Source organism: Ranitomeya imitator, chromosome 3 (assembly GCF_032444005.1).
Source record: "Ranitomeya imitator isolate aRanImi1 chromosome 3, aRanImi1.pri, whole genome shotgun sequence".
In the NCBI taxonomy this organism is placed as follows: Eukaryota; Metazoa; Chordata; class Amphibia; order Anura; family Dendrobatidae; genus Ranitomeya; species Ranitomeya imitator.
The window spans coordinates 178,476,675-178,743,147 of record NC_091284.1 but is presented as its reverse complement, the minus strand read 5'-3'; the positions used below and the strand labels follow the sequence as shown (position 1 = coordinate 178,743,147).

The following is a 266,473-nucleotide window of genomic DNA, read 5'->3' as shown; positions in this document are numbered from 1 at the left end:
GAGTTTTGGTTTAAAATTATTAACAGACATCATAAAAACACCCTAAACACTAAGTGCATGGCCTGACAAACATTTCCCCATAGGGGGTGCATTTTTAAAAAATACCAAGTGATACCTTGGAGCCCTGGCCGAATGCGTCCCTGGTAACCGCGAGGGGAAAGATGGCTGCTAGTGCTGTCTCGCGCGTGCCTGTACTGTAACGTCACTAGAGGTACGGAGTGGCGTTGGGGCCAAAAAGGAATGACTAACCAACACGTTTCGAAGGTTCTCGGCCTTCTTCTACGCTAGCAGCCATCTTTCCCTTCACGGTTACCAGGGACGCCTTCGGCCGGGGCTCCAAGGTATCTCGCCAGCTGCTACTCATCCCCCCGCTCGCTTATCCCCCGCACACGCCGCAACAGCAAACAGCGGTGGCCAGACCGGGCAACCCTTCGGGTTTTGCAGTGGGATTACAAACGCATCCGCAAGCACAGCTACAGTGGGGCCACAAATGCATCTACAAGCGCATCTACATATTGGGTAAGCACCTTCGTGCAATACAGTATTCAGGTGTATGTACACACGCACATATTGTTAGGACTGGCAGAACGCACCAAGAGAGATGATATAGATGCGTTCGCAGTCCGGGGTCCACCGTGCAGGTGAAACCTGCTGCTAGGAAATGACAGACTATATGGCGGTATCCAAAAGTATACACGCGTGGGTTAAACCTCACCCAGCGTGAAGAAAGCGATCCTGTTGCGTCACAGGACCGCGGTACCGCACATAGAGCGCGAGCAAGTGGTCAGCGAACTTAACCCCAACAGGGATTGTAGTCCGATTAAACCCTTGCTGGCACTACACCGCAACTGGGTGTGTAAGGAAATATATAATTATAGCACCGAAGTGCGAACTGTGCCGTGCTGGCAGGTACCACAAAGCACCCAGACGTGGGTCAGGAAGCGCACACTGGCGCGTGGCACCGCACTGGCGGTCACAGCAATAGACGCTGATACGTGTGTGACACGTTGAGTGATTAGTCGGGCGCTAGATAGCAGCCATACACCATACGCGAACAGTCATACAATAGGGTAGGGGTATTTAAAGAACGACTTGCACTCACAACAAACACACGTATTAAATTGTACACTAGCGCATGGCCGTGCGGTCATGTGCAGTTTATATAGTTGCAGGACAGGAAGTGGCCACAGAAACTTTGCCCTTCCAAGACCTGCCAAGAGGACCAATAGAATGCGCTGCAGAGTCTGAGCACATGACCCTCGATCTCCAACGGGAGATCTTGCCCTGGGCATGCTCAGTGTGCGCAGACAAGGACTTAGTCCCAGAGAAGTCCACTCGCTGCTGACCAGCACTGACTTTAATGGCAGGAGCTGAAGAAGCAGCAGTAACTCTCTGAACAGAGTGAGACCGAGCAAGACGCTGGGACCGACGTCCCTGCTGAGCAGGCTCCACTGCGGCTGGATAGGAATGGGGGACCGCAGTGGAGACGGCTCGAGATTCCCCCTGTGCAGAAGCGGGAACTCGAGACCTAACATGGCCCCCCCCTCCTTGGGCCTCGCTACGCTCGAAGGCAGCAATGAGCTGTGGGGCCCGAATGTTTTCAGCAGGCTCCCATGACCTGTTCTCTGGACCATAACCCTTGCAATCCACCAGATAGAACTTTTTGCCGCGTACCACCTTACACCCCAAAATAGCGTTCACCTCGTAATCGTCCGTAGACTAACCCGATGTCCCGGCAGATGACTCGGAAAACTGTTGTGAATTCTGTGGCTGAGTTCACTTCTGTGGTCACAAGTGGTATTGCAGTCTCTGGGCTTCCTCCCTCAGGTGTTTTGGTGAGCTCGTTGGCTGCCTTGCTATTTAGCTCCACCTGAGCCTGTCTTCCTTGCTCCTTGTCAATGTTCCAGTGTTGGATTTGAGCTACTGCATCTTTCCTTGGGCCTGCTGCTCTGCTAGATAAGTGCTTCTAGTTTGTTTTCTGTTTTTTCTGTCCAGCTTGCTATTAACTTTTGCTGGAAGCTCTGAGAAGCAAAGGGGTGCACCGCCGTGCTGTTAGTTCGGCACGGTGGGTCTTTTTGCCCCTTTGCGTGGTTTTCGTTTTAGGGTTTTTTGTAGACTGCATAGTTCTCTTTGCTATCCTCGCTCTGTCTAGAATATCGGGCCTCACTTTGCTGAATCTATTTCATTCCTACGTTTGTCTTTTCATCTTGCTAACAGTCATTATATGTGGGGGGCTGCCTATTCCTTTGGGGTATTTCTCTGAGGTAAGTCAGGCTTGTATTTCTATCTTCAGGCTAGTCAGCTCCTCAGGCAGTGCCGAGTTGCATAGGTAGTGATAGGCGCAATCCACTGCTGCTTATAGTTGTGTGAGGATAGATCAGGTACTGCAGTCTACAGAGATTCCACGTCTCAGAGCTCGTCCTATTGTTTTTGGTTATTGCCAGATCTCTGTATGTGCGCTGATTACTGCACGCTGTGTTGCCTGATTGCCAACCATAACAGTACAAGGAGCCACACCAATGATTCCCAATAGAGGGAAAAAAGAAATCCTGACATCATTTTTTTTTCTTAGCTCTGTCTTCAGTCTTTTTTTTCCCCTAGACATTAGAGTGCTTCAGGACACAGCTGTGGACATGGATATTCAGGCTCTGTGCTCCTCAATGGATAATCTCGTTGTAAATGTACAAAAGATTCAAGATACTATTGATCAGAAATCGATGCTAGAACCAAGAATTCCGATTCCTGATTTGTTTTTTGGTGACAGAACTAAGTTCCTGAGCTTCAGAAATAATTGTAAGCTATTTTTGGCCTTGAAACCTCATTCTTCTGGTAATCCTATTCAACAGGTTTTGATTATTATTTCTTTTTTGCGCGGCGACCCACAGGACTGGGCGTTTTCTCTTGCACCAGGAGATTCTGCATTGAGTAATGTTGATGCATTTTTCCAGGCGCTGGGATTGCTTTACGATGAGCCTAATTCAGTGGATCAGGCTGAGAAAAATCTGCTGGCTTTATGCCAGGGTCAGGATGATGTAGAAGTATATTGTCAGAAATTTAGGAAGTGGTCAGTACTCACTCTGTGGAATGAATCTGCACTAGCGGCTTTGTTCAGAAAGGGTCTCTCTGAAGCTCTTAAGGATGTAATGGTGGGATTTCCTATGCCTGCTGGTTTGAATGAGTCTATGTCCTTGGCCATTCAGATCGGTCGTCGCTTGCGCGAGCGTAAATCTGTGCACCATCTGGCGGTATTGTCTGAGAGTAAACCTGAGCCTATGCAGTGCGACAGGACTATGACTAAAGTAGAACGGCAAGAACACAGACGTCTGAACAGACTGTGTTTCTATTGTGGTGATTCTACTCATGCTATTTCTAATTGTCCTAAACGCACTAGGCGGTTCAATAGCTCTGCCGTTATTGGTACTGTACAGTCCAAATTCCTTTTGTCCATTACCTTAATGTGCTCTTTGTCATCGTATTCTGTCATGGCGTTTGTGGATTCAGGCGCTGCCCTGAATCTGATGGATTTGGATTATGCTAAACGTTGTGGATTTTTCTTGGAGCCTTTGCGGTGTCCTATTCCATTGAGAGGAATTGATGCTACACCTTTGGCCAAGAATAAGCCTCAGCACTGGGCCCAGCTGACCATGTGCATGGCTCCTGCACATCAGGAAGTTATTCGCTTTCTGGTACTGCATAATTTGCATGATGTGGTCGTGTTGGGGTTGCCATGGCTACAAACCCATAATCCAGTATTGGATTGGAACTCTATGTCGGTAACCAGCTGGGGTTGTCAGGGAGTACATGGTGATGTTCCATTTTTGTCTATTTCGTCATCCATTCCTTCTGACATCCCAGAGTTCTTGTCTGACTTTCAGGATGTATTTGAAGAGTCCAAGTCTGATGCCCTACCTCCGCATAGGAATTGTGATTGTGCTATCGATTTGATTCCTGGTAGTAAATTCCCTAAGGGTCGTTTATTTAATTTGTCCGTACCTGAACACACCGCTATGCGCAGTTATGTGAAGGAGTCCCTGGAGAAGGGACATATTCGCCCATCGTCGTCACCATTGGGAGCAGGGTTCTTTTTTGTAGCCAAGAAGGATGGTTCGCTAAGACCGTGTATTGATTACCGCCTTCTTAATAAGATCACTGTTAAGTTTCAGTATCCATTGCCATTGATTTCTGACTTGTTTGCTCGGATTAAGGGGGCTAGTTGGTTTACTAAGATTGATCTTCGTGGTGCGTATAATCTGGTGAGAATCAGGCAGGGAGATGAATGGAAAACGGCATTTAATACGCCCGAGGGTCATTTTGAGTATCTGGTGATGCCGTTCGGACTTGCCAATGCTCCATCTGTTTTTCAGTCTTTTATGCATGACATTTTCAGTGAGTATCTGGATAAATTCTTGATTGTTTACTTGGATGACATTTTGGTCTTCTCGGATGATTGGGAGTCTCATGTGAAGCAGGTCAGAATGGTTTTCCAGGTACTGCGTGCTAATTCCTTGTTCGTGAAGGGATCAAAGTGTCTCTTCGGTGTGCAGAAAGTTTCATTTTTGGGGTTCATCTTTTCCCCTTCTACTATCGAGATGGATCCGGTTAAGGTTCAGGCCATCCAGGATTGGACTCAGCCGACATCTCTAAAAAGTCTGCAGAAATTCCTGGGCTTTGCTAATTTTTATCGTCGCTTCATCTGTAATTTTTCTAGCATTGCCAGACCATTGACCGATTTGACCAAGAAGGGTGCTGATTTGGTTAATTGGTCTTCTGCTGCCGTGGAAGCTTTTCAGGAGTTGAAGCGTCGTTTTTGCTGTGCCCCTGTGTTGTGTCAACCTGATGTTTCTCTTCCGTTCCAGGTCGAGGTTGATGCTTCTGAGATTGGTGCAGGGGCGGTTTTGTCACAGAGAGGTTCTGGTTGCTCAGTGTTCAAACCATGTGCTTTCTTTTCCAGGAAATTTTCTGCTGCTGAGCGTAATTATGATGTGGGCAACCGAGAGTTGCTGGCCATGAAGTGGGCATTCGAGGAGTGGCGTCATTGGCTTGAGGGTGCTAAGCATCGCGTGGTGGTTTTGACTGATCATAAGAACCTTACTTATCTTGAGTCTGCCAAGCGCTTGAATCCTAGACAGGCCCGTTGGTCGTTATTTTTTGCTCGTTTTGATTTTGTGATTTCATACCTTCCGGGCTCTAAAAATGTGAAGGCGGATGCTCTGTCTAGGAGTTTTGTGCCCGACTCTCCGGGGTTATCTGAGCCGGCGAGTATCCTCAAGGAAGGAGTCATTGTGTCTGCCATCTCCCCTGATTTGCGGAGAGTGTTGCAGAAATTTCAGGCTAATAAACCTGATCGTTGTCCGGCCGAGAAACTGTTCGTCCCTGATAGGTGGACTAGTAAAGTTATCTCTGAACTTCATTGTTCGGTGCTGGCCGGTCATCCAGGAATCTTTGGTACCAGGGAGTTGGTTGCTAGATCCTTCTGGTGGCCATCTCTGTCACGGGATGTGCGTGCTTTTGTGCAGTCCTGTGGAATTTGTGCTAGGGCTAAGCCCTGCTGTTCACGTGCCAGTGGGTTGCTTTTGCCCTTGCCAGTCCCGAAGAGGCCTTGGACACATATTTCGATGGATTTCATTTCTGACCTTCCCGTTTCTCAAAAAATGTCGGTCATTTGGGTGGTCTGTGATCGCTTTTCTAAAATGGTCCATCTGGTGCCCTTGGTTAAATTGCCTTCCTCCTCTGATTTGGTGCCTTTGTTCTTCCAGCATGTGGTTCGTTTACATGGCATTCCTGAGAATATTGTTTCTGACAGAGGTTCCCAGTTTGTCTCGAGGTTCTGGCGAGCCTTTTGTGGTAGGATGGGCATTGACCTATCTTTCTCCTCGGCCTTCCATCCTCAGACTAATGGCCAGACCGAACGAACCAATCAGACCTTGGAAACATATCTGAGATGTTTTGTTTCCGCTGACCAGGATGATTGGGTGTCATTTTTGCCGTTGGCTGAGTTCGCCCTTAATAATCGGGCCAGCTCGGCTACCTTGGTCTCTCCATTTTTCTGCAATTCTGGGTTCCATCCTCGTTTCTCTTCAGGACAGGTTGAGTCTTCGGACTGTCCTGGTGTGGATTCTGTGGTGGACAGGTTGCAGCAGATCTGGACTCAGGTAGTGGACAATTTGACCTTGTCCCAGGAGAAGGCTCAGCTTTTCGTTAATCGCAGACGCCGTGTGGGACCCCGACTTCGTGTTGGGGATATGGTTTGGTTATCTTCTCGTCATATTCCTATGAAGGTTTCCTCTCCTAAATTTAAACCTCGTTTTATTGGTCCGTATAGGATTTCTGAGATTCTCAATCCGGTGTCTTTTCGTCTGACCCTCCCAGACTCCTTTTCCATACATAATGTATTCCATAGGTCGTTGTTGAGGAGATACGTGGCACCTATGGTTCCATCTGTGGAGCCTCCTGCCCCTGTTTTGGTGGAGGGGGAATTGGAGTATATTGTGGAGAAGATTTTGGATTCTCGTGTCTCTAGACGGAAACTCCAGTATCTGGTCAAATGGAAGGGTTATGCTCAGGAAGATAATTCCTGGGTTTTTGCCTCTGATGTCCATGCCCCAGATCTTGTTCGTACCTTTCATGTGGCTCATCCTGGTCGGCCTGGGGGTTCTGGTGAGGGTTCGGTGACCCCTCCTCAAGGGGGGGGTACTGTTGTGAATTCTGTGGCTGAGTTCACTTCTGTGGTCACAAGTGGTATTGCAGTCTCTGGGCTTCCTCCCTCAGGTGTTTTGGTGAGCTCGTTGGCTGCCTTGCTATTTAGCTCCACCTGAGCCTGTCTTCCTTGCTCCTTGTCAATGTTCCAGTGTTGGATTTGAGCTACTGCATCTTTCCTTGGGCCTGCTGCTCTGCTAGATAAGTGCTTCTAGTTTGTTTTCTGTTTTTTCTGTCCAGCTTGCTATTAACTTTTGCTGGAAGCTCTGAGAAGCAAAGGGGTGCACCGCCGTGCTGTTAGTTCGGCACGGTGGGTCTTTTTGCCCCTTTGCGTGGTTTTCGTTTTAGGGTTTTTTGTAGACTGCATAGTTCTCTTTGCTATCCTCGCTCTGTCTAGAATATCGGGCCTCACTTTGCTGAATCTATTTCATTCCTACGTTTGTCTTTTCATCTTGCTAACAGTCATTATATGTGGGGGGCTGCCTATTCCTTTGGGGTATTTCTCTGAGGTAAGTCAGGCTTGTATTTCTATCTTCAGGGTAGTCAGCTCCTCAGGCAGTGCCGAGTTGCATAGGTAGTGATAGGCGCAATCCACTGCTGCTTATAGTTGTGTGAGGATAGATCAGGTACTGCAGTCTACAGAGATTCCACGTCTCAGAGCTCGTCCTATTGTTTTTGGTTATTGCCAGATCTCTGTATGTGCGCTGATTACTGCACGCTGTGTTGCCTGATTGCCAGCCATAACAGAAAACCGGGACATGTATACGGGTTTCAAGAGGGACACATGAAAGGTGTCGGTGATACCCAAGCGAGGAGGAAGAGCCAGGCGGTAGACCACAGGATTAACCTGTTCGAGAACCTTGAAGGGACCCAAGTAGCGAGGAGCAAACTTAGTGGACTCAACTCGCAGCCTGATGTTACGGGCGGAGAGGAACACCAAGTCGCCAGGAGCAAAGGTCGGAGCGGCGGAGGACCTCATTCTCTCCTTGGAAGCCCGAATGGCATCCTGAGTGCGATCCCAAATGTCCCGTGCCTCCACAGCCCAGTCTGCCACCCTGGAATCGGCAGAAGACACGGGCATGGGCACAGGTACCCGCGGATGCTGACCATAGTTAAGGAGGAATGGAGTCTGTCCAGTGGAGTCAGCTACAGCATTGTTAAGAGCAAACTCCGCCCACGGTAGCAAAGATGCCCAGTCATCTTGCTTAGCAGAGACAAAATGTCGCAGATATGTGACCAAGGTCTGGTTGGCTCTCTCCACCAACCCATTCGTCTCGGGATGATATGCCGAAGAGAGATTCAACTCGATACTGAGAAGGCGACAAAGCTCTCTCCAGAACCGAGACGCAAACTGGGGACCCCGGTCACTGACAATTTTGTCTGGCATACCGTGAAGACGGAAGATGTGTTTAACAAACAATGCTGCCAAGGCCCGTGCAGAAGGTAGCCGAGGAAGCGGCACCAAATGCACCATTTTAGAAAAATGGTCGGTGATAACCCAAATGACAGTACAGCCACGTGACTTGGGCAAACCCACCACAAAGTCCATCCCGACCATCTCCCAGGGCCTGTCTGCCACCGGCAGAGGGTATAACAACCCAGCTGGCCGTTGACGGAGAGACTTATTTTTGGCACAAGAGACACATGCCCGAACGTAGTCTCCTACGTCACGAACCATATGTGGCCACCAATACATTCTCGCCAACAACTCAGATGTCCTCTTTGCCCCAAAGTGTCCACCCACTCTGGACGAATGAGCCCACGAGAGAACCTCCAGACGCAAATTGATGGGAACAAAAGTCTTGCCCGGAGGCACAGACTCAAGCGAAACCGGAGCTATGGTTCTCAGACTCTCTGAAGGGACAATGAGCCGAGGCTCGTCCTCCTCCTCCACAGTTGACACCAGGGAGCGAGAGAGAGCGTCAGCACGAATGTTCTTCTCCCCGGCGAGATAATGTAGAGTGAAGTGGAACCGGGAGAAAAACAAGGACCATCTGGCCTGACGAGAATTCAGCCGCTGGGCTGTCTGTAAATAGACCAAATTTTTGTGGTCCGTGAAGACTTGGAATGGGAACTGAGCACCCTCCAAGAGATGTCTCCATTCCGAAAAGGCCAACTTCATTGCCAGCAGCTCCCTATCCCCGATGGAGTAATTTCTCTCCGCTGGTGAGAAGGTCTTTGAGAAGAAGAAGCATGGGTGCTTCCGACCTTGAGCATCCTTTTGATAGAGGACTGCTCCTGCACCAACGGATGAGGCATCCACCTCCATTAGGAATGGCTTATCCACATCGGGACGATGTAAGATGGGAGCGCTAGCAAAGTGGGACTTAATAGAAGTGAAGGCCTTGGAGACCTCTTCGGACCACAATTTAGGATTCGCTCCCTTCTTGGTGAGGGATACCAAGGGAGCTACCAGGGTTGAGAAGTGGGGGATGAACTGACGATAGTAATTTATGAACCCCATAAAGCGCTGCACTGCTTTCAGAGAATGGGGTTCCTGCCAGTCCATCACTGCCTGTAGTTTGGCAGGATCCATAGCCAATCCCTGGGCCGAGATGATGTAGCCCAGGAAAGGTAAAGACTCCTGCTCAAACATACACTTCTCCAACTTGGCATAGAGGGAGTTTGCCCGTAGGAGGTCGAAGACTTTGCAAACATCTCTCCGGTGGGAGTCAATATCTGGAGAGTAGATGAGAATATCATCCAGATAGACTACGACCGAGGTGGAAAGCATATCCCGGAAGATATCGTTCACAAAGTCTTGGAAAACGGCTGGGGCATTACAGAGCCCAAAGGGCATCACCAGATATTCATAGTGCCCATCCCTGGTGTTAAAGGCCGTCTTCCATTCGTCCCCCTCACGGATGCGAATCAGGTTGTAAGCACCCCGCAGATCTAATTTAGTAAATACCCTTGCTCCCCGAAGTCTATCAAATAACTCAGATATCAAGGGCAAAGGATACTTATTCTTAACGGTGATGGCGTTAAGACCCCTGTAGTCTATGCATGGGCGCAATTCACCATTCTTCTTCTGCACGAAGAAGAACCCTGCCCCAGCAGGTGACACTGACTTCCTAATGAATCCTCTTGCCAGATTCTCCTGGATGTACTGTGACATTGCCTCCGTCTCCGGGAGAGATAGCGGATAAACTCGACCCCGGGGAGGCTCAGCACCAGGCAAGAGATCAATAGGACAGTCATAGGGGCGATGAGGCAGAAGGACCTCCGCCGCCTTTTTGGAGAACACGTCTGCATAAGACCAATACTGCTTGGGGAGAGAGGATAGATCTGCGGGTACCTCAGTAGTAGCAACCTGAACGCACTCCCTCTGACATCTACCCCCACAAGATTCACCCAAACCCAGAATTCTGCCTGAGGACCACTCGATATGAGGAGAGTGGTACCGTAGCCAAGGTATTCCCAACATGACCTCTGTTATGGCTGGCAATCAGGCAACACAGCGTGCAGTAATCAGCGCACATACAGAGATCTGGCAATAACCAAAAACAATAGGACGAGCTCTGAGACGTGGAATCTCTGTAGACTGCAGTACCTGATCTATCCTCACACAACTATAAGCAGCAGTGGATTGCGCCTATCACTACCTATGCAACTCGGCACTGCCTGAGGAGCTGACTAGCCTGAAGATAGAAATACAAGCCTGACTTACCTCAGAGAAATACCCCAAAGGAATAGGCAGCCCCCCACATATAATGGCTGTTAGCAAGATGAAAAGACAAACGTAGGAATGAAATAGATTCAGCAAAGTGAGGCCCGATATTCTAGACAGAGCGAGGATAGCAAAGAGAACTATGCAGTCTACAAAAAACCCTAAAACGAAAACCACGCAAAGGGGCAAAAAGACCCACCGTGCCAAACTAACAGCACGGCGGTGCACCCCTTTGCTTCTCAGAGCTTCCAGCAAAAGTTAATAGCAAGCTGGACAGAAAAAACAGAAAACAAACTAGAAGCACTTATCTAGCAGAGCAGCAGGCCCAAGGAAAGATGCAGTAGCTCAGATCCAACACTGGAACATTGACAAGGAGCAAGGAAGACAGACTCAGGTGGAGCTAAATAGGAAGGCAGCCAACGAGCTCACCAAAACACCTGAGGGAGGAAGCCCAGAGACTGCAATACCACTTGTGACCACAGAAGTGAACTCAGCCACAGAATTCACAACAGTACCCCCCCCCCTTGAGGAGGGGTCACCGAACCCTCACCAGAACCCCCAGGCCGACCAGGATGAGCCACATGAAAGGCACGAACAAGATCTGGGGCATGGACATCAGAGGCAAAAACCCAGGAATTATCTTCCTGAGCATAACCCTTCCATTTGACCAGATACTGGAGTTTCCGTCTAGAGACACGAGAATCCAAAATCTTCTCCACAATATACTCCAATTCCGCCTCCACCAAAACAGGGGCAGGAGGCTCCACAGATGGAACCATAGGTGCCACGTATCTCCTCAACAACGACCTATGGAATACATTATGTATGGAAAAGGAGTCTGGGAGGGTCAGACGAAAAGACACCGGATTGAGAATCTCAGAAATCCTATACGGACCAATAAAACGAGGTTTAAATTTAGGAGAGGAAACCTTCATAGGAATATGACGAGAAGATAACCAAACCAGATCCCCAACACGAAGTCGGGGTCCCACACGGCGTCTGCGATTAGCGAAAAGCTGAGCCTTCTCCTGGGACAAGGTCAAATTGTCCACTACCTGAGTCCAGATCTGCTGCAACCTGTCCACCACAGAATCCACACCAGGACAGTCCGAAGACTCAACCTGTCCTGAAGAGAAACGAGGATGGAACCCAGAATTGCAGAAAAATGGAGAGACCAAGGTAGCCGAGCTGGCCCGATTATTAAGGGCGAACTCAGCCAACGGCAAAAATGACACCCAATCATCCTGGTCAGCGGAAACAAAACATCTCAGATATGTTTCCAAGGTCTGATTGGTTCGTTCGGTCTGGCCATTAGTCTGAGGATGGAAGGCCGAGGAGAAAGATAGGTCAATGCCCATCCTACCACAAAAGGCTCGCCAGAACCTCGAGACAAACTGGGAACCTCTGTCAGAAACAATATTCTCAGGAATGCCATGTAAACGAACCACATGCTGGAAGAACAAAGGCACCAAATCAGAGGAGGAAGGCAATTTAACCAAGGGCACCAGATGGACCATTTTAGAAAAGCGATCACAGACCACCCAAATGACCGACATTTTTTGAGAAACGGGAAGGTCAGAAATGAAATCCATCGAAATATGCGTCCAAGGCCTCTTCGGGACCGGCAAGGGCAAAAGCAACCCACTGGCACGTGAACAGCAGGGCTTAGCCCTAGCACAAATTCCACAGGACTGCACAAAAGCACGCACATCCCGTGACAGAGATGGCCACCAGAAGGATCTAGCAACCAACTCCCTGGTACCAAAGATTCCTGGATGACCGGCCAGCACCGAACAATGAAGTTCAGAGATAACTTTACTAGTCCACCTATCAGGGACGAACAGTTTCTCGGCCGGACAACGATTAGGTTTATTAGCCTGAAATTTCTGCAACACTCTCCGCAAATCAGGGGAGATGGCAGACACAATGACTCCTTCCTTGAGGATACTCGCCGGCTCAGATAACCCCGGAGAGTCGGGCACAAAACTCCTAGACAGAGCATCCGCCTTCACATTTTTAGAGCCCGGAAGGTATGAAATCACAAAATCAAAACGAGCAAAAAATAACGACCAACGGGCCTGTCTAGGATTCAAGCGCTTGGCAGACTCAAGATAAGTAAGGTTCTTATGATCAGTCAAAACCACCACGCGATGCTTAGCACCCTCAAGCCAATGACGCCACTCCTCGAATGCCCACTTCATGGCCAGCAACTCTCGGTTGCCCACATCATAATTACGCTCAGCAGCAGAAAATTTCCTGGAAAAGAAAGCACATGGTTTGAACACTGAGCAATCAGAACCTCTCTGTGACAAAACCGCCCCTGCACCAATCTCAGAAGCATCAACCTCGACCTGGAACGGAAGAGAAACATCAGGTTGACACAACACAGGGGCACAGCAAAAACGACGCTTCAACTCCTGAAAAGCTTCCACGGCAGCAGAAGACCAATTAACCAAATCAGCACCCTTCTTGGTCAAATCGGTCAATGGTCTGGCAATGCTAGAAAAATTACAGATGAAGCGACGATAAAAATTAGCAAAGCCCAGGAATTTCTGCAGACTTTTTAGAGATGTCGGCTTAGTCCAATCCTGGATGGCCTGAACCTTAACCGGATCCATCTCGATAGTAGAAGGGGAAAAGATGAACCCCAAAAATGAAACTTTCTGCACACCGAAGAGACACTTTGATCCCTTCACGAACAAGGAATTAGCACGCAGTACCTGGAAAACCATTCTGACCTGCTTCACATGAGACTCCCAATCATCTGAGAAGATCAAAATGTCATCCAAGTAAACAATCAAGAATTTATCCAGATACTCACGGAAAATGCCATGCATAAAAGACTGAAAAACAGATGGAGCATTGGCAAGTCCGAACGGCATCACCAGATACTCAAAATGACCCTCGGGCGTATTAAATGCCGTTTTCCATTCATCTCCCTGCCTGATTCTCACCAGATTATACGCACCACGAAGATCAATCTTAGTAAACCAACTAGCCCCCTTAATCCGAGCAAACAAGTCAGAAATCAATGGCAAGGGATACTGAAACTTAACAGTGATCTTATTAAGAAGGCGGTAATCAATACACGGTCTTAGCGAACCATCCTTCTTGGCTACAAAAAAGAACCCCGCTCCCAATGGTGACGACGATGGGCGAATATGTCCCTTCTCCAGGGACTCCTTCACATAACTACGCATAGCGGTGTGTTCAGGTATGGACAAATTAAATAAACGACCCTTAGGGAATTTACTACCAGGAATCAAATCGATAGCACAATCACAATTCCTATGCGGAGGTAGGGCATCAGACTTGGACTCTTCAAATACATCCTGAAAGTCCGACAAGAACTCTGGGATGTCAGAAGGAATGGATGACGAAATAGACAAAAATGGAACATCACCATGTACTCCCTGACAACCCCAGCTGGTTACCGACATAGAGTTCCAATCCAATACTGGATTATGGGTTTGTAGCCATGGCAACCCCAACACGACCACATCATGCAAATTATGCAGTACCAGAAAGCGAATAACTTCCTGATGTGCAGGAGCCATGCACATGGTCAGCTGGGCCCAGTACTGAGGCTTATTCTTGGCCAAAGGTGTAGCATCAATTCCTCTCAACGGAATAGAACACCGCAAAGGCTCCAAGAAAAATCCACAACATTTAGCATAATCCAAATCCATCAGATTCAGGGCAGCGCCTGAATCCACAAACGCCATGACAGAATACGATGACAAAGAGCACATTAAGGTAATGGACAAAAGGAATTTGGACTGTACAGTACCAATAACGGCAGACCTAGCGGACCGCTTAGTGCGTTTAGGACAATTAGAAATAGCATGAGTAGAATCACCACAATAGAAACACAGTCTGTTCAGACGTCTGTGTTCTTGCCGTTCTACTTTAGTCATAGTCCTATCGCACTGCATAGGCTCAGGTTTACTCTCAGACAATACCGCCAGATGGTGCACAGATTTACGCTCGCGCAAGCGACGACCGATCTGAATGGCCAAGGACATAGACTCATTCAAACCAGCAGGCATAGGAAATCCCACCATTACATCCTTAAGAGCTTCAGAGAGACCCTTTCTGAACAAAGCCGCCAGTGCAGATTCATTCCACAGAGTGAGCACTGACCACTTCCTAAATTTCTGACAATATACTTACATCATCCTGACCCTGGCATAAAGCCAGCAGATTTTTCTCAGCCTGATCCACTGAATTAGGCTCATCGTAAAGCAATCCCAGCGCCTGGAAAAATGCATCAACATTACTCAATGCAGAATCTCCTGGTGCAAGAGGAAACGCCCAGTCCTGTGGGTCGCCGCGCAAAAAAGAAATAATAATCAAAACCTGTTGAATAGGATTACCAGAAGAATGAGGTTTCAAGGCCAAAAATAGCTTACAATTATTTCTGAAGTTCAGGAACTTAGTTCTGTCACCAAAAAACAAATCAGGAATCGGAATTCTTGGTTCTAGCATCGATTTCTGATCAATAGTATCTTGAATCTTTTGTACATTTACAACGAGATTATCCATTGAGGAGCACAGAGCCTGAATATCCATGTCCACAGCTGTGTCCTGAAGCACTCTAATGTCTAGGGGAAAAAAAAGACTGAAGACAGAGCTAAGAAAAAAAAATGATGTCAGGATTTCTTTTTTCCCTCTATTGGGAATCATTTGGGAGCTCCTTGTACTGTTATGGCTGGCAATCAGGCAACACAGCGTGCAGTAATCAGCGCACATACAGAGATCTGGCAATAACCAAAAACAATAGGACGAGCTCTGAGACGTGGAATCTCTGTAGACTGCAGTACCTGATCTATCCTCACACAACTATAAGCAGCAGTGGATTGCGCCTATCACTACCTATGCAACTCGGCACTGCCTGAGGAGCTGACTAGCCTGAAGATAGAAATACAAGCCTGACTTACCTCAGAGAAATACCCCAAAGGAATAGGCAGCCCCCCACATATAATGACTGTTAGCAAGATGAAAAGACAAACGTAGGAATGAAATAGATTCAGCAAAGTGAGGCCCGATATTCTAGACAGAGCGAGGATAGCAAAGAGAACTATGCAGTCTACAAAAAACCCTAAAACGAAAACCACGCAAAGGGGCAAAAAGACCCACCGTGCCGAACTAACAGCACGGCGGTGCACCCCTTTGCTTCTCAGAGCTTCCAGCAAAAGTTAATAGCAAGCTGGACAGAAAAAACAGAAAACAAACTAGAAGCACTTATCTAGCAGAGCAGCAGGCCCAAGGAAAGATGCAGTAGCTCAGATCCAACACTGGAACATTGACAAGGAGCAAGGAAGACAGACTCAGGTGGAGCTAAATAGCAAGGCAGCCAACGAGCTCACCAAAACACCTGAGGGAGGAAGCCCAGAGACTGCAATACCACTTGTGACCACAGAAGTGAACTCAGCCACAGAATTCACAACAGACCTCATCAATTCCTTCTGGAATGACGAGCAGAGAAATTATCTCCTGATGAGATGGCGACATGGACAGAGTAAAAGGGATGGTCTGGTGTGTTATCTGTGAGGGCAATGTCGACCCATTCACCACTCGCACCGTTACTGGTTGAGCAAGCATTACCAGGGGTATTGCGTGACGTTGGGCGAAGGCAGAAGACATAAAATTGCCCTCCGCCCCAGAATCCACGCAGAGCTCTACCGAGTGGGAGAATGAGCCAATAGTAATTGTCCCCTTAAAGGACAACTTAGAGGCAAACGTCGCCGTGTCTAGTGTACCTCCACCTACTACCACTAGACGCTGACGTTTCCTCGACCGCTGAGGACATCTGGTGGCTAGATGTCCTGACTGCTGGCAAACATGACAGACCCTGAGTGCACAAGCGGTCCGGGACTTAGATCCTGCTTGTGACACTTCCCTGGCCTCATGTGGCTCAGGAACCACGACCGGAGATTCCAGAGGTTTGGCGAAAGTAGGAGCCAGCCGAAACCTCTGCCTACACTGGGCTCGCTCTAACCTCCGCTCGTTAAAACGGAGGTCAATTCGAGTGGAGACAGTTATTAACTCCTCCAGTGTGGCAGGAATCTCCCTAGTGGCCAAAGCGTCCTTTACGTGGTCAGCCAAGGCCCTCCAAAATATGGGGATAAGAGCTTTATCCGACCAATCCAGCTCAGATGCTAAGGTGCGGAATTGGACGGCAAAATTACTGACCAAGGACTCACCCTGAGTTAATGCCAGCAATTGGAGCGCAGTATCATGGGTGACTTGAGGTCCTAAAAAGACCTGTTTCAGAGCGCTCAGAAACAGCGGAGCACTCTGCACCACATGATCGCCACGCTCCCACAGCGGCGTAGCCCATTCCAACGCCCTGTCCGACAATAGAGACAGAATAAATCCCACCTTAGCCCGCTCTGTGGGAAAACGTGCAGCCAGGAGCTCGAGGTGAATAGAGCACTGACTCACAAATCCCCTACAAAACTTGCTATCACCAGAAAATTTTTCTGGCAGCGGGAGGCGAGATAGTGTCGGAACAGGGGTGGCAATGGACATAGTAGCTGCAGTCACGCTGGCAGCCTGTACAGCTACTGCAGTAACATCCACAGCTGAAGTCGCGCTCTCGAGAGCCGCCAACCTACCCTCCAGCTGCTGGATATACCGCAGAGATTGCTGTTTGTCTGTCATCACTAGCCAGACCCTGGCGCTAGTGTAATGTTAGGACTGGCGGAACGCACCAAGAGAGATGATATAGATGCGTTCGCAGTCCGGGGTCCACCGTGCAGGTGAAACCTGCTGCTAGGAAATGACAGACTATATGGCGGTATCCAAAAGTATACACGCGTGGGTTAAACCTCACCCAGCGTGAAGAAAGCGATCCTGTTGCGTCACAGGACCGCGGTACTGCACATAGAGCGCGAGCAAGTGGTCAGCGATCTTAACCCCAACAGGGATTGTAGTCCGATTAGACCCTTGCTGGCACTACACCGCAACTGGGTGTGTAAGGAAATGTATAATTATAGCACCGAAGTGCGAACTGTGCCGTGCTGGCAGGTACCACAAAGCACCCAGACGTGGGTCAGGAAGCGCACACTGGTGCGTGGCACCGCACTGGCGGTCACAGCAATAGACGCTGATATGTGTGTGACACGTTGAGTGATTAGTCGGGCGCTAGATAGCAGCCATACACCATACGCGAACAGTCATACAATAGGGTAGGGGTATTTAAAGAACGACTTGCACTCACAACAAACACACGTATTAAATTGTACACTAGCGCATGGCCGTGCGGTCATGCGCAGTTTATATAGTTGCAGGACAGGAAGTGGCCACAGAAACTTTGCCCTTCCAAGACCTGCCAAGAGGACCAATAGAATGCGCTGCAGAGTCTGAGCACATGACCCTCGATCTCCAACGGGAGATCTTGCCCTGGGCATGCTCAGTGTGCGCAGACAAGGACTTAGTCCCAGAGAAGTCCACTCGCTGCTGACCAGCACTGAATTTAATGGCAGGAGCTGAAGAAGCAGCAGTAACTCTCTGAACAGAGTGAGACCGAGCAAGACGCTGGGACCGATGTCCCTGCTGAGCAGGCTCCACTGCGGCTGGATAGGAATGGGGGACCGCAGCGGAGACGGCTCGAGATTCCCCCTGTGCAGAAGCGGGAACTCGAGACCTAACACATATGTTTTAGATATTTTATAGGTTTCATTCACTCCTTATTGAGGGCATATATCTGTGGCTCCTAATTGGGTACCCATCAGTACCTATTCACCGGCCATACGCCATTTACTATCACGCTGCATCCACCCCCGAGCGCGGCATCACTTCGTTTTTTCTTATGATAATTCTTTACCTTCTTCCAGGATAGGCACAGATCCTGCTTTGTGATCCCAAGCAGCCAGGGGTGTACAATTCCACCTTCGATTCTCCCTGCCATCAACTTCTTGCCCTCAAGCGTGGTGAGCGCCAGTGTGTCTTATTTTGTATTTATCCATTTTTTAAAAATATTTTATCGGCATCATAGACACCCTTGCCAAAAATTGGACTGGCTGCAGCAGCACGGAACACGTTACCCTGGTGATCAAGTGGCAGTGGATGATGAGACGTTGAGGAAGGCCTCATTAAAAACTAGGCCCAATTTAAAGGAGCGGGTCTCCTAGACTTGTAAAGCCCATACATTAAGTGTATGGGCTGACAAACATTTCCACCTGGGAGAGTAAATTTTTTTTTGGTTTAAAATTATTAACAGACATCATAAAAACACCCTTGCACAAAAAATGAGTGACTTTTGCATCACTGAATATGTTCACCCTGGTGTTCGTATGGTTGTGGATGATGAGGATGAGGATAAGGAGGAGGATAACACCAAACAGACCAAATCAGGAAGCATATACCCATGTGTGTTTGTGAAGTGGTGCATGAGAATACACCTCCACAAAAAAGACAATGTATTTGAGGTTATTTTTCGCTGTTTTCATTCAGTGGTGTACAGAAGTATTGCCCAATCCAGCCCTTGTTCATTTTTATAAGAGTCAGTCTGTCAGCATTTTCAGTTGAAAGATGGATGCGCTTATCTGTTATAATTCCACCAGAAGTACTAAAAACCCACTCTGACAGAATGCTAGCAGTAGGGCAGGCCAGGACCTCCAAGGCACAGAGAGCCAGTTCATGCCATGTGTCCAGCTTGGGGACGCAATAATTAAAAAGCAAAGAGGAATCACGGAGGATGTCTGTATGATCAGCAAGGTACTCTCTCAGCATCTACCCAAACATTGCACTTGTTGTGAAAGCACCCCTTGCCTCTGATGCGGCACGATGGGAGGGTCTGAGAAAACTGTCCCAGAACTTTGTCATTGTTCCCCTGCCTGTGCTGGTTTGTACTTCTGTCTCTCTCTCTTGGACTCCTTGGTTGTACAGCAAACTCTGCTGCCAGAGTTCTCAGATGGGATTTTTTTAAAGTAATTCTACTACAAGGAACCTCTGGTACTGCAACATTTTAGTACACCTGTCTGCCTCTGGAAGAGATTGAAAGTTCTTCTTATAGCATTGGTCTAGAAGTGTCACCTACCAGTTATGAGTGTCACCAAAAATTTTTATAATGCGATCGATGGTCACGGAAAATGCAGCGCAACATAAAGTCAGCCATGCATTCCAGACTGCTAACAGGCAAGACTTCTGTGTCCTCACCAACAGGATGACTGACCATGCTGTCCTCCTCCTCCTCCTCCCTGTCCTCAGGCCATCCACGCTGAACAGATGGTATGACAGCTGTGCTTGTAGTACCCTCTATAGCACATGAAAGTAGCTCCTGTTCTTCCTCCTTCTCCTCTTCCTCATTGTCTATTAATCCACGCTGGGACGACATGAGGCTAGGCTGAGTGTAATCACCCTGTATGGTTCCTTGCTCCATGTCCTCATGCTCCGCCTGCAATGCATCCTCTTTAATTGTGAGTAGAGAGGTTTTCAGACTGCAGAGAAGTGGGATGGTGATGCTAATTATGGCGTCATCACCGCTCACCATCTTCGTGCAGTCCTCAAAGTTTTGGAGGATGGTACTTATGTCTGACATCCAAGTCCACTCCTGAGGTCTTATGCGTGGAGTCTGAACTGAATAACGATGGCCTTGTTGATGCTGTTAGTCAACAACTGCCCTCTTCTGCTCACACATCCTTTCCAACATATGCAGTGTAGAGTTCAAACGTGTGGGGACATCACACACCAGTCGGTGAGCAGGAAGCTGCAAAAACTGCTGAAGCACTGTAAGGGCGACTGAAGCTCTAGGTGACTTTCTAAAATGGATAGACAGGCGGAGTACTTTCACTAGCAGATCCGGCAGCTCCAGGTATCTTTTGAGAAAATATTGAATGATGAGGTTAAGCACATGGGACAGACAAGGTAAGTGTGTGATCTCACCTTGCCTCAGAGCCACCACCAGGTTCCGACCATTGTCACACACGACCATGCTTGGCTGTAGTATCAGTGGTATCATCCAAAAATCTGACTGCTCTTTCAGCGCTGTCCACAACTCCTCTGCATTGTGCGGTTTGTCACCTATGCAGATTAGCTTCAGCACAGCCTGTTACCACTTGCCTGAGGCAGTGCTGCAGTGCTTCCAGCTTCTGACTGATGTGCTCATTTCAGAGATGGAGGCTAAAGAGGAAGAAAAGGTGCAGGAGCTGTAGATTGTGGGGGCAACTGTTGTGAATTCCGCTCTTGGGCTCCCTCCGGTGGTTGTAAGTGGCACTTTTGTGAGTTCTGCTCTTGGGCTCCCTCTTGTGGTTTCAAGTAGTATGGCTGCTCCTTGGAGTTAGCTGTCATCAGCTGCCTTCACTTATCTTCTCTTCTGCTCGGCTATTTAGGTCTGGCTGTTCCTTCAGCTAGTGCCACTTGTAAATGGTTTCTGGATGGATTCACATCTCTTTGGATTTCCCTGTTTTCCTGACCAGTTCAGCAAAGCTAAGTTCTTACTTGCTCTGTTCTGTTCACAAATTGTGGACTTATCAGTTCAGTGCTTTCTATGTTTGTCCAGCTTATCAGTATGAATTAATTCTGTCTTGCTGGAAGCTCTGGGAAGCAGATTTACCCTCCACACCTTTAGTCAGGTGTGGAGATTTTTAGTAAACTCTGCGTGGATTTTTGTAGTGTTTTATACTGACCGCACAGTATTCCATCCTGTCCTATCTATCAAGCTAGACTGGCCTCCTGTGCTCATCCTGGTTTCATTCTGTGTATGTCTTTTTCCTCTCCACTCACAGTCATTATTTGTGGGGGGCTAATCTATCCTTTGGGGATTTTCTCTGAGGCAAGATAGTTTTCCAGCTTCTGTCTTTAGGGGTAGTTAGCTCTTAGGCTGTGACGAGATGCATAGGGAGAGTTAGGAGCATTCCACGGATGCTTGTAGTGTTGTGTTGAGCTTAGGGACTGCGGTCAGTACAGTTACCACTTCCTTCAGAGCTCGTTCCATGTTGCTCCTAGACCACCGCATCATAACAGGCAACTCTGATTGACATAGGGCCCGCAATCCTCGGCGTGGGGAGGATGTGTTCTATCCCAAGGTCCGACTGTGTCCCTGCTTCCACTATGTTAACCCAGTGTGCTGTCAGTGAGATGTACCGTCCCTACCCACAAGCACTTGTCCATCTGCCCGTGTTAGGTGGACTTTCCCAGTAACAGCATTGTTGAGGGCACAGGTATTTCCGCTTGCGTTCCAATGACTGGGGTATAGACAACTTAAGGTTGCGCTGGGACAAGGACGTGGACAGGCTTAATGATGGTGCTCGTTGACTTCGTGCAACAACAGGTGCAGGGCACGAGGCATCTTCACATGCACCGTGCACTGGGGATTAGCTTCTACTCAAAACAGTAAAAACAGCAGTGGTGTCACCTGTAGACAGTGTTCCTGGAGCCTGGGGTTTATCCCACAAAGTTGAGTACTTTGCTGCCATGTTTCTGTTCATGCTGGTGGTGGTAAGGCTGGTAGTTTTGCTACCCCTGCTGATGAGGGCATGGCAAGTGCTGCAAATGACCTGTTTGGGCTTATTGTCAGAGTGTTTAAAAAATAACCAGATTTGGGAAGATCTAACAGCTGGAATAGCAACTTCCATCATGATGGAGTTACGGAAAACAGATGCACGCCTTCTGTCTGTTGCCACCACACTGCTTCTTCCTGCCTGTTCGGGTGCTATGCCTCCTTCCCCATGTGTGCTGCTGTCCTTGCTCTGTATGTCCTTCTGCCATGTTGGGTCAGTTATGTCATCCACCACCTCGTCTTCCACATCCACACCTTGCTCCTCCTTCTGACTTTCTGGCAATTGTGTCTCATCATCGTCCACCTCTTGTGACACTTTCCCACTATTGCCTTCATGTGACTGTGGCAGTTCAAATCTTTGGGCATCGCTGCATGCAATCTCATCTGGCCCCCTTCAAGTTTACCGACTGAGAGTCTGGAATCTTTAAAGGGAAAACTGAACAGCTCTTCAGAGTGTCCAAGTATGGGATCATTTTGTCTCAGGGAACTCGGCATGGTGGGAGGAAGGAGGGTCAGGGAGAGTAATGTGCAGTCCACACTTACGGCTACTCAGACTTGACTGTGTGGAAGACGTGGTGGTGGTGGTGGCTAAGTGATTGGAAGCATTATCCATCATCCAACGAACAACCGTTTCACACTGCTCTGGCTTCAATAGTGGTGTGCCGCGGTCCCCTAGAAACTGGGAGAGGTGTTGTGAATTCTGTGGCCAAGCTCCCTCCTGTGGTCGTGAGTGGTACTGCGGCTGGTTCTGTCTATAAGCTTCCTTTGGTGGATGAGAGTGGTACTGCGGCTTCTGAGTTTCCTTCCTCAGGTGATGAGGTTAAGTTGTTAGGTGCTGCTCTATTTAACTCCACCTGGTGCTTTGATCCTGGCCTCGAGTCAATGTTCTAGTATTGGTCTTGCTTCCTCCTGGATCGTTCCTGTGGCCTCTCTATCCTGCATAAGCTAAGTTCTGCTTGTGTTATTTTTGTTTGCTATATTTTCTGTCCAGCTTGCTATATTGGTTTTTTTTGCTTGCTGGAAGCTCTGAGACGCAGAGGGAGCACCTCCGTACCGTTAGTCGGTGCGGAGGGTCTTTTTGCCCCTCTGCGTGGTTGTTTGTAGGTTTTTGTGTTGACCGCAAAGCTATCTTTCCTATCCTCGGTCTATTCAGTAAGTCGGGCCTCACTTTGCTTAATCTATTTCATCTCTGTGTTTGTATTTCATCTTTACTCACAGTCATTATATGTGGGGGGCTGCCTTTTCCTTTGGGGAATTTCTCTGAGGCAAGGTAGGCTTATTTTTCTATCTTCAGGGCTAGTTAGTTTCTCAGGCTGTGCCGAGTTGCATAGGGAGCATTAGGCGCAATCCACGGCTACCTCTAGTGTGGTGTGTTAGGATTAGGGATTGCGGTCAGCAGAGTTTCCACGTCTCAGAGCTCGTCCTATGTTTTTGGTAAATGTCAGGTCACCTTGTGTGCTCTGAACTTCAAGGTCCATTGTGGTTCTGAATTACCTGTTCATAACAGTACTGGAGGCCCAAAGTACTAATGCTTCTCAATAGAGGGAAAAGAGAAGTTCTGAGACCATTTTTTTTTTCTTTGCACTGTGTTCTGTCTTTCTTTTCCCCTTTACATCAGGGTGGTTCAGAACACAGGTGTGGACATGGACATTCAGGGTCTGTCCTCTTTGATGGATAATCTCACAATAAGAGTACAGAACATTCAAGATTTAGTGGTTCAGAATCCTATGTTAGAACTTAAAATTCCTATTCCTGAGTTATTTTCTGGAGATAGAACTAAGTTTTTGAATTTTAAAAATAATTGTAAACTGTTTCTGGCTTTGAAACCCCGCTCCTCTGGTGACCCAGTTCAACAAGTTAAAATCATTATTTCTTTATTACGTGGCGACCCTCAAGACTGGGCATTTTCCCTTGCGCCAGGAGATCCTGCATTATGTAATATTGATGCGTTTTTTCTGGCGCTCGGATTGCTGTACGACGAACCTAATTCAGTGGATCAGGCAGAGAAAAATTTGCTGGCTCTATGTCAGGGTCAGGATGAGATAGAGATTTATTGTCAGAAGTTTAGAAAGTGGTCCGTGCTCACTCAATGGAATGAATGTGCGCTGGCAGCTATTTTCAGAAAGGGTCTCTCTGAAGCCCTTAAGGATGTCATGGTGGGATTTCATATGCCTGCTGGTCTGAATGAGTCTATGTCTTTGGCCATTCCGATCGGTCGACGCTTGCGCGAGCGTAAATCTGTGCACCATTTGGCGGTATTATCTGAGCATAAACCTGAGCCTATGCAGTGCGATAGGACTTTGACCAGAGCTGAAAGGCAAGAACACAGACGTCAGAATGGGCTGTGTTTCTACTGTGGTGATTCCACTCATGCTATCTCCGATTGTCCTAAGCGCACTAAGCGGTTCGCTAGGTCTGCCACCATTGGTACGGTACAGTTGAAATTTCTTTTGTCCGTTACTTTGATCTGCTCTTTGTCTTCCTATTCTGTCATGGCATTTGTGGATTCAGGCGCTGCCCTGAATTTGATGGACTTGGAGTTTGCTAGGCGCTGTGGGTTTGTCTTGGAGCCCTTGCAGTGTCCTATTCCATTGAGAGGAATTGATGCTACGCCTTTGGCCAAGAATAAGCCTCAGTACTGGACCCAGCTGACCATGTGCATGGCTCCTGCGCACCAGGAGGATATTCGCTTTCTGGTGTTGCATAATCTGCATGATGTGGTCGTGTTGGGGTTGCCATGGCTACAAGTCCATGACCCAGTATTAGATTGGAAATCAATGTCTGTGTCCAGCTGTGGTTGTCAGGGGGTACATGGTGATGTTCCATTTCTGTCTATCTCATCATCCACCCCTTCTGAGGTCCCAGAGTTCTTGTCTGATTACCGGGATGTATTCGATGAGCCCAAGTCCAATGCCCTACCTCCGCATAGGGATTGTGATTGTGCTATCGATTTGATTCCTGGTAGTAAGTTTCCTAAGGGTCGACTGTTTAATTTATCTGTACCTGAGCACGCCGCTATGCGGAGTTACGTGAATGAGTCTTTGGAGAAGGGTCGTATTCGCCCGTCATCGTCGCCATTGGGAGCGGGTTTCTTTTTTGTGGCCACGAAGGATGGTTCGCTAAGACCTTGTATTGATTACTGCCTTCTAAATAAAATTACGGTCAAATTTCAGTACCCCTTGCCGCTGCTGTCTGATTTGTTTGCTCGGATTAAGGGGGCTAGTTGGTTCACCAAGATAGATCTTCATGGTGCGTATAATCTTGTGCGTATCAAACGGGGCGATGAATGGAAAACAGCATTTAATACGCCCGAAGGCCATTTTGAGTACCTGGTTATGCCATTCGGACTTTCTAATGCTCCATCAGTGTTTCAGTCCTTTATGCATGACATCTTCCGAGAGTATCTGGATAAATTCCTGATTGTATACTTGGATGATATTTTGGTCTTCTCAGATGATTGGGAGTCTCATGTGAAGCAGGTCAGAATGGTGTTCCAGGTCCTGAGTGCTAATTCTTTGTTTGTGAAGGGGTCAAAGTGTCTCTTTGGTGTTCAGAAGATTTCATTTTTGGGGTTCATTTTTTCTCCTTCTACTATCGAGATGGACCCTATTAAAGTTCAGGCCATTTATGATTGGACTCAGCCAACATCTCTGAAGAGTCTGCAGAAGTTCCTGGGCTTTGCTAATTTTTATCATCGCTTCATCTGCAATTTTTCTAGCATTGCTAAACCGTTGACTGATTTAACCAAGAAGGGTGCTGATGTGGTCAATTGGTCTTCTGCTGCTGTGGAAGCTTTTCAGGAGTTGAAGCGTCGTTTTTCTTCTGCCCCTATGTTGTGCCAACCAGATGTTTCGCTTCCGTTCCAGGTCGAGGTTGATGCTTCCGAAATTGGAGCAGGGGCTGTTTTGTCGCAGAGAAGTTCTGATTGCTCGGTGATGAAACCATGCGCCTTCTTTTCCAGGAAATTTTCGCCTGCTGAGCGAAATTATGATGTTGGCAATCGAGAGTTGCTAGCCATGAAGTGGGCATTCGAGGAGTGGCGTCATTGGCTTGAAGGAGCTAAGCATCGCGTGGTGGTCTTGACTGATCACAAAAACTTGACTTATCTCGAGTCTGCCAAACGGTTGAATCCTAGACAGGCTCGTTGGTCGCTGTTTTTCTCCTGTTTTGACTTTGTGGTTTCGTACCTTCCGGGCTCTAAAAATGTGAAGGCGGATGCCCTGTCTAGGAGTTTTGTGCCCGATTCTCCGGGTTTGTCTGAGCCGGCGGGTATTCTCAAAGAGGGGGTAATTTTGTCTGCCATCTCCCCTGATTTGCGGCGGGTGCTGCAAAAATTTCAGGCTAATAGACCTGACCGCTGCCCAGCGGAGAAACTGTTTGTCCCTGATAGGTGGACGAATAAAGTTATCTCTGAGGTTCATTGTTCGGTGTTGGCTGGTCATCCTGGAATCTTTGGTACCAGAGATTTGGTGGCTAGATCCTTTTGGTGGCCGTCTTTGTCGCGGGATGTGCGTTCTTTTGTGCAGTCCTGTGGGACTTGTGCTCGGGCTACGCCCTGCTGTTCTCGTGCCAGTGGGTTGCTTTTGCCCTTGCCGGTCCCGAAGAGGCCTTGGACGCCTATCTCTATGGATTTTATTTCGGATCTCCCCGTCTCTCAAAGAATGTCGGTCATTTGGGTGGTTTGTGATCGCTTCTCTAAGATGGTCCATTTGGTGCCCTTGTCTAAATTGCCTTCCTCCTCTGATTTGGTGCCATTGTTTTTTCAGCATGTGGTTCGTTTACATGGCATTCCAGAGAACATCGTTTCTGACAGAGGTTCCCAGTTTGTTTCGAGGTTTTGGCGAGCCTTTTGTGCTAGGATGGGCATTGATTTGTCTTTTTCCTCGGCTTTCCATCCTCAGACAAATGGCCAGACTGAACGAACCAATCAGACCTTGGAAACATATCTGAGATGTTTTGTTTCTGCTGATCAGGATGATTGGGTGTCCTTTTTGCCTTTTGCGGAGTTCGCCCTTAATTATCGGGCCAGCTCGGCTACTTTGGTTTCGCCGTTTTTTTGCAATTCTGGGTTCCACCCTCGTTTCTCTTCAGGGCAGGTTGAGTCTTCGGACTGTCCTGGTGTGGATACTGTGGTGGATAGGTTGCAGCAGATTTGGACTCATGCAGTGGACAATCTGACTTTGTCCCAGGAGAACGCTCAACGTTTCGCTAACCGCAGGCGCTGTGTGGGTCCCCGACTTCGTGTTGGGGATTTGGTTTGGTTGTCATCTCGTTATATTCCTATGAAGGTTTCCTCTCCTAAATTTAAGCCTCGTTTCATTGGTCCATATAGGATTTCTGAGGTTCTTAATCCTGTGTCTTTTCGTTTGACTCTTCCGGCTTCTTTTTCCATCCATAACGTGTTCCATAGGTCATTGTTGCGGAGATACGTGGCACCTGTGGTTCCATCTATTGATCCTCCTGCTCCGGTTTTCGTTGAAGGGGAATTGGAGTATATCGTGGAGAAGATTTTGGATTCTCGTGTTTCGAGACGGAAACTCCAGTATCTGGTTAAGTGGAAAGGTTATGGTCAGGAATAGAGTTGAGCGACCTTGACCTTTTTAGAGTCGAGCCGGGTTTTGCGAAACCCGACTATGTCCAAAGTCGGGTCGAGTGAAATCGGCCGATTATGACGTAAAGTCGGGATCGACCGAAACACGAAACCCAATGCAAGTCAATGGGGCAGCATAGTCGGCAGTGAGTGGGGGCCAGGAAAACACCTAGAGTGCCCATTTTAATGTCAAAACCATCCATTCTTCTTAATGAAGCTTGTCAAGCGTAATTTACCTTAAAATAATTGGAAGGCATTTGAAATTGGGGGTCATTTGGCTAAAGTTGTGGGGGGTAGGGCTGGTTCAAGTAATTAGTGGGCCCAGTAAATCTGGACCACGTCACGGCAGTGGAGCAGGGAGAGGTAAGTATTTCAACTTTGCAAGTGCTGTGATCCTGAGCAAGCAGGGGGGGCCCACTCGTTGGCATTGGCACTGGCACAGGGCCCCTCAAAGTACAGCGGTGTGTTTGCACGGCGGGGGCGCCTCCCACCGGCAGCAACACTTTTGCGTACTATGAGAGGCCCTGTGCCAGTGACGTCGCCAACTAGTATTCCTCCCCCCACCTGATGAAGGAACCTGCACTTTCATCTGCACCTTCCTCTTTGTCCCCGTGTAAGGTGGTATGGTATGCGGGAAGAGCAACCTGACTTTCAGCAGGGTCACAATGTTGTTGTGTAGCGTGCACGGGGAATGTTGCGTTATGGGTCAATGTACCAGCAGACTCATCTATCACTGGCTGGGCAATGGGCACGATGAAGTGGAAACACAGATATAGGCCCAAAGAAGAAAGTGGGCTAAATGCAGTTCAAAATTGGTAACACAGGAATAACCAGGGGGCATTGCAGTGGAGGACAACTGGAATGAGAGGCTGACACAGAGAGTAGGGCCAAATCAGTAAGTAGTCGAAATGCAGTTCAAAATTGGCAACCGTAGTAAACAGGCGGCACAGCTTTGTTCAGTGGAGGAGAACAGCAAGGAGTGGCAGACACCGATAGTAGGCCCCAACCCAACTAGTAGGCCAAATGCAGTCTAACATTAACAACTACTTAACGAGAGGCTGAAAATGGAATTTCAGGACAGGAAACCAGGAGAACAGCAAGGAGTGGCAGACACCGATAGTAGGCCCCAAACCAACTAGTACGCCAAATGCAGTTGTTCCATTTAACCACAATTTAATGAGAGCCTGAAGATAGAAGCTCAGGAAAGGCAACCTGGGGAACACCTTGGAGTGTAACACACCATCTCTCTCCACCCCATACCCATTTTGTAGGCCTAATGCTGTGTACTTTTCTACAACTACTAAACGAGAGTCGGAAGACCGAAGCAATGGCAAGGAAACCTGGGGAACACCTTGGAGTGTAACACACCATCTCTCTCCACCCGATACCCATTTTGTAGGCCTAATGCAGTGTAGTTTTCTACAACTACTAAACGAGAGTCGGAAGATCGAAGCAATGGCGAGGAAACCTGGAGAACACCTTGGAGTGTAACACACCATCTCTCTCCACCCCATTCCCCATTTTTTAGGCCTAATGCAGCCTACTTTCCGACACCTACTAAACGAGAGCATGAAGATCGAAGCTCAGGAAAGGCAACCTGGGGAACACCTTGGAGTGTAACAACAACCTCTCTCTACACCACGGAAGGGCTGATTCTTAGGAAGGAAGGCTGTTGTAAATAAGCATTGCGCGCCCGAGGGTGATTATATTCTTATTCGGTATCTACTCACCCTCGGACGCGCCATGCTTCTTGATTTGTAATTAATGTTTATTTGCAATGTGCTTTTGACTTACTCAATTATTTTTTTAATTATTGATTTTATTAAATTAATAGTTTAACATCTTATTGGAAATAATTTAAAGGAGACGCGACAGGACAACACTCGGTGGATGCCATATCTGTGTTAACAACTCCAAAAAAACCTTTCAGTTAACTTCTTGCAGGAGAAAGTAATTGTAGCTGGTGGACCTTTTAGTACAGTTCCAGATTTTTGTTGTGTGTTTGTTTTTAATGTTAAAATGTCTGCATTTGAGATCTCAACACGATCTTATTTTTTATAATCAAAATAATTATTTTTTTATTTTAAGATGTTGGTTCAAGGGGTACACGGGCAGCAGTAGACAGGTCAGTGGAGGCCTAGTGGAAGGAGGGACCGCAGATGCGCCACTGTTTCACCCATACACAATTTGTAGGCCTAATGCAGCGTAGTTTCCAACAGCTAGTAAACGAGAGCCGGAAGATCGAAGCTCAGGAAAGGCAACCTGGGGAACACCTTGGAGTGTAACAACAACCTCTCTCTACACCACGGAAGGGCTGATTCTTAGGAAGGAAGGCTGTTGTAAATAAGCATTGCGCGCCCGAGGGTGATTATATTCTTATTCGGTATCTACTCACCCTCGGACGCGCCATGCTTCTTGATTTGTAATTAATGTTTATTTGCAATGTGCTTTTGACTTACTCAATTATTTTTTTAATTATTGATTTTATTAAATTAATAGTTTAACATCTTATTGGAAATAATTTAAAGGAGACGCGACAGGACAACACTCGGTGGATGCCATATCTGTGTTAACAACTCCAAAAAAACCTTTCAGTTAACTTCTTGCAGGAGAAAGTAATTGTAGCTGGTGGACCTTTTTAGTACAGTTCCAGATTTTTGTTGTGTGTTTGTTTTTAATGTTAAAATGTCTGCATTTGAGATCTCAACACGATCTTATTTTTTATAATCAAATTAATTTTTTAAATATTTTATTAGGTTGGTTCAAGGGGTACACGGGCCGCAGTAGACAGGTCAGTGGAGGCCTAGTGGAAGGAGTGACCGCAGACAGGCATCGAAGGCCTAAAATAATAACACATGGCTGTAGGCAATTTTAAATTGGTTCCAGGGTTACACGGGCAGCAGTGGTGTGGTCAGTGGAGGCCTAGTGGAAGGAGTGACCGCAGACAGGCATCGAAGGCCTAAAATATTAACACATGGCTGTAGGCAATTTTAAATTGGTTCCAGGGGTACTTGGGCAGCAGTGCCCTGGTCAGTGTAGTAGTAGTTGAAAGAATGTACCGCAGACAGGCATCGAAGGCCTAAAATAAAAAAATTGGGCTGGCTGTAGGCAATTTTAAATTGGTTCCAGGGTTACACGGGCAGCAGTGGTGTGGTCAGTGGAGGCCTAGTGGAAGGAGTGACCGCAGACAGGCATCGAAGGCCTAAAATAATAACACATGGCTGTAGGCAATTTTAAATTGGTTCCAGGGTTACACGGGCAGCAGTGGTGTGGTCAGTGGAGGCCTAGTGGAAGGAGTGACCGCAGACAGGCATCGAAGGCCTAAAATAATAACACATGGCTGTAGGCAATTTTAAATTGGTTCCAGGGTTACACGGGCAGCAGTGGTGTGGTCAGTGGAGGCCTAGTGGAAGGAGTGACCGCAGACAGGCATCGAAGGCCTAAAATAATAACACATGGCTGTAGGCAATTTTAAATTGGTTCCAGGGTTACACGGGCAGCAGTGGTGTGGTCAGTGGAGGCCTAGTGGAAGGAGTGACCGCAGACAGGCATCGAAGGCCTAAAATAATAACACATGGCTGTAGGCAATTTTAAATTGGTTCCAGGGTTACACGGGCAGCAGTGGTGTGGTCAGTGGAGGCCTAGTGGAAGGAGTGACCGCAGACAGGCATCGAAGGCCTAAAATATTAACACATGGCTGTAGGCAATTTTAAATTGGTTCCAGGGGTACTTGGGCAGCAGTGCCCTGGTCAGTGTAGTAGTAGTTGAAAGAATGTACCGCAGACAGGCATCGAAGGCCTAAAATAAAAAAATTGGGCTGGCTGTAGGCAATTTTAAATTGGTTCCAGGGTTACACGGGCAGCAGTGGTGTGGTCAGTGGAGGCCTAGTGGAAGGAGTGACCGCAGACAGGCATCGAAGGCCTAAAATAATAACACATGGCTGTAGGCAATTTTAAATTGGTTCCAGGGTTACACGGGCAGCAGTGGTGTGGTCAGTGGAGGCCTAGTGGAAGGAGTGACCGCAGACAGGCATCGAAGGCCTAAAATATTAACACATGGCTGTAGGCAATTTTAAATTGGTTCCAGGGGTACTTGGGCAGCAGTGCCCTGGTCAGTGTAGTAGTAGTTGAAAGAATGTACCGCAGACAGGCATCGAAGGCCTAAAATAAAAAAATTGGGCTGGCTGTAGGCAATTTTAAATTGGTTCCAGGGTTACACGGGCAGCAGTGGTGTGGTCAGTGGAGGCCTAGTGGAAGGAGTGACCGCAGACAGGCATCGAAGGCCTAAAATAATAACACATGGCTGTAGGCAATTTTAAATTGGTTCCAGGGTTACACGGGCAGCAGTGGTGTGGTCAGTGGAGGCCTAGTGGAAGGAGTGACCGCAGACAGGCATCGACGGCCTAAAATAATCACACATGGCTGTAGGCAATTTTAAATTGGTTCCAGGGGTACACGGGCAGCAGTGGTCTGGTCAGTGGAAGTCTAGTGGAAGGAGTGACCGCAGACAGGCTTCGAAGGCCTAACATAACAAAAATGTCAAAACAATGGTATTGTCAGTGCCAGTCATTGAAGGATGTCAGCGCCTAGACTACACATTGGTGAAGCTGTGAGAGATAATTTTGCTAGTGGTAGAGCACTGTTTGAGCTGGGGGGGGGGGGAACTGGCTTGTGGCCGGCGGTACAGGCACAGGGCCCCTCATATTACAACGGTGAGTCTGACGTTGGGTGCGCACCACCACCGCCAGAGACACTTTATTGTACTATGAGGGACCCAGTGGCAGTGCCGTCGACCAAAAGCGGGCTCACCCACCTCTTCAGACAAACAGCACTCTCAAGGGTCCAAGCGCAAAGTGGCGATAGCACGACCCCGTGTGGGGAGTTTGGCCATTTCGTGAGGTGGAAACATGTCGTATGCTGGACAATCAGGTGAAGAAAATTACGAGATTGGAAAAGTCATTCAGAATAGTCCACAGGCAAGACCTTTTCATAGGAAAGCTAGGTGTCAGCCGGGCAGGGTGGGGCAAAAGATTTTGAAATCCAGTTGTGGTTCATTTTAATGAAGGTTAGATCATCTACATTTTGGGTAGACAGACGAGTCCTTTTTTCTGTTAGTATTGAACCTGCAGCACTGAATACTCTTTCTGATAGGACACTAGCTGCCGGGCAAGCAAGCTCCTGCAATGCATATTCTGCCAATTCTGGCCAGGTGTCTAATTTGGATGCCCAGTAATCAAATGGGAATGACGGTTGAGGGAGAACGTCGATAAGGGATGAAAAATAGTTTGTAACCATACTGGACAAATGTTGTCTCCTGTCACTTTGAATTGATGCTGCAGTACCTGTCCTGTCTGCGGTCCTAGAAAAATCACTCCACAACCTGGTCAGAAAACCCCTCTGGCCAACGCCACTTCTGATTTCTGCCCCTCTAACACCTCTGGTCTGCTGGCCCCTGGAGCTCGTGTGAGAACGATCACGGGCGCTGTGTGCAGGGAATGCCAGAAGCAAACGGTCAACAAGAGTTGATTGTTTTGTTGCTAATATTAGTTCCAAGTTCTCATGTGGCATAATATTTTGCAATTTGCCTTTATAGCGAGGATCAAGGAGGCAGGCCAACCAGTAATCGTCATCGTTCATCATTTTTGTAATGCGTGTGTCCCTTTTGAGGATACGCAAGGCATAATCCGCCATGTGGGCCAAAGTTCCCGTTGTCAAATCTGCGGTTGTGCTTGGTTGAGGGGCAGTTGCAGGCAAATCTACGTCACTTGTGTCCCTCAAAAAACCAGAACCCGGCCTTGCCACGCCACCAATTTCCCGTGCCCCCGGGAAAGCTTCCTCATTAAAAATATACTCATCCCCATCATCCTCCTCATCCTCCACCTCCTCTTCGCCCGGTACCTCGTCATGTACACTGCCCTGACCAGACAATCGCTGACTGTCATCAAGGCTTTCCTCTTCCTCTGGTGCAGACGCCTGATCCTTTATGTGCGTCAAACTTTGCATCAGCAGACGCATTAGGGGGATGCTCATGCTTATTATGGCGTTGTCTGCACTAACCAGCCGTGTGCATTCCTCAAAACACTGAAGGACTTGACACATGTCTTGAATCTTCGACCACTGCACACCTGACAACTCCATGTCTGCCATCCTACTGCCTGCCCGTGTATGTGTATCCTCCCACAAAAACATAACAGCCCGCCTCTGTTCGCACAGTCTCTGAAGCATGTGCAGTGTTGAGTTCCACCTTGTTGCAACGTCTATGATTAGGCGATGCTGGGGAAGGTTCAAAGAACGCTGATAGGTCTGCATACGGCTGGAGTGTACAGGCGAACGGCGGATATGTGCGCAAAGTCCACGCACTTTGAGGAGCAGGTCGGATAACCCCGGATAACTTTTCAGGAAGCACTGCACCACCAGGTTTAAGGTGTGAGCCAGGCAAGGAATGTGTTTCAGTTGGGAAAGGGAGATGGCAGCCATGAAATTCCTTCCGTTATCACTCACTACCTTGCCTGCCTCAAGATCTACAGTGCCCAGCCACGACTGCGTTTCTTGCTGCAAGAACTCGGACAGAACTTCCGCGGTGTGTCTATTGTCGCCCAAACACTTCATAGCCAATACAGCCTGCTGACGTATGCCAGTAGCTGCCCCATAATGGGAGACCTGGTGTGCAACAGTGGCAGGTGCGGATGGAGTGTTTGTGCGACTGCGGTCTGTGGACGAGCTCTTGCTTCTGCAGGAGGACGAGGAGGAGGAGGAGGAGGAGGGGGTGCGAACGGCTACAGACAACTGTTTACTAGACCGTGGGCTAGGCAGAACTGTCCCAAACTTGCTGTCCCCTGTGGACCCTGAATCCACCACATTTACCCAGTGTGCCGTGATGGACACGTAACGTCCCTGGCCATGCCTACTGGTCCATGCATCTGTTGTCAGGTGCACCTTTGTGCTCACAGATTGCCTGAGTGCATGGACGATGCGCTCTTTAACATGCTGGTGGAGGGCTGGGATGGCTTTTCTGGAAAAAAAGTGTCGACTGGGTAGCTCGTAGCGTGGTACAGCGTAGTCCATCAGGTCTTTGAAAGCTTCGCTTTCAACTAACCGGTAGGGCATCATCTCTAACGAGATTAGTCTAGCTATGTGGGCGTTCAAACCCTGTGTACGCGGATGCGAGGCTAAGTACTTCCTTTTTCTAACCATAGTCTCATGTAGGGTGAGCTGGACTGGAGAGATGGAGATCGTGGAACTAGCGGGGGTGCCGGTGGACATGGCAGACTGAGAGACGGTGGGAGATGGTATTGTTGCCGCCGGTGCCCTAGATGCAGTGTTTCCTACTACGAAACTGGTGATTCCCTGACCCTGACTGCTTTGGCCTGGCAAAGATACCTGCACAGATACAGCAGGTGGTGCGCTAAATGGTGGTCCTACACTGCCGGAAGGGATGTTGCGTTGATGACTAGCTTCATTGGCCGAGGGTGCAACAACCTTAAGGGACGTTTGGTAGTTAGTCCAAGCTTTCAAATGCATGGTGGTTAAATGTCTATGCATGCAACTAGTATTGAGACTTTTCAGATTCTGACCTCTGCTTAAGGAAGTAGAACATTTTTGACAGATGACTTTGCGCTGATCAATTGGATGTTGTTTAAAAAAATGCCAGACTGCACTCTTTCTAGCATCGGATACCTTTTCAGGCATTGCAGACTGAGCTTTAACCGGATGGCCACGCTGTCCTCCACCAGGTTTTGGCTTTGCCACGCGTTTTGGGCAAGATACGGGCCCGGCAGATGGAACCTGTGGCGATGTTGATGCCTGCTGCGGCCCCTCCTCCTCCTCTGCTTCAGAACTGCTGCCGCCTGCACCCTGTTCCCCCAATGGCTGCCAATCGGGGTCAAGAACTGGGTCATCTAATAACTCTTCTTGTACCTCCTGCGCAACTTCGTCTGTGTCACCGTGTCGTTCGGTGGTATAGCGTTCGTGATGGGGCAACATAGTCTCATCAGGGTCTGATTCTTGATCAGCACCCTGCGAGGGCAATGTTGTGGTCTGAGTCAAAGGACCAGCATAGTAGTCTGGCTGTGGCTGTGCGTCACTGCACTCCATGTCAGATTCAATTTGTAATGGGCATGGACTGTTAACTGCTTCACTTTCTAAGCCAGGGACGGTATGTGTAAAGAGCTCCATGGAGTAACCCGTTGTGTCGCCTGCTGCATTCTTCTCTGTTGTTGTTTTTGCTGAAGAGGACAAGGAAGTGACTTGTCCCTGACCGTGAACATCCACTAACGACGCGCTGCTTTTACTTTTACCAGTTTCACGAGAGGAGGCAAAAGAGCTAGAGGCTGAGTCAGCAAGATAAGCCAAAACTTGCTCTTGCTGCTCCGGCTTTAAAAGCGGTTTTCCTAATCCCAGAAAAGGGAGCGTTCGAGGCCTTGTGTAGCCGGACGACGAACCTGGCTCCACAGCTCCAGACTTAGGTGCAATTTTTTTTTCCCCACGACCACCTGATGCTCCACCACTACCACTACCCTCATTACCAGCTGACAATGAACGCCCCCGGCCACGACCTCTTCCACTAGACTTCCTCATTGTTTTAAAAACGTAACCAAACTAACGTTATTTGTTGCAGTCACACAACTTACACGGTGAGCTATAACTTCAGTATGATTTAGCTACCCCTTTACAGGTTGGTGAGACCACCGCGAAAATCAGGCACAATGTTACACACTCTTTTTTTGGTGGCTGCAAATTAGAGAGATGCCCCACACGCAGGACTGTCACTGAAGCACAAATGTTAATATTAATGTCACACTATTATTTGTTTTTTATTTTTATTTTTTTCAGGAACACTTTAGAAACCCCCCCAAAAAAAAAAAAATTTGATTTTTGCAGGGAGAATTTAGAAAACAAATGTAACAAACTATATGCTTTCTATGGGCCACTGAGTGAGAGATGACGCACACAGGAATCAGGAGTGGCACACAAGCCCAGAGGCCAATATTTTTCTACCAATGATTGATGGAGTTATTTTCTCTGGTAGATTTTGGAACCCAAATCAAGGAAAAAAAATATAGGCTTTCTATGGACCACAATTGGAGAGAGAGAGAGAGAGAGAGAGAGAGAGAGAGAGAGAGAGATGGCACACCCAGGAGTCAAGACTGGCACACAAGCAGAAAGGCCAATATTAATCTCCCACTGTTTTTTTTGGTTGTTTTTTTTTTTTTTTTCAGGGAGACTTTAGAAAAAAAAATAATAAAAAAAATATGATTTTATCAGGAAGAATTTAGAAACCAAATAAAATAAAATGATTTTTTCAGGGAGAATTTAGAAAACAAATAAAACCAAAAATAGGCGTTCTATGGCCCACTGACTGAGAGATGACGCACCCAGGAGTCAAGACTGGCACACAAGCAGAAAGGCCAATATTAATCTCCCACTGTTTTTTTTTTTTTTTTTTTTTTTTTCAGGGAGACTTTAGAAAAAAAAATAATAAAAAAAATATGATTTTATCAGGAAGAATTTAGAAACCAAATAAAATAAAATGATTTTTTCAGGGAGAATTTAGAAAACAAATAAAACCAAAAATAGGCGTTCTATGGCCCACTGACTAAGAGAGAGAGAGAGAGATGGAACGCTTAGTACTGGCACACAAGCCCAAAGGGCAATATTAATCTCCCTTTTTTTTTCCAGGGAGAATTTCTAAAACCCCCCCCAAAAAAAAAATAGGCTTTCTATGGCCCACTATTTGTGAGAGAGATGGGACGCTCAGGACTGGCACAGATGGCACGCTCAGGACTGGCACAGAAGCCCAGAGGCCAATATTAATCTCCCTTTTTTTCTGGGAGAATTTATAAAACCAAAAAAATATTTAAATAGGCTTTCTATGGCCCACTATTTGTGAGAGAGATGGCACGCTCAGGACTGGCACAGATGGCACGCTCACAACTGGCACACAAGCCCAGAGGCCAATATTAATCTCCCTTTTTTCAGGGAAAATTTATAAAACCAAAAAAAAAATTAAATAGGCTTTCTATGGCCCACTATTTGTGAGAGAGATGGGACGCTCAGGACTGGCACAGATGGCACGCTCAGGACTGGCACAGAAGCCCAGAGGCCAATATTAATCTCCCTTTTTTTCTGGGAGAATTTATAAAACCAAAAAAAAAATTAAATAGGCTTTCTATGGCCCACTATTTGTGAGAGAGATGGGACGCTCAGGACTGGCACAGATGGCACGCTCAGGACTGGCACAGAAGCCCAGAGGCCAATATTAATCTCCCTTTTTTTCTGGGAGAATTTATAAAACCAAAAAAATATTTAAATAGGCTTTCTATGGCCCACTATTTGTGAGAGAGATGGCACGCTCAGGACTGGCACAGATGGCACGCTCACAACTGGCACACAAGCCCAGAGGCCAATATTAATCTCCCTTTTTTTCTGGGAGAATTTATAAAACCAAAAAAAAAATTAAATAGGCTTTCTATGGCCCACTATTTGTGAGAGAGATGGGACGCTCAGGACTGGCACAGATGGCACGCTCAGGACTGGCACAGAAGCCCAGAGGCCAATATTAATCTCCCTTTTTTTCTGGGAGAATTTATAAAACCAAAAAAATATTTAAATAGGCTTTCTATGGCCCACTATTTGTGAGAGAGATGGCACGCTCAGGACTGGCACAGATGGCACGCTCACAACTGGCACACAAGCCCAGAGGCCAATATTAATCTCCCTTTTTTCAGGGAAAATTTATAAAACCAAAAAAAAAATTAAATAGGCTTTCTATGGCCCACTATTTGTGAGAGAGATGGGACGCTCAGGACTGGCACAGATGGCACGCTCAGGACTGGCACAGAAGCCCAGAGGCCAATATTAATCTCCCTTTTTTTCTGGGAGAATTTATAAAACCAAAAAAAAAATTAAATAGGCTTTCTATGGCCCACTATTTGTGAGAGAGATGGGACGCTCAGGACTGGCACAGATGGCACGCTCAGGACTGGCACAGAAGCCCAGAGGCCAATATTAATCTCCCTTTTTTTCTGGGAGAATTTATAAAACCAAAAAAATATTTAAATAGGCTTTCTATGGCCCACTATTTGTGAGAGAGATGGCACGCTCAGGACTGGCACAGATGGCACGCTCACAACTGGCACACAAGCCCAGAGGCCAATATTAATCTCCCTTTTTTTCTGGGAGAATTTATAAAACCAAAAAAAAAATTAAATAGGCTTTCTATGGCCCACTATTTGTGAGAGAGATGGGACGCTCAGGACTGGCACAGATGGCACGCTCAGGACTGGCACAGAAGCCCAGAGGCCAATATTAATCTCCCTTTTTTTCTGGGAGAATTTATAAAACCAAAAAAATATTTAAATAGGCTTTCTATGGCCCACTATTTGTGAGAGAGATGGCACGCTCAGGACTGGCACAGATGGCACGCTCACAACTGGCACACAAGCCCAGAGGCCAATATTAATCTCCCTTTTTTCAGGGAAAATTTATAAAACCAAAAAAAAAATTAAATAGGCTTTCTATGGCCCACTATTTGTGAGAGAGATGGCACACTCAGGACTGGCACACAAGCCCAAAGGCCAATATTAATCTCCCACTGTATTTTTATCAGGGAGAATTTATACACCCCACAAAAAAAAATACAGAAAAATGAAAAGGCTTTCTATGGCCCACTATGTGAGAGAGATGGCACACACAGGGATGGCACTCTAGCAGAAATGCCAAATTGCCAATCTTAATCTCCCACCAAAAAAAAAAAAAAAAAAAAACAGGGAATGTCCTACAATTACTATCTCCCTGCCTGCAGTAATCTCAGCCAGGTATGGCAGGCAGCTACTATCTCCCTGCCTGCAGTAATCTCAGCCAGGTATGGCAGGCAGCAATAAGGAGTGGACTGATGCACAAATGAAATAAAAAGTGTGGACAAACAAAAAAGATAGCTGTGCAGAAAGGAAGGAACAAGAGGATTTGTGCTTTGAAAAAAGCAGTTGGTTTGCACAGCGGCGTACACACAGCAATGCAGCTATCAGGGAGCCTTCTAGGGCAGCCCAATGAGCTACAGCGCTGAGGGGAAAAAAAAAAACTTCCACTGTCCCTGCACACCGAGGGTGGTGTTGGACAGTGCAAATCGCTGCAGCACAAGCGGTTTTGTGGTTAATGGACCCTGCCTAACGCTATCCCTGCTTCTGACAAAGCGGCAGCAACCTCTCCCTAAGCTCAGATCAGCAGCAGTAAGATGGCGGTCGGCGGGAACGCCTCTTTATAGCCCCTGTGACGTCGCAGACAGCAAGCCAATCACTGCAATGCCCTTCTCTAAGATGGTGGGGACCAGGACCTATGTCATCACGCTGCCCACACTCTGCGTTTACCTTCATTGGCTGAGAAATGGCGCTTTTCGCGTCATTGAAACGCGACTTTGGCGCGAAAGTCGCGTACCGCATGGCCGACCACGCACAGGGGTCGGATCGGGTTTCATGAAACCCCGACTTAGCCAAAAGTCGGCGACTTTTGAAAATGTTCGACCCGTTTCGCTCAACCCTAGTCAGGAAGATAATTCCTGGGTCTTTGCCTCGGATGTCCATGCTGCCGATCTGGTTCGTGCCTTTCATGTGGCTCATCCTGGTCGGCCTGGGGGCTCTGGTGAGGGTTCGGTGACCCCTCCTCAAGGGGGGGGTACTGTTGTGAATTCTGTGGCCAAGCTCCCTCCTGTGGTCGTGAGTGGTACTGCGGCTGGTTCTGTCTATAAGCTTCCTTTGGTGGATGAGAGTGGTACTGCGGCTTCTGAGTTTCCTTCCTCAGGTGATGAGGTTAAGTCGTTAGGTGCTGCTCTATTTAACTCCACCTGGTGCTTTGATCCTGGCCTCGAGTCAATGTTCTAGTATTGGTCTTGCTTCCTCCTGGATCGTTCCTGTGGCCTCTCTATCCTGCATAAGCTAAGTTCTGCTTGTGTTATTTTTGTTTGCTATATTTTCTGTCCAGCTTGCTATATTGGTTTTTCTTGCTTGCTGGAAGCTCTGAGACGCAGAGGGAGCACCTCCGTACCGTTAGTCGGTGCGGAGGGTCTTTTTGCCCCTCTGCGTGGTTGTTTGTAGGTTTTTGTGTTGACCGCAAAGCTATCTTTCTTATCCTCGGTCTATTCAGTAAGTCGGGCCTCACTTTGCTTAATCTATTTCATCTCTGTGTTTGTATTTCATCTTTACTCACAGTCATTATATGTGGGGGGCTGCCTTTTCCTTTGGGGAATTTCTCTGAGGCAAGGTAGGCTTATTTTTCTATCTTCAGGGCTAGTTAGTTTCTCAGGCTGTGCCGAGTTGCATAGGGAGCGTTAGGCGCAATCCACGGCTACCTCTAGTGTGGTGTGTTAGGATTAGGGATTGCGGTCAGCAGAGTTTCCACGTCTCAGAGCTCGTCCTATGTTTTTGGTAAATGTCAGGTCATCTTGTGTGCTCTGAACTTCAAGGTCCATTGTGGTTCTGAATTACCTGTTCATAACAGAGAGGATGGTCGAGTGAGAAGATGTGGGTATTTGTTGTGGTCCACTTTCAGCCTGGCCACGGCTTCATCCTCTGAATGCACCATCAGCATCACGTCCACTTCCCCATCCCTTGCCCCTTGCGCATTTTAAATAGACTACTGAAATATTTTAAAAGTTCAATACAAATGGATTAATTTTGAGAAAACTTATATGTGATCAGTATGCCAGAAAAGCAAGTATTTGGAGACCACAGATAGACCGGGCGTCTGACTGAGATAACAGATTGTTTCAATATGTGGCCTGGATTTTGCAATTTTTTTTAACCACCAAATACTGTATAGACCAAGGATAGCAGACCAAAAAGTGGAATGTATGACAGAAAAGCAAGGATTTGCAAACCACAGATACACCGGGCGTCTAACGGAGAAAACAGGCTGTTTCAATATGTGGCCTGTTTTTTTTTAAATTTTTTAAACCCAAAATTACTGTATAGACCAAGGCTAGCAGACCAAAAAATGCAATGTATGCCTGCAAAGCGAGGATTTGGACACCACAGATACACTGGGCATCTGATGGAGATAACAGACTGTTTCAATATGTGGCCTGTCTTTTTTTAAAATATTTTTTAACCACAAAAAACTGTATAGACCATGGCTAGCAGACCAAAAAATGCAATGCATGCCTGCAAAGCAAGGATTAGGACACCACAGATACCCCGGGCGTCTAACAGAAATAACAGACTGTTTCAATATGGGGCCTGTTTTTTTGTTTTAACATTTTTTAAACCCCAAAATACTGTATAGACCAAAGCTAGCAGACCAAAAAATGCAATGTATGCCTGCAAAACGAGTATTTGGACACCACAGATACACTGGGCGTCTGACGGAGATAACAGACTGATCAAAATGTGGCCTTGATTTTTTTTGGCCCACCAAAATTGTGTCAATAAATAGGCTATATACAAAAAAAGGTTGCACTCTATCGTGCCAAAACACGTCAAATATGAAATACATGAAATATAAATAGCAAAATGGCTTTTTGAACATTAGGAAAACATTTTTGAGATGCTTAGCACAGAATTTGGCCAAATAGTGTGAGCCCATCAACCATCGTCAAGGTGGTCTCATTAAACTGATGGGTACCTGACCTCCCTGTCTAAATGTGAACACTTACCGAAGGCTAATGTCTGTATGCTTGGGTGAATATGGACACCTCTCTCAGCAAAGCCTACATATGGGTTGACCAAGACCAAGTGTGATTAGATGTAATTAAAAACCAGATGGTGAAGGGAGGAGTGCTCAGTCAGTAAGCTAACATAGAAATGACAGAAAAGCGACTGGCACATTATTATTATTATTATTAATAATTGTTATAGCGCCATTTATTCCATGGCGCTTTACATGTAAGGAGGGGTATGCATAATAAAAACAAGTACAATAATCTTAAACAATACAAGTCATAACTGGTACAGGAGGAGAGAGGACCCTGCCCGCGAAGGCTCACAATCTACAAGGGATGGGTGAGAATACAGTAGGCGAGGGTAGAGCTGGTCATGCAGCGGTTTGGTCAATCGGTGGTTACTGCAGGTTATAGGCTTGCTGGAAGAGGTAGGTCTTCAGGTTCTTTTTGAAGGTTTCGATGGTAGGTGAGAGTCGTCTGATATGTTGTGGTAGAGGGTTCCAGATTAGGGGTGATACATGACAGAAATCTTGTATACGATTGTGAGAAGAGAAGACAAGAGAGGAGTAGAGAAGGAGGTCTTGTGAGGATCGGAGGTTGCGTGTAGGTAAGTACCGGGAGACAAGGTCACAGATGTATGGAGGAGACAGGTTGTGGATGGCTTTGTACATCATGGTTAGGGTTTTGTACTGGAGTCTTTGGGCAATGGGGAGCCAGTGAAGGGATTGACAGAGCGGAGAGGCCGGGGAATAGCGGGGGGGACAGGTGGATTAGTCCGGCAGCAGAGTTTAGAATAGATTGGAGGGGTGCGAGAGTGTTAGAGGGGAGGCCACAGAGCAGGAGGTTGCAGTAGTCAAGGCGAGAGATGATGAGGGCATGGACTAGGGTTTTTGCAGATTCTTGGTTGAGGAATGAACAGATTCGTGAAATATTTTTGAGTTGATGTCGGCAGGAAGTGAAAAGGGCTTGGATATGTGGTTTGAAGGAGAGATCAGCATCAAGGATTACACCGAGGCAGCGAGCTTGTGGGACTGGGGAGAGTGGGCAGCCATTTACTGTAATGGATAGATTCGTTGGGGGGTCCCTGTCATGATCCCAATGGCAGGGGATCACAAAAGGACAAGCACAAAAACAAAACAAGCTCTAGGGTGATGGAACCTGAGCTGACCGCGATCCTGAACCTAAACACACAACTAGCAGTAGCCGGGGAACGTGCCTACGATGATTCCTAGACGTCTCGCGCCAGCCGAAGGATTAACTTCCCCTATAAGAAGAAACACAGACCTCACTTGCCTCCAGAGAAACACCCCACAGAAATAGCAGCCCCCCACATGTAATAACGGTGAAATGAGAGGAAAGCACATACGTAGTTATGAAAATAGAATCAGCAAAAATGAGGCCCACTAAAGCTAGATAGCAGAGGATACAAAAGTGAACTGCGCGGTCAGCGAAAAACCCTTCAAAAAACCATCCTGAAATTACTTGAACTCATGTGCCAACTCATGGAACATGAGGAGTAATTTCAGCCCACTAGAGCAACCAGCAGCAAGGAATCACATATCTGCAAGCTGGACTAAGACAAAAATTAAGCAAAACGTGGAACAGGAAAATCAAAACTTAGCTAGTCCTGAAGATAACAGACGCAGGGGGCAGAGGTAAAAAGACATGCTGATTACATTGATAGCCGGCGAGGAAATGACAAAAAAGCCAGGTTAAATAGGAAACTCCCATAACCTGATGGAACAAGTGGACACCAGAGACCGCAGAGAACACAAGTCACCCAGTACCATCAGTAACCACCAGAGGGAGCCCAAAAACAGAACTCACAACAGTACCCCCCCCTTGAGGAGGGGTCACCGAACCCTCACGAGAACCACCAGGGCGACCAGGATGAGCCCTATGAAAAGCACGGACCAAATCGGCAGCATGAACATCAGAGGCAATCACCCAAGAATTATCCTCCTGACCATAACCCTTCCACTTGACCAAATACTGGAGTTTCCGTCTGGAAACACGAGAATCCAAGATCTTCTCCACAACATACTCCAATTCACCCTCCACCAGCACCGGAGCAGGAGGCTCAAGCGAAGGAACGACAGGTACCTCATACTTCCGCAACAACGAACGATGGAACACATTATGAATAGCAAACGATGCCGGGAGATCCAAACGAAACGACACAGGGTTAAGAATTTCCAAGATCCTATAGGGACCGATGAACCGAGGCTTGAACTTAGGAGAAGAGACCTTCATAGGAACAAAACGAGAAGACAACCACACCAAGTCCCCAACAAGAAGTCGAGGACCCACGCGGCGACGGCGATTAGCAAACTGCTGAGCCCTCTCCTGGGACAACTTCAAATTGTCCACCACATGACTCCAAATCCGATGCAACCTATCCACCACCATGTCCACTCCAGGACAATCAGAAGGCTCCACCTGACCAGAGGAAAAACGAGGATGAAACCCCGAATTACAAAAGAAAGGAGAAACCAAGGTAGCAGAACTAGCCCGATTATTAAGGGCAAACTCGGCAAGCGGCAAAAAGGAAACCCAGTCATCTTGATCAGCAGAAACAAAACACCTTAAATAAGTTTCTAAAGTCTGATTAGTTCGTTCCGTCTGGCCATTCGTCTGGGGATGGAATGCAGACGAAAAGGACAAATCAATGCCCATCTTAGCACAGAACGTCCGCCAAAATCTAGACACAAACTGGGATCCCCTGTCAGAAACGATGTTCTCCGGAATGCCATGCAAACGGACCACGTTTTGAAAAAACAGAGGGACCAACTCAGAGGAGGAAGGTAACTTAGGCAAGGGTACCAGATGAACCATCTTAGAAAAGCGGTCACACACAACCCATATGACGGACATTTTTTGAGAGACAGGGAGATCCGAAATAAAGTCCATGGAAATGTGCGTCCAAGGCCTCTTCGGGATAGGCAAAGGTAACAACAATCCACTGGCCCGAGAACAGCAAGGCTTAGCCCGAGCGCAAACTCCACAAGACTGCACGAAAGAACGCACATCCCTCGACAAGGAAGGCCACCAAAAAGACCTGGCCACCAAGTCTCTAGTACCAAATATTCCAGGATGACCTGCCAACACAGAAGAATGGACCTCGGAGATGACTCTACTGGTCCAATTATCCGGAACAAACAGTCTTTCCGGCGGACAACGATCAGGTTTATCCACCTGAAACTCCTGCAAAGCACGTCGCAAGTCTGGGGAGACAGCCGACAAAATCACCCCATCCCTAAGGATACCAGTGGGCTCAGAATTTCCAGGGGAGTCAGGCACAAAACTCCTAGAAAGAGCATCCGCCTTCACATTCTTTGAACCTGGCAGGTATGAAACCACAAAATTGAAACGGGAGAAAAACAGTGACCAACGAGCCTGTCTAGGATTCAGACGCTTGGCAGACTCAAGGTACATCAGATTTTTGTGATCAGTCAAGACCACCACACGATGTCTAGCACCCTCAAGCCAATGACACCACTCCTCAAATGCCCACTTCATGGCCAAAAGCTCCCGATTGCCAACATCATAATTCCGTTCAGCGGGCGAAAATTTTCTAGAAAAGAACGCACATGGCTTCATCACTGAGCCATCGGAGCTTCTCTGTGACAAAACCGCCCCCGCTCCGATCTCGGAAACATCAACCTCAACCTGAAAAGGAAGCAACGTATCTGGCTGACGCAACACAGGAGCAGAAGAAAACCGGCGCTTAAGTTCCTGAAAGGCCTCCACAGCCGCAGGAGACCAATCAGTAACATCAGCACCCTTTTTAGTCAAATCCATCAAAGGCTTAACAACACTAGAAAAATTAGTTATGAAGCGACGATAAAAATTAGCAAAACCCAAGAACTTCTGTAGACTCTTAAGAGATGTAGGCTGCGTCCAGTCACAAATAGCCTGAACCTTGACGGGATCCATCTCAATAGTAGAAGGGGAAAAAATATACCCCAAAAAAGAAATCTTCTGGACTCCAAAGAGACATTTAGAACCCTTTACAAACAAAGAATTGGCCCGCAGGACCTGAAACACCTTCCTGACCTGCTGAACATGAGACTCCCAGTCATCAGAAAAAACCAAAACATCATCCTAATACACGATAATAAATTTATCCAGATATTCACGAAAAATATCGTGCATAAAAGACTGGAAGACAGAAGGAGCATTAGAAAGTCCAAAAGGCATCACCAAATACTCGAAATGGCCCTCAGGCGTATTAAATGCGGTTTTCCACTCATCACCCTGCCTTATCCGCACAAGATTATACGCACCCCGAAGATCAATCTTAGTGAACCATTTAGCCCCCTTAATGCGAGCGAACAAATCAGTCAACAATGGCAAAGGATACTGATATTTGACTGTAATCTTATTCAAAAGACGATAATCTATGCAAGGCCTCAAGGAACCATCTTTTTTGGCCACAAAAAAAAAAACCTGCTCCCAAAGGGGACGAAGATGGATGGATATGTCCCTTTTCCAAGGACTCCTTAACATAATTCCGCATAGCAGTATGCTCTGGCACTGACAGATTGAACAAACGACCTTTAGGGAGTTTACTGCCAGGAATCAAATCTATAGCACAATCGCAATCCCTGTGAGGAGGAAGCGAACTGAGCTTAGGCTCCTCAAAAACCTCCCGATAATCAGACAAAAATACAGGAACCTCAGAAGGAGTAGATGAAGCGATAGAAATCGGAGATGCATCATCATGAACCCCCTGACATCCCCAGCTTAACACAGACATTGTTTTCCAGTCCAGGACTGGGTTATGAGTTTGTAACCATGGCAGACCAAGCACTAAGACATCATGTAAATTATACAGTACCAGGAAGCGAATCACCTCCTGATGAACGGGAGTCATACGCATGGTCACTTGTGTCCAGTACTGAGGTTTATTCATAGCCAAAGGTGTAGAGTCAATTCCTTTCAAAGGAATAGGAACTTCCAGAGGTTCCAGACTAAACCCACAGCGATTGGCAAATGACCAATCCATAAGACTCAGGGCAGCGCCTGAATCCACATAGGCATCGACGGAAATGGATGATAATGAACAAATCAGCGTCACAGACAGAATGAACTTAGACTGTAAAGTACCAATGGCAACAGACTTATCAACCTTTTTTGTGCGTTTAGAGCATGCTGATATAACATGAGCTGAATCACCACAATAAAAACACAATCCATTTTTCCGCCTATAATTTTGCCGTTCACTTCTGGACTGAATTCTATCACATTGCATTATCTCAGGTGCCTGTTCAGAAGACACCGCCAAATGGTGCACAGGTTTGCGCTCCCGTAAACGCCAATCAATCTGAATAGCCATAGTCATGGACTCATTCAGACCTGTAGGCGCCGGGAACCCCACCATAACATCTTTAATGGCCTCAGAAAGGCCATCTCTGAATTTTGCAGCCAGAGCGCACTCATTCCACTGAGTAAGCACCGACCATTTCCGAAATTTCTGACAATATATTTCTGCTTCATCTTGCCCCTGAGAGAGAGCCAATAAAGCTTTTTCAGCCTGAATCTCTAGGTTAGGTTCCTCATAGAGCAAACCCAATGCCAGAAAAAACGCATCCACATTGAGCAACGCAGGATCCCCTGGTGCCAATGCAAATGCCCAATTCTGAAGGTCACCCCGCAGGAAAGATATAACAATCTTGACCTGCTGAGCAGGGTCTCCAGAGGAGCGAGATTTCAAGGAAAGAAACAACTTGCAATTGTTCCTAAAATTCAGAAAACTAGATCTATCTCCAGAAAAAAACTCTGGGACAGGAATTCTAGGTTCAGACATAGGCGTATGTACAACAAAATCTTGTATATTTTGAACCTTAGCAGCAAGATTATTCAGGCTGGAAGCCAAACTCTGGACGTCCATGATAAACAGCTGAGGTCAGAGCCATTCAAGGATTAAGAGGAGGAAAAAAGCAGTCAAGCTGCAATTAAGGCTAGGCAGCAAACACTGAGGAGGGGAAAGAAAAAAAAAAAAAAAAAACTTCCTCAGACTACTTTTCCTCCTACTTCAGCCAAAACGATGACCCATTTTTTTGGGCCGGCTATACTGTCATGATCCCAATGGCATGGGATCACAAAAGGACAAGCACAAAAACAAAACAAGCTCTAGGGTGATGGAACCTGAGCTGACCGCGATCCTGAACCTAAACACACAACTAGCAGTAGCCGGGGAACGTGCCTACGATGATTCCTAGACGTCTCGCGCCAGCCGAAGGATTAACTTCCCCTATAAGAAGAAACACAGACCTCACTTGCCTCCAGAGAAACACCCCACAGAAATAGCAGCCCCCCACATGTAATAACGGTGAAATGAGAGGAAAGCACATACGTAGTTATGAAAATAGAATCAGCAAAAATGAGGCCCGCTAAAGCTAGATAGCAGAGGATACAAAAGTGAACTGCGCGGTCAGCGAAAAACCCTTCAAAAAACCATCCTGAAATTACTTGAACTCATGTGCCAACTCATGGAACATGAGGAGTAATTTCAGCCCACTAGAGCAACCAGCAGCAAGGAATCACATATCTGCAAGCTGGACTAAGACAAAAATTAAGCAAAACGTGGAACAGGAAAATCAAAACTTAGCTAGTCCTGAAGATAACAGACGCAGGGGGCAGAGGTAAAAAGACACGCTGATTACATTGATAGCCGGCGAGGAAATGACAAAAAAGCCAGGTTAAATAGGAAACTCCCATAACCTGATGGAACAGGTGGACACCAGAGACCGCAGAGAACACAAGTCTCCCAGTACCATCAGTAACCACCAGAGGGAGCCCAAAAACAGAACTCACAACAGGTCCCGTGAGATGGGGAAAAGATGATGAATTCTGTTTTGTCCATGTTAAGTTTCAGAAATCTAGCGGAGAAGAAGGATGAAATAGTGGCCAGACATTGAGGGATTCTGATTAGTAGGGAGGTGATATCTGGTCCAGAGATGTAGATCTGTGTGTTATCAGCATAGAGATGATACTGAAAGCCATGAGATTCTATGAGCTGTCCCAGGCCAAAGGTGTAAATGGAGTGGAGCAGGGGCCCTAGGACTGAACCTTGTGGGACTCCGACAGATAGGGGGCGAGGTGAGGAGGTGGTGTGTGAGTGGGAGACGCTGAATGTCCGTTCTGTTAGGTATGATGAGATCCAGGATAGGGCCAAGTCTGTGATGCCAAGGGATGATAGGGTCTGTAATAATAGGGAATGGTCCACTGTGTCAAAGGCAGCCTACAGGTCCAGGAGGAGGAGGACAAAGTAGTGTCGCTTGTTCTTGGTGGTTAAGAGGTCATTGGTGACCTTAGTTAGGGCAGTTTCAGTGGAGTGGTGTGACCGGAAGCCAGATTGTCAGCGGTCAAAGAGGGTGCAAGAAGAGAGATGGGAGGACAGTTCAAGGTAGACACATTCAAACACCTGCTGAGAGAGGTATCCATATTCACCCAGGCATACAGACATTAGCCTTTATTAGTCAGGCTATAATTGACATTAGTCAGGTACCCATCAGTTTAATGAGACCACCTTGACGATGGTTGAAGGGCTCACACTATTTGGCCAAATTCTGTACTAAGCGTCTCAAAAATGTTTTCCAAATGTTCAAAAAGCCATTTTGCTATTCATATTTCATGTATTTCATATTTGACGTGTTTTGGCGCGATAGAGTGCAACCTTTTTTTGTATATTATATATGAAGGTAGCTGCTCCTGGTATGCACCTATTCACACTAGTTTGGATGTGCCAGTCGTTTTTCTGTCATTTCAATGTTAGCTTACTGACTGAGCACTCCTCCCTTCACCATCTGGTTTTTAATAACATCTAATCACACTTGGTTCCGGCCAACCCATATGTAGGCTTTGCTGAGAGAGGTGTTCATATTCACCCAACCATGCAGACATTAGCCTTCGGTAAGTGTTCACATTTGGACAGGGAGGTCAGGTACCCATCAGTTTAATGAGACCACCTTGACAATGGTTGATGGGCTCACACTATTTGGCCAAATTCTGTGCTAAGCGTCTCAAAAATGTTTTGCTAATGTTCAAAAAGCCATTTTGCTATTCATATTTCATGTATTTCATATTTGACGTGTTTTGGCATGATAGAGTGCAACCTTTTTTTGTGTATGATATATAAGGCTAGCTGCTCCTGGTATGCACATATTCACACTAGTTTGGATGTGCCAGTTGTTTTTCTGTCATTTCTATGTTAGCTTACTGACTGAGCACTCCTCCCTTCACCATCTGGTTTTTAATTACATCTAATCACACTTGGTTCCGGCCAACCCATATGTAGGCTTTGCTGAGAGAGGTGTCCATATTTACCCAAGCATACAGACATTAGCCTTCGGTAAGTGTTCACATTTGGACAGGGAGGTCAGGTACCCATCAGTTTAATTAGACCACCTTGACGATGGTTGATGGGCTCACACTATTTAGCCAAATTCTGTTCTAAGCGTCTCAAAAATGTTTTCCTAATGTTCAAAAAGCCATTTTGCTATTCATATTTCATGTATTTCATATTTGACATGTTTTGGCACGATAGAGTGCAACTTTTTTTGTATATCATATATGGAGGTAGCTGCTCCTGGTATGCACCTATTCACACTAGTTTGGATGTGCCAATAAGTAGGCTATGACCGTAAAAAAAAAAAAAACTGGAGTACTAAAATTGTAAAATATTTAGCGCAATAATATGCGATGTGTGTGGCTTACAAATCATAGTGATAAATATAAGAACTGTAGCTAAATTATTTGAGCCAGCTACAGATTTTTTTAACAAGAAAATGGTTTGCAAAAATGTTGTAAGGCCCTCCAAAAAATAATATAGAACCCCCCAAAAAAGACCAGATTTTTCTGCGCACTCACATTTGGGACAAATATTTTTTTTTAAATTGTTAGATTTTCACTGTCTTGTATTGCAATGACCTGGCTGTAGTCTGCAGTGTGACCAAGCAAATAAATGTAGAAAAAAGGGGCTATGGATTGCTTTCTAATAAAATTAGCAGGTATAAGGTGCAAAAAAAAAATTGCCACGGATACCTGCAGCTACGTACAGTATATATATAATACGCAGTAGCAGACAGGAATGAAGCTTTTTGAGGTAAGCAGTGAGATCTATATACTCACATACAGTGCCTGCATGCCTTGCACTGATGTTGATGTGTGCACATAGATTCCACTCCCTACTAATGTACTGCAAACACGCTAGTGCATGCCCTTATCATCTCCCGCCTCGACTACTGCAACCTCCTACTCTCTGGACTCCCCTCTAGCACTCTGGCACCACTCCAATCCATCCTACACTCTGCTGCCCGACTAATCCACCTGTCCCCCCGCTATTCCCCAGCCTCTCCCCTGTGTCAAGCCCTTCACTGGCTTCCTATCGCCCAGAGACTCCAGTTCAAAACCCTCACACTGACATACAAAGCCATCCACAACCTGTCTCCTCCATACATCTGTGACATGGTCTCCCGGTACCTACCTACACGCGACCTCCGTTCCTCCCAAGACCTCCTTCTCTACTCCCCTCTCATCTCTTCTTCCCATAACCGCATCCAAGACTTCTTCCGTGCTTCCCCCATACTCTGGAACTCTCTACTCCAACACATCAGACTTGCGCCTACCATAGAAACCTTCAAAAAGAACCTGAAGACTCATCTCTTCCGACAAGCCTACAGCCTGCAGTGATCCTCAACCTACTGAACAGCCGCACAGCCAGCTTTTCCCTCTCCTAGTGTATCCTCACCCACCCCCTGCAGACTGTGAGCCCTCGCGGGCAGGGTCCTCCCTCCTTATGTACTCGTGTGCCTTGTTATCTGCTCATGTTTAATGTATTTGTCTATATTTGCCCCGTATTCACATGTAAAGCGCCATGGAATAAATGGCGCTATAAAAATGTATAATAATAATAATAATAATAATAATAATGTTGAGCCACCTCCCTAGTGTTCGAGTTCGGTTCGTCGAATTGGGACGTGTTCGAACACTGTCGAACCCCATTGAAACCAATGGCAGGCAAACACAAACACATACAAAAACACATAGAAAACACATACAAAACACCTTAAAAGGTGTCCAAAAGCTGACAAACTTACTCAGAAGACACAACAAACACATGGAAACGTCACAAGTACATATAGTCATGCTAAAAGAAAAGAGGTGGAGGAGTAAAAGGAGGCGGAGACACAGATATAGGCATGCCATGCCCTTCTAAAATCAAAAAAGGCTGGAGTAAAAATCTAAAATCAGCCTACCAACATCCAGACGTCGTAACAAAAAAATTTAAAAAAGAAATATCTATATACTGTAACTCCTTTAACGAGGCAATCAGGCGGGTCAAGAAGTTGGGAAGGGGCACCCTAATGGCCAAAACAGACATTGAGGGGGCATTCCGGTTACTACCTGTGCCTCCGAATAGTGTCCGCCTATTGGGCTACTTCTGTGAAGTAGCATACTACATAGATCGCAGTTTGCCCATTGGGTGCTCCATATCCTGCTCACTATTTGAGGCATTTAGTTGCTTCCTCGAATGGGTCATCATGTATGTTTCTACGGGGGCACATATTATCCATTACCTTGACAACTTCTAATGCCTGGGCCCAAAAGATTTGCCACAGTGTGAATACACGCGGTAGTCCACCTGTGAGAAGGAGAGAGCTGGAGGGAGAGCAGACACCCCAGAGCCGAGGGGTTAGATTGAGAAAGGAAGAAGGCGGTGTAGCTTGCTTCATGGGTGGGGTACTCTGCTGAGTAGCAGAGACTGCTAATAGGCCCAAAGTATTGCCTGGGCTAGATGCAGTTAAAAATTACTACTTAGATAAACAGGCGGTGTAGCTTGCTTCATGGGTGGGGTACTCTGCTGAGTAGCAGAAACTGCTACTAGGCCCAAAAGGATTTCCTGGGCTGAATGCAGTTAAAAATTAGTACTTAGATAAACAGGCGGTGTAGTTGGCTTCATGGGTGGGCTTCTCTGCTGGCTAGCAAACTCTGAAGCTTTGGTGCAGACCTCTGAATCCCAGGCCATAGTATGAGTAAACAGCTCTGCAGACTCAACCATCTGTGTTACCCCAAGCCATAGTTTATGTAGTTTCTAAAGGTTAAAAGGGGGGAGCGACCCCACCCACCCGGAATTGACAGAGAGAACGCTGGCTGCGGGGCACGACTAGATCTCCAAGGCGTGAGTGGCGAGCTTAAGCTATTTTTCCAGATTGGAAGCCCAAAATGAGCAAGGGTCCAGTTCCACAGTCATGGCATCGATGTTAACTTGGAGATACTCCTGTACCATCCTCTCTAGGCGTTGGCTATGCGTCAGACTTCTTGTCTCCTGTGGCCTTGCAAAGGATGGTCTAAAACATTCTTGAAACGATTTGAAAAAATTGTTGTAACCACCAGATATGATGTTACTGTTACGGTTTGAGTGATGACTCGACAGTCCGATGGTTGGCAAGTTAGAACTCAGAGATTCACTACGTGTACCACTGGTGTTTTGTGGAAAAGCAGATATAAGATTCTGTAACAGTCTCTGCTGATACTCGTGCATGCGTGAATCCCTTACTATGGCAGGAATTATTTCACCAAATTTACTTTTGAACCAGGGATCTAAGAGTGTGGCAACCCAGTAGTCGGCATTACTTCGGATTTTGACAATCCGAGGGTCATGTTGCAGGTAGTGCAGCAAGAAAGCACTCATGTGTCTTGCGCATCCAGGAGGACCAAGTGCTTGTTGTCTTGGTGGCAGCAAGGTGAGAATCATGCTTCCTTCCTCTGCCCTCTCCCCCCAACCTCGCACAAAAGAAATTTGATCAAGGTCTCCCTCATCTGATGAGTCTTCCATGCCCAGTGACAGTTCATCCTCCAATTCTTCTTCGGCTCCTGCACCTTCCTCAACAGTTTGGTTGCTACCATGAGCCCTCGGTAATCCCTCTATCCCACCCTCCAATGCCAGCCGCCTTGGTGCCGCCGACCGTCTGGACCTTGGAGATATTATCCCTTCTGCATATGACTCCTCCTGTTCCTCCTCCTCCTCCTCTTGTCCCACCACCTGACTCCGAATACTGTTTAAGGTGTGCTCCAGCATGTAAATGACCGGAATAGTCATGCTGATACTGGCATCCTCAGCACTAGGGTTGAGCGACCTTTACTTTTATAGGATCGGGTCGGGTTTCACGAAACCCGACTTTTTCAAAAGTCGGGTCGAGTGAAATCGGCTGATCCTATAAAAAAGTGGGGGTCGGGGTCGGCCGAAACCCGAAACCCAATGCAGTGCATTGGGTTTCCATGGTTCCCAGGGTCTGAAGGAGAGGAAACTCTCCTTCAGGCCCTGCGATCCATATTTTAGTGTAAAATAAAGAATTAAAATAAAAAATATCGCTATACTTACCCTCTGACGCGCCCTGGTACTAACCGGGAACCTTCCTCCTTCGAATCAGCGCTTCCAAGACCTTGCGGTGACGTCGCGGTGACGTTGCGGCTTGTGATTGGTCGCGCAACCGCCCATGTGACCGCTCGCGCGACCAATCAGAAGCCGTGACGTCACCGAAGGTCCTTCAAGCGCTGATTCTTAGGAAGGAAGGCTGTCGGAAAGAAGCAGGGCGCGTCCGAGGGTGAGTATATTCCTATTAGGTATATACTCACCCTCGGACGTGCCCTGCTTCTTTCCGATAACCTTCCTGATTCGAAGGAGTACCAGGGCGCGTCAGAGGGTAAGTATAGCGATATTTTTTATTTTAATTCTTTATTTTACACTTAAATCTGAATTCTGATACCAATTCCCGATATCTTAAACATATCGGGAATCGGTATCGGAATTCCGATTCCAGATTCAGAAGATCGCCGACTTCATGGCCGACCCCACACTGGGGTCGGGTCGGGTTTCATGAAACCCAACCTTGCCAAAAGTCGGCGACTTCTGAATATTACCGACCCGTTTCGCTCAACCCTACTCAGCACCAAACATCTTCATCGCTATTTCAAAACTGTGCAGAAAGGTGCATAGGTCCCTGATCTGAGACCACTCATGCAGCGTGATTTGCCCCACCTCTGGATCTCGTTGGCCCAGGCTATACGTCATAATGTATTGCACCAGGGCTCATCGATGCTGCCACAGTCGCTGCAATATGTGCAGAGATAAATTCCACCATGTGGGCACATCGCATTTCGGCCGGTGAACTGGCAGGCCCAACGACTTCTGTAGAGATGTAAGTCATTGAGCTGCGGGATGCAAACGGCGGAAGTGAGCACACAGCGATCGTGCTCTTTGCAGAAGCCCATCTAGTCCAGGATAGTGGGATAAAAATTGCTGAACAACCAGAACAACGTGAGCCATACAAGGCACATGTGTGACATTGCCTTGGCGAAGGGCTGCATCCAGGTTTGCAGCATTGTCGCACACAGCCTTCCCTGGCTGCAGGTTCAGTGGAGACAACCATTGATGGAAGTCGGTCTCCAGAGCTGACCACAACTCCTCAGCTGTGTGACTCACATTTCCCAGACATTTCAAGGTAAACACCGCCTGATGCCTCCCACCTCTCATCTAACTTGTTCTACGACAATCTACAATCTGGTTTCCGCCCCCATCACTCAACTGAGACTGCCCTGACCAAAATCACTAACGACCTACTTACCGCCAAAGCTACTGGACAATACTCTGTACTCCTCCTTCTAGACCTGTCCTCTGCTTTCGACACAGTTGACCACTGCCTCCTACTACAGATCCTCTCCTCCTTTGGCATCAAAGACCTCGCCCTATCCTGGATCGCCTCGTACCTTTCCAACCGCACATTCAGCGTTTCCCACTCCCATACTAAATCCTCATCCCACCCTCTCTCTGTTGGAGTACCCCAAGGCTCTGTTCTAGGACCCCTACTCTTCTCAATCTATACACTTGGCTTGGGACAACTCATAAAGTCCCATGGATTCCAGTACCACCTCTATGCTGACGACACTCAGATCTACCTCTCTGGCCCAGACGTCACCGCTCTGCTGTCCAGAATCCCAGAGTGCCTATCAGCCATATCCTCCTTCTTCTCCTCTCGCTTCCTCAAACTCAATGTGGACAAATCTGAACTCATCATCTTTCCTCCATCCCACAAATCTTCCTTACTTGACCTATCTATCGCAGTCAATGACATCATGCTTTCCCCTGTACCCGAAGTCCGCTGCCTCGGAGTAACCTTCGACTCTGCCCTGTCCTTCAAACCACACATCCAAGCTCTTTCCACCTCCTGTCGCCTCCAGCTCAAAAATATCTCCAGGATCCGTCCTTTCCTCAACCCCCAATCTACTAAAATGCTTGTGCACGCCCTCATCATTTCCCGCCTTGACTACTGCAACATCCTTTTCTGTGGCCTCCCTGCTAACACCCTTGCACCTCTCCAGTCCATCCTTAACTCTGCTGCCCGACTAATCCATCTCTCTCCTTGCTACTCCTCTGCTTCCCCCCTCTGCAAATCTCTTCACTGGCTCCCATTCCCTCAGCGTATCCAGTTCAAATTGCTAATACTGACCTACAAAGCCATCCACAACCTGTCTCCTCCATATATCTCTGAACTAATCTCTCGATATCTTCCCTCACGTGACCTCCGGTCCTCCCAAGACCTCCTTCTCTCCTCCACACTTATTCGCTCCTCATCCAATCGCCTCCAAGACTTCTCCCGAATATCCCCCATCCTCTGGAACTCTCTGCCCCAACACGTCCGACTATCAACCACAGTCGGATCCTTCAGACGGAACCTGAAAACTCATCTCTTCAGGAAAGCCTACAGCCTGGACTGACACCGCTGCTGCCTCATCACCAACGAAGCTACCGCCTCACCAACACCGGAGCTACCGCCTCACCAACACCGGAGCTACCGCCTCACCAACACCGGAGCTCCTGCAACCCTCAACCTACTGTCTCCTTCCCCATAATCCTGTAGAATGTAAGCCCGCAAGGGCAGGGTCCTCGCCCCTCTGTATCAGTCCGTCATTGTTAGTTTGTTTACTGTATGTGATATTTGTAACTTGTATGTAACCCCTTCTCATGTACAGCACCATGGAATCAATGGTGCTATATACAGTGGGGCAAAAAAGTATTTAGTCAGTCAGCAATAGTGCAAGTTCCACCACTTAAAAAGATGAGAGGCGTCTGTAATTTACATCATAGGTAGACCTCAACTATGGGAGACAAACTGAGGAGAAAAAATCCAGAAAATCACATTGTCTGTTTTTTTAACATTTTATTTGCATATTATGGTGGAAAATAAGTATTTGGTCAGAAACAAAATTTCATCTCAATACTTTGTAATATATCCTTTGTTGGCAATGACAGAGGTCAAACGTTTTCTGTAAGTCTTCACAAGGTTGCCACACACTGTTGTTGGTATGTTGGCCCATTCCTCCATGCAGATCTCCTCTAGAGCAGTGATGTTTTTGGCTTTTCGCTTGGCAACACGGACTTTCAACTCCCTCCAAAGGTTTTCTATAGGGTTGAGATCTGGAGACTGGCTAGGCCACTCCAGGACCTTGAAATGCTTCTTACGAAGCCACTCCGTTGCCCTGGCGGTGTGCTTTGGATCATTGTCATGTTGAAAGACCCATCCACGTTTCATCTTCAATGCCCTTGCTGATGGAAGGAGGTTTGCACTCAAAATCTCACGATACATGGCCCCATTCATTCTTTCATGTACCCGGATCAGTCGTCCTGGCCCCTTTGCAGAGAAACAGCCCCAAAGCATGATGTTTCCACCACCATGCTTTACAGTAGGTATGGTGTTTGATGGATGCAACTCAGTATTCTTTTTCCTCCAAACACGACAAGTTGTGTTTCTACCAAACAGTTCCAGTTTGGTTTCATCAGACCATAGGACATTCTCCCAAAACTCCTCTGGATCATCCAAATGCTCTCTAGCAAACTTCAGACGGGCCCGGACATGTACTGGCTTAAGCAGTGGGACACATCTGGCACTGCAGGATCTGAGTCCATGGTGGTATAGTGTGTTACTTATGGTAGGCCTTGTTACATTTGTCCCAGCTCTCTGCAGTTCATTCACTAGGTCCCCCCGCGTGGTTCTGGGATTTTTGCTCACCGTTCTTGTGATCATTCTGACCCCACGGGGTGGGATTTTGCGTGGAGCCCCAGATCGAGGGAGATTATCAGTGGTCTTGTATGTCTTCCATTTTCTAATTATTGCTCCCACCGTTGATTTCTTCACTCCAAGCTGGTTGGCTATTGCAGATTCAGTCTTCCCAGCCTGGTGCAGGGCTACAATTTTGTTTCTGGTGTCCTTTGACAGCTCTTTGGTCTTCACCATAGTGGAGTTTGGAGTCAGACTGTTTGAGGGTGTGCACAGGTGTCTTTTTATACTGATAACAAGTTTAAACAGGTGCCATTACTACAGGTAATGAGTGGAGGAAAGAGGAGACTCTTAAAGATGAAGTTACAGGTCTGTGAGAGCCAGAAATCTTGATTGTTTGTTTCTGACCAAATACTTATTTTCCACCATAATATGCAAATAAAATGTTAAAAAAACAGACAATGTGATTTTCTGGATTTTTTTTTCTCAGTTTGTCTCCCATAGTTGAGGTTTACCTATGATGTAAATTACAGACGCCTCTCATCTTTTTAAGTGGTGGAACTTGCACTATTGCTGACTGACTAAATACTTTTTTGCCCCACTGTAAATAAATAATAATAATAATAATAATAATGCCGTTGAGCTGTGGTGACAGCATAGTAAGGAGGTGTGCAGGATTCCTTTTGCGCAGTTTGAACGCGGGTGGCATTACCAGACAGGCTTTGGGTGCAGGTGGAGGACCAAGAGGAGGTTGAGGAGGCAGAAGCAGTGGAGAAATTTAGAGATACAGAGAATCGATGAGCAACTCGTGGGGATGGCAAGACTTGTACAGCAACCCCTTCTCCTGATGTCACCATAGTTACCCAGTGCCCAGTCACCAACATTTAATGCCCCTGTCCATGTCTACTGGTCCAAGAGTCTGTGGTGAAATGCACCCTGTCACATACAGAGTTTCTCAAGGAAACGACATGCTGGTGTAGCACAGGCACAGCTTTTTAGAGAATTAGTGGCAACTGGGCATCTGGTACTGGGGCACTGCATTTCTGTAGCCAACAGCTTGCAGATGGTGAAATTCAACCTCTTAGCTTTGTCATGGCTAGGAGGAAATGGTCTTTTACTTGTCCACATCTGAGGGACTGAGGGCTGGCTGCCGCGCTTAGACAGGGTTGAGTAGGGTGTCCCCGGCAAACTGCTGGTCTGTGAGGAAGGTGCAGGTGGAGATATTATGTTGCCTTGATCAAAATGTGGTGGTGCTGGTGTCGGAGAGCGCTCAACACCAGCAGGTGTTTCCACTTGAAAATTTACTGACGACCTGCCAATCACACTGGCTGTTGCGGGTAAAGAGGTGGAAGGTCTGCATCCAAAACCATGTGTGACTGCTCTCCTCACAGTTACAGAAGATGAAGAGGCCATGGATGTACTTGATGGGGCAGACGGTGGTTGGCCCGACCCTCTAGGCCGCATTGTAGCACAGTGTGCTTCCCACTACAACTTATGCCTCATATCCATGTGACGTTTCATGCATGCAGTACTCAAACTATTCATTTTTTGGCCTCTACTGAGATTTTGGTGACAAATCTTACAGACAACATGAGTTGGGTCATCCTTTGTGATCTCAAAAATTGCCCAGGCTATGCAAAGCTTAGAGCCCATGCGACCTGAAGGGCCACCACGACTTGTGCTCAGAGGCACAGTTGTGGTTGAGGATGCAGTTGTTGACGTGCTTCCAGTACTCTGTCTCTGTCCAGGAATGCGCAACCTAACCTCATCATCAGACTCATCACTAGCATCCTCCTCCACCTCCTCTGCTGACCTCATGGACTGGCGGACTGTGGGATGACAGTAAGTGGGGTCTCCAACCTCATCATCATCACACTGTGTGTTCTCACACCCGTCATCCTCAGAGCCAACCTCTTCCTGCCCTGTCCAGTCAGGTATCTCAGTCTCATCATCATCATCATCTTCCTCATTGTCTCCACCAGCAGGAGTTACAGTTTAGGAACGAGGGTCTACATTATGCTCAGAACCTGCTTCATCTGGGCATGGATCCGACTCACAAAGATTCTGGTCATCAGTGCAGATCATTTCCTCGTCTGGATTCACAGAAGCTCTGGAGCAGACCTCTGATTCCCAGGCTATAGTATGAGTAAACAGCTCTGCAGACTCAACCATCTGTGTTACTCCATACTCAGACGGGCAGCTGGAGACTTGGGAGCTGTGAGGAAGAAAGTGCGATTGGGGTGATACCTCTGAGGACTGGAGTATTTGTGATGTTGAAGTTGAGGTGGAGAAGAGCCCACTTGAACGAGCACTTGATATCCGTTCAATCACCTGCTGTTTTTGTGCCTCATCTGGAATTTGTAGCGATGCTCGTAGCGATGGTAGTAAAAAAGGGATCATATCAGATTGTCCACGAAAAGAAGTAGACATCTTACTTTGGCTGGAAGATGGTCTTTATTCTGCCGATGTTACTGTTGCTTTACCACATACCCCACGGACACAACCGTTTTTTCCCTTTCCAACACGCCTATTCCCCTTTCTACCAGCAGTAGACCTTTTGCCACTCATTTTGGTGCTTTACTAATTGGCAACTCTGTAGTTGTTGGCACAAAAAACGATGGATGGAAACCGAGCAGAGCTGAGTGGCCAAACTGTGGTACTAGGCCCAAAATAATTTACTGGGTTAGATGCAGTAAAAATTTAGATACACAGGCGGTGTAGCTATCTTCACAGGCGGGCTACTCTGCTGACGTGCAGACACTGCTACTAAGCCCAAAATGATTTACTGGGTTAGATGCAGTAAAAATTTAGATACACAGGCGGTGTACCTAGCTTCACAGGAGGGCTACTCAGATGACTACCAGACAATGTTAATAGCCCAAAAGGATTCTATGAGCTAGATTACACCAAATGCTGCGACAAACACTTGCACAACACTGGCACAGACCTGCCTGGCAAAAAGTGCTCTGAACTGCTGTAGCCTACCCTGAAAAGGGCTGATATTTCAACTAGTCTCGACTCCCGACTCCCTAAACCTATCTCTATCTAACAGAAAATTTGCTCGCAAAAAAGACTCTTAGACTGTATAGCGCCCGCAGCAGCAGTGGTGCCATCTAACACTAAGCTGCAGCAGTGAGCAAATGGTGGCGACGGGGTAAATGGCTGGTTCTTATAGGGCAAGGACATGTGACATACACAGCCAATGACACATGCCCTTGCTTGTGTGCATCACATGCACATTGCTGTGTGTGTGTGTGCACTGCTGATTGGCTGAGAGACTGCACCGCCCCACTGTAAATGTGGGAAAGAAAAAAAAAATGGAGATCGGCATTATTTCAGCACAGATGTATCCTCCACCCACTATACAATGAAACAGTCTATTAACATTGATAAACAGTTTTAATGTGAAAATCAAATTAGGCTTTTGGGGAATGAACAGCTATTGAACAGAAACTCGAACAGCCGAATTTAAAAAAAATTGTTTGATTTTGTCGAACAACTCGAACACTGCCCCAAACAGCTCGAATCTGAAATTGGCGAACAGTTCGACTCGAACACCACTCATCTCTACTGCCTGCCTAACGCTGCAATCTATGTACCCTCGAATCTCAGCAGCAGCTCTCCCTACACTAGCTGAGTCCGGAGCAGAATACGGTGAGCAGGGCGGCACCAGGTCTCTTATAGACCTGATAACGCTGTACGGCCAGCCAATCACTGCAATACCACAAAAAAGATGGCTGTGTTACTACAGTGCCTGGCAGACAATCCATGCGTGCTGATACCCCAGTGAAAATAAAGATATTAGAAAATGTAAAAAATACACATATTTGGTATTGCCACGAAAAGTCTGATCTATTAAAATATAAAAATAATTAACTCGATTGATAAATACCGTAAACGGAAAAAAATCAAGAACACCAAAATTAAATTTTTTGTTCACAGCAATTCCACATAAAAATGCTGTACCAAGTGATCAAAAAGTCACATCTATCCCAAAATGGTACTAATAAAAATGTTGTCTCACTCAGCAAAAGGTAAGTTGTCAGACAGCTCCACTGGACAAAAAATAAAAATGTTACGAGTCTCAGAAAATGATGACACAACTCTAAAGATTTTTGTTTACTAATTTCACTATTTTTTTTCACCACTATAATAATAAAAAACTGGACATGTTTGGCATCACCGTAATTGAGTGTGATGAGGAGAATCATATTACACGGTCATTTTCGCCACAAAATGTAAACTGTAAAAACAATTCCCAAAAAACAATGTCTGAATTGTGTTTTTTCACAATTTCACCTCACTTAGAATTTTTTTCCCATTTTCGAGTATACTTTGTGGTAAACTGAATGGTATCATTCAAAAGTACAACTCGTCCCACACAAAAAATCCCTGATGTCTATTTGGACATAAAAATTAAAAAGTTATGGCTCTGAGATGAAGGAAAGGAAAAAGACGAAAATGAAAAAATGAAATTGGGCTGCGGCGTGAAGGTAATAACCATGCTCACATAATATAGTAGAAAAACAATGGTTTTGACTGCAGTGAAAAACAAATGTAAGATTTTGGTCAAAGTTTTTTTTACAGAAGTAATAGATAAAATAATTGTAGTGATGAAATGTGTTTATTATAATACAGTATTTAATCATGTAGCCACTACAATACTCTGTGATAAAATCTCCAATGCTAAATAGAGGAGTAACGCGCCATGCCTGCCAGCTTTAGTTTAGATTCTCATGTCACAGTAAATAAACATTTTTATATCAAGTTAAGATCTAAAATTGAAGTTAAAGCTTAGATATCCCTTCTTGATGGCTAGAATTCCAGTTGCAGCTGTTGCTAAGAAGGTGGTACAGCCAATGAATCTAAGGAAACCTTGAGCAGAAGGCAAGTTTCGCTCCAAAAATGTTGTAGAAATTGGCAGAGCTGGAACATCCTATAGTGAGGAAATATAATTAGAAAGTTGCTCATTAAATTAGTTCCAAATGATTATATATGTCTTTTAGGATATGTTTGTCAATGTTTAAATTATTAGATAACATTGGTCCTGATAATGAAGTAGCAAGTATATAGCCATATAGCCAAATGAAAAGAATATAATATTAACCCCTTACCCCGACATCGGCCGTACACATTAGCGTGTTAAATGCCACTGTCAATCTCTGACAGTGGCTTTAACACTATATCAGCTTAGGGTCGCGTTACTCTATGCGCTCATCGGCACACCTGTGACTTGATCATGGGGTACCGATGGGTTGCTAATCATCCAGGAATCTATTATTGAAGACCTCTGTTCTTGTCATTATAGAGCTCCCTTGAAACCATGACTGTGGTCGGGCTTCAAAGTAGACCTTGATTTTTACTATATGCAGTAATATTGTGGGAGACTAATAAATACATTCAAAAGTAAAAAAGAAGATCTTAAAAAATATGAAAAAATGCATAAAATAAACGTTCAAATCACCCCTCTTTTCCCAAATTAAGAATAAAGTTAACAATAAAATACACATATGTAGTATCAACCAAAAAAGTCTGATCTATCAAAATAAAAAATTAAACAGCATGATTTGAAAAAAGAAAGAAATTTGAAACCGCTATTGCATTGGTCACTGCAATATTACAAAAAATGCTGTAACAAGTGTTCAAAACATATTTCTCCCAAAATGGTGTCAATAAAAACGTTAACTCCCCCCACAAAAAATAAGCCCTACTACAGCTCCATTGACCAAAAAATGAAAACGTTACGGTACGCAGAAAATGGCAACACAATCCAAAACATTTTTTTAAACTTCTGATTTTTTATTTACTAAAATAATAAAAACTGGACTTGTTTGGCTTCCGCATAATTGTACTAATGAGGAGAATCATATTGGCGGATCATTTGGAATTTTTTTCTGGTTCTCCAGTACACTGTGTGTTAAAATGAATGGTGTCATTCAATGGTACAACTCAACGGTGACGTCACCGCTGTGCTCTGCTTTACGGCCGGCGCTGACACAGTCAGTGCGGGAAGCTGATGCCGGGGGACGTGACAGACATCGGAATGTGAGTATGTACTGTTTTTTTTTTTACTTTTACAATGGTAACCAGGGTAAATATCGGGTTACTAAGCGCGGCCCTGCGCTTAGTAACCCGATATTTACCCTGGTTACCAGTAAACACATCGCTGGATCGGCGTCACACACGCCAATCCAGCGATGACAGCGGGTGATCAGCGACCAAAAAAAGGTCCTGATCATTCCCCAGCGACCAACGATCTCCCAGCAGGGGCCTGATCGTTGGTCGCTGTTACACATAACGAGATCGTTAGCGGGATCGTTGCCACGTCACAAAAATATCGTTGCAACGATATCGTTAATGAAATCGTTATGTGTGAAGGTACCTTTTGTCTATTTATGCCATCCCAGAGAGACTTGATGCACTTGAGATAAGTGCTTTTTGGTGACAGATTATCACATCCAGGACTCCTTGTTCTTTTTTGCCCTGAAGATCTTACTTACACCTTTTGTATGTTTGGGTCATTGTCCTGCTGCAGAATAAATTTGGAATCAATCAGATGCCTCCCTGATGATATTGTGTAATGGAAAAGTATTTTGCAACACAAAGAAATGGGCAACATTGAGGACATTTGACGAAGTGGTTGGCCACACAAACTTAGTACAGCATATGAAAGAAACATCATGGCTGCAACTAGTGGGTTCCATCTACATCAATCTGGTGTTCAGAGTAGTCAGGCTAAAAGTGCTGACAAAAACGATACCTTTCACAAACAAACATAATCAAGTGACTCAACTATGTTAAGAAATCATAGGGAATGGTGTGCATAAAAATTGTAGCAGGTGGTCTGAACTGACGAGTCAAAATGTGCAATATTTGTCTGTAACAGAAGGCAGTTTATTCGCCTAAAGGCTGCATAATAGTACAATAATGAGTGTCTGCAGGCAAAAGTGAGAAATGGTAGAGGTTCCTTGCTAGTTTAGAGCTAGATTTCAGTAAATGGAGTTGGGGATTTAGTCAGGATTAAGGGTGTCCTCAATGCTGAGAAATACAGTAAGATACTTATCCATCATGCAATATCATGAGGAAGGTGTCTGATGGAGCTCAAAATGTATCCTGCAGTAGGACAACAGACAAAAACATAGATCAAATGTCATTAAAAACTATTTTTAGAATTAAGAAGAGCAATGAATCTAGAAGTGATGATATGACACATACAGAGTTCTCATCTTAACATCATTGAGTCTGCATGGGATTACATGAAGAGACGCAAGATCTGTAGTTACTAGATCTCCAAGATGTCTGGAACAACCTCCCTGCCAAATGCCTAAATATTAATTTTCGCTAGATTTCTTATTTGTTCATTCATTTTTTTGTTTAATTAATAAAAATAAACTATGAGCACTTCTATTTTTAAAGCATTTTACTTGCCTCAAAGTTAGTTTTTCACAGTACTACTGTATATATTGAAGAGAGTAATCATACTGAATCACGTAGAAAGGAAATGATTTATAACAAAATCAATACTACAAAATAACATACATTTAGAGCTTCTTTTCTGTTATACCATTGATTAAATACTCCCTTAAGCATTAGAGATGCGTAAAATCATGTTTTATGTTTTACTGGTATCCCTAGAATGAGAATATATCCACAGCGAAGATAAATGTTAGATCCAATGAAAATACTGTAACTATTGTGTACTTATTGCAAGAGCAATTGGAAGGTAGTAAACCCCTTTAGAATGATTATAAATAGGTAAACAATGAATTTATCTGTTTATCTATCATTTTGTCATGCAATATAGAGTAAATTCTTGGTTTTCTTGTTGTTATACATACCACAGATTCTGGCTCTGGGACCCATATCTGGTTCTCTCTCATTAGTCCCATCCTGCACATAATCTGCAAGGACACATTATATGAGACTAAAATTCTGTATCAATTATCTTAGTTTGAAATCAAGAATCTAGTTAATCAACATGTTTTAAAATAAATCAAGTATTTTACCTGATCTAGTTATAAATAAGTTCAGAAAAAAGTAGAAATCTTAGTCACAGGCATAAATAATACAAAATTAGGCATTGTAGTAAATGTATTTATGATGCCTAACAAGACTCTTTACTGTTAGCAAAGCAAAAGCAGAATTTGTATTGAGATAACACCACCCTTTCTGAAAAACAGAATGCACTAAAGTGAAACATACAGTATTAAATTGGGAGACCATACATATCAACAACTGATTAACATTAATATTTACTGTGAGATGGTAAATTTTTATGTCCTTGTAATCCATAAAATATTTGTCAGGCCCAATGGCTTGCAAAATAATTCACAACCAAACCCCCCCCCCCCCCCCCCCCCTTGGAGTTTTTTGTGTTTTGCTACCTCCTAACCTGGAATTCCATTGTTTTTTTTCAAAGTTTCCATCAGTTCATGTAAAGAGCATGCCTACAACCGTGAACATTTAGGTTTTTTTTATTGTGGAGCAAACAACAAATAGGACAAAATAACTGAAAACTTCAGTATGCATAACTATTAGTGATGAGTGAATAAATTCAGCACTATTCGTTACTTGCACGAATTGTACGGTATTCGGGCTATTCGTTACTCGGCGAGTAATTAGGTATTCACTTTGGTATATTTGAGTGACCCGTCCAGCATTTTTGTCGCTTTATTTGCAGTCAATGAACATGCTGGGCTGGCTTGCCAATCACAGTAATGCTAGCACCATCTTTGGTGTGGCATTACTGTAATTGGCTGGCCTTCCAATGTCGTAGGGACTATTTAAAGGCTGCATGTGCCATCTTGTGCACATTGCAGCCGGAAACAGCATAGGGAGAGCATAGTTTGAGCTTAGCGACAGTGAGAGTAGTGTAGGGAGAGTGATAGGAAGTTATAGTGAGCATTTATTCATTCCAAAAAGCTCTTTTAAGAGCTGAAGATTGTGAACAAATTAGATTACTTGTTTATTAGGTGGGGATTTCAGTTGTTGCAAGAGATTTAATTTGAGGGAGGGAGGGTGGTTGAAAGAAAGACATCTGAATGAGTGTTCTGATCATTGCAAGTACATGCTGCAGTTCTCTGCTATTTTACACTGTGTTGCATAGTAGCTATATTAGGAACAGACTGTGGGATTAGGGTGAAATAGGGAAGGTTTCATCCACTATCATAACATACAAATCATCAATTTGTAGTGGGATATAAATATTCGGTAGTAACAGCATAAGTAAAACCATTTTTGGGAGCTACATAATATTCATGTCTAGCAGCCTATTTTTTTTAACACAAAATAATACTTGTGGCTAGAAGGTTGGAGGAGTGTTTAAACTAGGGATTGGGGGAGGGAGGGTATTCATTTTATAGGAGGGGAAGATAGTGCAGATAGAGACATGGGCACAAATAAGGAAGATGGGGGTAGCGGTGGCATGGGGGTGTGGTTAGAACAGTTAATAATTTAAGAAAGAATAGAGGTACAGAGAGGAACATCAAGTGCATGTATACTAATGCCAGAAGCCTTGCCAACAAAATGGACGAATTAGAATTAATGTTGTTGGAGCATAATTATGACAAGGTGGGGATATCTGAAACGTGGCTGGATGAGAGCCATCTCTGGGCTGTTAACTTGCAGGGTTATAGTCTGTTCAGAAATGACCGAATGGATAGGCGAGGGAGAGGGGTGTGTCTATATGTAAAATCGTCCTTAAAACTCATCCAGCGTGATAATATAGGTGAATCTAAGGAAAATGTAGAGTCCCTGTGGGTGGAGATAAGGGGAGGGGGAAAAATAATAAATTACTGATAGGGGTTTGTTATAAATCTCCAAAAATAATGGAAGCAATGGAGAATATCCTCGTAATGCAAATAGATGAAGCTGCGACTCAAGGGGAAGTCATTATTATGGGGGACTTCAACTACCCTGAAATAGATTGGGGAACGGAAATCTGCAGTTCCAGGAAAGGTAATCGGTGTCTGACAACTATGAGAGACAATTACCTTTCACAACTGGTTCAGGACCCAACAAGAAGGGGGGCACTGCTAGACCTAATATTAACCAACAGGCCAGACCGCATAGCAAATATAAGGGTTGGGGGTCACTTGGGGAATAGTGATCACAAAATAATAAGTTTTCATGTATCCTTTAATAAGATGTGTAATAGAGGGGTTACAAGGACACTAAGCTTCAGGAGGGCAAATTTCCAATGGATGAGAGATGATCTTGGTGCAATTAACTGGGACGATATCCTGAGACATAAAAATACACAAAGAAAATGGGAGACTTTTATTAGCATCCTGGATAGGACCTGTGCACAGTATATACCGTATGGGAATAAACATACTAGAAATAGGAGGAAACCAATATGGCTAAATCTAGCTGTAAGGGGCGCAATAAGTGACAAAAAGAAAGCATTTAGAGAATTAAAGGAAGTAGGTAGTGATGAGGCATTAAATAAATACAAAAAATTAAATAAATTCTGTAAAAAGCAAATCAAGGCAGCAAAGATTGAGACAGAGAGACTCATTGCCAGGGAGAGTAAAAATTACCCCAAAATATTCTTTAACTATGTAAATAGCAAGAAACTAAAAAATGATAGTGTTGGCCCCCTTAAAAATAGTCTGGGTGAAATGGTGGATGAGGATGAGGAAAAAGCCAAGCCATCAGTATTTACAAAAGAAAATCCCATGGCAGACAAAATGACTAGTGATAGAAATTCACCATTAAATGTCACCTGCTTAACCCAGCAGGAAGTGCGGCGGCGTCTAAAAATCACTAAAATTGACAAATCTCCGGGCCCGGATGGGATACACCCTCGAGTACTACAGGAACTAAGTACAGTCATTGATAGACCATTATTTTTAATCTTTAAAGACTCCATAATAACAGGGTCTGTACCACAGGACTGGCGTATAGCAAATGTGGTGACAATATTCAAAAAAGGGACAAAAACTGAACTCGGTAATTATAGGCCAGTAAGCTTAACCTCTACTGTGGGTAAAATCCTGGAGGGCATTCTAAGGGATGTTATACTGGAGTATCTGAAGAGGAATAACCTCATGACCCAGTATTAGCACGGGTTTACTAAGGACCATTCATGTCAGACTAATCTGATCAGCTTCTATGAAGAGGTAAGTTCCGGACTGGACCAAGAGAACCCAGTGGACGTAGTGTATATGGACTTTTCAAAAGCTTTTGATACGGTGCCACACAAAAGGTTGATACATAAAATGAGAATAATGGGGATAGGGGAAAATATGTGTAAGTGGGTTAAGAGCTGGCTCAGGGATAGGAAACAAAGGGTGGTTATTAATGGAGCACACTTGGACTGGGTCGCGGTTAGCAGTGGGGTACCACAGGGTCAGTATTGGGCCATTTTCTTTTTAACATATTTATTAATGACCTTGTAGGGGGCATTCAGAGCAGAATTTCAATATTTGCAGATGACACTAAACTCTGCAGGGTAATCAATACAGAGGAGGACAATTTTATGTTACAGGATGATTTATGTAAACTAGAAGTTTGGGCTGATAAATGGCAAATGAGCTTTAATGGGGATAAATGTAAGGTCATGCACTTGGGTAGAAGTAATAAGATGTATAACTATGCGCTTAATTCTAAAACTCTGGGCAAAACCGTCAATGAAAAAGACCTGGGTGTATGGGTGGATGACAAACTCGTGTTCAGTGGCCAGTGTCAGGCAGCTGCTACAAATGCAAATAAAATAGTGGGATGCATTAAAAGAGGCATAGATGCACATGAAGAGAACATAATTTTACCTCTATACAAGTCACTAGTTCGACCAGACTTAGAATACTGTGCACAGTTCTGGTCTCCAGTGTATAAGAAAGACATAGCTGAACTAGAGCGGGTGCAGAGAAGAGCGACCAAGGTTATTAGAGGACTGGGGGTCTGCAATACCAAGATAGGTTATTATACTTGGGGCTATTTAGTTTGGAAAAACGAAGACTAAGGGGTGATCTTATTTTAATGTATAAATATATGAGGGGACAGTACAAGGACCTTTCTGATGATCTTTTTAAGCATAGACCTGAGAGAGGGACAAGGGGGCATCCTCTACGTCTGGAGGAAAGAAGGTTTAGGCATAATAACAGACGCGGGTTCTTTACTGTAAGAGCAGTGAGACTATGGAACTCTCTGCCGTATGATGTTTTAATGAGTGATTCATCACTTAAATTTAAGAGGGGATTGGATACCTTTCTTGAAAAGTATAATGCTGCAGGGTATATATACTAGATTCCGTGATAGGGTGTTGATCCAGGGAACTAGTATGATTGTCGTATGTGGAGTCGGGAAGGAATTTCTTTCCCCAAAGTGGAGCTTACTATTTGCCACATGGGTTTTTTTGCCTTCCTCTGGATCAACATGTTAGGGCATGTAAGGTTAGGCTATGGGTTGAACTAGATGGACTTAAAGTCTTCATTCAACCTTAATAACTATGTTACTATGTTACTATGTCAGGATATAGTAACATCCATTCTTTAATCTAATTGCTAAATAATATTCATCATCTATTGCTCAAATACTTAATATTTGTCTAGCAGTTGTGCGACTGGGGCAAAACCTCTTGAGCTTTGGAAATGTCACTATTTCCCATTAATTTCCCTGAGTCTGCTGTTGGCATGCCTTATAAAGGCAATTTAAAAAAATCCACCCCCCAAAAAAATATTTGTTTAAAAAATAGCATTTCTTTATCTAGTAGTTGTGCGACTGGCGCAATCTGGGTAGAGAAAATCTTACATGACAATTTAGCAGGGGCAATAATCTTCATTACTCCGAATTTGCAGTGTGTCAACAAGGCAATTGAAAAAAAATCATAATTTTCTATTGGTTTCAAAAATAGTGTATTTTTATTTAGCAATTGTGCGACTGGCGCAATCGAGGTCCAGATAATCTTATGTGACAATTTAGCATTACTCCTCTGTTGGGGTGTGTCGTGTCAGCCAGGCAATCGATAGGGCGTACAAGCTTCACTATTGGTGGACATTCCCCCTGAGTTGCACCTGGTGTGCATGGCCCTCCCCTGTAATCCTTGTGGGGGAAAAGAGCCAGTACCTCTGCCAACAGAGTAATCTTTTCATCAAGTCTTCCACAATGACCCTCTGGCATGCAGACACTGAAAATGTCCCATCTGCCTCCGACATGAGAGAAGCAAATTTCTCCTTGTACCGTGGGACAAGAAACGTGCACAGCCAGTATTTCATGATGAACAAAATGTCTTTCACGCAAGGGTCATGGGAAAGGCATCTGGACATCAGCTCTTCCATGTGTGGCAGAATACAAAGAGTCAAACGTTAGTTGTCCTCACCAGGAAGAACAACAACCTGCCAGATCCTGTCAGCACCGAAACACTGTCACGGCTGAACAGGGTGACTCACCCACACTACAGGAGGACCCGGGGTCAGATACCAAGGAAAACTCAGACAGACGGGACCTGCACAGCGTGCTGAGTATGGTAGAGAACAGGAGGACCTGCGCTCATGTGACCACAGGAGGTGGAGCTTAGCGTCCTGCTGCTGGAGATGGGTGTAAGTCTTTACAGGGAAACTAAAGTAAAGGAGAGGGGAACTCAGGTCGGACAGGCGGGGGTCATACACAGAGAGGGCGGCGCAGTACACAGGGGAAATCAGAAGAATAGTCAGGACGTAGCAATAGATCAGAAAAACCAGAACGGGCAGTAGACAGTACAAAAACAGCAGGCAGAAATCACAACAGCGACAGAACCAAATCAGAAACCAAACAGACAGACTAGTACTTGCACAAAGCAGAGGCACACCAGGGTCAGACACACTCAGCCAATGGTCAGAGTCTAAACGACAAGGACTGACCTCAGAGTGAGGCTATAAAAAGCCTCCCAGGACCCAGAAAGAGGCCATAAGAGTTAACCCTGCAACTACCTGACCCGAGAGCACAGTAAACCATGACACAACCATTCTCTCCTCCTCATGAGGCTTAGCCTCCTCCTCCTCTTCCTCCACTTTAGGCCATCCATGCTAGACAAGGAATAAACTGGGATTGGGATTCCCCTCTGTAGCCCAGACTAAAAACTTCTTTTTCTTCTCCTCCTCCTGTTCCTCGTCATCACCCAATGTGGCTTGAGTATATTGTGTGAGGCTGCACAGTGTGGATTCAGCCACTGGAAAATCTTGTGCCATAGCCACTTGCTCGGCATTCAAAGCTTCCTCTTTTCAATTCTGCAGCGAACGTTTTAATAGACAGATGAGCGAGAAGGTTACGCTGACAATAGCATCATCAGCATTCACCATCTTGGTGCAGCACTCAAAGTTTTGAAGAACCTCACAAATGTCATCGATCCACACCCAGTTGGCAGCTGTTATGTGTGTGGGCTGAGTGTTACTCTGACAGGTATTGAGAAGCTGGACTTCAGACACTGCTCTCTGCTGCTCTCTAAGTCTTGCCAATATATAAACCGCCTACCGTCTCAGCACAATTATCTAACTATCCCTATGTTGCGAATTCAAAATATTTTTCATAACCAGCATCCTTGTATCTTGTTCTCACACACTTTATGCATTTAATAGCCCTCTGTGTCTGTGCTTTTACACATACTGGTTTGTAACCGGTTCATGCAGCATTACATGAATACCCGATTTCTTATATTATGGCTGGTCAGAACACTGAAAGCAATTGTTACCATCCACTTTTCGTGTCTTCCCTATTTCCTTATACATTGCAAGCTTGCGAGCAGGGCCCTCATTCCTCTTGATATCTGTTGTTTATGTGATTATTGTTATTCTGTAATGTCTTTTATTGTCTGTACAAATTCCCGCTAAAATGTAGAGTGTTGCGGAATATGTTGGGGATATAGAAATAAAATTATTATGATTTACTATTATTATTACTATTAAAGGTCATATTATAGCGTGTGGGCAGCTCACAAATCAGTCGTGACAAGGCAAATTAAAGTGCTGCTGCAGCAAAGCTAGTCCCACGAAAGCTTGAGATGACTTTCGCAAATGTGTGCTGACACACCGTACCTTGGCAAATATCTCTAGCATGTCAGGGTATGTTTTTAAAAAACGCTATACAACCAATTTCAGCACATGGGCCATGCATGGAACATGTTTACCAGCTTGCTAAGCTTTAACCCCTTTACCCCAAGGGTGGTTTGCACGTTAATGACCAGGCCAATTTTTACAATTCTGACCACTGTCCCTTTATGAGGTAATAACTCTATAACGCTTCAACAGATCCTGATGACTCTGACATTATTTTTTCATGACATACTGTACTTCATGATAGTGATAACATTTCTTTGATTTTACCAGCGTTTATTTATGAAAAAAAGGAAATTTGGCAAAAATTTTGAAAATTTCGCAATTTTGCAACTTTGAATTTTTATGCCCTTAAATCACAGAGATTTGTCACACAAAATACTTAATAATTAAAACTTCCCACATGTCTACTTTACAGCACAATTTTGGAACAAATTTTTTTTTGTTAGGGAGTTATAAGGGTTAAAATTGACCAGCAATTTCTAATTTTTACAACACCATTTTGTTTAGGGACCACATCACATTTGAAGTCACTTTAAGGGGTCAATATGATAGAAAATACCCAAGTGTGACATCATTCTAAAAACTGCACCCCTCAAGGTGCTCAAAACCACTTTCAAGAAGTTTATTAACCCTTCAGATGTTTCACAGGAATTTTTGGAATGTTTAAAAAAAATGAACATTTTACTTTTTTTCACAAAACAATTAATTCAGCTCCAATTTGTTTTATTTTACCAAGGGTAACAGGAGAAATTGGACTCCAAAAGTTGTTGTCCAATTTATCCTGAGTATGCTGATACTCCATATGTTGGGGTAAACCACTGTTTGGGCTCATGGCAGAGCTCGTAAGGAAGGAGTAGCATTTGACTTTTCAATGCAAAATTGACTGGAATTGAGATGGGACGCCATGTCACGTTTGGAGAGCCCCTGATGTGCCTAAACATTGAAACCACCAACAAGTGGCACCATTTTGGAAAGTAGACCCCTTAAGGAACTTATCTAGATGTGTGGTGAGCACTTTGACCCACCAAGTGCTTCACAGAAGTTTATAATGTAGAGCCATAAAAATAAAAAATCATATTTTTTCACAAAAATGTTCTTTTCGCCCCCTTTTTGTTATTTTCCCAAGGGTAGCAGAAGAAACTGGACCACAAATGTTGCTGTGCAATTTGTCCTGAGTACGATGATACCACATATGTGGTGGTAAACCACTGTTTGGGTGCATGGCAGAGCTCGGAAGGGAAGGAGCGCCATTTGACTTTTCAATGCAAAATTGACTGGAATGGAGGTGGGACGCCGTGTCGCGTTTAGAGAGCCCCTGATGTGCCTAAACATTGAAACTCCCAACAAGTGACACGATTTTGGAAAGTAGACCCCCTAAGGAACTTACCTAGAAGTGTGTTGAGCACTTTGACCCACCACGTGCATCACAGAAGTTTATAATGTAGAGCCGTAAACATAACAAATCATATTTTTTCACAAAAATGATTTTTTCGCCCCCATTTTTTTATTTTCCCAAGGGTAGCAGAAGAAACTGGACCACAAAAGTTATTGTGCAATTAGTCCTGAGTACGCTGATACCCCGTATGTTGTAGTAAACCACTGTTTGAGCGCATGGCAGAGCTCAGAAGGGAGGAGCGCCATTTGACTTTTCAATGCAAAATTGACTGGAATTGAGATTGAACGCCATGTCGCGTTTGGAGAGCCCCTGATGTGCCTCAGCATTGAAACCCCCCACAAGTGACACCATTTTGGAAAGAAGACCCCCTAAGGAACTTATCTAGATGTGTTGTGAAAACTTTGAACCTCCAAGTGTTTCAATACAGTTTATAACGCAGAGCCGTGAAAATAAAAATTGTTTTTTTTCCACAACAATTATTTTTTAGCCCCCAGTTTTGTATTTTCCCAAGGGTAACAGGAGAAATTGGACCCCAAACGTTGTTGTCCAATTTGTCCTTAGTACGCTGATACCCCATATGTGGGGGGAACCACCGTTTGGGTGCATGGCAGAGCTCGGAAGGGAAGGCGCGCCGTTTGGAATGTAGAATTAGATGGATTGGTCTGCAGGCATCACGTTGCACTTGCAGAGCCCCTGATGTACCTAAACAGTAGAAACCCTCCACAAGTGACCACATATTGGATACTAGACCCTGCCAAGGAACTTATCTAGATGTGTTGTGAGAACTTTGCACCCCCAAGTGTTTAAATACAGTTGATAACACAGAGCCATGAAAATAAAAATTATTATTTAGCCCCTAGTTTTGTATTTTCCTAAGGATAACAGGAGAAATTGGACCTCAAAAGGTGTTGTCAAATTTGTCCTGAGTACGCTGATACCCCATATGTTGGGGTAAACCCCTGTTTGGGCACACAGGAGAGCTCGGAAGGGAAGTAGCATTGTTTTACTTTTGCAACGCAGGATTGACTGGTATTGAGATCAGATGACATATCGCATTTGGAGAGCCCCTGATGTGCCTAAACAGTGTAAACCCCCCAATTCTAACTGAAATCCTAACCCAAACACACCCCTAACCCTAATCCCAACCATAACTCTAACCACATCCTTAACCCTAATCCAACCCTTAATCCCAACCGTAAATTTAATCCAAACCCTAACTTTAGCCCCAACCCTAACCCTAACTTTAGCCCCAACCCTAACCCTAACTTTAGCCCCAACCCTAACCCTAACTTTAGCCCCAACCCTAACCCTAACCCCAACCCTAACCCTAACCCCAACCCTATCTTTAGCCCCAACCCTAACCCTAACTTTTGCCCCAACTCTAACCCTAACTTTAGCCCCAACCATAACCCTAATGGGAAAATGGAAATAAATACATTTGTTAAAATTCTATTATTTTTCCCTAACTAAGGGGGTGATGAAGGGGGGTTTGATTTACTTTTATAGCCGTTTTTTTAGCGGATTTTTATGATTGGCAGCCGTTACACACTAAAAGAAGCTTTTTATTGCAAAAAATATTTTTTGGCGTTGCCACATTTTGAGAGCTATAATTTTTCCATATTCCGGTCCACAAAGTCATGTGAGGTCTTGTTTTTTGCGGGACGAGCTGACATTTTTATTGTAACATTTTCAGGCACATGACATTTTTTGATCGCTTTTTATTCCGATTTTTGTGAGGCAGTATGACCAAAAAACAGCTATTCATGAATTCTTTTGGGGGCGTTTATACCGTTCCGCGTTTGGTAAAATGGATAAAGCAGTTTTATTCTTCGGGTCAGTACGATTACAGCGATACCTCATTTATATCTTTTTTATGTTTTGGCACTTTTATACGATAAAAACTATTTTATAGAAAAAATAATTATTTTTGCATCGCTTTATTCTGAGGACTATAACTTTTTTATTTTTCGTTGATGATGCTGTATGGAGGCTTGTTTTTTGTGGGACAAGATGACATTTTCAGCAGTACCATGGTTATTTATATCTGTCTTTTTGATCGCGTGTTATTCCGCTTTTTGTTTGGCGGTATGATAATAAAGAGTCATTTTTTGCCTCGTTTTTTTTTTACGGTGATCACTGAAGAGGTTAACTAGGCGGACAGTTTTATAGGTCGGGTCGTTACGGATGCGGCGAAACTAAATATGTGTACTTTTATTATATTTTTTATTTAGATAAAGAAATGTATTTATTGGAACAATATTTTTTTTCTTTATTTAGGAATTTATTTATCTTTTTTACACATGTAAATATTTTTTTTTTTTTACTTCTTTTACTTTGTACCAGGGGGCATGACTATATAGGGTCAGATCGCTGATCTGACACTTTGCTGTGCACTGTGTCAGATCAGCGATTACACAGGTACAGCAGTGAGGCTTCCCGGCGCCTGCTCTGAGCAGGCACTTGGAAGCCACCTCCCTGCAGGACCCATAAGGCCCCCCGTGGCCATTTTGGATCTGGGCCTGCAGGGAGGAGGAGGTAGGAGACCCTCGGAGCAACACGATCACATCGCGTTGCTCCGAGGGTCTCAGGGAAGCACGCAGGGAGCCCCCTCCTTGTGCAATTCTTCCCTGTGCCGCCGGAATGCTGCGATCATCTTTGATCGCAGTGTGACGGGATTAATGTGCCAGGAGCGGTCCGTGACACATGACAATTTTTAGATATTTAATCTCATAAATTTAATTTCTGCCTATATTTTTTCCCATTTCACTTCACCAACATAGACTATTTAGTGCTGATTCATCATACACAAATCGGATTGAAAAAATATTTAAACACAACTTGTAATGTAACAAAACAGGGAAAAGGCCAAAGGGGTGAATACTTTCGCAAGCCCTGTATACCTTAATAGATCATATCATAAAAGAAGCCCTCTCGATTCCACCCCATCTCACATTCCTCTACCCCTTTCTCCCCCCAAAAAGCCTATAAAGAGCAGCTTATGCTATTATTAAAGAATATTAATTTAGATGTTTGTGCTTATGCTTTGTGCATATCTATTTTAGTTGATGTGCTATGTTAAGGTTGCCTGTCATATTGATTCAATATTTTCCTGTGATGTGCATAGCAGAGCCTCAGTGTATGCTACACAATGTATACAGCTGTGTCTCAGTGTATTCTATGTGATGTATATAAAAGTTTCAGTGTATCCAATGTGATGTATACAGCAGAGTATCATTGTTTCCTATGTGATGTACAGTTTACAGCAGAAGCTGACTGTATCATATGTGATGTATACAGCAGAGTCTCATTGCATCCTATGTGATGTATTCGCAGTCTCAGTATATACTATGTAATGTATTCATAAGAATCTCCTGTGTAATGTATATACCTGTCTCACCTACAATATCAGTGCTCTCTTGTACACTGACGAGAAAAATGGTAACAATGTTTTAAACTTTGAATTTTTTCACTCCACTTCTCACCTTCCACTACAGCTTTGAATGTGAGACTACCATCATTTTATAGACAATTATCTTGACTACCTCATATATTAAGTTAACTTGTAACTATTTAGCATCTTGTCATGTCACAGTATACATTTTAATTTTTATTATTTTATTGAAATTTTGTAAATCTAGACCACCTTTAGCTTTCAGCACTGCCTGAATACCTCTGGGAATGCTCTCAATCAGATTCAAGCATGCAGAAATCCCGAGCTGCCACCAGGAATTTCATGGCACCCTACTGGCAAAAGTTTTGGGGCCCCTTGAGACTCCGCCCAAGCTTCACCCCAGCTTTGCCTCCACCCATAGAACCTTCCACAGTCCCACCACCCACTCTTAGAAAAACTCCACTTCTGCACCACTACCTCACCAATCACCATAGCCAGCATTTTTTGTTTTGGCCAAAAGATTCTCCCAATTCATTACCAGTCACACTCCTGCACCCTCAATGCGCCACACTCTGTACTTCACGCTCTCCCGATATATTATATTTGCATACCCCCCTCTGCCCCAATTCATTATGTCATGTCCTCTCTCTCTCTCCCACCCCACCCTGTTTATAAACATTTGCTCCCCACACACCAATTTAATTCATTTTATTAAAAAAGAAAAAAATAATACTCATCTCTCATACGATACGCTGCAGCTCCACTTCAGATATCCTCCTGGCGAGTGGCACACACACACAATGACGTCATCGCATATGCACCATCACTAGCGCATCACAGAAGAGGTAGAATGACTCCCTCGGAGCTGTACAGTTCTTCCGTGTAGCTCTAGGAAGTCTCTGTGCACCGCCGGAGGTGGTGAGCTGGCACAAAATGTTCTATTATACCCTGGGGCCATGTGAACAGAAGCATGAGAGGGGGAACCAGACTAAATCCCGACTACCCCTTCTTTACTTCCGCTCACCAGGCACTATACAACAGTAAGGGCAGTAATTCACTGATGGCAGCCCTGCAAAAATCCAATGCCAGGTCTCATCTACACGTTCCCAAAGCTGGTGCATACTGGCCGACTCAGCTTTTTCTTCACCTCTGCCCATAAGTGTTCAATTGGGATGAGGTCTGTTGACTATGAGGGCCAATCCAGCACCTCTACTTCATTGTCATTGAACCATTTCTTTGCCAAATTTGATGTATGCTTCAGGTCGTTATACTATGTCGTCTTTTTCATACCCATAATACTCAAGTTTGAAGTAACTATTCTTGTAGGATACTCACATATACAACCCCTGGCAAAAATTATGGAATCACTGGCCTTGGATGATGTTCATTCAGTACAATTTTGTAGAAAAAAAGCAGATTTCAGGCATGGCACATAACTAAAGTCATTTTAAACGGCAACTTTCTGGCTTTAAGAAACACTAAAAGAAATCAAGAACAAAAATGTGGTAGTCAGCAATGGTTACTTTTTTAACCAAGCATAAGGGAAAAATTATGGAATCACTCAATTCTGAGGAAAAAATTATGTAATCACCCTGTAAATGTTCATACCCAAAAATAACACATGCATCAAATTAGATCTGCTCATTAGTCTGCATCTAAAAAGGAGTGATCACACCTTGGAGAGCTGTTGCACCAAGTGGACTGACATGACTCATGGCTCCAACACGACAGATGTCATTTGAAACAAAGGAGAGGATTATCAAACTCATAAAAGAGGGTAAATCCTCACAAAATGTTGCAAAAGATGTTGATTGTTCACAGTCAGCTGTGTCTAAAATCTGGACCAAATGCAAACAACATGGGAAGGTTGTTAAAGGCAAACATGCTGGTAGACCAAGGAATGCACAACAAAACAAATGAGGAACGAATGGGTGGAAACTGGAGTCAACGTCTGTGACCGAACTGTAAGAAACCGCCTAAAGGAAATGGGATTTACATACAGAAAAGCTAAATGAAAGCCATCATTAACACCTAAACAGAAAAAACAAGGTTACAATGGTGGACCTTGTGGATGACTGGATGAAAGTCATATTCAGTGATGAATCACGAATCTGCATTGGGCAAGGTGATGATGCTTTAACAATTGTTTGGTGCTGTTTCAATGAGATTTATAAAGATGACTACCTGAAGAGAATATGCAAAATTCCACAGTCATTGATGATATGGGGCTGCATGTCAGGTAAAGGCACTGGGGAGATGGCTGTCATTACATCTTGATTAAATGCACAAGTTTATGTTGATAATTTGGACACTTTTCTTATCCCATCAATTGAAAGGATGCTTGGGGATGATGAAATCATTTTTCAAGATGATAACACTGGGGAACAATTTGAAAAAAAATTTCTGTTGAGTTAGGTTTTTGAGCTGATTTATACTAAAATTGGCATGCTGATTCCAAAAATGTAGTCAGTTTTTTTCTAGCACGTCAAGTTTTTCCTCCACAACTTACCTGCCAGAGAAGCACAATTGCACTGATATCTGTAATAAGATTTGTTATCTGATTACAATTCGACTCATATAGAGCTACGTGGCAACTTGTAAGAGTAGTCACAACTGAGACAGTGTGGTGAGAGGTGTGTGCAGCTCCCAATACATCATAATTATCAATATCTTTACACAAAAAATTTATCATAGTAGGAATAAATAGGATTTGTGATAGCTTTTCTCTTTACATTGGGCGCTTAGTTGTAATTTATATATCTTTTATGATTTTTTTCTTTGTTAGTTTTCAAAGCTTGTAACTTTCCATCTCAGTGTTTTATTTACATATGTACATATTTCCTTTGTTTCAGATCATGTCTGCTCCTTCTTCCTCTCGTCGTAAATGCCTATTTGTACTATTTAAAAAAACACTTTTTAGGTACAGTAGTTTACATATTTTTGAGAAGACAAAAATCCTGTAGTTCAAAAACTTGACGTGATAGAGAAAAACTGAGATCATTTCTGGATTCAGCATCCAAAAATTAGTTAAGAACAGTTGTCTGACTTATCTCCTAAAAAATTGTGTTCCCCAATGTAATGCATTCTGCCACAGAGCAAAAATTGTGAAAACATTCCTTGAAATAAGACAGATAAGGTCAATGTCTTGGCCTGCAAATAGTCCGGATCTCAATCCAATTGAAAATCTTTGGTGGAAGTTGAAGAAAATGGTCCATAACAAGGATCCAACCTGCAAAGCTGATCTGGCAACAGCAATCAGAGAAAGTTGGAGCCAGATTGATGAAGAGTACTATTTGACACTCTTTAACTCCATGCCTCAGAGACTGCAAGCTGTTATAAAAGCCAGAGGTGGTGCAAAAAATACTAGTGATGTTTTAGAGTGTTTTTTTGTTTGTTTGTTTTTCATGATTCCATAATTTTTTCCTCAGAATTGAGTGATTCCATAATTTTTTTCCTATGCTTGGTTACAAAAAGTAACCATTACTGACTACCACATTTTTTGTTCTTGATTTCTTTTAGTGTTTCTTAAAGCTAGAAAGTTGCCATTTGAAATTACTTTAGTTTTGTGTCATGTCTGTGATCTGCTTTTTTCCACAAAATTAAACAACTGAATGAACATCCTCCAAGGCCAGTGATTGAATAATTTTTGCCAGGGGTTGTAGCTCAGCACTGAGACCACCATCGATCATAGTCGAGTATTCAATATCTTTGGCTGTGAAACAACCCCATATCATTAGGCTTCCTCCACCAAACTTGACGGTTCTTTCAATTACTTGATCTGCTAGTCCATTTTTGTCTTGTTTTTCCAGACCCATTTGCACCCATCATAGCATAGTTTATTGACTTTTCTTTCATCTCTCCAAATCATCAGTTTTAAATCTTCTACTGTCCACATTTTGTACTTTTTTGCAAACTGGCAGCATCTGTACATCTGGGCCTCCTGAAGATCCTTATCGGTCAAGGCTTTTTTCAGGTCACCATTCCAGACTTTTGTAATGTACGTGACACGGTGCATGCAGAGATGTCCATAATCTCACCATTACGAAGAATACGAGCCATTTCCACTGCCGTGATTGTTGCGCCAGAACTGACAGACCTTGTGATGAGATGAATTGTTGACTCAGATATTTTTCCTGGATGTCCACCCCTTAATTTTTGAGTGGAAGGACGGACTTCATTTCAAATTCTTTCAACTGTCAAGGCACTCACATGATGCAGCTTGGCAATTTTCTTGGCTGAGGGACGTCTGTCGATGACCTGGATGATATTGTTTCTCTTTTCTTGGAAAATTTTCTTCATAGCTGCTCCTCAATTCAAACCAATGACCTTTCGATTGGGAATCAACCTAATAACACACTAAGCTATTAGGGAATGTGAGAACAGATTATAATTTATAGTAACAGTATCAATGCAGTGACATGACAAGAATCTGCATAACTGATCACATGCTAAATAGTTGCAAGTCAAATTTATGTATGAGATAGCCACGGTCATTGTCTATAAAATGATGGTGGTCTCACGTTCAAAGCAGTAGTGGATGATGAGATCCCAAACCTCACCACAGTCTTCATCCCAACCCTAACCCATCTCTTTAACCTATCACTAACAACTGGCATTTTCCCCTCAAGCTTTAAACATGACTCAATCACACCTATCCTCAAAAAGCCCTCTCTTGACCCATCCTCTGCATCTAGCTATCGCCCTATATCACTTCTCCCCTTTGCCTCAAAACTACTGGAACAACATGTCCATCTTGAACTGTCCTCCCATCTATCTTCCTGCTCCTTCTTCGACCGCTTTCAATCAGGCTTCCGGTCACACCACTCCACTAAAACTGCCCTAACTAAGGTCACCAATGACCTATTAACCGCCAAGAGCAAGCGACACTACTCTGTCCTCCTCCTCCTGGACCTGTCCTCTGCCTTTGACACAGTGGACCATTCCCTGCTGCTGCAGACCCTCTCATCCCTTGGAATCACAGAATTGGCCCTATCCTGGATCTCATCATACCTAACTGACCGTACATTCAGCGTCTCCCACTCACACACCACCTCCTCACCTCGCCCCCTATCTGTCGGAGTCCCGCAAGGTTCAGTTCTAGGACCCCTGCTCTTCTCCATCTACACCTTTGGCCTGGGACAGCTCATAGAATCTCACGGCTTTCAGTATCATCTCTATGCTGACGACACACAGATCTACATCTCTGGACCAGATATCACCTCCCTACTAACCAGAATCCCTCAATGTCTGTCTGCTATTTCATCCTTCTTCTCCACTAGATTTCTAAAACTTAACATGGACAAAACAGAATTCATCATCTTTCCCCCATCTCACGCGACCTCCCCAACGAACCTATCCATTACAGTAAACGGCTGCCCACTCTCCCCAGTCCCACAAGCCCGCTGTCTTGGGGTAATCCTTGACACTGATCTCTCCTTTAAACCACATATCCAAACCCTTTCCACTTCCTGCCGCCTCCAACTCAAAAATATTTCACGGATCCGCACATTCCTAAACCAAGAATCTGCAAAGACCCTAGTCCATGCCCTCATCATCTCCCGCCTTGACTACTGTAACCTCCTGCTCTGTGGCCTCCCCTCTAACACTCTTGCACCCCTCCAATCTATTCTAAACTCTGCTGCCCGACTAATCCACCTGTCCCCCCGCTATTCCCCGGCCTCTCCCCTCTGTCAATCCCTGCACTGGCTCCCCATCACCCAGAGACTCCAGTACAAAAACCTAACCATGACATACAAAGCCATCCACAACCTGTCTCCTCCATACATCTGCGACCTCGTCTCCCGGTACTTTCCTGCACGCAACCTCCGATCCTCACAAGATCTCCTTCTCTACTCCCCTATTATCTCCTCTTCCCACAATCGCATACAAGATTTCTCTCGTGCATCCCCCCTACTCTGGAATGCTCTACCACAACATATCAGACTCTCGCCTACCATCGAAACCTTCAAAAAGAACCTGAAGACCCACCTCTTCCGACAAGCCTACAACCTGCAGTAACCACCGATTGACCAAACCGCTGCACAGCCAGCTTTACCCTCACCTACTGTATCCTCACCCATCCCTTGTAGATTGTGAGCCCTCGCGGGCAGGGTCCTCTCTCCTCCTGTACCAGTTGTGACTTGTATTGTTAAAGATTATTGTACTTGTTTTATTATGCATACCCCTCCTCACATGTAAAGCGCCATGGAATAAATGGCGCTATAATAATAAATAATAATAATAATGAGATATGGAGCCTAAAATTCAAAATTTCAAAACATTGTTACTCTTTTGCTCAGTGTTATTATTATTATTATTATTATTATTATTATTATTATTTAGTGTCTAAAGAAGAGATTATGGGCCAGATTTTTAATTTATGATGCAATATACTGGATATGCAAAAGAAATATTTTTTTGCTGGAGTGCAGATTTAAGGAATGAGGTATATTTGTTTATTACCAGTTATTGTTTTGTTGAGGTTTTATTGGAAGTTTTGAATTTCAAATAACAATTCTGTACTTTCCAATTTACAAGAAAGTTATTTTTGCCTTTTAGCAATTTCGACAAGATAGCACAAAGTAGAAGTGTAAAAAGCTTACAGAAAATATGTTTTTGACGAGATATAAATTTCAATATCATACATTGATAAAGATAGTTAAATGAATTCTTGGGGATTTTGACATTAATGACAAACCTCTGAGGTTCTCTTTAATTTGCACAACACAGGAGCTGCTGCACAATATCCCTTTCACTATTTACATGCAAACATGTAATTTTACTTCACCTCTCTGGCTGCCCTTTCTCCAGCTTCTATAGCACCTTCCATGTATCCACTCCACACTGTAGCCGTCTCTGTACCAGCAAAGTAAAGCTTTCCAACAGGTTTTCGAATGACACTGTGGGAACATATGACATATATATGAAGTTCATATTCACAATTTTATTAGAATGAGTAGTTGCTTATATATATGTAAAATGAGTCACGCGTTTGAACTGGTGCAAGCTGCTATGATTGCAATAATATACAAACAAAGAAGTAAAGCAGCACACTGAGTGCTATAAGATTAATATCAACATTACATGTGTGGATTTTGAACCGCATTACTTCTAAATAGAGCTATTAGAGATGAGCAAATTGATTTGATCAAATCAAATTTGTTTCTAATTTTTCATAATTCGCTGAATGCAGCAAATGCCAACAGTTTTCAGTTTGCTTTGATTGAATTGCCTAAACTTGGTCACTACCATTGTACACATTGAAGAAGATTGCATTAGCCAGAGAAGCATCACATGAACTCTGGTGGGAGCTACTATCATAGCCTGTAAAAAAAGGAAAGAAGGAAATGCAGCAGCCATATTGTGGTTAATCTGGATAGTGAGAGGACATCACAGCTGACACCTTAACCGTAAAATAGGGAGAATTCCATAAAATACTGAAGAAACTGTACATACAGTGTATGACAGCACAGCAAAAGCAGATGGTGTCATACACAATTTTTATGACTATTAGAGGCTTTAGAGTCCTTTTGATCTGTGGCAAATTTATTTTCCACAACCTGAGTTGCAAAGAAAAATTTGGTAAATGAAAGATTTGCTCATCTTTATAGACAAGATTTGTAGAATGAAGGTACTTTGCACACTAATTTATCAGTTATTCTGTGCCCATCTATCATGACAAGGCATACTTTGTAGATGGAAACCTACACTATCAAATTAAACCCATAAATAACCAGAGGTATTTTTTTACTTTTTGGTCAAAATGGCCATGTGAGGGCTTGCTTTTTGTGGAACGAGTTGTAATTTTGAACAACATCATTGGTTTTACCATGTCATGTACTCAAAAATGGGAAACAAATTCCAAGTGCTGTGAAATTGCGAAAAAAGTGCAATCCCACAGTTGTTTTTTGGGTTTATTTTTTACCATATTCCCTAAATGCTAAAACTGGCCTAACATTATGAGTTTCCAGGTGATTACAAGTTCATAGACACCAAATATGTCTAGGTTCTTTTTTATTTAAGTGGTGAAAAAAAATCTCAAAATTAAAAAAAACAAAATTGCGCCATTTTCCGATACCTATAACGTCTCCATTTTTCATGATCTCGGGTTGGGTGAGGACTTATTTTTTGCATGCCAAGTTGACATTTTTAATGATACTATTTTGGTGCAGATACGATCTTTTTATCACCCGTTACATTTTAATGCAATGTTGCAGCCACCAAAAAAAGTAATTCTGGCGTTTTGACTATTTTTCTCATTATGCCGTTTAACAATCGGGTTAATTTTTTTATATTGATAGATCATTCGATTCTGAAAGCGGCAATACCAAATATGTGTATGTTTATTTTCTTTATTGTTTTATTTCTTCTTTTTATTGTTTTATTTTGAATGGGGTGAAAGGGGGCTGATTTGAACTCTTATTTTTTTTATTTCTTTAAAAACATTTTTTTTTTACTTTGGCAAGCTGCCATAATCCGATTGGCTCTGCTACATACAGGCGATGATCAGATTGCCTGTATGTAGTAGAATTGCTCACATAGCAATCCGACAGTGACAACCATAGAGGTCTGCTAGAGACCTCTGGATGGCATGCCAACACTTTGGTGACTCACGACCACTTGCCAGGGTCACCGATGAGTGGGATTTCCAGCACACTTGCCGGAAGTGAGCATTAAATGCCACTGTCAGGGATTGACAGAGGCATTTCACTAGTTAAATGCCACTGGTGGATCGCAATTCAACCTGCGGCTGTTAGAGGCACAGGTCAGCTGTTCAAAACAGCTGACATATGCAGGAAAAGATGTGGGCTCAGTGCCGGAGCCCACATCAAAAGGAGGGAGTCTGACATTGGCGTACTATTACGCCTAATGTTGGAAAGGGGTTAAACTAAGTTCTTCCAGCCCAAATCCTGCAATAAAAACAATAAAATAGGATATAGATCCAGCTATTAGTGAAAAACAGTTTTTCATAGAGGGAAGTAGCCCTCAGCCAAATATTTATAGGCAGTCAGTACATTCAAATGCATGCTAGAAGAAAAAAAAACAAAACTGACCAGCACTTGCTAACAAAATTAGTCAAATGTGAACATTTGCAGGATGCTTTAACTCTTCAATATCTTACAAACTGAACTAGCAACCTAAGTTGATAGACCATTATTTTTAATCTTTAAAGACTCCATAATAACAGGGTCTGTGCCACAGGACTGGCGTATAGCAAATGTGGTGCCAATATTCAAAAAGGGAACAAAAACTGAACCCGGAAATTATAGGCCAGTAAGCTTAACCTCTACTGTGGGTAAAATCCTGGAGGGCATTCTAAGGGACGCTATACTGGAGTATCTGAAGAGGAATAACCTCATGACCCAGTATCAGCACGGGTTTACTAGGGACCGTTCATGTCAGACTAATTTGATCAGTTTCTATGAAGAGGTAAGTTCCGGATTGGACCAAGGGAACCCAGTGGATGTAGTGTATATGGACTTTTCAAAAGCTTTTGATACGGTGCCACACAAAAGGTTGATACATAAAATGAGAATAATGGGGATAGGGGATAATATGTAAAAGTGGGTTGAGAGCTGGCTCAGGGATAGGAAACAAAGGGTGGTTATTAATGGAGCACACTCGGACTGGGTAGCGGTTAGCAGTGGGGTACCACAGGGGTCAGTATTGGGCCCTCTTCTTTTTAACATATTTATTAATGACCTTGTAGGGGGCATTCAGAGTAGAATTTCAATATTTGCAGATGACACTAAACTCTGCAGGGTAATCAATACAGAGGAGGACAATTTTATATTACAGGATGATTTATGTAAACTAGAAGCTTGGGCTGATAAATGGCAAATGACCTTTAATGGGGATAAATGTAAGGTCATGCACTTGGGTAGAAGTAATAAGATGTATACTTATGTGCTTAATTCTAAAACTCTGGGCAAAACAGTCAATGAAAAAGACCTGGGTGTATGGGTGGATGACAAACTCATATTCAGGGGCCAGTGTCAGGCAGCTGCTACAAAGGCAAATAAAATAATGGGATGCATTAAAAGAGGCATAGATGCTCATGAGGAGAATATAATTTTACCTCTATACAAGTCACTAGTTCGACCACACTTAGAATACTGTGCACAGTTCTGGTCTCCGGTGTTTAAGAAAGACATAGCTGAACTAGAGCGGGTGCAGAGAAGAGCGACCAAGGTTATTAGAGGACTGGGGGGTCTGCAATACCAAGATAGGTTATTACACTTGGGGCTATTTGGTTTGGAAAAACGAAGACTAAGGGGTGATCTTATTTTAATGTATAAATATATGAGGGGACAGTACAAAGACCTTTCTGATGATCTTTTTAATCATAGACCTGAAACAGGGACAAGGGGGCATCCTCTGCGTTTGGAGGAAAAAAGGTTTAAGCATAATAACAGACGCGGATTCTTTACTGTAAGAGCAGTGAGACTATGGAACTCTCTGCCGCATGATGTTGTAATGAGTGATTCATTACTTAAATTTAAGAGGGGACTGGACACCTTTCTGGAAAAGTATAATGTTACAGGTTATATACATTAGATTCCTTGATAGGGCGTTGATCCAGGGAACTAGTCTGATTGCCGTATGTGGAGTCGGGAAGGAATTTTTTTCCCCAATGTGGAGCTTACTCTTTGCCACATGGGGTTTTTTTGCCTTCCTCTGGATCAACATGTTAGGGCATGTTAGGTTAGGCTATGGGTTGAACTAGATGGACATATAGTCTTCCTTCAACCTTAATAACTATGTAACTAAGTGTGCTAAAGTATATTTGAACACTGAATATGTGAATTTTGATCTGCGTTATTGCTTAACAGACTGAAGTTGTAGAATTGAAGTAATTTGGCCACTTTATACATTAAGTACCCCTGTTCTGCAAGTACAGTCTACAAATACAGTTCAAAATTCATATATTCACTGACCACTAGTGTTGAGCGATACCTTCCGATATTTGAAAGTATCGGTATCGGATGGTATCGGCCGATACCGGCAAAATATCGGATCTCGCCGATACCGATACCCGATACCAATACAAGTCAATGGGACACAAATATCGGAATATATCCTCGATGGTTCCCAGGGTCTGAAGGAGAGGAAACTCTCCTTCAGGCCCTGGGATCCATATTAATGTAAAAAATAAAGAATAAAAATAAAAAATATGGCTATACTCACCCCTCCGAAGAACCCTGGCTGTCACCGCTGCAAGCGTCCGCCTCCGTTCCTGAGAATTGCAGAGAGTGAAGGACCTTCGATGATGTCGCGGTCAGGTGACCGGTCACCTGACCGCTCACGTGACCGCTCACCTGACCGCGACGTCATCGAAGGTCCTTCACTCTCTGCAATTCTCAGCAACGGAGGCGGACGCTTGCAGCGGTGACAGCCAGGGTTCTTCGGAGGGGTGAGTATAGCCATATTTTTTATTTTTATTCTTTATTTTTTACATTAATATGGATCCCAGGACCTGAAGGAGAGTTTCCTCTCCTCCAGACCCTTGGAACCATACGCACCACACACTCCGATACCGATTTCTGATATCACAAAAATATCGGAACTCGGTATCGGAATTCCTATACAGCAAGTATCAGCCGATACTCGATACTTGCAGTATCGGAATGCTCAACACTACTGACCACGCATATTTTGCGGCACTCGGTGAGGTGAAAAATTTGTTTGTATATATTTGTATGTACATGTATACTCACACACTGATTGACAATCAATTTCACATGCTGTTGTGCAAATGGAATAGACAACAGATGGAAATTATTGGCAATTATCAAGACACACTCAATAAAGGAGTGGTTCTGCAGGTATGAACCACAGACCAAATCCCAGTACCAATGCTTTCTGGCTGATGTTTTGGTCCCTTTTGAATGTTGGTTGTGCTTTCACACTCGTGGTAGCATGAGACGGACTCTACAACCCACACAAGTAGCTCAGGTAGTGCAGCTCATCCAGGATGGCACATCAATGCGAGCTGTGGCAAGAAGGTTTGCTGTGTCTGTCAGGAGGAGCACTGCCAGAGTCGTGTAAAATGACCTCCAGCAGGCCACAAATGTGCATGTGTCTGCACAAACAGTTAGAAACCGACTACATGAGGATGGTCTGAGTGCCCAAAGTCCACAGATGGGGGTTGTGCTCACAGCCTAATACCGTGCAGGACGCTTGGCATTTGTTACAGAACACCAGGATTGGCAAATTTGCCACTGGCACCCTGTGCTCTTCCCAAATGAAAGCAGGTTCACACTGAGCACATGTGACAGATGTGACAGAGTCTGGAGATGCCGTGGAGAGCGATTTGCTGCCTGCAACATCCTTCAGCATGACCGGTTTGGCAGCAGGTCAGTAATGTTGTGGGGTGGCATTTCTTTGGAGGGTCGCATAGCCCTTCATGTGCTCGCCAGAGGTAGCCTGACTGCCATTAGGTACCGGGATGAGATCCTCAGACCCCTTGTGAGACCATATGCTGGTGCAGTTGGCCTTGTGTTCCTCCTAATGCAGGACAATGCCAGACCTCATGTGGCTGGAGTGTGTCAGCAGTTCCTGCAAGATGAAGGCATTGAAGCTATGGACTGGCCTGCCCATTCCCCAAACCTGAATCTGATTGAAAAAATCTGGGACATCATGTCTCGCTCCATCCACCGCTTTAGTCCAGGTCTGGGAGGAGATCCCTCAGGAGACCATTCGCCGCCTCATCAGGAGCATGCCCAGGCATTGTAGGGAGGTCATACGGGAACATGAAGGCCACACACACTACTGAGCATCATTTCCTTGTGTTGAGGCACTTCCACTGAAGTTGGATCAGCCTGCCATTTGATTTTCCACTTTGATTTTGAGCATCATTCCAACTCCAGACCTCCATGGGATATTAGCTGTGATTTACATTGATCATTTTTAGGTTTTTCAGTGATATCTAGGATGTGGGATTTTAGTGTTCCCTTTATTTTTTTGAGCAGTGTATATATATATATATATATATATATATATATATATATATACACATGTGTGTGTAAAATATACAGTATTCATACCCTGTGAACTTTCTAATTTCTAATTATTTAAATTTTTCATAAATTTGAGCATTGTGACGTGCATTTGTATTCAGCCCCCCACCACCACCACCACCACCACCACCACCACCACCACCACCACCACCACCACCACCACCACCACCATAGTCTAACAGAGCCAAATTTTTAAAATCTGACCAGTGTCACTTTATGTGGTAATAACTATGGAACGCTACAACAAATGCCAGTGATTTTGAGACTGTTTTTTCATAACACATTATACTTGATGATAATGGTAAATTTAGATCAATATGTTTTGTGTTTATTTGTAAAAAATATCAGACATTTGTGAAAAATGTTTAAAACAGTAGCAATTTTCAAACTTTGAATGATTATCCCTTTAATCCAGATAGTCATACCACATAAAAACACTAATAAATAAAATTTCTCTCATGTCTAACTTACATCAGCACCATTTGTAAAATGTTATTTTATTTTGTTAGCATTTTAGGAGGTTTAAACATGTAGCAGTAATTTTTCATTTTTTTCAAGAAATTTACTAAATTTATTTTTTAGGGACTTATCCATGTTTGAAGTGACTTTAGGGGTCCCATGTATTGGGAAACCCTCAAAAGTTATACCATTTTAAAAACAGCACCCGTTGACATATTGAAAACTGCAGTCAAGTAGTTTATTAACCCTTCAGGTGCTTTTCAGGAATTAATGCAAAGTGGCATGACAGAAATGAAAATGTGTATTTTTACCACTAAATGCCTCTAACTTCTGAACAGGTTACAACAGCCGTCAGACTCTAAGGCCACTGTTTGACCATGAATTGCCATGGCAAACATCAGGACCACACAATCATGATCTGAGGGCACCAATTGGGATAAAGAAGAAGCCCCCACACTTTGTTAACCATTTATAATGATGTAGTCACTATTGACAGCAGCATCTAAGGGGTTAAACAGATTTGGACGGTGCAAACACTAATCCTGGCTGATGCAGCAAGTTGTCAGCTATAGTGTACAAGCTGACAGCTGCTGGATTATCACCTGTATGGGGAGGCTATGCTCTTATATCTCAGGTCAGTTAAAAGACGTATCGGTGGTCATCAAGGGGTTAAATAAAATCCTCAATGAACAATTGCCTACAAAAGTGACAAAATTAGTAAATTGAGTTCAGCTGTGTACAATTCATTCTTAATATAACCACCGTATTTTTGGATTATAAAACGCACTTTTTTCACTCAAATTTGAGGGTAAGATGGGGGTGCGTCTTATAATGCGAATGTACCTTACTGGTACCGTTGCTGCAGGCCACAGGGTTGTATGAAGGGGTGTCCGGTGGTGCTGCGGATGTCTGGTGTTGCTACCCAGTGCTCTGCGGGTGTCTCCAATGCCCGGCAGTGCTGCAGGGGTGTCTGGCGGTGCCACTACAGGTGTCCGGCGCTGCTGCCTGGTGCTATGCTGGTGTCTTCGGTGCTGCGGATGTGCGGCCAGTGCTGCCCAATGCTGCTGTGGTGGTCTCCGATGCCGTCTGGGCACCTGCAGCACCAGGGACACCGGCAGAGCACCGGGCAGCAGCGCCAGACACCTTCATCCCAGCCTGCGGCCTGCAGCATCACCCCACTCCTGCCTCCTCCAGCAGCAACCCTGGGTCCCTGCTTCACCGCAGGTGACGCATGGATTATAAGACTCACCAACATTTTATTAAAAAAAAATTCTATATTTTTCCTCAAAATTTGGGGTGCATCTTATAAAGCGAAAAATACTGTATTTCTGTTCTGTGAAGGACTCAGAGGTTTGTTTGAGAAAATTAGGCATCAATTAGCATCAAGAAAACCAAAACGGACTCCAGACAAGTCAGGGATAAAGTTGTGAAGGAAAGTTAAGCAGGGTTAAGTTATAAAAAAAGTATTGAATATCACACAGAGCACTGTTCAATCCATCATCCAAAAATGGAAGGTGCAAGGCGCAACTGCAAACCTACCAGGGCATTGCCATCCACTTAAACTGACATCTTAAGCAAGGAGAGCACTAAATACAGAAGCAGCCAAAAGGCGCATGGTCACTCTGTATGAGCAGCAGAGATCCATTGCTCAAGTGGGAGAATCCGTCCTCTGGACAGCAATTAATACTCCACAAATCTTATGGATGAGTGGTAAGAAGAAAAAAGCAAGTCATAAGAAGTCCTGTTTTCAGTTTGCAGAAAGCCATGTAAGGGACACAGCTGACTTGTCGAAGTAAATGCTCTGATCAGAAGAGACCAAAATAGAACATTCTGGGCTAAATTAAAATCACTATGTGTGGTGGAAAACTAGCACTGCATATCACCCTGAAAACACCATCCTCACTATCAAACATGGTGGTAGTGGCATCATGCTGTGGGGATGGTTTTTCTGCAGCAGGGACAGGGAACCTGGTCAGAGTTGATGGGAAGATGGATGGTGTTCCTGAAGAAAACCCTGTTAGAGGCAAAAGACTTGAGACAGGAGAGAACAACACCTTTCAGCAGGACAATGACCCTAAACAAACTGCCAGAGCTACAAAAGATGGTTTAGATGAAATCATATTCACATATAAAAATGGACCAGTCACAGTCCAGACCTAAATCTATGAGAATATATGGCGCCACATGAAAATTGCTTTTCACAGACACTCCTCATCCAATCTCCTGAGATAGAGCTAGTTTGCAAAAGAAGAATGGGCAAAAATTTCAGTCTCTAGATGAGTAAAGCTGATAGAGACAAAAGAATTACAGCAGTAATTCTAGAAAATTTCAGGGGAGTTGAATATAAATGTATAATCAAAAAAATGTTGCACTCAAAAAGGTAGTGATGAGAAAAAAAGTTCCATTTTATTGTGCACACATAAGTTGAATGTTTTCGGTCTGCACCCAGACCTGCATCAGAAACTGTGTGCTTCAGTGTGAGGAACCCCAGAAACCAGCGCAAGGGAATGCGAGATGCGTTGCAAGGGAGAGAGCGCTACCTTGTTTGAATATAAATGTATGCTATAAGTTAAAGATTTATATTTATTTTTAAAATATTTGTAAAAAATGCATCATTTCCTTACACTTCAAAAATACTTCTGCTCACACAGAATTGAAATAATAAAACACAGTAAGTTTGTGAGTGTAATGTGAAAAAATCTGGAAAGGTTCACAGCTATGGATACTTTTCATGGCTATATATATATATATATACACATACGGTATATGTCTGCATGTGTGTACATACAGTAAATATATATACTGTAATTACACTTAGTGTGGTTATGAAGGACATATGACACAACAGACAACAGGTGTCGTGTAATATATAATGCATGCACAGGTACGCTATGTCTATATGTACCGTATATACTCGAGTATAAGCTGACCTGAGTTTAAGCCGACCCCCTAATTTTGCAACAAAAAACTGGGAAAACTTATTGACTCGAGTATAAGCCTAGGGTGGAAAATGCAGCAGCTACCGGTAAATGTCAAAAATAAAAATAGATACCAATAAAAGTAAAATTAATTGAGACATCAGTAGGTTAAGTGTTTTTGAATATCCATATTGAATCAGAAGCCCCATATAATGCTCCATACAGTTCATGATGGGCCCCATAAGATGTTCCATACAAAATACGCCCCATGTAATGCTCCATAAAAGTTATGATGGGCCCCATAAGATGCTCCATATTAAAATATGCCCCATATAATGCTGCACAAATGCTGTTTATGGCCCCATAAGATGCCCCATATAAAAATGTGCCACATATAATGCTCCATACACTTCATTATGGTGCCATAAGATGCTCCATATAACAATGTGCCACATATAATGTTCCATACAGTTCATTATGGCCCCATAAGATGCTCCATATAACCATGTGCCCCATATAATGCTCCATACAGTTCATTATGGCCCCATAGATGCTCCATATAACAATGTGCTACATATAATGCTCCATACAGCTCATTATGACCCCATAGATGCTCCATATAACAATGTGCTACATATAATGCTTCATACAGTTCATTATGGCCCCATAGATGCTCCATATAACAATGTGCTACATATAATGCTCCATACAGTTCATTATGGCCCCATAAGATGCTCCATATAACAATGTGCCTCATGTCATGCTCCATACAGTTCATTATGACCCCATAAGATGCTCCATATAGCAATGTGCCACATGTAATGCTCCATACAGTTCATTATGGCCCCATAAGATGCTCCATATAACAATGTGCGTAGGGCAGCACGGTGGCTCAGTGGTAAGCACTGCAGCCTTGCGGCGCTAGAGTCCTGGGTTCAAACCCCACCAAGGACAACATCTGCAAGGAGTTTGTATGTTCTCCCCGTGTTTGCGTGGGTTTCCTCCGGGTACTCCAGTTTCTTTCCACATTCCAAAGACATACTGATAAGGAATTTAGATTGTGAGCCCCAACGGGGACAGCAATGTTAATGTGTGCAAACTGTAAAGCGCTGTGAAATATGTTAGCGCTATATAAAAATAAAGATTATTATTATTATTATTATTGTGCCACATATAATGCTCCATACAGTTCATTATGGCCCCATAAGATGTTCCATATAACAGTGTTCCACATATAAAGCTGCTGCAATAAAACAAATGACATACTCACCACTCGTCGCTGCCCGCTGCTCCTCAGCGTCCCGTCTCTCCGCAGTGACTGTTCAGGCAGAGGGCGGCGCACACTAATACGTCATCGCACCCTCTGACCTGAACAGTCTCTGCAGAGGATGCGAAAGACGGGGCGACGATGGAACGAGGAAAGATGAATATGAAATACTCACCTGCTCCCAGCATGGTCCCTGGCAACTTCTCCCAGACAGATGGTCTCGGGCGCCGGCAGCTTCTTCCTCTGTTCAGCGGTCACATGGTACTGATCATTACAGTAATGAATATGCAGCTCCACCCCTATGGGAGTGGAGTCCATATTCATTACTTTAATGAGCGATACCAGTGACCGCTGAACAGGGGAAGAAGCTGCTGGTGCCGGAGACCATGGCACAAGCTGGGACCGCGTAAGGAGCTCCAGGAGCAGGTGAATATGTGGTCGTCATCGCTCCCCCTCACCCGCCGACCCCTCTGCCAACCATGACTCGAGTATAAGCCGAGAGGGGCACTTTCAGCCCATTTTTTGGGGCTGAAAAACTCGGCTTATGCTCGAGTATATACGGTAAGTTTATTAGCAGAGGATTATCTCTAGAATAAATGTTAACATTATCAATTTCTCAATTTAAATAGACTGATGACTTAAACCCTAGCACATTAAATAGAGTAGTAGAGATTATGCGGTTATACATAAATCAAAGAATTTAAAAGAATCTGTCACCAGCTTTTTGCTATCCCATCTGAGAGCAACATAATGCAATGGTAGAGACCTTGATTTCACTTACTGGGCTGCTTTCTGTAGTTTTTATAAAATCCCTGTTTTATCTGCTGCAGATCTCCCAGTTCTCTGCATGTTGAGCTCTGTATAACCCCGCCCACACCACTGATTGGCAGCTTTTTGACTACACTGTGAATAGGCAGGAAGCTGCCAATCAGAGTTGGAGGCAGGGTTTTACAGAGCTCATATAATGACTACATGGCAACAGGTTTACTAGTCCTCTAGTGATAATCATCTGCTGATAAAGCAGTGATTTTATCAAAACTATAGCAAGCAGCCCAGTAAATGACACATCACTGGAATTAGGGTCTATATATCAAATTAGGTAGCCAAAATTTGATGATAGATTCCCTTTAAATGATGATAGAGCAGAATAATTAATCAGTCATATTATCATATGTATTTCAACTTCTATACATACATACCTTCCAAATTGAGTCATAATTCCAGGAGGAAAGTACGCTGTGTAGCATCCGCCTGAGTATTGTTCTTTACACCAGTCCTTTTCTTCATAGTGCACTGGCTATGAATAATAATTAGAATAGTTTATCAATAGTTAAATAAAGAGGAAAAATAAAAAGCGCCAAACACAACATTCCCATACAGCAGGATCTTGTGAAATGGAATCCACTCATAATAAGGGTGTTTTCACACTACATTTTGTCACACGTTCGTTGGCCCCATCGGGGCTTACGCCCGAACCCCCCACAAAGCGGGATTTAAATGTGTGCGCTGATGGGGCCATAGCCCATAATGCCAGCAGAGCGAAAGTGCGCTCTGAAGTGCATCATTTTTTAGTGTATACGCCTACTGGAGACGGAAACCTAGATGTGGTCTACTATGTCCACCTCCACTAGGCGTACATGATCGAAAATGATGCACGCCAGAGCGCACTTTCACTCTGTCAGCACTATTATAGTCTATGGTCCCGTCGGCGCATGCGCCCGAATCCTGTTTTTCCTGGGAATTGGGGTTGAGTAGTAAGCCCCTACAGGACCAACAAATGTGACAAAGCGCATTAAGAAAGCACCCTAAGGCCGAGATCACACACAGCGAGATACGGCCGAGTCTCGCAGGTTAAAACCAAGCTCTGGCACCGGCACTCCAGAGCGGAGCGTGCGGACGCACAGCAATACATGGAGCCGCACGCTCCGCTCCGGAGTGCCGGTGCCAGAGCTTGGTTTTAACCAGCGAGACTCGACCGTATCTCGCTGTAGTGTGACTCCGGCCTAACACTTTCTGCCCTTTCACTTTATTTAGAAAAAAAGAGACGTTTGGAGAAATTACTTATTACTTTGTGACCTGAAAAATAAAAACACAGATAACAAGGGTCTTTTTAATGTAATGATCACATCTTTTATTAATTAACCGTAGGATTATTTTGAAAATAGACCGCAGGGAATTTCCTTTCTCCTTAGCCTGTAGTCTTGAGTAAAAAGCAACATGTTAGTAGATGTGAACATTAAGAGAAACTCTGCTAGATACATGATATCGTTACCACTACTCCTTAAAGTAAACTGTATGTCCTACTGTGTTTTATGTCATGTCTTATTTACTTTTCAGTAGGAAGGAAATAATCACGTTTCTGTCCATTATCTGGAATAAAGAAATTACTGGTCACATTCGGTTTATTATCTTTGCTCGTTGACTTTGATGGGTGCTCAGAAGATACCTGTATTATTCAGCAGCCAATCAGACATCATCTGCCTCTAACAGCCGCAGGTATAGCGGAGCTCCGCTAGCGACTGTTAATCGGTTAAATACCAATGTCAATCTCTGACAGCCGCATTTATAGCACACAGCCCGGGGTGAAGCAATCGGGGTACCAAATGGGTTAGCATGATGACAAGGGCTCAATTGAAGACCCTTGTTCCTGTCATGATGGCGTTCCTGTGAATTGAAAACTCTATGGGTCTCAGAAAATGGTGATACAACCCAAAAAAAAATTAAAAGGAGGGTGCGAATTTCCAATTTTTTTTTTACAACCTAAATAAAATTGAAAGTAGTCATGTTTGGTATCATAATAATCATACTGGCCTGGAGAAACAGATTGCCAGGTCATTTTTATGATATTATTAATGCTGCAAAAATGAAGCCCTAAAAGCATTGGCAGAATTGCAATTTTGTTGCACTTGTAATTTCTTTTTTCTGCTTCCTGTATATCACATGATAAAATGGATGGTGTTATTCAAAAGAGCAACTCATCCTGGAAAAAACAATCCATCATACATTTATGTTGACGAAAAAAAAAAAGATGGCTCTTGGAAAAAGGGGTGGAAAAAAACAGAACTGAAAAAATTAAAAATCGCTCGATTGTGAGGGGGTTAATTAATCAATGGATGTTATACTCGATGTGATTTTCTTCAAGCTGGTGTGCAAATGATGGATTATTTATTTGTAAACTTTATATAATGTGCTACACTTTGCTATGATTAAGAATAGAGATGAGCGAATATCTTCGGTTCGCTCCAACACACAGTCTCTCCATGCATGTTTTGTGACACACAGTGGCGACACATGCAGCTGCGGCTCAGAACAGCTGATCATCGGGAGCGCTCCAGTTAGCCAGGTTCCCATTGCAGCTTCTTCGGAGAGTGCTGTAGCTTGTCGAATAAGGAGGGAGCCGAAGATATTCACTCATCTACTATATAATTGTCTAAGGTTCACTTCCATCTTTCTGTCTGTCCATCTGTCTTTGTCTGTCTGTCACGGATATTCATTGGTCGCAGCCTCTGTCTGTCATGGAATCCAAGTCGCTGATGGGTCGTGGCAAAACGCCCACGACGATTGCCGCGACCAATCAGCGACGGCCACAGTCCAGCGGCAATATGGCCGCTCTTTCCTCCCCGCAGTCAGTGCCCGCTCCATACTCCCCTCCAGTCATCCAGTCAGCCCTCACACAGGGCGTAACGCACTCCGGTTACGCAGCTATTAACCCTGTGTGACCAACTTTTTACTATTGATGCTGCGTATGGAGCATCAATAGTAAAAAGATCTAATGTTACAATTAAGAATACTGTTCTGCTGTATACTACGTGGCTCTGTGCTGTATACTAAGTCGCTGTTCAATATACTACGTGGCTGGGCAATATACTACGTCACTGGGCAATATACTACGTGGCTCTGTGCTGTATACTACGTGGCTCTGTGCTGTATACTACGTGGCTGGGCAATATACTACGTAGCTGGGCAATATACTACGTGGACATGCATATTCTAGAATACCCGATGCGTTAGAATCGGGCCACCATCTAGTCTCTAAATAAGAACACACAGTGGCCAGGTTTGAGAAGCATAGGTTATGTGTTTCTCTTTTACAATTTTTTTATTCACTAATTTGATTTTATTGCTGATAGAATAAACTTGAACTTTTACATAATTTTAAACTGGAGCTGGATTGCTTTAAATCTTGTTTAAACTTTACTTCCTTTTTAATGATTGATTTCATGATTATTTCACAATTTACTATACATTTAATACATTTGGCAGTAATAACTTACATGTAATGCTTCTTCAGTTCCCATTACTTTGGCATAGTATTCACATATTTTTCTTTTCCTAATGAGCAAACATTTGTTAGATCTTGGATTTTAATTTCTGAAAACACTGTTGTAGTAATTGCATTCATATCTGAAGTAGGCCTATAAAACATAACTCTCTGTTACTTTAGATTGGAAGCACAAATGGATTCTTCTGGGAAGGGTGGAGGGAGGAGGCTAAGGTGCAGAACAGAAAAGTGTGAGGGGGCCCAGGACAGATATTGGGTAGTGTGGGGGGCAGTATAGCCGGGAAAGTGTACAGAGTGGGTGGGAGTATGAGGAGGGGGCACAATCTAAAAAATGGGCAGTACATGGGTTATACGGTGTGAGGTGACAGTGTGAAGAGAGAGCCCAGTATAAAAATGATAGGACAGTGTGGTGGCTTTATAGAAGAGGACAATCTAGCATAAGAGGCATATTATGGGTAATATATTTCGGAATGGTGCAAATTGAGGGGCAATTATTCAGCAGCACAGCAAAGAACAGATATTTGTATTCTGTGCCATTTTAATAACACTGTTATTTTTAAGGGCACTGTGTCAGAGTTTGCTGCAGAAGACCAGAGAAAAAATTGCAGAGACGAGCTGTGGATGTGAAAAATTATCATGGCATTTGGACAAGATGGAGAAGAAAAGAAAGAGAATGACTCCAGTCAGAGAAGATGTCACCTATAAGACAGCTGGATGTATAGTTGTGATACTGCCTGCTTCTCAGTAACTTCGCACTAATGGTAATGGATATACTGAGTGTTCTAGGTTCATGCAATACAATTGTATATGAGGCTAACCTAGTATTACAATTGATCACTGTCATAAGCATGATTTTTGTATTTATGCACTGATGGTAGTTCTGGTAATGATCTAATGGTGGTTCTGGTGATGCTTTCATATACTGATGGTGGTTCTGGTGATGCTCTATTTCTGTACTGTTCATGATTCTGGTAATGTGTTTCTTTGCTAATGGTGGGTCTGGTGATGTTTTCCAGCACTAATTATAGTTGTGCTGCTGTATTTCTGTACTGTTGGTGTTCTGATGATGTATTCTTGTACTTATGGTAGTTCTTATAGTGTACTTCCGACTTGACATTACAATTGATTAAAGTACAAAGCTAGTTTTGTGCTTTAGTCATGTACTAATGGTGGTTCTGGGGATGTATTCATGTACTGATGGTGGTTCTGGTGATGTATTCCTGTACTGATGTTGGTTCTGGTATTGTAGTCCAGTACTAATTGTGGCTGTAATTCTGTATTTCTGCAACTTTGGTAGTTCTGGTGATGTAATGTATTTTTGAAAGGACATTAGAATTGATTGCTGTACTAAGTTTGATGTTGTATTCATTTACTGATGTTCTGGTGATGAATTTTTGTACTAATAGTGGTTTTGGTGATGTATTTTTGCACTGTTGATGGTTGTAATACTGTTTTTTATGTACAACTGATGGTTGTGATAATGTATTTCTGTACTGTCAGTGGTTCTAGGAATTAATTTCTGTGGTTAAATCTGATCCTGAAAACGTATAATCCAAAACTTATCAGTTAACATGATACATGGCTACATGAATAAAGTATTGTACTGTCTGACAAGGTAAGGGTTACTACAACTGTATTTATGTTAGATGAATTAATTATGAAATCAAGCACTGTTACATACCTAATACTAACAGCAAGTAATATACTCTGTCAGGATTCGGTTCTGCTTGCTGGTTCCAACATTCATCGCATGACTACTCATATACGATTTTCATACAGTCACAGAATTAGCTTCTCTTTCTGCTTCTCTCCATTATTCAGCGATTGTAGTTTTTCACTTCACATTGAGAGAATTAGAAAGAGCAGCCATTCGGAACATAAATGTATGCATACAAATCACAAATGAGTGGTCACATGACGATTACTAAAACCACTTAAGCTATGTATAGCAGATGCACCAAACTGAATTTTTGCCCCACGTGCAGGAAAACCCAGAATTGCTTCTTCCTTTCAGAAAACATTCTGCTATCAGTTGCAGTAGTTATACAAAAACAAACCAAATATTTCTTCTTTGCCACTGCCCCAGTCTCTGCTGTTAGTTTGCAGAACTAACATCACGCCAATAGCATTTCCAGCCAATCAGAGAGTTTAGGGGCTCCAACACATGCAAAGCCACTGAGCTCAGCGCTACAGACAAACAACAGAGACTGGGATAGCAGGAAAGAGATAGTGCTAGAGCCAGGTAGTGTTATCCTTGTTTTTTACCAATACCAATTCTGAAATGAGAAAATTCCTTTGAAACAATTTTGCGACTCATCAATATGATTTACATTATATTATACCCAAACCAAAAATACCTTTCCTCCTTGCTCAGATTTGCAAATAACGATGCTTTCCTTGACAAAATGAATCTATGAGAAAAATGACAATTAAATAGAGCAATTGAATGTATAAAAAATTGTTAGATTATCTTTCCATATTTTTGTTGCAAGCCAAATTAGAAACAGTCAAGGACCTTTATATTGAATACCTTAATGCTGCATGATGGGTATATACATCTTTGAGCGGGTCAGAGTGTGTGAAGCAGGCTGAGGAGCAATTCATAGGCCAGATACTAGCTGTGTTACAAAACCGGTATCTGCCCCTAAAAGTCAATCACTAACATCAGCATTTAAGCCGTATGATCCTGCCTGCATCATTGGTGGCAGGTCCTGTCGCTGCCAAGACAATACTTTTGTGAAGCTCTATAACAGTCTGCAGATTATGATTTGTCCAATGTATTGCAATACTATAGATTACAAATTCAAGTCCCCTATGGGGACTAAAAAATAAAGTATAAATTAAAAGCAAAAAAACACAGCAATATTAATAAAGCATAAAATTTGGAATCAAATCTATAAAAATATAAAATTGTTTAATCCACCTTTTTGGTCTATGCACATCCCACAAAAATACAATAAAAACTAACCAAAATAGTAGTATTAAAAAATTACAGTTGAGCTCAAACAAAAGTATTTATGAACTTCCAGTGACAGAAAAATATAAAAAACTGGTGGGTCTTGGAATATAGTGACAGAAACCAACTTTTTTGCAAAGTTCAGAATTTTTTTACATCACTATTAGAATTAAAACACATACATACATGTTTGGTATCACTATTATACTGACTTGTAAAATGAGGTCATTTTTTGGCTCAATGAATGTTTTAAAAATGAAACACAAATAACAAAGGTGAAATTGTTTTTTTCCTCACTATTTCACAACACTTGTATTATTTTACACGTTTGCTGCCCATTGGTAACATGCATTTGTAATTCGAAACTGCAACTCGCGATGCAAAAAACAATCCCTGGGACTACAGAAAAAAAGTAATGACTATTGGAAAAAGGGAAGGAAAACCCCAAACCACAAAAATGAAAATTGGATGCAGTGGGAAACGCTTACTACACCCTGCTACATGGAAACTGAGCTTATTACCGGGTGTCCGAACAGATCATTCACATGTCTGATTTTTATATTTGAGTGCTATTCATTATTCATGATGGCACTCATACTTGTGATAGTCTATGGAGCCATGCACACATCTGTGAAATTTTCGAGGATCGAGAAGTCCTTGGAAAATCTCAGAGACATGTCCGATTTTGACCCAAGGGTTGGATCAAAATCACCAATGTGTTTGAATGGGTTCATGAAAAAATCAGACCATAGTTGGAAGACATCCAAATGCAGTCCAATTTTCATAGACTGTCAGAACAAATAAGATGGAGAATTTATTTATTTTTTGAATTTCTCTAGACGAGAAAATCTGATGACACTGGTATCACATTCAGATCAAACTGTGATCCGAGTCTGATCAGATTTATCGGGGTTTTTTTTTCTTGTACATTGAAAAATCAGATGTTTAAATGAGGCCTTAAGATGATTGTTAGGAGTCCTTGGAAAGAGACATAATGTCATTTTTATTTAGTTTAAGGACCCCTCTAATAAGTACAAACTATTTCAAGATTATTACAAAATAATACAAGTTATAATATCTGTATGTAGATATTTTAAGTTACATTTAGACTTGTTATAATAATGAAATGATAGTTTTATATTGTGCATTTTGTAGCTTTAACCTGTACTTCATATGTTGAAATGATTTCACTACTCATTAATCCATACCCTATGATAGCAGGTGCAGAACCATCAGGCTTAGTGTCATCCAACGTGAATCCTATTGGTGTATCTTCATCTTCAATCATCATACATCCACAGCATCCTTATTAGATACAGAAAAAGAGGGATTCAGAGTTTATTGTATTAATAAAATTCCATATATGTATCCTTGGATATCACAGTAAATGTATGCTATCCCTTTTTATGAATGATGTACCTGCCATTACTATAGATCCTCTACAGAGCACATGGTGAAACCTAAGAGTAAGGGTTTCATCATGTGCTCTGTCTTCCTCCACTTACAATGCCCTTGGCTGAAACCAAAACGATGTAATAAATACCTACCGTACCTATATTTGCAACATAAATTCTATGATGCTGTTGATTTTATTTGGTATTCTTTGATGAGATTCTTAGGCAGTAAACCCCTGAATCTGCACATAACAACAACATTCTCTACTCCTGAGGAAGAGTGAGTCCATTAGAGGTGTTGGTAGTGTTAAAAATGGGGCAGTGCTACTGGAGGGTTCACTAATGGAGTATTATTACTGGAGGGAGCACTATTGGGGTATTAGTTATGGAGGGGGAATAGTGGGGCATTAACTCTGGAGGGGGCACTAATGGAGCATTATTTCTGGAGGGGGAAATAATATTACTGCAGGAAACTAACAGATTAGTACTGGAGGGCAAAATAATGGAGCATTCCTAATGGAGCGGTACTGATCGAGCATTATTTCTGAAGGGGGCACCAATTAAAAAGTTATTACTGGAGAAGGCACCAAGGGGACATTATTTCTGTTGGGCGAATAACGGGACCTTTATTCTGGAGACGGCTCTAACAAACGATTATTACGGCCCACTAATGGAACATTATTTCTGCAGGTGGCACCAATGAATTATTATTTCTAGGGTATTAGTAGAGGATTAACATTACTACTGGGGGGTGTATTAATGGAGCATTAATTGTGGAGGGGGCATTTATGAAAAATTTTACTGGATGGGGCACTAATAGAGCATTAATTCTGGAGGGGGCACTAATGGAAAATTATTTCCAGAGGGGCCACTAATAAAGCATTATTAATGGAAGGGAAACTAATAACAGATTATTTCTCAAATAGGCACAAATAAACTGAAAGGACCGTATTAGTAAAGGGGGCATTAATACTAAAGTACTTGAAAGGAGAACTAATGGGGCATTAATAATGGAGGCAGCACTAATGAAGCATTATTACTGCAGGGGCCACTAATGGAACATTGTTAATGGAGGGGACGCTAAAAAAGCAATATTAATGGATGGGGCACTAATGGAGTAAATAGAGTATTATTGCCGGAAAGGCACTAATCAAGCATTATTGTTGTAAGTCAGGGGTGGGGAACCTCAAACCCATGGACCATTTGTGGCCTACAATGACCTTTTCTCTGGCTCCTAGCGGATTCCTGGGGACAGCAGGGCTTGGGTCAGCAGCTGTGTATTGACGGTCACCAGCCTTTCAGTTTCTTTGAGCACACGCACGCTGAATTCATTACTGAATGCTGAGGCACATGCAATGAAAAATTACATCATGACATTAGTGCCAGCGTCAAGACATACTTTGTGGGTGGAGTTAGTGTAAGGTTTTACAGCACTGTAAAGATGGTATAAATATCCAAATGTTCCTTGATCATTATTCCTTGATGGGGACAGTCAAGGGGCATTATTACTTGAGCCACATAACTGGGGGTAACAGTGCAATGGGTAGTTTGTGTAGGTTGGGAACATGTGGGGATGGTCCTCAAAATGTGAGAAGTAAATTGTTTCTGTGTTACAAAATTTGTCATCATGGCAGTGTGGGTGGGTTGGAAAAATCATGAAAAGTGGATGACTCCAATAAGAAATAACATCAGCTGTAAGTCACTATATAACTGTACTGTAATCACTTACAAAGTCTGCAGAAGTAGTATTTACCACTGGATAGTCAATGTAAGTTTTTCCTTAATAGTTTGGTTGTGCAATTTAGTGACTCTTTAGTGGTATATAGTATATAGCGGTGTATAGTGATATTATTTGTAAAATTGTTTTTGTACAGCGTGCTTTGTTCTGTAGAAGCAATATTTATTCACTATGTTATTATAGTGGTGGTTATCATGGTATGGCAGTATTCTTTCATTTTAGTTTATTGGTATTATTGGCAATATTGGCTTTGTACAGTGAGATTTGTTTGGAACAGTAGGTAAGGATTAAAGTATATATAGTTTTTGTATAGAAGTATCATTGTTAACACATATATATGTGTATATATAACTATATATAAATATATAGTTATATTTTTATAACCATATTTTATTTGTCATAGAGGCGAATATGGGGAGACTTGTGCCCCTATTCTTGTAAGGCCCTAGTAACGCTTGTGGCAGCCATTGAAGTTTATTTATAAAGCTGCACAACTTTTGTCTCTACAATATTGATTTTTTTATTTTCATCATTTTTATATTGAGATGTGGTCTCTTATGAGATTTATATAGGAACAATCAGATGTGAATGTACAGTATTATATTTTGATTATAGTTTTTTCTCTACTTTTATATAGTTGCTCATAGCTTTTATATCACGTATATTATATAACAATGGTATTAAAAAGAGAACATATGGGGCTGTTGGTAATTGTGGTATGATGAAGCAGGATTACTTTCAGTATTATTTCATTTTAATATTTACATCATCTATTATTTCCTGGATAATAATAAATCAATGCAAGTTGTTTTTTCTTAAGAAATTAGTTGCATCAATTTTCTCCAGTTAACTACGATTACATGGTGTGTTCAATATTGATGGATGGTCTTAGAAGACTTTCTGTAACTTTACTGACAGGTCATTTGCTTTCTTATACAATTTGCTCTATTAGATTGTAAACCCTTTGGAGCAAGAACTAATGAGAGTCATCACAAACTGTGTGCAGTGCTGAAGAATATATTGAGTCCATACAGGCAAAATGAATTGAATGCTTACCCATTTTCCTCCAAAAGGCTTCCTTATAATAGACCATGCACTTGATCACAGATCCCATTGGAAGACGATGTATTAGCTGGTTTCTGATTGGTGGTAGCTCTGGATTAAAATGAATCTTTGTGGTCAGTACTGGTGGTATAGCACTGATGACAAATTTGCTCTGAACGAGAAAAAAAAAGTGCGCTTTCATGATTTGTATTATTTACAGGATCGGAATTTAACAATTAGAGGGAACTGGTTCTGACTTTACTGATGTCTTGTCTGTGAACTTTTAATGGCATTGTCTGCTTTGGATAAACTGTACATATAAGGAACCTTTAACCAAAAGCAATTTACGTAATGTCAAGTTCATTGGACTCAAGCTTAGCAATCATCAATAATCTGTGGTGAAATCTGGCAATAAGTTTTCAAGCAGGGAATATTATAATATTAACCCCTTCCCGCCATGGGCAATTTTTGTTTCAGTGCAATTGCTTTTTTCCTCCTCTTCTTCCAAGCTATATTAGTGCTTGTTTTCTGGCGGACAAGTTGTGCTTTTTTCAAACCAATCGTTTTACCATATAATGTACTAGAAAATGGAGAAAAATTTGAAGTGCTGTGAAATGGCAAAATTATTCACTACTCTGCCAGTGTTTATTGAGTGCTGTTCATTGTAACATAAAACTGACCACGATTCCTCAGGTCAGTGCTAGACATTATCAAATTGATTTGATGCTATTTGAATTTATGTCAAATTTTAAACAATTCACAAGTCCAAGCAAATTCAAACAATTTGAGAGTTTGATTTGTGCGAATCACTAAAAAAAAATCTGTGCCACAATTTTTTACACATTATAAAAAATTGTATTAGCTTTAGAAGGCTGACATAACCTCAGGTGTGACAACACAAACTTCTTACAAAATGCCTTGATGTGAACGCATCACATTGCATAGCACAGCTAATTAGAAGGGACTATGATGGCTTGTGTAAAAGCCAAGACAGGAAATGCAGCAGCCATTTAAAGGTGATTTATGACAGTGAGAGGATGTCAGATCTCACAGCTCAGCAATAGAAAATGCTCTAAAACATTGGACAAATAATTCAATAATATGTAGCATAATTGCAGCAAAATACAATATGAGTAGTAGTCTGTAAATCAATGTTCCCCAACTCCAGTCCTCAAGCGCCACCAACAGGTCCTGTTTTCAGGATTTCTTTAGTATTGCACAGTTGATAATTGCATCACCTGAAAAGGCAAGAATTCCATCACCTGTGCAATACTAAGGAAATCCTGAATATGTGACCTGTTGGTGGCTCTTGAGGACCGGAGTTGGGGAGCACTGCTGTAAATAATACAGATATTCAATTGAAAGGGGGAGAGACAGCAAAGGTGCCAGTAACATCAATACCAGACTCAGTGTGAGTGATCAGTGATATGACGTAGCAGGCATCTCTTCTGTTTTTGAATTACAATTACACATTTTTTTTCTTAATTCATAATGAACTGGAAAGCAGCAATAAGGTATCACAATATTTTTATATTAAAAAAAAATCTGGGACCATAATCAGTCTGAGACGATGTGTTTGCTTGTCACAACTGACTGTACTGAGTTTTTCATTTTTTGTATAATTATTTTTGTGAAGGGTTGAATAATTGTTTTTTTTATCCATATGAGCCATACCAACATGTCACCCTGTTGTAGGTGTTAGCTTTTTAGTTAAATACCTACTTCTAATTTTTTATTATGTCATTTTAGGGAAAGTGGTTGAATTTTTTGTTTAAAAAAAATTCAATAAAAATGTAGGCATTTAAGTGTGCACGTCTGCTTTTGCACACCTGTTTTACTAGTCCAACTTGACAAGAGTACTCTTCAGAGCTATGCTGCAGACTGCAGGGATTTTAACCTTTGATCATTAAATTGCTTATTCTATATAACTAAAATCACAGGCTCCTATTTATCCTTCAAGGTGGCTGAGCTTCACAAGATTATAGGCATGGCAGTAATGGTGGCCTTCAGCAGGCCTCCAGCTACCATGACAAACCATCACCACCAAATGATTGATTGTCTTACTTGAGATCAACGTGTTTGCAAAACCCAGGATAGCAAGTGTTAAAGGGAATCTGTCACCCTAAAAATCGTATATGAGATAAGGCCACCGGCATCAGGGGCCTATCTACAGCATTCTGTAATGCTGTAGATAAGCCCCCAATGTAACCTGAAAGGTAAGAAAAACAGATAAGATTATACTCACCCAGGGGCGGTCGCGCTTCTGTTTGGGTCCGATGGGCATCACGGTCCAGGACGGCGGTCGCACCGGGACCGCCCCTGGGTGAGTATAATAAAACCTGTTTTTCTTACCTTTCAGGATACAACGGGGGTTTATCTACAGCATTACATAATGCTGTAGATAAGCCCCTGATACCGGTGGCATTTAAAAGGGTTGTTCCACAGAGCACTATTTAATTAACAGATCTTGGAATAAAAAAAAAGTTATAAATGTGTTGTGCCCTGCTATGCACTGTGTAATGACTGTGTCTGACTGTTCAGGAACATGGTATAAACGTACTACGTATCATGGGCAGGGGTGGAAGCAAAAGAGTATACAGACAGGACAGCATGTGATCGCATATGATTGTTTTTGTGAGGCAACACATTTCACTGCCTGTTTTTAAGCAATGTTTTACCTGAACAAATCATTTATGATCATGTGCGGTCCTGGCTGTATCCTTTCTTTTGCGTCCTCCCCTGCCCAGGAGATATGGTATGGTCAGACCATGCCCCTGTACGGTCAGACACGGTCATTACACAGTACACAGCAGGGGCACATTTATAAGATTAACGCAGCACAGGAACATTTTTAATCACATCCAATTGAGGAAATTATTAGTATTTAAAGATCTATGGATTAAAATGTTGATTAAAATTAACTTTGTTTCTAGGAAAACCCCTTTAAATGCTTTGAGAATGACAACGACATTTAGAGTGCTTAACAGGAGTGACTGGAGCTTAACTTGAATTGTACTGTTACAGGAAAAAATTGGCTGTATAACACAGACAGCACTTTCTGGGTATAGTGCAGATAGCTCTACACACCTGCAACCAGTATTTGATGTGCATGTCCTGAAGAGTTGTGGTTTTGAGACCCCTGACAGTCACACAAAAATAACTCAGTACCGTGCACATTATCTGAGCATGGGTACAGTGCGGTGTACGGGCTCAATATAAAGTCTATAATTCTGTACACAGTTTTTCATGTTTCAACATATTTTATAAACCCAGGGGCAGCATGGTGGCTCAGTGGATCTCACTGCAGCCTTGCAGCACTGGGGTCCTGGGTTCAAATCCCACCAAGGGTCATCTGCAAGAAGTTTGTATGTTCTCCCTGTGTTTGCGTGGGTTTCCTCTCGGTACTCCGGTTTCCTCCCACATTCCAAAGACCTACTGATAGGGATTCTTGATTGTGAGCCCCATCGGGGACAGCGATGATAATGTGTGCAAACTGAAAAGTGCTGCGGAATATGTTAGCGCTATATAAAAATAAAGATTATTATTATTATATGATGCAATGTAAATTTCTGTTTAGAATAGAATGGAATATATTGAAAATATAGATAACATGTTCAAAAGTGAAAATATTTTAATAAATAGTTTATGGCATTTACCTGATAGACTTCATGATTTAATGTCTCCACAATGACAACTTCGCCAGATTGATCCAGCCTGATCACGGGTCTCTCTAACTTCACTCGATCCTGGAGACGTGCCATTATCTTTTCACTTATCTGCCCAGATCCTCCTACAAACTTTCTTTCCTAAAAGCAAAGGCAAATTTTGAAACACAGTTACATTTTGCATTCAATAAATATTCTACTGTATATACCGCTCAGCATTGAAATTGCAACACCAAGTCATGAAATTATGAGAATCACAAGAGTGATAGATAAGTAAATGAATAACAAATTATGAAAAAATGAAGAGAAAATAATCAAGTCAAAACATCATATTTTCAGTGTCTTGTATGAGGGCTACAGGCAGAAATACACGGTTGTCTGAGGAATGTTCTGCCACACCAAATGCGCTAGCAAATTATCAAAATCTGCAGCTGGCAGCTCCCTTTACAATTGTCAACCAATAATGTCACAGATATGCTCAATGTGAAACAAGTCCAGAGACGCTGCAGGCCATGACAGAAGGTTATCACATAAAGACTGATCATAGAAGCATGAGCAGCATGTGGACTGGCAATTTTGTCTTGAAAAACAGCTCCTGGTACACTTTGGAGAAATGCTTGTACTACTGACTTCACCAGAAATCAGTGTAACAATAAGCTGTTAGAGTACCTGTAATGAAGACTGGAGAAGTCCAGCTTAGAGTTGAGCGACTTTTACTTTTTTAGGATCGAGTCGGGTTTCGCGAAACCCGACTTTGTCAAAAGTCGGGTCGGGTGAAATCGGCTGATTATTGCGAAAAGTCAGGGGCCGACCGAAACACGAAACCCAATGCAAGTCAATGGGGAATGAAAGTCGACAGTGAGTGGAGGACAGGAAAACACCTACAGTGTCCATTGTAAAGCCAAAAACATCAATTCTTATTTCTTAAGCTTGTCAATCTTAATTTACTTTATAATAATAGTTAGGCAATGAAAACAGGGGGTCATTTGGCTAAAGTTGTGGAGGGGTAGGGCTGGTTCAAGATTTTGGTGGGCCTAGGAAACGCGGAATACGTCACGGCGGTGGAGCACGGAGAGGTAAGTATTTCAACTTTGCAAGTGCTGTGATCCTGAGCAAGCAGGGGGGGCCCACTCGTTGGCACTTGGCACTGGCACAGAGCCCCTCATAGTACGGTGGAGTGTTTGACGGCAGGTGGTGCCTCCCACTGCCACAGACACTTTTGTGTACTATGAGGGGCCCTGTGCCAGTGATGTCGCCAACGAGTATGCCCCCCCCACCTGATGAAGTAACCTGCACTTTCATCTGCACCTTCCTCTTTTTCCCTATGTAAGGTGGTATAGTATGCCGGAAGGGGAACCTGACTTTCAGCAGGGTCAGATTCTGGCTGTGTAGAGTGCAAGGGGAATGTAGTGGTCTGGGTCAATGTACCAGCAGACTCATCTAGCAGTGGCTGGGCAATGGGCAGGATGAGGAGGAAACACAGATATAGGCCCAAATAATAAACTAGGCTAAATGCAGTTAAAAATTGCTAACAGGACTAAATAGGTGGCATAGCTTTGTTCAGTGGAGGACAACTGTAATTAGTGGCGCAGACACAATTAGTAGGCCCAAAATAAAAAAAGTAGGCTAAATGCAGTTCAAAATTGGTAACAGGACTAAACAGGCGGCATTGCTTTGTTCAGTGGAGGACAACTGTAATGAGTGGCGCAGACACAGTTTGTAGGCCCACAATAAAAGAGTAGGCTAAATGCAGTTCAATATTGGCAACAGGACTAAACAGGCGGCATTGCTTTGTTCAGTGGAGGACAACTGTAATGAGTGGCGCAGACACAGTAAGTAGGCCCACAATAAAAGAGTAGACTAAATGCAGTTCAAAATTGGTAACAGGACTAAACAGGCGGCATTGCTTTGTTCAGTGGAGGACAACTGTAATGAGTGGCGCAGACATAGTTTGTAGGCCCACAATAAAAAAGTAGGCTAAATGCAGTTCAAAATTGGTAACAGGACTAAACAGGCAGCATTGCTTTGTTCAGTGGAGGACAACTGTAAAGAGTGGTGCAGATGCAGTTTGTAGGCCCACAATAAAAAAGTAGGCTAAATGCAGTTCAAAATTGGTAAGAGGACTAAACAGGCGGCATTGCTTTGTTCAGTGGAGGACAACTGTAATGAGTGGCGCAGACACAGTAAGTAGGCCCAAATACAAAAGTAGGCTAAATGCAGTTCAAAATTGGTAACAGGACTAAACAGGCTGCATAGCTAGGTACTGGCGTGAGCTCCTCTGCTGAGTAGCAGACAGTGGTAGATGGCGCAAAGTATTAACTGGTCTAAATGGAGGCCAGGGCCCCTGTATATTTTAACTATCATCCATTATTTCAACAAATTTGTATTGGCAGTGCCCTTGAAGGATTTAACAGCACAGACTACACAGTGGTGGAGCAGGGAGAGGGGAGTATTGCAAGTGGTAGAGCACTGTTCGAGTGGGGGAGAACACTCTCTCATGGGCGGCGGTACTGGCACAGGGCCCCTCATATTACGATGGTATGTCTGACGTTGGTTGTGCACCACCACCTTCAGAGACACTTCATTGTACTATAAGGGACACTGTGCCAGTGCCGTCGCCCAAGAGTGGGCGCACCCACCTGTCCAGGCAAACAACACTTGCACGGGTGCTTGCGCCAGGTGGTGACCACGGCCCTGTGGGGGGAGTCAGCCCATTTTGTGAGGTATAAAAATGGCCTATGTGGACATTCAGCAGCTGCAAATGGTGGAATTGGAGAAGTCAGTAAGAGGAGGCCAAAAGCAAGACATTTTTCAGGCAAGCTACGTGTCAGCAAGAGATGGTGAGGCAAAATAATTTGAAATCCATGATTGGTTCATTTTAATGAAGGTTAGATCATCAACATTCTGGGTAGCCAGACGTGTCCTTTTTTCAGTCAGTATTGAACCAGCAGCACTGAAGACTCTTTCTGATAGCACACTAGAAGCAGGGCAAGCGAGCTCCTGTAATACATATTCTGCCAATTCAGTCCAGGTGTGTATTTTAGATGCCCAGTAATCAAAGGGGAATGACCTGTGAGGGAGAACATCGATAAGGGAGGAAAAGTAGTTCATAACCATACTAGACAAATGCTGTCTCCTGACACTTTGAATCGATGCAGCACTACCTGTTGTGTCAGCGGTCATTGCAAAATCACTCCACAACCTGGTCATAAAACCCCTCTGGCCAACCCCACTTCTGATTTGTGCACCTCTAACACCTCTGCCATGTTGCCCCCTACGGCTCGTGTGAGAACCATCATCGCCGCTGTGTGCTGGGAATGCCTGAACCAAACGGTCTACAAGAGTTGCTTGTTTGGTTGCCAATATTTACTCAAGGTTCTCATGTGGCATGATATTTTGTAATTTTCCTTTATATCGTGGATCCAGGAGGCAGGCCAACCAGTAATTGTCATCGGTCATCATTTTGATAATGCAGAGGTCCCATTTTAGGATACGCAAGGCATACTCAGCCATGTGGGCCAATGTTCCAGGTGTCAATTCACTGCTTGTGCTGGGTTGAGGAGCACTTTCTTGCAAATCAACATCACTTGTTTCCCGCAAAAACCCTGTACCGGACCTTGCAACGCCACCAGTTTCTATTGCCCCCTGTGAAGCATCCTCCTCCCATAAATATTCATCCCCATAATCCTCCTCCTCCCCCTCTTCATCCGCCACCTCGTCCAGGAGAGTTCCCTGAGCAGACAATGGCTGACTGTCATCAAGGCTTCCCTCCTCCTTGGCTGCAGACGCCAGCTCCTTAATGTGCATCAAACTTTGCATCAGCAGACGCATTAGTGGGATGCTCATGCTTATGATGGCGTCGTCTGCACTTACCAGCTGTGTGCATTCCTCAAAACACTGAAGGACTTGACAGAGGTCTTGGGGCTTTGGCCACTGCACACCAGACAACTCCATGTCTGCCATCCAACTGCCTGCCCTTGTATGTGTATCCTCCCACAAATTAATTACAGCACGCCTCTGTTCACACAGCCTCTAAACCATGTGCAGTGTGGAGTTCCACCTTGTTGCAATGTTGATTATTAGGTGGTGCTGGGGAAGATTCAGAGATCGCTGATGGTTCAGCATATGGCTGGAGTGTACGGGCGACCGGTGGATGTGCGAGCAAAGTCTTCGCACCTTCAGGAGCAGGGCTGGTAACTCCGGATAATTTTTGAGGAAGCACTGCACCACCAGATTCAAGGTGTGAGCCAGGCAAGGTATGTGTTTAAGTTCTGAAAGGTCTATGGCAGCCATAAAATTCCTTCCGTTATCACTGACTACCTTGCCTGCCTCAAGATGTACACTGCCCAGCCATGACTGAGTTTGTTGCTGCAAGTACTCGGCCAGTACTTCCGCGGTGTGTCTGTTGTCACCCAAACACTTCATTTCTAACACAGCCTGCTGGCGCTTACCACTAGCTGTTCGATAATGGGACACCTTGTGTGCAACACTGGCAGCTGCGGATGGAGTGGTCATGCGACTGCGCTCTGTGGATGAGCTTTTGCTTCTGGAGGAGGAGGAGGAGGGGTGGTGAATGCCTACAGCCAACTGTTTCCTAGACCGTGGGCTAGGCAGAACTGTCCCACTATGGCTGTCCCCTGTGGACCCTGCATCCACCACATTAACCCAGTGTGCCGTGATGGACACCTAACATCCCTGGCCATGCCTACTGGTCCATGCATCTGTTGTGAGGTGCACCTTTCCACTGACTGATTGCCTCAGTGCATGGACAATGTGGTCTTTGACATGCTGGTGGAGGGCTGGGATGGCTTTTCTCGCAAAGAAGTGTCGACTGGGTAGGTCATAGCGTGGTACTGCGTAGGCCATCAGGGCTTTGAAAGCTTTGCTTTCAACCAACCGGTAGGGCATCATCTCTAACAAGATTAGTCTAGCAATGTGGGCGTTCAAACGCTGTGTACGCAGATGAGCGGATGAGTACTTTCTTTTCCTAACGAGAGTCTCTTGTAGGGTGAGCTGGACTGGAGAGATGCATATGGTGGAACTAGCGGTGGTGGTGGTGGTGGTGGACATGGCGGATTGAGAGAGGGTTGGTGATGGTATTCTCGATGTTGGCCTTCATACAGTGTTTCCTACTAATAACCTTGTGATTCCCTGACTGCTTTGGCCTTGCGACGATACCTCCACATTTGCTGCTGGTGGTGTCCTAACCGGTGGGCTTACAGTTAGGGAAGCAATGTAGCGTTGCTGACTACCTTCATTCTGAGCAGGTGCACCAATGGTACGGGACATTTGGTAGTTAGTCCAGGCTTGCAAGTGCATGCTGGTTAAATGTCTAAGCATGCACATTGTATTTAAATTTTGAAGATTCTTCCCTCTGCTAAAGGTCTTTGAACATTTCTTACAGATAACTTTTGACTGATCATTCGGATCTTGGTTAAAAAATTGCCACACTACACTACTACACTCTTCCTACTATGGAATACCTTTTCAGGCACTGCACGTTGTGCTACTTTGACCGGATGGCCACACTGTCCTAAAACTGTTTTTGTTTTTGACAAACGTTTTTGGCCTGATTCAGGCCTGCCAGATGACAGCTGTTGCGATGTAGATGGCTGCTGTGGATCATCCTCCTCCGCTTCTGAGCTACTGGCAGTGGCACCCTCTTCAGCGAAAAACTGCCAATCTGGGTCAACAACTGGGTCATCTATCACCTCCTCTTCAATGTTATGTGCACCTTCCTCTGTGTCACCGTGTATGGTGCTATAGCGTTCGGAACGAGGCACCATAGTCTCATCAGGGTCAGATTCTGGCTCAGTACACTGCGAGGGCAATGTAGTGATCTGAGTCAATGGAACAGCATTATAATCTAGCTGTGGCTCTGCATCAGTGCACTCCATGTCCGATTCATCTTGTAATGGGCAGTTAACAATTTCCCGTTCTAACCCAGGCACTGTATGTGTAAAGAGCTCCATGGAGTAACCTGTAGTGTCGCCTGATGCATCCTTCACTTTTGGTTTGTGTGAAGGACACAAGGAAATGTCTTGTTCCTGATCGGGAGCATCCACTGACGACTCACTGCTTTTATATTTGGAACTTTCTGAAGAGGAAGCGAAAGAGCTAGAGGCTGAGTCAGCAAGGAAAGCCAAAACTTTTTCCTGCTGCTCCGGTTTTAAAAGCCATTTTCCTACTGCCAGATAAGGGAGCCTTCGAGGCCTTGTGTAGCCAGACGATGACGCTGGCTCAACACCTCCAGCCTTAGGTGCTATTGTGCTTTTGCCACTACCACCAGATGCGCCACCACCACCATCAATACCAGCTCGCAACCACTGACCACGGCCTCTTTCACCTGACTTCCTCATTTTTTGGAAAATCTAACCAAAATAACAACCGTTATATGGTACTGTAAAACAAGGTAGAAGGTGTATATAAATGTGTTGAGATTTTAAATCTCCCGTTTTGGGGGCGGGAGACTGAACAAAAAATCATGCCCTGTGCAAAAAACAACACAATGTAAGTGGCTGAAAGTGGCTGGCTGATATACGACAAACTAAAAGGACAGAAGTATATCCACTTTGTGAGAATTTGAATCTCCCCTTTTTTGGGGGGAGTGTTATGAAAGGCAATTCAGAATCACAATGGACATGGAGGTCAGAGTACATACAGTGAACTGACAATAACCCAAAATAATAGAACGAGCTCTGAGACGTGGGAACTCTGCAGACCGCAATCCCTAAGCCTATCAAACCACACTAAAGGTAGCCGTGGAGCGCTCCTGACCAGAACCTAGGCGCCTCGTCACAGCCTGAGAAACTAGCTAATCCTGAAGATAGAAAAATAAGCCTACCTTGCCTCAGAGAAATTCCCCAAAGGAAAAGGCAGCCCCCCACATATAATGACTGTGAGTAAGATGAAAACACAAACATAGAGATGAAACAGATTTAGCAAAGTGAGGCCTGACTAGCTGAACAGAATGAGGATAGGGAAGATAACTTTGCGGTCAGCACAAAAACCTATAAAAAAAACCACACAGAGGGGACAAAAAGACCCTCCGCACCGACTAACGGTACGGAGGTGGTCCCTCTGCGTCTCAGAGCTTCCAGCAGGCGAGAAAAACCAATAAAGCAAGCTGGACAGAAAAATAGCAACAAAATAACATAAGCAAAACTTAGCTTTGCAGAGCAGCAGGCCACAGGAATGATCCAGGGAAAAAACAAGTCCCACACTGAAACATTGACAGGAAGCATAGATCAAAGCATCAGGTGGAGTTAAGTAGAGAAGAAGCTAACGAGCTCACCAGATCACCTGAGGGAGGAAACTCAGAAGCTGCAGTACCACTTTCCTCCACAAACGGAAGATCCCAGAGAGAATCAGCCGAAGTACCACTTGTGACCACAGGAGTGAACTCTGCCACAGAATTCACAACAGTACCCCCCCTTGAGGAGGGGTCACCGAACCCTCACCAGAGCCCCCAGGCCGACCAGGATGAGCCACATGAAAGGCACGAACAAGATCGGGAGCATGGACATCAGAGGCAAAAACCCAGGAATTATCCTCCTGAGCATAACCCTTCCATTTAACCAGATACTGGAGTTTCCGTCTTGAAACACGAGAATCCAAAATCTTCTCCACAATATACTCCAATTCCCCCTCCACCAAATCCGGGGCAGGAGGCTCAACAGATGGAACCATAGGTGCCACGTATCTCCGCAACAATGACCTATGGAATACGTTATGTATGGAAAAAGAATCTGGAACGGTCAGACGAAAAGACACAGGATTAAGAACCTCAGAAATCCTATACGGACCAATAAAACGAGGTTTAAACTTAGGAGAGGAAACCTTCATAGGAATATGACGAGAAGATAACCAAACCAGATCCCCAACACGAAGTCGGGGACCCACACGGCGTCTGCGATTAGCGAAAAGTTGAGCCTTCTTCTGGGACAAGGTCAAATTGTCCACTCCCTGAGTCCAAATCTGCTGCAACCTGTCCACCACAGTATCCACACCAGGACAGTCCGAAGACTCAACCTGTCCAGAAGAGAAACGAGGATGGAACCCAGAATTGCAGAAAAACGGTGAAACCAAGGTAGCCGAGCTGGCCCGATTATTAAGGGTGAACTCAGCCAACGGCAAAAAGGACACCCAGTCATCCTGATCAGCAGAAACAAAGCACCTCAGATATGTTTCCAAGGTCTGATTGGTTCGCTCTGTCTGGCCATTAGTCTGAGGATGGAAAGCCGAGGAAAAAGACAAGTCAATGCCCATCCTACCACAAAAGGCTCGCCAAAACCTCGAAACAAACTGGGAACCTCTGTCAGAAACAATATTCTCTAGAATGCCATGCAAACGAACCACATGCTGGAAGAACAAAGGCACCAAATCAGAGGAGGAAGGCAATTTAGACAAGGGTACCAGATGGACCATCTTAGAAAAGCGATCACAGACCACCCAAATGACTGACATCTTTTGAGAAACGGGAAGGTCAGAAATAAAATCCATAGAGATATGTGTCAAAGGTCTCTTCGGGACCGGCAAGGGCAAAAGCAACCCACTGTCACGAGAACAGCAGGGCTTAGCCCGAGCACAAATCCCACAGGACTGCACAAAAGCACGCACATCCCGCGACAGAGAGGGCCACCAAAAGGATCTAGCCACTAACTCTCTGGTACCAAAGATTCCAGGATGACCAGCCAACACCGAACAATGAAGTTCAGAGATAACTCTATTCGTCCACCTATCAGGGACAAACAGTTTCTCCGCTGGGCAACGATCAGGTTTATTAGCCTGAAATTTTTGCAGCACCCGCCGCAAATCAGGGGAGATGGCAGACACAATTACTCCTTCCTTGAGGATACCCGCCGGCTCAGATAAACCCGGAGAGTCGGGTACAAAACTCCTAGACAGAGCATCCGCCTTCACATTTTTAGAGCCCAGAAGGTACGAAATCACAAAGTCAAAACGGGCAAAAAACAACGACCAACGAGCTTGTCTAGGATTCAAGCGCTTGGCAGACTCGAGATAAGTCAAGTTCTTATGATCAGTCAATACCACCACGCGATGCTTAGCTCCTTCAAGCCAATGACACCACTCCTCAAATGCCCACTTCATGGCCAGCAACTCTCGGTTGCCCACATCATAATTACGCTCAGCAGGCGAAAACTTCCTGGAAAAGAAAGCACATGGTTTCATCACTGAGCAACCAGAACCTCTCTGCGACAAAACAGCCCCTGCTCCAATCTCAGAAGCATCAACCTCGACCTGGAATGGAAGAGAAACATCTGGTTGACACAACACAGGGACAGAAGAAAAACGACGCTTCAACTCTTGAAAAGCTTCCACAGCAGCAGAAGACCAATTGACCACATCAGCACCCTTCTTGGTCAAATCGGTCAATGGTTTAGCAATACTAGAAAAATTGCAGATGAAGCGACGATAAAAATTAGCAAAGCCCAGGAACTTTTGCAGACTTTTCAGAGATGTCGGCTGAGTCCAATCATGGATGGCTTGGACCTTAACAGGATCCATCTCGATAGTAGAAGGGGAAAAGATGAACCCCAAAAATGAAACCTTCTGCACACCAAAGAGACACTTTGATCCCTTCACAAACAAAGAATTAGCACGCAGGACCTGAAAAACCGTTCTGACCTGCTTCACTTGAGACTCCCAATCATCCGAGAAGATCAAAATGTCATCCACGTACACAATCAGGAATTTATCCAGGTACTCTCGGAAGATGTCATGCATAAAGGACTGAAACACTGATGGAGCATTGGCAAGTCCGAACGGCATCACGAGATACTCAAAATGACCCTCGGGCATATTAAATGCAGTTTTCCATTCATCACCTTGCTTAATTCGCACCAGATTATACGCACCACGAAGATCTATCTTTGTGAACCAACTAGCCCCCTTAATCCGAGCAAACAGATCAGATAACAATGGCAAGGGGTACTGAAATTTAACCGTGATCTTATTAAGAAGGCGGTAATCTATACAAGGTCTCAGCGAACCATCCTTCTTGGCTACAAAAAAGAACCCTGCTCCTAATGGCGACGATGACGGGCGAATATGCCCCTTCTCCAGGGATTCCTTCACATAACTGCGCATAGCGGTGTGCTCAGGCACGGACAAATTAAACAATCAACCTTTTGGGAATTTACTACCAGGAATCAAATTGATAGCACAATCACAATCCCTATGCGGAGGTAGGGTATTTGACTTGGGCTCATCAAATACATCCCGGTAATCAGACAAGAACTCTGGGACCTCAGAAGGAATGGATGACGAAATTGACAGAAATGGAACATCACCATGTACCCCCTGACAACCCCAGCTGGACACCGACATGGATTTCCAATCTAATACTGGATTATGGGCTTGTAGCCATGGCAACCCCAGCACGACCACATCATGCAGATTATGCAACACCAGAAAGCGAATAACCTCCTGATGTGCAGGAGCCATGCACATGGTCAGCTGGGTCCAGTATTGAGGCTTATTCTTGGCCAAAGGCGTAGCATCAATTCCTCTCAATGGAATAGGACACTGCAAGGGCTCCAAGAAAAACCCACACCGCTTAGCATATTCCAAGTCCATCAAATTCAGGGCAGCGCCTGAATCCACAAATGCCATGACAGAATATGATGACAAAGAGCAGATCAAGGTAACGGACAGAAGAAATTTTGACTGTACAGTACCAATGGTGGCAGACCTAGCGAACCGCTTAGTGCGCTTAGGACAATCAGAGATAGCATGAGTGGAATCACCACAGTAGAAACACAGACCATTCAGACGTCTATGTTCTTGCCGTTCAACTCTGGTCAAGGTCCTATCACACTGCATAGGCTCAGGTTTAAGCTCAGGTAATACCGCCAAATGGTGCACAGGTTTACGCTCACGCAAGCGTCGAACGATCTGAATGGCCAAAGACATAGACTCATTCAAACCAGCAGGCATAGGAAATCCCACCATGACATCCTTAAGGGCTTCAGAGAGACCCTTTCTGAATATTGCTGCCAGCACAGATTCATTCCATTGAGTGAGCACTGACCACTTTCTAAATTTCTGACAATATACCTCTATCTCATCCTGAGCCTGACAAAGAGCCAGCAAATTTTTTTCTGCCTGATCCACTGAATTAGGCTCATCGTACAGCAACCCAAGCGCCAGGAAAAACGCATCGATATTACTCAATGCAGGATCTCCTGACGCAAGAGAAAACGCCCAGTCCTGAGGGTCGCCGCGCAAAAAAGAAATGACGATCCTAACCTGTTGAATTGGGTCACCAGAAGAGCGAGGTTTCAAAGCCAGAAATAGTTTACAATTATTTTTGAAACTCAGAAATTTAGTTCTATCTCCAAAAAACAAATTCTCGGTTCAAGCAAAGAATTCTGGACCACAAAATCTTGAATATTTTGAACTCTTGCCGTGAGCTGATCCACACATGAAGACAGACCTTTAATGTCCATTGCTACACCTGTGTCCTGAACCACCCAAATGTCTAGGGGAAAAAAAAAGACAAAACACAGTGCAAAGAAAAAAAAATGGTCTCAGAACTTCTTTTTTCCCTCTATTGAGAATCATTAGCTCTTTTGGCTTCCTGTACTGTTATGAAAGGCAATTCAGAATCACAATGGACATGGAGGTCAGAGCACATACAGTGAACTGACAATAACCCAAAATAATAGAACGAGCTCTGAGACGTGGGAACTCTGCAGACCGCAATCCCTAAGCCTATCAAACCACACTAAAGGTAGCCGTGGAGCGCTCCTGACCAGAACCTAGGCGCCTCGTCACAGCCTGAGAAACTAGCTAATCCTGAAGATAGAAAAATAAGCCTACCTTGCCTCAGAGAAATTCTCCAAAGGAAAAGGCAGCCCCCCACATATAATGACTGTGAGTAAGATGAAAACACAAACATAGAGATGAAACAGATTTAGCAAAGTGAGGCTCGACTATCTGAACAGAAAAAGGATAGGGAAGATAACTTTGCGGTCAGCACAAAAACCTATAAAAAAAAACCACGCAGAGGGGACAAAAAGACCCTCCGCACCGACTAATGGTACGGAGGTGGTCCCTCTGCGTCTCAGAGCTTCCAGCAGGCGAGAAAAACCAATAAAGCAAGCTGGACAGAAAAATAGCAACAAAATAACATAAGCAAAACTTAGCTTTGCAGAGCAGCAGGCCACAGGAATGATCCAGGGAAAAAACAAGTCCCACACTGAAACATTGACAGGAAGCATAGATCAAAGCATCAGGTGGAGTTAAGTAGAGAAGAAGCTAACGAGCTCACCAGATCACCTGAGGGAGGAAACTCAGAAGCTGCAGTACCACTTTCCTCCACAAACGGAAGATCCCAGAGAGAATCAGCCGAAGTACCACTTGTGACCACAGGAGTGAACTCTGCCACAGAATTCACAACAGGGGAGACTGAACCACATCTTAGGCCCAGTGTATACAACAACGCAATCTAAGTGGCAGAAAGTGGCTGGCTGATATATACGACAAACTAACAGGACAAAAGTATATCCACTTTGTGAGAATTTGAATCTCCCCTTTTTTGGGGGGGAGACTGAACCACAACTTAGGCCCAGTGTATATAACAATGCAATCTAAGTAGCAGAAAGTGGCTGGCTCATATACTACAAACTAACAAGACAGAAGTATATCCACTTTGTGAAAATTTGAATCTCCCCTTTTTTGGGGAGAGACTGAACCACAACTTAGGCCCAGTGTATATAACAATGCAATCTAAGTAGCAGAAAGTGGCTGGCTGATATACGACAAACTAACAGGACAGAAGTCCAGCTTCTGATGAAGCTATGGCAACCTCTCCCTATGCTACGATCGGCAGAAATAAGATGGCAGTCGACGTGCACGCCCCTTTATAGCCCCTGTGACGCTGCAGAAAGCAAGCCAATCACTGTCATGCCCTTCTCTAAGCTGGTGGGATCGAGACCTATGTCATCACGCTGCCCACACTCTCCTTCATTGGCTGAGAAAATGGCGCTGAAAGCGTCATACGAAATGCGACTTTGGCGCGAAGATCGCCGACCTCATGGCCGATCCCACACTAGGATCGGGTTGGGTTTCACGAAACCCAACTTTGCCGAAAGTCGGCGATTTTTGAATTTGTCCGATCCATTTCGCTCAACCCTAGTCCAGCTACCATACATTATGCCACCCCCAACATAATCCTGGGAATTGGAGCGGTGTGCTGTCCCCTTGTGAAGGTCTCTTCATTCACTTCACTCCAGTGTTCTTAAAGGCTATAATTATGTTGAGTAAGATGGCAAAGCAGGCTAGAATTAAAGTCTATCTTCTTCAGCGATGAGTCCCACTTTTGTCTTAGATGCAATAATATCCAGAGATTTGTCTGGAAAACAAGTGGTAAACACCATGAAGAGTCCTTCACAGGGAACATCACACCACATCTTCAGGGTCGGCCATTTATATAGATAAACTTAAATAAAATGGGAATGGTTGGTGATATCAACTTCCTGTTTGTGGCACTTTAGTATATGGGAGAAGGAAAACTTTTCAAGATGGGTGGTGTTATGACCTGGTGGTTAGGACAATAATGGACCTGGTGGTTAAGAGCACACGGAATGACCTGATAGTTACTAATAATACAGGACAAGCTCTGAGACGTGGGAACTCTGCTGACCGCAATCCCTAATCCTATCACACACACTAGAAATAGCCGTGGATTGCTCCTAACGCTCCCTATGCAACTCGTCACAGCCTAAGGAACTAGCTAGCCCTAGAGATAGAAAAATAAAGCCTACCTTGCCTCAGAGAAATTCCCCAAAGGAAAAGGCAGCCCCCCACATATAATGACTGTGAGTAAAGATGGAAATTACAAACACAGAGATGAAATAGATTTAGCAAAGTGAGGCCCGACTTACTGAACAGACAGAGGATAGGAAAGGTAACTTTGCGGTCAGCACAAAAACTACAAAAAGACCACGCAGAGGGCGCAAAAAGACCCTCCGCACCGACTCACGGTGCGGAGGCGCTCCCTCTGCGTCCCAGAGCTTCCAGCAAGCAAGACAAAATCAAAATAGCAAGCTGGACAGAAAAATAGCAAACCAGAGTAAAACAAGCAGGAACTTAGCTTCTGCTGGGAAGACAGGTCACAAGAACGATCCAGGAGCGAACTAGACCAATACTGGAACATTGATAGGTGGCATGGAGCAATGATCTAAGTGGAGTTAAATAGAGCAGCCAGCTAACGAATTAACCTCGTCACCTGTGGAAGGAACCTCAGAAGCCGCAGCCCCACTCACAACCACCAGAGGAAGCCCATGGACAGAACCAGCCGAAGTACCATTTATGACCACAGGAGGGAGCTTGACAACAGAATTCACAACAGTACCCCCCCCTTGAGGAGGGGTCACCGAACCCTCACCAGAGCCCCCAGGCCGACCAGGACGAGCCAAATGAAAGGCACGAACCAGATCGGCAGAATGAACATCAGAGGCAAAGACCCAGGAATTATCTTCCTGACCATAACCCTTCCACTTGACCAGGTACTGGAGTTTCCATCTCGAAATACGAGAATCCAAAATCTTCTCCACCACATACTCCAACTCCCCCTCAACCAACACCGGGGCAGGAGGATCAACGGATGGAACCACAGGTGCCACGTATCTCCGCAACAACGACCTATGGAATACATTATGGATGGCAAAAGAAGCTGGAAGGGTCAAACGAAATGACATAGGATTGAGAAACTCAGAAATCTTATACGGACCAATGAAACGAGGCTTATACTTAGGAGAGGAAACCTTCATAGGAACATAACGAGACGACAACCAAACCAAATCCCCAACACGAAGTCGGGGACCCACACAGCGCCGGTGGTTAGCGAAACTTTGAGCCTTCTCCTGGGACAATGTCAAATTGTCCACCACATGAGTCCAAATCTTCTGCAACCTATCCACCACAGTATCTACACCAGGACAGTCCGAAGACTCAACCTGCCCTGAAGAGAAACGAGGATGGAAACCAGAATTGCAGAAAAACGGCGAAACCAAAGTAGCCGAGCTGGCCCGATTATTAATGGCGAACTCAGCCAAAGGCAAAAAGGACACCCAATCATCCTGATCAGCAGAAACAAAGCATCTCAGATATGTTTCCAAAGTCTGATTAGTTCGTTCGGTTTGGCCATTTGTCTGAGGATGGAAAGCCGAGGAAAAAGACAAATCAATACCCATCCTAGCACAAAAGGATCGCCAAAACCTCGAAACAAACTGGGAACCTCTGTCCGAAACGATGTTCTCTGGAATGCCATGCAAACGAACCACATGCTGGTAAAACAATGGCACCAAATCAGAGGAGGAAGGCAATTTAGACAAGGGTACCAAATGGACCATCTTAGAGAAGTGATCACAAACCACCCAAATGACCGACATCTTTTGAGAGACAGGGAGATCCGAAATAAAATCCATAGAAATATGCGTCCAGGGCCTCTTCGGGACCGGCAAGGGCAAAAGCAACCCACTGGCACGAAAACAGCCGGGCTTAGCCCGAGCACAAGTCCCACAGGACTGCACAAAAGAACGCACATCCCGCGACAAAGACGGCCACCAAAAGGATCTAGCCACCAAATCTCTGGTACCAAAGATTCCAGGATGACCAGCCAACACCGAACAATGAACCTCAGAGATAACTCTACTAGTCCATTTATCAGGGACAAACAGTTTCTCCGCTGGGCAACGGTCAGGTCTATCAGCCTGAAATTTTTGCAGCACCCGCCGCAAATCAGGGGAGATGGCAGACAAAATTACCCCCTCCTTGAGAATACCCGCTGGCTCAGGAACACCCGGAGAGTCGGGCACAAAACTCCTTGACAGGGCATCAGCCTCCACATTCTTAGAGCCCGGAAGGTACGAAACCACAAAATCAAAACGGGAGAAAAATAGCGACCAACGAGCCTGTCTAGGATTCAACCGTTTGGCAGACTCGAGATAAGTCAAATTCTTGTGATCCGTCAAGACCACCACGCGATGCTTGGCTCCTTCAAGCCAATGACGCCACTCCTCGAATGCCCACTTCATGGCCAACAACTCTCGATTGCCAACATCATAATTGCGCTCAGCAGGCGAAAACTTTCTAGAAAAGAAGGCACATAGTTTCATCACTGAGCCATCAGAACTTCTTTGCGACAAAACAACCCCTGCTCCAATCTCAGAAGCATCAACCTCGACCTGAAACGGGAGCGAAACATCTGGCTGGCACAACACAGGGGCAGAAGAAAAACGACGCTTCAACTCCTGAAAAGCTTCCACAGCCGCAGAAGACCAATTGACCACATCAGCACCCTTCTTGGTCAAATTAGTCAACAGTTTAGCAACACTAGAAAAATTACTGATGAAGCGACGATAAAAATTAGCAAAGCCCAGGAACTTTTGCAGACTCTTCACAGATGTCGGCTGAGTCCAATCATAAATGGCCTGGACTTTAACAGGGTCCATCTCGATAGTAGAAGGGGAAAAAATGAAACCCAAAAATGAAACCTTCTGAACTCCAAAGAGACACTTTGACCCCTTCACAAACAAAGAATTAGCACGAAGGACATGGAACACCATTCTGAACCTGCTTCACGTGAGTCTCCCAATCATCCAAGAAGACCAAAATATCATCCAAATATACAATCAGGAATTTATCCAGGTACTCTCGGAAGATGTCATGCATAAAAGACTGAAATACTGATGGAGCATTGGAAAGCCCGAATGGCATAACCAGGTACTCAAAATGGCCCTCGGGCGTATTAAATGCTGTTTTCCATTCATCGCCCTGTTTAATACGCACAAGATTATACGCACCACGAAGATCTATCTTGGTGAACCAACTAGCCCCCTTAATCCGAGCAAACAAATCAGACAGCAGCGGCAAAGGGTACTGAAATTTGACTGTGATCTTATTAAGAAGGCGGTAATCAATACAAGGTCTCAAAGAACCATCCTTCTTGGCCCCAAAAATGAACCCTGTTCCCAATGGTGACGACGACGGGCGAATATGACCCTTCTCCAAGGATTCCTTAATATAACTCCGCATAGCGGCATGTTCTGGCACAGATAAATTGAACAGTCGACCCTTAGGAAACATACTACCAGGAATCAAATTGATAGCACAATCGCAATCCCTATGAGGAGGTAGGGCACTGGATTTGGGCTCATCAAATACATCCCGGTAATCCGACAAAAACTCCAGGACTTCAGAAGGGGTGGATGACGAAATAGACAAAAATGGAACATCACCATGTACCCCCTGACAACCCCAGCTGGGCACAGACATAGATTTCCAATCCAATACTGGATTATGGACCTGTAGCCATGGCAACCCCAAAACGACCACATCATGCAGATTATGCAACACCAAAAAGCGAATATCCTCCTGATGTGCAGGAGCCATGCACATGGTCAATTGGGTCCAGTACTGAGGCTTATTCTTGGCCAAAGGCGTAGCATCAATTCCTCTCAATGGAATAGGATACTGCAAGGGCTCCAAGAAAAAACCACAGCGCCTAGCAAACTCCAAGTCCATCAAATTCAGTGCAGCACCTGAATCCACAAATGCCATAACAGAATAGGATGACAAAGAGCAAATCAGAGTAACGGACAAAAGAAATTTCGACTGTACCGTACCAATGGTGGCAGACCTAGCGAAACGCTTAGTGCGCTTAGGACAATCGGAGATAGCATGAGTGGAATCACCACAGTAAAAACACAGCCCATTCCGACGTCTATGTTCTTGCCGTTCAGCTCTGGTCAAAGTCCTATCACATTGCATAGGCTCAGGTCTATGCTCAGATAATACCGCCAAATGGTGCACAGCTTTACCCTCACGCAAGCGTCGATCGATCTGAATGGCCAAAGACATAGACTCATTCAGACCAGCAGGCATGGGAAATCCCACCATGACATCCTTAAGGGCTTCAGAGAGACCCTTTCTGAAAATTGCTGCCAGGGCACATTCATTCCACTGAATGAGTACAGACCACTTCCTAAACTTCTGACAATATATCTCTACCTCATCCTGACCCTGACCCAGAGCCAGCAAGATTTTCTCTGCCTGATCCACTGAATTTGGTTCATCATAAAGCAATCCAAGCGCCAGGAAAAACGCATCAATATCACGCAATGCCGGATCTCCTGGCGCAAGGGAAAATGCCCAGTCTTGAGGGTCGCCACGTAACAAAGAAATAATGATTTTCACTTGTTGAACAGGGTCACCTGAGGAGCGAGGTTTCAAAGCAAGAAATAATTTACAATTATTTTTGAAATTCAGAAACTTAGATCTATCCCCAAAAAACAAATCAGGAATTGGAATCCTAGGCTCTAACATCGGATTCTGAACCACAAAATCTTGAATGTTTTGCAGTGAGATTATTCATACAAGAGAACAGACCTTGAATGTCCATATCTACACCGGTATCCTGAACCACCCAGAGGTAAAGGGGAAAAGAGAGACAAAACACACTGCAAATCAAAAAAAATGGTCTCAGAACTTCTCTTATCCCTCTATTGAGATGCATTAGTACTTTGGTCCACCTGTACTGTTATGACCTGTTGGTTAGGACAATAATGGACCTGGTGGTTAAGAGCACACGGAATGACCTGATAGTTACTAATAATACAGGACAAGCTCTGAGACGTGGGAACTCTGCTGACCGCAATCCCTAATCCTATCACACACACTAGAAATAGCCGTGGATTGCTCCTAACGCTCCCTATGCAACTCGTCACAGCCTAAGGAACTAGCTAGCCCTAGAGATAGAAAAATAAAGCCTACCTTGCCTCAGAGAAATTCCCCAAAGGAAAAGGCAGCCCCCCACATATAATGACTGTGAGTAAAGATGGAAATTACAAACACAGATGAAATAGATTTAGCAAAGTGAGGCCCGACTTACTGAACAGACAGAGGATAGGAAAGGTAACTTTGCGGTCAGCACAAAAACTACAAAAAGACCACGCAGAGTGCGCAAAAAGACCCTCCGCACCGACTCACGGTGCGGAGGCGCTCTCTCTGCGTCCCAGAGCTTCCAGCAAGCAAGACAAAATCAAAATAGCAAGCTGGACAGAAAAACAGCAAACCAGAGTAAAACAAGCAGGAACTTAGCTTCTGCTGGGAAGACAGGTCACAAGAACGATCCAGGAGCGAACTAGACCAATACTGGAACATTGACAGGTGGCATGGAGCAATGATCTAAGTGGAGTTAAATAGAGCAGCCAGCTAACGAATTAACCTCGTCACCTGTGGAAGGAACCTCAGAAGCCGCAGCCCCACTCACAACCACCAGAGGAAGCCCATGGACAGAACCAGCCGAAGTACCATTCATGACCACAGGAGGGAGCTTGACAACAGAATTCACAACAGGGTGGTGACCATGGCAGCCATTATGAAGTTGGCCATTTTGGATCCAACTTCATTTTTTCCAATGGGAACAGGATCATGTGGCACATCAAACTTATTGAGAATTTCACAAGAAAAAGAATGGTGTGCTTGGCGTTAACGTAACTTTATTCTTTCATGAGTTATTTACAAATTTATGATCACTTATAAAATGTGTTCAAAGTGCTGCCCATTGTGTTGGAATGTCAATGTAACCCTCTTCTCCCACTCTTGACACACTAATAGCAACACCACAGATGAAATGCTAGCACGGGCTTCCAGTATCCGTCGTTTCAGATGCTGCACATCCTGTATCTTCACAGCATAGACAATTGCCTTCAGATGACCACAAAGATAAAAGTCTAATGGGGTCAGATCAGGAGACCTTGGTGGCCATTCAACTGGCCAACTACAACCAATCCACTTTCCAGGAAACTGTTCATGTAGGAATGCTCGGACCTGACACTCATAATGTGGTGGTGCACCAACTTGCTGGAAAAACTCAGGGAACGTGCCATCTTCAGTGCATAAAGAGGGCAACACATCATCATGTAGCAATTTCAGATATCCAGCTGCATTGAGATTTCCATTGATTAAAAATGGCCTCACCATCTTTGTACCCCATATACCACACCATACAATCAATTTTTGTGTTCCAACAGTCTTGGAGGAATTTATCCACTGTGGGTTAGTGTCAGACCAATAGCGATGGTTTTGTTTGTTAACTTCACCATTCACAAAAGAGTTTGTCTCATCACTGAACATACTGTACTGTGTAAACTGAGGGTCCTGTTCCAATTCATGTTTTGCCCATTCTGCAAATTCAGCGCCCTGATCTGAGTTATCCTCGTTGAGATCCTGCAGCAGCTAGATTTTGTAAGGGTGCCATTTGTGAGTAGCTAATATCCGCCAAAGGGATGTTCGACTGATGCCACTCTCCAGTAACATGCGGCGAGTGCTCCTCTGTGGGCTCTTGCTGAATTCTTGCTGAATTCATGCACTATTATTCGTGTACATTTATTCAAAGTACTTTTTCTAAGTACTCGCAGTTATAACATGGCAGAATAAAACAAGCATCTCTTTTTTCTTCATACAGGTAAACTTATCATTCATTCTCTGAATTGAAATACCCTGCATGTCTATTGCTCCAGTCCCTGAGAGCAAGCAGCCTGAATGGTATCTGACTCATTCTATCTTCGGCATTGAATCCTGCATATATCTATATTTCTTAGCTATCTTACTATGCAGTTGTTTTTGTTTATAGATATTTAACTCACTTCTGCTTGTCCTCATGCAAAGAGATCACATAACTGTTTCAAAGTGGTAATGATCCATTTAGACCTGGACATTTGTTTATCTTTTCACTACATTTATTGTGTCCTGCTGTCTCAACTGAGTTAGATTGATTGCTAACAAGAGGGAATTACAAAAAAAAGTGATCTAAGAGCTAGCCTTCTAAAAATGTAGACATACTTTGGGGATGCATTCGTGCAGGGGTGCATTCGTGCACTATTATTCAAAGTACTTTTTCTAAGTACTCGCAGTTATAACATGGCAGTTAGACAGCGCAGGAGACAGGTAAGACCATCTAAATCTATTCCCTGTTCATTTGGAACAGAACAAATATTCACCATATGTATTTGTATATTCTATATCCTGGCTGCCGCTTTCACTCACATTCACCGCCCTTGCATAAACTCTTTACACTTCATCCATATCGGCCCCTCTGTCCTTGCCTCTCCTATGTATAGTACTCATGCTCTGTTCACATTGCTCAACAGCACAGATCCATTCTGTCCCACCATCCAACACAAGAGATGCTCTCACAAATCACTTAACCATCTGCTCACTCTTTCTATCCTCCTTCTCCTAGTCGCTGGAGACATCTCTCTCTCCCAACCCCAGCCCCCCATGTTATAGCCAGTCAAACCTCCCAACTTCTACACTCAGAAACCCCTCTAACCTTATTAATATTCTATGCATGCCTTCTGTCTTTTTCAATTGTGCCCTTTGGAATTCTCGCTCTGTGTGTAATAAACTCTCCTTCATCCATGACTTATTCCTTTCTAATTCTCTTAATCTCCTGGCTCTTACTGAAACCTGGATCCAGCAGGCAGACACCACCGCTGCTGCTCTTTCATATGGTGGACTACACTTTTCTCATACCCCAAGATCGGACAACAAAGCAGGTGGAGGAGTTGGTCTGCTCATTTCACCAAAATGTACCTTCCAAGTTATCCCCCAAGTACCCTCACTTGTCTTCCCTTCCTTTGAAGTCCATGTTGTCAGACTCTACATCCTCTTCTCCATGCGAGTGGCGGTAGTGTATCATCCTCCCGACCCTTCTCATCAGTTCCTGGATCACTTTGCCACCTGGCTTCCACACTTTCTCTCCTGTGACACCCCCACCTTCATCATGGGTGATTTCAACATCCCCATTGCTTCTCCCCTCTCCCCATCTGCTTCTCACCTTTTATCTCTAACCTCCTCTTTTGGCCTCTCACAGCATACTAACTCTCCAACGCATGAAGATGGAAACTCCCTCGAATTGGTCTTCTCCCGGGTTTGCTCAGTGGATGATTTCACAAACTCCCCTCTCCCTCTGACCACAACCTTCTTTCATTCTCTATCAAGAACTGCCATCCCGCTCAGGTCATCCCCACTTTCCACACTTATAGAAACATACAGGCCATTAACACCCAGAAACTTATGAAGAACTTGCAGTCCTCATTGACCCCAATCTCCTCCATCTCACGTCCTGATTCTGCTCTGAAGCATTACAATGAAACCCTGCAAAGTGCCCTGGATGAAGCAGCACCTCCTATACATAAATACATAAAAAAAACTCCGCACAGGCGGCGACAACCGTGTCACATGCTGCAAACACGTTTCCTGCAGCGGTGCTCCAGGTGCGCCGAACGTCTGTGGAGAAAATCTAATCTACCCGAAGATTTCATCCATTATAAGTTCATGCTAAAAACATACAACTCTGCCCTTCACCTCTCCAATCTTATTTCTTTGACACTTTCCAGTCCCTACTCAACCCAAGAGTGTAGGCCCCAACCATGGATCTCCGCACTGACGATCTGGCCAAATACTTCAAAGAAAAAATTGACCACATTCGACAGGAAATCATCTTCCAATCTCTTCATACCATGCACTGTCCTCCCTCCCCCACTGCATCTAGTTCACTTTCTGACATTGAACCAGTTACAGAAGAAAAAGTAATCAGGCTCCTTGCATCTTCTCGCCCAACCACTAGCACCAGTGACCCCATTCCGTCACATCTCCTCCAATCCCTTTCCCCAGCTGTCACCTCTCACCTAACAAAAATATTCAACCTTTCTCTCACTTCCGGTATTTTTCCATCATCATTTAAGCATGCCATCATACATCCATTACTTAAAAAACCATCCCTCGATCAAAAGTGTGCCGCTACATATAGACCTGTCTCTAATCTTCCCTTCATCTCTAAACTCCTCGAACGCCTGGTCCACACCCGTCTTTCCCGCTATCTCTCAGATAACTCTCTTCTCGACCCTCTTCAATCTGGTTTCCGCTCTTTACACTCTACTGAAATTGCCCTCACTAAAGTCTCTAATGACCTACTAACAGCTAAATCTAATGGTCACTACTCCATGCTAATTCTCTTGGATCTCTCCGCAGCATGACACTGTGGATCATCAGCTCCTCCTCATTATGCTCCTTGTTATGAACTGGTGGTTTAGGAGCAACATGGGACGAGCTCTGAAGGAGGTGTTACCTGTACTGACCGCAGTCCTTAAGCTCAACACAACACTAGAAGTAGCCGTGGGATGCTCCTGTCACTCCATAGGCACCTCGTCACAGCCTGAGAACTAACTATCCCTAAAGATAGAAACAGGAAAACTATCTTGCCTCAGAGAAAATCCCCAAAGGATAGATAGCCCCCCACAAGTAATGACTGTGAGTGGAGAGGGAAAAGACATACGTAGAATGAAACCAGGATGTAGCACAGGAGGCCAGTCTAGCTAGATAGATAGGACAGGACGGAATACTGTGCAGTCAGTATTAAAAACTACAAAATTCCACACAGAGTTTACAAAAATCTCCACACCTGACTAAAGGTGTGGAGGGTAAATCTGCTTCCCAGAGCTTCCAGCTTAACTGAATTAATCCATACTGACAAGCTGGACAAAACATAGAATGCACAGAACGAATAAGTCCACAACATGTGGATAGAAAAGAGCAAAGAAAGGACTTATCTTTGCTGAACTGGTCAGGATATCAGAGAGAGATGTGAATCCAACCAGGAACCATTGACAAGTGGCACTGGCTGAAGGGAAGAGCCAGGCATAAATAGCCAAGCAGAAAGACAATCAGTGGAAGCAGCTGCAGACTGCTAAATCCAAGGAGTAGCCATTCCACTTAAAACCACCGGAGGGAGCCCAAGAGCAGAACTCACAAAAGTGCCACTTACAACCACCGGAGGCAGCCCAAGAGCGGAATTCACAAGAGTACCCCCCCCTTGAGGAGGGGTCACCGAACCCTCACCAGAGCCCCCAGGCCGATCAGGACGAGCCAAGTGAAAAGCACGAACCAAATCGGCGGCATGGACATCGGAGGCAACAACCCAAGAATTATCCTCCTGGCCATAACCCTTCCACTTGACAAGATACTGATGCCTCCGCCTCGAAAAATGAGAATCCAAAATTTTCTCAACCTCATATTCCAACTCTCCCTCAACCAACACCGGGGCAGGAGGATCAACCGAGGGAACAACGGGCACCACGGATCTCCGCAACAAAGATCTATGGAAAACATTATGAATGGCAAAAGAGGCTGGAAGAGCCAAAGAAAAGACACCGGATTGATAATTTCAGAAATCTTATAAGGACCAATAAACCGAGGCTTAAACTTAGGGGAAGAAACCTTCATAGGAACTTGACGAGATGACAACCAAACCAAATTCCCCACACGAAGCCGGGGACCAACACACCGACGGCGGTTAGCAAAACGTTGAGCCTTTTCCTGAGACAACGTCAAATTGTCCACCACATGAGTCCAAATCTGCTGCAGCCTGTCCACCACAGAATCCACACCAGGACAATCAGAAGGCTCAACATGCCCCGAAGAAAAACGAGGATGAAAACCAAAATTACAAAAGAAAGGTGAAACCAAAGTAGCCAAACTAGCCCTATTATTAAGGGCCAACTCGGCCAACGGCAAGAAAGCCACCCAATCATCCTGATCAGCAGACACAAAGCATCTCAAATAGGTTTCCAAGGTCTGATTAGTTCGCTCAGTTTGGCCATTAGTCTGAGGATGAAACGCCGAAGAAAAAGACAAATCAATGCCCATCCTAGCACAAAAGGCCCGCCAAAACCTAGAGACAAACTGAGAACCTCTGTCAGACACAATATTCTCCGGAATACCATGCAAATGAACCACATGCTGAAAAAACAATGGAACCAAATCTGAGGAGGAAGGCAACTTAGGCAAAGGTACCAGATGGACCATTTTAGAGAACCGGTCACAAACAACCCAGATAACAGACATCTTGTGGGAAACAGGAAGATCCGAAATAAAATCCATGGAAATATGCGTCCAGGGCCTCTCAGGGACCGGCAAAGGCAAAAGCAACCCACTAGCGCGGGAACAGCAAGGCTTGGCCCGGGCGCAAGTCCCACAGGACTGCACAAAAGCACGCACATCCCGTGACAAAGAAGGCCACCAAAAGGACCTAGCAACCAAATCTCTGGTACCAAAAATCCCAGGATGACCAGCCAACACTGAACAGTGAACCTCAGAAATTACCTTACTTGTCCATCTATCAGGAACAAACAGCTTCCCCACTGGACAGCGGTCAGGCTTATCAGCCTGAAATTCCCGAAGCACCCGCCGCAAATCAGGGGAGATGGCAGAAAAAATCACCCCTTCCTTAAGAATGCCAACCGGCTCAAGGACTCCAGGAGAATCAGGCAAAAAACTCCTAGAGAGGGCATCAGCCTTAACATTCTTAGATCCCGGAAGATACGAGACCACAAAATCAAAACCGGAGAAAAACAGGAACCATCGAGCCTGTCTAGGATTCAGCCGCTTGGCCGACTCGAGGTAAATCAGATTCTTATGATCAGTCAAGACCACAACGCGGTGCTTAGCTCCCTCAAGCCAATGTCGCCACTACTCAAACGCCCACTTCATAGCCAACAACTCCCGACTGCCGACATCATAATTTCGTTCCGCAGGCGAAAACTTTCTAGAAAAAAAAGCACACGGTTTCATCAAAGAACCATCAGAATCCCTCTGAGACAAAACGGCCCCTGCCCCAATCTCAGAAGCGTCAACCTCAACCTGAAAAGGAAGAGAAACATCCGGCTGATGCAACACAGGTGCAGAAGTAAATCGGCGTTTAAGCTCCCGAAAGGCCTCAACAGCCACAGAGGACCAATTCATCACATCAGCGCCTTTGTTCGTAAATTCAGTAAGGGGCTTAACCACACTGGAAAAGTTGGCTATGAAACGGCGATAGAAATTAGCAAAGCCCAAAAATTTTTGAAGGCTCTTCACAGATGTGGGTTGAATCCAGTCAAGAATAGCTTGGACCTTAACAGGATTCATTTCCATAGACGAGGGAGAAAAAGTAAAACCCAAAAAAGAGACCTTCTGAACTCCGAATAGGCACTTAGACCCCTTCACAAATAAAGCATTATCACGAAGGATCTGGAATACCATCCTGACCTGCTTCACATGAGACTCCCAAGCATCGGAAAAAATCAAAATTTCATCCAAATATGCAACCATGAATTTTTCAAGATAATTGCGGAAAATATCATGCATGAAAGATTGGAACACAGATGGAGCATTAGAGAGCCCGAATGGCATCACAAGGTATTCAAAATGGCCTTCGGGCGTATTAAATGCAGTTTTCCATTCGTCACCCTGTTTAATTCGAACAAGATTATATGCCCCTCGGAGGTCAATCTTAGTAAACCAACTAGCCCCCTTAATCTGAGCAAACAAATCAGTAAGCAAAGTCAAGGGGTATTGGAATTTGACCGTGATCTTATTAAGAAGACGATAATGTATACAGGGTCTCAAGGAGCCATCCTTCTTAGCAACAAAAAAGAAACCCGCTCCCAATGGTGACGAAGACGGCCGAATATGCCCCTTCTCCAAAGATTCCTTCTTTTGAGATGCATTTAATTCATTTTGGGCCACTTGTACTGTTATGAACTGGTGGTTTAGGAGCAACATGGGATGAGCTCTGAAGGAGGTGGTACCTGTACTGACCGCAGTCCCTAAGCTCAACACAACACTAGAAGTAGCCGTGGGATGCTCCTAGGCACCTCATCACAGCCTGAGAACTAACTATCCCTAAAGATAGAAACAGGAAAACTATCTTGCCTCAGAGAAAATCCCCAAAGGATAGATAGCCCCCCACAAGTAATGACTGTGAGTGGAGAGGGAAAAGACATACGTAGAATGAAACCAGGATGTAGCACAGGAGGCCAGTCTAGCTAGATAGATAGGACAGGACGGAATACTGTGCAGTCAGTATTAAAAACTACAAAAATCCACACAGAGTTTACAAAAATCTCCACACCTGACTAAAGGTGTGGAGGGTAAATCTGCTTCCCAGAGCTTCCAGCTTAACTGAATTAATCCATACTGACAAGCTGGACAAAACATAGAATGCACAGAACGAATAAGTCCACAACATGTGGACAGAAAAGAACAAAGAAAGGACTTATCTTTGCTGAACTGGTCAGGATATCAGGGAAATCCAAGAGAGATGTGAATCCAACCAGGAACCATTGACAAGTGGCACTGGCTGAAGGGAAGAGCCAGGCATAAATAGCCGAGCAGAAAGACAATCAGTGGAAGCAGCTGCAGACTGCTAAATCCAAGGAGTAGCCATTCCACTTAAAACCACCGGAGGGAGCCCAAGAGCAGAACTCACAAAAGTGCCACTTACAACCACCGGAGGGAGCCCAAGAGCGGAATTCACAACAGCTCCTCTCCATCGGCCTCAAGGACACCGTTCTCTCCTGGTTCTCCTCCTATCTCTCTGACTGATCCTTCACTGTATCTTTTGTTGGTTCCTCCTCCTCTCACCTTCCCCTTACTGTTGGGGTTCCTCAAGGATCAGTCCTTGGCCCCCTCCTCTTCTCTTTGTATACTGCCCCTATTGGACAAACAATCAGTAGATTTGGTTTCCAGTACCATCTCTATGCTGACGACACCCAATTATACACTTCTTCTCATGTTATCACGCCGACCTTTTTAGTAAACACCAGTGATTGTCTTACCGTTGTCTCTAACATCATGTCCTCCCTCTATCTGAAACTGAACCTGTCAAAAACTGAACTCCTCGTGTTTTCTCCCTCTATTAACCTACCTTTGCATGACATTGCCATCTCCCTGACATTGCCATCTCTCTGTGCGGTTCCACCATTACTTCAAAGCAACATGCCCGCTGCCTTGGGGTCATACTTGATTCCGAGCTTTGATTCACCCCCCACATCCGATCACTGGCTCGCTCTTCTTATCTGTATCTCAAAAACATTCCTAGAATTCGCCCTTTTCTTACTTTCGACTCTGCAAAAACTCTTACTGTTTCACTTATTCATTCTCGTCTGGACTATTGTAACTCTCTACTAATCGGCCTCCCTTTTACCAAACTCTCCCCGCTCCAATCTGTCCTGAATGCTGCAGCCAGGATCATATTCCTCACCAACCGTTACACTGATGCCTCTACCTTGTGCCAGTCATTACACTGGTTACCCATCCACTCAAGAATCCAGTACAAAACTACTACCCTCATCCACAAAGCACTCCATGGCTCAGCACCACCCTACATCTCCTCTCTGGTCTCAGTTTACCTCCCTACCCATACCGTCCGCTCCGCTAATGACCTCAGGCTTGCATCCTCAATAATCAGAACCTCCCACTCCCGTCTTTACACGTGCTGCACCGATTCTTTGGAATGCACTACGTACTGTAGGTTAATACGATTAATCCCCAATCCCCACAGTTTTAAGTGCGCCCTAAAAACTCATTTGTTCAGATTGGCCTACCGCCTCAACGCATTAACCTAACTATCCCTGTGTGACCCATTAAAAAAAAAACAACATAATCAGGTCCCTCGCATCATGTTCTCATACACTTTATGCAGTTAATAGCCCTCTGTGTCTGTACTGCTACATGCTTTGGCAGTTAACTGGTTCATGCAGCTTTGCATGAACACCTGAGCCTTACACTATGGCTTTTCCTCATAGTTTGTAAGCTTGCGAGCAGGGCCCTCATTCCTCTTGGTATCTATTTTGAACTGTGATTTCTGTTATGCTGTTATGTCTATTGTCTGTACAAGTCCCCTCTATAATTTGTAAAGCACTGCGGAATATGTTGGCACTATATAAATAAAATTATTATTATTATTAATGAAGTTAGATTGCCTTGTGCAGGCATGTACTACGGAGGACAGAGAATGAATCCAATATTGCAGCCAGCATGCAGCCAGCGGGTAAGGAAAGGGTGAATCAAACACCCGAAAACCCTGCCCCTATGGCTGAAAATTGTTCCCTCCAAAATCAGGTGACAGAGTCCCTTTAAAGTGATCTGGTTATGCAACCAGTGATACGCCCATTTCTCTAAAGTGCACCAGGAGCAATAATAACAAGCCACACCTTCCTGTTGTTACAGTGATCAATCTAGGAGGCCTAGACATGCTACCATGATCTGCAACATCTCTGGATGTGTCTCTTCAAGCACATAAGGGACATCATTTGTTGGCATTTTGGCACACAAAAAAGATCTAATCAAAGGCCACATATTTTCTTCTTTTGTGATATGAAACATATCAGAAGAGATATTTTATTTTCCACTTTTATGAGCGTATAAAAACATTGATTTCAACACAAAGGTGAACAACAAAAAAGCTTTTAGATGTAATTTAAAGATACAGCCACATTTACACATAAAATTTGATTGCAGTTTTGCTTTATTGCGCAGCAGGAAATCAATGCTATCTCTAGTACAAGTAGTCATTATTGCCATGATCCAAAGAGCATTAATAATTTGCTGGCAGACAGACGATGTGTGCGGGTACTTGAAAGAAGACATCATTTGCTGCCATCATCATTGATTCCAACTATTGTCTGATTAAAAACAGTATATGTCATGGGTTTTTCTGTAAAAAAATTAATCTCTAGTAAAGTTGATTTATTGCAATTAAGTAGCTGGTGGGTCTTTAAAATATTGAATTAAAATAAGCTTTAGTGCATGATTTTTACTATGTGGGACTAAAATCTGCGCAAAATAATTATTAAGATTGCACTACATATTAGATATATGTCAGCTTGGGTTAGCCATCCATCTAATGGGTATGAATTGAAGGATGATCGATGCTTGACTGACTCTATTCCTTCTTTATATTATAGACACATGAAGCTCAGTGATGAGTCCAATATGCATTTTCAAGACTGTGGATCGCTGTCAGCCAAATGTGTCTTCTAAGGCCATCTCGACTTCTCAACAACCTTTTGTATCCGCCGGTCTTTGCATGAGTAGAAACGTTATATCATGTTGCCACGATGAGGCTTTTAAATTGTCTTTTCTTTTAATCTTAAAGGATATCTAATCAGAGAAAACTTGTGAATCTTTGGAAACTGGCTGTTGTGTAACTAATAGAATATTTTTTTTCAATTGAGATAGCCTACCCTATCTAAATACCAGAGTGGTTTCTTGGCAACCACTTACCTCCGTGAGCACATATCTTACCCTATTTCCTCCGTTAACAATAAACCATCATGCTATTCATATAATCTCCCTGTATTTTTTATGATGGGACTATAACTGTTATGTCTGCTAATGAAAGGTGTAATGAAGGCAATCCAGAGACACAGTGTGCCTAGCGATCAGAGCGCACACAGTGATCTGACAAATACCCAAAAACAAAAGAACGAGCTCTGAGACGTGGAAACTCTGTAGACTGCACACCTGATCCTATCCTAAACACAACTAAAAGTGGCTGTGGATTGCGCCTAACCACTACCTATGCAACTCGGCACAGCCTAAGAAACTAGCTAGCCTGAACATAGAAAAATAGGCCTGACTTGCCCCCAGAGAAATACCCCAAAGGAAAAGGCAGCCCCCCACATATAATGACTGTGAGTAAGATGAAAAGACAAAACGTAGGGATGAAATAGATTCAGCAAAGTGGGGCCCGATATTCTTAGACAGAGCGAGGACAGTAAAGCGAACTTTGCAGTCTACAAAAAACCCTAAAGCAAAACCCACGCAAAGGGGCAAAAAAGACCCACCGTGCCAGACTAACGGCACGGCGGTACACCCTTTGCGTCTCAGAGCTTCCAGCAAAACAAAAGACAAGCTGGACAGAAAAAAGGCAACAAAATAGCAAAAAAGCACTTAGCTATACAGAGCAGCAGGTCACAGGAACAATCAGGAGAAGCTCAGATCCAACACTGGAACATTGACTAGGAGCAAGGATAGCAGCATCAGGTGGAGTTAAGTAACGAAGCAGCTAATGAGCTCACCAGAACACCTGAGGAAGGAAGCTCAGAAGCTGCAGTACCACTTGTGACCACAGGAGTGAATTCAGCCACAGAATTCACAACAGTACCCCCCCTTGAGGAGGGGTCACCGAACCCTCACCAGAGCCCCCAGGCCTACCAGGATGAGCCGCATGAAAGGCACGAACAAGATCGGGAGCATGAACATCAGAGGCAAAAACCCAGGAATTATCTTCCTGAGCATAACCCTTCCATTTAACCAGATACTGGAGTTTCCGTCTAGAAACACGAGAATCCAAAATCTTCTCCACAATATACTCCAATTCCCCCTCCACCAAAACCGGGGCAGGAGGCTCAACAGATGGAACCATAGGTGCCACGTACAGTATCTCCGCAACAATGACCTATGGAATACATTATGTATGGAAAAGGAGTCTGGGAGGGTCAGACGAAAAGACACAGGATTGAGAACCTCAGAAATCCTATACGGACCAATAAAACGAGGTTTAAATTTAGGAGAGGAAACCTTCATAGGAATATGACGAGAAGATAACCAAACCAGATCCCCAACACGAAGTCGGGGACCCACACGGCGTCTGCGATTAGCGAAAAGTTGAGCCTTCTCCTGGGACAAGGTCAAATTGTCCACTACCTGAGTCCAGATCTGCTGCAACCTGTCCACCACAGAATCCACACCAGGACAGTCCGAAGACTCAACCTGTCCTGAAGAGAAACGAGGATGGAACCCAGAATTGCAGAAAAATGGAGAAACCAAGGTAGCCGAGCTGGCCCGATTATTAAGGGCGAACTCAGCCAACGGCAAAAAGGACACCCAATCATCCTGATCTTCCGGATCAAAACATCTCAGATATGTTTCCAAGGTCTGATTGGTTCGTTCGGTCTGGCCATTAGTCTGAGGATGGAAAGCCGAGGAAAAGGATAGGTCAATGCCCATCCTACCACAAAAGGCTCGCCAGAACCTTGAAACAAACTGGGAACCTCTGTCAGAAACAATATTCTCAGGAATGCCATGCAACCGAACCACATGCTGAAAGAACAAAGGTACCAAATCAGAGGAGGAAGGCAATTTAGCCAAGGGCACCAGATGGACCATTTTAGAAAAGCGATCACAGACCACCCAAATGACTGACATCTTTTGAGAAACGGGAAGGTCAGAAATGAAATCCATCGAAATATGTGTCCAAGGCCTCTTTGGGACCGGCAAGGGCAAAAGCAACCCACTGGCACGAGAACAGGAGGGCTTAGCCCTAGCACAAATCCCACAGGACTGCACAAAAGTACGTACATCCCGTGACAGAGATGGCCACCAGAAGGATCTAGCCACTAACTCTCTGGTACCAAAGATTCCAGGATGACCAGCCAACACCGAACAATGAAGTTCAGAGATAAGTTTATTAGTCCACCTATCAGGGACGAACAGTTTCTCCGCTGGACAACGATCAGGTTTATTCGCCTGAAATTTTTGCAGCACCCGCCGCAAATCAGGGGAGATGGCAGACACAATGACTCCTTCCTTGAGGATACCCGCTGGCTCAGATAAACCCGGAGAGTCGGGCACAAAACTCCTAGACAGAGCATCCGCCTTCACATTTTTAGAGCCCGGAAGGTACGAAATCACAAAGTCGAAGCGGGCAAAAAATAACGACCAACGGGCCTGTCTAGGATTCAAGCGCTTGGCAGACTCGAGATAAGTCAAGTTCTTATGATCAGTCAATACCACCACGCGATGCTTAGCTCCTTCAAGCCAATGACGCCACTCCTCGAATGCCCACTTCATGGCCAGCAACTCTCGGTTGCCCACATCATAATTACGCTCAGCGGGCGAAAACTTCCTGGAAAAGAAAGCACATGGTTTCATCACTGAGCAATCAGAACCTCTCTGTGACAAAACCGCCCCTGCTCCAATCTCAGAAGCATCAACCTCGACCTGGAACGGAAGAGAAACATCTGGCTGACACAACACAGGGGCAGAACAAAAACGACGCTTCAACTCCTGAAAAGCTTCCACAGCAGCAGAAGACCAATTGACCAAATCAGCACCCTTCTTGGTCAAATCGGTCAATGGTTTGGCAATGCTAGAAAAATTACAGATGAAGCGACGATAAAAATTAGCAAAGCCCAGGAACTTTTGCAGACTTTTCAGAGATGTCAGCTGAATCCAATCCTGGATGGCTTGGACCTTAACTGGATCCATCTCGATAGTAGAAGGGGAAAAGATGAATCCCAAAAATGAAACTTTCTGCACACCGAAGAGACACTTTGATCCCTTCACAAACAAAGAGTTAGCACGCAGGACCTGAAAAACCATTCTGACCTGCTTCACATGAGACTCCCAATCATCCGAGAAGATCAAAATGTCATCCAAGTAAACAATCAGGAATTTATCCAGGTACTCACGGAAGATGTCATGCATAAAGGATTGAAACACTGATGGAGCATTGGCAAGTCCGAACGGCATCACTAGATACTCAAAATGACCCTCGGGCGTATTGAATGCAGTTTTCCATTCATCTCCTTGCCTGATTCTCACCAGATTATACGCACCACGAAGATCTATCTTAGTGAACCAACTAGCCCCCTTAATCCGAGCAAACAAGTCAGATAACAATGGCAAGGGATACTGAAATTTAACAGTGATCTTATTAAGAAGGCGGTAATCAATACACGGTCTCAGCGAACCATCCTTCTTAGCTACAAAGAAGAACCCTGCTCCCAGTGGTGATGACGATGGGCGAATATGTCCCTTCTCTAGGGATTCCTTCACATAACTGCGCATAGCGGCGTGTTCGGGCACGGATAAATTAAATAATCGACCTTTAGGGAATTTACTACCAGGAATCAAATTGATAGCACAATCACAATCCCTATGCGGAGGTAGGGCATCGGACTTGGGCTCTTCAAATACATCCTGATAATCAGACAAGAACTCTGGGACCTCAGAAGGGGTGGATGACGAAATCGACAAAAATGGAACATCACCATGTACCCCCTGACAACCCCAGCTGGATACCGACATGGAATTCCAATCCAATACTGGATTATGGGTTTGTAGCCATGGCAACCCCAACACGACCACATCATGCAGATTATGCAACACCAGAAAGCGAATAACTTCCTGATGTGCAGGAGCCATGCACATGGTCAGCTGAGCCCAGTACTGAGGTTTATTCTTGGCCAAAGGTGTAGCATCAATTCCTCTCAATGGAATAGGACACCGCAAAGGCTCCAAGAAAAACCCACAACGTTTAGCATAATCCAAATCCATCAGATTTAGGGCAGCGCCTGAATCCACAAACGCCATGACAGAAAACGACGACAAAGAGCATATCAAGGTAATGGACAGAAGGAATTTGGACTGTACAGTACCAATGACGGCAGACCTAGCGGACCGCTTAGTGCGCTTAGGACAATCAGAAATAGCATGAGTGGAATCACCACAGTAGAAACATAGCCCATTCAGACGTCTGTATTCCTGCCGTTCCACTCTGGTCATAGTCCTATCGCACTGCATAGGCTCAGGTTTAACCTCAGGCAATACCGCCAAATGGTGCACAGATTTACGCTCGCGCAAGCGTCTACCGATCTGAATGGCTAAAGACAAAGACTCATTCAAACCAGCAGGCATAGGAAATCCCACCATGACATCCTTAAGAGCCTCAGAGAGACCCTTTCTGAACAAAGCTGCCAGCGCAGATTCATTCCACTGAGTGAGTACTGACCATTTCCTAAATTTCTGACAATATACTTCTATATCATCCTGACCCTGGCACAAAGCCAGCAAATTTTTCTCAGCCTGATCCACTGAATTAGGCTCATCGTACAGTAATCCGAGTGCCAGGAAAAACGCATCGACACTACTCAATGCAGGGTCTCCTGGCGCAAGAGAAAATGCCCAGTCTTGAGGGTCGCCGCGCAAAAAAGAAATAATAATCAAAACCTGTTGAATAGGATTACCAGAAGAATGAGGTTTCAAGGCCAGAAATAGCTTACAATTATTTTTGAAACTTGGAAACTTAGTTCTATCTCCAAAAAACAAATCAGGAATAGGAATTCTTGGTTCTAACATAGATTTCTGATCAATAGTATCTTGAATCTTTTGTACATTTATAATGAGATTATCCATTGAAGAGCACAGACCCTGAAAATCCACGTCCACACCTGTGTCCAGAAACACCCAAATGTCTAGGGGAAAAAAAAAAAAAAGTGAACACAGAGCAGAGAAAAAAAAAAAAAAATGATGTCAGAACTTTTTCTTTCCCTCTATTGAGAATCATTAGTTGGCTCCTAGTACTGTTATGTCTGCTAATGAAAGGTGTAATGAAGGCAATCCAGAGACACAGTGTGCCTAGCGATCAGAGCGCACACAGTGATCTGACAAATACCCAAAAACAAAAGAACGAGCTCTGAGACGTGGAAACTCTGTAGACTGCACACCTGATCCTATCCTAAACACAACTAAAAGTGGCTGTGGATTGCGCCTAACCACTACCTATGCAACTCGGCACAGCCTAAGAAACTAGCTAGCCTGAAGATAGAAAAATAGGCCTGACTTGCCCCCAGAGAAATACCCCAAAGGAAAAGGCAGCCCCCCACATATAATGACTGTGAGTAAGCTGAAAAGACAAAACGTAGGGATGAAATAGATTCAGCAAAGTGGGGCCCGATATTCTTAGACAGAGCGAGGACAGTAAAGCGAACTTTGCAGTCTACAAAAAACCCTAAAGCAAAACCCACGCAAAGGGGCAAAAAAGACCCACCGTGCCGGACTAACGGCACGGCGGTACACCCTTTGCGTCTCAGAGCTTCCAGCAAAACAAAAGACAAGCTGGACAGAAAAAAGGCAACAAAATAGCAAAAAAGCACTTAACTATACAGAGCAGCAGGTCACAGGAACAATCAGGAGAAGCTCAGATCCAACACTGGAACATTGACTAGGAGCAAGGATAGCAGCATCAGGTGGAGTTAAGTAACGAAGCAGCTAATGAGCTCACCAGAACACCTGAGGAAGGAAGCTCAGAAGCTGCAGTACCACTTGTGACCACAGGAGTGAATTCAGCCACAGAATTCACAACATATAACATACAGTATATAACATTTTATTGCACGCTTAAGCACTCTTTTATTGATTTGATTTTTATCACTGTAGCTCCTGGCAAGAGTTTGGAAACTACTAAAATTACTTGGTTACATGTTCAGTACAAATTCAAAAACAAACACAAATGACTTCTGTAACAGAAATAACTCAAGTTAAGCAGTATCTGCTGCTTTTTGTCCAAAGAGCAAATATTTACCATGCTCATAACTCTTTCTCATCCTCCTGGGTGGTTTAGGCTGGATGAGAAAGGGGGCCAAGTCATTATTCTTTTATGTTTAAGGCCTTTACTAGTTAGCCAAGAAGTGGAATTCTTTGATGCAATGAATGGAGCATTATACAGCATAAAAATCAAGATTTTCTTGAAAGATGCACAGTTTTTCCTGCATCACTGTTTGAAGAAAGCATCTTCTAAAAACTAGCAGTAGGTATGGGAGTTGATTTTTAGTCTATCTTCAATGTGAAAAAGGCAAACTAGGTTATCTCTACCAGCCCATAGTAGTACCCAACCTCCTTCCTCCTGGCTTCTAAGTCGACGTGGAGGTCTGTGCCCATTACTGATGCAGCCATGAACCTATCCATCTGATCTGTCAACTCATCAGTCCATTAGATCTTTGAAAAATCTGTCTTCAGATATTTCATGGCCAAATCTTGATGTTTCAACTTGTTCAGTGGTTGTTGGGTTTCAGCCTTCCTTATCTTGGCCATGACTCTGAGCACTGAACACCTTGCACTTCTGGAAACTCCAAGGAGGTTGCAGTTCTGGAATATGACAGTACTGAAGGATATTGGGTTCCAGGTTATGTCAGATTTGATTCTTCTCAAATCTTTGCCAGTTAATGTGTGTCTTTTTCTCATCATGTCTGCAACAAAACTTTTAATCATTTTGTGATCATGTTCCAATATCTTAGCAAATTGAAGAGTGCCGCATCCATCTATAAGACTTTCACCAATTTTTGGCTTGTCAGAGTAGATTAAATCTCATTTTAGAAAACAAGCTGCCTACTAATTCTGCACATCTTGATAATGGGTGTTTAGACCTTTGTTCACATCACCTGATCTGCTTCATCCAATAAGTATTCAAGTTTATATAGTTTGAAATTGGTGAATATTTGGTCAAATACTTATTTGCCTAATAAATGTGCACACATTACACTGTTGCTCTTATAGATTGTACATGCAAGCAGTGATGTAACAATTAGAGTTGAGTGAATATCCTGCGTGTTGGGCTCTCCATGCATGTGCTGTGACAGTGTCACAGCCGCGACACATGCAGCTGCGGCGGCGATCAGCTGTTCAGCCAAGACGATCCATGAAGCCGAGTTCCTGCTGTAGCTTATTTGGCAAGCGCTATAGTTTGCCAAATAACTGGGGATCCGAAGATATGCGCTCAAATCTAGTAATGATCACAGTTCAGCTGAAATATATTGTGATGCAATACAACTGCTATACAGGTCGCCAGCGAATCATAGGTGGAAACCGACGTCATCTGGCACGTTGTGTACGGCGCACGACATCACTGCTATGCACCGCCCCAACTCCCTGCAATGGCTATGGAAGAGGAACGGGACACTGCTCGCCACCAGTGGTAGACGTCTTTTCCTTGTTTTAATATGTATGTGAAGAAGCTAGAACAGGGTACATTATTACAGCTTGGGGGAAGGGATGAGAGAAATCAGTACAGGAAGGGAGACATTATTACAGAAAAGATTACATCATTGCAGGATGGGGACAATAATACAGTGGTCAGGGTAGGGAAATTATGACATGAATTTGGATATTATTACAGCATAGTGGCCAAGATGGGGTATATTACTTCAGGAAGGGCCAGGATATGGGACATTATTACAGGAAGGGGGAAATGATTACAGGAAGGAGAACATTATTACAGGATGGGGCCAGGATGAAGGATATTACTATAGGAAGAGAGACAATATTACAGGATGTGGGTCAGATTTGGGGACATTATTACAAGACAGGGGCCAGGATGGGGGACATTATTACAGGACGAGGACAGAATTGTGACATAATTCCAGGATGGGAACATTATTGCAGTATAGGGGCCAGGTTGGGGATCATAATTACAGGATGGAAAACATTATTACAGGCTTGGGACCAAGACTTGGATATTAATACAGGGGCCCTATCATCTGAACAACATTCTGGTGTGGGCAAATTTTTCTATGGGGCCCATAAGACTCTAGTCATGTCATTGCATGCAAACATTTAATATTGCATCTTTTAAAAAGTAAGCTAAAAAGTAAATATACAATAAAAAATTTACCTGCCCACCGTTGTCAGTTGAGAAAATTCTTGCAGTTCCACCACAGATCCTTACATACCAGAGGAACCACAGTGTAGAAACCTGTTGTGTTTCAGCAGTAACAACCAAGTTCACAAATAACTCTGCAAACCGCTTTGCTGCTCTGTTCAAACAAAATTTCAAGTATATAGATAAATTTAGCATAAATATAATAATAACACTTTTTGAGTATTTGTAATTATATTTAACAAATTAGCAATTGCACCTCCAAGACCTATGGAAAAGCCATAAATGCTCCACTGTCATCCTATTCTTAAGCTTATGCAACTATATTACCGGTACTTTGACTTTTAAAAATGAATAAAGCAAATGAACCAGTTTTAATGGGAACCTATCATTGGGATCAACTCATCTAAGCTATATAGGCATGTAATTTATAAAAATTTGAAAAAAATGATATCTTGATATCTGTGATCTATGACACAGACACAGCTCTCCCCTAAAGGGGGCGCTACCAGTGAGAGACATGTAGATCAGGAGAGAAATCTGTCAGCCATTACTGTTCCACTCTGGTAAAGCCATCTTTCATTTACAATAAGCTGTAGAGGAAAATTCTCAGGGAGATCTATGTCTGATTCATAGATCTTAAGAGCTCATTTATATATTAACAAAAATGTGGATGACTCTGTAATAAAATGTCAGATGATAGATATCAAGGTATCATTTTATTCAGCTTCCTATGACTTACATGCTTATATAAATGGCTTTGGAGGGTTGATTCTACCAACAGATAATCTTTTACTCAAATTTTATCATGTAATACAAAGGTTTTTATTAAGGAAGGAAGCAAATAAGCATTGATAGGCACAGTAAATGTGTGACTGATACATGCTTTCATAGATTCATAGTTTTTAAGGTTGAATATAGATATAAGTTCATCAAGTTCAACCCATAGTCTAACATGTTGATCCAGAGGAAGACAAAAACCCCATGGGGCAGACACTAATATCCCCATATTATTGGAAAAATTCCTTCCCAAATCAATACTGTATATAGCAATCAGACTAGTTCCCAGGATCAACGCCCCATCACAGAATCTAACCGGTAGTATTAAGGTTTTGAAGAAGGACATCTAGACGCTTCTTGAGCTTTTGTAGTGAATCAATCATTATAACATCATAGAACTGATGAAGAAAACATATTTTTGGGAACTTCAATCCATAAATTAACCATTTTTTAGAAATTCATTTAAAAACAGCAGGATTTAACATCCATCCATACTCATTTCTGGCATACACTATACCATTAGTTATAGTCACACGTAAGGTTTTATCCTCATCATGGATCCTCCTGATTTTAAATAAATTTCTAATAAAGGAATTAATTTTATGGATGGAAGTACCTTTTTCTTCGATGGTTCTACAATATCTGAGCATCACCAGCAGGAATTTTCTCCCAATCATCAACTTTCCGGTATATTCTGAAGAATATTGGCGAGGTGAGATTATTAATTTCTTTTTTATTTTTTCATTATAACATAATATGGCTGCAAGCTCTACAGTCTCACTGCTCTTACAGTAAAAACCAGCGTTTGTGGTTATTATTGAAAGTTCTTTCCACTAGACGTCACTGTCACAGACCTAGGTGTAAAATATCATTATATCATTAGAAAGATGTCTGTACTGTCCTCTCATATATTTGTACCTTGTAATAAAATCACCCCTAAGCCTTCATTTTTCCAAATGGATTACCCCCAAGCTTGATAACCTGTCTTAGTATTGCAATACACCCATTTCCTTGATAACCTTGGTCGCTCTTCTCTGCACCCGCTCTGGTTCAGCCATGTACTTTTTATACACCGAAGACTACAGTACACAGTATTTTAAGTGTGGTCACACTAGTGACCTGTATAGAGGCAAAACTATGCTCTTGTCATGAGCATCTATGCCTCATCCCATTATTTTATTTGCTTTGGCAGCAGCTGCCTGGCACAGGTCACTAAGCTTGAGGTTGACGTCCACCCATGCACCAAGTCTGTTTCAGTGACAGTTTTACCTAGTGTTTTTTAATTTAGTACATAATTCTGCATTTTATTTTCTCTGCCCAAGTGCATGACCTTACATTTATCTAAATTACACTTCAATTGCCATTTTTCAGCATAAACCTTCATATTTAAGGTCAAAGTTCCACTGTCTTCGAATAGAAGCTTTCATCAAAACAAAAAACATAATCCAATCTTTTCCCCCCGAGATATATGTTGAGATACATAAATGCAGGTCTAAACATTTTTCGTCAAGTACTCTGCCCTTTGTACTGATCTGTAAATGAAAATTCACTGTAGCTATGTTGTGCAATGCTAATTCCCTGGTCATCTAGTGTTGTATGCACTGCAATAATTAGCCCTAAAAGAAGCTTACCTTGTCCAGCATACTTTGTCTATGAATGCTCTCATTGACATATTGTCCCAGTCTTTAGCATGAGGAGCTTTCCATGGTGCATCTGCAGGAATCTGACAGCAATATCAACATTAAACAAGCACGCCCAAGAAATTTGTATTCCCTAGACCTATCTAAATATGAGTGTAGTATAATGTAAGTGCAATAAAATATTCACTGAACGTCGTCTTCCCCAGTTTCCAACGCGGCTCTGGTCGTCTCCTGACTCATGCGACTACTATTACGACTTGTTGGATCACACTGGGACTTATGTGTAAACTGGAAGTTACTTTTACAATGTAAATCATTGAGTCTAAAAATGACGCTCCATAGACTTACATTATACAAGTGACTTCCAGAGAACACAACCTCAGTGTGATAGTCGGAATTGAAGTTACTCGATTCAGAAGAGGAATGGAGAAACACTGGAAGCTGGGGGAAATGACCATCAGTGAGTATTTTATTGCACTTACACTACACTACACACATACTTAGAAATATTTTTGGAATATACATTTTCTTGGGAGAGCTTCATTAAATTTTACCCAGCACAGGAAATCTTAAGTGCAATACTAACAAACTACAGTGTGAAAAAGATGCAACAACTGTAATAAATTCACAAATACTGTAGCTTACCCCAAGTGCAGGGCATTACAGTAGCTTAGGTATCCACAGATAAAGCCACTTATATAGTGACAATTAGTTATTTAGCTGTTATTGGTCGTAAGCATGGATAACTAAGCTACTGCAATGCCCTGCACAAGGGGTCAGTAAAACAGCGAATAAGAGTAGTATATTATACTACATCTCTAATTGGAGGTATTTGCTAATATTATTATTATTACACCTGCTACATACTGGGATAGGATCTTGGAGATGGGAATGCCCTTTTAACCCCCTAATGACCGCTGATATGCCTTTCAATGGCGGCAGTTAAGGGTAGCTATTCCTCAGCGATGCTTTTTACGGTTGGGGTTAAAGTTGTGGCTAGGGTTAGGGTTGTGCTGGCGTTAGAGTTGTGGTTAGGATTAGGGTTGGGATTAGGGTTAGGGATGTGTTGCGGTTAGGGTTGAGGTTAGAATTGGGAGGTTGCCACTGTTTAGGCACATCAGGGGGTCTCTAAATGCGACATGGTGTCGATTCCAGAAAATTTTGCTTTCAAAAAGTCAAACGGTGCTCTATCCCTTCTGAGCCCTGCCATGCACCAAAACAGTGGTTTTCTCCCACATACAGGGTATCAGCGTACTCAGGAGAAATTGCACAACAAATTTTGTGTCCATTTTCTCCTGATACCCTAGCAAAAATAAAAAAAGCTTGGGTCTAAACTAATTTTTTGTTGATAATAGTCAAATGTTAATTTTTTCCTTCCACATTGCTTTAGTTCTCGTGAAGCTCCTGAAGAGTTAATAAACTTCTTGAATGTGGTTTTGCGCACCTTGATGGGTTCAGTTTTTAGAATGGTGTCACTTTTGGGTATTTTCTGTCTTATTAACCCCCCAAATTCACTTCAAATGTGAGATGGTCCCTATAAAAATGCTTTTGCAAATTTTGTTGGAAAAATGAGAAATCACTAGTCAACTTTTAACCCTTATAACATCCTAACAAAAAAAAATATGTTTCCAAAATTGTGCTGATGTAATGTTGAAATGTGGGAAATGTTATTTATTAACTACATTTTTTGTGTGGCATGACTCTCTGATTTAAGGGCACAAAAACTAAATTTGAAAATTGCTAAATTTTTAAAATTTTTGCCAAATTTCCGTTTTTTTAATAAATAAACGCAAGTCATATCAAATACATTTTACCACTATAAATGGGAATCAGCATTTGCGCTACAGGTAACTTCCTTATAAGGTGGGGTAACCCGTGATTTAATAAATGAGATGGATTGGGATAATCAAACAAATGTATCTCAAGCAGTAGAGCAGTAGAAATGACATACTGTTACCCTGAAAGTCAATGAAACACATGTTCAATTTAAAACATATTAAGATTACAGTTCAAAATAGTCAGTGTTAAAGGTTGATAGTGAAATGCAGGCACATGGATAGCCTGATAATTTTCAGTAGCAGCAATTTAACTTTCTCCAATTGGCTGAGGCGCCTTTCCGTTTCTGATTTCAGAAGATGTAGGGTCGTCGGTGGGTATTCCTCATAAGATAGAGACTTGCGGCAGCTATATGATGATGAATCTTCCGGAGCGCTGACCCGGCCGGTGACATACGCTCCTTCAGTCTTTTCTTCAGCGGTGTGCGGACGTGTGTAACGTGCAATGAAGTCCTGTGCAATGAAGCACCTCTGCAGCCAGCAGGACCTGTGTTATGTAGGTGGTCACGTGACTTTGTTGAGTAAAAGGGCGCAATAGGGACCAATTCCTTCTTACCGTGCCTCTTACTCCAACATCTATTTAAGTGACCTTCAGTGTAACTGTATGTCATTTCTACTGCTCTACTGCTTGGAATACATTTGTTTGATTATCCCAATCTGTCTCATTTATTAAATCACCATACTGATTCCCATTTATAGTATTATACATTATGACAGCTCTGTGGTGTTGTTCTATTTGCAGCTAATACCCTCCTTATCACACTAACTCCTCCCAATACTCATTGCAAATTTTACCACTAACATGAAGTACAATATGTCACGAAAAATCATTCTCAGAATCAGTGCTATCAGTTGAAACATTCCAGAGCTACAACTTCATAAAGTGACAGTGGTCAAAATTGTAAAATTTAGCCCGGTTATTAAGGTCAAAATTGGCTCGGTCATTAAGGGGTTAAACCTTATACCTACAATGTTTGTAAATGCAGACAAACTGTTTGGAAAGAGAAGGAGATCCAGCTCAACGATATAGTGAAAAATCCATAGTTTTATTTCACTTCAAAATATAGTGTAAGGACAAAACATCAGCATACAAAAAAATTAAAAACCAAGGTCAACGCGTTTCCGGTGACTAAGCACCCTTAATCATGATTGTTATCATGATTAAGGGTGCTTAGTCACCGGAAACGCGTTGACCTTGGTTTTTAATTTTTTTGTATGCTGATGTTTTGTCCTTACACTATATTTTGAAGTGAAATAAAACTATGGATTTTTCACTATATCGTTGAGCTGGATCTCCTTCTCTTTCCTGTTTGTCTACGCCCTGACACAGCGGTTCCATGCTCCGAGCCCTTGGGAATGTCGATATGGTGAGCTGGACTTTGTTTTTTCTTCCAGACAAACTTTTTACATACAGACCAAGAAATAACAGTATCATACCTCACTTCCCCAGTGATCCATAGTTCTCATGAAGTTGTTATAATCCAAGAAAACCAGAGGATTATAGGCTGGTGGAAAAGCTCCTTGAAATTTGTATGATTTACCCTGAAAATAAAGATGCAATAACATATTTTTTATCTTTATGAAAGGTAACTAAAAATGTTCTATGGTTTGACCCATATACAATGTAGCCAAGCTATGACTAGGGACACACTGCGTTTTCAGCCACTGTTGGGCACATACACTCAAGAGCAATGTCTCACCGCCTGTAGCAGAAGGTCTGGTCCGAAACGCGCATCGGGGTTTGGTGCTGCGGTCTTTACACACAGCAGCTACTTGGTATGTACCCGCACTTACATAGATGCCTTACTGTACACCCATGAGAATTCCATGACTTCCACAACAGGCCACCTACTGATATGATGCCATTATGGCAAATTACCCTTCTAAAGACATTTTTCCTTACTAACCTCTAGATGCATTTACAACTTTAATTTTGACCATATTAGTTATTCCTTAAAACATCTTGGTTAGCTTTTACCTATATGGCTATACACTAGGTCCTGTAGCCATATACTTTGTATATTAATTTAGGTTTCTCTGCACTTTCAATTTTTCAGCAGTGTCCACTTGTTTACCCCTGGTTATATGTATATTTCTTTATGCTGCTGGCACATTGCACTTATGCTCATACTATAGGTCCTGTGGTGTATCAATCTTGGCTTCTCTGCACTTTAATTTTTTGCAGCAGTGTTCTATTGTTTACCCCTGATTATATGTGTACTTCCTTATGCTGCTGGTACATTGCACTTTATTGATACGCTCCGGGGTACGATACTATTGTCTTTAATATCTGCTGCTTTGTTGTCCTACCTTCCTAAGTGATTTTATTTCTATTGTTTGCATGCACCGCCTGTGCCACCGCTCGACCATGTACTTGTTAATAAAGGCATTTTATGTATATTTTCTCTATTGTCCTGTTATCTATCTATTCAACTGTCCCTTGACTCTCTTCCCTCTTAGGTTTCTCCTGTTAATCCGAGTGGTTCTTCCATTCTTTGTCCATACCGACACCAATAAATATTTACATTTTGATACATATAACTCATCTGGTGTTTTGTTCCTTTTTACATTTATGTTCAATACTCTGTATAGCCCCTTAATGACCATCAATACGCCTTTTAACTGACCTGAGATATAAGAGACTTATATCCCCATACAGGTGACAATCCAGCAGCTGTCGGTTGTACACTATAGCTGACAACTTGCTGCATCAGCCATGATCAGTGTTTGCACCATCCAAATCTATTTAACCCCTTAGATGCTGCTGTCAATAGTGACTACATAATTATAAATGGTTAACAGAGTGTGGGGGCTTCCTCTTTATCCCATTTGGTGGTCTCAGATCATGATTGTGTGGTCCTGATGTTTGTCATGGCAATTCATGACCAAATAGTGGCCTTAGAGTCTGACGGCTGTAGTATTCTGTTCAGAAGTTAGTGACATTTAGGTGGTAAAAATACACATTTTCATTTTTCTCATGCCACTTTGCATTAATTCCTGAAAATCACCCGAAGGGTTAATAAACTACCTGACAGCAGTTTTCAATATGTCAGGGGGTGCTGTTTTTAATATGGTATCACTTGTGGGGATTTCCCTATATATAGGACCCCCAAATTCACTTCAAACATGGATAGGTCCCTAAAAAAATACATTTTGCAAATTTCCTTGAAAAAAAATTAAATTGTTGCTACATTTTTAAACCTCCTAAAATGCTAACAAAATAAAATAACATTTTGCAAATGGTGCTGATGTAAAGCAGACATGTGGAAAATATTATTTATTAATGTTTTGCTGTGGTATGACTATCGGGATTAAAGGGATAATTATTCAAAGTTTGAAAATTGCTAATTTTTTAAAAAAATTTTCACATTTCTGATATTTTTTATAAATAAACACAAAACATATCAACCTAAATTTACCATTATCATAAAGTATAATGTGTCACGAAAAAACAATCTCAAAATCACTGGGATTTGTTGAAGCATTGCAGAGTTATTACCACATAAAGTGACACTGGTCAGATTTCAAAAATTTGGCTAGGGGATAGAGGAACTGTGGGGACTATCATAAGGGGGCTTTGGGGCCATCATATTCCATATAGGGGGCTGTAGGGACATGATACTATATATAAAGGGGCTGTGGGATCATCATACTCTATATAGGGTTCTGTGGGTGACATAATATCTGTAATAATGAGTTTTGGAGACCATCATATTATATATAGAGGGTTGTGGAGACATCATTCTATTTGTGTGGAGCTGTGGGCACCATCCTACTAAATATAGGAAACTGTAGAGTTTCATACTATATATAGTGGGGCAGTTATGACATAATACTATATATAGGGAGCTGTTGGGGCATCATATTGTATATAGGACGCTCTGTAACCAATTTTCTATCAATAGGGGACTCTGGGATCCTCAGTGGCTTTGGGGGCCATTATATTGTTTATAGGAAGCAGCAGGACCATCATACTGTATATACAAAGTTGTGTGGGCACTCAGAGGACATTATTGATGTAAATGGGGCATTATTAGTTTGGATTGGGGCACGGAAGTTACATTATTCTTTTTGGGGGCATTGTTAACTTTAAGTGGACACTCAAGGGTATTTGTTGCCGGAAGGGGGCACTTGGGATTTTATATCCTTCAAAAGAGCATAAGGGGCCTTACAACTTTCAGTAGTCCAGTAGGGGCATTAAAACTTTCTATAGGACGCTTTAATTTTTTGGGGAACACAATTTTTTAAATATTGGGATAACTGTTCCACGCTGCAGGTGCACACAGACTGGGGAGTTTTTGTAGGTTAGGACTAGATGGGGACAGTGCTGGAAATGAGAAAAGTCAAATGTGTCTTTGTAGTAATCTCTGCAGACGAGTCGTGGCTGGAAGAAGAAGTCTGAACCAGATAGAAAAGACTGGAAAAGCATGTGATCTGTATTAGATTCACTGTGTAGTGGTAATGGTAGGGGACGTTGTGTAGCCATATTATTTTGACCTTTTGTGTTAGTAATTTTGATCATATTGGTATTTGTATAGTGTATTTTTGGTTAGCAACAGTGGTGTACTGTACTTTCATATGGATCTTCTTTTAAATGATGGGATGGTCATATGGGGAGACACGCACTTTAGGGCTTGGGCCCCTGATAATTTAGGACCTGAGCAATGTCTATGGAAAGCATTAAACATTAAATTGGATCTTATAATATGTTCATGCCTGCATAATATCAAGCTTGTATAAAGACAAAATAACTACCTAACTGCTTGCTCACAATTATAACCCATGAGTTGAATATGCTAAGATGCAAAGCACCTCTTTTCCAATGTCCGTTTGTTATGAATATGATAACATTATACAATGATACTTATTGCCATTGCTTGTCTTACTTTTGTACGTTGAAGGAGATGACCATTTAAATATACTTTATACGTCTCCACACCGAGTTCTTTTGCCATCCGTAATAAACGATTTTGTGTCGGTCCCACATAAGCACCTCCAACGTCCACATATTGAACTTCCTTGTTCTTTTAAAAAAAGAGGATAAAAGAGTTAAGTTTACTTTAGTAAACTCATAATTTATCACACAAAGCTATGTTCCTATATGGCATCGTTTAATCAAATTTTTCATCCTTTAAAACTTGTATGGGTGTATTCACATACAGCAAATTAGAGCAGAAATGTGAATCTGAAAATCCGTTCCATTCATCTGAATTTTGATTTTTGCAGATCCAACTCAGATGAATGAGTCAGTGACAGATATGTATTCGACAAATGTGAATTCACCCTTTATTTGTTTTTTTTTCATACAATTATGGCATATTTACAATATATTCCATAAAAGTATGGTAATTGCAGACCACACCAATAGGATCATCTTGTATCTTAAGAACTGGGTCCTGTCATGTGCTTCTGTCAGTAGAAAGTATTAGGAATTCCTATACAAACGAATGGAGTTAGCCAGAAATTAAAATGCCCACCACCTCTCAACTGACCGTGGTGCGCGTCAGTGCCCATTTCTTGAAATCAATGCGAGTCTCGTTGGCGACACCAGCAACTGCTATTTATTCACAATTTATCCTGAGGATTTGCTATAAAAGTTAGAAATGGGAATACAAGGCGTTTTGTACATTACTGCAAATAAATATTATACTTGTGAAGGAGAGGGTTGATTGTCTAAAGCTCTTTGCTCCAAATTCTAAATACCTTTTTTCAAAGAAAAGTGTAGACCAAGAAGACCATCCGGACTAGATCACTTGAAAGTCCGTCGGCAATAAACGATGTGGACATGCATGCAGACTTTTACTGGCCAAACAACTAAGGCTAGGTCCATGCTACATATGTGGCAATTGTCAGGCACATGCAGACAGGACACTGTCACTGCACCCGGCACTGGCCACAATCAGGATGGATGTAAAGGTATTCATCCCACGTAGGGATTCACAGTAGAGAAATCTATAACATGTCTTTGCAGTGGCTCCCTGTATAGGAAAGCACATTCTTCTGCACTTTCTACACAGTATGTATATGTGCATATATATATATATATATATATATATATATATATGTTGTAGTGCACCGAGTCACTTTACTCTCTGTGTCCAGGAGAGCCTCTGTTTGGCACCCGTTCACGAGTACATGGCACAATCATGGTTTGTTGCCAACAGTGCCACTGAACCACAACCACTGAAACTGCAGCACCTCTTGCTAAAACCTTTGCACAACCTGCTCCAAAAGTTCCTTCTTTTCTCCAGCAGACTTGCACAATGATCTGCAGCACTCTCTAGTGTATGCCTTAATTCACCCTGCCCGCATTCTTTCCACCATATGTAGTGCACCGATAGCCAGTGATGAGGCAGTGAACCACAAAGTTCAAACATAAAAGTCTTTTTAATGTGTTATCTTCACACAGAAAAGGTTCCAATCCACACAAATGCATATAACTTCAGTGCATATAGCTTCAGTGTTCAATTCACACCAGTTGATAACAGCTTCCTTTAGATTGCAGTCACTACACATGCTAGTCCTCCTCTAGGAGTGAGTGTAGTGTGCTGGAGTCCTGGAAGCACTGCTAAGGCTATGGACTGAATGCTCGAGGTGTTGGATTGTCCTGGTATGGACTGGAGTCCTGCAAGCACCTGGTAAGAGTGTGAGTCCTGGAATGGTCAGAATGTTGGATTGTCCTCGGATGGACTGGAATCCTGGAAGCACTGCTGAGGCTATGGACTGAATGCTCAAAGTGTTGGAGTCTCCTGGCAGTGGAGAAGTCCTGTAAGCACCTGGTAAGATCATGGACTGATGGCCTGTGTGTTGGAAGTGCCTGTGATTGGATTTCCTGGAAGCACATGGAAAGGCTGCATCTACAGAGCCTGAGACAGTTTTCTTCCCCAAGCTACAGTTCCTACTGTGGGTCTGGACTATGCGAGGTGACATCATCCCAAGAACGGTGATCCCAATGAGGCAGTTTCCCTATGAATCAGCACTGGCAGGAGTCAGTGTGTAGAGCCGGAGCTCCTGAGAGGTAACCCCTGGTATGGGAAAAACCTGTAATATACGGCAGAGACGTATCTGCCATTGGAACAGACTGTCGGTGGTTAATATGTTCCGTTGATACATACAATGAACTGTAATGAACTGTGCGCTAACATATGACAGTTGCTGAACTGTGCAGTCACCTGGTGACTGGAGAGATAAGGCGTGACTATTGAATGCTTTGTAAAGCCACACATGTTAAAGTAACAGACTATGTGTAAGCCGCTGACGTGTAACCTGGCTTATGGTGCAGTTTATGACGCTTTAATAAACCGGAATGGACTTAATTTGCATGAGATTTCGTGCCTGTATGCGTTATTCATGTGCAAAGCGAGTGTCCCCCAAGACCTGAAGTAAGGGAAACGCTACAATATATATATATGTACGGTATATACTCGAGTATAACCTGAGAATTTCAGCCCATTTTTTTAGGCTGAAATTGCCCCTCTCGGCTTATACTCGAGTCATTCCCTGGGGTCGGCAGGGGAGGGGGAGCGGCAGCTGTCTAATAATACTCACCTGCTCCTGGTGCGGTCCCTGGACATCCCTCGCTCTCCGGGCACTGACAGCTTCTTCCTGTATTGAGCGGTCACATGGTACCGCTCATTAGAGTAATGAATATGGACCCCACTCCACTCCCATAGGGGTGGCACCGCATATTCGTTACTGTAATGAGTGGTACCATGTGACTGCTCAATACAGGAAGAAGCTGCCGGCACCCGGAGAACCAGGGACCTCCAGAGACCACGCCTGGAGCAGGTGAGTATGGCAGGGCAGTGCGCTATATTCACCTGTTCCTTGTTCCACTGTCGGCGCCGCTGTGTCTTCTGCGTCCTCTGCAGTTACGCTCAGGTCAGAGGGTGCGATGATGCGATTAGTGTGCGCCGCTCTCTGCCTGAGCGTCAGTACGGAGGACGGGGAAGACACAGCGGCACCCAGCGGTGGAACGAGGAACAGGTGAATATTGCAAGTGCCGGCGGCCTGAGCGACGAGAGGTGAGTATGTCATTTTTTTTTTTTTAAATCGCAGCAACAGCATATGGGGCAAATATCTCTATGGAGAATCTTAAGGGGCCATGTGCAGCATTATATGTTGGCAAATATCTCTATGGAGCATCTTATGGGGCCATGTGCAGCGTTATATGCGGCAAATATTTCTATGGAGCATCTTATGGGGCTATGTACAGCATTATATGGGGGCAAATATCTCTATGGAGTATCTTATGGGGCCATAATCAGCATATGTGCAGAATTATATGGGCAAATGTCTGTATGGAGCATCTTATGGGGCCATAATCAGCATTTGTGCAGCATTATATGGTGCAAATGTGTCTACGGAGCATCTTATGGGGCCATAATCAGCATTTGTGCAGAATTATATGGGCAAATGTCTGTATGGAGCATCTTATGGGGCCATAATCAGCATTTGTGCAGCATTATATGGGCAAATGTCTGTATGGAGCATCTTATGGGGCCATAATCAGCATATGTGCAGCATTATATGGGCAAATGTCTGTATGGAGCATCTTATGGGGCCATAATCAGCATTTGTGCAGCATTGTATGGGGCAAATGTCTCTATGGTGCATCTTACGGGGTCATAATCAACATTTGTGCAGGATTATATGGGGCGTATTTTGTATGAAGCATTATATGGGGCCCATCATGAACTGTATGGAGCATTATATGGGGCTCCTGATTCAATATGGATATTCAAAAACACTTAACCTACTGATGTCTCAATTAATTTTACTTTTATTGGTATCTATTTTTATTTTTGACATTTACCGGTAGCTGCTGCATTTTCCACCCTAGGCTTATACTCGAGTCAATAAGTTTTCCCAGTTTTTTGTGGGAAAATTAGGGGTCTCGGCTTATACTCTGGTCAGCTTATACTCAAGTATATACGGTATATAAAACAGTTAAAGATGTTAGGAAAAAACTTTTTTTCCCATGGTGGTTTCTCACTGACCACTCCAGTGGTGCACCTGGTCTTTGCTTACATTCAACTGGAAAGTGATTTTTTTCAGCCAATCAGAAATTGTAGTGGTTATGTGCCATACAACTGGCATCATGGGTTTTATCGCTGAGCAATGATGTAGGAGTGGTGGAGGTGATGTCCTACTCCTTGATACCCCAAATGGGTAAATGTGTTTTATATTAATGCATTTTGTCAAGGGTAACACCCACTGGGGTTGCAGTCTAGCCTAGATAGGGTTTACCGCTAAAGGCCAGCCCAGTTTGTGTAGGAGGAACTGAGAGTTAGTGCCAAGTCCAGGAAGTGACAGTTCAGTGGAGAGGCGTTGTGCAAAGTGACAGCAGCAGTCGCAGGCACTAGGCTGCAAGGGACAAAGTGGACCTAATACTCAGTGCAGTGGATTGCCAAAGAACCCTTCCATGTGAATCCGTCTGCTGACCTGGAAACCGCGAGATGGATGTCAAGGCCTGTGAAGCTACAGGGAAAGATCGACTCAAACTCTAACAGGCTGGAGGTGATGCAATCTGGGTGCACTGCTAGTGTTGGATAAAAATTCCTAGTGGTAGAGAAGTTAATAAGAGGGATACTCTACCCACACAGAGAGCCAGAGCTGAAGTTTTGTCCGGTACCTGTTGGAAGGACAACAACCCGTTGGGCCTTATCCCTTATGCCTTTTTGTAAAGACAGCCAGTTGTCAAGTAAAAATTAGATTGTTTTTAGAAATCCTGTGTCCCCTGGATTGATTGCTGCCAAGGTTCCAGAAGAGAAAAACCTAGAGCCAATGGAAGCCTGTGGGTCAGAAGTAAGTGTGAAGCACACCGAGACGGGGACGCATGTTTTCTGTAGAGTTCCAGAGCAAGTGGAAGCAGCAGTTCGCCCATGACTACCTTGCTTGGGCACTTTACAATGATGCAAGTAGTATTGCACATGACTGCTGCTGTCACTGACTGACTGCAGTGGTCATATGTAACAAGAGACTATGCTCAACAGCAGTAGCTGTTGCAAATTAGTAATATAATTTTACATTGCAACAATACTCTTGTCACTGCATTAATAATTCATCCATAAGTGTTTTAGAGTATATTCACATGGAAGCTTTCGACATGGATTTTTCTGGATGAAAAATCTACATAAAAAAAAGTACGTAAAAAAACATACAATTTTTGAGAGGAGGGGGATTGTGCTGGTTTTTTTTCTGCTTTAGTACATTCAGTAGGCAGATTTAAAAAATTTTTTCAAGCAGAATTGCGTCAAGAATTGACATGCTGCTTATTTTTCTATGTGAAATAAAAACATTATACCATGTGCAATATGGGCATAGTTTTCTCATTTAACGTGAAATGGAGGATTATTCTAAGAGACTTTGAAGAGGCTTTTCACGTGGATTTTGAGCAGAATCTGTGCCCATATCTATGTTAGTTCACATTGTGAAAATATACCCTAAGCAAAAGAAAAATCAAAAACAAAACGAATTAAAAACTAATGAAACAAAATGTATTTTTTTCAAAATTCATTGTGTGTCCTGTGTTTTTAGCCAGTTTTAAACATTACTACTTGTTATTACCAGAGAAAAAATACAGCGATTTTTATAACATATCCACTTAATGGATCGCACATAATAATAATGATCTTTACTTTTTATATAGATTATAGATCAGGGGTCCCCAACTCCAGGCCTCGAGGGCCGCCAACAGTGCAGGTTTTCAGGATTTCTTTAGTATTGCATCGGTGGTAATGTGATCATCTGCACAGGTGATGATTCCAACCCCTGTGCAATACTAAGGAAATCATGAAAACCTGCACTGTTGGCGGCCATCGAGGCCTGGAGTTGGGGACCACTGTTATAGATTATGGATCGCACAGAGCAAACAAAGAAAAATGAGATGCGTTTCTGCCTTGTAAAACGCCCATGATTGTTCTTGATAGTTCCGTAAAAAGCAAAACTCATGAGTTTTAACATTTTTATTTTGAGTTTAGAAAATGATGTGCAGTTAAAAAACCAATAATACCTCACCCGAATAGTATGTGTTCGTCCACCAACTCTGTCTCGAGCCTCCAACACAATGACATTGAGTCCTGCTTCTGTCAGAAGTTTAGCAGCTGAAAGGCCTGCAAAAAATAGACAAAACAAATTACAAACGTTACACATTCACGAACATTTAGGAAATGTGAAGTATCTGGTGTAGTGTACTGTAATTCAGATAATTTATTGTGTAGTACTATAGATACTGTAACAAAGTCACTGGCAGAGTGCTGGAGGGGAGATACGTTTCACTGAGGCTATTCAGTGATTTGAATAAAGAAGTTTCGTTCAGCACACTATGTGTTGAGAGGGGTTAATCGGCCAAGATTCATTTATCTGTCCTGTCTCCATTTTGGATATTCTACATGCATCTCATTTCCAAAATGGATGGATTTTGTGTATGTATTGAGATACAGGGTTCTCAGGAAATTCTTTGTCTAACAGGACTTATAGATAAAGTAGCAAAGTGAAAGTAAAGGGTACCGCACCTAAACTCTTCAGCTGGGTGTAGGAAGGATATATATCTTCGTACCATGTTAGCCAGTAGATAGAAAAATATTTAGAATTGAGAGTCCTCAGTAGTTGATAATTACCTTTTAATGGCTAACTGAAAAGATGGTAACAAATTGCATGCTTTCGAGACTACTCAGGCCTTTTCATCAGGCATAGACTAAAAGAAATTCTGGAGAATCACATATTTATGCACAAAACATCACAGAACAAAAACATAAAACATGTCACCTGTCTTATCCATGTTTTTTTTTTTTTTTTATTCTGTGATGTTTTGGGCATAAATATGTGATTCTCCATAATTTCTTTTAGTCCATGCCTGATGAAGAGGCCTGAGTAGTCTCGAAAACTTGCAATTTGTTACCATCTTTTCAGTTAGCCATTAAAAGGTATCAACTACTGAGGACTCTCAATTCTAAATATTTTTCAGCTGGGTGTAGACATTATTAACTTTCGCCAGTTAGATGTATGTATGCTAATGCCAGCATACAGTACAGACCAAAAGTTTGGACACACCTTCTCATTTCAAGATTTTTCTGTATTTTCATGACTATGAAAATTGTGAATTCACACTGAAGGCATCAAAACTATGAATTAACACATGTGGAATAATATACGGTACTTAACAAAAAAGTGTGAAACAACTGAAAATATGTCTTATATTCTAGGTTTTTCAAAGTAGCCACCTTTTGCTTTGATGACTGCTTTGCACACTCTTGGCATTCTCTTGAAGAGCTTCAAGAGGTAGTCACCGGAAATGATTTTCACTTCACAGGTGTGCCCTGCCAGGTTTAACAAGTGGGATTTCTTGCCTTATAAATGTGGTTGGGACATTCAGTTGTGTTGAGCAGAAGTCTGGTGGATACACAGCAGATAGTCCTACTGAATAGACTGTTAGAATTTGTATTATGGCAAAAAAAAGCAGCTAAGTAAAGAAAAATGAGTGGCCATCATTACTTTAAGGAATGAAGGTCAGTCAGTCCGAAAAATTGGAAAACTTTGAAAGTGTCCCCAAGTGTAGTTGCAAAAACCATCAAGCGCTATAAAGAAATTGGGTCACATGAGGACCGCCCCAGGAAAGGAAGACTAAGAGTCACCTCTGCTTCTGAGGATAGCTTTATCCGAGTCACCAGCCTCAGAAATCACAGGTTAACAGCAGCTCAGATTAGAGACCAGGTCAATGCCACACAGAGTTCTAGCAGCAGACACATCTCTACAACAACTGTTAAGAGGAGACTTTGTGCAGCAGGCCTTCATGGTAAAATAGCTGCTAGGAAACCACTGCTAAGGACAGGCAACAAGCATAAGAGACTTGATTGGGCTAAAGAACACAATGAATGGACATTAGACCAGTTCCCATCTGTGCTCTGTTTTGATGAGTCCAAATTTCAGGTCTTTGGTTCCAACCACCGTGTCTTTGTGCGACGCAGAAAAGGTGAACGGATGGACTCTACATGCCTGCTTCCCACCGTGAAGCATGGAGGAGGAGGTGGGCTGGTGACACTGTTGGGGATTTATTCAAAATTGAAGGCATACTGAACCAGCATGGCTACCACAGCATCTTGAAGCGGCATGCTATTCCATCCGGTTTGCGTTTAGTTGGACCATCATTTATTTTTCAACAGGACAATGACCCCAAACACACCTCCAGGCTGTGTAAGGGCTATTTGACCAAGAAGAAGAGCGATGGGGTGCTACGCCAGATGACCTGGCCTCCACAGCCACCAGACCTGAACCCAATCGAGATGGTTTGGGGTGAGCTGGACCGCAGAGTGAAGGCAAAAGGGCCAACAAGTGCAAAGCATCTCTGGGAACTCCTTCAAGATTGTTGGAAGACCATTTCTGGTGACTACCTCTTGAAGCTGATCAAGAGAATGCTAAGAGTGTGCAAAGCAGTCATCAAAGCAAAAGGTGGCTACTTTGAAGAACCTAGAATATAAGACATATTTTCACTTGTTTCACACTTTTTTGTTAAGTATATAATTCCACATGTGTTCATTCATAGTTTTGTTGCCTTCAGTGTGAATTTACAATTTTCATACTCATGAAAATACAGAAAAATCTTGAAATGAGAAGGTGTGTCCAAACTTTTGGTCTGTACTGTATATGTAGAGATAAGCTCAGCCAAGTATATTGTTTCAATGAATGTCCATTCTAAACCTATATAAGCCCTGACTGATGATATAACAAAGAGTGTTCTGCTTAGATACATAAGAGTGTTCTACATGGTACCTCGTACGTATTGGATTTTACAATTTAATTTGGAGCAGGTACCACATATCAGAACGTTCCACATTCTGTGTTGATGACACTCTCTTGTAACAGTGTTGGTGCCAGAGGATTGGAGGATGGCTCATGTGGAATTTAAGAAATGTAAGAAGGTGGATCCAGGCAACTACCATCCGGTAAGCCTGACATCAGTAGTGTGCAAAGTTTTTGAGGGCATTATAAGAGATGAATGCAGAAATATATTGCAGAGAATAATGTAACTGACAACCAGCATGGATTCATGAAAGATAGGTCATGTCTATGTTACGTTTCTATGAGGAGGAAGTGCAAATCTGGATGTTGGTAATGCAGCTTATGTGATTTATCTGGACTTTGTAAAGGCACTTGATACTGTACCACATAACAGCCTTATACTGACGCTCCAGAAGCAAGGACTGGGGAAAACTATATGCAGATGGGTAAGGAATTGGGTAAAACACAGGAATCAAAGATCTAAGGGGTAACCCCTGTCCAGAGCCTCTCACCTAGCCAAATAAGTTCTCATGTGTCGCACTGACGAGGGCCAACAGCCCGAAACACCGTGTCTGCGAATTGAGATACTGATTTGGCTTTTATCCTAAGTCACATTGCATGAGTCGTTAAAGGGTTTATTGTGACTTGTAGGATCGCTACTTCCAACAGGTGGCGCTATAGAGTTTAAGTCCTCTTTTTCTCAGAAGAGGCAATGTGCATATAGGAAACAAAGAGTCGTCGCAAATGGTACATTCTCTAAATGGGATATAGTCAGCAGTTCTATACCGCAGGGATCTGTGGGAGGACCAATTCTTTCTAATTTCTTCATTAACCCTTTTATGACCTTGCGTGACCTTTGATCAGTTGTCATGTGCCCATAACAGTCGCTGGTGAAATCGCAATCCACCTGTGACTGTTAGCATGTTAAATACTGCTGTTAATCTCTGAGAGCATTTAACTTGCGTAAACCAGATGCACGTCATAAGACCCGCCCATTGGTGCTCCATCACGTGATAGAGGGGTGCTAATGAGTTGACAGCCGGGGGTCTGCAGAAGATCCCCGTTCTTGTCATTGCAGATCTCCTATAAATGTCGGCCTGTGGCTCATGGTGATGATTCCTGTTACACATAGCAGGGCTGAAGGATGATTGGAGCTTCAAGTCCCCCAAGGGGACTATTGTATAAAATAAAAATAAAAAAAAGTTTTAATAAAAAATAAATACAATAAATAATAATAATAATAAACACACATTTCAGAAATTTCTGATCTATCAAAATATAAAGTAGAATAATCCAAATAATCCAATCGGTAACAGAGTAACAAGAAAAACAATCAAAATGTCCAAACTACGTTGTTTTGGTTGCCGCAACATTGTAATAAAATGCAATAACAGGCGAACAAAACATCCTATCTACTCAAAAATGACATCAATGAAAACATCAGCTTGGCGTGCAAACAATAAGCCATCACCCAGGTCTAGATCCCGAAAAATGGAGGAGCTATGGGTCTCGGAAAATGGCACCATTTTATTTCTTACATTTCTTGGATCTTTTTTCTCCATTTAATAGCAGAGGCTTTTTACCCAATCAATCCCCAAAAATCTCTAAGAAACAAGCAGGTTTGGATTTCAATAAAATGTAACTTTTACTTCTACTACTTTAAAAACAACCACATACAATCTAAAGTGCATAACAAACTGTGAAAAAATAAAGTGCTCAGTGCAACAAACGAAAAAGTACCAATAAAACCATATAGTACCTAAGGGGCGAATAGGGAAGTTCTTTCACAACCTGTGTGATCCCCTATATATTCTCTTTACCCATGTATTTCAGATATTTGGACCCTTTTACACATGTGTAAAATTGTTGGGTCCAATTGTTAAACACTTTAGATTGTATGTGGTTGTTTTTAAAGTAGTAGAAGTAAAAGTTATGTTTTATTGCAATCCAAACCTGCTTGTTTCTTAGATCTTTTTTCTCCACTTAAATAGAAAAGAACCTATACATGTTTGGTATTTACGTACTTAAATTGACCTGGAAAATCATAATGACAGGTCGGTTTTAGCATTTAGTGAACATGGTAAAAAGAAAAAAAAAGCAATTGTGGAATTGCACTTTTTTTGCAATTTCACCGCACTTGGAATTTTTTATGTAAATAAATTTAAAGTAATACACCTAGGATGGAGTAATCCTATCTTTGCATATACATTAAGGCTACTTTCACACTAGCATTTTTTGAATACGTCGCAATACGTCGTTTAGGGGAAAAAACGCATCCTGCAAATTTGTTTGCAGGATGCGTTTTTGCCCCATAGAGTAACATTATCGACGCATTGCTACGTATTGTTACACGTCGCAACCGTCGTAAATGTAACGTTTTTTGCTGCCGACGGACCGCTTTTCCCGACCGCGCATGTGCAGCCATAACTCCGCCCCCACCTCCCCGCACCTCACAATGGGGCAGCGGATGCGCCGGAGAAATGCATCCGCTGCACCCCTTGTGCGGCGCATCAAACGCTAGCGTCGGAATCCGACGCTAGTGTGAAAGTAGCCTAAATGGGAGTATACTAGGGACTACAGAACAGGAGGACTTGGGTATTCTGGTTCCAAGTAAGCTGAACAGCAGCACTCAATGTCAAGCAGCAGCTGCAAAAGCAAACATGATTTTAGGATGTATAAAAAGAGAGATAAAATCCTGTGATCCCAATGTATTACCCCTATATAAATCACTAGTGAGGCTACATATATAATATTCAATCTAGTTTTGGGCTCCACATTTAAAGAGGATGTTCGGGAGTTAGAGTCAGTTCAAAGCTGAAGTACTAGATTATTACAAGGAAGGGAAGGGCCTCTCATATGAGAAGTTGGAAATGTTGTGCTTGTTTAGCTCAGAAAAGGGATGTCTCAGAGAAGATCCCATTTGTATGTATAAATACATGTATTGTCAATACAAAGGACTGGCACATTCCTTCCAAAGGCAATAGAAAGGGGCAGAGGGCACACATTACAGGTAGAAGAAAGGCGATTCTGGCAGCTAAATAGGAAAGGGTTCTTTACAGTTCGAGCTGTAGTTTGTTTGACATGGCTTGCATTTATTTCTGAAAATATTGGAAATCTGGCAAAATGTTTGAAAGTTTCACAATTTTCAAACATTTAATCTTCATGCCCTTAAATCAGAGAGTTATATCACACAAAATAGTTCATAAATAACATTTACCACATGTCCACTTTACATCAGCACATATCTGAAACATAATGCTTTTTTGTTACGAAGGTATAAGGGTTAAACATTGATCAGCAATATCTCATTTTTCCATAAAATTTACAAAACCATTTTTTTAGGGCCCATATCACATTTGAAGTGACTTTGAGGGGCCCAAAACTGACACCATTCTAAAAACTGCACCCCTCAAGGTGCTCAAAATCACATTCAAGATGTTTTTTAACCCTTAAGGTGCTTCACAAGAATTAATAGAATGTGGAAGGAAAAAATTAACATTTAACTTTTTCCCACAGAAATATTACTTTAGCGCCAACTTTTTCATTTTCACAAGGGTAACAGAAAAAAATGTACCATAAAATTGGTTTTGCAATTTCTCCTGCCAATACCACATATGATGTGGAAAACTACTTTTTGGGCACACAGAAGGGCTCGGAAGGGAAGGAGTGCTATTTGACTTTTGTCATTCAAAATTGACTTGAATTAATAGCCAATGCCATGTCGCATTTGGAGAATCCCTGAGTTGCCTAAGCAGTGGAAACTCCCCACAAATGATCCCAATTTGGAAACTAGACCCTCAAGAACTTTATCTAGATGTGTGATGAGCACCTTGAAACCTCAGGGGCTTCACAGAATTTTATAATGTTGAGTCATGAAAATTAAAAACACACATTTTTTCCACAAAAATGTTATTTTAGCCTCAATTTTTTATTTTACATGGATAGCAAGACAAAAACGGTTGACCAACTTTTTTGTGCAATTTCTCCTGAGTACGCTGATATAACATATGTGGAGGAAACCTAATGTCTGCACGCATGGCAGGGCTTGGAAGGGGAGGAGCACCATTTGTCTTTTGGAATACAAAATTGGCTTGAATCCATAGCTGATGCCATGCCTCATTTGGAGAGCCCCTGAGGTGTCTAAACAGTGGGAATCTCCAAAAAATTACCCCATTTTAGAAATTAGACCCCTCTTGGACTTTATCTAGATGTGTGGTGAGCAGTTTGAGCCCTCATGGGCTTCACAGAGTTTTATAATATTGAGACGTGAAAATTAAAAAACAAATTTTCCCAACAAAAATGTTTCATCCCCATTTTTTTTTAAACTTTCACAATGGTAACAGAAGGAAAGTGATGTCAAAATTTGTTGTGTAATTTTTCCAAAGTATGCATTTACCCCATATTTGTTGAAAAATATGGGCGCATGGTAGGGCTGGAAAGTGAATGAGTGCTATTTTGACTGCAATAGCAGACACCATGTCAAATTTGAAAAGCCCAAAACAGCTGAAACCCCCACTGGTGATCCCATTTTTCAAACTGCACCTCTCAAGGAATTCATCTAGGGGAGCAATATGTTTAAACCTCAGGCGATTCACAAGCTTATATAAAATTGGGCTGAGTAAATTAAATATTACTATTTTTTCCACTAAAATGTTGCTTTGACCCCAAGTTTGCAAGTTTCAAAAGGGTTAATAGGAGAAAATGAACAGTACAATTTGTTATGCAATTACTCTGGAGCACATCAATACAACATAAGTGGTCGAAAAGTACTTTGAGGCACAGTGCAAAGCTCAAAATGGAAGAAGCGCCATACTACAGTGCAGATTTTGTTGCACTGGTTTGAGGGGGCCATGTCATATTGGCAGAGCCCCTAATGTGCCAGAACAGCAGAATCCCCAGTGATCATATTGACACCACAAGTGGGTAACAGAATTTCATACAATCGGGCAGTGAAGAAAAGATAATTAAATTTTTACCACAAAAAAATTGTTTTAGCCCCAGATTTTACATTTTCATACTGGGAAATGGGTAAAAATGATGCCAAAAGGTGTCACATATTTTCTGCTGAACGTGGCAATACTCCATGTGTGGCTGTACAGTACTGCTTAGCCACACAGCGAGACTCGGAAGGGACCGAGCGCTATTTGACTCTTGGAGAACAAATTATTATAGAATAGTTTCTAAACTCGATATGTAGAGCCCCAAAATGCCAGGAAAGCAGAATACCCCCTCAAGTAACACCATTTTGGAAATTACACCCCTTTGAGAATTTATCTACAGGTGTAGTGATAGTGACGATTTTGACTCCATAAGGGTACTTTCACACTAGCGTTTTTTTAAATCCGTCACAATGCGTCGTTTTGCAGAAAAAACGCATCCTGCAAAAGTGCTTGCAGGATGCGTTTTTTCCCCATAGACTTCTATTGACAACGCATTTGCGACGGATTGCCACACTTCACATCCGTCGTGCTTTGGCGGACCGTCGGGAGCAAAAAACGCTACATGTAACGTTTTTTTCTCCTGACGGACCGCTTTTTCCGACCGCGCATGCGCGGCCGGAACTCCGCCCCCACCTCCCCACACCTTACAATGGGGCAGCGGATGCGCTGGAAAAATGCATCCGCTGCACCAATTGTGCAATGCAGCAAACGCTAGCGTCGGAATCTCTCCCCGACGCATTGCGACGGGGAGATTCCGACGCTAGTGTGAAAGAAGCCTAAGTGTTTTCCAGAAACAAGCAACAGTTGGATGTAGCTGGGTGAAAATTGCAAACTGCCATTGTAGTGACTGTACTGGTCACTGTAGTGACCAGTATGTTATGCACAGCCAATGCTCCAGGAGACATGCACTCGTAAGTTAGGTGGACTTTCATCTCTACAGAAATGCCAAACATGTGGACGCTTAATATGGATTAAGGACACTGGGGCTCAGAAGGAAGGGAGCATTTGAATTTGGGAGCTCAGTATTTGCTGAATTTCTTTTACGGGGGCGAGGAGCCATAGCACTTTTCCAGAGCCTTTATACTACCAATAACGTAGAAACCTCCTATACTTCATTTAACAGATGACAGACCTGACAGGGGAATTGCTTTTTTTGTGGATTGAGTTAAAGCTTTTGTTGTGAACATTTTACATAATGTTTGGCATCACATTTATCCGGCAATCTACGTTGAGCACTTACTTTGGGGTTTCCATCTAAATTTCAAAGTGACATGATTCAGATGAAACCCCCGAGGGATCCATTCACTGTAGTGAGGCAGCAGAGTTACTCTGGACTCCGTCTGGCCTCTGTTCAACAGTGTCCTTTTCAGAAGTGCACTAGAAAACCGCGCTTTTATGTATGACTAAAAAGACGGACACCACTGGATCACAGGTCAGACGGCGTCCACAGTGCCTCCATTTGCCTCTTATAGGGAATTTTCCTCTGGGGGTTCTGTCAGAATCATGTATTTCAGAGATTTATATGGAAAGTCCGGTGTAAGCGCTCAGTGTAGAGTGCATGATAAATGTGAGCCGAGCCTTACTGAAATCTTTGTGAGGCAACATGAACAAATCAAAAAAATCCATCAAAAATTGGAGTACATGTCCATAAATACTCAAAGAGATTTTTATTACATTGTCAATAAATACAAAACATATTAGCATTAACAGGTCAATACTACAAGTTCAAACAGCCAAATGAGGAATGATGGTAGCAATAAGATGGAAAGACACAGCGTGGATAAGCCTAATGCCAAAAAATACTTATTCAAAGTGCTTAGTGCAATTATTAGCTGGGCCAAGATCACAGTACTGGAAAGTTCCAACACGAATTACAACAATAGCATAATCAGGTATACAGAGCCCTGCGCATAGGCTCAAGAAACCCTCTCCACAAAGTATATTAATACATATAGATGTGCTTGTAGGACCTTACCCAGCTACTGGCAATTAGGACGCTCCACGCTGTGGCCCCAACGCGCGTTTCGCGTCAGCTTCGTCAGGGGGCGGTGTTATTGCATATCCTCTGTGTGTCTTATAAAGGTCGCTCTCATTAACTACATTAAACCCACATGTGTCGGCGCATGTCGCTACGGTCCGGCAGGGAATTACATCCCAGGCGGCCCCCAACATGGCGCCGCGGTCAGTTCCGCCAGAAGTGGCGTCACTGGACCGCACGCGTCATAAGCAGGCGCCACCCACAATGTCCCACAATCCAAACGCAGACAGACATGCGCACTGTGGATCAAGGCGTCAGAAGCATAGGTCGCGTCGTCATGGAGACGAAGATACGAAGGGAGGGGAAATTGGACCGCATCACAATATTCTATAATACAACGCCAGCGTCAGCCACCATACTGTGGATGCTAAGTTAAAACCGCCGCAGAAAATCAGTGCCTGTTGTGCCGCAAAGTAAATAGAAGTGAAATAGCCTACACTATTATATTGCATGTGAAAAATCGTAACGACAATCATTCTAAATGATTGCAATATTTACATATCACAAACACCGTGATAGATATGCCGTACGTGAAGAAGGAAGCTATAAAGCCAAAAAGTACATTGGGCCACTAGAATCATAGCAGATAAAAATGTGACACACCATTTAAACACATACATTTCTGCGTAATTGATACATCTAACCATGATATGATACTATAATATATTACAGCAATTCTCTATGAACGTGAAATATAAAAAGTAAATACACCCTTGAAAATACATACAAGACTGCATGTGAATAGTACACTAAAAAGAGGGACATAATATACAAATAAAAAATAAAAAATAAAAAATAGAAGCATATATTTGGTGATCTGTCTCCTTTTCTCCATAGATGATGTCCATTCAAAAACACCGTCACGAAGATCACAGTATGGTTGGAGATACTGCATCCCAGAAGAAAAGCTTCATCACACAATATAGTCCTGGCGCGATCGAAGAACCAGCCCCTTAGTGAGTATAAGCAGAGCGACATACTAGTATAAAAATGAAAACAAAAAAAAAAAAATTAATAAACACGAAACACAAAACACCATAATAAAAAATAATTAAAAACCGAAGACTAGTACTACAAAAAGGAACTAAAGCTTAGTTGTTCATTGAGACCCGCTGGGGCAAGCGTACCTAATACAGTAATCCAGCGGCATTCTCTCTGAGCCAACCTCCGCTTGGCATCACCACCTCTACTTCCCATATGAATTTTTTCAATTCCCCATATTTGGAGATCTTTGGGATAACAGTTATGGCACTTCCGAAAATGTTTCGGAATTGGTTTAAGGTCCTCCACCTCTTCCACCCCCTTTGCTGCTTTGATATCGCGTACGTGTTCGCGCACACGGATTCGCAGCTCTCTTGATGTCAAACCAATATAGACAAGCTTGTATGTGCACATTGCAAAGTACACCACATGGGTCGTACTACACGTGATATGATCCATTATTTTAAATTCACGCTTGCCGTCAGACGAGAAAAAGGTGGAGGATCTAACCATATTTCTACAGGCCATACAATCACCACATGGAAAAAAGCCATTCCTGGGTTTACCAGCTTTAAATGGGTCAGGCTTCTTTACCACGTAGTGACTGTGTACAAGTATATCTTTGATGTTATTGCTACGGCGTGATGTCATTAGAGGTCGCTCAGAGAGACAATTCTTGAGCAGTGGGTCAGTTTTCAAGATGGACCAGTGTTTATTTAAAACACGTCTCATTTCATCCCACTTATGGTTAAAAGTGGATATAAATCTAGGTTGGTTATCCCCAATCCTATCTCTAACTTTCCTGTTATCACTCAACAGATCGTTTCTGCATGTTTGTTTTGCTCTTAAATACCCCTTCCGTATAATACGTCTACTATATCCACGTTGATAGAATCGCTCCCCAAGGTCCATAGCCTGCCTCTCAAACAAGATGTCAGAGGCACAGATCCTTCGCGCCCGAAGGAACTGTCCAATGGGGATGGCTCTTATCGTGGAGGGCGGATGGGAAGAGGAGGAGTGAAGGAGCGCATTAACTGAGGTTTCTTTCCTGTACATGTCAGTATAAATTTCACCACTTTTTTGGACCCTTAATGTGATGTCCAAGAATGAAATTTCATCATGATGGTGTATATATGTGAGCTTGATGCTGGAGCCGTTATCATTCAATCCCGCCATAAACTTATGTAATTCCAGGGCAGGGCCCTACCATATAAATAGAATATCATCAATATATCTGTACCAACCAAGAATTTGGTGGACAAAGGGTGCGGACTGTGCGCCGCCCTGAAAGATCTCTCGCTCCCAAAAGCCCAAAAATAAATTTGCATAGGACGGCGCACAGGCCGCACCCATGGCAGTGCCCTGCCGCTGGAGAAAAAAACGATCTTTAAAAATAAAAAAATTATGTGTCAGGATGAATTCCAACAGCTCCAGCACCAGCTCACGTAGATCCGGGTCCAGATTACTTCCCTCCAGAAAAAATCTAGTGGCTCTCAATCCCTCCGTATGTCGGATACTAGTGTATAACTGTTCAACATCGGCTGCCACCAAAAGCATGTCTTCCTCCACGATAAGGCCATCTACCCTCCGTAGGACGTCCGTAGTGTCTCTGACATACGAGGGCAGCGTCTCAACCTGTGGTTTTAAATAATGTTCAATGAACTTGCATGTCATATCGCATAGCCCTTCTATGCCAGAGACAATCGGACGCCCAGGCGGAGAAACGAGGTCCTTGTGGACCTTGGGGAGTAAATAAAAAGTGGGTATCACTGGACATTGGGTAAGTAGACCACCCAAAGTTTTTTTATTGATGATACCTCTTTCACAAGCTATTTCTAAAATTGTATGAAGTTGTTTTTGAAAAATCAATAGAGGATTTTGTGTTAAAGGGGTGTATATATCCCTATTCCTCAGCTGCCTGAACGCTTCCTTTTCGTACCTCTCCACTGGCCAAATGACCACATTTCCACCCTTGTCGGCTGGCTTAATCACCACATCATCCCATGACTTAATTTCTTGTAAAGCCTCTCTCTGTTTATGTGTGAGATTATCTCTTTTTTTGTAGTTGTTGATTTTACTGAGATCTTCCGCCACTAGTCTAGTAAAAATTTCCACTTGTGGACAAAGAGACAAGGGGGGAAATGTGGTACATCTGGCCGAGATACAAGGTGGAGAGGCACTTACCCCCATATCCAGGGACTCTCGTTCCAGATCTTCCAGATCCCTTAAGGTTTGTAATTCAATGGGATCATTAATGTCTGCATGTCCTGAGGAGCGTAGGTGAAGCCTTTTGAGGATGATCTTCCGGGCAAATAGATGTAAGTCTTTCAGTGCTATAAAGAAGTCAAAATTATTGCATGGGGAAAACGACAACCCTAGACCCAACACCTCTCTCTGTGATTCTGAGAGAACATGAGTGGATAAATTGATTACCTCCAGTACATTCGATTTCATTTTTTTCTCCTCCCCAGGAGATATATCCATTTTACGCTTGTTTCTCAAACGTCCATTCCTCCACTCCTTTCTCTCCTGATCTTTTTTAGTCCAGAATGGTCGACCATTTTCAACTTTTGATCCTCTTTCCTCAGCAGAGGATACAGATGAGAAAGAGATAGACCGGCTTCTTGGGGCTGATTTATTAAAAGTACGTCTATGATACCACTTATATGTACGACCTTGTTGTCGGTCAATTACATCTCGCTGATATTTTTTGGTTTTGTTTTGTACTACTTCTGTCTCCCATTTCTTCAGAGCCAGGTCTATTTCCTCCTTAAATTTCGATTTGGCTTCACTCGTCAAACATTTATTAATTTCCTCTTGTACTATATTTAATTCATCATCTAATTCTTTCAATTGTTTTTCATTATGTTTGACCAATAATTCCATAAATTTCTTTGAACAAGCTGATGCCGCATCCTCCCATTGTTGGACAAAATCATTATCGTCTACCATAAAAGATGGGAACACCTGTACTCGTAGGCCCCTAGGGACCAAATCACATCCCATATATCGCTCAAGAAACGCTTTATTCCACCACAGACGAGTACGTCTGTGGAGTAGTTCCTTATATTTGTTGGTCATAATACTCGTGTCTCCGGATCTAAAATCAGCTGTGCTACCAGCACCCTCATTAAACACTTGGTCAAGCTGATTTAGCCACGCTTTTTCGCGTTCACGAAAGTCCATGTCTTCAAATTTGGTTACTGTGAAAACACAGATAATAGCATAACAGAAAAAAACCAAATTTAAATGAAAATCAGATTTCTCTACCATGCTCACAAAACTAGTGTGGGAGCTTCACGGAGAGAATCACCAATATCAATTGAACACTCCACAATATAGAAAAATCCATCAAAAATTGGAGTACATGTCCATAAATACTCAAAGAGATTTTTATTACATTGTCAATAAATACAAAACATATTAGCATTAACAGGTCAATACTACAAGTTCAAACAGCCAAATGAGGAATGATGGTAGCAATAAGATGGAAAGACACAGCGTGGATAAGCCTAATGCCAAAAAATACTTATTCAAAGTGCTTAGTGCAATTATTAGCTGGGCCAAGATCACAGTACTGGAAAGTTCCAACACGAATTACAACAATAGCATAATCAGGTATACAGAGCCCTGCGCATAGGCTCAAGAAACCCTCTCCACAAAGTATATTAATACATATAGATGTGCTTGTAGGACCTTACCCAGCTATTGGCAATTAGGACGCTCCACGCTGTGGCCCCAACGCGCGTTTCGCGTCAGCTTCGTCAGGGGGCGGTGTTATTGCATATCCTCTGTGTGTCTTATAAAGGTCGCTCTCATTAACTACATTAAACCCACATGTGTCGGCGCATGTCGCTCCGGTCCGGCAGGGAATTACATCCCAGGCGGCCCCCAACATGGCGCCGCGATCAGTTCCGCCAGAAGTGGCGTCACTGGACCGCACGCGTCATAAGCAGGCGCCGCCCACAATGTCCCACAATCCAAACGCAGACAGACATGCGCACTGTGGATCAAGGCGTCAGAAGCATAGGTCGCGTCGTCGTGGAGACGAAGATACGAAGGGAGGGGAAATTGGACCGCATCACAATATTCTATAATACAACGCCAGCGTCAGCCACCATACTGTGGATGCTAAGTTAAAACCGCCGCAGAAAATCAGTGCCTGTTGTGCCACAAAAGTAAATAGAAGTGAAATAGCCTACACTATTATATTGCATGTGAAAAATCGTAACGACAATCATTCTAAATGATTGCAATATTTACATATCACAAACACCGTGATAGATATGCCGTACGTGAAGAAGGAAGCTATAAAGCCAAAAAGTACATTGGGCCACTAGAATCATAGCAGATAAAAATGTGACACACCATTTAAACACACACATTTCTGCGTAATTGATACATCTAACCATGATATGATACTATAATATATTACAGCAATTCTCTATGAACGTGAAATATAAAAAGTAAATACACCCTTGAAAATACATACAAGACTGCATGTGAATAGTACACTAAAAAGAGGGACATAATATACAAATAAAAAATAAAAAATAAAAAATAGAAGCATATATTTGGTGATCTGTCTCCTTTTCTCCATAGATGATGTCCATTCAAAAACACCGTCACGAAGATCACAGTATGGTTGGAGATACTGCATCCCAGAAGAAAAGCTTCATCACACAATATAGTCCTGGCGCGATCGAAGAACCAGCCCCTTAGTGAGTATAAGCAGAGCGACATACTAGTATAAAAATGAAAACAAAAAAAAAAAAATTAATAAACACGAAACACAAAACACCATAATAAAAAAATAATTAAAAACCGAAGACTAGTACTACAAAAAGGAACTAAAGCTTAGTTGTTCATTGAGACCCGCTGGGGCAAGCGTACCTAATACAGTAATCCAGCGGCATTCTCTCTGAGCCAACCTCCGCTTGGCATCACCACCTCTACTTCCCATATGAATTTTTTCAATTCCCCATATTTGGAGATCTTTGGGATTACAGTTATGGCACTTCCGAAAATGTTTCGGAATTGGTTTATTCTATTTGCCCGGAAGATCATCCTCAAAAGGCTTCACCTACGCTCCTCAGGACATGCAGACATTAATGATCCCATTGAATTACAAACCTTAAGGGATCTGGAAGATCTGGAACGAGAGTCCCTGGATATGGGGGTAAGTGCCTCTCCACCTTGTATCTCGGCCAGATGTACCACATTTCCCCCCTTGTCTCTTTGTCCACAAGTGGAAATTTTTACTAGACTAGTGGCGGAAGATCTCAGTAAAATCAACAACTACAAAAAAAGAGATAATCTCACACATAAACAGAGAGAGGCTTTACAAGAAATTAAGTCATGGGATGATGTGGTGATTAAGCCAGCCGACAAGGGTGGAAATGTGGTCATTTGGCCAGTGGAGAGGTACGAAAAGGAAGCGTTCAGGCAGCTGAGGAATAGGGATATATACACCCCTTTAACACAAAATCCTCTATTGATTTTTCAAAAACAACTTCATACAATTTTAGAAATAGCTTGTGAAAGAGGTATCATCAATAAAAAAAACTTTGGGTGGTCTACTTACCCAATGTCCAGTGATACCCACTTTTTATTTACTCCCCAAGGTCCACAAGGACCTCGTTTCTCCGCCTGGGCGTCCGATTGTCTCTGGCATAGGAGGGCTATGCGATATGACATGCAAGTTCATTGAACATTATTTAAAACCACAGGTTGAGACGCTGCCCTCGTATGTCAGAGACACTACGGACGTCCTACGGAGGGTAGATGGCCTTATCGTGGAGGAAGACATGCTTTTGGTGGCAGCCGATGTTGAACAGTTATACACTAGTATCCGACATACGGAGGGATTGAGAGCCACTAGATTTTTTCTGGAGGGAAGTAATCTGGACCCGGATCTACGTGAGCTGGTGCTGGAGCTGTTGGAATTCATCCTGACACATAATTTTTTTATTTTTAAAGATCGTTTTTTTCTCCAGCGGCAGGGCACTGCCATGGGTGCGGCCTGTGCGCCGTCCTATGCAAATTTATTTTTGGGCTTTTGGGACCGAGAGATCTTTCAGGGCGGCGCACAGTCCGCACCCTTTGTCCACCAAATTCTTGGTTGGTACAGATATATTGATGATATTCTATTTATATGGCAGGGCCCTGCCCTGGAATTACATAAGTTTATGGCGGGATTGAATGATAACGGCTCCAGCATCAAGCTCACATATATACACCATCATGATGAAATTTCATTCTTGGACATCACATTAAGGGTCCAAAAAAGTGGTGAAATTTATACTGACATGTACAGGAAAGAAACCTCAGTTAATGCGCTCCTTCACTCCTCCTCTTCCCATCCGCCCTCCACGATAAGAGCCATCCCCATTGGACAGTTCCTTCGGGCGCGAAGGATCTGTGCCTCTGACATCTTGTTTGAGAGGCAGGCTATGGACCTTGGGGAGCGATTCTATCAACGTGGATATAGTAGACGTATTATACGGAAGGGGTATTTAAGAGCAAAACAAACATGCAGAAACGATCTGTTGAGTGATAACAGGAAAGTTAGAGATAGGATTGGGGATAACCAACCTAGATTTATATCCACTTTTAACCATAAGTGGGATGAAATGAGACGTGTTTTAAATAAACACTGGTCCATCTTGAAAACTGACCCACTGCTCAAGAATTGTCTCTCTGAGCGACCTCTAATGACATCACGCCGTAGCAATAACATCAAAGATATACTTGTACACAGTCACTACGTGGTAAAGAAGCCTGACCCATTTAAAGCTGGTAAACCCAGGAATGGCTTTTTTCCATGTGGTGATTGTATGGCCTGTAGAAATATGGTTAGATCCTCCACCTTTTTCTCGTCTGACGGCAAGCGTGAATTTAAAATAATGGATCATATCACGTGTAGTACGACCCATGTGGTGTACTTTGCAATGTGCACATGCAAGCTTGTCTATATTGGTTTGACATCAAGAGAGCTGCGAATCCGTGTGCGCGAACACGTACGCGATATCAAAGCAGCAAAGGGGGTGGAAGAGGTGGAGGACCTTAAACCAATTCCGAAACATTTTCGGAAGTGCCATAACTGTTATCCCAAAGATCTCCAAATATGGGGAATTGAAAAAATTCATATGGGAAGTAGAGGTGGTGATGCCAAGCGGAGGTTGGCTCAGAGAGAATGCCGCTGGATTACTGTATTAGGTACGCTTGCCCCAGCGGGTCTCAATGAACAACTAAGCTTTAGTTCCTTTTTGTAGTACTAGTCTTCGGTTTTTAATTATTTTTTTATTATGGTGTTTTGTGTTTCGTGTTTATTAATTTTTTTTTTTTTTTTTTTCATTTTTATACTAGTATGTCGCTCTGCTTATACTCACTAAGGGGCTGGTTCTTCGATCGCGCCAGGACTATATTGTGTGATGAAGCTTTTCTTCTGGGATGCAGTATCTCCAACCATACTGTGATCTTCGTGACGGTGTTTTTGAATGGACATCATCTATGGAGAAAAGGAGACAGATCACCAAATATATGCTTCTATTTTTTATTTTTTATTTTTTATTTGTATATTATGTCCCTCTTTTTAGTGTACTATTCACATGCAGTCTTGTATGTATTTTCAAGGGTGTATTTACTTTTTATATTTCACGTTCATAGAGAATTGCTGTAATATATTATAGTATCATATCATGGTTAGATGTATCAATTACGCAGAAATGTGTGTGTTTAAATGGTGTGTCACATTTTTATCTGCTATGATTCTAGTGGCCCAATGTACTTTTTGGCTTTATAGCTTCCTTCTTCACGTACGGCATATCTATCACGGTGTTTGTGATATGTAAATATTGCAATCATTTAGAATGATTGTCGTTACGATTTTTCACATGCAATATAATAGTGTAGGCTATTTCACTTCTATTTACTTTGCGGCACAACAGGCACTGATTTTCTGCGGCGGTTTTAACTTAGCATCCACAGTATGGTGGCTGACGCTGGCGTTGTATTATAGAATATTGTGATGCGGTCCAATTTCCCCTCCCTTCGTATCTTCGTCTCCATGACGACGCGACCTATGCTTCTGACGCCTTGATCCACAGTGCGCATGTCTGTCTGCGTTTGGATTGTGGGACATTGTGGGCGGCGCCTGCTTATGACGCGTGCGGTCCAGTGACGCCACTTCTGGCGGAACTGACCGCGGCGCCATGTTGGGGGCCGCCTGGGATGTAATTCCCTGCCGGACCGGAGCGACATGCGCCGACACATGTGGGTTTAATGTAGTTAATGAGAGCGACCTTTATAAGACACACAGAGGATATGCAATAACACCGCCCCCTGACGAAGCTGACGCGAAACGCGCGTTGGGGCCACAGCGTGGAGCGTCCTAATTGCCAATAGCTGGGTAAGGTCCTACAAGCACATCTATATGTATTAATATACTTTGTGGAGAGGGTTTCTTGAGCCTATGCGCAGGGCTCTGTATACCTGATTATGCTATTGTTGTAATTCGTGTTGGAACTTTCCAGTACTGTGATCTTGGCCCAGCTAATAATTGCACTAAGCACTTTGAATAAGTATTTTTTGGCATTAGGCTTATCCACGCTGTGTCTTTCCATCTTATTGCTACCATCATTCCTCATTTGGCTGTTTGAACTTGTAGTATTGACCTGTTAATGCTAATATGTTTTGTATTTATTGACAATGTAATAAAAATCTCTTTGAGTATTTATGGACATGTACTCCAATTTTTGATGGATTTTTCTATATTGTGGAGTGTTCAATTGATATTGGTGATTCTCTCCGTGAAGCTCCCACACTAGTTTTGTGAGCATGGTAGAGAAATCTGATTTTCATTTAAATTTGGTTTTTTTCTGTTATAACATGAACAAATCAACAGCAGGTGAAAAATATGTTCTATTTATTTTTTACACCATTCCTCATGCAGTATAAGTGATTAGGCGACTATATTCTTCATGTTGTTGCGATTACAGCGATAGCAGATTTATATTAGAGAAAGAAAAGCACATCCGCACCGCTGCTGATCGTCAGATTCAAATATCTCCAACCCCTTCAAGCCAAAACAAGCCGAAATACTGTAGCCCCATAAATCCTTTGGTTGTAGCTCCCAAAATACAAGTTCATGAGACAGTCAAATAGAAAGAGAGTGGAGCGGACTCACCGGAATAAAAAACGTCAATTCTTTATTCGGACATTGAAGTGCTAGTTTGCACAAAACGGCCGTCGTCCGTTTGTCTCCACTTTTCTCCCTGCTGGATTTTTGTATGTCCGAATAAAGGATTGACGTTTTTTATTCCGGTGAGTGCGCTCCACTTTCTTTCTATTTGACTGTCAGATTTATATTAGGTATTCATATTTTCAGAGCTATAATTTTTCCATATTTCAGACAACAAAGTCATGTGATGGCTTGCAATTTGCATGACAAGTTGATGTTTTTATTGGTACCATTTTTGGGCACATTACATTTTTTATCACTTTCTATTCTGAATTTTGGCAGACAGAATGATAAACTTACCTGGAGCAGCCAGTGCCAGGCAGCAGCTGCCAAGGCAAACAGGATCATGGGGTGCATTAAAAGAGGTCTGGATACACATGATGAGAGCATTATACTGCCTCTGTACAAATCCCTAGTTAGACCGCACATGGAGTACTGTGTCCAGTTTTGGGCACCGGTGCTCAGGAAGGATATAATGGAACTAGAGAGAGTACAAAGGAGGGCAACAAAATTAATAAAGGGGATGGGAGAACTACAATACCCAGATAGATTGGCGAAATTAGGATTATTTAGTCTAGAAAAAAGACGACTGAGGGGCGATCTAATAACCATGTATAAGTATATAAGGGGACAATACAAATATCTCGCTGAGGATCTGTTTATACCAAGGAAGGTGACGGGCACAAGGGGGCATTCTTTGCGTCTGGAGGAGAGAAGGTTTTTCCACCAACATAGAAGAGGATTCTTTACTGTTAGGGCAGTGAGAATCTGGAATTGCTTGCCTGAGGAGGTGGTGATGGCGAACTCAGTCGAGGGGTTCAAGAGAGGCCTGAATGTCTTCCTGGAGCAGAACAATATTGTATCATACAATTAGGTTCTGTAGAAGGACGTAGATCTGGGGATTTATTATGATGGAATATAGGCTGAACTGGATGGACAAATGTCTTTTTTCGGCCTTACTATGTTACTATGTTAGAATGATCAAACACCAGCAATTCAGGAATTTTTTTTGTGTGTTTTTTTTTATTGCCGTTCCACGTGTGGTAAAATTGATAAGACAGTTTTATTTTTTGGGTCAGTACTATTATAGTGATACCATATTTATATTTTTTTATGTTTTGCCTCTTTTTCACAATAAAAACTATTTTATAAAAAATTAATAATTTTTGCATTGCTTTATTCTGAGAGCTATAACTTTTTTATTTTTCCGATGTTGGAGCTGTGTAGCAGCTTGCTTTTTGCGGGACAAGATGACGTTTTCATCGCTACCACTTTTATTTAGATTTGACTTTTTGATCCCATGTTATTATACTTTTTTTGGCGGCATAATGAAAAAGCAAAGGTGTTTCCTAATTTTTTTTTTTGTTTTTACACTGTGCTCTGAAGAAGTTAACAAGTGTGACAATTTTATAGGTAGGCTCGTTCCGGATGTGGCGATACCAAATATGTGCACTTTTTTGTTTTTAACTAAATATATGTATTTATTGGTTTAATGTTTTTTCTTCTTTTTTTATTTATTTTGTGATTTTTTTTAAATACGGTAGTTTTAAAACTTTTTTTAAACTTTTCTGCAGATTCAGTCTTCCCAGCCTGGTGCAGGGCTACAATTTTGTTTCTGGTGTCCTGCGATAGCTCTTTGGTCTTCACCATAGTGGAGTTTGGAGTGTGACTGTTTGAGGTTGTGGTCAGGTGTCTTTTATACTGATAACAAGTTCAAACATGTGCCAATTCTACAGGTAATGAGTGGAGTACAGAGGAGCCTCTTAAAGAAGTTACAGGCCTGTGAGAGCCAGAAATCTTGCATGTTTTTAGGTCACCAAATACTTATTTTCCACCATAATTTGCTAAATAAATCTTGCCAAATCAGACAAGGTGATTTGTTTTGTTCTGGATTTGTTTTCTCATTTTGACTCTCATAGTTGTAGTCTACATATGATGTCAATTACAGGCCTCTCTCATCTTTTTAAGTGGGAGAACTTGCACAATTGGTGGCTGACGAAATACTTTTTGTCCCCACTGTAGCTTTTTGTATCTTAATTCAGGGACAAAGGACATAATGGAAGATGTATAGACAGTTTTACAATTTCCTGTTTACTTGCCAAAAGATAGCGGTGCAGGACCTGACCTAAGTTTATGTATGTTGGACCCTTTGGTATCAAAGCTATAGTGGGCCCCCTGTTACTCTCCAGTGCCCACATGGTATCATTTGGCACAGTATAAAAGTGAGAGTACAAATATATCACAGTAAAGTGTCAAAAATACAGTTTTCCAGCTGGAATGCCATTAACGCCTTAGTAACCTAGCCAATTTTGACCTTAATGACCAAGCCAATTTTTACAATTCTGACCAATGTCACTTTATGTGGTTATAACTGTGGAACACGTCAATGGATTCCACTCATTCTGAAATTGTTTTTTTCATGACACATTGTATTCATGTTAGTGGTAAAAGTTATTTGATATGACTTGCGTTTATTTATGAAAAAAATAGAAATTTGGCAAAAATTTTGAAAATGTTTGTGCCCTTAAATCAGAGAGTTATATAACACAAAATAGTTAATAAATAACACTTTCCACATATCAACTCTACATAAGAACAATTTTGGAAACAATTTTTTTTTTTTGTCAGGACGCTATAAGGATTAAAATTTGACCAACGATTTCTCTTTTTACCAGCAAAATTTAGAAAAACATTTTTTTAGGGACCACAGCACATTTGAAGAGACTTTGAGGGGTCAATATGACAGAAAGTACCCAAGTGTGACACCATTCTAAAAACTACACCTCTCAAGGTACTCAAAACAACATTCAAGAAGTTTATTAACCCTTCAGGTGCTTCACGACAACTTAAGCAACATGGAAGGAAAAAATATACTACATGCCTCTGTGCTGTATACTACGTAGCTGGGCAACATACTACGTCGCTCGGCAATATACTACATGGCTGGGCAATATACTACATGGACATGCATATTCTAGAATACTCGGGCCACCATCTAGTATATATATATATATATATATATATATATATAAATGTATTCTACGTGTATATATCTATTCTATCTTTTCTATTCTTAACCTGTCAGTGTGATTTTACTGTACGCCGGACATGAATTGCCAGCTTTTCAAAGGACACCGATGCTTAAATATCAAAAGCACTAGCATGGTACGAGTGCTGTGCAATTTTTTTTCTCACACTCATTGACTTACATTGGCGAGACTCATCCGAGAATCGCAGCAATATCCAGCATGCTAAGATTTTTTTCTCAGTCCGATCTCGGCTGAAAAAAAACTTGCAAATGAGATGTTACCTATTGAATAAGATTGGTCCAAGTGTAATCCGATTTTTCTATCGGACTGCACTGGTCCGTTTCTCGCACAAATGAGTATGAGCCTTTAGTTCTAGGTGCGGTGTACAAACAGCTCCAGCCCGGTTCCTGGGAAAATTGCCATAGAAATTTGGAAAAAGTCCAGCATTTGCAGGTAAAGTAGATTAAAACTTACATTTTATTGGATTTTAACTAAAAAACAAATAGATTAAAAGCCGTATGGTATGGGCAGCATAGAACATCAGATCCCTGGCAGGGGCTGTTAATCATGAAATAAAAGACCCCTAACTGAATTCACAGCCCAGACCAGACAAACCGTCCATGCACTGTGCTGCACCTCCATCACACTCCTTGGCATGTATCACTTTACACCTAAAATAGCAATCACACTCTGACAGAAGTCATGTAAATTGCTGATCCTGATGATTTACGTACCAAAGTGCATTCTATGTGGCAGAACATTCCTCAAACAACCATTAAAAACCTAACTGATAACATGCCAAGTTGTGTAAACGCGATTTTCTGCATGAGGTGCTCACACTTGATACTAAGTGAACTGAAGAGTTTTGAAAATTTTGCTTCCATTTTTTTTGCTCTTATTTTATTCTGTCTGCTCCCCTGAGTATTCTGTGTTTTGTTTTATCCCATGGATTCTTTTTGGGCATGTTTTTAGACTTTTCTGCATTTTTTTTATCCTTCGTATCACTACAGAGATTTGCCCCCTTTCATTTAGTGCTAATTTTGATTAAAAAAAAGGCCATATCTCTGGAAGGGTATGACAGATAAAAATTAAGTGGAGCAGTGAAAATAAAAGAAGAGCTAAAATGGTCTTTTTTTACCTGTTGACAAGTTCAGTAACTTAAGAAAGAAAACCTTTTAAAGCAATATAGAATGAAGATCATAATATATGTTGTGTACCAATTGCTTACCATTCATGCAGGGGCGTAACTACCGCAGTCGCAGCGGTCGCCATTGCGACCGGGCCCAGCAGGTCAGGGGCCCGGTGCCGGCAGGTCGGACTGTCCATCGGCAGAAGAGCCGGTGCCAGTAGTGGGCCAATCGGAGGAGCCGTTGCCTTGGCAGTGGGTGTGGCTGGTGACGTCTGGGTGGGGCCGTTGTCCCTGTGCGATGCGGAAGTTGGCCCCCAGCAGTGAGGCCAGTGGACCGGAAGACTGTGTGAGGAGCGGGGATGTCCGGCTAGGGTAGTGCAGTGTCGGGAGTCCCGGAGTGTTACGGAGGGAGCAGTCGAGACCGCGTCCTGTTCCAGCTATGAGTGAGTGCTGGGGAAAAGTTCGGGTTGTAGTGGGGGGAGGTGGTCCGCAGCCGGGCAGTGACAGGAGCTGGGTGGCACACACTGTATATCCCGTCACCTGCCCGCTCACTGCTCTGCCACCTCCACAGTGTGGGGGCCAGGGTGAGCTGCTAATGGGTGACACGAGAAGGCTGGTGTCCTGGAATTGATGTGACACAGTGATCACCAGGGGTCTTCATACTGGTGACTCCTGAGTGATCCGTGCCCTGTACTATGCCCAGCACAGAGTGTAATGGCTCAGGTCTGTGCCCACTGTAATGTAGTACCCTGGACCTGTGGGTGTACCTCCTGTGTGGTCATATCATTAGTGCGACTCCTGAGTGATCAGTGCCCTGTACTATGCCCAGCACAGAGTGTAATGGCTCAGGTCTGTGCCCACTGTAATGTAGTACCCTGGACCTGTAGGTGTATCTCCTGTGTGGTCACATCATTCGGCTCTGGTCTGGAGTTATTGTAGGTGCTGTACCTATATCTGAGACAATGGGAGACGCTGCACTGTTCCTCCCCCTCCCCCCGCCAGTGCCGCCGCCACATTTAAATATACCGGTGTCTATGACCTGTATATACCCCTGTGTGGGCTGTGCTCTATATACCCCTGTGTGGGCTGTGCTCTATATACCCCTGTGTGGGCTGTGCTCTATATATCCCTGTGTGGGCTGTGCTGTATATACCCCTGTGTGGGCTGTGCTGTATATAACCCTGTGTGGGCTGTGCTCTATATACCCCTGTGTGGGCTGTGCTCTATATCACTGTGCGGGCTGTGCTGGATATACCACTGTGTGGGCTCTGCTGGATATACCACTGTGCGGGCTGTGCTGGATATACCACTGTGAGGGCTATGCTGGATATACCACTGTGCGGGCTGTGCTGGATATACCACTGTGAGGGCTATGCTGGATATACCACTGTGCGGGCTGTGCTGGATATACCACTGTGAGGGCTATGCTGGATATACCACTGTGCGGGCTGTGCTGGATATACCACTGTTAGGGCTATGCTGGATATACCACTGTGCGGGCTGTGCTGGATATACCACTGTGAGGGCTATGCTGTATATACCACTGTGCGGGCTGTGCTGGATATACCACTGTGAGGGCTATGCTGGATATACCACTGTGCGGGCTGTGCTGGATATACCACTGTGAGGGCTGTGCTGGATATACCACTGTGAGGGCTATGCTGGATATACCACTGTGCGGGCTGTGCTGGCACCCAACACCATGTTGCAGTGCAGGAGATTCCTCCTGCACGGCAACAGTCCGAGGCGTATCTAAGGGAAGGGGGGGTGGGGGGGCCCCATTTGGAAGTTCGCACTGGGGCCCATAACTTTGTAGTTACGCCACTGCATTCATGTATGTCACGCATTAGGGTTGGGTGTGTGGCACTAGCTCAGGAGCGGAGCCTACCTCATATAGTGTGGGGCTAGCTGTGTTATACATTAAAGGGAAGGTGCCGCATTTTATTTTTTGTATTAAAAATAATTGTTTATATAAACAATTATTTTTAATACAAATTTACATTTTTTAACTTTAACTTTTTTTTTATTATTAATTATTTTTCCAGCCACTGGGCGCTGCCATTTTGCTTTGCAGGAGTGTAAGTTTAGCTGCACGACACTTACAGTCTGCAAATACCGCAGCCCTGGGCATAGGAGACTGCGGTCGGCATCCGACCCTATACTATGCATTGAGCTGCTCCCTGCTGTGATCTGGCCACGCCCCCTGGGCCGTCCACATCACGGCAGAGGCAGGAGATCGGCGCCATCTTTCTGTAGCTCACAGTACATCTGTGAGCTCCACTTGAGAGCCCTGCTGTTATAGGAGGAAGAGACCAAGGATGGCACAGGAGGGAGAAAGGAGCAGCGTCGGCAGCAGTGAAGTAATATTGGAGGGGGAGGGGGAGAGGTAATCTAATCCCATCCTTTGTGATGCTGACTCTGAGAACTGTATCTCCTCCCATGTGTGTTACTGTGCTGACTGTGTATCTGATCCTATCCTGTGTGATACTGACAGAGCTGTGTATCTAATCCTCTCTTATGTGATGCTGTCTGCTGAGACGTGTATCTAATCCTCTCCTGTGGGATACTGTGTGCTGAGCCATGTATCTAATCCTATTCTGTGTGTTACTGTATGCTGAGCCGTGTATCTAATCCAACCCTGTGTGATACTGACTGATCTGTGTATCTAATCCTCCTATGTGTGATAGTAAATGCTGGGCCGTGTATCTAATCCTCTCCTATGCACTCCTCTCCCCCCTGTTATGTGTGATCTATATGGCGATATTATGTGTGAAGTATATGGCGGTATTATGTGTGATCTATATGGTGGTATTGTGAGAACACTGGTGGTATGTGAGATCTATATGGTGTCGTTATGTGTGAAGTATATGGCGGTATTATGTGTGAAATATATGGTGGTATTATGTGTGATCTATATGGCGGTATTATGTGAGAGCACTATGGCGTTGTTATTTGCGATCTATATGATGGTATTATATGAGAACTATAGGACAGTATTATGTGTGATCTGTATGGCGGGATTATGTGAGAAAACTATGGCAGTATTATCTTCAGAAAGGGGACCCAATCTAGGGTGGTTCTGGCTGAGCACCTGCACACGGGTCTGGGGTAACAGAGGGGGCAGCATGACCTCCAGTTAGGTGCAGTCAGGGCTGGTGAGGCAGCTGAAGAGAGGTGTCTCATTTTTATTGTTACTATATGGCTACATTTCCTTCCCAGCATCACCCGGACTGCGCCTGTCACCTCGCTTTCACACATCGCCAGGACAGGATGGAGAAGACAGGATCTGAGGAGGGGAATGGGGTCTTTGCATGCAAAGTCTGGATCAGAACAGGCCATGAATCCACAGAAATGTTTCCTGGATTTCTGTGGAGCAGACAAGCAGACTGTCCATCCATGTGTATAAAAGACAGCGCTCTATGTACAATTTCTGGCTGCTCCGTGCACCGAACAGGGTGCCCCCCCATAGACCAGCACACTGCTCTCCTGAAATACTCTGTGCTGCTGTCACCCTGCTCCTTCCACCATATATCTCCCAGAATCCTTGCTGCCTGCCACCCTCGGTGACTGTCTACTTGTAACTTTGCAGTCACCAACAAAATGGCTTCTCACTGTGTTCACAGCCATGTTGGCAGACTCCGCCCATAATTACTGCAGTGCTGTAATGAGAGCTAGTTGTACACTAGGTTTTTGTCAAATTTCACAAATTTCATTAGCTGCTCCCCCTAGTGTTTAAAAGTGGAAATGCCAAACCTTTTAAAATTATTTTTCATATTTTACTAAATTATAAACAAATTATAATATTTTTTAAGAAAATTTAAACATTAATTATTTACATTTTTTCAATCGCTGGAATTTTTTTTTTTTTATGGCACCTTCCCTTTAACCTTCGTCCGGCTGAGTAGGTACAATTGTAACTATTCCGTTTTAAAATTGCAATAACTTTTTTTTTCGAAAAGCTGTAGAGGGCTGAAATTTCGTGACATCTCTGCAGTTTTGGTCCAGAATATATTGGCCAAATTTCAATAAAATATATATGAAGGTACAATTGTACCTCTGCAGCCTGTTAACGTTGTAAAATTATGCAGCCTGACGAAGGTTAAGTATACGCTTTTGGAGCAGGTGCTGATTAACGTTACTTAATCACTTTGCTGCTTTTTATCTGTAACTTAGGCACTTAAGCAGTTTGTTTCTGGGGGAAAGATTCCCACTAAGTAGAGCACTTTGGAAATGATAGAATTAAAAACTACCATACTCTTCAGATATGAATATCAATGATTGGGTTAGTTATTATTATTTATTATTATTATTATTTATTTATTTATATAGCACCATTGATTCCATGGTGCTGTACATGAGAAGGGGTTATATACAAATTACAGATATCACTTACAGTAAACAAACTAACAATGACAGACTGATACAGAATGGCAAGGACCCTGCCCTTGCGGGCTTACATTCTACAGGATTATGGGGAAGGAGACAGTAGGTTGAGGGTTGCAGGAGCTCTGGTGTTGGTGAGGCGGTAGCTTCGGAAGTGATGAGGAGGCAGCGGGGTCAGTGCAGGCTGTAGGCTTTCCTCAAGAGATGGGTTTTCAGGTTCCGTCTGAAGGATCCGAATGTGGTTGATAGACATGTTGGGGCAAAAAATTCCAGAGGATGGGGGATATTCGGAAGAAGTCTTGGAGGCGGTTGGATGAGGAGCGAATAAGTGTGGAGGAGAGAAGGAGGTCTTGGGAGGGCCGGAGATCACGTGAGGGAAAATATCGGGAGATTAGTTCAGAGATACGGTATATGGAGGAGACAGGTTATGGATGGCTTTGTAGGGCAGTATTAGTAATTTGAACTGGATACGTTGAGGGAATGGGAGCCAGTGAAGAGATTTGCAGAGGGGGAAGCAGAGGAGTAGCGAGGAGAGAGAATTGAATTAGTCGGGCAGCAGAGTTAAGGATGGACTGGAGAGGTGCAAGGGTGTTAGCAGGGAGGCCGCAGAAAAGGATGTTGCAGTAGTCAAGGCGGGAAATGATGAGGGCATGCACAATCATTTTAGTAGATTGACGGTTGAGGAAAGGACAGACTCTGGAGATATTTTTGAGCTGGAGGCGAAAGGAGGTGGAAACAGCTTGGATGTGCGGTTTGAAGGACAGGGCAGAGTCAAAGGTTACTCCGAGGCAGCTGACTTCCGGTACCTGGGAGAGCATGATGTCATTGATTGCGATAGATAGGTCAGGTAAGGAAGATCTATGGGATGGAGGAAAGATGATGAGTTCAGATTTGTCCACATTGAGTTTGAGGAAGCGAGAGGAGAAGAAGGAGGTTATGGCTGATAGACACTCTGGGATTCTGGACAGCAGAGCGGCGACGTCTGGGCCAGAGAGGTAGATCTGAGTGTCATCAGCATAAAGGTGGTACTGGAATTCCATGGGACTTTATGATTTGTCCCAAGCCAAGTGTATAGATTGAGAAAAGTAGGGGTCCTAGAACAGAGCCTTGGGGGACTCCAACAGAGAGAGGGTGGGATGAGGAGGTAGTGTGGGAGTGGGAGATGCTGAATGTGCGGTTGGAAAGGTATGAGGAGATCCAGGAAAGGGCGAGGTCTTTGATGTCAAAGGAGGAGAGGATCTGTAGTAAGAGGCAGTGGTCAACTGTGTCGAAAGCAGAGGACAGGTCTAGAAGGAGGAGTACAGAGTATTGTCCATTAGCTTTCATGGTAAGTAGGTCGTTAGTGATTTTGGTCAGGGCTGTCTCAGTTGAGTGATGGGGCGGAAACCAGATTGTAGATTGTCAAAGAGCAAGTTATATGAGCGGGGGGAGGAAAGTTCAGAGTGGACGTGCTGCTCCAGGAGTTTGGAAGCGAATGGGAGCAGTGATATTGGGCGATAGCTGGACATAGCAGTTGGATCGAGGGTTGGTTTTTTAAGGCTAGGGGTGATTGTGGCATGTTTGAAAGCAGAAGGGAAGGTGCCAGAAGATAGTGATAGGTTGAAGAGGTGGGTTAGGGATGGGATAAGTGTGGTGGTGAGGTTGGGGAGGAGGTGGGATGGGATTGGGTCGAGCGCACAGGTGGTGAGGTGCGAATTGGAGAGGAGACAATTAAGCCCCCCTTCAGTGATGTTGGATAGGGAGGTTATGAGGTTTGGGCATTGGTCTGGTATATAAAGGGGTTGTGGTGGTTGACCAATGAAGACTTGCCTTGTTTGGTCGATCTTATTTTTAAAGTGTGTGGCAAAGTCCTCAGCAGAGATGAGGGAGGTTGGAGGGGGCAGTGGGGGGCAGAGTTAACTTTATACATACAGCTCTGGCAAAAGATTAACCCCTTCATGACCCAGCCTATTTTGACCTTAAAGACCTTGCCGTTTTTTGCAATTCTGACCAGTGTCCCTTTATGAGGTAATAACTCAGGAACGCTTCAATGGATCCTAGCGGTTCTGAGATTGTTTTTTCGCGACATATTGGGCTTCATGTTAGTGGTAAATTTAGGTCAATAAATTCTGTGTTTATTTGTGATAAAAACGGAAATTTGGCGAAACTTTTGAAAATTTTTCACATTTTGAATTTTTATTCTGTTAAACCAGAGAGGTATGTGACACAAAATAGTTAATAAATAACATTTCCCACACGTCTACTTTACATCAGCACAATTTTGGAAACAAAATTTTTTTTTTGCTAGGAAGTTATAAGGGTTAAAATTTGACCAGCGATTTCTCATTTTTACAACGAAATTTACAAAACCATTTTTTTTAGGGACCACCTCACATTTGAAGTCAGTTTGAGGGGTCTATATGGCTGAAAATACCCAAAAGTGACACCATTCTAAAAACTGCACCCCTCAAGGTGCACAAAACCACATTCCAGAAGTTTATTAACCCTTCAGGTGCTTCACAGCAGCAGAAGCAACATGGAAGGAAAAAATGAACATTTAACTTTTTAGTCACAAAAATGATTTTTCAGCAACAATTTTTGTATTTTCCCAATGGTAAAAGGAGAAACTGAACAACGAAAGTTGTTGTCCAATTTGTCCTGAGTACGCCGATACCTCATATGTGGGGGTAAACCACTGTTTGGGCGCACGGCAGGGCTTGGAAGGGAAAGAGCGCCATTTGACTTTTTGAATGAAAAATTGGCTGCACTCTTTAGCGGACACCATGTCAAGTTTGGAGAGCCCCCGTGTGCCTAAAAATTGGAGCTCCCCCACAAGTGACCCCATTTTGGAAACTAGACGCCCCAAGGAACTTATCTAGATGCATAGTGAGCCCTTTAAACCCCCAGGTGCTTCACTAATTGCTCCGTAAAAATGAAAAAGTACTATTTTTTCACACAAAAAATTCTTTTAGCCTCAATTTTTTCATTTTCACATGGACAACAGGATAAAATGGATCCTAAAATTTGTTTGGCAATTTCTCCTGAGCACACCGATACCTCACATGTGGGGGTAAACCACTGTTTGGGCACATGGTAAGGCTCGGAAGGGAAGGAGCGCCATTTGACTTTTTGAATGAAAAATTATCTCCATCGTTAGCGGACACCATGTCGCGTTTGGAGAGACCCTGTGTGCTTAAACATTGGAGCTCCCCCACAAGTGACCCCATTTTGGAAACTGGACCCCCCAAGGAACTTATCTAGATGCCTAGTGAGCACTTTAAACCCTCAGGTGCTTCACAAATTGATCCGTAAAAATGAAAAAGTACTTTTTTTTCACAAAAAATTTCTTTTCGCCTCAATTTTTTCATTTTCACATGGGCAATAGGATAAAATGGATCCTAAAATTTGTTGAGCAATTTCTCCCGAGTACGCCGATACCTCATATGTGGGGGTAAACCACTGTTTGGGCACACGGCAGGGCTCGGAAGGGAAGGCGCGCCTTTTGACTTTTTGAATGGAAAATTAGCTCCAATTGTTAGCGGACACCATGTCGCATTTGGAGAGCCCCTGTGTGCCTATGCAATGGAGCTCCCCCACAAGTGACCCCATTTTGGAAACTAGACCCCCCAAGGAACTTTTCTAGATGCATACTGAGCACTTTAAACCCCCAGGTGCTTCACAGAAGTTTATAATGCAGGGCCATGAAAATAAAAAATAATTTTTCTTTTCTCAAAAATGATTTTTTAGCCTGGAATTTCCTATTTTGCCAATGGTAATAGGAGAAATTGGACCATAAATGTTGTTGTCCAGTTTGTCCTGAGTACGCAGATACCCCATATGTGGGGGTAAACCACTGTTTGGGCGCACGGCAGGGCTCAGAAGGGAAGGCACGCCATTTGGCTTTTTAAATGGAAAATTAGCTCCAATCATTAGCGGACACCATGTCGCGTTTGGAGAGCCCCTGTGTGCCTAAACATTGGAGATCCCCCACAAATGACCCCATTTTGGAAACTAGACCCCCAAAGGAACTAATCTAGATGTGTGTTGAGCACTTTGAACCCTCAAGTGCTTCACAGAAGTTTATAACGCAGAGCCATAAAAATAAAAATAAAAAATTCTTTTCTCAAAAATGATTTTTTAGCCCACAATTTTTTATTTTCCCAAGGGTAACAGGAGAAATTTGACCCCAAAAGTTGTTTTCCAGTTTCTCCTGAGTACGCTGATACCCAATATGTGGGGGTAAACCACTGTTTAGGCACATGCTGGGGCTCGGAAGTGAAGTAGTGACGTTTTGAAATGCAGACTTTGATGGAATGCTCTGCGGGCGTCACGTTGCGTTTGCAGAGCCCCTGATGTGGCTAAACAGTAGAAACCCCCCACAAGTGACCCCATTTTGGAAACTAGACCCCAAAAGGAACTTATCTAGATGTGAGGTGAGCACTTTCAACCCCCAAGTGCTTTACAGAAGTTCATAACACAGAGCAGTGAAAATAATAAATACGTTTTCTTTCCTCAAAAATAATTATTTAGCCCAGAATTTTTTATTTTCCCAAGGGTTACAGGAGAAATTGGACCACAAAAGTTGTTGTCCAGTTTCTCCTGAGTAAGCTGATACCCCATGTGTGGGGGTAAACCACTGTTTGGGCACACGTGGGGGCTCAGAAGGGAAGTAGTGACTTTTGAAATGCAGACTTTGATGGAATGGTCTGCGGGCGTCACGTTGCGTTTGCAGAGCCCCTGGTGTGCCTAAACAGTAGAAACCCCACACAAGTGACCCCATTTTGGAAACTAGACCCCCAAAGGAACTTATCTAGATATGTGGTGAGCACTTTCAACCCCCAAGTGCTTTACAGAAGTTTATAACGCAGAGCCGTGAAAATAATAAATACGTTTTCTTTCCTCAAAAATAATTTTTTAGCCCAGAATTTTTTATTTTCCCAAGGGTTACAGGAGAAATTGGACCCCAGTAATTGTTGCGCAGTTTGTCCTGAGTATGCTGGTACCCCATATGTGGGGGTAAACCACTGTTTGGGCACACGTCGGGGCTCGGAAGTGAGGGAGCACCATTTGACTTTTTGAATACAAGATTGGCTGGAATCAATGGTGGCGCCATGTTGCGTTTGGAGACCCCCTGATGTGCCTAAACAGTGGAAACCCCTCAATTCTAACTCCAACACACCCCTAAACCTTATCCCAACTGTAGCCGTAACCCTAATCACAACCCTAACCCCAACACACCCGTAACCCCAACACACCCCTAACCCTAACCACAACCCTAATTCCAACCCAACCCTAACCCTAAGGCTATGTGCCAACGTTGCGGATTCGTATGAGATTTTTCAGCACCATTTTTGAAAAATCCGCGGGTAAAAGGCACTGCGTTTTACCTGCGGATTTACCGCGGATTTCCAGTGTTTTTTGTCCGGATTTCACCTGCGGATTCCTATTGAGGAACAGGTGTAAAACGCTGCGGAATCCGCACTAAGAATTGACATGCTGCGGAAAATACAACGCAGCGTTCCCGCGCGGTATTTTCCGCACCATGGGCACAGCGGATTTGGCTTTCCATATGTTTACATGGTACTGTAAACCTGATGGAACACTGCTGCGAATCCGCAGCGGCCAATCTGCACCGTGTGCACATAGCCTAATTCTAAAGGTATGTGCACACGCTGCGGAAAACGCTGCGGATCCGCAGCAGTTTCCCATGAGCTTACAGTTCAATGTAAACCTATGGGAAACAAAAATCGCTGTACACATGCTGCGGAAAAACTGCACGGAAACGCAGCGGTTTACATTCCGCAGCATGTCACTTCTTTCTGCGGATTCCGCAGCGGTTTTACAACTGCTCAAATAGAAAATCGCAGTTGTAAAACCGCATTGAAATGCGCAGAAAAAACATGGTAAATCCGCCATAAATCTGCAGCGGTTTAGCACTGCGGATTTATCAAATCCTCTGCGGAAAAATCCGCATAGGACCAGAATACGTGTGCACATCCCGAACCCTAACCCTACCCCTAACCCTACCCCTAACCCTAACCCTACCCCTAACCCTACCCCTAACCCTAACCCTACCCCTAACCCTAACCCTAGTTCTTACCCCAACCTTAGTGGAAAAAAAAAATATTTATTTTTTTTATTGTCCCTACCTATGGGGGTGACAAAGGGGGGGGGGGTCATTTACTTTTTTTTTTATTTTGATCACTGAGATATAACCTATCTCAGTGATCAAAATTCACTCTGGAACGAATCTGCCGGCCGGCAGATTCGGCGGGCGCACTGCACATGAGCCCGCCATTTTGGAAGATGGCGGCGCCCAGGAAAGAAGACGGACGGTCCCCGGGAGGCCAGGTAAGTATAAGGGGGGGAGATCAGGGCACGGGGGGGCGTCGGAGCACGGTAGGGGGGGCGTCGGAGCACGGGGGGGTGGATCGGAACACGGGGGGTGGATTGGAGCACGGAGTGGGGGATCGCTGTGCGGGCGGGTGGATCGGAGCACGGGGGGGATCGCTGTGCGGGGGGAGATCGCTGTGCGGGGGGGATCAGAGTGCGGGGGGGTTTGATTGGAGCACGGGGGGTGTGATTGGAGCATGGGGGGAGCGGACAGGAGGACGGGGGAGCGGAGCACAGGACCGAGGGGAGCGGACCACAGATCGGGGGGCTGGGGGGGCGATCGGAGGGGTGGGGTGGGTGCACATTAGTGTTTCCAGCCATGGCCGATGATATTGCAGCATCGGCCATGGCTGGATTGTAATATTTCACCATTTTTTTAGGTGAAATATTACAAATCGCTCTGATTGGCAGTTTCACTTTCAACAGCCAATCAGAGCGATCGTAGCCACGGGGGGGTGAAGCCACCCCCCCTGGGCTAAACTACCACTCCCCCTGTCCCTGCAGATCGGGTGAAATGGGAGTTAACCCTTTCACCCGATCTGCAGGGACGCGATCTTTCCATGACGCATATGCTGCGTCATGGGTCGGAATGGCACCGACTTTCATGACGCAGCGTATGCGTCAAAGGCCGGGAAGGGGTTAAGAGACCACTGCAAAATATTCAGTTTGTCTGATTTTTCTCTTTATATATATTTTTGAGTAAAATGTAAGTTATTCTTTTATTTTATAAACTTCTGACAATCTTCCCCCATCTCACGTGACCCCAACGAACCTATCCATTACAGTAAACGGCTGCCCACTCTCCCCAGTCCCACAAGTTCGCTGTCTCGGGGTAATCCTTGACTCTGATCTCTCCTTCAAACCGCATATCCAAGCCCTTTCCACTTCCTACCGCCTTCAACCAAACATATTTCACGGATCTGTACATTCCTAAACCAAGTGTTAGACCCGGTCTGTTTACTGTACCTCCAGGGGGTCTCCGTCGGGACTCTCGCTCTGTACTGACTTCACGCTGTCTGGACGCAGCCCCCACCTCTCATTCCTCTCCTGCTTCCTGGCGTGCGGCCAGCAGGTTCCCGGGCAGGGTTCTTAGGTCGCTCGCGCGCATGCTCCCAGTCTCTTAAAGAGACAGTGTGCATTTTCCAAATGTTGCCTTTAACCAATGGCGTGTGTTTGTCTATTATTTCAAGCCCACCATAGGGAGGGCGCCGGAGCAACAAGTATCTACTGTTGCTAACTTCCGGTTCCTGTTATCTTGCGCTTCTGTTTCTGAAGTATCTGCAAGGAACTCCGCTTATTCTGCCTGTCTCCACAGATCTTCTGCTACCAGTTACCCGGCTATTCTGAACTGCATCCGCAGTATCTACGCTGGACCCATCTAGTCCTACCATTCCACCAGCCTCACTTCCGGACCACACCAGGACCCCCAGCGCCGGCTTCTACACCCGGTATCCTCCAAAGTCTGCAATACCAGCTAACTTTGCTGGTCCGTCTGTTCCACTGGGACAGCTGCCACGAGTACAGGGTCTAACTGAAGGTAGCACCCGTGTCCTCTAGGCATTCCATTCTGTCCCTGTTCGAGGGGACTTACTACGGGTGTCTGGGGCTCACGCAGTAACGCCCCCTTCGGAGCCCCCCGGACTGTGGTCTAGTGGTTCCACATCAAACCTTAATAAATACAAATGTGAACTTCTCCATCTGTGCCTCCGTTTCCATTCATTACACCAAGAATCTTCAAAAACCCTAGTCTATGCCCTCATCATCTCCCGCCTCGACTACTGTAACCTCCTTCTCTGTGGCCTCCCCTTGAACATTCTCGCACCCCTCCAATCTATTCTAAACTCAGCTGCCCGACTAATCCACCTGTCCCCCCGCTATTCCTCGGCCTCTCCCCTGTGTCAATCCCTTCACTGGCTCCCCATTACCCAGAGACTCCAGTACAAAAGCCTAACCATGACATACAAAGCCATCCACAACCTGTCTCCTCCATACATCTGTGACCTCGCCTCCCGGTACTTTCCTGCACGGAACCTCCGATCATCACAAGGTCTCCTTCTCTACTCCCTTCTTATCTCCTCTTCCCACAATCGCATACAAGATTTCTCTCACGCATCACCCCTACTCTGGAACTCTCTTCCACAACATATCAGACTCTCGCCTACCATCAAAACCTTCAAATAGAACCTGAAGACCTACCTCTTCCGGCAAGCCTACAACCTGCAGTAATCACCGATCGACCAAACCACTGCACGACCAGCTCTATCCTTACCTACAGTATCCTCACCCATCCCTTGTAGATTGTGAGCCCTCGCGGGCAGGGTCCTCTCACCCCCTGTACCAGTTGTGACGTTGTGACTTGTATTGTTCAAGATTATTGTACCTGTTTTTATTATGTATACCCCTCCTTACATGTAAAGCGCCATGGAATAAATGGCGCTATAATAATAAATAATAATAATAATAATAACATGTCTCCGAATTCCCAAGCAATAATTTTTGTATCTTTTTTCTGACAAAGAAAAATGGTCAAAATTAAAAACAAAAAAACAAAAACAGGGCTTTGAGACCTCAAATAATGCAAAGAAAACAAGTTGATAATCATTTAGAAACAACAATACTAATGTTTTAACTCCGTAAGAGTTCAGAAAGCAATATTTTGCGGAATAACCGTAAATTTTAATCACAGCTTTCACGCATCTTGGCATGCTTTCCACCAGTCTTTCAGACGCTTCTGATGCAAAAAATTAAGCAGTTCTTCTTTGATGGCTTGTGACTATCCATCATCCTCTTGATTACATTCCAGAGGTTTTCAATGGGGTTCAGATCTGGAGTTTGGGCTGCCCAAGACAGGGTTTTGATGTGGTGGTCTCTTAATTTTTGCCAGAGCTCTATGTTGTTTTAACTTATCCCTTTCGAGATTGCTCAGCTTAGTGGGAACAATGCTGGAAGAGGTGTCCATTGTGTCGCCCAATGCCCACCCTCCTGCAATAAAATAACAGAGTGTCGATGGGTTACCAAATGAACCAGGGGTTTACTGAAAGCTCTTGTTGTGGCCATTTTGGTATCCCTAAGATCATCAATTTCATTGTGTACCGCAGTACAATGTATTGCAGTAAATTGTGTAAACAATGAAACAGGTTCTAGTTTTCTGGGGGTACTAAAAATATGTTAAAATATTTTTTAAAACATTTAAAACATTGAAAAAAACTAAGAAAAAACAACCCTCATCCCAATAATAAAAAAGAAATTAACATACTCTTTATCATTGCATCCGTAAAAATGTGATATATAAAAATACAAAACTGAACTGATCTGCCTGTGCCAGGTATCATTCAGCAAAGCAGAATTTAATGTTCACTATCCAATATAGCTAAATTAAGTAGAATTACGTTTGCATCTAAGTAAATTAAATTCTGACAATTCTCCTGGGCCGGATGGTATATCGCATTCTTCAATGGATATTGAGGGAATTGAGCTCAGTAATTGACAGACCACTGTACCTCATCTTCTTAGACTCTCTTGCAACTAGGTCAGAACCATAGAGTTGGAGGATGAGACCGATATTTAAGAAAGTTAAGCAGGCAACTACCATCCTGTAAGCCTTACATCAGTAGTGGGCCAAGTTTTTTGAGGGCATTAAAGAGATGATCTGCAGAGATATATTGTAGAGAATAATATGATAACTGACAAATAGCATGGATTCATGAAAGATAAGTAGTGTCTAACCAACATGTTTGGTTTCTGTAAGGAGGTAAGTGCAAATCTGGATATTGGTCATGCATCTGATGTAATAAATCTGGACTTTGCAAAGGCATTTGCTACTGTTCCACATAACAGCCTTATACTGAAACTACAGAAGCAAGGACTGTGGGAACTATATGCAGATGGGTAAGGAACTGGCTAACAGACAGGAAACAAAGAGTCATCATAAATAGTACATTCTCTAAATGTGAAATAGTCAGCAGTGGGAACCACAGGGATCTGTGCTAAGAACAATTGTTTTTAACCTCTTTATTAATGACCATGTGGATGGGATTGAGAGTATAGTGTCAATCTTTGCTCACGGCACCAAACTATGAAGGATATTAAAATCTGACTTTGACAGTACAATATTATAAGACAATCTGGATAACATAACTGAATGGGCAAAAAACTTGGCAGATGAGGTTTAATGTAGATTAATGTAAAGTAATGCACCTAGGACGGAGTAATTCTATTGCTGCATATACATTAAAAGGGAGTATACTCAGGACTACAGAACAGGAGAAGGACTTGTGTATTCTGGTTACAAGTAGTAACATACAAAAAAGGGTGCACTCCTATACCAATAATATACAGCAATAACGATATGGGGTGCAAAACCTATTCTGTATAGATCATAACTAAAGAATGAAGAAAAAGAGACTAGACTAATAATGGCATGCACAACTACCAATTGTAGAAAAGTAGAAAAAACCTTTATTACACCTCGATAACAATCGAGGAGAAATAAAGGTTTTTTGATACTTTTCTACAATTGGTGGTTGTGCATGCCATTATTAGTCTAGTCTTTTTTTTTCGTTCTTTAGTTCTGGTTACAAGTAAGCTGAGCAGCACTTTTCAATGTCAAGCAGCAGCCGCAAACAAGATTTTAGGGTGCATAAAAGTAGAGATAAAATCCTGTTATCGTAATATACAGGGTGGGCCATTTATATGGATACACCTAAATAAAATGGGAATGGTTGATGATATCAACTTCCTGTTTGTGGCACATTAGTATATGGGAGGGGGAAAACTTTTCAAGATGGGTTGATGACCATGGCGGCCATGGAATTGGACCTTAGACAATTATACATATAGATACATGTATTGTCAATACAAAAGACTGGTGCACGACTTATTCCTTCCACAGACTATACAAAGGACAAGGTGGCATTCAATACAGTTGGTGGAAAGGCGATTCCGACAGCTAAATATGTAAGGGTTCTTTACAGTTAGATCAGTTAGACTGGGTAACGCTATACCACAAGAGACAGTAATGGCAAATACTATAACGGCATTTTATAAAGGACCGGATGGTTTTCTTACAAAAAATGGTATTGTGGGTTATAAATAATCTAGCAATAGAGAATGTATAACTGATGGAAAAAAGTTGAACTTGATGACCTACTGTATGTCCTTTTTTTAATCTATATAACTATGTAAAATTATTTATATGGTAAAGGCATTTTTTAATTACCTCACCTGCAATGCAAAAAAATTGTTACAAATGTATGTACACCAAAATGGCACCAATTAAAAGTACAACCAGCCATGCAAAGAGAAAGCCACTACACACAACCCATCAATAGAAAATAAAAAATGTAGGCATTTTTTTTAATAAAGATCTAAATGTACTTGAACCCAGCAAAATAAAAGAAAAAACTATACAGGTTTGATGGAATAATTAATTTTTTTTCTCCATTTCACCCCTATTGGAAAATTGTTACTATTTTTCAGTACACTCATCCCCAACAAATGGTTGTATCCATGGAAGAATTTATATGTTATAGCTCTTCTAAAAGTGGAGGAAAAAACAAAAGTTAAAAAATTAAAAATGATGGAAATAATTAAGACTGAGCCAGATACTGTATTGAGCTGACTCCAGGATGAAGCCAGCACCAGCCTCAGTGATCAGAACGTTTCCTGCTTGAGAACTGTCCCTGTGAATGTCTTTCTGTACACACCAATGCTGCTTTCACTGAACTCTTCGGCTGTGACATACCATTGGTGCAACCTGTGCAGCCGCACAGGAGCCCAAGATGTAAGGGGGCCCACTTCCACCTCCAAAGAAGCAAGCAGATTCTGTCACAGACACATTATTGGTCTGTAAATGGGCCATATGTTGTTGCACAGGAGCCCTCTTCTGACTGTATCCGCTCCTGGGCTGTGATATAGACAAAATATAAATTTTTACTAGTGATGAGCGAGTGTACTCATTACTCGAGTTTTACCGAGCATGCTCGAGTGTCCTCCGAGTATTTCTTAGTGCTCGGAGATTTAGTTTTCATCGCCGCAGCTGAATGATTTGCACCTGTTATCCAGCATAAGTACATGTGGGGGTTGCCTGGTTGCTAGGGAATCCCCACATGTCATCAAGCTAGCTAACAGATGTAAATCATTCAGCTGCTGTAAGAAAAACTAAATCTCCGAGTACTTACAAATACTCGGAGGACACGCGAGCCTGCTCAGGAAATCTCGAGTAACGAGTATACTGGCTCGTCACTAATTTTTACCATTGGCAAACTTAGGTATCTGAGCAGCGAGATACTTACCACTAGGCACATAGAGATCAAGATGACAGGATTATCTTTGTGTGTTCAATCACTTTGCTAATTTCCTGAAAAGCAAATTTTTCACTCCTTTTGCTAGACTGCATAATATGAAGTATATCAAAAATTTTAATAAATAAAGTTTTTTCTCCATACCAATGCAGAAATGCCATATGATGAGGAGCAAGAAACTGGCTTGAGGGCTATCTCTTCTGACTTATAGATATGCTAGGATCCCAGAGCCACAAGTTCATGTGGTCTCATTGAGGAAAGATCAGAAAGCCACTTTCAGGCACTTTGGCAATGGGTAATCTCCCGGAGAACAAAATGATCAGGTGATTGAATTCTGACTGCCCACGCAATGATGATGGCAGAGAGTATAAAAGGCACCAATACATATTAGATGGCCAGTCGATCCCACCAATATATCAACTGCCAATTATAATTTAACCCCTTAACGACCGCCGATATGTCTTTTAACGGCGGCAGTTAAGGGTACTTAAACCACAGGGCCATTAATTAACGGCGCTGTGGAAAAAGTGAATAGTGCCCCCAGAGTCAGATTTTCTCTGGGGCCTCAGTTGCCGAGGGTAGCCGAGACCCCAGAGAATATGATTCGGAGAGTTTTTACCGACCCCTGGGTTGCGACCGCCGGTAATTAACCGTTTACTGGTGGCCGCAAAAAAAAAAGCAATTTCCCATTTAATTTCTCTGTCCTCCGATGTGATCGCACATCAGAGGACAGATAAATGGGGTCCCCGATAGCCCATGATACTCACCCGTCTCCCCCGATGCTCCTCATGGCTCCCAATGGGCGCCACCATCTTCTTCTGGGGTAAAAATGGTGGGCGCATGCGCAGTGCGCCTGCTGGCCGGCACCTGAGAGATCTTTGGGGTCTCGGCTGCCGGAGGTAGCCGAGACCCCAAAGAACATGATCGGGTTCGGTTTTTACCGTCCCCTGTTTTTTTCAATGAGGATTTATAGACCTCAGACGTCTCACTAGGACGCACAGCGCACGGGCAGATCCAGCTCAATAGCCGACATCACCAGCCCTCACTGCGCAGCCGCCGTGTACTACAATGTGAGCTACAATGTTAGCTCCCCACTACGCTCCACGCATGCGCAGTTATGCGCAACTCCCCCAGCAACTCCATTACGGAGAACACACTGCGCAGGCGCCACCCATGCAGCCTGCACTCTGCGTTCCACACCTCGCCCTGACATGGCCTCACTCTATGGCCGGCAGGCATTATAAATGGAGCTACAATGCTTACATTAGTCCACACACTTCCAGGAAGCAGGATACCCCAGTGTCACACCGAGAGGAGGTTGGTAACTTGCCTACAACCCAAATTTCCTTCCATACCTCACAGACCTTATTTCTCCTCACTAAGGATTCCCCTTCTCATCCCCCTTTTTTCTACCCGCAGCCCTTTTTGGGACCTAATTTCAAATTTTCAAACAGTATCAGTTACTCAGGTCAGTGCACTAGGTTTTCATCCACTATATACCACTATGCATTTAGCTCACCACTGGGCAACTTATATTATTCATTTTGACCACACATATTCTCTCCACTATTGTGTCTCCGGTCCTAAATTTCGCAGTACAAAACCGTCCATGTACTGTGTATATCCACTGGTAACCAAGGAAAGGACTTGCAGTGCATCTATTGTACCCAAAAAAATCCTTCGTTTTAAGGGGACTCATGGAATTTTTATTAGTGACTACAGTTGTATATATAGTTGTAAATATTAATTTCACGCATTATGCTCTATGTACATAAACACTAATGGTATTTTATGTTTACTTGCAGTTTGAGAAAGACCCGGAATTAGGTCGAAACGTCACTCTTTTTCTTATCCTGCTGTATGTATACATATATTTGAAATATAAATAAATATAAATACACCACTTTGCAAGTTATAACCCGATAGAGTGCGGCTGTTTTATCGCTTATTTGAGGGTTGAGATTATGATTAGGGGTGTGTTGGGCTTAGGGATTTGATTAGGGTTAGGGTTGGGATTAGGGTTAGGGGTGTTTTGGCGTTAACGTTGGAATTAGGGTTATGCCATAGGGTTAGGGGTGTTTTGGGGTTAGGGCTTTGATTAGGGTTAAGGATTGGGTTGGGATAAGCGTTAGGGGTGTGTTGGGGTTATGGTTGGAGTTAGAATTGGGGGTTTTCCACTGTTTAGGTACATCAGGGGGTCTCCAAACGCGACAGCCAATTTTGCATTCAAAAAGTCAATTTGTGCTCCCTCCCTTCTGAGCTCTGCCGTGCGCCCAAACAGTGGTTTACCCTCACATATGGGGTATCAGCATACTCAGAACTGATTGGACAACAACTTTTGGCGTCCAGTTTCTCCTGTTACTCTTGCGAAAATAAAAAAAATTGGGGGCTAAAAAATAATTTTTGTGGGGAAAAAATGATTTTTTATTTTCATGGCTCTGCGTCAAACTTCTGTGAAGCACTTGGGCATTCAAAATGCTCACCACATACCTAAATAAGTTTAGTTTCCAAAATAGGGTCATTTGTGGGGGGTTTATACTGTTCAGGTACGCTAAAGCGTTACAGAGTTATAACCTCAAAAAGTGACAGTGGTCAGAATTGCAAAAATTGGCTCGGTCATTACGTACCAAATTGGCTCTGTCACTAAGACTAGGTTCACATTGCGTTAACAGCAGCACGTTCAAAAAAAAAAAAAAAAAGGGCTCAAAAAGGGCTCTAAAAGTGAACCTGGAAATTATAGGCCAGTAAGTCTAACCTCTATTGTTGGTAAAATATTTGAAGGGTTTCTGAGGGATGTTATTCTGGATTATCTCAATGAGAATAACTGTTTAACTCCATATCAGCATGGGTTTATGAGAAATCGCTCCTGTCAAACCAATCTAATCAGTTTTTATGAAGAGGTAAGCTATAGGGTGGACAACGGTGAGTCATTGGACGTGGTATATCTCGATTTTTCCAAAGCGTTTGATACCGTGCCGCACAAGAGGTTGGTACACAAAATGAGAATGCTTGGTCTGGGGGAAAATGTGTGTAAATGGGTTAGTAACTGGCTTAGTGATAGAAAGCAGAGGGTGGTTATAAATGGTATAGTCTCTAACTGGGTTGCTGTGACCAGTGGGGTACCGCAGGGGTCGGTATTGGGACCTGTTCTCTTCAACATATTCATTAATGATCTGGTAGAAGGTTTACACAGTAAAATATCGATATTTGCAGATGATACAAAACTATGTAAAGCAGTTAATACAAGAGAAGATAGTATTCTGCTACAGATGGATCTGGATAGGTTGGAAACTTGGTCTGAAAGGCGGCAGATGAGGTTTAACAATGATAAATGTAAGGTTATACACATGGGAAGAAGGAATCAATATCACCATTACACACTGAACGGGAAACCACTGGGTAAATCTGACAGGGAGAAGGACTTGGGGATCCTAGTTAATGATAAACTTACCTGGAGCAGCCAGTGCCAGGCAGCAGCTGCCAAGGCAAACAGGATCATGGGGTGCATTAAAAGAGGTCTGGATACACATGATGAGAGCATTATACTGCCTCTGTACAAATCCCTAGTTAGACCGCACATGGAGTACTGTGTCCAGTTTTGGGCACCGGTGCTAAGGAAGGATATAATGGAACTAGAGAGAGTACAAAGGAGGGCAACAAAATTAATAAAGGGGATGGGAGAACTACAATACCTAGATAGATTAGCGAAATTAGGATTATTTAGTCTAGAAAAAAGACGACTGAGGGGTGATCTAATAACCATGTATAAGTATATAAGGGGACAATACAAATATCTCGCTGAGGATTTGTTTATACCAAGGAAGGTGACGGGCACAAGGGGGCATTCTTTGCATCTGGAGGAGAGAAGGTTTTTCCACCAACATAGAAGAGGATTCTTTACTGTTAGGGCAGTGAGAATCTGGAATTGCTTGCCTGAGGAGGTGGTGATGGCGAACTCAGTCGAGGGGTTCAAGAGAGGCCTGGATGTCTTCCTGGAGCAGAACAATATTGTATCATACAATTATTAGGTTCTGTAAAAGGACGTAAATCTGGGGATGTATTATGATGGAATATAGGCTGAACTGGATGGACAAATGTCTTTTTTCGGCCTTACTAACTATGTTACTATGTTGCTATGTTACATGCGTTAATGGGCTGCTGTTAACGCAAGTGCCGATATGTCATCGCGCTAGCGCAGATAGAGCGTGCGCTAGCGATGCGTCTGACATTGGACTTAATGGCGGCATTAACGGACTGCGCTACACTGTGTTATGCCGTGGCGCAATGTAGTCCATCTAACGGATGCCAAAAGCGTAATGTGAACCTGGTCTAAGGGGTTAAAGTATCGTATTTTCTGGCGTATAAGACGACTGGGCGTATAAGACGACCCCCAACTTTTCCAGTTAAAATATAAAATCTTCTCAAAAGTCGGGGGTTGTCTTATATGCCGGGTGTCGTCTTATAGGGTGGGTGCGGAGCAATCTGCGGTCGACGTATATAGTGGGGGGAGTGGTCCCTATGACGAGGTGAGGGAGCGCCTCACCAGGAAGGTGTAAGTGAAGCAAACTGTCAGCGTCTGGGATGCCAGGGTTATGCAAATAAGAGAGAGAGAGCGGTGCTGTGCCTAGAAAAACACTCCTCTTTCACTAATCTGGCTCGTCCTTGTATCCTATTATCTCCTTCTCTGCCTCTGCTTCACATACACCTTCCCGGTGAGGTGCCCCCTCTCCTTGTCATTGGGGTCGCTCCCCCACAATATGCGGCGACCGCAGATTACTCCGCATCTGCCCTATAAGACGACACCTGGCGTATAAGACGATACCCGACTTTTGAGAAGATTTTCAACGGTTAAAAAGTAGTCTTATATGCCAGAAAATACAGTACATGGGAGCTTTTTTTTTTTTTTTTGCTTTAATAGTGTTCAATTTATGATCATAACATACAGAGGGAATTAAACATATTTATAAAAACTCATATGTTTTAATATGTTATCACCTCCTAAGCTTATCCCCAATAAAAAAATAACAAATAACAAAATAATATACATTCATCATTAGAAATACATTACATATAACTACTGTGTAATCCAATAAAGGTAACTTTCTCCTCCTTGACTGATTCAGTCTCAAAATTTGCAAATTAAAGGAAAAATCTGTATTCAGAGAAGAAAAATTAATATATTACTGAGATAGGAGGTGATAGTTGCTACTGATAAGATTCTATGTAGACAGGAGGGGGAGAATAGTGTGGAGCTGCAATGACATTGTCTATCTCGGTAATAGAAAAATCTGTCATCAATAAAGATTTGACTCTAGAATTTAAATTTATGAGAATTAATTATCAGTCCTGGTGGCAAAAGAAACAGATTTCTTTAAGTTATATTAGAAAGTTTTTTATTTTCACGTGTGCAATTGACTTATATGAAGATTAAAATGTAATTTACTCTTAATTGGGCTGCTTTGTTTGGGTATGTAGTATAGATAAGCAAAAAAACAGCCTTTTATGGAGTCAAATTAGAAGAAAAAAAGGTTAAAACCATACCTAAATTTAATAAAATCTTGTTTTTAAGTGTACTATTGATTTATATAATAAAAATTAAACAATGGTTACTCTTTAAATTACATAGCTGGCTCTAATCTCTATAATTTTGCCCACAGCCATGGTTGCCTACTTAATGTTATTTCTTTCTGGATAGCTTATCAATACATCATGGACAGCCAACATTTTAGGTGGACACATTTGAAAACCATAAAATCCTTTTCACATTGCGTTTTTTCCTATGTTCAGTGGCTCCATCTTGCTGTCCACCTATATAATAAGTGTATACAGCTGGAAGTAATGCCTGAAAGAGCACATAGTGACTCTATCATTGTAGTCAATGACTCTGTCGGCGCATACGCTTGAATCCAATTTTGCAAGGAAAAAATACAATGTGAAAATGTGCGATGTATACAGCTGACCTGTGCCCTCAACAGCCGCGTGTGGAATCGCGATCCACCCATGGCTGTTAACTAGTTAAACATCGCTCTCAATCTCTGACAGAGGTATTTAACTCGCACTTACTGGAAGCGCATCGGAAATCCCTCCCATCGGTGACCCCTTCACGTGATCCCGGGTCAGTGATGGGTAGGCATGACAACCAGATATCTCCAGCACACCTCTATGGTTGTCATTGCCTGATTGCTATGAGTGCCAATTGGTGGTTATCGCTCATAGCAAGTGAGCATTTCTAATACACACAGTCGATCTGATTATCACCTGTGTGTAGCAGAGCAGATCAAAGGACTGCTTTTCCAATCTCCCATGGAGACTATTGAAGCATGCAAAAAGTTAAAAAAAATGTTTTTAAAAATATTAACGAAATAAAAAATATATGAAATTTCAAATCACCCCCTTTTGCTTCATTCAAAATAAAACAATAAGAAAACAAAATCAAATATACACATATTTGGTATCGCCACATTCAGAATCGTCCGATCTAACAATAAAAAAAGGATTAACCTGATTGCTAAATTATTTAACGAGAAAAATGTCAAAACGCCAGAATTATGTCTTTTTGGTCGCCGCAACATTTTATTAAAATGCAATAACGGGTGATCAAAGAAAGTATCTGCACCAAAATGGTAATGTTAATAAAAGCATCAGCTTCAGGCCCTGAGATCCATATTCGTGTAAAAAAAAAAGAATAAAAATAAAAAATATTGCTATACTTACCTTCTGACGGCCCCCGGAGTTCTCCCGCTTCTCAGCGGTGCATGCGGCGGCTTCCATTCCCAGGGATGCATTGCGCGCCGCGAAGGACCTTTGTGACGTCGAAATCACAAAGGTCCTTCGTGGCGCTCAATGCATCCCTAGGAACAGAAGCCACCGCATGCATCGCGGAGAGCCGGGAGAACTTCGGGGGCCATCGGAAGGAAAGTATATCCATATTTTTTATTTTACTTTTATTTTTTTACACGAATATGGATCCCAGGGCCTGAAGGAGAGTCTCCTCTCCTCCAGATCCTGGGAACCATCCGGGACTGCTCCCTGCACAAGCCATATAAGACGACACCCGGTGTATAAGATGACCCCTGAAAAGTTGGGGGTTGTCTTTTACGCCCAGTCGCCTTACACGCTGAAAAATAAGGTAAATAAAAAAGAACATATACATGTTTGATGTCCATGAACTCACAATGACGTGGAGAATCATATTGACAGGTCAGTATTAGCATTTAGTGAAGATTGTAAGAAAAAACCCCAAAAACCAACTGTTGAATTGCACTTTCTTTGCAATTTCACCACACTTGGAATTTTGTTCCCATTTTCCAGTACATGATATGTTAAACCAATGGTGTCGTTCAAAAGTACAACATGTCCTGCAGAAAACAAGCCCTCACATGGCCATTTTGACCAATAAATAAAAAAGTTAGGTCTCTGGGAAGAAGGGGAGTAAAAAACGAAACCACAAAGACAAAAATACCTCTGGTCGTTAATGGGTTAAACAGCCTTGCCACAACACTTAGGATACAAAACCAAACTAGAATCCCCATCTGCCTACAGCTGTGTGGGGGTTTTGCCACCCATCAGTGCAAATTCAGAGGACAATTTTGCGTGAAAAGTCTGTGACAGGGGATTTGAGGGCTTAATTTTTTTTTATAGTGGAGGGTTATGTATATATATTCATTATAAATTATTAGAAGCCACAAGTATTAATTCATTAAAATTGCAATGCAACAGACCTGAAATGCCTCCTCCAATGACAATCACATCGTACGTGTCCTTCATGTCTCTGCTCTTCTCTCCCCAGGAGCCTTGGTTAGAATGCACGGGTGTCTTCTCCACGCTGAGGCTGTCAGAAGGGAGTGGAGTCCCTGTTATTGCTCTTTTACAGCCCCGTTACTTACAGCTTAGGAGCGCAGAGCTTTGGGATTGGTTGCTAAAGGAGTGGGCGTAAGAAGGAAGCGTGGATCTGGAAGCTTGCCCATATAAACAATTTATAGAGTATGTTATCTGCTCTGGTGCAACATTTGAAATATCATGTAAATGCTTAGCTTGCTTAAAATCGTCAGATTATGTAAGATTTTATTCAGTGAACCTTTGTGAATCCGCGGTTAATGATTAACATTCACAGTTTTCCCACATTGATTATGTTTCTCTTGAAATGATCATGCAATTAAAGACACTGTAAACTATAAGTTGTATATCAAATAGGATTTAAGAAATCCTATTAGACATATATCAATGACAGCAAATTCTTAAACTAGACATAGAAGTGGATGTAATGTATACGTAGAATTTAGTTTAGGATTAAAATGCTTTGTTCAAAAATCTATGTACCTTTAGAAGCAAATTAGTATGTATTGACTATCACATGCCACTCGGTGGCTCTTTTGAATGTAATTGCCATCTGCAAAGACAAATTCTGCTTTTTGAAATAAATGCATTAAAATATGACATACGGTATTTAACCCTGCTGTTCTGTTGGTCAAAAATGACCGACTTTGAACTTCAATATTCTTTAAAATATTCAAGATGCGGCTCTGAAACCCGTGGCCGACCGACCCATCCTCATTTAAGTCAATCAACCACAAGTTTCAGAACCGCATCTTGAACACCCCAAAAAATACCCAAGTTCAAAATAGGTCTCCCCAGACCGAACAGAACAGCAGGGTTAAATAGTCAGTATAATTGAAAAAATAAACACATCTATTAAGATCGACTGAGGGAAGGGGCGTATATACAACCAGAATGCAAGAACCCATCTGCCTTAAAAAAAAATTAAATAACTAGTGTTGATTTCATGAAGCACTTCCATAACACTTTTTATTAATTTAAATGTATATATGCATGTAATTTTTAATATACTCTCCTACCGCTTCTTTCTCCAGTGTCCAGCACCATTTTTCTCCTCTTCTCAGTGATGTCACCGCTCTGCAGAATGGCCTGGTCAAACTGCGCTCTGTTTGACCCAGAAGTGACTTTTACAATGTAAGTCTATGGAGCGTCAGAACGAGGTTCCATAGACTTACATTGTATGAGACTTCCGATCCACGCATAGCACATAAAATGAGCTGACTTGTTGCAATTGCTGTGACGTCACTAAGAAGCAGAGAAGAATGGCGCTGGATATCAGAGAGCAGCTGTAGGTACACTACACTCTACATTACATGTATAAATACACATATTTATTGAATTTAAAAAATATAGGAGCGCTTCTTTAACTGGATTAACATTCAGAACTAGGGTTGAGCAACTTTTCATTTTTTGAGATCGAGTCGGGTTTCACGAAACCCGACTTTCTCAAAAGTCGGGTCGAGTGAAATCGGCCGATCTTATTGAAAAGTCGGGGTCCGGGATCGGCCGAAACACGAAACCCAATGCAAAGTCAATGGGAAATTTTCTTTTTTTATATTAGCTTCAGCGCGATATATCAGAAAAGCTGGTAATTCAATTGCCGGCTTTTCATTTCTCCTGCCTAAATCCGACATGATATGAGACATGGTTTACATACAGTAAACCATGTCATATCCTTCTTTTTTTGCATATTACACACTACTAATGTTAGTAGTGTGTATGTGCAAAATTTCGGCGCTCTAGCTATTAAATTTAAGGGTTAAATCGCGGAAAAAATTGGCGTGGGCTCCCACGCATATTTCTCCACCAGAGTTGTAAAGCCAGTGACTGAGGGCAGATATTAATAGCCTAGAGAGGGTCCACGGTTTTCGGCCCCCCCCCGGCTAAAAACATCTGCCCCCAGCCACCCCAGAAAAGGCACATCTGTAAGATGTGCCTATTCTGGCACTTGGCCACTCTCTTCCCACTCCTGTGTAGTGGTGGGATATGGGGTAATGAAGGGTTAATGTCACCTTGCTATTGTAAGGTGACATTAAGCCAGATTAATAATGGAAAGGCGTCAATTCTGACACCTATCCATTATTAATCCAATTGTATGAAAGGGTTAAAAAAACACACACATTATTAAAAAGTATTTTAATGAAATAAACACACAGGTTATTTTAATATTTTATTGCTCGCTCAATCCACCTGAAGACCCTCGTTCTGTAACAAATTAAAAATAATAAACCAACAATATACATACCTTCCGTTGATCTGTAACGTCCCACGCTGTAAATCCATCTGAAGGGGTTAAAATATTTTACAGCCAGGAGCTCTGCTAATGCAGCTGTGCTTGTGGCTGTAAACCCCAGTGAATGAAGGTAATGTAGGTCAATGACCTGTAGTTACCTTCATTTGCGGTGATGCGCCCCCTGCTGGATGTCCCTCGAGCGTGGGAAAAGTTCCCAGGCTCGAGGTCCCATGAGGACATCCAGCAGGGGGCGCATCACCGCGAATGAAGGTGACTATAGGCCACCTCTCTCAATCCACCTGAAGACCCTCGTTCTGTAACAAATTAAAAATAATAAACCAACAATATACATATCTTCCGATGATCTGTCACGTCCCACGCTGTAAATCCATCTGAAGGGGTTAAAATATTTTACAGCCAGGAGCTCTGCTAATGCAGCTGTGCTCGTGGCTGTAAACCCCAGCGAATGAAGGTAATGTAGGTCAACGACCTGTAGTTACCTTCATTCGCGGTGATGCGCCCCCTGCTGGATGTCCCTCGAGCGTGGGAAAAGTTCCCAGGCTCGAGGTCCTATGAGGACATCCAGCAGGGGGCGCATCACCGCAAATGAAGGTGACTATAGGTCACCTCTCTCAATCCACCTGAAGACCCTCGTTCTGTAACAAATTAAAAATAATAAACCAACAATATACATACCTTCCGATGATCTGTCACGTCCCACGCTGTAAATCCATCTGAAGGGGTTAAAATATTTTACAGCCAGGAGCTCTGCTAATGCAGCTGTGCTTGTGGCTGTAAACCCCAGCGAATGAAGGTAATGTAGGTCAACGACCTACATTACCTTCATTCGCTTGCGACGGTTGCGCCGTGTTGTGGCGGACCGCCGGGAGCAAAAAACGTTAAATGTAACGTTTTTTGCACCCGACGGACCGCTTTTTCCGACCGCACATGCGCGGCCAGAACTCCGCCCCCACCTCCCCGCACCTTACAATGGGGCAGCGGATGCGCCGGAGAAATGCATCCGCTGCCTCTGTTGTGCGGCACAACAAACGCTAGCGTCGGAATCTCGGCCCGATGCAATGGGCCGAATCCGACGCTAGTGTGAAAGTAGCCTTAGTGATAGATTACTGGAATCAGGGTTTCTATTCCTACATTATGCTACTCTCAGATGAGGTAACAAAATCGAGCTGACAGATTCCCTTCAATCATGTCTCCCCATAGATGTCTCTTTTCAAGACTAAATACATGTAATTAATTTACTATATCCTTATAACAGTGAACCTACATGCTTCTTCCCAGTTGTGTGGCTTTTCTTTGTACCGTTTCTGACTCTAGGGTATCCTTACTGTGAACCATTTTCCAGAACTGACCTACTTATTCCAGAAAAATATTTAGAATTGAGAGTCCTCAGTGGTTGATACCTTTTAATGGCTAACTGAAAAGATGGTAACAAATTGCAAGCTATCGAGACTACTCAGGTCTCTTCATCATGCACAGACTAAAAGAAATTCTGGAGAATCACATATTTATGCACAAAACATCACAGGAAAAAAAAACCATGGATAAGACAGGTGACATGAAGCAGAATTACCATGAGTAACGGTGGCGCAGTGGCGCAGTGGTTAGCACAGCAGCCTTGCAGCGCTGGGGTCCTGGGTTCTAATCCCACCCAGGACAACATCTGCAAAGAGTTTGTATGTTCTCTCCGTGTTTGCGTGGGTTTCCTCCGGGCACTCCGGTTTCCTCCCACATTCAAAAGACATACTGATAGGGATTCTAGATTGTGAGCCCTATCGGGGACAGTGATGATAATGTGTGCAAAAAACTGTAAAGCGCTGCGGAATATGTTAGCGCTATATAAAAATAAAGATTATTATGAGTGATAAACAGTTATGCCCATAAATATTGGACCAGTTCTTAGATAAGGAATGTTTTATTGTCCTCTGATTGGGGTTTGGTTCTGTTGTGATGATCCCACATGGCCTGAAGGGCAAATTCCTTAGTTCCTTAGTTGATGTAAAAAGACATAAATCCATGTGACACATTCATTTCTGCACTAAGACTGTCAAGGGTCATCATCAGTTTATATTCCCATATTCTTCTGTCTCTTTGAGAGTTGAAGTTACCTTTTAAAACAAGTAATTTCATGTCCATAATATTATGATTGGGGAGACAGAAATGTATTGCCACAGGTAGATCTATTCTTTTTTCTCTTATTGTATGGTGATGAGAATTCATTCTTGTTCTAAGCTTTTGCCCTGTCTCCCCCACATACAGACCCCCAGTTGGACATTTAGTACAAATAATTAGGTACACCACATTAGAAGTGACGCAGCTGAAATTACCTGGTATCTTGTAGTCCTGATGTGAATTGGGGATCTTTATATTGTCCGTGGCCATTATAAATGGAGAGGTTTTACATTTTTTTCTGATTGCAAGGAAAGGTACCTGCAGATGTCGGAGAGGACAGGGAGCTTTTAACAATGATGCTTCTTAGATTTGGGGGCTGCCCTAAACACAGTAGTGGGGGGTCTGGGAAAATGGATTGTAAGCGGGCATCTTTTTGTAGTAAAGGTTGTAATTTCCGAGCAGCTCCCCTTAGCACCTCCAGATTTGGATTGTAGGTAACTACTAGTGGCACTTATTCTAAACATACTAATGCTTTGTAAAGTGGTAGCATCATGTCCCTGTCTCGCAAGTCCATGGCAGCGAGAGTACCATAAACACTCATCTATACTTTAATTGACATCCTGCTCTGCAGGGTATATGAGCAGAACTGGCTGTCAGTCAAAGCAGTGGGGAGTGATTACAGCACACTCACTATGTAGTGGGCGGTGACTGTTACAGCTCCCATAGTCCCAGCCAGGAGAATGGAGCGGCTGCAGGGACAATATAACTGTATTTTTTCCCTGTAGCTGCATTAACAGAAAGCCACCCTAACATGGTTTAAACACTATTTATATGTGGATTATCACTATATCTACATGAAAATAGCATTTTTGTAGGTGATGGGTTCCCTTTTCAAAGACGCAAAGGTGTATGGTGTTTTATTTTTTTAACCAGATACATTTTTATTGAATATAACAAAATTAAAACATGTTACTCATGACAGTACATTTTACTCAGGTGACAGTTTTTAGTATAATGTAAACTATCCCTCCCCCTCCCCCCTTAGAGACCATAATGTAAAAAAACAGAGCTCCTCACATTCTACACATAATCAAGTGGCATGCTATCTCCACCCTTGAACACCTCTTATAATGCCACATCATTCCCACCGCACTCATTCCAGTCAATCCATGGTTACCATAACTTGTGGAAAAGATCCAGCTTGTTTCTCTTGGTGTAGATGCTTTTTTCCAAAAGAAGTATATGATCCGTTTGTGCAATAAAGTGTTATGACCTGGTGGTTAGGAGCACCCGGAATGACCTGATAGTTAAACCTCATACAGGACGAGCTCTGGGGTGTGGGAGCTCTGCTGACCGCAAGCCCTAATCCTATCACACACACTAGAAATAGCCGTGGAGCGCTCCTGACCAGACCTAGGCACCTCGTCACAGCCTAAGAACTATCTAGCCCTAGAGATAGAAAATAAAGCCTACCTTGCCTCAGAGAAATTCCCCAAAGGTAAAGGAAGCCCCCCACATATATTGACTGTGAGTAAAGATGAAAGTCACAAACGCAGAAATGAAACAGGTTTCAGCAAAGGGAGGCCAGACTTACTAAATAGACAGAGGATAGGAAAGGTAACATTGCGATCAGCACAAAAACCTACAAAAGACCACACAGAGTGTGCAAAAAAGACCTCCGCACCGACTCACGGTGCGGAGGCCCACTCTGATCCCAGAGCTTCCAGCTAGCAAGACAAAATCATGAAAACCAGCTGGACAAGAAAACAGAGAACAAAATAAGACAATAAGGAACTTAGCTTCTGCAGGAGAAGGCAGGTCACCAGAGAGATCCAGGAGCGAACTGAACGAATGCAAAAACATTGACAGCTGGCATGGAGTAACGATCTGAGAGGAATTAAATAGAGCAGCCAACCAAAGGATAAACCACGTCACCTGTGTAAGGAACCTCAGAAGCAGCAGCTTCACTCATAGCCACCAGAGGGAGCCCATAGACAGAACTCGCCGAAGTACCATTCACGACCACAGGAGGGAGTTCGACAACAGAATTCACAACAGTACCCCCCCCCCTTGAGGAGGGGTCACCGGACCCTCACCAGAGCCCCCAGGCCGATCAGGATGAGCTAAATGAAAGGCACGAACCAGATCGGCAGCATGAACATCAGAGGCAAAAACCCAGGAATTATCTTCCTGACCATAACCCTTCCACTTGACCAGGTACTGGAGTTTCCATCTCGAAACACGAGAATCCAAAATCTTCTCCACCACATACTCCAACTCCCCCTCGACCAACACCGGGGCAGGAGGATCAACGGAGGGAACCATAGGCGCCACTTATCTCCGCAACAACGACCTATGGAACACATTATGGATGGCAAAAGAAGCTGGAAGGTCCAAACGAAATGACACAGGATTAAGAACTTCAGAAATCTTGTATGGCCCAATGAAACGAGGCTTAAACTTAGGAGAGGAAACCTTCATAGGAACATGACGAGATGACAACCAAACCAAATCCCCAACACGAAGTCGGGGACCAACACAACGCCGGCGGTTAGCGAAACGTTGAGCCTTCTCCTGGGACAATGTCAAATTGTCCACCACATGAGTCCAAATCTGCTGCAACCTGTCCACCACCGCATCCACACCAGGACAGTCCGAAGGCTCAACCTGCCCTGAAGAGAAACGAGGATGGAAACCAGAATTACAGAAAAAAAGAGAAACTAAAGTAGCCGAGCTGGCCCGATTATTAAGAGCGAACTCAGCCAAAGGCAAGAAGGACACCCAATCATCCTGATCAGCAGAAACAAAGCATCTCAGATATGTCTCCAAAGTCTGATTAGTTCGTTCGGTTTGGCCATTAGTCTGAGGATGGAAAGCCGAAGAAAAAGACAAATCAATGCCCATCTTAGCGCAAAAGGACCGCCAAAACCTTGAAACGAACTGGGAACCTCTGTCCGAGACGATGTTCTCTGGAATGCCATGCAAACGAACCACATGCTGGAAAAACAATGGCACCAAATCAGAGGAGGAAGGCAATTTAGACAAGGGTACCAAATGGACCATCTTAGAGAAGCGATCACAAACCACCCAAATGACCGACATCTTTTGAGAAACAGGGAGATCAGAAATAAAATCCATGGAAATATGCGTCCAGGGCCTCTTCGGGATCGGCAAGGGCAAAAGCAACCCACTGGCACGAGAACAGCAGGGCTTAGCCCGAGCACAAGTCCCACAGGACTGCACAAAAGAACACACATCCCGTGACAAAGAAGGCCACCAAAAGGATCTAGCCACCAAATCTCTGGTACCAAAGATTCCAGGATGACCAGCCAACACTGAACAATGAATCTCAGAGATAACTCTACTAGTCCATCTATCAGGGACAAACAGTTTCTCCGTAGGACAACGGTCAGGTATATCAGCCTGAAACTTTTGCAGCACACGCCGCAAATCAGGGGAAATGGCAGACAAAATTACCCCTTCTTTAAGAACAGCCGCCGGCTCCGGAACACCCGGAGAGTCAGGCACAAAACTCCTTGACAGGGCGTCAGCCTTCACATTCTTAGATCCCGGAAGGTATGAAACCACAAAATCAAAACGGGAGAAAAAGAGCGACCATCGAGCCTGTCTAGGATTCAACCGTTTGGCAGACTCGAGATAAGTCAAATTCTTGTGATCCGTCAAGACCACCACACGATGTTTAGCTCCTTCAAGCCAATGTCGCCACTCCTCGAATGCCCACTTCATGGCCAACAACTCCCGATTGCCCACATCATAATTGTGCTCAGCAGGCGAGAATTTTCTAGAAAAGAAGGAACAGGGTTTCATCACTGAGCCATCAGAACTTCTTTGTGACAAAACAGCCCCTGCTCCAATTTCAGAAGCATCAACCTCAACCTGAAAAGGGAGCGAAACATCTGGCTGGCACAACACAGGGGCAGAAGCAAAACGACGCTTCAACTCCTGAAAAGCCTCTACAGCCGCAGCGGACCAATTGACCACATCAGCACCTTTCTTGGTCAAATCAGTCAACGGTTTAGCAATACTGGAATAATTAGCGATGAAGCGACGATAAAAATTAGCAAAGCCCAGGAACTTCTGTAAGCTCTTCGCAGATGTCGGCTGAGTCCAATCGTAAATGGCCTGAACTTTAACAGAGTCCATCTCGATAGTAGAAGGGGAAAAAATGAAACCCAAAACTGAAACCTTCTGAACTCCAAAGAGACACTTTGACCCCTTCACAAACAAGGAATTCGCATGAAGGACCTGGAACACCATTCTGACCTGCTTCACATGAGACTCCCAATCATCCGAAAAGACCAAAATGTCATCCAAATATACAATCATGAATCTATCCAGGTACTCTCGGAAGATGTCATGCATAAAGGACTGAAACACAGATGGAGCATTAGAAAGCCCGAATGGCATAACCAGGTACTCAAAATGGCCCTCAGGCGTATTAAATGCTGTTTTCCATTCATCACCCTGTTTAATTCGCACAAGATTATACGCACCACGAAGATCTATCTTGGTGAACCAACTAGCCCCCTTAATCCGAGAAAATAAATCAGACAACAGCGGCAAAGGATACTGAAATTTGACTGTGATCTTTTTAAGAAGGCGGTAATCAATACAAGGTCTCAAAGAACCATCCTTCTTGGCCCCAAAAAAGAACCCTGCTCCCAACGGTGATGACGACGGGCGAATATGACCTTTTTCCAAGGATTCCTTTATATAACTCCGCATAGCGGCATGCTCTGGCACAGATAAATTAAACAGACGGCCCTTAGGAAACTTACTACCAGGAATCAAATTAATAGCACAGTCGCAATCTCTATGAGGAGGTAGGTCACGAGATTTGGGCTCTTCAAATACATCCCGGTAATCCGATAAAAACTCAGGGACTTCAGAAGGAGTGGATGGCGAAATTGACAGCAATGGAACATCACCATGTACCCCCTGACAACCCCAGCTGGACACAGACATAGATTTCCAATCCAATACTGGATTATGGACCTGTAGCCATGGCAACCCCAAAACGACCACATCATGCAGATTATGCAACACCAAAAAGCGAATATCCTCCTGAAGTGCAAGAGCCATGCACATGGTCAATTGAGTCCAGTACTGAGGCTTATTCTTGGCCAAGGGCATAGCATCAATTCCTCTCAATGGAATAGGATACTGCAAGGGCTCCAAGAAAAAACCACAGCGCCTGGCAAACTCCAAGTCCATCAAATTCAGGGCAGCGCCTGAATCCACAAATGCCATTACAGAATAGGACGACAGAGAGCAAATCAGAGTAACGGACAAAAGAAATTTAGACTGTACCGTACCAATGGTGGCAGACCTAGCGAACCGCTTAATGCGCTTAGGACAATCGGAGATAGCATGAGTGGATTCACCACAGTAAAAACACAGCCCATTCCGATGTCCGTGTTCTTGCCGTTCAGCTCTGGTCAAAGTCCTATCACACTCCATAGGCTCAGGCCTATGCTCAGAGACTACCGCCATATGGTGCACAGCTTTGCGCTCATGCATGTGCCGATCGATCTGAATGGCCAAAGACATAGACTCATTCAGACCAGCAGGCGTGGGAAATCCCACCATGACATCCTTAAGGGCTTCAGAAAGACCCTTTCTGAAAATTGCCGCCAGGGCACATTCATTCCACTGAGTAAGCACAGACCACTTTCTAAACTTCTGACAGTACACCTCCGCTTCATCCTGACCCTGACACAAAGCCAGCAAAATTTTCTCTGCCTGATCCACTGAATTAGGCTCATCATAAAGCAATCCAAGCGCCAGAAAAAACACATCAACATCACGCAATGCAGGATCTCCTGGCGCAAGGGAAAATGCCCAGTCTTGAGGGTCACCACGTAACAAAGAAATAATGATTTTTACCTGTTGAACGGGGTCACCAGAGGAGCGGGGTTTCAAAGCTAGAAACAGTTTACAATTATTTTTGAAATTCAAGAACCTAGATCTATCCCCAGAAAATAAGTCAGGAATAGGAATTCTAGGCTCTAACATAGGATTCTGAACCACAAAATCTTGAATGTTTTATACCCTTGCAGTGAGATGATCCACACAAGAGGACAAACCTTGAATGTCCATATCTACGCCTGTGTCCTGAACCACCCAAAGGTCTAGGGGAAAAGAAAGACAAAACACAGTGCAAAGAAAAAAAAATGGTCTCAGAAGTTCTCTTATCCCTCTATTGAGATGCATTAATACTTTGGGCCAGCTGTACTGTTATGACTTGGTGGTTAAGAGCACCCGGAATGACCTGATAGTTAAACCTCATACAGGACGAGCTCTGGGATGTGGGAGCTCCGCTGACCGCAAGCCCTAATCCTATCACACACACTAGAAATAGCCGTGGAGCTCTCCTGACCAGACCTAGGCACCTCGTCACAGCCTAAGAACTATCTAGCCCTAGAGATAGAAAATAAAGCCTACCTTGCCTCAGAGAAATTCCCCAAAGGTAAAGGAAGCCCCCCACATATATTGACTGTGAGTAAAGATGAAAGTCACAAACGCAGAAATGAAACAGGTTTCAGCAAAGGGAGGCCAGACTTACTAAATAGACAGAGGATAGGAAAGGTAACATTGCGATCAGCACAAAAACCTACAAAAGACCACGCAGAGTGTGCAAAAAAGACCTCCGCACCGACTCACGGTGCGGAGGGGCCACTCTGATCCCAGAGCTTCCAGCTAGCAAGACAAAATCATGAAAACCAGCTGGACAAGAAAACAGAGAACAAAATAAGACAATAAGGAACTTAGCTTCTGCAGGAGAAGGCAGGTCACCAGAGAGATCCAGGAGCGAACTGAACGAATGCAAAAACATTGACAGCTGGCATGGAGTAACGATCTGAGAGGAATTAAATAGAGCAGCCAACCAAAGGATAAACCACGTCACCTGTGTAAGGAACCTCAGAAGCAGCAGCTTCACTCATAGCCACCAGAGGGAGCCCATAGACAGAACTCGCCGAAGTACCATTCACGACCACAGGAGGGAGTTCGACAACAGAATTTACAACAATAAAGTCTCTTCTAGTCGGAGGTTCCTCTTTAGTCCAGAATTTTGCTATCAACTTTCTTGCAATAAATAACAATCGTGCAATTACTATTTTGGTCAAATTGTCCATTATTATTTCTTCCACATATCCTAATATGCATACTAATGGATCTTTAGGGACAATACACCCATACTCCAGTTTGATACGGTTCAATACCACTATCCAGAAGGAGGACAACCCAGAACACTGCCACAGCATGTGTAGTATACCTACCTGAGATTGCGAACACCTTGGGTAATCAGAGTTAGACCTCAACCCAGCCTTGAATAATCTTTCAGAAGTTCTATAAGCCCTATGAATTACAAATAGCTGCGATAACCTCCCGGGTTCACTCATAGAAATCATAGGCACATACTCCAAAATTGATTTCCATTTGTCATCATCAATGTCTCCCAGCTCAGCTTCCCATTTCCCTCTAGCCTTAATAGGATGTTTATCCAGGAAGGTAAATAGAAGATTGCCGTATTGTTAGGACTGGCGGAACGCACCAAGAAAGATGTAATAGATGCGTTCGCAGTCCGGGGTCCACCGTGCAGGTAAAAACCTGCTGCTAGTAAATGGCAGCGTAATATGGCGGTGGAAGCGAACCCGGTAAAACCACAGGTCCGCAATACCGCACTAAAGAGTGCAAGCAAGGAGTCAGTGAACACAACCCCAAGACACAGGATTGAAGTCCGATTAGACCACTTGCTGACACAACACCGCAACAGGGTGTGTTAGGCAACTCTTATAATTAGAGCACCGAAGTGCGAACTGTGCCGTGCTGGCAGGCACCACAAAGCACCCAGACGTGGGTAAGGAAGCGCACTACTGGCGCGTGGCGCCGCACTGGCGGTCACAGCAATAGACGCTGATACGTGTGTGACACGTTGAGTGATTAGTCGGGCGCTAGATAGCAGCCATACTCCATACGCGAACAGTCATACAATAGGGTAGGGGTATTTAATGAACGACTTGCACTCACAACAAACACACGTATTCAATTGTAAGACAATACTAGCGCATGGCCGTGCGGTCATGCGCAGTTTATATAGCAGCAGCACAGGAAGTGGCTACAGTACCTTTGCCCTTCCAAGACCTGCCAAAAGGACCAATGAAATGTGCTGCAGAGCCTGAGCACATGACCCTCGATCTCCAACGGGAGATCTTACCCTGGACATGCTCAGTACGTGCAGACAAGGACTTAGTCCCAGAGAAGTCCGCTCGCTGCTGACCAGCACTGACTTTAATGGCAGAGACTGGAGAAGCAGCAGTAACTCTCAGAACAGAGTGAGAATGAGCAAGACGCTGGGACCGACGTCTTTGCTGAGCAGACTCCACTGCGGCTGGACAAGAATGGGAGACCGCAGCGGAGGTGGCTCGAGATTCCCCCTGTGCAGGAGCGGGAACTCGACCCCTAACATTACCCCCCTCCTAGGGCCCCCCCCTCCTTGGGCCTCGCTACGTTCGAAGGCAGCAATGAGCTGCGGAGCCTAAATGTGCTCAGCAGGCTCCCAGGATCTATCCTCAGGACCGTAACCCCTCCAATCCACCAAAAAAAATGTTTTGCCACGAACCACCTTGTACCCCAAGATAGCGTTCACCTCGTAATCGTCCGTAGACGAACCCGACGTCCCAGTAGATGACTCAGAAAACCGGGACATGTAGACGGGCTTAAGGAGGGACACGTGAAAGGTGTTGGTGATACCTAGGCGTGGAGGAAGGGCCAGACGGTAAACCACAGGATTAACCTGTTCGAGGACCTTAAAAGGACCTAAGTAGCGAGGTGCAAACTTGGTAGACTCAACTCGCAGCCTGATGTTACGGGCGGAGAGCCACACTAAGTCGCCAGGACCAAAGGTTGGAGCGGAGCGCCGATGTGCGTCGGCGGAGGACCTCATTCTCTCCTTGGAAGCCTGAATGGCATCCTGAGTGCGATCCCAAATGTCCCGTGCCTCCACAGCCCAGTCTGCCACCCTGGAATCGGCGGAAGAAACGGGCATGGGCACAGGTACCCTCGGATGCTGACCATAGTTAAGGAGGAATGGAGTCTGTCCAGTGGAATCAGCGACGGCATTGTTAAGAGCAAACTCCGCCCACGGTAGCAAAGATGCCCTGTCATCCTGCTTAGCCGAAACAAAATGTCGCAGATATGTGACCAAGGTCTGGTTGGCTCTCTCTACCAACCCATTCGTCTCGGGATGATAAGCCGAAGAGAGATTCAACTCGATACTGAGAAGACGACAAAGCTCTCTCCAGAACCGAGACGCAAACTGGGGACCTCGGTCACTGACAATTTTGTCTGGCATACCGTGAAGACGAAAAATGTGTTTGACAAACAACGCTGCCAAGGCCCGTGCAGAAGGTAACCGGGGAAGCGGCACCAAATGCACCATTTTAGAAAAATGGTCGGTGATTACCCAAATAATGGTACAGCCACGAGACTTGGGCAGACCCACAACAAAATCCATCCCTACCATCTCCCAGGGCCTGTCTGCCACCGGCAGAGGGTATAACAAACCAGCTGGCCGTTGTCAGGAAGACTTATTCTTGGCACAAGAGACACATGCCTGAACGTAGTCTCCGACGTCACGAACCATATGTGGCCACCAGTACGTCCTCGCCAGTAGCTCAGATGTCCTTTTTGCCCCAAAGTGTCCACCCACTCTGGATGAATGAGCCCAAGCGAGAACCTCCGGACGCAAATTGATGGGAACAAAAGTCTTGCCCGAGGGCACAGACTCCAGCGAAACCGGAGCTACAGTTCTCAGACTCTCCGAAGGGACAATGAGCCGAGGCTCGTCCTCCTCCTCCTCAGCTCACACGAAGGAGTGAGAGAGAGCGTCAGCACGAATGTTCTTCTCCCCGGCGAGATAATGTAGGGTAAAGTGGAACCGGGAGAAAAACAAGGACCATCTGGCCTGACGAGAATTCAGCCGCTGGGCTGTTTGTAAATAGACCAAATTCTTGTGATCCGTGAAAACTTGGAATGGGAACCGAGCACCCTCCAAGAGATGTCTCCACTCCGAAAAGGCCAACTTCATTGCCAGCAACTCTCTATCCCCGATGGAGTAATTTCTCTCCGCTGGTGTGAAGGTCTTTGAGAAAAAGAAGCATGGGTGCTTCCGACCCTGAGCATCCTTTTGATAGAGGACTGCTCCAGCACCAACGGATGAGGCATCCACTTCCAAAAGGAATGGCTTACCCACATCGGGACGATGTAAGATAGGAGCACTGGCAAAATGGGACTTTATAGAAGAGAAGGCCTTGGAGACCCCTTCGGACCACGATTTGGGATTCGCTCCCTTCTTGGTGAGGGATACCAAGGGAGCTACCAAAGTTGAGAAGTGGGGAATGTACTGGCGATAGTAATTTATGAACCCCATAAAGCGCTGCACCGCTTTAAGAGAATGGGGTTCCTGCCAGTCCATCACTGCTTGTAGTTTGGCAGGATCCATAGCCAATCCCTGGGCCGAGATGATATAGCCCAGGAAAGGCAAGGACTCCTGTTCAAACACACACTTCTCCAACTTTGCATATAAGGAATTCGCCCGTAAGAGTTCGAAGACTCTGCCAACATCTCTCCGGTGGGAGTCAATATCTGGAGAGAAGATGAGAATATCATCCAGATAGACTACAACCGAGGTGGAAAGCATATCCCGGAAGATATCGTTGACAAAGTCCTGAAAAACGGCTGGGGCATTACAGAGCCCGAAGGGCATCACCAGGTACTCATAGTGCCCATCCCTGGTATTGAAAGCCGTTTTCCATTCGTCCCCCTCACGGATGCGAATTAAGTTGTAGGCACCCCGCAGATCTAGTTTGGTGAATATCTTTGCTCCCCTTAGCCTGTCAAAGAGCTCCGATATCAGGGGCAACGGGTACTTATTTTTAATGGTGATAGCATTGAGACCCCTGTAATCAATGCAAGGACGTAATTCCCCGTTCTTCTTCTGTACGAAGAAGAATCCCGCCCCTGCAGGAGACACTGACTTCCTAATGAATCCTCTTGCCAAATTCTCCTGGATGTATTGAGACATAGCCTCCGTCTCAGGGAGAGAGAGGGGATATACCCTTCCCCGAGGAGGTTCAGCTCCAGGCAAGAGGTCAATAGGACAGTCATAGGGGCGATGAGGCGGTAGAGTCTCTGCTGCCTTTTTAGAGAATACATCTGCATAGCACCAATAGTACCTTGGAAGAGATGAAAGGTCTGCGGGTACCTCGGTAGTAGAGACCTGTACACACTCACTCACACCTGCCCATACAAGACTTACTCCAACCCAATATTCTCCCAGAGGACGACTCAATATGTGGGGAGTGGTAACGGAGCCAGGGTATTCCCAGTAAAATCTCATCCATTCCCTCGGGTAGGACTAGAAGGGAAATAATCTCCTGGTGGGAAGGGGACATGGACAACGAGAATGGAACCGTCTGGTGTGTGATTTGTTGTGGAAGTGTCGACCCATTCACAACTCTAACAGTTACAGGTTTGGCGAGCATAACAAGTGGTACAGCGTGGCGCAGAGCAAAAGCAGAGGACATGAAATTTCCCTCTGCTCCTGAATCCACACAAAGCTCGACTGGTAGAGTGGATGAGTCAAACAGGATTGTCCCTTTAAAGGACAGTTTGGAGGAAAAAGCCGCTGTGTCTAGTGAACCTCCCCCTAAAGTTACTAGACGCGATTGTTTTCCCGACCGCCGTGGACATTTATTAGTGTAATGTCCTCGTTGGTGACAATTTTTACAAACCATGGGTACTCGAGCGGCTTGAGACTTAGGTCCCGCTCGAGAAACCTCCATGGGCTCATGGGAGTCAGACGCCAAAACGGAAGATTCAAGAGGTCTGGCGAAGGTGGGAGCCAGTTTAAACCTCTGCCTACACTGGGTCTGCTCTAACCTTCGTTCGTGAAAACGGAGGTCGATGCGGGTAGATAGAGAAATAAGCTCCTCCAGTGTGGCGGGTATCTCCCTGGTGGCTAAGGCGTCCTTCACGTGGTCTGCCAGTCCCCTCCAGAACACCGGAATTAGAACTTTATCCGACCACTCTAACTCCGAGGCTAGAGTCCGGAACTGGATGGCAAACTGACTGACCACGGACGAACCCTGAGTGATTGTCAATAACTGGAGCGCGGTATCGTGTGTAATACGGGGTCCCAAAAAGACCTGCTTCAGAGCGTCCAGAAAGAGCGGAGCACTCTGTACCACACGGTCATCACGCTCCCAAAGTGGCGTTGCCCACTCCAACGCCCTGCCCGACAAGAGAGATAAAATAAATCCCACTTTCGCCCGTTCCGTAGGGAAACGTGCCGCCAGGAGCTCAAGGTGTATGGAGCACTGGCTTACGAATCCGCGACATTGTTTACTGTCACCAGCAAACTTGTCAGGAAGCGGGAGACGGGATAAAGTCGGGGCAGAGGTGGCAGCGGGCAAACTGGCTGCGGCTACACTTGCAGCCTGAACAGCGACAGCAGTGACATCCACAGCTGAGGTTGAACGCTCTAGAGCCGCCAACCTTCCCTCCAGCTGCTGGATGTACCGCTGTAAACGCTGATCGTCTGCCATTTACTAGCCAGACCCTGGCGCTAGTATTCTGTTAGGACTGGCGGAACGCACCAAGAAAGATGTAATAGATGCGTTCGCAGTCCGGGGTCCACCGTGCAGGTAAAAACCTGCTGCTAGTAAATGGCAGCGTAATATGGCGGTGGAAGCGAACCCGGTAAAACCACAGGTCCGCAATACCGCACTAAAGAGTGCAAGCAAGGAGTCAGCGAACACAACCCCAAGACACAGGATTGAAGTCCGATTAGACCACTTGCTGACACAACACCGCAACAGGGTGTGTTAGGCAACTCTTATAATTAGAGCACCGAAGTGCGAACTGTGCCGTGCTGGCAGGCACCACAAAGCACCCAGACGTGGGTCAGGAAGCGCACTACTGGCGCGTGGCGCCGCACTGGCGGTCACAGCAATAGACGCTGATATGTGTGTGACACGTTGAGTGATTAGTCGGGCGCTAGATATCAGCCATACTCCATACGCGAACAGTCATACAATAGGGTAGGGGTATTTAATGAACGACTTGCACTCACAACAAACACACGTATTCAATTGTAAGACAATACTAGCGCATGGCCGTGCGGTCATGCGCAGTTTATATAGCAGCAGCACAGGAAGTGGCTACAGTACCTTTGCCCTTCCAAGACCTGCCAAAAGGACCAATGGAATGTGCTGCAGAGCCTGAGCACATGACCCTCGATCTCCAACGGGAGATCTTACCCTGGACATGCTCAGTACGTGCAGACAAGGACTTAGTCCCAGAGAAGTCCGCTCGCTGCTGACCAGCACTGACTTTAATGGCAGAGACTGGAGAAGCAGCAGTAACTCTCAGAACAGAGTGAGAATGAGCAAGACGCTGGGACCGACATCTTTGCTGAGCAGACTCCACTGCGGCTGGACAAGAATGGGAGACCGCAGCGGAGGTGGCTCGAGATTCCCCCTGTGCAGAAGCGGGAACTCGACCCCTAACACGTATACCTCCGAAATCGCCCCCTCGTACCCTTACCTTTGAGGATAAATTCCATCATAAGATCCGCTTGCATCACTATAGGCCTCTTTCTACCTTGTGTCTGGTATGCATGACAAATCTGGTTATGTTGGTACATATCTGAGCCAGGTAACTTGAATTCTTCCTGTAGCTCCTCAAACGGTTTAAGACTACCCTGGCTAACTAACTGGCCTATCAGTCTAATTCCTGCCTTCCTCCAGACCGGAAAGCCCTTCATATGCCTAAATTCCTGCAAATATATACTGTATTGTCCCAAATAGGGGAAAACCTTGTAAATCCATTAACCCCCAGATTTGCTTCACTTTTTCCCAAACTTTATGAATTAGGTTTATAATACCGTACTGAGAACCCGCCTTCATAAAATGACCTCCCTCCAAACTTTCACTCAGGAACCCTGTTTTTAGTAAATACCTCAAGCTATTAGGAATATGTTCCCCCCCCCTCGTCTCCTGCCCCCAGCCTCTAAGATGTTGGCACTATGCCGATAAAATATATAACCAAGGATTAGGGAGCGCCAAACCACCCTCCGTTTTGGGCCTCTGAAGTATTTCTTGTTTAAACCTAGTGCTCTTACCCCTCCATATTAGTTCACCAAACAAGGATTTAATTCCACGAAACCTACACTGCGGGATCCAGACAGGGGAATTATACAACACATAAAGCAGTTGCGGCATCACTATCATTTTTAACAAATTCACCCTACCAACTACCGACAAATGTAATTTATTCCACACAGAAATTTTGGTATGAATTTTTTGCATAAGCGGGTTTAAATTTAAATCCTCAAATCTTGTTATAGGAAGGGCAATGTGTATCCCCAGATATTTAAATTTTTGAACCATTTTCAATTTTGTCAAATTTCCCACTTCAACTCGACCCTTGTTATCCCCTTCTATCGGCAGAACACATGATTTGTCCCAATTAATCATAAGTCTCGAAAACTGCCCAAGTTCCTCAATTAATGCCACCGCATTACTCAGAGTCCCCTCGGAATCTTCCAGGAAGAGCAAAATGTCATCAGCATATAAGGCCACCTTTTCCTCCTTCGTTCCATATACAAAACCCTTTACCTCTTGCGCTCCTCATAATTTAGCCACCAATGGTTCCACAGCCAGAGCGAAAAGCAATGGGGACAGCGGACATCCCTGTCTAGTGTCTATAGACAATAAAACGGCCTCTGACAATTTGTTATTTACTCCGATTTTCACCATTGGAGCGGAGTATAGCAGCCTCACCCAAGAGATGAATTTAGGCCCATATTTAGAAATAGCCTCCTTAAATTAATTGCCATAGATTTATTAGGCATGAAGCCAGATTGAATCACCTTGTCAATCACATGGGTCAGTCTGTTCGCCAAGGCCTTCGCCAAAATCTTTATATCCGCCGTTAAAAGTGAAATTGGTCTATATGACTCTGGGAGCTGTGGATCCTTATCAGCCTTAGGGATGACCACAACAATAGCCTCTCTCATAGATGGAGGCAGCACTCCTCTCTCCAATGACTCATTAAAAACCCGTTCCAATTTGGTTACTAATTCTGCATTAAGAATTTTATAAACCTCCGCTGGGATGCCATCTGCCCCGATGCCCTGCCCCCCGCCATATCCGCCAGAGCCGCCATCAATTCTTCCTCTCCAAGTGGCTTATCCATCCATTCACTATCTTCCCTACTTAATCTGGGTAAATTAACCTCTTCCATATAATTATCTATCTCTTCTTTCCCCTTTTGTACACTAGAGGAGTATGGCTTACTATAGAATTTCCGGAAGACTTCCAAGATTTGTTCGCCCTGAGTAACAACACTACCCCCCTCCGATTTTATGGCATGCACATGAGAGGAATCCCGCTGCGCAGACGTCTCAACGGATAGCAAATGCCCCACTTTCTCCCCCTCTGCGTGAAATGACTCCTTTTGGAATGCTCGCAACCTCTCTGGCCTACACATATGCAGTTGATTGACCGCCACCTGTGCTGCCTTCATCCTATCCTGCGCATCCCTTGTACATTGGGAGCTTAGCGCTATCTCAGCTGCTTACAACTCCTCCATCACCTCCTTATCTTTGTTTTTAGTCCTATTTTTATGCCTTAAAATATCTCGGAATAAAATCCCTCTCAAATACGCCTTCATAGTGTCCCAGACTACATAGTTACATAGTTACATAGTTATTAACCCCTTAAGCCCCGAGGGTGGTTTGCACGTTAATGACCGGGCCAATTTTTACAATTCTGACCACTGTCCCTTTTGTGAGGTTATAACTCTGGAACGCTTCAACAGATCCCAATGATTCTGACATTGTTTTTTCGGGACATATTGTACTTCATGATAGTGGTAAAAATTCTTTGATAGTACCTGCGTTTGTTTGTGAAAAAAACGGAAATTTGGCAAAAATTATGAAAATGTCGCAATTTTCCAACTTTGAATTTTTATGCAATTAAATCACAGAGATATGTCACACAAAATACTTAATAAGTAACATTTCCCACATGTTTACTTTACATCAGCACAATTTTGGAACCAAAATTTTTTTTTGTTAGGGAGTTATAAAGGTTAAAAGTTGACCAGCAATTTCTCATTTTTACAACACCATTGTTTTTTTAGGGACCACATCTCATTTGAAGTCATTTTGAGAGGTCTATATGATAGAAAATACCCAAGTGTGACACCATTCTAAAAACTGCACCCCTCAAGGTGCTCAAAACCATAATCAAGAAGTTTATTAACCCTTCTGGTGCTTCACAGGAATTTTTGGAATGTTTAAATAAAAATGAACATTTAACTTTTTTTCACAAAAAACTTACTTCAGCTCCAATTTGTTTTATTTTACCAATGGTAACAGGAGAAAATGGACCCCAAATGTTGTTGTACAATTTGTCCTGAGTACACCGATACCCCATATGTGGGGGTAAACCACTGTTTGGGCGCATGACAGAGCTCGGAAGCGAAGGAGCGCCATTTGACTTTTCAATACAAAATTGACTGGAATCGAGATGGGACACCATGTTGTGTTTGGAGAGCCCCTGATGTGCCTAAACATTGAAACCCCCCACAAGTGACACCATTTTGGGAAGTAGACCCCCTAAGGAACTTATCTAGAGGTGTGGTGAGCACTTTGACCCACCAAGTGCTTCACAGAAGTTTATAATGCAGAACCGTAAAATAAAAAATCATATTTTTTCACAAAAATTATCTTTTCGCCCCCAATTTTTTATTTTCCCAAGGGTAAGAGAAGAAATTGGACCCCAAAAGTTGTTGTACAATTTGTCCTGAGTACGCTGATACCCCATATGTGGGGGTAAACCACTGTTTGGGCGAATGGGAGAGCTCGGAAGCGAAGGAGCGCCATTTGACTTTTCAATGCAAAATTGACAGGAATTGAGATGGGACACCATGTTGCGTTTGGAGAGCCACTGATGTGCCTAAACATTGAAACCCCCCACAAGTGACACCATTTTGGAAAGTAGACCCCCTAAGGAACTTATCTAGAGGTGTGGTGAGCACTTTGACCCACCAAGTGTTCCACAGAAGCTTATAATGCAGAACCGTAAAAATAAAAAATCATATTTTTTCACAAAAAATATCTTTTCGCCCCCAATTTTTTATTTTCCCAAGGGTAAGAGAAGAAATTGGACCCCAAAAGTTGTTGTACAATTTGTCCTGAGTACGCTGATAACCCATATGTGGGGGTAAACCACTGTTTGGGCGCATGGGAGAGCTCAGAAGGGAAGGAGCGCCGTTTGACTTTTCAATGCAAAATTGACAGGAATTGAGATGGGACGCCATGTTGCGTTTGGAGAGCCACTGATGTGCCTAAACATTGAAACCCCCCACAAGTGACACCATATCGGAAAGTAGACCCCCTAAGGAATTTATCTAGATGTGTTTTGAGCGCATTGACCCACCAAGGGCTTCACAGAAGTTTATAATGCAGAGCCGTAAAAATAAAACAAAAATTTTTTCCCACAAAAATTATTTTTTAGCCCCCAGTTTTGTATTTTCCCAAGGGTAAGAAGAGAAATTCGACCCCAAAAGTTGTTGTCCAATTTATCCAGAGTGCGCTGATACCCCATATGTGGGGGGGAACCACTGTTTGGCCGCATGGGAGGGCTCGGAAGGGAAGGAGCGCCATTTGGAATGCAGACTTAGATGGAATGGTCTGCAGGTGTCACATTGCGTTTGCAGAGCCCCTAATGTACCTAAACAGTAGAAACCCCCCCACAAGTCACACCATTTTGGAAAGTAGACCCCCTAAGGAACTCATCTAGATGTGTTGTGAGAGCTTTGAACCCCCAAGTGTTTCACTACACTTTGTAACGCAGAGCCGTGAAAATAAAAAAAAAAAAATTCCCCCCAAAATTATATTTTAGCCCCCAGTTTTGTATTTTCCCGAGGGTAAGAGGAGAAATTCGACACCAAAAGTTGTTGTCCAATTTGTCCTGAGTGCGCTGATACCCCATATGTGGGGGTAAACCATTGTTTGGGCGAATGGGAGAGCTCGGAAGCGAAGGAGCGCCATTTGACTTTTCAATGCAAAATTGACAGGAATTGAGATGGGACACCATGTTGCGTTTGGAGAGCCACTGATGTGCCTAAACATTGAAACCCCCCCACAAGTGACACCGCTTTGGAAAGTAGACCCCCTAAGGAACTTATCTAGAGGTGTGGTGAGCACTTTGACCCACCAAGTGCTTCACAGAAGTTTATAATGCAGAACCGTAATATAAAAAATCATATTTTTTCACAAAAATTATCTTTTAGCCCCCAATTTTTTATTTTCCCAAGGGTAAGAGAAGAAATTGGACCCCAAAAGTTGTTGTACAATTTGTCCTGAGTACGCTGATACCCCATATGTGGGGGTAAACCACTGTTTGGGCGAATGGGAGAGCTCGGAAGTGAAGGAGCGCCATTTGACTTTTCAATGCAAAATTGACAGGAATTGAGATGGGACACCATGTTGCGTTTGGAGAGCCACTGATGTGCCTAAACATTGAAACCCCCCACAAGTGACACCATTTTGGAAAGTAGACCCCCTAAGGAATTTATCTAGATGTGTTTTGAGCGCTTTGACCCACCAAGGGCTTCACAGAAGTTTATAATGCAGAGCCGTAAAAATAAAACAAAAATTTTTTCCCACAAAAATTATTTTTTAGCCCCCAGTTTTGTATTTTCCCAAGGGTAAGAAGAGAAATTCGACACCAAAAGTTGTTGTCCAATTTATCCAGAGTGCGCTGATACCCCATATGTGGGGGGGAACCACTGTTTGGCCGCATGGGAGGGCTCGGAAGGGAAGGAGCGCCATTTGGAATGCAGACTTAGATGGAATGGTCTGCAGGTGTCACATTGCGTTTGCAGAGCCCCTAATGTACCTAAACAGTAGAAACCCCCCCACAAGTCACACCATTTTGGAAAGTAGACCCCCCTAAGGAACTCATCTAGATGTGTTGTGAGAGCTTTGAACCCCCAAGTGTTTCACTACACTTTGTAACGCAGAGCCGTGAAAATAAAAAAAAAAATTTCCCCCCAAAATTATTTTTTAGCCCCCAGTTTTGTATTTTCCCGAGGGTAAGAAGAGAAATTCGACACCAAAAGTTGTTGTCCAATTTGTCCTGAGTGCGCTGATACCCCATATGTGGGGGGGAACCACTGTTTGGCCGCATGGGAGGGCTCGGAAGGGAAGGAGCGCCATTTGGAATGCAGACTTAGATGGAATTGTCTGCAGGTGTCACATTGCGTTTGCAGAGCCCCTAATGTACCTAAACATTGAAACCCCCCACAAGTGACACCATTTTGGAAAGTAGACCCCCTAAGGAACTTATCTAGAGGTGTGGTGAGCACTTTGACCCACCAAGTGTTCCACAGAAGTTTATAATGCAGAACCGTAAAAATAAAAAATCATATTTTTTTACAAAAAATATCTTTTCGCCCCCAATTTTTTATTTTCCCAAGGGTAAGAGAAGAAATTGGACCCCAAAAGTTGTTGTACAATTTGTCCTGAGTACGCTGATACCCCATATGTGGGGGTAAACCATTGTTTGGGCGAATGGGAGAGCTCGGAAGCGAAGGAGCGCCATTTGACTTTTCAATGCAAAATTGACAGGAATTGAGATGGGACACCATGTTGCGTTTGGAGAGCCACTGATGTGCCTAAACATTGAAACCCCCCCACAAGTGACACCGCTTTGGAAAGTAGACCCCCTAAGGAACTTATCTAGAGGTGTGGTGAGCACTTTGACCCACCAAGTGCTTCACAGAAGTTTATAATGCAGAACCGTAACATAAAAAATCATATTTTTTCACAAAAATTATCTTTTAGCCCCCAATTTTTTATTTTCCCAAGGGTAAGAGAAGAAATTGGACCCCAAAAGTTGTTGTACAATTTGTCCTGAGTACGCTGATACCCCATATGTGGGGGTAAACCACTGTTTGGGCGAATGGGAGAGCTCGGAAGCGAAGGAGCGCCATTTGACTTTTCAATGCAAAATTGACAGGAATTGAGATGGGACACCATGTTGCGTTTGGAGAGCCACTGATGTGCCTAAACATTGAAACCCCCCACAAGTGACACCATTTTGGAAAGTAGACCCCCTAAGGAATTTATCTAGATGTGTTTTGAGCGCTTTGACCCACCAAGGGCTTCACAGAAGTTTATAATGCAGAGCCGTAAAAATAAAACAAAAATTTTTTCCCACAAAAATTATTTTTTAGCCCCCAGTTTTGTATTTTCCCAAGGGTAAGAAGAGAAATTCGACCCCAAAAGTTGTTGTCCAATTTATCCAGAGTGCGCTGATACCCCATATGTGGGGGGGAACCACTGTTTGGCCGCATGGGAGGGCTCGGAAGGGAAGGAGCGCCATTTGGAATGCAGACTTAGATGGAATGGTCTGCAGGTGTCACATTGCGTTTGCAGAGCCCCTAATGTACCTAAACAGTAGAAACCCCCCCACAAGTCACACCATTTTGGAAAGTAGACCCCCTAAGGAACTCATCTAGATGTGTTGTGAGAGCTTTGAACCCCCAAGTGTTTCACTACACTTTGTAACGCAGAGCCGTGAAAATAAAAATAAAAAAATTCCCCCCAAAATTATATTTTAGCCCCCAGTTTTGTATTTTCCCGAGGGTAAGAGGAGAAATTCGACACCAAAAGTTGTTGTCCAATTTGTCCTGAGTGCGCTGATACCCCATATGTGGAGGGGAACCACTGTTTGGCCGCATGGGAGGGCTCGGAAGGGAAGGAGCACCATTTGGAATGCAGACTTAGATGGAATGGTCTGCAGGTGTCACATTGCGTTTGCAGAGCCCCTAATGTACCTAAACATTGAAACCCCCCACAAGTGACACCATTTTGGAAAGTAGACCCCCTAAGGAACTTATCTAGAGGTGTGGTGAGCACTTTGACCCACCAAGTGTTCCACAGAAGTTTATAATGCAGAACCGTAAAAATAAAAAATCATATTTTTTCACAAAAAATATCTTTTCGCCCCCAATTTTTTATTTTCCCAAGGGTAAGAGAAGAAATTGGACCCCAAAATTTGTTGTACAATTTGTCCTGAGTACGCTGATACCCCATATGTGGGGGTAAACCACTTTTTGGGCGCATGGGAGAGCTCAGAAGGGAAGGAGCGCCGTTTGACTTTTCAATGCAAAATTGACAGGAATTGAGATGGGACGCCATGTTGCGTTTGGAGAGCCACTGATGTGCCTAAACATTGAAACCCCCCACAAGTGACACCATATTGGAAAGTAGACCCCCTAAGGAATTTATCTAGATGTGTTTTGAGCGCTTTGACCCACCAAGGGCTTCACAGAAGTTTATAATGCAGAGCCGTAAAAATAAAACAAAAATTTTTTCCCACAAAAATTATTTTTTAGCCCCCAGTTTTGTATTTTCCCAAGGGTAAGAAGAGAAATTCGACCCCAAAAGTTGTTGTCCAATTTATCCAGAGTGCGCTGATACCCCATATGTGGGGGGGGAACCACTGTTTGGCCGCATGGGAGGGCTCGGAAGGGAAGGAGCGCCATTTGGAATGCAGACTTAGATGGAATGGTCTGCAGGTGTCACATTGCGTTTGCACAGCCCCTAATGTACCTAAACAGTAGAAACCCCCCACAAGTCACACCATTTTGGAAAGTAGACCCCCTAAGGAACTCATCTAGATGTGTTGTGAGAGCTTTGAACCCCCAAGTGTTTCACTACACTTTGTAACGCAGAGCCGTGAAAATAAAAAAAAAAATTTCCCCCCAAAATTATTTTTTAGCCCCCAGTTTTGTATTTTCCCAAGGGTAAGAAGAGAAATTCGACCCCAAAAGTTGTTGTCCAATTTATCCAGAGTGCGCTGATACCCCATATGTGGGGGGGGAACCACTGTTTGGCCGCATGGGAGGGCTCGGAAGGGAAGGAGCGCCATTTGGAATGCAGACTTAGATGGAATGGTCTGCAGGTGTCACATTGCGTTTGCAGAGCCCCTAATGTACCTAAACAGTAGAAACCCCCCCACAAGTCACACCATTTTGGAAAGTAGACCCCCTAAGGAACTCATCTAGATGTGTTGTGAGAGCTTTGAACCCCCAAGTGTTTCACTACACTTTGTAACGCAGAGCCGTGAAAATAAAAAAAAAAAAATTCCCCCCAAAATTATATTTTAGCCCCCAGTTTTGTATTTTCCCGAGGGTAAGAGGAGAAATTCGACACCAAAAGTTGTTGTCCAATTTGTCCTGAGTGCGCTGATACCCCATATGTGGAGGGGAACCACTGTTTGGCCGCATGGGAGGGCTCGGAAGGGAAGGAGCACCATTTGGAATGCAGACTTAGATGGAATGGTCTGCAGGTGTCACATTGCGTTTGCAGAGCCCCTAATGTACCTAAACATTGAAACCCCCCACAAGTGACACCATTTTGGAAAGTAGACCCCCTAAGGAACTTATCTAGAGGTGTGGTGAGCACTTTGACCCACCAAGTGTTCCACAGAAGTTTATAATGCAGAACCGTAAAAATAAAAAATCATATTTTTTCACAAAAAATATCTTTTCGCCCCCAATTTTTTATTTTCCCAAGGGTAAGAGAAGAAATTGGACCCCAAAATTTGTTGTACAATTTGTCCTGAGTACGCTGATACCCCATATGTGGGGGTAAACCACTGTTTGGGCGCATGGGAGAGCTCAGAAGGGAAGGAGCGCCGTTTGACTTTTCAATGCAAAATTGACAGGAATTGAGATGGGACGCCATGTTGCGTTTGGAGAGCCACTGATGTGCCTAAACATTGAAACCCCCCACAAGTGACACCATATTGGAAAGTAGACCCCCTAAGGAATTTATCTAGATGTGTTTTGAGCGCTTTGACCCACCAAGGGCTTCACAGAAGTTTATAATGCAGAGCCGTAAAAATAAAACAAAAATTTTTTCCCACAAAAATTATTTTTTAGCCCCCAGTTTTGTATTTTCCCAAGGGTAAGAAGAGAAATTCGACCCAAAAAGTTGTTGTCCAATTTATCCAGAGTGCGCTGATACCCCATATGTGGGGGGGAACCACTGTTTGGCCGCATGGGAGGGCTCGGAAGGGAAGGAGCGCCATTTGGAATGCATACTTAGATGGAATGGTCTGCAGGTGTCACATTGCGTTTGCAGAGCCCCTAATGTACCTAAACAGTAGAAACCCCCCCACAAGTCACACCATTTTGGAAAGTAGACCCCCTAAGGAACTCATCTAGATGTGTTGTGAGAACTTTGAACCCCCAAGTGTTTCACTACAGTTTATAATGCAGGGCCTTGAAAATAAAAAATCTTTTTTTTCCCACAAAAAATATTTTTTAGCCCCCAGTTTTGTATTTTCCCAAGGGTAACAGGAGAAATTGGACCCCAAACGTTGTTGTCCTATTTGTCCTGAGTACGCTGATACCCCATATGTTGGGGTAAACCCCTCTTTGGGCACACGGGAGAGCTCGGAAGGGAAGGAGCACTGTTTTACCTTTTCAACGCAGAATTGGCTGGAATTGAGATCGGACACCATGTCGCGTTTGGAGAGCCCCTGATGTGCCTAAACAGTGGAAACCCCTCAATTATAACTGAAACCCTAATCCAAACACACCCCTAACCCTAATCCCAACAGTAACCCTAACCACACCTCTAACCCTGACACACCCCTAACCCTAATCCCAGCCCTATTCCCAACTGAAAATGTAATCTAAACCCTAACCGTAACTTTAGCCCCAACCCTGACCCTAACTTTAGCCCCAACCCTAACTGTGGCCCCAACCCTAACCCTAGCCCTAACCCTAACCCTAGCCCTAACCCTAGCCCTAACCCTAGCCCTAACCCTAGCCCTAACCCTAACCCTAGCCCCAACCCTAGCCCTAATGGGAAAATGGAAATAAATACATTTTTTTTAAGGGGGTGATGAAGGGGGGTTTGATTTACTTTTATAGCGGTTTTTTTAGCGGATTTTTATGATTGGCAGCCGTCACACACTGAAAGACGTTTTTTATTGCAAAAAATATTTTTTGCGTTACCATATTTTGAGAGCTATAATTTTTCCATATTTTGGTCCACAGAGTCATGTCAGGTCTTGTTTGTTGCGGGACGAGTTGACGTTTTTATTGGTAACATTTTCGGGTACGTGACATTTTTAGATCGCTTTTTATTACGATTTTTGTGAGGCAGAATGACCAAAACCAGCTATTCATGAATTTCTTTTGGGGGAGGAGTTTATACCGTTCCGCGTTTGGTAAAATTGATAAAGCAGTTTTATTCTTCGGGTCAGTACAATTAAAGCGATACCTCATTTAAATCATTTTTTTATGTTTTGGCGTTTTTATACGATAAAAACTATTTTATAGAAAAAATAATTATTTTTGCATCGCTTTATTATCAGGACTATAACTTTTTTATTTTTTCGCGGATGATGCTGTATGGTGGCTCATTTTTTGCGGGACAAGATGACGCTTTCAGCGGTACCGTGGTTATTTATATCTGTCTTTTTCATCGCGTGTTATTCCACTTTTTGTTCGGTGGTATGATAATAAAGCGTTGTTTTTTGCCTCATTTTTTTTTTTTCTTACGGTGTTTACTGAAGGGGTTAACTAGTGGGCCAGTATTATAGGTCGGGTCGTTATGGACGCGGCGATACTCAATATGTGTACTTTTATTGTTTTTTTTTAATATTTAGACAAAGAAATGTATTTAAGGGAATAATATTTTTTTTTTCATTATTTAGGAATATTTTTTTTTAATTTTTTTTACACATTTGGAAATTTTTTTTTTAACTTTTTTCCTTTGTCCCAGGGGGGGACATCACAGATCGATGATCTGACAGTTTGCACAGCACTCTGTCAGATCACCGATCTGACTTGCAGCACTGCAGGCTTCACAGTGCCTGCTCGGAGCAGGCTCTGTGAAGCCACCTCCCTCTCTGCAGGACCCGGATGCCGCGGCCATCTTGGATCCGGGTCCAGCAAGGAGGAAGGAGGTAGGAGACCCTCGCAGCAACGCGATCACATTGCGTTGCTGCGGGGGGCTCAGGGAAGCCTGCAGGGAGCCCCCTCCCTGCGCGTTGCATCCTTATACCGCCGGCACATTGCGATCATGTTTGATTGCGGTGTGCCGGGGGTTAATGTGCCGGGGGCGGTCCGTGACCGCTCCTGGCACATAGTGCCGGATGTCAGCTGCGATAGTCAGCTGACACCCGGCCGCGATCGGCCGCGCTCCCCCCGTGAGCGCGGCCGATCGCCTATGACGTACTATCCCGTCGGTGGGAATTAAAGCCCACCCCACCTCGACGGGATAGTACATCATATGGGATTAAGAGGTTAAGGTTGAAGGAAGACTATAAGTCCATCTAGTTCAACCCATAGCCTAACCTAACATGCCCTAACATGTTGATCCAGAGGAAGGCAAAAAAAACCCATGTGGCAAGAGTAAGCTCCACATTGGGGAAAAAAATTCCTTCCCGACTCCACATACGGCAATCAGACTAGTTCCCTGGATCAACGCCCTATCAAGGAATCTAGTGTATGTACCCTGTAACATTATACTTTTCCAGAAAGGTATCCAGTCCCCTCTTAAATTTAAGTAATGAGTCACTCATTACAACATCATACGGCAGAGAGTTCCATAGTCTCACTGCTCTTACAGTAAAGAATCCGCGTCTGTTATTATGCTTAAACCTTTTTTCCTCCAAACGCAGAGGATGCCCCCTTGTCCCGGTTTCAGGTCTATGATTAAAAAGATCATCAGAAAGGTCTTTGTACTGTCCCCTCATATACTTATACATTAACATAAGATCACCCCTTAGTCTTCATTTTTCCAAACTAAATAGCCCCAAGTGTAATAACCTATCTTGGTATTGCAGACCCCCCAGTCCTCTAATAACCTTGTTCGCTCTTCTCTGCACCCGCTCTAGTTCAGCTATGTCTTTCTTATACACGGGAGACCAGAACTGTGCACAGTATTCTAAGTGTGGTCGAAATAGTGACTTGTATAGAGGTAAAATTATGTTCTCCTCCTGAGCATCTATGCCTCTTTTAATGCATCCCATTATTTTATTTGCCTTTGTAGCAGCTGCCTGACACTGGCCACTGAATATGAGTTTGTCATCCACCCATACACCCAGGTCTTTTTCATTGACGGTTTTGCCCAGAGTTTTAGAATGAAGCACATAGTTATACATCTTATTACTTCTACCCAAGTGCATGACCTTACATTTATCCCCATTAAAGCTCATTTGCCATTTATCAGGCCAAGCTTCTAGTTTACATAAATCATCCTGTAATATAAAATTGTCCTCCTCTGTATTGATTACCCTGCAGAGTTTAGTGTCATCTGCAAATATTGAAATTCTACTCTGAATGCCCCCTACAAGGTCATTAATAAATATGTTAAAAAGAAGAGGGCCCAATACTGACCCCTGTGGTACCCCACTGCTAACCGCTACCCAGTCCGAGTGTGCTCCATTAATAAACACCCTTTGTTTCCTATCCCTGAGCCAGCTCTCAACCCACTTGCACATATTTTCCCCTATCCCCATTATTCTCATTTTATGTATCAACCTTTTGTGTGGCACCGTATCAAAAGCTTTTGAAAAGTCCATATACACTACATCCACTGGGTTCCCTTGGTCCAGTCTGGAACTTACCTCTTCATAGAAACTGATCAAATTAGTCTCACATGAACGGTCCCTAGTAAACCCGTGCTGATACTGGGTCATAAGGTTATTTCTCTTCAGATACTCCAGTATAGCATCCCTTAGAATGCCCTCCAGGATTTTACCCACAATAGAGGTTAAGCTTACTGGCCTATAATTTCCGAGTTCAGTTTTTGTCCCCTTTTTAAAGATTGGCACCACATTTGCTATACGCCAGTCCTGTGGTACAGACCCTGTTATTATGGAGTCTTTAAAGATTAAAAATAATGGTCTATCAATGACTGTACTTAATTCCTGCAGTACTCGAGGGTGTATCCCATCCGGGCCCGGAGATTTGTCAATTTTAGTGATTTTTAGACGACAACGCACTTCCTGCTGGGTTAAGCAGGTTACATTTAATTGGGAATTTTTATCACTAGTCATTTTGTCTGCCATGGGATTTTCTTGTGTAAATACTGATGAAAAAAAGTCATTTAGCATATTGGCTTTTTCCTCATCCTCATCCACCATATCACCCAGACTATTTTTAAGGGGGCCAACACTATCATTTTTTAGTTTCTTACTATTTATGTAGTTAAAGAATATATTAGGATTATTTTTACTCTCTCTGGCAATGAGTCTCTCTGTCTCAATCTTTGCTGCCTTGATTTGCGTTTTACAGAATTTATATAATTTTCTGTATTTATTTAATGCCTCATCACTACCTACTTCATTTAATTATCTAAATGCTTTCTTTTTGTCCCTTATTGCGCCCCTTACAGCTCTATTTAGCCATATTGGTTTCCTCCTATTTCTAGTATGTTTATTCCCATACGGTATATACTGTGCACAGGTCCTATCCAGAGTGCTAATAAACGTCTCCCATTTTCTTTGTGTATTTTTGTGTCTCAGGATATCGTCCCAGTTAATTGCACCAAGATCCTCTCTCATCCGTTGGAAATTTGCCCTCCTGAAGTTTAGTGTCCTTGTAACCCCTCTATTACACATCTTTTTAAAGGATACATGAAAACTTATTATTTTGTGATCGCTATTACCCAAGTGACCCCCAACCCTTATATTTGATATGCGGTCTGGCCTGTTGGTTAATATTAGGTCTAGCAGTGCCCCCCTTCTTGTTGGGTCCTGAACCAGTTGTGAAAGGTAATTGTCTCTCATTGTTGTCAAAAACTGATTACCTTTGCTGGAACTGCAGGTTTCTGTTCCCCAATCTATTTCAGGGTAGTTGAAGTCCCCCATAATAATGACTTCTCCTTGAGTCGCAGCTTCATCTATTTGCTTTACGAGGATATTCTCCATTGCTTCCATTATTTTTGGAGATTTATAACAAACCCCTATCAGTAATTTATTATTTTTCCCCCTCCCCTTATCTCCACCCACAGGGATTCTACATTTTCATTAAATTCACCTATATTATCACGCAGGATGGGTTTTAAGGACGATTTTACATATAGACACACCCCACCCCATCGCTTTTCTGTACGGTCATTTCTGAACAGGCAATAGCCTGCACTCGTTTAACCTAAACAATTCCCCCAGCTCCTCCCCAATCTTTTCCATGTCCAAGAGCTGTAGCCAAAAAGGATGAATTTTCCACCATGTCCCATTTCCCCTCCCCCGGTCTGCCAAGTGTAGTGACACCAATATTGGACTATGGTCCGATAGAACCCTAGGCAAATACATTACCTCCTGCACTAAATCATCTATCCCTTCATTCCCCAAAGCAACATCAATGCGAGACAGAGAGCCATATGTTGCCGAATAACATGAGTAAATGCGTTTGTCTACATTACGTACCCTCCATAAATCTATCCATCCTATTTCCCTTATTTAATTCCCAAAGGGCGTCACGTTCCCTTCCCCTCTCATCAGTGCATGTCTCCCCTTATCTCAATAGTCATTAGATATGTTATTTACACTCCCATTATAAGCAAGGGTATACCCACCCATTTACCTGATATTTCCAGAATCTCCTGTAGTATTTTCTTAGAATATGGTGGGAGAATATATAAAGACACTATGCACATTAATCTATTAAACACCTTACATCCTATAAACACATATTGACCTTCTTTGTCTAATATAACCTCTATTTCTTCAAATGGCACACTTCTATGTACCAGTATTGACACACCTCTAGCGTAGGTTGAGAACGTCGAGTGATATGCCTTCCTCACCCATCTCTTCTGCAAAATATCCCCTTTTTCCTACACCAGGTGGGTTTCCTGAAGGCATATGACTTAGGGACTCTGTTTCAAAAAATACTGGAATATTGCTGCACGCTTAGTAGCATTAGCAAGACCCTTGACATTCCAAGTTAAAGTTTTAATTCACCTTCCATTATGATTAATAAAGGCACAAATATGAGTCATACCCGGCACGGCCTCTAACCTACCCTCCTCCCTAACCCTCTCCCCCCTAACCAGAACTACTTCACCCATCTCTAAATCCCAACTGAAGAAACCCCCTGGCTTCTTACCACCCCTAAAGAAAAATTTATTAACTCTTTAAATATACGATTAAACTTTCTCTCTATATACGAGAACTGGAGACGCTGTTTTACAGTCTAGAAGTACAACCGTCTCCCACCTATACCTCTCCCACCCACCCATATCAAATTAAAATGTTTGTTGCGCCACTGAACACAACCATCACGAAACAATTATATAGCAAGTCATATCAACAACGACCCATAACAGTCACTTTTAAAAGGATAGCTTAATAACAATCAGGGATTATTAACTGTCCTGTTAACTCTCAACGCCAGCTTCAATGGGTCCTCTCCGCTCCAATGTGATTGGCATTAAGATCCAGCCATTGTGTCGCCTCCTCCGGATTTTGAAAAAAAATGCACCAGGTCCAAAGCCACCACCCTGAGTTTAGCCAGATAGATCATTGAGTAGCTCAAGCCCAGGTCTCGCAATCTCCTCTTGACCTCTCCAAACTTCATCCTAAGCTTTTGGACCGTTGCGGAATAGTCAGGGTAAATGGAGATCCGGTTCCAATCAATGGTTAGGCCATCATAATTCCTGGCCTTCCTCAGCAGGATATTGCGGTCCCTATAATTCAAAATCTTAGCCAGAATAGCTCTTGGGGAGGATCCCGTGGGCAAAGGTCTAGTAGGGACCCAAGCGCTCTTTCAACCGCAAATAATTTGGTGAGGCTATTGCCTCCCACAGTATTTTTCAGCCATGACTCAATGTGCTCAGAGGGATTATTCCCTTCCACGTTTTCTGGGACACGAATTATTCTTAAATTTTTCTTGCAGGAACGGTTTTCAAGATCATCAGTCTTAAACTCCAGCTCTGAAATCTGCTGAATGTACTGTTTTCTCTTTTTAACAGTTCGGTAGCCTGATCTTCAACACTCCCCACGCCCTCCTCCACCACCTCCACTCTTTTCTCAACTTTACGCATAGCGGAGTTAAGTGACACCATCTCTCCCTTTAAGTCATTCACACGTAGGTTCAGAGCAGCAAGAGCAGACTTACAGTACATCACCACTGAAAATATGTCTTTAAGCGTCGGTTCCTCCGTTTCAACCATCTCCACAACCACAGACATGTCAGCTTGTAGGGCCAAATCAGAAATTGGTGTTGTTTCCTTCTCAAACCCTGTATGGGCTCTCTCCGGGGTCCCCCGCTCCATAATACTGCTCTGTGCACCATCACCACCATCCAGCAATTCCCCAGAGTCATTTATTCCTCCAGCTCCCTCACCTTCAGCCTCTGAGCGCAGTTTCTCAGCCTCCTCTGATCGTGCAAATCTCTTCAGCTTGGCGATCACCTCTAACTGCTTGCGGTATGCGGCGCTTGCCTTAGCTGCCTCCTCTGGAGACTCAGCGCCATCTTGGATCCGCGAGCCTCCTGCCATTGCCGGCTCCTTCTGCTTCCATTTTGTCATTCCCCGGCCTGAACGGTTCTCCACAGCTCCCTGCAGGTTCCCCTCGGCTCACTGGGACTCTGGGCACTCCAGGGCACCTTATAGACGTTCGGCGGCGCCTCCAAAATGAATTCCAGTGGTAGGCTGCCATCACACTAGCAGTATTTGGTCAGTATTTTACATCAGCATTTGTAGGCCAAAACCAGGAGTGGGTGATAAATACAGAAGTGGAGCATATGTTTCTATTATACTTTTCCTCTAAGGCTATATTCACACTTAGCGGTTTTTACCGCGGAACCGCCGCGATTTTGATGCTGCGGGTCCGCAGCAGTTTCCATAGCGTTTACAGTAACATGTAAACCCTATGGAAACCGCAAACCGCTGTGCACATGCTGCGGGAAAAACCGCGCGGGAACGCAGCGGTTTACAACCCGCAGCATGTCACTTCTTTGTGCAGAATCGCTGCGATTCTGCACCCATAGGAATACATTGAACCGCTTACTTCCCGCATGGGGCTGTGCCCACGTTGCGGGAAGTAAGCGGATAATGTGCGGGTGGTACCCGGGGTGGAGGAGAGGAGACTCTCCTCCAGGCCCTGGGAACCATATTTGGGGTTAAAAAATAATAAAATCTGGTTATACTCACCCTCTGATGTCCGGAGCTCCTGGGCGCTGCACGCGGCTGTCCGGTCAGAGTTGCTGTGCGACCAGGACCTGCGGTGACGTCGCGGTCACATGACCGTGACGTCACGAAGGGTCCTTCTCGCACAGCATCTCTGGAACCGGACCGCCGGGTGCAGCGCCGAGGGATCGGGACGTCAGAGGGTGAGTATAACCAATTTTTATTATTTTTAACATTACTATTGATGCTGCATATTGCTGCATATGCAGCATCAATAGTATAGGCGGAAACCCGCAGCGGAAAACGCGGAACAAACCGCGATAAATCTGCAGGGAGAACCGCAGTTGTTTTGCCCTGCAGATTTATCAAATCCGCTGCGGGAAAACCCGCAGAGGGACGCCGCAAGGTGTGAACATAGCCTAATTGTTCCACTCCTGGTTTTGGCTTACAAATATTGATGTAAAATACTGACCAAATACTGCTAGTGTAACGGCAGCCATAGGTGCAGCGGGAGAGGTCCAGAGCACGTCCTTTCACATGTGTATGATGTTTTATAAAAAATATCTTATTTGTGTGGTGTGAGGTTTACAAAATAGCTGAGGAGATATAGAAATATGTGTCAATAATATACAAAATTGGTGCAAATTTAACATCACAGAACAAGACATTATATTGCTGGTTGTGAGAATAAGTCTGACCCAGTAATTTATTCATTTCCATATAAAACTTTATTAACCCAACCTAATTAAAAAATGAAACACATTAAGTTATTGTTTATTTTAAATCTTAATTTAGAGGGCTCAAATGGCGTAGAGTGATTTGCCCTCTAGGTGGGGTCTGTAAGAAATACAGGGTTTTGAACAATGAAAACCCCTCATATATGTTATATATTGTTTTTAATATGATATTTTATTTTGTAAATTCACAATTGAGAATCATGGGCCTGGTTACCTATCTTAAGGAAATGTGTCTCAGCAGTATGCAAACTGATTCGCTAATCAAAAGGTCTATTACATTATCTGCTATAATGCTAAGCAGAAGTGTGATCAATAAGTATCTAGAGTCCTGCAATAACGGTATTTTAACACACAAGGATAGTGCTGTATTAATGCTTTACATAAAAGGCAGAGAAATTGTGTAGCACCTATCCACTGGCCTAGTTTTCTATAAGGTGTCACCATGGTAACACTCATCATTCACAGGGTTGTATGTATTCTGAATTGATACTGGTGAATTTATTCAACCCGTCAAATATCATCTAGCTTGTGAGTTGCCATGGAACCAAAACGTTGCAAACAGTAAGAATCCGTTCATGTTGTGTGGTTCAGTACAATTATTAAACCACAATTAAACCACTCTGATGCTTTTCATTTTGTACAACATGGCACTGAGCCCAGAAGACTGTCGGGAACTGGAAAAAACATATATTGTGTATGTTTAAAGAGAAACCTATTCAATAATTCTTTTGGCCTTCAGGAGAGCATGCATGGAATGTACATTGGGCCTCTTTCCTGGGGCCCACTATGAACACTTTGAATCTTAACTCAGTATAGATACAAAAGCCATTAAAGGGATATTCCCAAACTCACACTATGAGAAAATAATTTATTTTTAAATCTGGCATGTTTTGTATATATCATATCACCCTTAAAGATGCCACTTTAGACTTTATTTACCCTAACTTTGACATCAGAACTGTCCTTTAGATCTTGGGGCCCTATTGAATCATGCACAGTGCTTTATCTCTCTTTCAGGCTATTGAGTATTTGCTTGCATACATTTCTACAAGGTTTCTGCATCTCTTAGCAGGAAAAATGCTGCTGAAAAAATGTGCATTTTTGCTGCGTTTTTAGTACATTTTTGCCGTGTTTTTGTATGCGTTTTTGCATGTGTTTTTGTACAGCAATGAAGGCTTTTTTGAGCTAAATAAAGATATTTAAAAAATACGTTTTGTGATGTAATTTCTTGGTTCAACACCACCTTTTTCAAGCTGATGCAGTAGCATCAGGGTAATGGGATTGGGGCTTGGGGTCAGCAGCTGTCATTGATACCTAGCACTAGGCTTAGTAATGAAAAGGTGTCAGCCAGACACCCTCAGTATTAAGCCGATGAGTAAACACATATGTAACACCCCAGGGGACTGATGTTGCCTTCCCTTCAGTGAAGATATCACGCTTGGAGGCAAGGAGGATTCTCTTTACCAGGTAAGCACACACATGCACCACATTATGAATCCAGGCCAGAAGGGGGAGCTCTGAACCCGGATTCAGGGGAGCGTCCCCCAGCTTTATGTGTTCTGGCCTGGAGGAGTTAGGCAGTTGCTGAGAGACACTGAACAGAGAAGGAAGTCTGAGAGAGCAGACAGCAGGGCTGGCAGCCAGGATTGAGCTGCAGCCTCTGGAAACTAGAGAGAATCTGAAGGGTGGAATTGCAGTGGAGCATTGAAGGAAGGAGCACAGGAGTGGAAAAGGGCTCAGAGGGGAACGGTGACCGGATACCCTCAGAGCCAAAGCGTGGAGGCCGGGTACCGGGAGCCCAAGGTGGGACTCTAAGACACAGAGCAGAAGCGGAGGGCATTGAGCTGTATGCGATTTACCCGCACCACACCTGAGGCGAAGCAGCATCTGGAGAGCCCGAGTCGTGCTAGAGAGCCTGTAAAAAAGCTCAAGCTGCCCGCCATGCAGGTACCTGTCCCAGGACAGGGGAAAAGAGGACTTTGTCAGTAAGCTTCAGGCAGCAGGGACCTTATATGACAGCGCTAGTTGGAAAGGCTAACGGACCTCACCTGGGGGAGAGATCCCCTATTGCCTCCAAGCAGGCCAGACCCCATCACCATCACCTCATCACTTTACCACTCTGTGTTATTCACTTATTCATTGGCATACACCATCTTTGCCACACACCTTGGGAGCCCTGGGGACCCCGCTTCACCTGTGGGAAGCGTCACCATCTAGCCGCCATATCATCATCCCAGAGGACCAAGTTAAGCGGCGTCGATCTCTACTGACTGAGAACCACAGGTGGCGTCACGAACAATAGACTTTATTCACAATTCCCCTTAAAAGACCTTTCCCCTTTTATTGGGTGCACAGGGCCACGGACTGGGTCGCAGCCACTGTGACATCCCCTTTAATACCAGACCCGGTACCGAGTACCCCACGGTTCTGTCGGGTGACTCACATACTCACAAACAAACACAAACCTACACTCACATTGTCACCAGCCTATGTAGGAGTGTTAACAGAATGAACGTACATAGGCTGCAACCAGACAGCAACTGGCCAATTTTTACAATTCTGACCACTGTCCTTTTATGAGGTTATAACTCTGGAAAGCTTCAACGGATCTTGGGGATTCTGACAATGTTTTCTCGAGACATATCGTACTTCATGATAATGGTAAAATTTCTTCTATATAACTTGCGTTTATTTGTGAAAAAACGGAAATTTGGCGAAAATTTTGAAAATTTTGCAATTTTCCAATTTTGAATTTTTATGCTCTTAAATCACAGAGATATGTCATGTAAAATAATTAATAAGTAACATTTCCCACATGTCTACTTTATATCAGCACAATTTTGGAACAAAATTTTTTTTTCTTAGGGAGTTATAAGGTTTAAAAGTTGACCAGAAATTTCTCATTTTTACAACACCAATATTTTTTAGGGACCACATCACATTTGAAGTAATTTTGAAGGGTCTATATGATAAAAAAATAACCAAGTGTGACACCATTCTAAAAACTGCACCCCTCAAGGTGCTCAAAACCACATTCAAGAAGTTTATTAACCCTTCAGGTGTTTTACAGGAATTTTTGGAATGTTTAAAAAAAAATTAACATTTAACTTTTTTTCACAAAAAATTTTAAGCTCCAATTTGTTTTATCTTCCAAAGGGTAAGAGAAGAAATTGGACCCCAAAAGTTGTTGTGCCATTTGTACTGAGTATGCCGATACCCAACATGTGGGGGTAAACCACTGTTTGGGCGCACAGCAGAGCTCGGAAGGGAAGGAGTGCCGTTTGACTTTTCAATGCAAAATTGACTGGAATTGAGATGGGACGCCATGTTGCGTTTGGAGAGCACCTGATGTGCCTAAACATTGAAACCCCCACAAGTGACACCATTTTGGAAAGTAGACCCCCAAAGGAACTTATCTAGATGTGTGGTGAGCACTTTAACCCACCAAGTGCTTCACAGAAGTTTATAATGCAGAGCCGTAAAAATATAAAATCATACTTTTTCACAAATATGATCTTTTCGCCCCAATTTTTTATTTTCCCAAGGGTAAGAGAAGAAAGTGGACCCCAAAAGTTGTGCCATTTGTTCTGAGTACGCTGATACCCCACATGTGGGGGTAAACCACTGTTTGGGCGCATGGCAGAGCTCGGAAGGGAAGGAGCGCTGTTTGACTTTTCAATGCAAAATTGACTGGAATTGAGATGGGACACCATGTCACGTTTGGAGAGCCCCTGATGGGCCTAAACATTGAACCCCCCCCACAAGTGACACCATTTTGGAAAGTAGACCCCCTAAGGAACTTGTCTAGCTGTGTTTTGACAGCTTTGAACCCCCAAGTGTTTTACAACAGTTTATTATATTTATTTTTTACATATATAGTTACGTATAGTTAAGGTTGAAGGAAGACTATAAGTGTAAGGGTTGGCGGAACGCACCAAATATATTTATTAGATGGGATTGGTGCGTTCGCAACCCGGGATCCACCGTGCAGGAAAGAACCTGCTGCTAAGTAAATGGCGGCACTATATGGCGGTATGAACCAGCTCTGTTAGCTTCAAAGAGCAGCCGAGAAAGCAAGGTTCTGTGCCCTGTTAGACTTTCACAGAGGCACAGGCTAACTACCCAAATGAGAGCAGTCAGTGGTCATGCATGCACACAAAACTCCTCGCCGGAGGTGCCAGCATTCTAGGGGCTTATTTCAGCCAGGTCCCTGAATACACATAAACACTACACCAGGGATTCAAGCTTCAGGAGGCTAATTTGCATATTCCAGGTGCCTTCTGGGAGAAGCGAAGTCTCCCTAAGCTAGAAGATCGTTGGATACAGCCGGGACCAGCTGCTTCGAAAGCATCACCAAACCAGGGATTCAAGCTTCAGGAGGCTAATTTGCATATTCCAGGTGCCTTCTGGGAGAAGCGAAGTCTCCCTAAGCTAGAAGATCGTTGGATACAGCCGGGACCAGCTGCTTCGAAAGCATCACCAAACCAGGGATTCAAGCTTCAGGAGGCTAATTTGCATATTCCAGGTGCCTTCTGGGAGAAGCGAAGTCTCCCTAAGCTAGAAGATCGTTGGATACAGCCGGGACCAGCTGCTTCGAAAGCATCACCAAACCAGGGATTCAAGCTTCAGGAGGCTAATTTGCATATTCCAGGTGCCTTCTGGGAGAAGCGAAGTCTCCCTAAGCTAGAAGATCGTTGGATACAGCCGGGACCAGCTGCTTCGAAAGCATCACCAAACCAGGGATTCAAGCTTCAGGAGGCTAATTTGCATATTCCAGGTGCCTTCTGGGAGAAGCGAAGTCTCCCTAAGCTAGAAGATCGTTGGATACAGCCGGGACCAGCTGCTTCGAAAGCATCACCAAACCAGGGATTCAAGCTTCAGGAGGCTAATTTGCATATTCCAGGTGCCTTCTGGGAGAAGCGAAGTCTCCCTAAGCTAGAAGATCGTTGGATACAGCCGGGACCAGCTGCTTCGAAAGCATCACCAAACCAGGGATTCAAGCTTCAGGAGGCTAATTTGCATATTCCAGGTGCCTTCTGGGAGAAGCGAAGTCTCCCTAAGCTAGAAGATCGTTGGATACAGCCGGGACCAGCTGCTTCGAAAGCATCACCAAACCAGGGATTCAAGCTTCAGGAGGCTAATTTGCATATTCCAGGTGCCTTCTGGGAGAAGCGAAGTCTCCCTAAGCTAGAAGATCGTTGGATACAGCCGGGACCAGCTGCTTCGAAAGCATCACCAAACCAGGGATTCAAGCTTCAGGAGGCTAATTTGCATATTCCAGGTGCCTTCTGGGAGAAGCGAAGTCTCCCTAAGCTAGAAGATCGTTGGATACAGCCGGGACCAGCTGCTTCGAAAGCATCACCAAACCAGGGATTCAAGCTTCAGGAGGCTAATTTGCATATTCCAGGTGCCTTCTGGGAGAAGCGAAGTCTCCCTAAGCTAGAAGATCGTTGGATACAGCCGGGACCAGCTGCTTCGAAAGCATCACCAAACCAGGGATTCAAGCTTCAGGAGGCTAATTTGCATATTCCAGGTGCCTTCTGGGAGAAGCGAAGTCTCCCTAAGCTAGAAGATCGTTGGATACAGCCGGGACCAGCTGCTTCGAAAGCATCACCAAACCAGGGATTCAAGCTTCAGGAGGCTAATTTGCATATTCCAGGTGCCTTCTGGGAGAAGCGAAGTCTCCCTAAGCTAGAAGATCGTTGGATACAGCCGGGACCAGCTGCTTCGAAAGCATCACCAAACCAGGGATTCAAGCTTCAGGAGGCTAATTTGCATATTCCAGGTGCCTTCTGGGAGAAGCGAAGTCTCCCTAAGCTAGAAGATCGTTGGATACAGCCGGGACCAGCTGCTTCGAAAGCATCACCAAACCAGGGATTCAAGCTTCAGGAGGCTAATTTGCATATTCCAGGTGCCTTCTGGGAGAAGCGAAGTCTCCCTAAGCTAGAAGATCGTTGGATACAGCCGGGACCAGCTGCTTCGAAAGCATCACCAAACCAGGGATTCAAGCTTCAGGAGGCTAATTTGCATATTCCAGGTGCCTTCTGGGAGAAGCGAAGTCTCCCTAAGCTAGAAGATCGTTGGATACAGCCGGGACCAGCTGCTTCGAAAGCATCACCAAACCAGGGATTCAAGCTTCAGGAGGCTAATTTGCATATTCCAGGTGCCTTCTGGGAGAAGCGAAGTCTCCCTAAGCTAGAAGATCGTTGGATACAGCCGGGACCAGCTGCTTCGAAAGCATCACCAAACCAGGGATTCAAGCTTCAGGAGGCTAATTTGCATATTCCAGGTGCCTTCTGGGAGAAGCGAAGTCTCCCTAAGCTAGAAGATCGTTGGATACAGCCGGGACCAGCTGCTTCGAAAGCATCACCAAACCAGGGATTCAAGCTTCAGGAGGCTAATTTGCATATTCCAGGTGCCTTCTGGGAGAAGCGAAGTCTCCCTAAGCTAGAAGATCGTTGGATACAGCCGGGACCAGCTGCTTCGAAAGCATCACCAAACCAGGGATTCAAGCTTCAGGAGGCTAATTTGCATATTCCAGGTGCCTTCTGGGAGAAGCGAAGTCTCCCTAAGCTAGAAGATCGTTGGATACAGCCGGGACCAGCTGCTTCGAAAGCATCACCAAACCAGGGATTCAAGCTTCAGGAGGCTAATTTGCATATTCCAGGTGCCTTCTGGGAGAAGCGAAGTCTCCCTAAGCTAGAAGATCGTTGGATACAGCCGGGACCAGCTGCTTCGAAAGCATCACCAAACCAGGGATTCAAGCTTCAGGAGGCTAATTTGCATATTCCAGGTGCCTTCTGGGAGAAGCGAAGTCTCCCTAAGCTAGAAGATCGTTGGATACAGCCGGGACCAGCTGCTTCGAAAGCATCACCAAACCAGGGATTCAAGCTTCAGGAGGCTAATTTGCATATTCCAGGTGCCTTCTGGGAGAAGCGAAGTCTCCCTAAGCTAGAAGATCGTTGGATACAGCCGGGACCAGCTGCTTCGAAAGCATCACCAAACCAGGGATTCAAGCTTCAGGAGGCTAATTTGCATATTCCAGGTGCCTTCTGGGAGAAGCGAAGTCTCCCTAAGCTAGAAGATCGTTGGATACAGCCGGGACCAGCTGCTTCGAAAGCATCACCAAACCAGGGATTCAAGCTTCAGGAGGCTAATTTGCATATTCCAGGTGCCTTCTGGGAGAAGCGAAGTCTCCCTAAGCTAGAAGATCGTTGGATACAGCCGGGACCAGCTGCTTCGAAAGCATCACCAAACCAGGGATTCAAGCTTCAGGAGGCTAATTTGCATATTCCAGGTGCCTTCTGGGAGAAGCGAAGTCTCCCTAAGCTAGAAGATCGTTGGATACAGCCGGGACCAGCTGCTTCGAAAGCATCACCAAACCAGGGATTCAAGCTTCAGGAGGCTAATTTGCATATTCCAGGTGCCTTCTGGGAGAAGCGAAGTCTCCCTAAGCTAGAAGATCGTTGGATACAGCCGGGACCAGCTGCTTCGAAAGCATCACCAAACCAGGGATTCAAGCTTCAGGAGGCTAATTTGCATATTCCAGGTGCCTTCTGGGAGAAGCGAAGTCTCCCTAAGCTAGAAGATCGTTGGATACAGCCGGGACCAGCTGCTTCGAAAGCATCACCAAACCAGGGATTCAAGCTTCAGGAGGCTAATTTGCATATTCCAGGTGCCTTCTGGGAGAAGCGAAGTCTCCCTAAGCTAGAAGATCGTTGGATACAGCCGGGACCAGCTGCTTCGAAAGCATCACCAAACCAGGGATTCAAGCTTCAGGAGGCTAATTTGCATATTCCAGGTGCCTTCTGGGAGAAGCGAAGTCTCCCTAAGCTAGAAGATCGTTGGATACAGCCGGGACCAGCTGCTTCGAAAGCATCACCAAACCAGGGATTCAAGCTTCAGGAGGCTAATTTGCATATTCCAGGTGCCTTCTGGGAGAAGCGAAGTCTCCCTAAGCTAGAAGATCGTTGGATACAGCCGGGACCAGCTGCTTCGAAAGCATCACCAAACCAGGGATTCAAGCTTCAGGAGGCTAATTTGCATATTCCAGGTGCCTTCTGGGAGAAGCGAAGTCTCCCTAAGCTAGAAGATCGTTGGATACAGCCGGGACCAGCTGCTTCGAAAGCATCACCAAACCAGGGATTCAAGCTTCAGGAGGCTAATTTGCATATTCCAGGTGCCTTCTGGGAGAAGCGAAGTCTCCCTAAGCTAGAAGATCGTTGGATACAGCCGGGACCAGCTGCTTCGAAAGCATCACCAAACCAGGGATTCAAGCTTCAGGAGGCTAATTTGCATATTCCAGGTGCCTTCTGGGAGAAGCGAAGTCTCCCTAAGCTAGAAGATCGTTGGATACAGCCGGGACCAGCTGCTTCGAAAGCATCACCAAACCAGGGATTCAAGCTTCAGGAGGCTAATTTGCATATTCCAGGTGCCTTCTGGGAGAAGCGAAGTCTCCCTAAGCTAGAAGATCGTTGGATACAGCCGGGACCAGCTGCTTCGAAAGCATCACCAAACCAGGGATTCAAGCTTCAGGAGGCTAATTTGCATATTCCAGGTGCCTTCTGGGAGAAGCGAAGTCTCCCTAAGCTAGAAGATCGTTGGATACAGCCGGGACCAGCTGCTTCGAAAGCATCACCAAACCAGGGATTCAAGCTTCAGGAGGCTAATTTGCATATTCCAGGTGCCTTCTGGGAGAAGCGAAGTCTCCCTAAGCTAGAAGATCGTTGGATACAGCCGGGACCAGCTGCTTCGAAAGCATCACCAAACCAGGGATTCAAGCTTCAGGAGGCTAATTTGCATATTCCAGGTGCCTTCTGGGAGAAGCGAAGTCTCCCTAAGCTAGAAGATCGTTGGATACAGCCGGGACCAGCTGCTTCGAAAGCATCACCAAACCAGGGATTCAAGCTTCAGGAGGCTAATTTGCATATTCCAGGTGCCTTCTGGGAGAAGCGAAGTCTCCCTAAGCTAGAAGATCGTTGGATACAGCCGGGACCAGCTGCTTCGAAAGCATCACCAAACCAGGGATTCAAGCTTCAGGAGGCTAATTTGCATATTCCAGGTGCCTTCTGGGAGAAGCGAAGTCTCCCTAAGCTAGAAGATCGTTGGATACAGCCGGGACCAGCTGCTTCGAAAGCATCACCAAACCAGGGATTCAAGCTTCAGGAGGCTAATTTGCATATTCCAGGTGCCTTCTGGGAGAAGCGAAGTCTCCCTAAGCTAGAAGATCGTTGGATACAGCCGGGACCAGCTGCTTCGAAAGCATCACCAAACCAGGGATTCAAGCTTCAGGAGGCTAATTTGCATATTCCAGGTGCCTTCTGGGAGAAGCGAAGTCTCCCTAAGCTAGAAGATCGTTGGATACAGCCGGGACCAGCTGCTTCGAAAGCATCACCAAACCAGGGATTCAAGCTTCAGGAGGCTAATTTGCATATTCCAGGTGCCTTCTGGGAGAAGCGAAGTCTCCCTAAGCTAGAAGATCGTTGGATACAGCCGGGACCAGCTGCTTCGAAAGCATCACCAAACCAGGGATTCAAGCTTCAGGAGGCTAATTTGCATATTCCAGGTGCCTTCTGGGAGAAGCGAAGTCTCCCTAAGCTAGAAGATCGTTGGATACAGCCGGGACCAGCTGCTTCGAAAGCATCACCAAACCAGGGATTCAAGCTTCAGGAGGCTAATTTGCATATTCCAGGTGCCTTCTGGGAGAAGCGAAGTCTCCCTAAGCTAGAAGATCGTTGGATACAGCCGGGACCAGCTGCTTCGAAAGCATCACCAAACCAGGGATTCAAGCTTCAGGAGGCTAATTTGCATATTCCAGGTGCCTTCTGGGAGAAGCGAAGTCTCCCTAAGCTAGAAGATCGTTGGATACAGCCGGGACCAGCTGCTTCGAAAGCATCACCAAACCAGGGATTCAAGCTTCAGGAGGCTAATTTGCATATTCCAGGTGCCTTCTGGGAGAAGCGAAGTCTCCCTAAGCTAGAAGATCGTTGGATACAGCCGGGACCAGCTGCTTCGAAAGCATCACCAAACCAGGGATTCAAGCTTCAGGAGGCTAATTTGCATATTCCAGGTGCCTTCTGGGAGAAGCGAAGTCTCCCTAAGCTAGAAGATCGTTGGATACAGCCGGGACCAGCTGCTTCGAAAGCATCACCAAACCAGGGATTCAAGCTTCAGGAGGCTAATTTGCATATTCCAGGTGCCTTCTGGGAGAAGCGAAGTCTCCCTAAGCTAGAAGATCGTTGGATACAGCCGGGACCAGCTGCTTCGAAAGCATCACCAAACCAGGGATTCAAGCTTCAGGAGGCTAATTTGCATATTCCAGGTGCCTTCTGGGAGAAGCGAAGTCTCCCTAAGCTAGAAGATCGTTGGATACAGCCGGGACCAGCTGCTTCGAAAGCATCACCAAACCAGGGATTCAAGCTTCAGGAGGCTAATTTGCATATTCCAGGTGCCTTCTGGGAGAAGCGAAGTCTCCCTAAGCTAGAAGATCGTTGGATACAGCCGGGACCAGCTGCTTCGAAAGCATCACCAAACCAGGGATTCAAGCTTCAGGAGGCTAATTTGCATATTCCAGGTGCCTTCTGGGAGAAGCGAAGTCTCCCTAAGCTAGAAGATCGTTGGATACAGCCGGGACCAGCTGCTTCGAAAGCATCACCAAACCAGGGATTCAAGCTTCAGGAGGCTAATTTGCATATTCCAGGTGCCTTCTGGGAGAAGCGAAGTCTCCCTAAGCTAGAAGATCGTTGGATACAGCCGGGACCAGCTGCTTCGAAAGCATCACCAAACCAGGGATTCAAGCTTCAGGAGGCTAATTTGCATATTCCAGGTGCCTTCTGGGAGAAGCGAAGTCTCCCTAAGCTAGAAGATCGTTGGATACAGCCGGGACCAGCTGCTTCGAAAGCATCACCAAACCAGGGATTCAAGCTTCAGGAGGCTAATTTGCATATTCCAGGTGCCTTCTGGGAGAAGCGAAGTCTCCCTAAGCTAGAAGATCGTTGGATACAGCCGGGACCAGCTGCTTCGAAAGCATCACCAAACCAGGGATTCAAGCTTCAGGAGGCTAATTTGCATATTCCAGGTGCCTTCTGGGAGAAGCGAAGTCTCCCTAAGCTAGAAGATCGTTGGATACAGCCGGGACCAGCTGCTTCGAAAGCATCACCAAACCAGGGATTCAAGCTTCAGGAGGCTAATTTGCATATTCCAGGTGCCTTCTGGGAGAAGCGAAGTCTCCCTAAGCTAGAAGATCGTTGGATACAGCCGGGACCAGCTGCTTCGAAAGCATCACCAAACCAGGGATTCAAGCTTCAGGAGGCTAATTTGCATATTCCAGGTGCCTTCTGGGAGAAGCGAAGTCTCCCTAAGCTAGAAGATCGTTGGATACAGCCGGGACCAGCTGCTTCGAAAGCATCACCAAACCAGGGATTCAAGCTTCAGGAGGCTAATTTGCATATTCCAGGTGCCTTCTGGGAGAAGCGAAGTCTCCCTAAGCTAGAAGATCGTTGGATACAGCCGGGACCAGCTGCTTCGAAAGCATCACCAAACCAGGGATTCAAGCTTCAGGAGGCTAATTTGCATATTCCAGGTGCCTTCTGGGAGAAGCGAAGTCTCCCTAAGCTAGAAGATCGTTGGATACAGCCGGGACCAGCTGCTTCGAAAGCATCACCAAACCAGGGATTCAAGCTTCAGGAGGCTAATTTGCATATTCCAGGTGCCTTCTGGGAGAAGCGAAGTCTCCCTAAGCTAGAAGATCGTTGGATACAGCCGGGACCAGCTGCTTCGAAAGCATCACCAAACCAGGGATTCAAGCTTCAGGAGGCTAATTTGCATATTCCAGGTGCCTTCTGGGAGAAGCGAAGTCTCCCTAAGCTAGAAGATCGTTGGATACAGCCGGGACCAGCTGCTTCGAAAGCATCACCAAACCAGGGATTCAAGCTTCAGGAGGCTAATTTGCATATTCCAGGTGCCTTCTGGGAGAAGCGAAGTCTCCCTAAGCTAGAAGATCGTTGGATACAGCCGGGACCAGCTGCTTCGAAAGCATCACCAAACCAGGGATTCAAGCTTCAGGAGGCTAATTTGCATATTCCAGGTGCCTTCTGGGAGAAGCGAAGTCTCCCTAAGCTAGAAGATCGTTGGATACAGCCGGGACCAGCTGCTTCGAAAGCATCACCAAACCAGGGATTCAAGCTTCAGGAGGCTAATTTGCATATTCCAGGTGCCTTCTGGGAGAAGCGAAGTCTCCCTAAGCTAGAAGATCGTTGGATACAGCCGGGACCAGCTGCTTCGAAAGCATCACCAAACCAGGGATTCAAGCTTCAGGAGGCTAATTTGCATATTCCAGGTGCCTTCTGGGAGAAGCGAAGTCTCCCTAAGCTAGAAGATCGTTGGATACAGCCGGGACCAGCTGCTTCGAAAGCATCACCAAACCAGGGATTCAAGCTTCAGGAGGCTAATTTGCATATTCCAGGTGCCTTCTGGGAGAAGCGAAGTCTCCCTAAGCTAGAAGATCGTTGGATACAGCCGGGACCAGCTGCTTCGAAAGCATCACCAAACCAGGGATTCAAGCTTCAGGAGGCTAATTTGCATATTCCAGGTGCCTTCTGGGAGAAGCGAAGTCTCCCTAAGCTAGAAGATCGTTGGATACAGCCGGGACCAGCTGCTTCGAAAGCATCACCAAACCAGGGATTCAAGCTTCAGGAGGCTAATTTGCATATTCCAGGTGCCTTCTGGGAGAAGCGAAGTCTCCCTAAGCTAGAAGATCGTTGGATACAGCCGGGACCAGCTGCTTCGAAAGCATCACCAAACCAGGGATTCAAGCTTCAGGAGGCTAATTTGCATATTCCAGGTGCCTTCTGGGAGAAGCGAAGTCTCCCTAAGCTAGAAGATCGTTGGATACAGCCGGGACCAGCTGCTTCGAAAGCATCACCAAACCAGGGATTCAAGCTTCAGGAGGCTAATTTGCATATTCCAGGTGCCTTCTGGGAGAAGCGAAGTCTCCCTAAGCTAGAAGATCGTTGGATACAGCCGGGACCAGCTGCTTCGAAAGCATCACCAAACCAGGGATTCAAGCTTCAGGAGGCTAATTTGCATATTCCAGGTGCCTTCTGGGAGAAGCGAAGTCTCCCTAAGCTAGAAGATCGTTGGATACAGCCGGGACCAGCTGCTTCGAAAGCATCACCAAACCAGGGATTCAAGCTTCAGGAGGCTAATTTGCATATTCCAGGTGCCTTCTGGGAGAAGCGAAGTCTCCCTAAGCTAGAAGATCGTTGGATACAGCCGGGACCAGCTGCTTCGAAAGCATCACCAAACCAGGGATTCAAGCTTCAGGAGGCTAATTTGCATATTCCAGGTGCCTTCTGGGAGAAGCGAAGTCTCCCTAAGCTAGAAGATCGTTGGATACAGCCGGGACCAGCTGCTTCGAAAGCATCACCAAACCAGGGATTCAAGCTTCAGGAGGCTAATTTGCATATTCCAGGTGCCTTCTGGGAGAAGCGAAGTCTCCCTAAGCTAGAAGATCGTTGGATACAGCCGGGACCAGCTGCTTCGAAAGCATCACCAAACCAGGGATTCAAGCTTCAGGAGGCTAATTTGCATATTCCAGGTGCCTTCTGGGAGAAGCGAAGTCTCCCTAAGCTAGAAGATCGTTGGATACAGCCGGGACCAGCTGCTTCGAAAGCATCACCAAACCAGGGATTCAAGCTTCAGGAGGCTAATTTGCATATTCCAGGTGCCTTCTGGGAGAAGCGAAGTCTCCCTAAGCTAGAAGATCGTTGGATACAGCCGGGACCAGCTGCTTCGAAAGCATCACCAAACCAGGGATTCAAGCTTCAGGAGGCTAATTTGCATATTCCAGGTGCCTTCTGGGAGAAGCGAAGTCTCCCTAAGCTAGAAGATCGTTGGATACAGCCGGGACCAGCTGCTTCGAAAGCATCACCAAACCAGGGATTCAAGCTTCAGGAGGCTAATTTGCATATTCCAGGTGCCTTCTGGGAGAAGCGAAGTCTCCCTAAGCTAGAAGATCGTTGGATACAGCCGGGACCAGCTGCTTCGAAAGCATCACCAAACCAGGGATTCAAGCTTCAGGAGGCTAATTTGCATATTCCAGGTGCCTTCTGGGAGAAGCGAAGTCTCCCTAAGCTAGAAGATCGTTGGATACAGCCGGGACCAGCTGCTTCGAAAGCATCACCAAACCAGGGATTCAAGCTTCAGGAGGCTAATTTGCATATTCCAGGTGCCTTCTGGGAGAAGCGAAGTCTCCCTAAGCTAGAAGATCGTTGGATACAGCCGGGACCAGCTGCTTCGAAAGCATCACCAAACCAGGGATTCAAGCTTCAGGAGGCTAATTTGCATATTCCAGGTGCCTTCTGGGAGAAGCGAAGTCTCCCTAAGCTAGAAGATCGTTGGATACAGCCGGGACCAGCTGCTTCGAAAGCATCACCAAACCAGGGATTCAAGCTTCAGGAGGCTAATTTGCATATTCCAGGTGCCTTCTGGGAGAAGCGAAGTCTCCCTAAGCTAGAAGATCGTTGGATACAGCCGGGACCAGCTGCTTCGAAAGCATCACCAAACCAGGGATTCAAGCTTCAGGAGGCTAATTTGCATATTCCAGGTGCCTTCTGGGAGAAGCGAAGTCTCCCTAAGCTAGAAGATCGTTGGATACAGCCGGGACCAGCTGCTTCGAAAGCATCACCAAACCAGGGATTCAAGCTTCAGGAGGCTAATTTGCATATTCCAGGTGCCTTCTGGGAGAAGCGAAGTCTCCCTAAGCTAGAAGATCGTTGGATACAGCCGGGACCAGCTGCTTCGAAAGCATCACCAAACCAGGGATTCAAGCTTCAGGAGGCTAATTTGCATATTCCAGGTGCCTTCTGGGAGAAGCGAAGTCTCCCTAAGCTAGAAGATCGTTGGATACAGCCGGGACCAGCTGCTTCGAAAGCATCACCAAACCAGGGATTCAAGCTTCAGGAGGCTAATTTGCATATTCCAGGTGCCTTCTGGGAGAAGCGAAGTCTCCCTAAGCTAGAAGATCGTTGGATACAGCCGGGACCAGCTGCTTCGAAAGCATCACCAAACCAGGGATTCAAGCTTCAGGAGGCTAATTTGCATATTCCAGGTGCCTTCTGGGAGAAGCGAAGTCTCCCTAAGCTAGAAGATCGTTGGATACAGCCGGGACCAGCTGCTTCGAAAGCATCACCAAACCAGGGATTCAAGCTTCAGGAGGCTAATTTGCATATTCCAGGTGCCTTCTGGGAGAAGCGAAGTCTCCCTAAGCTAGAAGATCGTTGGATACAGCCGGGACCAGCTGCTTCGAAAGCATCACCAAACCAGGGATTCAAGCTTCAGGAGGCTAATTTGCATATTCCAGGTGCCTTCTGGGAGAAGCGAAGTCTCCCTAAGCTAGAAGATCGTTGGATACAGCCGGGACCAGCTGCTTCGAAAGCATCACCAAACCAGGGATTCAAGCTTCAGGAGGCTAATTTGCATATTCCAGGTGCCTTCTGGGAGAAGCGAAGTCTCCCTAAGCTAGAAGATCGTTGGATACAGCCGGGACCAGCTGCTTCGAAAGCATCACCAAACCAGGGATTCAAGCTTCAGGAGGCTAATTTGCATATTCCAGGTGCCTTCTGGGAGAAGCGAAGTCTCCCTAAGCTAGAAGATCGTTGGATACAGCCGGGACCAGCTGCTTCGAAAGCATCACCAAACCAGGGATTCAAGCTTCAGGAGGCTAATTTGCATATTCCAGGTGCCTTCTGGGAGAAGCGAAGTCTCCCTAAGCTAGAAGATCGTTGGATACAGCCGGGACCAGCTGCTTCGAAAGCATCACCAAACCAGGGATTCAAGCTTCAGGAGGCTAATTTGCATATTCCAGGTGCCTTCTGGGAGAAGCGAAGTCTCCCTAAGCTAGAAGATCGTTGGATACAGCCGGGACCAGCTGCTTCGAAAGCATCACCAAACCAGGGATTCAAGCTTCAGGAGGCTAATTTGCATATTCCAGGTGCCTTCTGGGAGAAGCGAAGTCTCCCTAAGCTAGAAGATCGTTGGATACAGCCGGGACCAGCTGCTTCGAAAGCATCACCAAACCAGGGATTCAAGCTTCAGGAGGCTAATTTGCATATTCCAGGTGCCTTCTGGGAGAAGCGAAGTCTCCCTAAGCTAGAAGATCGTTGGATACAGCCGGGACCAGCTGCTTCGAAAGCATCACCAAACCAGGGATTCAAGCTTCAGGAGGCTAATTTGCATATTCCAGGTGCCTTCTGGGAGAAGCGAAGTCTCCCTAAGCTAGAAGATCGTTGGATACAGCCGGGACCAGCTGCTTCGAAAGCATCACCAAACCAGGGATTCAAGCTTCAGGAGGCTAATTTGCATATTCCAGGTGCCTTCTGGGAGAAGCGAAGTCTCCCTAAGCTAGAAGATCGTTGGATACAGCCGGGACCAGCTGCTTCGAAAGCATCACCAAACCAGGGATTCAAGCTTCAGGAGGCTAATTTGCATATTCCAGGTGCCTTCTGGGAGAAGCGAAGTCTCCCTAAGCTAGAAGATCGTTGGATACAGCCGGGACCAGCTGCTTCGAAAGCATCACCAAACCAGGGATTCAAGCTTCAGGAGGCTAATTTGCATATTCCAGGTGCCTTCTGGGAGAAGCGAAGTCTCCCTAAGCTAGAAGATCGTTGGATACAGCCGGGGACCAGCTGCTTCGAAAGCATCACCAAACCAGGGATTCAAGCTTCAGGAGGCTAATTTGCATATTCCAGGTGCCTTCTGGGAGAAGCGAAGTCTCCCTAAGCTAGAAGATCGTTGGATA

The 266,473-nt window shown here is 44.0% G+C and overlaps 1 protein-coding gene across 1 annotated transcript; it reads right to left on the bottom strand.

Annotated features, from left to right (window-relative positions):
* Window positions 1-62,278: 62,278 nt before the first annotated feature.
* LOC138673068 (amine oxidase [flavin-containing] B-like) lies at window positions 62,279-213,351 on the bottom strand. The gene is made up of 15 exons (XM_069761649.1): window positions 213,200-213,351; window positions 164,304-164,398; window positions 158,171-158,308; window positions 154,722-154,826; window positions 151,441-151,532; window positions 149,045-149,186; window positions 110,725-110,874; window positions 107,081-107,240; window positions 104,101-104,197; window positions 102,294-102,347; window positions 99,929-99,986; window positions 96,854-96,951; window positions 84,779-84,890; window positions 66,011-66,073; window positions 62,279-63,108 (listed from the first exon to the last, which is right to left on the bottom strand). Exons 1-15 carry the CDS (start codon window positions 213,243-213,245, stop codon window positions 62,941-62,943), a joined length of 1,578 nt encoding a protein of 525 aa, XP_069617750.1. The 5' UTR covers window positions 213,246-213,351; the 3' UTR covers window positions 62,279-62,940.
* Between the last annotated feature and the right edge of the window lie 53,122 nt (window positions 213,352-266,473).

Bases quoted from the DNA above. Each gene is read 5' to 3' on its own strand.
- LOC138673068 (XM_069761649.1), bottom strand. From the start codon at position 213,245: ATGAAGGACACGTACGATGTGATTGTCATTGGAGGAGGCATTTCAG. The intron at 110,875-149,044 runs GTAAATTTTTTA...CTTTGCTTTTAG, and splicing joins CAACTGACAACGGTGGGCAG to GAAAGAAAGTTTGTAGGAGG. The intron at 63,109-66,010 runs GTATGTATAACA...TCCTCACTATAG, and splicing joins TCCCAGAGCCAGAATCTGTG to GATGTTCCAGCTCTGCCAAT.